At 50.1% G+C, this 288,358-nt stretch overlaps 1 protein-coding gene across 1 annotated transcript; it reads right to left on the bottom strand.

The window, feature by feature from the left end:
- Nucleotides 1–71,801: 71,801 nt before the first annotated feature.
- Nucleotides 71,802–256,106, bottom strand: TCERG1L (transcription elongation regulator 1 like). Its single transcript, XM_059052046.2, has 12 exons — nt 255,783–256,106; nt 253,639–253,785; nt 252,699–252,879; nt 217,531–217,716; nt 128,376–128,467; nt 124,414–124,502; nt 115,678–115,832; nt 103,366–103,435; nt 91,575–91,710; nt 80,565–80,654; nt 76,475–76,593; nt 71,802–72,654 (listed from the first exon to the last, which is right to left on the bottom strand). Exons 1-12 carry the CDS (start codon nt 256,104–256,106, stop codon nt 72,498–72,500), a joined length of 1,746 nt encoding a protein of 581 aa, XP_058908029.1. The 3' UTR covers nt 71,802–72,497.
- Between the last annotated feature and the right edge of the window lie 32,252 nt (nt 256,107–288,358).

The raw sequence follows: 288,358 nt of genomic DNA, 5'->3' as shown, positions 1-288,358 counted from the left end.
GTGATAGCTGCACAACTCTGAAAATTTAAGTAAGTTATAGTTGAATTATACCCCTACGCTCGGTGAATTTTATTATAGGAGAACCATTACGTATACATACATATATATGAGGTGTTGTATACACTTGTCCGAACTCATGGAACTGGACATTGGAAAAGATGGATTGCGCTGGGTATAAACCAGCTCTCAGTAAACCTGACTTTAACAACGGATCATCCACAGATTGTTTAAGTACATCAAGGACCTTCTCAGCCTGATGACCATGAGCCTGAGAGACAGAGCCAGTCCCCACCCTGGAGCAGGGGCAGAGAGGCTCCCAGAGGTGGGGACACAGCATGGCACCCTGGGACGGTAGCCTTGGTCTCCCAGTCGGCTCAGCACACAGGCCCCTCTCATATGCCTTTTGCAACCCTGGGACTCAAACCCTGGGAAGTTGTCTCTCTTGTTGGGCCTCAGTTTTCTCACCTGTGAAAAGGAGTCACTGATAGAACTCAGGCACTGGGACACTCAGAGTCACAGGACAGTCTAGAAGGTGACTTCAGAGGAGTGACTTCTTCCAACTCATAGCTTCTATTGACTATTACCAACTCCTCGCAAGAGGGAGATGTGGCGACACGCAAAGGAGAGATGGGGAGACGCGCTCCTGCCTGATGAGAGGGGCCGATGGGATGAGTAGGTAGGATGTGCTGGTCCCCCTCCGAGCCTGCTTTTCCCAGCAGCTCAGGCCATGGGCTCCCTGGAGTCTGGACCTGGGCTGCCACTTCCTTGGCCAACAGAATGTGCAGGAAGGGAGGCGTTGCTGTTTTCCGGGACCAGGCCTCAAGAGACCTGCAGCGTCTGCCTGAGTCTTGGGAACATTCTCTCTGGGAGCCCCGAGGTGTCCCCTGAAGTCTCCTGCCCTGAGGCCTTGAGCCCTCGGCACTCAGGGCTGATTCAGCCACGCTTGCTGCTGGAGCGCCTGTCACGCGGGTCAGCGAGTACCACCGCTTGTCACAGCAACAAACAGCCCCGTGCAAAGCTGAGCCCCACCTGGTTCCTGACCTCAAGGGTTGTGACCTGTAGTAAAAGGCTTGGCTCTTTCCCAGGTGGCTGGTGACAGAGCGGTAATCAATTGGAACAGGTTGGCTGTGAAGTCCCCTCACCCCGTGGGGCCTCCTCCTGCACAGACTTTGGTGGGTCACAACTGGTGCCTCTGAGGGCAGAGGGGGCCGGGCCGGGCCCCTCGCAGGGAGCAGGAAGTCACATCAGCCCGGGGGACCCAGGACAGCCCCAGGTGACACTTGTTTCCTTAGCATAACTTTTGGTAGCTCCCTCTCCCCTGCCAAATGTACCTGGTGAGTGGTAAATTATACAAGCACCCTCCTCTTGGGTCTTTCTGAGGAGATGGGGGGTAAAAGCTTCTATGCACCCGCTAAATGGGCATTCTGGCAGGCTGGGCTGCCCTGGGGGCTTGAGCAGAGCAGGATGACCCTCTCCTCTCTGCTTGGAGTGCCTGGGGCTGCAGCACAGCTGAGCGAGTGGCCGTGGGCCCCTGACTGTGCCTGGGGTCCGAGAAAGCATCTCACCAAGTCCCGACAGCAGACGCAGACTGGAGCCCGCGCAGCACTGCCCTGCGGTGTGCTAGCTGGGCTGTCTGCCCCTCCGTTCCAGTGTCTGAGGCTTCAGGGTGCGTCTTGGGGCCTTCCTCACCACGACGGAGTTGGCAAGGACCCGTCTCTGGGAGCGTCCAGGCCTCCTGAAGTGCCCTTGTGCATTTTCAGATTGTCACCGAGGAAGCTCAGGACCCATTTGACTGGTGACGCTTTGCAGAGAAGGCATATTAATCAAGGTCCAGTCAAGTTCCTTAAAGCAGTACAGTCGGGGGAGGGAGATGGTCACCTAGAGGCATACTCCGTGGATACGCAGTCTGCAGCTGGGACAAGTGCAAATGACAAACAGGGGTGGAATAAAAAAGTCACCCTATAAAAATAATTTACGGAGCCATATGTATACAGCTGCTCAGAGATATTAAACCATGATGTCCACTTGTATACTTCTCTCCCAAATGCTGTTGTCCACAAAACTGATGAAATAGAGACAAAATTTACCCATAAAATTTGTTCTTTACATGACAAAGCATCCATTCTCCAGTCACCTAGCCTCTGGGCATGTGTTTTTGGAAGACCTGGGTTCTGGATTTTATCTTTTTCTAAAACGAGACGTGAGGCACATTGGTAGTTCGTGCGTGGGAGAGATGTGCTTCCCATATCGGAGACACAGGAGCAGATGGGCACAGTGCTGATCACAGAAGGTGACAGGTTCACGTCCAATGTGAGGAGAGGGGATCCTGCCTTATGGACGGTCCACAGCACACCAACAAGAGAACGCCGGCCACACACGTCCACCCGTATCTGTCAAGCTTCTGGGACTCAAATAGCTGGGCAGATAGAATCTCGAAAAAAGGTTTAGCCAAAGATAAAGTGGCAATATTACATTTATATATTTATTTCTAGATAAAATAAAATTGATCAAAGTTGACGTCTTAACAACCTGGAGTGGTTTTCAATAAGGAAATAAGCCAAGTATGGCTTGTTCTCGCGAAACTGCACACTGAGCTGTGTTGAACAAGAAGCCAAAAGAATAATTAGTTTTCATCCTGAATGAGATACATTTTTTAGCCCTTGATTGTTCAAATGTTTAAAAAGCATTAATTTCAAGTTTCTTCACTCAATTCAAGGGATTCAGAATGGTACTGAAGAATGATAACACCTTAAATTCTTGACACAGACATTCTTACTGGGGATTCTGCCCAAAGGTCCCAGGAATCAATTACTTCTGTGCCACTTTAAGTCCTCCAGAGAAGGAATAGGATAGAATATTATCTAACTTCTTTTTACATTTTCAAATTTATTTATTATTTTACATATACTTATTGGGTACCTACCATGTACCAGATATGCTTCTAGGTACCGGGGATATGGCAGAGAGCAAAATCAATGATTGCTTATTCAGTTTCTGCATTAAAAAAAATGCCAGCTAGTATTTTGATAGCTATGTGGTTGAATTTATAGATTAATTTGGAGGGTATTGACAGCTTAACAGTATTTAGGTGTTCTGGTCCATAAACATGGGTTGTCTCTCCACTTACTTAGATCTTTTAAAATTTATCTCAACAATATTTTATAGTTTTCAGAGTACACCTTGCACATATGTTATTAAATTTATTTCTATTAGTATTTTATGCTTTTTGTGTTATTATAAATGGAATTGTTTTATTAAATTCATTTTAAATTGCTTATTGCTAGTGACTAGAAATACAAATGAGTTTAGTTTATTGATCTTGTGTCCTTCAATGTTGCTGAACTTGTTTCTTAGTTCTAATAGGTTTTATTTATAGATTCCTTGGAATTTTTAACACACATTATCCTATCTGCAAATAGAGTTAGTTTTACCACTTCATTTCTGACATTGATGACTTTTATTTCATTTTCATGCGTGATTGCCCTGGATAGAACCTCCAGTAGAATAGAATAGAATAGAATAGAATAGAATAGAATAGAATAGAATAGAATAGAATAGAATAGAATAGAATAGAATAGAATAGGATAATAGGCAAGAACAGACTTCCTTGTTTTGTTCCTGACCTTAGGGGAGAAGTGTGCAATCTTTCATCTTGAAATATGATGTTAGCGTGGGGTTTTATAAATGCCTTTTATCAGTATGAGGAAATTCCTTTTGATTCCTATTCTGGTGAGTGTTTTTTATTGTAAAAGGGAGCTGGATTTTGTCAAAAGCTTTTTATGTTATATTGAGATGATCATGTGAATTGTGTCCTTTATTCTTTTGATATGTTGTATTATAGTGATTGATCTCAGTTGTTAAACTAATCTTGAATTCCAGGGATACATCCTGCTGACTCATGGTGCATAATCTTTTTTATGTGTTGATGGATTTTGTTTTCTGGGTCTTTTTGAGGACATTTGCATCATTATTCAAATGCTGTATTAAGTATTTTTTATTTCTTGTCAAATGTTTTTTTTGTTTTTGGTCTCAGTGTAATGCTGGCCTTATTGAATGACTTGGGGAAGGATTTCTTTTCCCCTATTTTTTGGAAGCGTTTATGAAGGACTGATAATAACTCTTCTTTAATTCCTTCATAAAATTCAACAGTGAGACCATGTAGACAAAGGCTTTTCCTTGTGGAAAGGTTTCAGTTACTAATTCAATCACTATTGTTATAGGTCTCTTCTAGGAATATGTTTCATCTAATTTATCTAATTCATTGGCATACAATTTTTCATAGTCTTATCTTGTAATCTCTTTTATTATTGTAATGTCAGGTAATAACATTCTTTCTTTCATTCTGGTCTTCTTGGCTGAACACACACAAAGTAGAATTTCAGTCACACTGAGCTCAGGTTGTGGACACGGGAAGAGGGAAGAGGTTGGTGTTAGTATCACTCAAATGCCATAAACTCTCAATGTTCTTAGTGAGACTTACTAGATTTTATTGAAGAGATGCTTCTGCATTTGCCACTTGCTCTTAGGACAACTTCCAGAGATGGTGTTTTATTGTTGTTGTTTTGGTTTGTTGTTTTTGTTTTTAAATAATGGTCAGCAGTTAAATGGTTGTTTCATGAAGAAGAGGAAATATTGCATGTCATTTGGCAATTCTGAAAGTCAAACTCCAATCATCATTTTATTTTGTGTTTATCCATGTTGACACATGCAGCTCATTCATTTAAATACCATATAGTTTTACAACATATGAACATATATTTTTTATCTTATCGATAAGGTAGGTAAATTCTCTCCCTTTTTCTTTGTACGACAATGGTGTAAGAGTTCTCATATATGAATGTCAGGCATATGTCTGTGTGTTTATAAAATTTAGACCAAAGGATGAAATTGCAGGGTGTAGGAAATTTTCATCTTTACCTTTATTAGATATTGTCCAACTGGTTATACCAACTTAAGCTACAACCACCATTATTACTTTACAATTTTATTAACCCCTGCTACAGCCATACCTTAGAATTTGTCAGTCTGAGGCCAGCCTTCATTTTTGTTTTATTTTATTTTTCTCTAATTGCTAATGAGATTGTGAATCATTTCATGTTCCTGGGTCCTTGGATTTCCTACCACATTAATTTTCTGTACAAATTATTTGTCCATTTTTCTGTTGGGTTGGTTTTCTTTTTTAAAAATATTAATTTGTAGAAGTTACTTATTCTGGATTCATATGTTATCCTATGTTATAAATATCTTTTCTTAGTCTGTGACATGTCTCTCTGTTTCATATATCATTTCTTCCAAAGCAAGATTTTAATTCTCCCTTTCCCAAATCATAATGGAATTCTACATTTTTTTAGCAAAAGCTTTGAAGTTTTGCTTTTTACATTTAGTCTTGAATTTACCTAGAATTTATTCTACCAATTATCTCTGTACCATTAACTGAACAGTTAACTCTTAAAAAAATTTTTTTTTAATTGAAGTACAGTTGACTTACAATGCTTCAGGTATACATCAAAGAGATTCAGTTCTACATATATAACTATTCTTTTTCAGATTCTTTTCCATTATAGGTTATTACAAGATACTTAATACAGTTCCCTGTGTTATACAGCAGGTCCTTGTTGTTTATCTATTTTATATATAGTAGTGGGTATTGAACAGTACATTCTTTCTCCACTAATTTGCAAAGCCTTCTTGGTCAGAGATGAATGAATCTGTGTCTGGACCTCACAGGTGTCTCTATGGTCTATTTATATCACCTGTACCAATATCACATGATTTTAAGTACCATAACTTTATAATAAGCCTTGATATCTGCTGGAGTGATATTCTAACTCTCCCTTTATTATTTTAATTTGTTTTTGGCAATTTACCACTTTGTACTTGCATATGAATTTTTAGCATTAGTTTGTCTAAATCTGTATCTCTGATTATTTAAGCTGACTTTTATATTATTTAAAAAGAGCTTTAAATTTTTCTACATAAAGTTTTTTTTTGTTAAGTTTATTATTAGTTGCTTTATGGTAGGATTTTCTTTTCCTTTTTTTTTAACATCTTTATTGGAGTATAATTGCCAGTGGTGTGTTACTTTCTGCTTCATAACAAAGTGAATCAGTTATACATATACATATGTTCCCATATCTCTACCCTCTTGTGACTCTCTCTCCCTCCCACCCTCCCTTTCCCACCCCTCTAGGTGGTCACAAAGCACTGAGCTGATCTCCCTGTGTTATGCGGCTGCTTCCCACCAGCTATCAATTTTATGTTTGGTAGTGTATATATGTCCATGCCACTCTCTCACTTTGTAACAGCTTACCCTTCCCCCTCCCCATATCTTCAAGTCCATTCTCTAGTAGGTCTGTGTCTTTAGTCCCATCTTACCCCTAAGTTCTTCATGACCCTTTTTTTTTTTCTTCTTAGATTCCATATATATGTGTTAGCATACGGTATTTGTTTTTCTCTTTCTGACTTACTTCACTCTCTATGACAGACTCTAGGTCCAGCCACCTCACTATAAATAACTCAATTTCATTTCTTTTTATGGCTGAGTAATATTCCATTGTATATATGTGCCACATCTTCTTTATCCATTCTTCTGTTGATGGACACTTAGGTTGCTTCCATCTCCTGGCTATTATAAATTGAGCTGCAATGAACATTTTGGTACATGACTCTTTTTGAATTATGGTTTTCTCAGGGTATATGCCTAGTAGTGGGATTGCTGGGTTGTATGGTAGTTCTATTTGTAGTTTTTTAAGGAACCTCCATACTGTTCTCCATGGTGGCTGTATCAATTTACATTCCCACCAGCAGTGCAAGGTGTTCCCTTTTCTCCACACCCTCTCCAGCATTTATTGTTTCTAGATTTTTTGATGATGGCCATTCTGACCAGTGTGAGATGATACCTCATTGTAGTTTTGATTTGCATTTCTCTAATGATTAATGATGTTGAGCATTCTTTCATGTGTTTGTTTACAGTCTGTATATTTTCTTTGGAGAAATGTCTATTTAGGTCTTCTGCTCATTTTTGGATTGGGTTGTTTGGTTTTTTGTTATTGAGCTGCATGAGCTGTTTGTAAATTTTGGAGATTAATCCTTTGTCAGTTTCTTCATTTGCAAATATTTTCTCCTATTCTGAGGGTTGTCTTTTGGTCTTGTTTATGGTATCCTTTGCTGTGCAAAAGCTTTTAAGTTTCATTAGGCCTCTTTTGTTTATTTTTGTTTTTATTTCCATTTCTCTAGGAGGTGGGTCAAAAAGGATCTTCTGTGATTTATGTCATAGAGTGCTGAAGTGAAATTAAGAAAACACTCCCATTTACCATGCAACAAAAAGAATAAAATATCTAGGAATAAACCTACCTAAGGAGACAAAATACCTGTATGCAGAAAATTATAAGACACTTATGAAAGAAATTAGAGATGATACAAATAGATGGAGAAATATACCATGCTCTTGGATTGGAAGAATCAACATTGTGAAAATGACTCTACTACCCAAAGCAATCTACAGATTCAATGCAATCCTTATCAAACTACCACTGGCATTTTTCTCAGAACTAGAACAAAAAATTTCACAATTTGTATGGAAACACAAGAGACCTCGAATAGCCAAAGCAATGTTGAGAACGAAAAATGGAGCTTGAGGAATAGGGCTGCCTGACTTCAGACTATACTACAAAGCTACAGTAATCAAGACAGTATGGTACCGGCACAAAAACAGAAATATAGATCAATGGAACAGGATAGAAAGCCCAGAGATAAACCCACGCACATATGGCCACCTTATCTTTGATAAGGGAGGCAAGAATATACAGTGGAGAAAAGACAGCCTCTTCAATAAGTGGTGCTGGGAAAACTGGACAGGTACATGTTAAAGTATGAGATTAGAACACTCTCTAACACCATACATAAAAATAAGCTCAAAATGGATTAAAGACCTAAATGTAAGGCCAGAAACTATCAAACTCTTAGAGGAAAACATAGGCAGAACACTCTGTGACATAAATCACAGCAGGATTTTCTTTAAAACTATGCTTTCTAATGAATGTTGCTGTGTCTAGGAGAACATTTGATCTCTGTCAACTATGTTGACAAGTGTATTTCATCCTTTTCATGCCTTACAAGTTGTTTGTCTTATTTCACTTTCCTCTCTAGAAACTCTAATATAATGTTGAATAACACTGAGGGATGACAATCACTCTAACCTTATTCCTGACTACAGAAAAGAATACTTTTAATCTGTAAATATCATATTTTAATATGATGGTCAATGCTATGTATCATGCATAATGTCACAGGTTGGACTCTCTGGAGGTAGATGCTAAGATAGAACTTGGGGCAAAGGATGTTTATGTTGGATCATAACCGGTAAAGGGGGGAGGAGGTTGACTGGGCAGATGAAGTTTAACTGTGACCAGGTCAAGCTTGGGCAGCCTGCTGGGGAAACTTTAGGGTGAGAGTTGCCGACCAGAGCTGTTCCATGTTGGGCCAAAATGGCCATAACTTTAGTTCCCCTCCCAGCTCATCCACCAGATGAGATTTACCCCAGAGTGGCATAACTTTGGGGAGAGGCACCTCTACTGTTGAGGCTACACCCGAAGGGGCAGATGGCCGAAGACTCACAGCTGGCTCTACTCCATGTAGCTGGACAGAAGCTCTTTCCTTGTAGGAGAAGGACAAGGACCCCTCTCTGTCCACCGTAACTAGGGTGTGTCCTCTTCTAATTTCCTGGGTTTTTTAATGAATATAAATTTTTACTAAAAATGTTTTTTTCACAGTTATTGAAAAACATTTCCCTTAATTTAGTGTCACTGTAAGGAATTCCATTTTTTAAAAGTTGGTGGTACCACGTCTTTGGATATGTTGGATAAACTCTGCTTCAACAGGATGTAACTTTTTGGCCATGTACATTGGTGGATGAGATTTGTAATATATTGACATTTTTTAGAAATTTTGGCTCTATTGTCACAAATGAGACCGGACTGCATGTTCTCTTTTTCCTTTTATCTTCCTCCAATTTGATACCTTGGCTCTGCTGGTGTAAAAAATGGATTAGGCATGTTCCCCTGTTTTATTTATTTATTGCGTAGACTATGAGGCTATTTGTATAAGATAAGGGTTATTTCATTTCTGAATGTCGGGTTGAACTGTTGTGTAACACTACATGGACCTGGCCACGTTTTCTTTGGTGGCAAAGTGAGAGTGGGGAACAGAAGAGACCTTGGTCGGGCTTTGGACTGAAGATTTCATTTCTTTGGTGATTTTACATCTGACTCGTGCAGTCACCAATGCTCTCTCAGTCTCCATCCCCTCTCCTATCACATTTGTTTTCTATAATGCATCACTCTCCTAAAGCTTTATCTGTTTGATTGTTTATTATCTGCCTTCCTGATTAGAATGTAAGTTAATTAGGGACTTTGCCCATTTGCTACTGTATTTCTAGATAATGCAAAAGTCCTGCCACATCAAAGCACTTAATAAAATTTGAAAGATTGCATGACATTATATATTTACAATATTGAGCTTCTCCTAAGAAAACTAGAATTAGTCAATATTCTCCTTTACTGCATCACATTGTTACATCAATAGTAAACATAAGGTCATCCCAATAGAGAGCAAAATATATTTAGGTAATAAATATATTTTTTAATGAGTCTAAAGATTTTATAAGGATAACTACTAACAAGTAACATGGTGTTGCAAGTACAGGTGCAAATAAATTTCTCCTGGATCCAAAAATATTCTTGAAGTGTGAACTATGCTCCATTTCCCAGTCTAGAGCTGGGAGGGTAAATGAGACACAGTGCCTACCCTGGGTGGACTTCAATTAGCTACAGGAGGCAACTGAATCCAAATAGTGTACAACAGTGTGGCTTGTTTTCTGAATAAGATGGGCCTGGGGGCCAGGAAATGTTTTCTTCCTTAGGTGTCCACTGTGTGTGGGTCTCAGCCTGTCAGTAAACAGCCCTGTGGCTGGACCAGCCCTTGTGGTTCTTATTATGACTGCAAGATACCCTTCAGCAACAACCATTCAGAAACTGAAAAATAAAGGTTTGTTACATGCAGGGCTTGCAAATTACACAGCACACCTGGGACCACACAGAGGTCATGCGTAGAGAGAGTGAGAGCGGACCCCCGGGGTGCTTCTTTTACTGGGGTCAAGAGCCGGGGCCCAGGGTTATGTGGTCTCACTCTTTGTGGTGAATTTAAAACACAAGAGCAGGAGTTTAAAGCACTGGAAGGGAAAAAACAAGTGGCTAAATCGGTCAGTTATCAAAATCCATCAAGGTCTCTAACCAAAAGAGCCTTGGTCAGAGGAGGCAGCCTGTCTCTTTAGCTAGTCTTGTGGCTGCAAGGTGTCTGTTCCAGAAGGCCACCTTTGAAGAGGGTGCTTCTTCCAATACCCAAGCTTAAGCCAGGCGCTTGCATTACAAAACAAACAGTCATGGTTTACACTACAGATCTTAACTCTTAATTAAAATGGGTGGCAAATACTAAATAAAGTAATACTTTAAGATGCTAACTTTCCTACACTGTAGGATTGCATAGAGCTGTTCAGCACATGAGGATTGAAGAAAAGTGTATAGAAAGTATTTCCCCCTAATTTCTTTGGCTGTGTGACTCCTTTTTATGCAGAGTAACTAGAAAAAGTATATTTCAAAATGAAGATGAAATAAACATACTTTCAGACATACAAAAGTTGAAATAATTCAGACAGACATGAACGAAAAACATAAATCCTATATCACTCCCCTGTTTTAAAGACTTTAGTAGGTTCCTGTGGCACTAAAAACATAACAGTAAGATAGATAGATAGACAGAAGATTAGATAGATGATAGATAGATAGATAGATAGATAGATAGATAGACAGATTAGATAGATAGATAGATAGATAGATAGATAGGTAAATAAGTAAACTCAATATGTTTGCTGTGTCTTTGTAAGAACCTTTGGCATCTGGGTACAGGATCCTAGGTTGACAGGTTTCCCTCACCCCATCCCTTCGCTGTCCTTTAAAGCTGTGAACCCCACTCTCTTCCAGCTCATGTTGCTTCCAGCAAGAAAGTTTCCATTATTGTTATCTTTTTTGGTGGTGGTGGTGGTGGTTTTTGCGGTACGCGGGCCTCTCACTGCTGTGGCCTCTCCCGTTGCGGAGCACAGGCTCCAGACGCGCAGGCTCAGCGGCCACGGCTCACGGGCCCAGCCTCTCCGAGGCACGTGGGATCCTCCCGGACCGGGGCGCGAACCCGCGTCCCCTGCATCGGCAGGCGGACTCTCAACCGCTGCACCACCAGGGAAGCCCTATTGTTATCTTTTGTATGCAATGTGTCTTTTTTCTCTCTGTGTTTTTAGAATCTTCTCTTTATGATTGATCTTGAGCAGTTTGATTATGCTGTGTTTGGGTGTAGGTCTCTTCGTATTTATTGTGCTTGGAGTTTGTTCCACTACTGGGTTCCGTGGGTTTATAGTTTGCCTTGAATTTGCAAAATTTTTGACCGTCATTTCTTTAAATGCTATCTCTGCCCCGTCCCATCATCTCCAACCTTCAGGGCAACCAATTGCATGTACGTTAAACTAGTCCCACAGCTACTGATGCCCTTTCCACTTTGTGCATTTTCTCCGCTGTCTGCTTTGTTTTAGATCAGTGCTGTCCCTCTGTCTTCAAGCTAACTGATCTTTTCTTCCTGTGCTGTGGAGACAATGAATGCCAGTGGAGAATCAAGCAAAAGTGAATAAGGGGGCATTCTGGGGGAGCGGACAGGTGGAGGTGTCTGGGGGAGGCCACCTGACAGCACAAACCCTACCAGAGCCACGGGCACATTTTCTGTCATTTTTGCCGAGACGAGTAAAGACCCTGACGTTGCATTTGGGTTCTCCGGGCTCTCCTGAGGCTTTATGCCTCTGAATACCTGTGCATGTTCCCCAGAGAGTCGCCTGGTGTCCTGCAGCACACGGCGCCCCAGCCTCCCTGTTTCTGCTCCGGCGGATGGATTTCCGTGTGCCCCCAACAAGGAGGGTGTGACAGCACAGGCTCCTTGGAGCGCCGAGAAGAAGGCGCTGTCACTTGCCCTCCCCGCCCCAGCCCTGGCCAAGGTGCCTTTGTTGCCCCCCATATCCTGACCCCGGACCACTCCCCTCTTGAGCTGCCCCAGAGCTCTCAGGGCTGCATCTCTGCCCTCAGATCACTATCCTGCTGCCAGACCACACTACAAGGAGGGCAGACACTCCTGGTTTTATTTATTTACAGCGGGACCCCTGCATCCCGCACAGTGCTTGGCAAATAGCAGGCACTCAGGACATCTGCCTATAAAGCTTGCATTACTTGGGAGCAGACGGCAGCTCTCTTGCTGCCTTCTTAGAGGCCCAGCGTCAAATTTCGGGGGCTGTGGGATGAAGGAGAGGGACTGGGTGCTCAGCCTGTGCACGGGGACACCCCCGGGGGCCCTGGACAGGAGTTGAGCCCCCCTAGTGGTCCTGCGCTGGCACCCAAGGTGTTCTCTCCCTTACTCCTTCCCTGCCCCGGGGACAACTCACAGAGGGACTTGCCGCCCATCCCAGCGAGGATGCCCCTGCCTCGGCCTCACTAGGGGAAGGCCAGTCGCCCGCCCACTCCTGGACAGGAACTCAGTACTCATCTCATTTCATACCCATTACTTCTGAAGCTCTTAAATACACATCAAGAGGCTGGGCCTGGCGTTTGATAAATACGTCCTGAAGAGTCTTAGAGAAGCTAGCGTGAATAAAACTGCTGGAGCATGTGGGCCGTTGGAGTATTCTTCCAGCATTTCTCCAGGCACCTTGGAGCTCTCATCCTTCCTCTGGACTAGACAGGTTCAGGGGGCACCGTGGAGCGTCCTCCTGCCAGCCTCTCACCAAGACACCCATCAGGACGACCACCATACAGGCCCTTTGCAATTATGCTGAGCAGAGAACCAGCCCAAACTTGCATTTTCCTTTAGAGCTCCCAGAAATCCAGGTCTGCTTTGTCTCCTGTATGTCGGTCTACACCACCCCAAGGTGTCTAGATCAAAAGTGAAAATAGCAATCGCCTGTCCCATTTTGTGTCTCTCGTGACATGATGGACGTGCTGTTAGCATTCTTGGATGAACGATCGCATTCTGGAGAGGGTCTTCCAGCTGTTTGGGCGCCATGGGCCAGCAGCGTGGGGCAGGGGGCGCAGGGAGCCGTGTTTCTAACGCTGTTCCTCCTTCAACCAGTGACAGATGTGCTGTGTGAGGGGGAAAAGGGTGATCATATTTCGTCATTTACAGGATACCTGGAGGAAATATGATTCACAGTGGTATGGAATCAAGTGAGATAAAGGAAACATTTATTATTTCAGCCATTGCTTAACATCACTTTTCAGCTGTCTCCGGGCCTGGGATATTACAAGAAGCAGAAGGGCACTCCATAAAAAATCTCGCAGCATGCTTTTTGCCAAGTGGGTTCTCTCGTCTCCCTCCTCTGGCGGACGGTTAGCAGAAGGGCGTGGGCAAGATGGTGAGGGACGGGGTGCAAAGTGAACCTCTCATCGGGTTGGCCTTCCTGTGCACAAGCCGGCTTTTCTATGTTTATAGCAAAGCACGTTTGCCCCGGGGGTGGGGGTGATGTCTGACCAGTCAGGCCATTTCAGGAGCCGGGACGCCCCGGCCCGGTTCTGTGCCACCAGGAGGACACGGTGGCGAGTCAGATCCTTTGCATCTGGACCGAGGGTCAGCCCTCAGGTGGTTCCTACATGGACCATGGGAGCCAATACCAGCACCCGCCTCTCCAGCAAGGTCAGATCCACCTTTTCCTGGAATTCGCAGGGTCCCCTCAAGCCCTCATGAAGGTAGAACACCTCCCCTCCCCCAAGGACAAGGTGGACCAACCTCTGAGTCCAGGACAAGAAAACCTTCCCAGGGTACCGACCACCCAAGCTTTAAGGTCCGGAGGGATTCCAGGACTGCCCCCCGATCCTGAAGAGAGCCTTTCTCATTGTTCATCGGCGCCCCATCTTCTATCCCTAAGGGTCTGCTCTTTGGCATAGACTCATTGCTTCCTTTGTGCCCTTTAGATGTCAAGAAGGCCACTTGGTGACTTAGCTATTTCCATCTTCTTGCAAATGAACGAGAGCTCCCAACCCCAGGTCAGCTGAGGAGGGCCAGGTGGTCGGTATGAGAACACCTGCAGAGGACATTAGCGGAGAGAGTGGAAAGTGCCACACCCAAGGGCACTTTGTAGGGTCAGCACCAAGTGCAAAGGTGCCCCGAACGCCGGCCCCGCTCCCTCTGGACTGTTTCTCTCTGGTCTTCCTTGCCCCCATCTACTCCAGTTCACCTGGAAATGAGCCCCACCACACACCACACACGCCTCACCCCCCTCCTCATTTCCTGCCCCGCTCTCCCGCTCTCTGGACTAATTTTCAGTGTGGGAGCATTGATGAGTCTTCCTTGTAAAAACAGCTGCACAATCCAGGGGTCCTCAGTGCCTCACTCCGGGCTCTTCTGAGATGCAGGTAGGTAATCAGAGGACGGGTCAACAGCACGTTCCTGGCCACCTGGATCGCTTCCCGGAGCCGGAGCTGGACCTGGAGCCGCAGCCACTGAGAGACCAAGTGCCTAACACATGGCGGGGCATATTCCAGCCGAGCGAGAGCGGCTGAGGCTCCGATGTGCTCTTGTTCATCTTTCCGGCTTTTCTTGTTTCCACTCTGAAGTCCTCCAGTTGCTATGGAAACAGTGGGAACCTCTGGGCTCCCTTAAGGTTACCCACGAGGAGCATCGATCTCCATCACGGTCTGACGGCATATAGCCCAGCACACGCGCTGCAAAATATTACAGACGCCACCTCCCCTCTTCTGTGTGGCTCAGACCCTGACCGCCCCCCGCCTCGAGCCCAGGTGTAGGCACCACGCTTTCCCCTAACTCATCTGTGAGCTGGGAAATTGAGAACCCAGCCACACAGTGATGCAGCTGCAGAGAAACGCCCATTTTGATGTGCATCTCCTCGTGTTTCTCTGCCCTCTCGGTGCCTCTTGGCTGAGACCCCATCAGACACACATCCATGGCCTTGCACTCTCTCCTTCCGTGGCCCCTGCCCTCCAGGATGCTTCTCTGCTCCCCCACTCTCGGTGCTCTTGGGGGACCCAGGCCCGCGGCCGCTCGCATCCCCGTCCTGAGGCCCCGGGACTAGCTGAGTGACCCCAGGATGGCTTCTTAGGGCTGGTCTGGGGCAGGCTTACCTTCCAGGGCCCCAGGGGCATGGAGCCAGGACAACCCGCGGTGCTTGCCCCACTCCAGGGTTTGTCAGGTTGGTGTTTTGTCTCCAAAACAGGCTCCTTGGGGGGCAGAGACAACGTGCTTCTCTGAGACTTGAACAGCCCTGCCTCCCCAGGGCCTCTGGCTCCTTTCTGAGCCCAGCGTCTGGGTTCTTCAAGCCCCTCCCTGCAGGAACCCAGGTGTTATGGTGTCAAGGACTCTCAGGGCTCCCGAGCCTGGGCAGGGCCAGCCAGACACCGCCTGGGGCTCCTTACCTGCTGGGGCACAGACAGGGTGCGGGCCACCTCCCTGGACCCCAGGTCCCGACACTGGCAGGGCCCTGCCGCCCTCTGGTCCCCTTCACTCTTCTGCCCGGGGAGGGGCTGCCCTTTCAGGCTCCAGGGGACCCCCTTTCCTTGAACTCCGACCGTGACATTGAATAACCAGATCCATCTGCTTCTGTGGCCTGTGACCTCTCAAAGCAGGACACACACCAGACCCAGGCCCGCAAAACGCCACGGCCCGTTCGCCTACGTGGATGGCAGGGCCGTCACCCCACCCACGGGGAGCTGCAAAGTCTCCCAGAACAGCATATTACATGCGGTCTTTCACGATGACGTGCAAAGCAAACACCAGGGTACTAGAAGAGACGGGAGACGTGTGTGCACGTGTGTGTGTGTGTACGTGTGTGTGTGCACGTGTGTGTGTGTGTGTGTGTGTGCCTGCAGAGAGAACGAGGGAGCTTGTGCACCAACATACTGACACTTTGGGGGAGGGCTTTTCACCGTCTGTAGTCTTTTCCATATATTTCTCTAATGGCTGAAGTTTATGTCAGACGCATAAATTATTTTTGAAATCAGAAAAGAAGCCGTCAGTAAACCCTTGGCTCGAGAGGATCTGAGATGGTGAGGCCAGTGTGGTGCAGAGATGCTTCCTGTCGCCCTGTCTCTGCGTCCCTCTGCGTGGCCACCGTCCGTCCATTCACGTCCGTTCCTGAAGGTCTGCCGTGGAAAAAGAACAGTGACTTGCTGTCTATGCTGAACGCTGACCGTTTCCCAGATCGTTCCAGGAACCAAAGGAGTATAGGATGTTGCTGAACGTGAGAGGAGAGGGACACACACCAAGCCTCATAGAAGAATGAGGTTTCTGGATGCTTCCCTGATGGTGTGTCTGACGAGTGTGCTCCAGCAGGATAAGGGAAGGGCTGTCCAGAGACCCGGGAGCTTGCTGAGTGGCTGGCAAGGGCAGGACAAGCCCGCTGATGGATTCTTGGAAAGTGATGCGATCCTGCGACAGTCCAGCCGATCGCCTGAAAGACTCATGTTTGTTCAAATGATCCAAGTCAACAGCTTCATCATCTGGTCCACTCCCTTCCTGGATTTACAGGCCTTGTAAAAAGGGGACATTCGAGTTCAACTTCTCACCAAATTATTCTCCACGGTCAGGGCTGTTCTTTCCTGTTAACTATGACTGAGTCGGCCACACATCTGCACAAGGCTCGGAAGGGAGCTGTGCGTGCTTTACAAAACTCCAGAAGGTGTTTCTTGCTCCAGTTCCAGTAAGTATTGGAAATTTCATTTTATTCCTACTAAATGCAAATTAATCAAGGCTGTCGCTTAAACGTAAAAACGGTTCCCAGCTCATCAGAAACGAATCTGCTATTCCACAGCAGCTCGGCCAGTCTCGGCAGCGTGTACTGGCTTCGCAGCCCCGCGGGCAGCGCTTCCAAGATGGGCGCTTGCTGCCGCATCGGCCACGCAGGTGGGGGACCCTGCCACCGCCGGCCACCCAAAGATCTCAGTGCAGGAAACAGCATCCGCCTCTCCCCCTCACCACCTGTCTGTGATGGCCAGACGGGGCTTCTGCTCTGTCGTCTTTGCTTAGAGACCCAGGCTGCAGGAGGAGATAACTTCCTGTTTCTGGATTGTTCAGGAGGGAAGAGGGGACACAACAAGTTGGCCTCGGGCTCTTCACCCTTCCGCCCAGAGGTGACGTGTGTCACTTCTCCTCATACCTCATTAGTCAAAGCAAGCTCCAGGTCATGCTTTATGTCATCAAGGGCAGAGGCTCTGATTCTCCCTTGGGTCCGGAAGGAACTGAGTTGTAGATATTTGCTCTGCAGGTAAATATGGAACCCATTAAAAGCACCTCCAGAAAGCTGGTGATGCTGGGGGTTGAAATAAAGACGCCTGCAGACGCGTCAGAGGCTCTCACTCTTACCTCAACAAGGCGGAGGCCTCCTGCACCTAGAAACTAAAACGGTGTGTCTGACTTCATTCTAGAAGTATAGCCACCACCCTGACACCCCCTATCTCTGCTGGAAATGGAACTGGGGGCACAGCAGGTCACAGCCCTCCAACATAGGCATCCTCTCCTCCTGGGAGCCCCTGAAATGCCCTGCATACAGCTGTCTGCGTCCCCCAAGCCCCCCACCTGGCACGCTCTACCAGCCCTGAACCCCTTAGTTAGACAATGTGGGGCCCGTATTTCCTCCCCTGTAGGAGAAGGGCCTGGGGGTGGGCTGTGTCTCTGGTCTCGGAGCCCCTCCCGGAGCTGGGCCTGGTCTTAGGAACGAAGCCTCAGTCAGTGCGATGATGGAGGTGAACCCACAGGGTGGCGCCGGTGCCCACCTGCTGCCCGTGTCCCCGGGGGGACTCTTCTCATTCCCAGGGTCACCCAGCACACGCACCGCCCTTCTCCCAGCTGCTCTCTGCCCCCCCCGCCCCCGCCCCGGGGCACAGCCATTTTCTTTTCTTGAGGAGGAGCACTGTACCGGAAAGACAGCTTATGCTGTCCCACCACTTTCTGGTCGTTTGATTGATTCTGGAAGCGCTTTCCACAACATTTATTCCGAGGGAGCTACCTGGGTCATGGAGGAAGGGCTGGAGGAGAAGCATAGTATTTCAGAGTTGGGGGAGCCCCAGCTCTTCATCTGAACTCTAGGAAATGAAGGTCCTGAACGGTCTCAGAAGCAGGACTGGAACCCAGGGCCAGCAAGCCCAGGCCAGCCATCACCAAGTTGCAGAAAGCGCCTTGCACCCCGGACTCACCCTGGGATGATCTCTGGCAAAGGCGTTTGCAGAAGCCTGGTCTCGAGACCGGCCTGTCCCAGGCCACACGGGGCCCTGCATCCTGCTCCCCCAGCGGGGCAGCCAGGCTGAACCCCAGCCCTGGGGGCAAGGTCAGGGGGACACTTCGGGCAGGCCTGACCCTTTGTTTCCAGTGTGATTGAGGCAGTGGGTGTTTACCAGCAAGCAGAGTTTTGGGGGTGGGAGTGAGCCCAGGAGAGAGAGCCAGCGCTGCCCACAGCGGGGGGCTGCGGGGTGACTTCCAAGGAGCTGCCTGCGAGGGGACCAGCGTCGGAGCCTCTGTCTGCAGGACACTGGTGCCCCTGTGTTACTCACCTGGGGCTCCGTGATGAAACACGACACACTGCAGGGGCTTAAAACACCCGAAACCCATCCTCTCGATGTTCTGGAGACCAGAATAGAAAACAAGGTGCTGGCAGGGCTGGTTCTTCTGGAGGCTCCCAGGGGGATCTGTCAGGCCCCTCCCCTCCCTTCCAGGGGCCCCTCCCTCCCTGGTACCCCCTGGGGTGTAGACACATCCTCCAATCATTACCTCAGTCTTCACATGGCCTCTCCCTCCCATGAGGGACCCCCATTTCAGATCCCCCTCTCTTTTCTCTTGTAAGGACCCTGGCTTTGACTTGGGGTCCACCCTGAATCCAAGAGCCTTAACTTGATTACACCTGCATGGACCCTAATTCCAAATCAGACCATGCTCTCGGGTCGGGGGGTTAGGATGAAGATGCGTGTTTTGAGGGTGCACTGTTCAATCCACTCTGGTACCCACGCACTCTGCTTTCTAAGGATGGCTGGGGGCATACGGAAGAAGACAGCTTGGGGGTCCTCAGCCTACAGGGGGAGAAGGCAGAAAGGAGAACTGGGGAGAGACCATAGGCCTATTTAGAGACGGGAGCTCTTTAACCCTGCTGAGGCTGCAACGAGCCCCACGGCCAGCAGGGTGAGGTGCGGGTTGCGGCGGGGCCACGGGGAGGCAGGGCTCCTCTGAGAGCCCCGGGAGGCCTGGCCCTCAGGACGGGCCACGTGTGCGCGCTGCGTGCGGAGGACCCCCCTCTCCCTGAAGTTGAGCCCCTCGGCACCCTGCCCGGCTTCGTAACGCCCACAGCGGTGTTCCGAGGAATGAGTGAATAAATAAAGGAGTCAGGTCAATAATTTATACTCCTAGGCCTTCAGTATTAATACATTCAATGCTCCATTTCTTAAATTTTTAAAATGAGAACAAAACACCAGAAATGAGACAATTTCCCTATTCTAATCACAAATTCACATTCCTCTGTTTCACCTCATATCACCGTGTAGAACATGTTATTATATTGAAAAATCAGATTATGCCGTTCAGGTTGCAGGGCTCAGAACCAAGCCTCTAGGAAAGAGCGTAAGCCTAGAATATTAAAAGTTGAGTGCAGAGTCCGAGGCGCTGGGCGGCTGCCACAGTTTCTAGCTGTGACTCTTCCACAGCCGAGCAAACCGACCGTGTGAGCCGCGGACCTCTCTGCCTCTACTCCCCGTTGCCAGAGCTGCACCAGCCCCGCCTCTGGACCCCGCGGCCAGGGCCCCATGAGACCCAGGAGGCACCGCATTCAGAAGCTCCCGAGAGATTTAAAGTGTTCGATGAAAATATGCTTCCAATGAGCAGTAAGAGAAGAGACAGAGTCGGTGTCGGTGGAGAACCTGTGTCTCTCACTGTAGGAGATGCTCTCCTGTGTGCTCCAGTCCTTAAAACTGCTCTCACATTTGTTTGTTAGGTGACAGCATGTTGTGATTTGTCTATTTCTCTCTTTACCTCTCTCACTTTTTGCTTCATGTGTTTTGAAGCTCTGTTGTTAGACACGCAGATTTATGATTGTTATGTCTCAGCAAATGTACGGCTCTTTTCATCATGAAATGTTATTTGACCTTTAGTTGTACTTCTTGTTCCATTTTGCATGATATTAACAATATAGCCTCCCCTGTTTCCTTATAATTACTGTTTGCATAGACATATATATAATTTATAATGAATACATATAAAATTTATAGACACACATATATATAAAGATATATATACCTTTTTATTGTGGTAAAATATCTATAACATAAAAATTTACATTTTAACCATTTTTAAGTATACAATTCTACAGTATTAATCATATTTACAATGTCTTACAGCCATCACCGGTAATTCCAAAATTTTTCATCATCCCCAACAGATTCTCTGTACCCATTAAGCAATAACTCCCCTCCTCCTGGCCCCTGGTAGCCTCTAATCTACTTTCTGACTGCATGAATTTGCCTATTCTAGATAGTTCATATAAGTGGAATGCTATGTATCTACCCCAAAGAACTGAAAACAGGGACTGGAACAGATACTTGTACACACATGTTCACAACAGCCTTATTCACAATAGCAAAAAGCTGAAAACAACCAGGTATCCATCAACAGGTGATGGATAAACAAGATGTGGTCTAGTCATACAATGGAACATTATTCAGTCACAGAAAGGAATGCATAGTATATGTTTTTCCTTCATTTGATTTTATCCTAGTGTTCTCTTTGTTTTTAAAATGCATTTGTGGGCTTCCCTGGTGCTGCAGTGGTTGGGAGTCCACCTGCTGATGCAGGGGACCCGGGTTCGTGCCCCGGTCCGGGAAGATCCCATGTGCCGCGGAGCGGCTGGGCCCGTGAGCCATGGCCGCTGAGCCTGTGCGTCCAGAGCCCGTGCTCTGCAACGGGAGAGGCCACATCGGTGAGAGGCATGCGTACCGCCAAAAAAAAAAAAAAAAAAGCGCATTTGTTTTTGCCAGAGCATCTGGTTGGGTCTTACTGTTTTAAAACAGTCTGGCAATCTCTGCCTTTTAGGTGGAGTGTTTAGTTTATTTACATTTGATGTAATGACTGATGTTAGATCAGGCATGCAACTTGCTCCTTGTTTTCTAGTCATCTCATCTATTTTCGTTCCTCTACTTCTCTTTCCCTGCCTGCTTTTGAGTTAATTAAATATCTTTAAGGATTCCATTTAGATTCCTCTGTTGACTTGGGAGGCAGAGTGCTATTGTTCACTGTTGTTCACTATTGTTCAGTGGTTGCTCTTCAGATTATGACATGTCATTAATTTATCACAATAATTGAAATGCATTGCTTTGTGTAAAATACAAGAAACTTGCCACACCACGGTTCCACTCACCTGCTCACATTCCTCTCTGCTCTTTTACATCCGTTAAAGCACAATAATGAGTTCATTTTTTGTTTGCTTTTCATGCGTCAGTTTATGCACACAAATCACCACATCTGGTGCTCTCTGTGATGCTCTGCTCTCATTTTCCTCCATCGTGAAGTTTTCCTTTAGCAGCCTCTGCTGCTGACAAATTCCCTCCATTCCTATTTACCTAAAATGTCTTTATTTCCTCTGTTTTTGAAGGGTCATTTCACTGGATATGGAATTCTGGTTTGACTTTTTGTGACTTCAGTATTCCATTGCCTTCTAACCTTTATTGTTTCTCATGGAAAGTCCAACTACATTTGTATAATTTTTTTCTCTTATATCCAATGTATTTCTTCAGATGCTTTTAAGATTTTCTCTTTATATTTGGGTTGAAGCAATTTGATCATGATGTGTCCAGATATAGTTATTATTTGTTTATTTATTTATTTACACTACTTAGCATTTCTTGATCTTCATGGATCTATAAATCAATGTTCTTCATCAACTTTGGGGACATTTTTACCTATTTCTTCAAGTATTTTTTTCTGCCCTCTCTTTTGTCTCCTTTTAGAACTTCAATTGTATATATATAATATATATATAATATTATATATATATTATATATATATTATATATATTATATATATATATAAATGCTAGTATGCTTGATATTTCCATGCATGACTTTGAGATTCTGTTTTATATTTTTAATCTCTTTTCGTTCATTTTATTCTTCAGATAGGATCATTTCTGTTGATCTATCTTCAAGTCTGCTTCTTTTTCTTCTTCTCAAACCTTCTGTTATGCCTTCCTAGTAAATTTTTTCATTTAATTTTTATACTTCTTGAGCTGTCAATTTTCCACTTGGTTCTTCTTCTAACTGTCTACATAAATGCTGAGAATCTCTGTTTTTACACTGTGTGTTTATTTTTCTTCAAGTCCTTGAACATGTTGAGAAGAGCTGCTCAGAGGCATCATCTGCTAATTGCAACATCTGGGTCATCTCGATGTCAATTTCTATTTAACTTCTTTTCATTCTTAGTTTGGGTTACATTTTACTTTCTATCATTATTATTATTACAATTAGATAGTGGGTGTTACGAGTGATATGTTGTGGAGACCCTGGCTGTTCTTACGTTATCTGAAGAGTGATTTTTTGTCTTCGAAGGCAATTAACTTACTTGGAATCAAACCATCTTCTCTGTTTCCTCTGTGGTGGAAAATAGCTAATCTCAACTCAGTTATTTCAATTTTCAGTCCTTCTCTTCTACCAGCCCCCGTCCCTCACACGCAGGTTTAGTATAGTGGTAAGCCAGGGATTTGTCAGGTCTTACACACAGTTTGGGAGGCTCCCTCCCTGCTTGGCTTTCCTCACTGATTTTGTGGCTGCCCTGAGCATTCTGTTTGCAGTCAAGTCTCACTGGCATTGAGTGGTCTTCTCCCACCCCAGTCAAAACCTACAAACTGGCAAACCTCACCCACTGTGGTTCAGTGTTCAACAGAAACTCCCTCCAGTTTCCAGTCTTCCTCAGTGCCTGCCAGAAGTTATATTCTTTAAAAATATTTTTAGTCTAACATTCATGATTATTATCTGTGAGTAAGTTAGTTTGCTAAGCTAAGGTCATTAGCCTCTAATAGATTTTTGCTAACGATCTGGTTAAATAACAGTGATTTTGGATTCTTAAGGAAGAATGTTTAAGAGACCATATTTTAGGTTTAGGCAACAGTTTCTAGCTGTTAGGCAGCAGCTAGAAACTCAACAAGATGGTGACAATAGCCTTAATCATTTACCTCTACTAATCAGCTTAAAAAAATCATTCTGTGATTAAATTATGAGGTGCTAAAATCAGAGTATAATTATTGTACCCACAAAAGATTGTTGCTAAGGTTTGGGTACGGTTCCCTCGGGTTTCAAATCAAACTGTGTCAGAGACCCCATTCCATCAATTATTTTGGTACTTGTGCTCCTTGATGTCTGGTACCTAATGAGCTAGTTGACTGCCCGTGGGGTTCCAGACCCTTCCTTCCTGAATCACGGGGAGACCCCACAGTGTGAGTGCCCGTGGGCGCCTCCCCGTGAGAGCAGAGAGCTCTGGACACAGGCTGTTCATGGGACACCAGGTGGGCAGGAGGGGCCACTCTCTGGTGTTAGAGCTGGGCCAGATGTGAATCTGAGCAGGCCCACTCCTGGATGCAGAGGTGGGATTTCACCCTGACGACAGTGAGAAAAGCCTGCAGGAAGCGTTGAGGAGTGGATGGTGGAGAGAGTTTGTTTGTTCTTTTTCCCTAGCTTTTTGATACTTTCTGTGTTTGTCCTTCCAAATTTGGGGAAAATACTACTTTATAGGCTGAGGAGGATGAAATGAAAAGAGAGTATTTAGTGATACAGGAGGAGAAGGCATAAATGTTGCGACAGGCTCTGTAAAGGGCTTTGGGAGCGGGATTCAGGTTTGGATGGAGGGACCTTGAGTGGAATGATTGGCGTTGCTCCATTTCCACGGAAGTGACAGATGGAGCTAGGGGTGCCGGTAGAGATGTTGGCAGGGGAGAATTAACCCCACTTCGTGAGCGATCATCAGCACGAGTGACCAGGCCGTCGGAAGGCGAGGACACCTTCCCGCTTCCCTTGTTACTGAGACAACACAGGCAGACAGACCCCTGCTGTTCTCACCTTCTCATCCGAAAGCAAGGCACAGAGGTCATCCTGCCAGGTTACAAGAAAAAAGAAAAGCATCCCTGCAGAATGAAAGATTGACATGCCATCCTTCTCTTTTGGGGACGAGGAACAGAGGTTGAGACAGGACCCGGGAAAGGTCCTGAGTGAGGCCCCGAGCTTCCCCGTCCCAACTCTGCTGTGGGCACAGAAACACCAGAGTCACGTTCACTGCAGAGCCCGCACAAGGGACAGCACGGAATTTCCCATTTAGAACACCGCACACGAGCCAGTACTGAACGTCTTCTCTTGGCAAAGGTGCAGCTCTGTGTGAGCAGGGAGTCCTCCAGGATGGCATATCCACTGAGGCCGTGCTGCCCGGCCCCTGCTGTCCAGGATCGGAGGGGTTAGGGACACAATGACGTGCCCTCTGGAGATCCAAGCTCAAGGTCCCCAGATGCAAAGGGGAGACGGAAACAACCAGACCCTCACAAGACCAGGCTTTTCCTACGTTCCACGCGTGAATAGCGTGTGTCATGTCCACAGGGGCTTGTCCGAGGCGCACACTGGCAGTGGACGCCTGTCTGGACGGCTGCGCAGAGTGAGGGTCCCAGGAGAGCTCAGGCCCCGCTCCGTCCGGCCACGGCTGCCCACCAGCCCCCAGACCCTGGGCTCCAGGCGTGAGGAATAGCCAGACGCCAGGGGCTCTGACTGTCCTGTTCATCTTGGCTCTCTGCCCTGCCCCAGCCGGAAGTCACCTGCCCTCTAACAGCCACCGGGAGGCCAAGGGGGCTGCCCAGCCTCTGGGGCTTGTCCTCAAAGGGATCCGCCACCTCGACCCGCTCACAGGCTGCGATGGCTCGCTTTGTCCGGCTGTCCGCGTGGGAGCCATCCGCCCTCACCGCAGCAGCACCGGCCCATGTCTTTCCTGAGATGAAACCCCTCGGGCTGCCAGGTTCGGGTTTCTCACTTCTGACTGTCGGGCTGTCAGCACCACAGCACCTTACGAGCATCTCCACTGGTATTTGTAAAGCCTAAGCTTTTCTCCCACGCTGCTCAAAGCACCTGTTTCTCAATCAGACAGGCTTCTTTCCCCGCCTTTCCAAAACCAACGTTTCAAGCCTTTTCGCATATTATTTAAGAAACGTTGTCATCGTTACAGGGACAAAAATAAACATTTCCTCTCTTTTCCCTCTTCCCGAGGGAAGAAGTCCTAGAGGAGGACAGCTGTGTTTTCAAGGAGACCATGAAAGATATTGTGAAGAGGGAGCGGGTGTGGGAACGGGGCGGAGGGGGGTCCCTGTCCCTGTCCCGGGGGCGGGAGGCTGAGCTCCAACCCGCCTGGGACGCAGAGCGAGAAACAGAAGCTTGAGAAGACGACGGGCCTCAGAAAGCTTCGGTACAGCCTGAGAGCTGGTGCCCGGCTGACGTGCCTTCAGGGGGCACTGGCGGGGCTGCCAGGGGCCCAGAATTGACCCATGTCAGCGGGGGTCAGGAGTTTCTGTGACGGGTTCTCTGCGCTCAGAATTCTCTTGTGGTCTGTGGTCGGGTGAGGTCTTCCCTTGGAAGAGGGGCCAGGACTGAGTTCCCCCTTTCTCCTTCCCCACTCACCCCAGGACCACTCACAGCCACAGAGGACCAGGGCAAGTCACAGCCGGGATCCCCGGGGCCTCCGTCTTGGGCGCTGGCCTCACCTCACCTCACCTCCTCTGTGGCTCTGATACCTCTCAGCCTCTGGGTCTCCAGAGCCCCTGCTCTACCCCTGGTTCAGACGCAATCCCCACCGGGTCCGAGACTTGACCTTGTGTTTTCATTTCCTGCCTGGGGCGCCTGGGGGCGGAGAGGCCCTCGGCAGCCCGGCTCCCGAGCTTCAGAGGTGCCGGCCTGGTGGGCTTCCTCTCCCCTTCAGAGCCACGGCTGGACACACAGGCAGGGCTTCCCTGGTCCCCCCACAAAAGGCAGGTGCAGGCAGAACAGGAGGCCACCCTGCCTGGGTGGAGTACGTGTGGGTCGTCAATTATCCATTTACTCCGTGATGCTGTGTCCCCAGCCCCGCCCATCAGGGTCCTTGCCCTGTGGGAGAAGCCGTGTGTCACGTGACTTTGCAGCCCCTTAAACGGTAGCACATCTTTTCATAGGTCTTTGATGCCCAGAATGTTTTCCTAGTCTTGGCTTCGCCAGGGATCCAGCCCAGTTTCATACCCAGGGACAAAGCGTTCCCTCTCTTAGAAACTCACGTTGCCTAAAGAACCACAGAAAAGCGAGCTTCCCTGCACAAGATTGGCTTCCTCTGCCAGAAGTGACTGAGACAGAACGGGCTTTGCTGAACTGATGAAGCCTTTGAAGCCTCGGATTTCTGGCCGCCTGCTGTGGTCCCCCTGCTTGAATCTCAGTCACTCCTGGGTTCCTGGCCCCAGCGACTCAGAGCTGCCTGGAGATGTGTCTGTGTGGACGGAGAGAGGGGGGAAGAGGGGGGCTTTCTCTTCCTTCCTCAGCTGTAGGCTCTGTGCACCGTGCGGCCAGGAACCTCCTGCACACAGAACCCCCCTGGTGGGATCGGGGGGCTCGGGGCTGTGGGAAGAGGCCCCGTAATCCTCGGAGGGCTCTGGTCTGTGTGGTCCTGGGGGGATCTCCACGCCTGCACGAGGCCGATGCTCAGTATTCAGGATACGAGTTCTTCCCTTACTGGCTCTGTAAGCAAAAGAAAAAAGGAAGACAAGTATTCTTGTTTTCACTTATTAGATACAAGACAGGCATAGGCAGGGATGGAATTCTGGTGAAGCACTTGGTGGAAATACGATTCCACCTGTTGAGCTGTTTGAGGCCGAGAGATGTACGGCCATGACTTCTCTCACTCCTCTTGAAAGCCTCTGACAGCTCCGGGGGACGGCCCGGCCATGCCACAGCCGTTTGCGTCCTGGCTTTGCACAAAAATATAATCTGCTTTCACAGTCAAGTTCGAAGGCAGCCTATGGAATTGCAAATCTTTTCAACTCTCCGGGCTGCACCTGTCTCAGCCATGTCACGGCCCAGCAGCGCTGCGGGCACCAGCTGCAGGAAGGGCACAGCCTCTCCTCCTAGCATGGCGGGATCTCTCCTGGCCAAATTTGCTGCTGGTTAAGGACCTGCTAGGGGTGGAGAGTGATCCGTGGGTGGTGATGGGGAGAAGCAAAGTGTCAGCATGCCAATAATGACCCTTCTCTCTTTCCTGCTTGTCTGGTCTCAGAAATGACGAGGGTGTGGATTTCAGTTCATGTCACCCCACAGTGGCTTAATATCGTTTTCTCAGAGCTACCATCTTGGTTCTTAGAATGGTTCTCCATCTTCTCATGTCACAATTGGGCTCTGGTTTTGAGGACAAGAGAAAGACAATAGCCTTCTATTCTGACGGAGCCCCTGGATTCGCCCCAAGGCTTTGCTAAAGGGATTCTGTGTGCTCATCAGTCCTCTGGGCTGCAGAATTTGTGGTAAAAGATCTGACGTTAATATTCTTTTCCCCCAACTCCTCCTGCCGGATCCATTCTCTGCCAGTCTAACGGGCTGGGTCATCCACACCGATGAATTGAGGACCTGTTCTGTGAAAGATTGTTTCCTTTGCATTCATCAATATGTTATTTACTTAGGAGGTTAAATTACCTGCACATTGACCTTGAGGTGCTAAAATATAGACGGTTTTTAAAAGCTGGGAATGAAACACAAGTAACACGTCTAAGTCGTAAGTTTTGTGATAAATGAAGAGAGCAAAATTAATCTGATATTTATGACCATTTTGAATCTGCTTCAGGCTGCTAGCCGTGAGGAGAGAAATCAGGTTTACGCTCCAGAGCTAAGGAGCTGAGCCCCCTCGGGGGCAGAGCCTTGAAGACGCTGCATCCTGCTCTCCTGAAGCAGGAGCTGGACAGGTGCTTGAAACGCTGCATCTTTCCTGGGAGCCCTGACTCCCGAGCAGCTTCCCCGCCCCCAGCACACGGGGCCCGGGGGGTCAGGGCAAGGGGGCAGCAGCAACGTCCCCTGGACTGTTCCCGCCTCCATCAATCCATGCCTGTGTTTACAAGGAGCTGCATAAGCCTTGCCGGTTAACTGCACCCTGCAAACCATTCTGCTCCAGTTGACAGCAAAGAAGTACAGTGCTGGAGGTGGGGCTTTTGCAGCTGGAAAAGCCCCTTGTTCTCCACGGCCCCACCTGGTTCTCTCAGTGGCAGGGAGAGCAGACGGGCATGTTTGCAGGGGGCGGGCACAGAGGGGTGGATGCTCAAGAGGGGAAACTGAGTCTGGGATGCACTCAGGGATCTGCTTAAGAGCTCAGAGTGATGGAGCCAGAAGCTGCACCCAAACTATTGATACATTAGCCCGGGTCATGCAGACCACGCCTGTGGGTTTTTTTTATTAAGTCCTGGGAATGACTTCAGTGCTTAAACGCACGGCGAGAATTTGAACTGCATCGTGATTCCCCGAGAGTATTTTGTTCATTTTTGAAGGCTAGACCCAAACACAGGGATTAGCGCACAATTTCACACAAATCCATTTTGTGCATAGCTCAGACCAGTTAAAAGTCTTTTGTTTGCATCGCTTGTGATGTCTTTTATTGCATCGTATGTCATCGAGCTGTTTTGTCTCCAGAGAGAGGCAGAGAGTACGGTCCCTTTAGGAAAAGGACCCCTGCCTGCCTTCCTGGATGGAAAGGGCTCCCTGGCTGATAAACACTTGAAATGATGCTCATCACCCGGGAATCGATGCAGGTGTGGAGAGCAGGGAGCGCCACAAGGTTTCCTGTCGGTTTGCTTGGGGGGCCGGGGGCGGGGGTGGTGTTAATTAGTAAAATTACTTCGGGAAACTGTTTGACATTCTCTCCTAAAGTCAAATATTCATATGCCTTCTTCCACAGACATTTCACTCCTAGATAAATACCCAAGGGGAATTCCTGCCCGTGGACACCTGGAGACACACGTTACTATGTTCTTAGCAGCACTGTTGATATAGCAAAGCCCTGGAAATAAGTCAAATGCCCATCAGGGTAAATGGGTGGCTAAAAACTGTAGTGCACTCAGCAAAGCATTTTCTAGAAATCAAAGTGAATAAAAACAATAATACAACCTGATATGGCTTAATCTTAGCCATATAATATTAAGTGAACAATTGAATCCCTGAAGGTTACAGGCAAGAAAATAGCATTTTTATAAAATTAAGAATAATGAAAATTAAGAATAATGAATAATAAAATAAAACACGTAATTTAAAGAAAAATATGCAAATTGGAAAATAAAAGAATGTTGAGTTTGGGATTGAAGGTATGTACTTTGGATGGAAGGAGGCAAGGGAGGGGATGGATCCACCATAGGTTAGAGGATTAGAGGTGGTTTCTTTTCTTTCTTTCTTTCCTTTTTTTTTTTTTGGTAAGATCCTAATTTTTTTTTTTTTTTTTGGTACACGGACCTCTCACTGTCGCGGCCTCTCCCGCCGCGGAGCACAGACTCCGGACGCGCAGGCTCAGCGGCCACGGCTCACGGGCCCAGCCGCTCTGCGGCACGTGGGATCCTCCCGGACCGGGGCACGAACCCGCGTCCCCTGCATCGGCAGGCGGACTCTCAACCACTGCGCCACCAGGGAAGCCCCCAAACGAAGTTCTTTAAAGTTCTTATTTTACAAATGTTAAGTGACATGGCCTATGAACATTTTTTTTTTTTTTAATTTTAAAGGTTTTTACTGTCTAAAATTTAACAAATGAGTATTTAAAAAGGACCTGTTTGGCTTTGGTTCAAGATAACACAGATGGCAAAGAAAGCCTGAGGGTGGGTGAGGCTTCTTTGATTGAAAGCAGTGGAAACTCTCTATGATCATTTAAGAAAAAAGGAAACACATGGAATGATTCTGGTGGCTCATCGCGCTGGAGATGGTTGGACCCATTGGTCCCTGGAAGGAAGGAGAGCCAGCTGAGATTTCCTGCCATCCCTTCCAGGACCGCGAGTTCTGTTGGCCTGACCGAGGCGACCCCTGGCTCTAAGGGGTCACGGCCCCCAGTCAACAGACTCAGCAAGACCTCAGGGAATGTGTGGCTCAGCTCCCAGAGGAAAAGGAGAAGCTACGGCCAAAGGGGGAAGGGCAGGGGTCCCGGTCAGATAAAGCCCACGCATGCCCACAGATGGCAGATGTTTAGTGATGAGGAAAAAGGGGCCCAATTCACAGCATTCAGACACAGGCACATTGTCAATTTCAGATAAATGATCAATAACAGGAGATTCTCCTTAGAACATAATCATAGGATATTATGTTTAAAATATTTGTATTATAAAACACAGGCTAAGCATAATTATGAAAATCATTTGGGATGGTGCATTTTTATTAGTCATTTGATAATTTTCTGAGATTGGATTCTCATACTCATCTCTCAATTATTACCGGGACAGTATGGCATTTTGTAAGAGTAGAAGAAAAAATTACAAAAGAATTCATCACGATGTTTACAAGCTGGGAGATAAATTTTGTGGAAATGTACCTAAAAGGATTCTTGGAGAAGAGTTCTTCTTGCGTTTGAATATTCATCTTATTCCATCGGTAGGAATTTTCTTGGTGCCTCCCACATGCATTGGACTGAGGGGGATGTTTTATATATTTATATCTATTTCTATGTCTAGTTATTGATCTACCTATCTGCCTGTCAACCATCTATCTTTCAGCCTCTCTGACTTCTGGGCTGACTACCTTTTGGCACCTGAGACAGGTACATACAACCGACACATGTACTCCAACTACTGAGTCAATTCCAATCCAGGTGTGTAGGAGATGGTCCCAAATGCAGGGGAAAAGGGAAACACTGTGAAAGTCATCAGGAAGCAGGGAGGTCTCTTTCACATGTGGCCGGAGCCCAGGCGGAGAACTCCTAGGACTTGAAGGACTTGTGTGAGGACTTGGCCACACACAAGGGAGAAGGGAAAGTGTGATGTGGGCACAGCATGAGCGGAGGCTCTGGTGTGTGTGACTAGAGGACGGGAAGGAAGCAGGTCTGGCTGAAGCCCTGGTTATAGTTTGGGGTCCATGGGAGATAAGACAGTTTGCAGAGACCGAACACAAACATTTACCTCCAGAGCCCTCACTGCTCTGATGGACAGGTCCCAATGAGAACAGGAACTTGCCAAGCGGAGGAATCTCCAGAAAAAGCTTTTGTTTTCAGAGATTCAGAGCCTAGAAACGGGAGGAAGGGGAGCTGGAATGGGGATCAAGGCGGGGCTGCCGTCCCTTTGCCTCTGCAGGTACCGTGTCCCGGCGTCCAGATACCTGGTGGACACGGAGGGCCTCGCTGCAGAAAGGAGGGATATGCCCAGCCTGCCCTGGTCCCCGTCCGTGCATCCCCTGGAAGGGTTTTACTCGTGCCTTTGTCGAGCAAGGTGTTAAAACAAACCATTGCTGGGTAAGTGCCAGCCTTCGGATCGTACTTCTTCTTTCCCTCGCCAAGGAATGCAATGTGAGCTCTTGCATTTTATAACGCACTCCAATTCTGTGCGTGTGTGGGGTTGTAGGTGTATTTGCTCTCTTCAGTTAAAAATCAATTTTACATGATACTTTTATTCTCAAAAGTCTTCTTGTTTGTAAAGTGAATAACTGCTCACCCTGACAAAAAATGGTGAGCATCTTGGCTTTTCATTTGTTTTTTAATCAGAAAAATGGTACCCAGTTTCCCATTACTGGTCCAGCCCACTTTTCTCATGAACGACAAAAACACGATGCACATTTTGCTCTTTTTACAACACAGGATTATTATTTTTTTGAGGAGTTTTCTACCATGGTCTGATTTTAAACCAGGGAGCAAAGTCGAGCTTTTGGTGGCTGCACTATTGGTGGCCATTGCTGTTGGGTTAGGGTGACCGAGGAGAGAAACAGCACTGACAGAAAAGACCAACTAAAATACATCACGAAAAAAGTGCAGCCCAGGGAAGTCTAGAAGGGAAAAAGCAAGGCACCAAAAACTGCAATGAATCTACCTCAGTAAAATCAGCTACAGTTATTAAATATGCTTTACCCTCTGTCTTAATATAAAGTGGTGCCCAGGAATAGCTAACTTAGTAATAACTCATCTAAGTGTGCGTACCACAGCAGGTATGTACACAGCTGTGTGTCTTCGGCAAAGAGAAAGACATTGAACAAATAAGAGGTAATAGGCACTGTCTAAATTCAGCCAGGGGTTAGAACTTGGAAGCTGTGAATATTCATAAAATGAATCCCTCTTATTGAAGTTCCCACTCAGACTGACCGTAAGCATAGCTTCCATTGCTGATAAATAAGTAAATAAGCTCTTCTTTCATTTTAATTCTGCTCCTTCCGACCATGGAACCAATACTGTTGTTTCCTTTGATGCTGAATCTCTAACCTTACGAGGCTCCGCTTGGCTGCAAGTGTCATAGCCCGTCCGGGGTCAGCAGTGTCCGCATTAACACAGCCAGGCGTTCTCAGCAAAGCAGAGTCTTACTTCCGGTACAGAGCTGAGCTCGGACTACTTGGCGCAAAAGGAAATTGAGTAGGAAAGGGAGGAGCCACAGCGCCTGCCCACGACTGGGGAGCCAGGCTTGGGATCCCAGGCGGCCCCGAAGGCGCCTGCAGGCTGGGTGAGGGGCGCCGCCCTGCTCTCCCAGCAGCAAGGGGTGGATGAGTGCCCCGCGACCTGATGACCATCTGCTAGCTCCCTCTCGCGTCCACTCTCAGAGGCTTGGGTGCGTGGGGTCCGTCTGGCTGCGGTAAGTGCCCTCTTGGGGGAGGGAGCCACTGCTACAGCCCTTTCAGCCGTCAGCTTTCCTGGTGGCAGGAAGCTCCGCGCAGAGGCATCACTTTCTCCACGATTGCTCACCCTGGGAGGGGCTGCAGCAGATTGCGAGGGCGCAGTGAGGAAGGGCCCACCCTTGTGGACCACCAGAGAGGAACAGATATCCAGGCGCGCTGTGCAGCTGGAGCACTGCAGAGAGTCTTCTCAAAGCTGATGGCAGCTGAAATACCCACTCGAATCTAAAAGGTTTGAAGGTTTGCCGGCGTTAATAAACAAACCAGATATGGGACTCAGTTTCAAGCCAGTGTCCTTTCTCTAAAAGATGGTGTTGCTGGGGCTTCCCTGGTGGCGCAGCGGTTGAGAGTCCGCCTGCCGATGCGGGGGACGTGGGTTCGCGCCCCGGTCCGGGAGGATCCCACGTGCCGCGGAGCGGCTGGGCCCGTGAGCCGTGGCCGCTGCGCCTGCGCGTCCGGAGCCTGTGCTCCGCAACGGGAGGGGCCGCAGCAGTGAGAGGCCCGCGTACCGCAAAAAATAAATAAATAAATAAATAAAAGATGGTGTTGCAGGCAGTCTCTAGGGCGCTCCTGTGCTCCCGCCTCCTGGCGTCCACGCTGTGTGATCCCCGCCTGCAGGGCATCGGGCCGAACTCTGACCTGCTCCTTCCCACTGGAGTATAGCACGTGACAGGATGTGACCAATGCATGACTGCAGTGACTGCTTTATACAAGACTCTCCCTTGCTGGCTTTGGAGAAAGAAGCTGCTGTTTTGTGAGCTGCTGTGGGGAGAGGGTCACAGGGCACAGAGCAGAGGGCAGCCTCAGGCCATGAGCCGGCAAAAACCGAGGCCACAGTCCTGCAGCCACAGGACCTGAAGGAGCTCAGAGATGCATCCTCCCCCAGTCAAGCCTCAGATGAGACCCCAGCCCTGGCAACACCTGATCTAGCCCCTCAGAAGACCCAACTGAGCTGTGCTGGGACCCCGACCCCCCTGGAAATGAAAGGTGATTGTGTGTGCAGTTCGCAGCACTAAGGCTCTGGAAATGTAGTTGCAGAGCAACAGATAACACACAGCTGGTTAGTCATAACTCCCTGTGTTTCGTGTGGAAAACAAACAATCGTAGACCTGTAGGAGTTCCAGCACCCCTCACATCAACCACTCTTGGATGCTCGGGGCTTCCTAACCAGGTGGAGGTGAGGACCAGACCGCGTCGCCAGCCTGTGGCCCCCCAAACTCTGTGCCCCCACCTGTGTGCCCCCCGTCTTCTCTGAAAGCAGCTGGAAGTTGAGGTTTTGCAGTCTTACTGAGCACATTTCACATTTAGGAATAGACAGCACAGTCTGTAATCTCCTCTTGGCGTTTTTTGGCCTGTTGCCTATTTGTCAGACCCAGTTGAAGATCAAATCTCTGTGGGAGAAACAATTACAGACGTAATGGAAGGGAAAAAAAAAACCCCAAACCCTCCAAATGAAATATTTATCTGGCATCACTCATGTTTTTTAAGTTCTGCAGATCTTTTTCACAGTTGATAAACTGACCATTTTCACAAACAAAATAGTAGGTATGTTGTTGTCACTGCTCCTTGGTCTGCTTCCCCCTGCACCCCCTCAGCAGGAAGCAGCCTTGAATGAGGTGAGACAGACAAGGTCCGTTTGTCTGAGCCCTGAGCCAGGCACAACTTCAGGCTGTGTGAAGGTCATGAAGGTCAAAGCTCAGAATCCTACTCCTGGTTTAGAGAAGGACCTGTTTCACTTCTTTTTTTAAATTGTTTTTTGATCCCTGGGTTATGAATTAGGGTTAATTTGTAAGAAGTTTCCATCAATTTAAGTGAATAAATAAACAAGCAGGAGTTCTCAGCTTTTGGGGACCAGTGACCCCAAAGGGGAGAGTTGATATCCCAAGGTCACAGCCCATCCTGTCTCACCTGCAGTTGTGATGGACCACGGTGTCATTGACCTTCTCTGTACTGTATATGTCATTGATCTGCACTGGAGGCTGTGGAATGCATGGAATCGTAAGCAGTGTTCCCTTCGTGGTCAGAAGTCAGCTCTGATCCTCAAGGAGTCAGCCAGGGTGACAGGCGGGGTGAGAAGGATGCCTCCCTGTGACCTCATCGAGGGAGTCTTAAGTCTACAGGTAAAGTTTCCCTGACCTCTGTTCTCATTCCTGAGATCGACAAAGCACTGTGGCATCTGCCAAAGTGGCTCATTTCTTCAGCGCGTTTCCTGGGTATCGAGTGTTTAGCTTTCCAGCTCGCTAATGCAATGGCCTCGACCTTTCTTTTGCTGGGGACCCAGGGATCTGGCAGGATATAGGATTCCCTGTGACGACTTCTCCATCAGTTCTTCGCAGGCCCCGCTTTCAGAGGAAGCCCCCGGGCGACGAGGGGGCTGGAGGGAGCCCCCAGCAGAAGGGCCCCGTCCTCAGTGTTGTACCGTAGCTCTGCAGCAGGGACCTTTTCTGCTGTTGACCCCTGCCCTTCTGAAGCCACACCGATCCTGCACTGAGAGGCTGGTGCCTCTTATCACAGACAAGCTCCGGTGCAGCAGCTAGGCAGTGTGTGTGCGTGGAGCCGTGGGTGTCACACCATGCTTGTCCCGGGGTCTGTGTGTGACAGACGAGGATGCTTTTGGGGGGGCTGGGGCCTCCAGCACAAGGACTTGCCCAGCACACCGAATTTTCTCTAAACTTCTTCCCCTCAAAATGCACCAGTGTCATTTCCCATTGGGAAGTCTTGTTTCTTATCACACATGAACTCAGGAAGACGGGAATGACGAGGGACAGCTGGCATAGCTTTGGGGGCAAAGGTGGCCTTGTCTTCAAAGGCAAAGTCAGATGTAGCCAAGGTCCTGGCTCCAGACATTCCTGGGGTCACCTCTCCTGCACTGGTGGACACTCCCCCCTTATACGTCAGCATCGAGCAGATTCGAGGCTTTGGTGGTCATGGCTGTTCTGGTCTGACCTGCTTTCCTTCCAACGGGGACCCCCTCTCCTCATTCCATGATGTCTTTCCCAAGTGCCCCCTGCCCAGCAATGCCCCCCATTTCCCCTTCCTACCACTTCAACCCCCATCAAACTCGATACCCTCCTCCCTTGACAGCCGTCATTCCTGTCAAAGCATCACGATGATTATGTTTCTTGCTATGGCCCATCTCCCCATTAGAGGGTAACCTTTGTGAAGGCAGACACGCTGCCTCTTGTCTGTTTTGTGCCCACACTGTCACCAGTGCCTAGAACATGCCAGCCACGGGAGGCACTGTTCTACAACCGTTGAGTTACGTACAAGGATGTTCTTCGGATGGGCCCCACGGCTCAGCATGACTCCAGTTTGTCTAAGAAGAGGAGACAGATCCAAGCCGGCCTTTCAGAGCTCTTCTGGGGAGCCCAGGGAAGCTCCCTCTCCCTTACGGATCACAAGGACTGGTCCAGCACCACCTGAACAGTCATGCCTCATGTCCTCCCTCATGCTAAGCCCTGGCCACCATGTCTGTTCTCCATCACTATAGCTTTGCCACTTCTAGGATATACCATAACAATGGAGTTGGACGGCATGGAACCATTTGAGCCTGGCTTTTTTTTTTTTTTTTTTTTTTTGAGGTACGCGGGCCTCTCACTGTTGTGGCCTCTCCCATTGCGGAGCGCAGGCTCCGGACGCGCAGGCTTAGCGGCCACGGCTCACGGGCCCAGCCGCTCCACGGCACGTGGGATCTTCCCGGACCGGGGCACGAACCCGCATCCCCTGCATCGGCAGGCGGATTCTCAGCCACTGCGCCACCAGGGAAGCCCTGAGCCTGGCTTTTGTCTCTCAGCGTGATACCCTTGAGGTCCATTCAGTTATTGTGTGCCTTTTTACTGCTGACTGGTATTCCGTCCTATGGACCTATCACAGTTGATTTATTCATTCAGTTCTTGCAGAACACTTGGGTTGTTTCCAGTTTGGGGAGATTACAAATTAAACGACTATGAATATTTGTGAACAAGTTTTTGTATGAACATAAATTTTCATTTCTCCAGGATAAACACCCAGGAGTGTGATTGCTGGGTCATAAAGTAATGTCTGTTAAACGTCATAGGTAACTGCCACTTTTCAGAATGGATGTGCCATTTTGCATTCCCACCAGCAATATGTGAGGATTCCAGTTGTTCTGTATTCTTGTCAGCACTTGCTATTATCAGTATTTTTATTTTATCCATCCTAATAGGTGTGCATAATTTTTTCATCCTAGAGCTAATTTCTGTATTATTCATGATTGATAATGGTAAACATATTTTCATGTGCTTATTTGTGCTCTAATTCTCTAAAGAAGGGACGGCTATGAATCTTTGGTCAAGTGTCTGCTCAAATATTTTGCCAGCTTTCTAATTAGATGGTCTGACTTCTCCTCACTGAGTTCAGAGTATTCTTAATACATTTCAGATACAAATCTTTTCAGATATGTGGTTTGAAAATATTTTCTCTCAGTCTGTGGCTTATTTTTCCATTCTTTTATCATGAGCTTTCATAGGGCAAACATTTTTAATTTTGATGAAGTTCAGTTTATCAATTTTTTAAATGGATTTTGCCTTTGGAAACATACCTAGTAAGCCCTTGCCTCAGAACAGGTCAAGAAAATTTTCTCTTACATTTTCTTCTAAAATTTGTACAGTTTTCTATTTTACATTCAGATCTATGATCCATTATGAGTTTATTTTTGTGTAAGATATGAGGCACTAGCTGCTTTTCAGAAAGATTTACCTCACTGATATATTATAGAACTACCACTAGATGGCCCTTCACCACTTCCCTTTCTTTGCCAGTTTTGGATATTATTATGAAGATGTGATGGCAGGAGCTGTGGCAGCTATTTGGGTATCATGAAGTGAAATGATTTAGGATGAGAAATAACGTGACAAGAACAGTAGAGTAAAAGAACTGAAAAAGTCACCAAACCAAACTTGGGGTCTAATCCCTTCAGACTTCTTGTTCAGTAAATTCTTTATAATTTGAGACATTGTTTGGGTTTTCTTTAACTTGTAGTTTAGTGCATCCTAACAGATGCCCCATACTGGTCAATGAGGTGCTTGATATAGATGGATTAGTCATCACCTTTTAGTCCAAAAGTCCATATTCATAAGCCCAACAGAGAATGGAGGAAACTTCTTTCATGCCTGTCCCAACAAAGCTGAGGGGGCAGTCAGTCCCAGCCTGAGCTGTAGAAGCGCACAGGAGGTCTGTTTTTGCCTGATCGCTGGTGAACCAATGAAGAAAGGGGCTTCTGAGTTTGTAACAATCGATCACGAACCTGATCCCACCCAACACGGGATGGAGATGACACAGTGGGAGCTGTGCTGCCACAGAGGGGCACAGAGTCCCCACCTGGGCAACAGTGACAAACCAGACAGCCAGGGCCGTCACCAGGCAGCACTCCTTCTGGGCACAGCTGAATTCAACTGTGTCCAGCTGGGCTTTGTAGTAAAGTTCCTCACCCACCCTTCTTGGGACCAGGACTGTGGCCAACCCTGGATCATGTGGGTGTCCCGCCAGCTACAAAACCCATCAAACAGGGTAGGCTTCCCAGAGACACTACTGCAGGAATCTCCACCTACATCTTTTATAAGCACATTTATAATGGATTTTGAAAGCATCCACCATGAGCGCTGTCTGTAAACCAGGCTGCAGCTCCAGAGTTCACAGCGTGGTTAATTGTGGCTAACAGGAAAATGGGGGACATATGCCAATATTTATGCAAATAGCAAGGCTGCCTTGGGGCGTGTGCCCTGGGGACATCTGCTCAGCATGGCCATCTTCCAAAAACACAGGCCCTGCTTTCACAGGGCAATTTAGATTACTTTGCAGACTGGATGGAAATACATTTTGAGTATTATTGCTAATGGTGTCAAAGGTTCATCATCAGACTCTGTGGCCCTAACTTTAGACCCAGTAGTGTGTCTGTGGGAGACAAGAAGTTGGGAGTGTCTACGGCCATCATGAGAGCGGTGGGAGAGGAGTTAATAGCTCAGCTGTTCACCATTCTGGCATCAGGAGAACTTGGTATGAGCGCTGAGATGTGAGGATCTCAAATGCTTAAGATGCAGTCTAAGAAACCCCCCAGACACCCAGACTTTATAAAATCTGCATAGCTACTGGCCCAGGTCTGGTCCCCTAGAAGTAGCACTGGAGATGGGAACGCACGGTCCATTGTTGTGCTGTGGGGGTGGCCCTGAGGATGCGGGTGAGGGAAGAGGGTGGGGCTGGGGGCAGCTAAGCAAGGGTGGGTCTTGGCTGGAGACTGGCTTCATTCTGAGCTGTGGAATCTCACAGGAGAACACTGAAACTCCGTGCCATCGTCCCGTTCAGGGCCCTGAAAGCCTCTTTCAAATCAGGAAAGAGATGATGGAGGGGAAACTTCCTCCCTTCTCTCCCCATCATACATCCATTCATCGGCCCCACGGTGCTTTCATTCAGTCGTGCTGGGTGGTGTCCATCCCGTAAATATGCCTCCACCTCCACCCGCGAGGAGGCTTGGAGGATGTGCTGGCCCCAGGTGGTCAGAGGTGGAGTGGGCAGCAGGGAGCAAGTGGAGGGAAACTTACAGTCTAAGTAACAATAGCGGCTCCTCATGCGTCCTGATGGGGGCCCAGCAAAGGAGTTTAGATGAGGGTTTAGATAAGGGAGTGTAAAGGGAGTTTAGATAAGGAGACCACGAAGGCACCTGCATGGTGGCTGTGCTCCTCCTTCCCCAGGAAAGCAGCCCTCGTGGACCAGAGTGCACTTCCTGACCACTGGAGCTCTGGTGGGCCTCTCAATCCTTCCCAAAGCAGCGCTCCGGGAAGCCATCACGGGTCATTCGGGGTGGGCAGGCGACTTGGACTCGATTTGCCTCGGCTAATCTAGTCCACAGGGAGATGCTGAGGCGTTCTGAATAATAATCTGAGTGATGCTTTAGTAAGACTAACCAGGCAGGAGAGATGAAGGAGCGTAGAGGCCAGGACCACAGACAAGGGCTGGTGGCTTTGACGGTCATCCTGGTAAGGGGTGAGGATGCTAGAAGTGGGTGGGCGCTGCAGGCAGTGCGACGGGAGCGGAGCAGTGCCTGCGTGGGAGGCTGGTGTGGAGGGGGCCGTGCTCTTGCCTCTGATGGGGGAGGAGGCTTCCAGGGGGTCCCCTGCCCACAGCCTGCCCAGGAGAGCAGGATCTAAATTCGGAAGCAAAGACTGCTGCGGAGCAAGCATGCTACCTAAATCCCGTCACCTGGGGCACCGCCTCTCCCCCTTCCTGACGGCTACATGCGGGAGGGAAGGTGGGTCCCACTGCCACAGAATTGGCTCCGGGGCATCTCAGGAACCTCCCCGCCCCCCGCACCCTCAGCCACTGTGCCCGCTGGTGAGACGCTCCGGGCTCCCGGCCTGAGTAAAGGAACCGTCTGTTCTCCCCGAGGAAGGGCACGAGATGTGCAGAAAGACCGTCACCGCCGTGTTTTACACGGGCACACATTTTACGTGCACTCACAGTATATCCCCAAAGTCCCTGGGAGACCACAGCTCCCATAAGGTAATAGAAGGATAGCATGTTGTGCCACGTTATGCAGACGGAAATGATGAAAGAGCTGGAATTCACATACACAGATGTTTAAAACACAAAAATACAAGTATTATGATATATAAAATTCTGGTAATGGATAGACATTTTTGAGCCGAAGGATAATAATTTTCTTCAAATTGTCTAAATTGGTATCTAGTGAGTGAGCACAGCATTACAGGTAAATAAAATTGCATTCCCATAAATTAATGGATAAGACGATGGGCCCTGTGGTCCCTGTTACTGTTTTCATTTTACTGTGACCATATCACAAGAAATGCAAAGTAGGAAGGAATTTGTAGAGCAAATCTTCAGTTTTCCCCCAGAATTACTGCAGTTTAGAGTCTTATTTTTCTGTTAGGATGGAAAGTTGAATTTTTAAAAAGCAACAACAAACCCTCCATAACTTAGAGGGTTCCTGGCAAGGGAGGAAATTTCAAACCTTATGACCCTTGATGATTTAATTAACCTGTGAAATTGTCTTTCTGAGTGCCTCCAGAACCTCCTTTATTTTTGTCCTAAGGCCTCTATCAAACCGCTTCCAGTATAAAACACTAGCATTTTTTTTTTTTTTTTTTTTTTTTTCGGTACGCGGGCCTCTCACTGTTGTGGCCTCTCCCGTTGCGGAGCACAGGCTCCGGACGCACAGGCCTAGTGGCCATGGCTCACGGGCTTAGTTGCTCCGCGGCATGTGGGATCTTCCCGGACCAGGGCACGAACCCGTGTCTCCTGCATCGGCAGGCGGATTCTCAACCACTGCGCCACCAGGGAAGCCCAACACTAGCATTTTTGACACAGCTCTTCTCGATTTGGAACTTTTGCTTTCGAGAGAAAATAAGTAAGTCACTTTCCTGAGGTTCTGGTGAACTTGAGTTCCATTTTAAAGGAAGATTTTCTCGGTACATGAATATCCTTCAAAGGAAGAAAACAGGAGTTCTTTACCTAAGGTCTACCGGGGTATGTACTGGGGTACATACACCTTACTTGGAATTTTTACAAACTGCAATATCAAATGATCTCATTGGTTATATGGTTTCATTTCTAAGCATGGGATGTGACTGGGCAGAATTATTGCAGGACGGGGGACCCCTTCCAGGGCCCAAGAGTGGGCTCTAGTCTAACACTCGGAAGTGAATTGTCCGAGGAGACACACGTGCTGATAAAGCAAGAGACTTCGGGGAAGGGGCGCCCGGGCGGAGAGCGGCGGGGGTGAGGGGACCCGGGAGAGCTGCCCCGCCACGTGGCTCGCAGTCTCAGCGTTTATGATGATGGCGTTAGTTTCCGGGTTGCCTCTGGCCAATCGTCTTGCTTGGCCCGTATTTGGTCTGACTCAGGGTCCGTCCTGGGGGCACGAATATCTCTCATCCAAGGGGGACTCCAGCACGAGGGTTTGGGGGAGGTTGGTAGGACATATTATGGGCTGGCGTCTCCGCCCTCTTGGGGCCCCTCCCGAATCCTCCCGGTTAGGTTTTGGTGGCAGCAGCACCATGTTCCTTATCGGTTCCTCCTGCTGCGGAGCAAGTCATGAAAGTGGTTATATCACTGCGCCTGGCCAAGGCGGTGGCTTCTTTCAACAATTCCCTAACAGAATCGCGCAAAATACCAATCATTGCCAGCATGTGATAGCCTCTAATAATCTTTACGTCCAGCAGCCAGAAGTTTTAAAAACTGCTTTGTCATTATTGATGGTGTTTTTTTTTTTTAACATTTCTTTTAACATAATTGAGGTAAGCAAAGAAAGGAAAGCACAGCAGAGAGAAAGTGTCCGTGGAATTTACTTTTGTCCCTGAATATGGAGTGGGAGTCAAAGGGCACAGAGCTTCTTGTTAAGGATGTTGGCAACTGACACACTGAGAAGTGATTTCCTTCTGTGCCTCTGTCCGAATAAGGACATTGGAGAATACGGATCATTTCAGAGGAGAATTGCTCTTTTTGAAAAGACTGTAATTTAAGCAAAACTCAAACCGACCCCAAGGCAAAAACCTTGCCTTGAAACACCCTGAAAGGCTGCTCATTTCCTGCCAAGCAGAAGAAGCCACATAAAAGTGGGTGGGGGGGGGCCATGAAAAATCCCTGGGTCCTGGAGGAAACTGGATTTGTAGCTTAGAGTGGAGGAAGGGAAGGGAAGCACTGCCTCTGTTTAATGATGCAGCCTTTCCGGAACTGCTGCCATTTCATGAGACACACCTGAGCAGCTGTCCCCTCCTCAGGCACCCAGATGACTCCACTGGTACCTGCTTTCCACCGTGTCCACTTGTTACCAAACGCGAGTTCACGTGCCCGACATAGGGCGAGGCCAAACAAACGGAAACATCAGAGTGTGGAGCAGAGAAAGTTTTATTGCAAAGGGCCAAGCAATGAGAACGAGTTGTCCATGGTCTAAAAACCCTCACTCCCTGATGGCTTTGGGGGAAAAGTGTTTCTAGGCAAAATCTCAGGAGAGGGCTGCAGGGGGTGTGACCTTCTTCTGATTTTTTAGTGGTGAAGTAACAGGGTGGCGCTCCATCGATCTTGTGCTCAGCCTGAAGCTACCATCCTCAGCCCGGGTGCAGGTCTCAGTTCCTGCAGAAGAACTCAAAGATATTGTCATGTATATCCCTTGAGGAGGAACCAGGACCCCGCTTTAATTGTTGGACAACCATTTCTTGACTATTCCTCCCTTGTTTCTGCATTCCCTCCCTTCTCTGATTAACAACTCTTTGACTCTGTCCCTTGGAACTCAGGGAAGCTCTAGGAGGCTGAATGATACCTATTTCCTACGAACAGGAAGTGGGGGACAGGGAAGGGATTTGTACCCGGGAGGGCGCCACAGGGCCCTGCTTGGTTTCACGCTCTGCCATCATGATCTGTCCTTGTCTTCCATCTCCTGCTTCTTTTCTAAACTTCAAAGGATGTACATATGTTTGAAATTGTGGAAAGTTTTCATTCCAAGAGTAAGTTTGACTGTAATAAAAATCTTAGTATTCAATACACAGATAGAATGCCTTCTGTGTCTGACAACCCATCTGGCTGTGCTGCTTTTGGTGTAGGAATAAGCGCCATGAGCCATCCTGTCTCTTCGCATCCAAGATCAGATTACACTCCAACACCATCAATTATCTGGAAAATGTCTATGACCATGGATTTATCAAATTCATAAGAGACAGTCTTGAATTACTGCCTTTCAAGAGATTTTCGTCAAGAAATGGAAGTAGGATGTAAGGGTTTCTCCGCAGAAATCCTTTTGCTTTTTTCGATCTGCTCTTAAGTGCCCACTTGAACCTCATACATACACTTTGCTTTGCGGGAGAGGAGGAGCTGGCTCTGGGGACGGTTTGACAGGGGAGACGTAATTCGCAGCTCGGCTCGCTTGGTGAATTCTGCTGACATATGGGCAAGGTAAGCAGTGTGATTAAAAGTCCCACCGTCACCACGTTGAGTGCGACTGACTGCAAAGCTTTCCGCGGAAGAGAGAGCCTCGTCCTGCTTTGGAAAGTCAGGGCTGCCTCTCCCGTATTTCTGCAGACAAAAGCCCAGAAGAAAGTATCTCTCCGTTTCTCTTTAAAAAGGAATCTGGGGCTTCTTCCAGCAAGATGGAGTAGATGAACTTTTCCCTGTGCCTCCCACTAAGTCCACCCCACCCCCAGATGCTGTGTATGTTACAGACACAGGAAGACTGTGCCCTTTTGCAGGGAGCGCGGACTGGTGAGCTACCCCGGAGGTCGAAGGTGACAGGTTGCCATGGCCAAGTGCCGGCTTCACTTTCAGCTCTCTTAAGTCCGTCTGTGGAAATCTTCTCATTGACTTTTTCTGTTATGCATCATTTAAGCGCACTTTTTTGTCTTACTGGTCTAACTAACATTTGTGTAAGGCCTCTTACATGAACTGGAAATCAATTTTTGCATGAGAAAGAATGAAGGCTAAAAGATATTTCCTACAAAATGTGGTCATTTGTTTTTATTAAAGATAGTTGTCTCTGGTGCGATATACCACAGCTGTATGCAGATTTCTATGAGCATGTGTGTCAATAGAATATAGCTTTTCTCAGAATCACAGAGATCTATGATAATATATACATACATACATATATATATATATAGTGAAGAACCACTGAACTTCTAGACTTTAATAGCTTGTAGAATTTCCCAGTAGGAATCGCTTGCAGGGTGTAGTTTGGACCAAGGGTCCCCGCGCCCTGGGCCTCGGCCTGTTTGGAACCGGGCCGCACAGCAGGAGGTGAGCGGGGGGCGAGCAAAGCTTCATCTGCCGCTTGCTCCCCACGTCACTCGCTTTACAGCCTGAACCATCCCCCCCCCACCCCAAGTCCATGGAAAAACTGTCTTCCATGAAACTGGTCCCTGGTGCCAAAAAGGTTGGGGGCCGCTGGGTTAGAGCATCTAAATATGATCTACTTAGAAAGGATGAGGAGAAAGAAGCTGCTGTCCTCAGAAAACAGAGGCGCGATGCACTGGGTTCAGAGCCAGCTCACGCTCCGAGGCCCTGGTGGCCTTGATTACAAGTGTCACTCAGCCCTCGCTGCTCTGCGTCCCTGTTGCCTTTCAGAGAGAGGGTGCTCAGGTCTCCGGGACAGTGACGTCAGTCCCGGTCTAAAAATGACCCGCTTTGGAATATCAAAACTGGAAATCTTTCACTCTGGGTGATAATCTCCCTCCCTTGAGTTTCAAGCACGGGCCTTGGTTTCCTCCACCGTGACACGCGGGGCAGGTACGAGTTATTACCAAGACGTCCCCGTGCTGGTGCTTGGAGGCCGCGTGTTCCTGCGTACGTTTGAAGCTTCCTCTCGCTGGTCAAGCAGTATCACTTCTCGGCCCTCTGGGCCTCTCCTGGCGCGGCTGTCTTGGGATTGAGTGCTCGGGGGTGAGCTGAAGCAGGGTGTCGGGTTCCGGTTCGGAAGAGGCCACAGCAGCATTTCCCGAGTGGCTGGGTCTCAAAACATGCGATGGGCTCGGCATAGGAAGAGAAAGCGCCAACTCCTATGTGTCAGCAACACCATGTGTGCCGCCGGCTAGTGACCGTGAGCTCATGCTCTCCTAGGGACCAGGGTGGACACCCGCTATTCTTCGTAGGGATGCTCTCCCTGGAAGCCCATAGGGACGCCGGCTCTCACCCCCACACAGACAGCCCATACCCCAAGAGGCTCTGCCGGTCTGGACAGGCCCACATCTAGGGCCCCTTCTCGGGAGACACAGAGGCCTTTGGGGTGTCGTCTCAGGCGGGATTTGGTGAGAGTCAGCATCGTGGAAGACGTGAGCAGGCAGAGCGGGGTTTCGGACGAAGGCAGGTGGTGGCAGGAAGTGCAAGTCCTCCCGAGGAGAAGAGAGAGGAGCCTGGTGCTTAGCGTCCGGCCGCACAGCCCCGGCCCCAGGGCCCTCGGGACGTCCTCTCACACACACCACAGTGGCCTCTTTCCGAGCCCCGTGTCCCCACTCATGGAATAGCCCGAAACAGCCCATCTCTGCTTTTCCTCTGCCTGGAACTCCCTGGCCTGCCTCCTGTCCACCTGAAACACTCCTACGTGCACCTCAAAACCCAGCTCAAGCATCACCTCACTGACAAAGCATTTCCTAGTTTCCCCAGTTCCTCACCACTTCCGGGTCATTCGGCTCACACACTGTCTACATCAAAGAGCACCCTTGAAGACAAATACCCCTGAGCAACTGACTCTTACTCTGGGTCCAGAGGGCCTCCAGGTGAGGGCCTCCAGGTGAGGGCATCCAGGTGAGAGCCTCCAGGTGAGGGCATCCAGCAGCTGGGGCCTGAGCCCTCTACAGTAGGGTCTTGTGGTGTTCTCCGAATGCAGGGAGTTTAGCTGGAGGCCACTGTGCAGATTTCAGTGAGCAAACACAGAGCAGCTGTGGCCAGCCAAGACAGTGACACCTGGACTGGGGACAGTGATTTATGCCTTGGCAGCTGCGGGCAGACATGGGGAAATGCACAGCCTTGAGCCCAATCATTGGTTCAAAGAGGGCCACCACCCCTGCTTCCCGGGGTCAGGGTGGGAATCACAGGTGTGGAAGTCCTGGCCTCTGTGGCTGGGCTCAGCCCCTCCTCTGATGGTCAGCTGAAGCGGGACAGAAGGCCATGGGTGGGTCCCGAGGCACCCAGACAGGAGGGGACAAAACAGACTGGAAAATTAAGATCTATAAATGTGTAATGATGTACGACGAGGAGCTGCTTTAGTCGATAGAGAGCAGAATAGAATGATGTGATTTTTGCAGGAGGCTGACGAAGGCTGCAGATGGAGGTCCAGCTGAGAGGAGGAGTTGATTTACACGGTAACTTTGGGGTTTTGAAACTCAAGCACCCTCGCTCAGCTGCTAGAGCCCAATTCAGCTCTTTATGTAAAGGACTCTGGTTTTGTCATTACTATTATTTTTAGGAAGTGATACATACTTATTAGGAAGTATAAAGAAGAGACATATTTTAAAGAAGAAATGGATTCTAAAGACCTATAATGCCATAACCCAGGGGTAAGCACTGTTCAATTCATCTGCATTTTCTGCTGGGCTTATGCACAGAGATTTACATAATTGGAATTATACCGAATGTGCAATTTTGTATCCCGATTTTTTTTCAGTTAATATTGTGTGGTAAAATTTTTTACATGTCGTTGACAATTTTCGAGAAGTATTTTCTGGGTGGTGTAATGATCTGTTCAGTGACCTAGCACAATTTGATTATTCCCTATGGTCGGACATAAGACTTTCGCATTTTTTCACTGTTATGGATAATAGTAAGATGAGTGCCTTTACAAAGAAGTCTTTGGTGGTCAATGTGACTGTTTCCTGATACTCAGAAAAGTAAAACGGATACTAAGAAAAGGAATCACTGGGGCAAATTTTGTGAGTCAAGAAGGAATGTGCCAGTTAATCCTTAAGTAGCAGACGCAGGCTCGCTGCACTCTTCCCTACCAGGTAATAACTATTGCCATTATTTTTAAACTTTTCTAATTTAGTAGGTAACAAATATCTCACTATGGTGATAAATTGGCTCTCACTAATCACCAGCAAATTTGAATAATTTTTAAGTTGGCTTATCAGTAATCTCCTTGTAAATAATCTACTCATTTCCTGCAACCACTTTTCAATTAAGGAAAACAAAAGACTTTATTAAGTTCTCTTGAGTTTTTGTCACTTAGGAAATTAACTCTTTGTTTGGTGTGTTTGTAGAAATTCTCTTCCCTGACTCCTGCTCCCCAGGTTATAAATCAGCTCATGTGCTTTTCAAATAATGTTTTAAACATGTATTTAGTCCAAAAGAACATCATCTTCTTGTGATTTCTTTTATTGTTTATCTACTTCAAACAAACAAACAAAAAGAAACAGCAAACAAGACATTTCCACTCATCCAGATATCAGGTAATAATCTCCTAAATTTCCTTCTTTTTCCCCACCCTCAGCGCTGTGCTTCTGCCTTTACCTCCACGTAGCTTTTGTTTTGTTATCATCGTGTAGTGTAAGAACCCCACGGCCCCCTTATTTTTCTCAAGATAAGAAATGTCTTGGGGGCTTCCCTGGTGGCGCAGCGGTTGAGAGTCCGCCTGCCGATGCAGGGGATACAGGTTCGTGCCCCGGTCCGGGAGGATCCCACGTGCCCCGGAGCGGCTGGGCCCGTGAGCCGTGGGCCGCTGAGCCTGCGCGTCCGGAGCCTGTGCTCCGCGACGGGAGAGGCCACAACAGTGAGAGGCCCGCGTATCGCAAAAAAAAAAAAAAAAGAAATGTCTTGGTAGATTACACTGACTAACGCATCTTTCCCTGATGGAACAGCAATTCTCTGATTAAATATGAAGCCCTCAGACTCAGTTGGGTCCATCTGTGAAAAGTCTTTTCTGTTTCTCTGATCTCTCCATTCTTCCAAAAGCATCGCACTGTTCCAGTTCCTGCCGGATTACAGCATCTGAAGACGTTTTCCAAAATGGCCCCAGCTCTTCTCACCTGCCAATTATTCAAACACATTTCTCTGAATAACCGGGTGTAAGCAACGGACCGATGGGCATCTAAGAAAGGAGCGCTGCCCCTGCCCTTCACGGGAATTGCATTTTTACAATCCACCTGCAACCACAAGGGGGTGAAAAGCTGGAGGCAAGCAGGCTCGAGGGCCAGCGAGTCCAACTCCTAAATCATACCCCACTCGAGGCCCGTGGCATTGCCGCCTGCGCCTGCCCTGGCCTCTGAGGGCCCCATCCTTGGTGGCTCTCACGGTGACTCAGGGCAGCTGACCCCTCTGGGGCTTCCTCCACCCACAAGGACCTGAGCCCTCCAGAGCCACAGGGAGCAAGTCACTACTGCCCCCGTGAGGATGGTCCAGAGTCTACGGAACCAAGTTTGAAAACAGAGTTTACAGGGCGGGGCCTATCAGGATGCAGGCTCTCGGCGGTGGGGAGATTCTTTTGCTCCTTGGACCACTTAGGAGATGGATCCTGAAGTGATGCCCTCTAAGGCCCAGACGTATGGTTTCTTCTTTTAGACAGTGCATCGTATGAGTCTGGATAAGGACGCTGGGCTGGGAAGATGTCATTTCTGATACAGAAGATAACAGGAGTGACTATAAGCTGATGAAGAAATTTGAGGAAATAACCTCGAAGGAGGCTGGAAGTGTGGATTTTCATCAGGAAACCCGGGGACCCTTTTCGAAAAAGTCAGCCGTAAAATGTACACTTCATCTGTGTGCTGTCTTCCAGCAGGAATGCTGACATGATAAAATCCATGACTATTAGCAAGATAGGAAAAACTGGTTGTTAAAAAAAATAGGAGAAGAGACTATATTCTGCATACGTCTTTAACTGAGCTCACAAAAGGAAAATTCAAGGTTGCCCAGTGATCATTCAATGAATAAATTTTCTTGAGAGTTTGAAATGCCAATATTCTGAGAGAAACACAGAAATAAGAGTGGTTCTCTGCCCTCATGTGTAAACAACTGAAAATAAAACAAGATTCGATTTTAAACTCTGTGGGGCAAGGACCGGGGCTTTCCTTCAGCCCGTGGTGCCCAGTTCCTGGCACAGGCTACGTACCTGATAAGCGTTGTGGAAAGAGTGAGAAGCAGCCGTCCCGGCAACGTTCAGAGCTTTGCTGTTGACGTGGTTCTCCCACCTGTGTCATCTCGTTGGCGTCTCCAACAGTGAGTGGGGGGGCATCCGCTGCTCCACAGCAGTCACTGAGGCAGGCGCCAACCACAGCTCGGCTCTGCGTTGACCTCTCGGCCCCGCCAGCGCCCCTGCCCTCACCGCACGCGCGCCAGGAACACTTGTGGGTGCGGGGCCAGCTGTCCTGGCATCCTCACCACGGATGAGGCGTCCTGGATTGTGGCAAGATCTGTTTGCTGCTGACACACGGGAAATGGGTGTCTGGGTTGACACTTGGCTTTGTGGGGCCAGTAAGGACCAGGTGGTCCCCGGGGTCTGGAATTCCAGCTCGGGACCTACGGAGCCTCAGAGCCATGCTTGGGACTCCAGCAAGGGGAGCCGCTGACTGGTGGCCACTGTGGATCCTGCCCCATTCCCAGCCGGATCCTAAACACTCGGGGCTGTGTTATAGCAGCAGGGCCAGCACCTGCTCTGAGGAAGAGCTTTCCTCTCAGAGTTTTGTTGGATGGGAACGGTGGTCCGACACAGAGTGGTGCTTCCGGGAAGCTTCCGGGAAGCTCGGCCCCCAGAGCGCCCGGCACAGGATGAGTGCTATGGGGGTCACCTCTCAGTCACCTCCCACTCACACACAAGCACTTCTTCACGAACACCTGGGGTCCAGAGTGGGGAAGCGTGCCATGAGATTAAAAACTAGCCTAGAGCACCAAACCCAGGGATTAACATCGCTTTTCTTTTCATTGAATTTACATTCTTTTTCTTTACTTGAGGTATGGTTGATTTACGATATTCTATAAGTTTCATGTGTACAGCATAGTGATTCACAATTTTTAACGGTTATGTCCCATTTACAGTTATTAGAAAATGTTAGCTATATTCCCTGCATCATACAATAGATCCTTGTTGCTTATTTATTTATTTTATTTTTTCTGTATTTTTTAATTGAAGTATAGTTGATTTACAATGTGTTAGTTTCAGGTGTACAGCAAAAAGATTCAGTTATACATATATACTTTTTCAAATTCTTTTCTCATATAGGTTCTTACAAAATATTGAGTATAGTTCCATGTGCTATACAGTAAATCCTTGTTGTTTATCCATTTTATATATAGCTTTTTAAAGAACTTAACCCCGACCCATCAATGCATTCAGCTGGCGCTCAAACTCAGTGACCCCGCTTGTTTTTACCCTATAGTTTCCAAGGACACAGTGCGTGGAGACAGCGCTGTGTGAAACTGCAGACTTGATTTGTGGCTTCTACAAATCCCAAGGCCAGGTCCTGATTAAAACAGCAACAACAAAGATGCTCAGTTAGGTAGGAACTGATGGTAGCGACCTTGGCATGATAAACTATCCCTCAGTCCCAAAGCCGAGCTCTTTCCTAATGAGAAAACATGGTGAGACGCCGCATGCACCATCTCCATGCCTGTTGGATGTTGCACTGGAGGTGTCAGCCAGTGCAATCAGACAGGAGGAAAGAATAGAGGGGCAGGAAGAAAACCTCCTGTTTGCAGCTGTGTAAGCATATCCCTAGAAAACCCAGGAGGATCAAGGATAAAGCTAAATTTACTAAAGTAAAACTGAAACCTAGATGTACAAAAGCAAAGCAAATTCAGTGAAGTATCAGGATATAAAATTAACACAATAATAAATAGCTTCTGTGTGTACAAACAATGACCACACAGAGGGGATGGTGGATTAGAGAACACCATTTAAATAGAATAAAAAGAAAAAAATATACAAAAAATAAACTTAACAAAACTGTGAACTTATATGAGGAAATCTTTTAAGTACTTAAAAAAAATAAAACTAGATTTGCCTGAATAGAAAGCGTCTTCTCATTTGGGGTGAGACTATTCAAAGTTATGAAGATGCCAGGTCCCTCAGGTTAATGTATAAAGTTCCTGCGATACCAATAAAAAACTAATGAGTTTATTTTTTCTGAAAACAAACAAGTATATTCTAAATTTCATAGGAAGCTAAAGCAAAAGATCTTTTAAAAAAATTAAAAGAAGGACTTCCCTAGTGGCACAGTGGTTAAGAATCCACCTGCCAATGCAAGGGACACGGGTTCGAGCCCTGGTCCGGGAAGATCCCACACGCCGCGGAGCAACTAAGCCCACGCGCCGCAGCTACTGAGCCTGCGCTCTAAAGCCCGTGAGCCACAACTACTGAGCCCACGTGCCACAGCTACTGAAGCCCGCATGCCTGGAGCCCGTGCTCCGCAACACGAGAAGCCACTGCAATGAAAAGCCCGTGCACCGCAAGGAAGAGTAGCCCGCACTGGCCACAACTAGAGGAAGCCCGCACACAGCAACAAAGACCCTACGCAGCCAAAAATAAATAAATAAATTTGTAAAAAAATTAAAAGAAGAGCAATGAAGGGAAACATTAGATATTAAAAATATGATAAAGCATCTATGATTAAAACAGTGTAATATTGGGACATGAATCAACAGACCAATAGATGAAAATAGAAATCTATAAATCAACACAATTATATGTGGAAATTTAGTATGTTTTAAAGTATATTTGACTATCTCTCAAATCTCTGGGGAGAATATAAATGTTGTTTAGTGATTTTAGGGACTTGACAGCCACATGGAAAATATGGCCATCCCTCTCATCTTTCATCATAACACAGTTCAGATAGATCTGAAGATAAAAATAGATACATGCAAACATTAGGGGAAAGCAGGGGTGAACTTCTTCGTAACCCAGAGATGAGAAAAGCTTTTCAATTTGGAAATCAAACTTTAGAAACAATAAAATGAAAGATTGATGAACACAACAGCATACTTTTAAAATTGTGTGGTACAAATCCCCATAAACGAATTCGGGGAAAGAGCAAACATGAAAACGTATTTACAGCCTTACTCATAAAGGAGAGTCGCACCTCAAAACAACGTGCTGGTCCCATTTTTCACCTCTCAGATTAACACGAATTCATAAGTTTGACGACACTCCCCTTGGCAGGTAGGGGAGGAAGGGCCCCTTCCCCAGGGATGGTTGGTGGACAGCACGCTACTTCCCTGTGGCGGGGAACTAAACTAAATGTCTAAGCAAGTGGCATGATCACACAATCTGGCCTCAGGGTGCACTTCTAGGAATCCCCTCAAAGATGAACCCACCTTTGCACACATTCACCAGGGCCGCATTTCTCCCTCTGGGAATAGTGGGATATCCTCCCTGGGGATAGTCATATGGACCACAGCACCTCCTGCTGGCCGGAAGTCAGGAAACTGGAGAAATGACCAGGGGCCTCTACGCTGAGAGGGCAGCACCTGTTTTATTATTACTTTTACTTTTTTTAAAAAAATTGGAGTATAGTTAACTTACAATGTTGTGTTAGTTTCAGGTGTATAGCATCAGTTTTATATATATATATTCTTTTTCAGATTCTTTCCCATTATAGGTTATTATAAAATATTGAGCAGAGTTCCCTGTGCTATACACTAGGTCCTTGTTGTTTATCTATTTTATATACAGTAGTTTGTTAATCCAAAACTCCTAATTTATCCCTCCTCCCCTTCGGTAACCATAAGTTTGTTTTCTATGTCTGTAAGTAAAAACAAAAAGAAAATGTACACAAAAAATGCACATAGTACACAATCACTTATTTTTTTACCAAAGGAAACCCAGGAAGACTAGACTGTACGGTGTGGAAGGACACAGGGTGAAGGGGCAGGAATGGGTGTGAGGCTCCTCTGATTAATCTGTTTTATGATTTTAATTTTGAGCTATGTAAATATTTTCCATATTCAAGAAATGAAATTAGTTAAGAAAGAAAGAGGAAATAAAAGCAAGCCATAAAACTGAATTCAAACAGAACTACATGGACCCAAGTGTATATCAAATTTATAACAAAAAACAAACAGGAAAATAATTCAAAGATCTTTTAAATAGTGCACTCTGTCTACCCTTAGTGGGATATATTTTGAGAACGAAAATAAAAAAGTTTAAATTTGAGTTAGGTTTATTGTTGAAAGTGGCAATGATGTAGTAATTGTGAAATGATTTTGCGTGTACTGTAGGAGAGAGCAAATGAATGAGAACTCTCACTGTGGCGGAAGGGAAATGAAATGCAGAACGACAGAGGGTGTAAGAGAAACCTGTGATGCTGGCTTTGAAATAGTAGTGTCGGTATAGTCTATGATCTTAAAGATATACATTCTTTAATTAAAAATATAAAAATAAAGTTCCATGTACCTCGGCTGCAATTCTGTGTATATATGTGTGATGTGTGTGCCTATACGTGTTTGCATATATAATCTCCTGTATCTGGCCAGTAAAAGGAATCAGCGTTCCTTGGAGCCTGGCAGAGACAGAGTGGCACACGATCCCAGGACATCTCATTGTCCTAGAAATAAAGCAGAGCCCGAAGCCAAAGGACTCCACGGCAAAGGACACAGAGGCCCATTTCAAGGGCCTCCGACTGGCCACATCTGAGACCATTTGAGCATCAAAAAGAACACTGGTGATAAAGGGTGAAAACGCATTGAAAAACCTATTTGTACAGATGACCATGAGAGAGGAAGAGGCAGAGAGGAATAGTTCTCTTTACCAGAGTGCAACACACATGTCCCACTATTTTGCCGCCTGTGGTCGCCTAAGTGTAGGGTCGTGACCCTGGGAGGGAGGCGGCTGGAACCAGGCGTCTATGCTGGCTCGGCATCACCCGCTGGGTGCACAGCACTGCAGAGCGCGTTTCCAAGGACACCTCCCAACCTGGGGACAGATAACGGAGCAAGCGCCATCACGCGCCTCCGGGGGGAAGATGACACAGTCGAGTTCTGGGCGAAAATGCCGATTCCGTGGTTAACCATATGGGACAATCTGACAATCCCAAGCGCTGATGCTGATCTTCCAAAGAACCAAGGTCCTGAGCAATAAACAAAACACTGGGAAGCAGAGCGAGTTCTGGACTTTTTTTTTTTTTTTTTTTTGCGGTACGCGGGCCTCTCACCGCCGTGGCCTCTCCTGTTGCGGAGCACAGGCTCCGGACGCGCAGGCGCAGCGGCCACGGCTCACGGGCCCAGCCGCTCCGCGGCACGTGGGATCTTCCCGGACCGGGGCACGAACCCGCGTCCCCTGCATCGGCAGGCGGATTCTCAACCACTGCGCCACCAGGGAAGCCCGAGTTCTGGACTTTTAAATGTCCAAAGACAACTGACCAAACCTGGTGCATGAAATTGATTGTTTCCTGGGGCAGGAAAAAGTCTGACGTTTTCATAAATAGAAAAATCTGGAATGTGGACCTTGAGCTGATATTATTGCGTCAACGTCAAAACGCCTGAGGTGTGACAATGGCATTTTTGGCTACGTGGGCAAGAGTGCTTATTCTCTGGAGACCCATGATGAAGCATTTAGGGGTAAAATGTCAGGGTGTCTTAAATTCACTTTCAGATAGTTTAGAAAAAAGGTAAGCGTGTTTATAGATGTGTATGTGTACGTACGTGTATACATATATAAAGAGAGAGCACAGATATGACAAACTGCCGAAAACGTGTGAATTTGAAAAGTACAGGACTGTTTGTTTTACAATTTTTAAACTTTTTTTTGTAGGTTTCAAAATTTAAAACTAGAAGCCAGGAAACAAAGAATAATTCTATGTACACAAAGCTAGGTAATTTCTTTCATCACTAATATGAAAGGTGAGTCAGAGCTGATTCTGGCTGGAAAAGAAGGAATCCCTCAGAAAAGCAAGTGTCTCAGGCCACCACCCGACAGGGACCGGAATTGCCTCTGGCCCTTTGGGACACGCAGGAGGAGGGGCTCTGGGCACAGTGGGGCCGACGGCCGCATCCTCCTCCCGTCCTGGGCAGAGCGTCCTGGTCTCTGCCCTCCCATCCCCGGCTGGGTGGCTTGTTTTCAATGCCCAGAGGTTCCTCAAAAATACCCCCTTCTGGGCTTCCCCGGTGGCGCAGTGGTTGAGAGTCCGCCTGCCGATGCAGGGGACACCGGTTCGTGCCCCGGTCCGGGAGGATCCCACGTGCCGCGGAGCGGCTGGGCCCGTGAGCCATGGCCGCTGAGCCTGCGCGTCCGGAGCCTATGCTCCGCAATGGGAGAGGCCACAACAGTGAGAGGCCCGCGTACCACAAAAAAAAAAAAAAAAAAATACCCCCTTCCCTAAGGTGTATCCCTCTAAAAATACACGTGTAAAATTGTGCAGCACGAATCGACTCACTCACGATTCCATTCATGCAACAGCTACACGATGTCCCATGTTTGTGTGCTCACTACGAAATCTTTCTAGAGCAAAATAAAATTCATATTTCAAAAGAAAGTATTGCCTCTAATAACTTCTGTACCCAAATTATCTCACACTTGCATTTCCCAGCGTGTGGGGCTGTGTGGACACAGGGTGCACTCACTGGGTCTTGTGTTGAATGAACGCACATCCAGGGCTTTGTTCTCCCCGTTGTCAGGAAACCACAGGCCCTGTCTTGCTGTTTTCTGCCATCCAATCCTGCAGTCCGGGTGTGGACAGGTCACCCACCACGTGGCACTCGTTCCTTTCCTTCCCCCCCACCCACACACATACACACAAACACACACACACATACACACAGACACAGACACACACATACAGACACACACATATACATACACACACACAAACACACACATACACACATACATACACACACACACACACACACACACACACACATACACACGTGAGTCCTTGCTCCCCGGGTGCTTTCAACTCCACGTCGCATGTTTAACCCTCACAGCTCCGACCGAGCAGCGGGTCCCTACTCCATCCGCGCTTCCGGAGTGTGAGAGCTCGAAGCATCCCAACCCAATGGGGCAGCGGTCCCTGCGTCCCGGTGGCCCACGCAGCTCGTGCTACCTCTACCCAACCTGGCCTGGCCTCCACTGCTGCCTGTCTGTCCAGGCTGAGCTCAGTAAATGTCATCCAGGTAATTGAGAAAAGCAGGGTGAAATTTCTGGGTTGGGGCTCACGGCGACAGGCAAGAGTGCCTGAGAGCCACAGTCAGCAAGGACAGAAAGGACCCTGACCCAGACGGAGAGGCCCCGTGTGTGAGGTTCCGGGGAGGACCCACCTTAGAGCCCCGCTGGGCGTGTGCTCTGGCCGGGGTCTCAGCCCCCAGGGACTCTGCTGGAGAGAAGGGTGGGGCATGTGTCCCTGCCACGCAAAAGGGGCTGCTGCGGCCCCTTGAGGACCGGCACCAGGCTGTCTAGAACACGGGAGGAGAGAGCCCAGGAACACAGAAGTTTCCTCCCAGAACCAGGCGGCCCCGCGGGGTCTGTGGGGCAGCCTCGGGGCTGCGCTCCTTCCTGCACGTGACCCCATCTTCAGGTCGCTGCCCCGGCCTCACTCCCTCGTCAAGCAGATCCCCGGCCCCTCCTCCAGATCTCTGCAGCCCGCTCCTTTCCCGACGGCAAAGCGCCCCGAGCGCTCCCTTACAGAGGAGCCTAGTCACAGGGAGAGTCCTCGCGTCACCGCCACGAAGGCTGCTGAAGCCAGAGGCGCACACGCGCCCCCGGCACCGGCGCTGTCCCTCCGGCCTCACAACCGCACGCACGACCCTCCCTGCAGGGCTGCACCCGGGCAGGGCGTGTGGGCTCAGTGAAGGGCCTGGTTATGATGGCGGGAGCTCATCCGGCCCTGGCTGCAGAGTAACTACCCTCCGGGCCACTCAAAGCACAAGCTCTTCGGTGCAGGGCTTTCGGGAGACATTCTTCTCCTGCGTTTCTGTATTGAGCGTGACCAAGAGGCCTCTCAGTGCCCGTCTCGTAGAAAAAAGAGTCTTTCAGTTAATCCATAGTTTGCGTAATGACTCTGCTGAGACTGTCAATAAACTTCTGAAGCTGTGGATTTTGTCCTAACCTCATTATTAGGTCTTCTTCACAAATTTCTATTTCAAGCAGCTGATTCTAAACTCAAGGCACAGCAGGAAGGTCGGCTGACCTTGAGCCGTGCGGGGCCAGGCCCTCGGGGACCGAGGACCCGGCAGGACCCGAGAGGCTGGGCCCACGCGGACGAGCGGTTTCTGCACCTGCTGAAGCTCGTCGTCCCAGGAGAGCTGGGCTGGCCTCACCCAGACGTCACCTCCATGGAGACTGGTCTGCACGGCACAAGGCCGCCCAAACAACAAGTGCGCGCAAAACCGAAAATGAGCAGAAACACCAAACCAGCCAGTGCGCAGAGGACCCGGCGGGCCGAGCGGCTGGATCTCTGCGGGCCTGGGGAGGAGGTGGGCTTCGTTGGGAGGTGGACTTGGGCTGGTCAGCCCTCGGCAGCACGGGGCGGGAGCCGGGGCTGCGGGCCGGACCGTCTCTCGCTTCATGTCACAACCACCGGGCCAGGGCCGTCTCCGCTCCGGGCAGGGCTGAGTGGGATGCCGATGCGGGGCCTGTGCCCGGGGGCCCTCCTGTGTCACCCCCTGACCCGAGGTGCTGACTCTGTGGATCTGAAGTCTGGATCCGGAGGAGGAGGGGCCACCCAAAGGCCCAGCTGCGAGGACTGGGGCTCCTGACATGAGATTTGGGGTCCTGGGGGTCACTGCTTTCTCTCCACTCTTCTACATGCTTGAAAAATTCCATCTTAACCTTTTTTAAAGGCCTTCACTCATCCAGGTCAGCATCTCACCTAGGTCCGCCTGAGTGTTGCTCAGAAACAGGGAAGGGCGGAGGCTGGGACGTGTAAGGACTTCGCCTTTCATTCTTCTGGTGCCGCGTCAGCCCTCGTTCCCTCCCGGGACCTCGCTTTCCCCGTCCTGGTCTCCAGCCGCGCCTCCATCCAGTTCGGGCCGTCACTGCTCGCCGAGAGGAGACGTGTCACTCGCCATGCGGCCCCAGCCTCGCCTCCTCCTGGGTCCATCCACTCCCGGGCTGAGCGGCCCAGACGCGGCCAGAGCCTGCTGTCAAAGCAGCCCAGTCCTGGCCTGGGCCCCTCGGTCACCCGTGTGATCTGATCTGGCGGCGTCCCTTGCCTCCCTGCCTTTGCTCCCAGACAGCCTCTCTCAGTTTGGTGCCAGGACTGCTGAGAAGGGGACGAATTCATGAAATATGCATAAAGGTGACCGGAGCATTCAGCGAGGCCGCTGCGGTGACCTCACTCACAGCCCGAGGCTGCGGCCCGAGGCTGCGGCCCGAGGCTGGGAAGCAGCACAGAGCCCACAGAAGGAGGCTTGGAGATGATGGAAGCCACACCCTCACCTGCGGGGGGAGAATCACAGTCCCACAGGGGAGGAGGGATTGACCGGCTTTTGCGTCGCTGGCTGCCGCCCCGCAGGCCAAGCCCGGAGCACAGGCAAGGACGCCGCTTCCCCCCCAGCCACGACCCCCCGCCTGGTCAGAGGCTCTTTAGAAAGCCGCCCTGCACCTGGCCTGCTTTCTCAGCCTGTGGACGAAAGGAACAGTTAAATCCTAAATATTGTCACGTAAATTTGTCTTCGGACTTAATACTAAAACCACAAATGATGGTGTAAGTGAGCACATAGGTGAGAGGCTGATTGTTTTTCTGGACATATTTTCATTATTTGATAAGGATATAAATGGATTTTAACTACCTCCCCAGATAGTTCTTTTTAAATGTTTTAATTTTAAGAGCTTCCTGGCTTCATATATTATATGGTACATAATCAGGTTACGTACTCTCTATCTTAACTCTGCCTGAATAATAAGAGAATGGGATTATAATAATACCTCTGCAGGGGCGATTGAATGCGGCAAGGCTCCTCTCCTCCCCATCTGAGCCGGGCCGGGGGGGAATCTCTGCCTCCACACCTGCCACATCTCCCTGACCCTCCGCCCGGCTTCCACTGTCCGCCTCCGCAGGCCCAGGGTCCTGGCCGCGCCCAGCGCAGTCCAGACCCCAGGGTTCCTTCCCTGTGCTAAGGACGTCTTGGAGGCCTAGAGGTTGTGCACATGGCATCGGCCGGGCGGTCTTGTGCCAGCCACCTGCACGTGTGACCCCCTCGCCCCGCAGCCCTCACGAGACGGGAACCGCTATCTGGCAACAGAAGAACCGAATTGCCTCTTCTGAGAGTTTACAGGGCCAGCCCTAGCTTGCTGGCCGCCCACCAGCCCTCGCCGACCCTCTGGCTCTACTCCAAACAACACTGAACCTGAGTCAGCCCTGGAGGGACCGCGAGGTCGGGTGTGGGTGAGGTCTGGGGCCCTGGGCAAGTGCCGTCTGCCCGAGCCTCGGAAGGCATAAGAAAGGACTCCCGAGAGCCGGCTGAGTGTGGGAGGGGAGGGGTTAAGAGGGTTGATGGGGCTCTGGGCCCACAGCTGTCATCACAGGAGGTTCTCTCTCCCTGGGGGTCCCGTCCCGTCCTGTGAGGGGGCCGTGCGGAACGTGGCTGGACGCCCAGCTCCTCGAGACGGCCAGCGGTGCTCCAGTGCACGCGGCCTCTCTTTGACTCAGTCTTCCATCTGCAAAAGGGGGCGATAATCTTGACCAGCTCCTGGGGGCAGGCGAGGATCCCAGGAGTCCGCAGCGTGAAGCAGAGAAATGCCTGGCAGGGGGTCTGCACTGAGGACATCGAGGGCCATTGTTGACGTCGGCCCATAACACCCTGGACCTGGCTGTGCTAGGGCAGTAGGGCCCCGTCTCACCTCTCCCTTGTCTCCACTGTGAGCCCTGGACGCAGGGGCTGGGTCTGCCCCTTCCATCCCCAGAACGTAACAGGCCCCGGCACTTGGGAGGGATGCGGCATCTGTTTTGCCAGGTTGCCACGTGGGATCTAGTTGTGCCACCGTCCACAGCTAGAGCTGAGGGCGGTGGCGGGATTCGGACAGCCGACGACGCCCTGGGCAAGGGGCTCGGCAAGTCGAGAACCCAGGGTTTGCTGACCTGACCTCACGGAAACCGTCCCGCCTCCCGCAGTTCACAGTCCCCTGAATTGGCGCCAGGAACACTTTACGCTTGGCTGCGAGCAGCCTGGAGAGAAGCGGCCCCTCCCTTTGCCTCCCGGGCTGTGCTGACGCGTTCACGGCGGACTCACCGGCTTCTGTATGGGCTGTTTCCGTTTCTAAAATATGGTGTCAGTTGCCAAGTGATAATGCATGTGGCAAGAAATATTTATTATGTGCAGGACCGTAATAAATATTTCTTTTATATCCTAAATAAAACCCCAAACTCCTGAGCATTTTGTGGGCCTATTTTATGTCTTCCCGTTATGGGCCTTGTCCTGTGATTTAGCCAAAATGTAGTGGCCTTGAACGTGAGCTACCGTGGGGCTCCCCTGTCCCCGGGCAGCTGTCAGCACTTGGTGCCCAGAGCAGGTTCCATCACCTTTGTCCCGAAGGGAGACGCCTGGGGTGGGGGTGGGGGCGGAAAGCAGGGGGGCGTGGCTGCGAGGGACAGCTTTCAAAACACGGCAAGTGGCCTCTGAGATGCTGACTCCTGCCTTCAGGAGCCGTGGTTGGATCAGGATTTCTGTTTTCAGATCTCCGAGGGCAGTGCGCTGTGTAAAAGGTAAGAAAGGTGAAGACAGTATGTTTGCAGATACGTCTGGATTCAGAGAGCATCTCAGTGCTGTCGGTCAGACCTACAAAATGAGGGGTGCTGGCGTGGGCCCCTGACTTGCGTATGGAGCGTGGGTATTGGCGGCAAAGTGGCGGAAGTTGGAAGGGGTGCAAGTGTGTGCAGTTCCTCGACTCGCCCGACCAGAAGGGGATTTATCGTGAGAGGCACGTGGGACGCCCGCATTCCAAGGCTTCGCTGGCAGAGTAGGAGGACGGGAGCGGAGAGGTTCACCTCGGACGACGTGGAGATGAATCCGGACGAATCCAGGAGCGTTACCCACCAAGGCCACCACCCAGCCCGCCTGCAGCTGTGGGGAGGGGGGTTCGTCCTCCCCGGGAACCGTCGCCCTGTTTGTGGTCGTGCTCCGGACTGGTATCCCCACGAGGTGGCAACATCCTCTCTCCCTAAGACTGGTCCGCACAGGACCAAGACAGGCCCCAGAGGATGGCTCGCGGAGGGGAGTTCAGAGGACAGACACACCCCGCTGGGGCGCTCACTCTAAAACAGCCTCTGAGCGGACGGACTGCCTAAGGACAGGTGGGTGGGCGGCGGAAGGTGCAGGGAGAGGGCGCCGTTCGGGTGCACACTCGCGCCCCGGGCGCTGTCCTGGGGCTGTTCACACACACACTGCACACGCGTGTACACATAGAGACACGTGCACGCACCTCACACGCGTGGCCACACACTCACCGAGGAGGGAGAAGCACGGCCTGCTGGCTCAGCACCACTCCCGTGCCGGGACCTCCGCCACCGGCCACCGGGCGCACAGACGCCTTGATGCCAGCTCCGCCCTCGAGGGCAACGAAGCCACAGGCTTATTTCTCCTGACGATGCAATCAATCCTCCCGAAGTGAAAACGTTTCTACGCCTTCTTGCCGCAGCTGGCGCCTCGACTCCCTCCGCCTTCTCTTAGACCGTCCCCCCCCGCGAGGGGTGGTGGAGGCGGTGCGGACGGTTCAGGCGCCGAGGGGCGACACGGAAGCAGGTGGGGAGAGTCCTCGCGCCGTGACCGGTGTCCAGTGAGCCCGCCTCCTGTAGCTCACAAGGTCATAGCCCAGCAAAAGCAGAGAAACAAGAATCCAGACCGGAGGACAGGAGTCCCCCCCTTCAACAGAGACGTTGTTGGGGACCATCTGAGCCCGGCCCGCGTGAGCAGTGGGTGGCAAGTAGGTGCCCGTTTCACTGATGTGACCCTACCCGTGGAGATACTGCTTTAAAATCCCGCCTCTGGGTTCTCGTAGGAAAGACACGTTCTTGCGCGGACAAGCCCTGCAAGTGAGGAAGCTGAGCTGCGCCGTGAGCTGAGCCAGAGGCTGTGGGTCCCCGTCCCCTCCCGGCAGGTGGAGGCTGAGGAGGCCCTGGAGGAGCTGGTGTTTGGCTCTGGAGGAAAGAGGTTCGGGCGGGGGTGGAGGATGCGACACGGGCGGGTGTCCCCCAGGCTGGCAGGCCCGCCAGGCACGGGCACTCCCAGGCCAGGGCACCTGGAGCCCAGGGTCCCCGTGAGAGCAGGTGAAGGGGCACATGTGCTGCTGGCCACCAGGCAGCAGGAGGGTCACCTGGGCTCTTCCCATCAGCTCAGTGGCATTTCTGAAAACAAGGGACCTGCCGCTACGTTACTCAGTCCTTGTTTCCCTTTCCTCCCGACCCCCGATCCAGCAAAAATTGGAAAGTGACAAGGTTCAGCGTCCTCAGAGAACCGGCTGGGTGGCCTGCTGGAGCCGCGTCTGGGTCATCCCCACCGGGTGGGCCGGAGTCTCCTGACCTGAGTGTCCGGAACTCCCGGAGGCTTGACGACACCCCCAGACGGAGTCCGCCAAAGGGGGCAGGCGCAGGACGGGCCTGGGTGGAAGGTCGGCAGACAGCCGGCTGAGGACTGACCGTGAGGGCACAGCGCCGCCGGCACGAGGCTTCACCTGCCGGGGACAGTGTTCCTGGAGCACGTGGAGGAGGGCCCTGGGAACAGAGAGGGGAGGGACGGCAGCCCCCAAGGACATCCTCCACGAGCCGTGCCTGGAACCCGGCCGGGGGGCTGCCGGCGTCGCCGGGAGAGCGGTGCCTCCTGGGTACTGCGTAGGACACCCTCGGCTGTTCTTGGGGTGACGAGGACATCCCAGATCATGCCGGCCTGGGCATAAAGCCAGGACCCTAGGAACAGGGGCAAAATGGAAAAATAGGGACCCTCTGGTTTAGGCCCAACCTGCTAATGCGGGAGCACCCTTGTCACAGACACACCCCCCCCCCCCCCCCCCCCCGCCACGAGACGATAGGGGCCATTTCTAAAGGTGTCACTCGGGTTTCACAGCAGCTCCTGGGCGGGTCCGCCATCCAGCTGTGTTCAGGGTGCGTCCTGATGCCCTGGGTGGGGTGGAGATGGAGTTGAGTTCCGGCTGAGGGCTCGGCTTCTGCACACTCCCTGTTTTCAGGTTATTCTCCCAGTGTTCACAGCAAAACGCGCGTGCTGGGCTTTGAAGAGAACGAGTTGATAAAGTCATGCGATTACAACCTTTCTGTGTCGGGGAGAGGTGTTACGGAGCAGGGGAGCAGCTGTTTTCATCTGTGGTTTGCAGGAGGAGGTCACCAGGTTGAGGGCCTCTGGGCGAGGTGGCCGGGCCGGGAGTAATCGATCATTTCAGGACGGTCTCGGCCAGCGCTGCAAATTCACAGCCGCCTGACACAAACTGCACCTGAAAACCCGGCGCCCGTGTGCTGAGGGAACAGGGAGACGGCCCAGCTCATTGGCTTTACCGTCTCTCTTACACGATAGCAGGGAGATGGAGGACAGCTGAGCAGCTGCCAGCTGGCGTCACCCAGGCCAGGGACACAGTGGATTTAAAGTCACCCCTTCCCTCTCCTGGGGTTAGAGGGCACTGACATCCCAGCCCCCGGGGCCTGAGCCTGTGAGACCGAGGGCGGGCTGGTCCCGTGACTGGACCCAAATCAGACGCGAACTGGAATCAGGGTAAGGGCAGAGATGAGACGGGGTCTCGGCCGGTGACCGGCGAGGTCTGGCTCCGCCGGGATGGAGGACTCCATGCTGCTGAAGAACAAGGGGGCGTGAGGCTTGGAAGACCTGGGAGGAAATGGGGCAAACGCCAATGGTGCCGATTCAAGTACTGTCCAGGGTAGAGGGTGGGTGCAATGGCCTTGAGGACCACGGGCGCCTGGGGAAGGCCGTCCCCTCCCAGGGGTGAACGTGCAGCCCTCGCAGCCCTGTGGCTGCGAGGAGAGAGCGCAGAGGAGACAGCAGAGGTGCTCTCTGCTCCACCACAACTGCCTCATCCTCCCAAGGACCACGGCTCAGCAGGTTCACCTGCCCTGGGGTTTTGGTCCCACGGAGCCCTTGACCCGGGCCCTGCCCCTCCCGTGCCTGCCCTGCCCCATCTCCGCTCCCTGGGAGGTTCCCCCTGACTATCTACACTGGGACATGCCCCTGGACCTCTGTCCCAGCCACGACCCCTTTGCGGCCCCACATACGGACCAGGTCATGCCCAGAGGGCGGGGTCACATCTCTTCGTTTCCTGCCTGGCACCTCCTAGAAGCTCACCAATATCTGTGGGTCAAATGAATGAATGAGACCATCCAACGATATGACCTTGCTCTCCACGGACACACACGTGACAGACTTTGAAGCAGCCTCCCGGGCCACGTCACTGACTCAGCCATTTGGTGTGTTTGTGCTGCCCGCTTCCCCAGGAGGGGCCGGGCGCTGGCTCTTCCCTGGGCCTCAGGTGCATGAGACATGCCCTCGCGGGGTCACTGATGCTGGGACAGCATCTTGCGGGAAGTTCCAGGGGCTGATCTCGCCCCGCCTCCTCTGAGCCTTTGCTGAGCTCTTGCCTCCCCCTCCCCCTCTTCCCCACCTCACGCTTGCCTGTGCCCCCTCCTGCGGCACCTACCTAGCTCTGCATCTACTGCTCCATCACAGGCTGACCCTCCTGCTGGCCTGGGAGCCGCTGCTGGGGTTTCCTTCCCGCGGGGCCTGGTGCAAAGACACACAGTAGACGTGAACGTCCCTGAGTAAAGCAAGGAATGACCACTTCCAACCACAGGGGCCTGAGTCCTACGTGCACCGGGGGGGTCGGGGGTCAGGGAGGGTAGTGGTTTAGAGCACAGATTCCAGAGTCAGACCGACTTCTATGCAAGCCCTGCCCGCATCGCAGTGTAGGTGCCTTTGGGCAAATTGCTTACCCTTCCAGACCTGAGATTCTCCTGTGAACGGAGGATGGTAACGGAACCCAGCCCAGAGGTTGCTGAGAGGACCCGTGAGGCCCTCGGCCAGCGCCTGGCACGGAGCTGCGTTCGTCACATCAGGCACCATGATCGGTGCCCCCGTGACCTGCACGTCAAGTACGCCGGTCACCTGGAGCCAGGAGCTCGTCCCGGTTACCGGATCACGCTGAACCGCGGCGGCTCCGACCAAGGGCACGTCCCGTTTTGCTCACAGGCCTGCAGTTTGGGTGAGGCTGGTGTCTCCTCCCCCAGGGTCAGCTGCTGCCTCTCTGAAGCCGGGAACCACGTGCACGGCCCCCAGCTGGGGGGACACCCGCACCGGGCTTTCCCGAGGGGCCAGGGCTTCCGCACGGCACGGCGGCTCCCCGGAATGGCGTCCAGGCCTGAAGGAGCTGGGAGAGGCGGCATCCTCTCCCCTCCCGGCCTGGGCAGCCTCAGCAGCGCATCTGTCACTCTCTGCTGGTGCAGGCGGGTGCAGACACCCACCCAGCTCCCACCTTGTTGGGAGTGTCAGGAGGACGAGCAGGAGGGGTGCAAAGGGGGCGTTCACTTTGGGGAAACACGATTTGCCACAAAACTGCACCAGAGGGAAGTGTGTGAACTAAAAATGTCACTGCCATATCAGTGAACAAAGGGTGTTGCAGCCAGCAAGCCATCACACGGCAGCCGCCCCAGCGTGAGCCCGGAGGGAACTTGGGACAGAGGCAGGATTTGTCGCTCACTCCCCACCTAGCTGTCAGCCCCTGCAGCCAACGGTGCCCCCGAGGAGACTCAGGATGAGAAAGCGCGGGACACCGGCCCCAGAGAGCTGCGGGGCACATCCAAGGAACCATTTCAGGGAGCCCAGACTCCTGCATCTTCTCACACACAGAAAAGTGCTACATTCCTTAACTCGAGATGTCTGGTTTTCTTTATTTGACAGTAATCTTTTGACGTTCTGACTACCTGGTCTTTGCTGCAAAAACTCCTCTGTATCCTGGCTTCACCCTCACCTCTTCAGAGCAGCCCCTCAGAGCGATCTGAGATGCTGTGTCCCTGGATTACGTCCTCAGTTTCGTCCAGCGAATAAAACTTAACTCCCATCTTCTAGGCTGTGCATTTTTTTCAGTCGACAAGAGGAGCTGCTGAGCCCTGGGGAAAGCACACCCAGATCCCAGGAGACGTCAGAGCTCAGTGCTCCCCCACTTCTGCAAAGGGCATGTATTCTCTTCATGGTCATAAAAACAGTTTGCAGTGTGATGCAATTTTTAAAGATTGTTTCTTGGGCAATAGAAAGTGGAGGCGGAGACTTATCACATGACAAAAATCTCTAACGTTCCATTTAAACAACTCTGTTTGCCCCGCGTTCCATTCTCCTGAGAGGCTGTCTGAGCCCCTCCCTCCTCTCTCGTGGGCCCACCTGCCCTCTTCTCTCCCCACATCATTCCTCGCCCCCCCCCACCCCCGCTCTGCCTTTGGACCTTGTAATTGTCTGTAAAGGCGAGCACGGTGGTTTTTAAAGGCTTTCCTTTAAGCATTCTTCCATAGCAGTGACCCCTGCAAAATCATCAGCTTCGTCATCTCGACAGCTGTTTCATGAATCATCAGGAGCCTTTAACCTAGTTGACACTTTAAATATTTTACGGGGAAAATATAAACAAAGCAAAGTTTATGTATTTTGGGGGAAAAAAGACACAGGAACAACTTTCCCTCATTATTGTTGATGAATTGTTTGAAGCATATCATTCAAATGAAGCAACCAGAAAATGAACAGTAAAGACAGTTAGTAAGAAAACAAACAGTCAGGGCTTCCCTGGTGGCGCAGTGGTTGAGAATCCGCCTGCCGATGCAGGAGACACGGGTTCGTGCCCTGGTCCGGGAAGATCCCACGTGCCGCGGAGCGGCTGGGCCCGTGAGCCGTGGCCGCTAGGCCTGCGTGTCCGGAGCCTGTGCTCCGCAACGGGAGAGGCCTCAACAGTGAGAGGCCCGCATACTGGAAAAAAAAAAAAAAAGAAAACAAACAGTCAGCAGATCAAGGACAAGAACTCGGTCACAGCTGTCAATAAGGAAACAAGTGGGAAGGAATCCACTTGTGTTTGTCATTCTTGCTCACGTCGGCAGACAGTTCACAGGTCCATTCTAGTATCAGTGCTCCAGGCCAGTAAGACCCAGGTCCAGGCCCCCTGCCCGCCTTCCAAGGACCCTCTCTGCGGGGCTGGGGACCCGAGGAGGGAGAGCAAAGGGGCTGAGCTCGCCCAGGGACGTCTGCCCTGAGCGAGAGGTCCTAAGACGATGAGGAAGTGAGGGACGTGGCATCACCAAGAAGGACTTGAAAACTGTCAGGTGGAGAGAGGAAGAGGGTCACTGCCGACCCAGGGGCCACATACAGGACCCCACCTGTGGGTGGTGTGTAGCAGGAGAGCAGGCGAAGCACGGTCTGGAGGACAGGCTCTTGTCCGGGTGACACACGAGTAGAGAAGCACAGGGAAGGGGTCAGGTTGAAGCGGAGCGGGACCCTAGGGTCCTTCCCCCTCTAATCACCCTCCACCTGCCTCTTGTCTGTGGGAAAACTTTAGCCAAAGAATAAGTTTAATCAGAGAAGTGAGAAAATGCAGAAGCAGAGGAAAACAGTCCACCAAGACTAAATAATAACAGTTTAGTCATTAAGCAAAGTCAAGGACCTTTAGTTCCTTTTCATGGGCTATAGATCATATTCCAAGCCATATCCCGTGAGCTGTCTTGTAGATACTGAAACCCTCCACCCACCAACTCCACAATGACCAGGCTGTAGCCGTGACCTAAGCTGCCACAGTTCTGAGAACTGGCCTCAAGGAAACGGGAACAAACGACCCTGGAACTGAAGAGTCACTGTACCTAGAACAATCAAGAGGACGCTGGTCAGACCACCGATGACCTATTTCAAGATGACGTCAGAGCTGCCCGGGCTGTTTCTGCATGGAGCCCTCCCCCTCTGCCTATAAAAGCTCTTGCCCCCCGATTGTCAGAGGCGGGGGGAGGGAGGGCCGGGGGGAGGGCGGCCTTTGGACAGGAGTCCTCTCTGCAACCTCACTCCAGCCCCCGGTTACGGGCATCCAAAACAAAGCAAACTTTCCTTTCCACCAACCTGCCTCTTTATTGGCTTTTGAGCGTCCAGCAGCTGGCCCCACTTCCGGTTACAAGGTGACCAGGGGACCAGGATCAGAGCCACGTCGCCCTGAAGCTCTGGCCTCTGGGGCATGAAGGGAGGTTTAATCCAATGATCAGTGACAGAAAGACCCACCTCTCCTTCCAATACTCTTCTTTGTCCTTTGATTGGATTCGGTGTTAACTGATTGACATGCTCACAGTTTCCTGCTAAATTTTTTTTTTAAGAGAAGACACAAATGAGGTTTATGTTTTTTCTCTACTTTTCACCCATTTCTCCCACCTCTACCCCTTGCCCCTGGCAACCACCAATCAGTGGTTAGTTTCCTACTAAATTTTAACAGCTGAGAAGTCACTACTGAGTTAACCTAATCTATGCTAGTGGCATTTAAAACGAAAGCGAAATGTGCAAAAATTAGAGGAACTTACCATTTAAAAGAAATCTTAGTCTGTTGTATTTTTACAATGACTTAAATATATACGGAAGTCTAAAAAATGTTGATTACTTCTGCAGCCCTGGAAAGGAGCAAATATTTCAAATATAGTCCATGTACAAAGAGAAACCAGCTTTTTTGAAGCTTGTGTTTCTCCTTGAGGGCTTGTCTGATTAGACCCTAGCTGCCCTTTCCCCTCCTACAACATACTGATTGATAAGTGATAGGTGTGAATCTAGATGTCGATATAAAGACAATCATAGAGATGATCTGTCTATCCATTTACAACTTTAAATCACTTAATTTTCTTAGGTTCACAATCACGATTATGTGAACTAAAATATAAGCTTCCAAATACTTGGGTGAAAAGCAAAAACGTCTAGAAATTTTCCTACAGGCCATCAGGCGCCTGTGTCTTTCTAAGCACTGTACAATTTAAGCTTATAGGCAACTTTCCTTTAGTGATTAACTTGCAGCAAAAGCAGTAGAATACAAAGGTTAAAGTAAAAGAAAGAGATCCAACGTGGAGTCAGCTTTGCTCTTCCCTGTTACCTACAGTTTCAGGTCCAAGAGGAGCCGACAAGCCAGAAGCCAAGCGTCTAGCTGAGCAGAACCAAGGCGCTGGATTCTGCCCTTGGGCACCAGGCCCTCCAAACTCAGCAAGCTGTAGAGACAGTGGGAGTAAGAATTCCCTGCGTGGGTAACCGAGGGGCCTCCCCCCCCCCCCCACTGCGGTCAGCACGGGGAGACAACCCCACACCCCGGCCGCGGGTTCACGACCTCCCGTGAGAATCACCCAGGCTCACGGGGTCTCTGCCCCTCCAGTGGCACTGTGTCCACACCGTCAGCGGGCCGCCCAGCACTTCCTCAAGCCGGCTGCTTCCGGGGTCGCACCAGCGAATCTGGTGGGCGGGAGCCCATTGTTGCACTGTTTTCCTTAAAACAAGTTCCCTGGTCGACAGGACATCCTGTGGGAAGCCAGGACGGCCGACAAGTCCTCCTGCGCGAGCGTGGGCTGCGATGATGGCGGGAGCGCTCCGGGCAGGAAAGGAGTCTACATCTCAGGGATTCATTGCTTCACGAGGAGAGATTGCTGCCCCCCCCTCCCCCCGTTAACAGCCAGAGGACCCACGTGATCTGCCTGGAAGGGTGCTGCAGTGGGGACTCAGAGCCACCTCTTGGGGCAACAGCTACACCACGGTGACAGCTACGTTGCTAAACTCACCCCCCCCCCCAGCATCTCAGTCTCTCTGCGGGTTGGACCACGGAGCAAGGATCCAGGGGAGGACGCGGCTGGCGTCCTGCGGGACTGCCCACCTGGCCCACCTGGCGTTGAAAGCTCTTTGTGACGCTCGTGGGGCATCAGTACCCCCAGCTCTGTGGTGACCTCATCATCACCCATCACCCCAGCCGCTGGCGCCGCATGAACCCCAGCCCAGAGCAATGTGGATTCCGGCCTCGGGCCACCTCCCCCTCATGCAGCGGATGACGCGGTTTCCAGAACGGTTACTCGGAACGGCCTCAAGCTCCCCATAGAGAGAGACTCTCCCTACACTGGTGCTTCTGGGGTCTCTCCTGACCGGGGCTGCGAGGGGCAAAGAGCAGCTAATGGCTGGGGCCAGCGGCACGTGAGTTAGAGCGCTAACCCAGGCTGCACCTTCTAGGTGATGTGCAGGAGGCAGGAGGCAAAGCCGCAGACCTGGAGAGGCATCCGGAGCGGGGCGTGGGTTGTCTTATGCCTCCAGAACGGCTCAGGCCCGCTCTTGGCTGTAGTCGTTCATTTCAAACGACGCCGTCATGCACACCTGGTGTTATGCTGGGGGATCAGACGGCAGTTCATGGAGGGCGACTCGGGCTGCAGACAGCTGGTGTTCTGTGGTCAGGTGGTCAGCACCTCCCCACACCCCGGGCGAGAAGCCAGCAGCTGGCTTGGCAGATGGATGCTGCAGATGGCAGGAGAGAGCGCTGGTTTCGTGCAAAGCCCTGGGGGGGGGGGTGTCCGCGGAAGCCCCTTACTGCAGCTCTCAAGGGCTGGGGAGCCAGAGCCTCCCCTCCCAGACGCCTCTCCTGGTGGTTCCGGGCAGAGCACAGCTAATGAGACACGGCCACAGGGCGACCTTCCCCCAGAGGGTGGCCGACCAGCAGCTCCCCTTGGCTTCCTGGCAGTTCGCTCAGCCGTGGCCGTGTCTGGATCTCTGCGCTGCTGGGGAAGCTCGTCTGAGCTGGGGCAGGGGGTGGGGACGGCCGCTCCTTCCCTCTGCTGCTCCCAGGTTCTTCGGACCCGTCTCTACTCACAGCCCTCATCACCCCAGTTCCCTTGCTGTTCGGCTCCTCTCTTCACATTGCAAGGGGATTTCTATCTCCCGATGGGCCCTGTCTGATCTGGCAGTGGCCTATGCATCTCAGAATCCATCTCCTGCAGCGCTGATGGCCGCAGAAGCCCAGCCCCACTGGGTGATGGTCTGAATCTGAGCCACGGCTCCGGAACCCACAGAGGTCACTGGTGTAGGAGGTAACCAGTTAACAATACGGGCATTAAGACCAGGGCGCACCCCAATAAAGAGAGAATCCCTCCTTGACCAATTTCCTCCTAATACGTGTGGCAAAAAGGTGTTCTTTGTTTTTGGGAACTGACTGATGAGAAAGAAGGTAGGTGGGGAGGAGGGGCCCCTGTGAGCTAGGAACAAAGACAGGGTATCCGATAGTGAGTCCATAAACCTGAAATCAATGAACAGATGTTCAATAATTTACAGAATGCAATTAATTAGCTGGAGTTCTATCAAGTATGGTTCCACCCGGAACTCGTAATTTGAAAAGCAAGATTTCTATCTGAGTAGTACTTTCACAGCCCTTAACGTGCAATCGTAAATATTTTTATGACTCTTTCCAAATAGAGTATCTTTAGCTGAAACACAGTTTTGTTGCTTAAGATTGTTTTGGAAGTCTAAAGCCACGAAAATACACTGGTTTAAAATATTTATTAATTCAAAAATTTTTTAAATTTTTTATACAAAGATGGTGAGAAAAATCTCATGCAAACTCTGGGCATACAAGAAAAATAACTTAAATATTAATAGGATGATTCTGTACAAAATAATTCTTTTTTAAGCAGGACCTCCCACAGAAAGCACAGCCCCCTTCTCCAGGCCCGATGTCCCCGGAGGGGGCGGGGCGACGCCCTCTGACCTGCAGGTGGCCCACGGTGCGTGTGTCCGACCGTCACAGGCGTCACTATGATGATGAACAGGCTACACTACTACTCAGAGAACTAGACCCGGGGACCCGAGCCGGGACGTCCCAACACCACACAACTCCTGAAGCATGGAAGGAACTCATGGAGATTTTCAGAAGAGTTTCAGATAATCAGCTCGACTCATGAAGACACCTTGAGATGGTCAGAGATGGTGTCTGTTTCTGCTGAGGTACAGACCTGCAGCAGATTTAGAATCTGTCTATATTACAAGTAATTTGCATAATTAAAGCAATTAAGGGAGAGACATAGCATGGCAATTAGAAATGCATCAAACTCGGAAAGTTGCACCAAAGAGAGCTTCAATATGAAACAATAACCCTCTGAGAACGACAGCTCCCGACCTGGCTGCGTGGGCGCCCGTCCCCCAAGCCTCCGCCACGCTCAGCCCGATGGCGTTTGCACCCACTCATCTCATTTTCCGTAGCCTGAGTCTGTTTTCCTTGTCCCGCTTCTTGAGGATGAGGATGAATTGGTTGAAAAAATGCTCCTGGTCCTTCCGTTTGGGGACAAGTCGAAACCTCTGATCCTGGCCGTACTTCTCTGCAAACTCCTTAAATGTGGTCCTGAAAGACCAAGAGCACCCTGAGATCCCTCCCTGGAGCAGAGCGGGCCCCGGCGCCCTGAGCGCCTCCGGCCCGAGCTCGGGGCGGGGGGAGCTCCCCTCTTCCAGACCTGGGAGCAGGGCCCCTGGCAGGAGGACGGCAGGGGCCCGGGCAGAAGGGGACGGCGCTGGGCCTCTGCCACCACCGGCCCGCCCCCTTCACTGGCTGCTCTTTCCGGCCGGCCCGGCGGGGCCCGAGCCACAGAGCTCACACACTTGCGCATCTCTGCACCCAGCGGGCCTCGGGGCGTGAACCTGGCCTCACTTGCCTCCTGGGCCTGGTGTCACTCCGAGCTGCTCACCGCCCCTGCCCCCATCACCGCCCCGGCCAGCCAGGTCTGCTGTCCCCTCTCACTGGGCTCCAACTCGCCACGCTCTTTGCGTGTGCTGTTCTCTCTGCCCGGCACACCCTCCCCTCATGTCTTCACTCATCGTGTAAAGCCCTCTCCTCGTTAGATGTCAGGGCCAGCCTGTCTTCCTCAGGGAAACTCGCCCCGTCTACGGGTCAGAGAACTGGGTATCATCTTGATGAGCCTCAGTTGTGCAATGTCACTCGCCTCTCGCTGCTCCAGTACGACTGTGTTACCTGCTTTGTTTCCTATGGAGCATCTCGAATGTCTAAGCCCAGTGGCCGGCATGTGCCCAGCACCCCAATACTGACTGAATCCACGATTGCCGGGCCAGGGAGGCCCCTGTAAGAAACTCGGCGGCACCAGCCGGGCCAGGCCAGAGCGGGTGGGGCCGCTCCAAGGGCCGAAGGAGTGGGCGTGGCTCTGCCGGAGCTTGAAGCCGGTGGTTGGCTCAGCTCCAGGCACGGGGGTGCGGGGGAGGGGCCCGTTCCTGCAGCCAATCGCCGGCCTTCTGCTTGCAGAGAGCGGGGGCTGGAGCTGCAGGAGGGACCCCGATAGGTGAGAAACGCGCTCGCCCTGTGCCCGGGGCCGGGGTGGGGGGCCCTTGCTCCTCCTCTTTCTCTTTGTGGAGAAACTCATATTTCATTGCAGACATTTAATTGCGGCATTAAATTATTATAACTGAAGGGCTCTTTTTTTATACGTGAATAACAAGATTATAGTGACACGGCTGTTAGGAGACAAGATGGGTAATTAGTAACCCATCCTCACGGGTTGTCACTGAACGACGAGCCTCGGTCCTTCCTCACCAGGCACTGCTCTCCTCCCTGCACACCCCGGGATGGAGAGAAAACTGTGCTCTCTGGTTTTCAACTTTCTCCGTGTTCTCTCCTCCGTTTCCTCCCTCCCTCCCTTGCCTCCTTCCATGATTTCACAACTGCCATGAGGTGTGACTAACACACGCTTATCTGAGCTTCCATCACCGACCTTCTTGGGAGAAGTATGATGCTGAGAGACACAGGGGGCTTGTTATTTTGGTCGCGTGTCTAGGGGGAGCCCGGGCATCTTCAATCAGGGGCTGGGCGGAGCCCCTTCTAGAGAGGTCCTATTCTGGGCACCTCTGAAAAGAAGTGGCCCTGAAAAGAAAAAAGAAACCTCCGACCCTTTAGCCGCGCCCAAGGGGACAGCCTGGCTCGCCGCTGACCCTGGAGGACGGTCCAGTGAGCCTGGGGAAGTCCTCCGAGTCACCCGCCCTGCGTCTCCCTTTCCCCCGGGGACGCGGCCACCCGCACTCGAGGGAGGTGGCCGCTGTGGCCGGAGCGCCAGTGCGCCAGCCCACGGGGAGGTCCCGGGAGGCTCCTCTCCCCGCTCCAAGACCCCGAGAGCTGGGCAGGGCTGGGATGTGGCCCTGGACTATTCCCAGGGCTAGGATGAGAGCCAGGGCGGCTGGAGGTGGGGCCGAGGGAGCTCAGGACGCCCGCGCTGAGCCCGCGGGCGACCGGGGGAGGCAGGGAGAAGCACTCTCACTAGGGCGCCTGTGAAACGGCAGGAAGAGAATGTAAAGGTCTGAAAAGGGCTTCGAAATGTCGCAGAATCAGCTACCTTTGAAATAAAAACGAGTTCTATCATTATAAAAGTAATACATGCCCAGTGCACATTTCTAAAAAATAGCAGGCAATTAAATCCAATTTCAAAGAAGAGTCAACTTCATTTCTACCACTGATTTTCCTTCTCTGTGTGCGTAATCTTTTTCGTAATTGCTGAACACATTCTAAATATTTCTCCTTTGCCTTCGTAACATATTCATGGGAGGGGGACTAGGTTGGCTATTCTTAACATTTTACCGATGGATGGACAGAGACTTTCACAGACAGCACCAGTGGTAATGATGGCAGCTCTCCGGGACCTGCCAGGTACCTTGCGTCTTGCCTACGTGAAGCCCCGCACACCATCCTCCTAGTGGCCCGTGAGGCAGGGCAGCTACACCCCCTCAGATCAAGACACCTGAGCCGTGAAGGCCCAGTGCCTGACCCTGCGGCGGGGGCCAGGGATGGCCAGGGCTGCTGTGCACTGAGGCAGGGGCTCTAGATCCGACTCCCCCCTCCCACCCAGGGTCGCCAGCTGCGGGGACCGAGCAAAGCCACGGCTAGAAGCCAGCGTTCTCATAGAAAATCACAATTTACAAGTCATTAGGCCCACATCTGCTTTCCGAGGTTGGCATCTGGTGACGGGGATAATTCACGCGAGGTTCCTTTCCCATTCACAAAATATCTATCTTTTAAATAGTCAAAGAAGTTTTCTGAGGCCTATGTGACCAACACTAAATTATATTATCCAATTATTGGCCAATGAATTAACCAATTATTGATGAAAATGTAGATGCTTACACCTGCATGGAAGGCAAACATCCATTAATGTTCATTTAAATATGATTTATTTACACATTATTATTAAAAATGCATGATGCCAGCATTATTATTAAAACTCATAATGTGTAAATGTCCACTTAAAAATAATGTTCCAATTTAAAATAAAAATACATCAAAATCAACCATTTTTCGCTCATAAAAGTTATAGCTGTATAATTAAGTAGTTCTTGTGCATGAATTTTTAAGGGTCAATTAAAGTTAATTTTAAAGTCGAGTTCAGCTTATGCATTTTTCTAGTTTCTAACATCGTTTTCATATCAGTTTGTTTTACTTCACGGGAATAATGCCTGATTATCTTAGGTGAGGTTGGCAGCCAGGTTCGCTCGGCCCTTTGCTGGTGTGGAGAGCGTTCACTTCACACTCTGGACAGCGGCCCAGGCGTGTGGAACCCAGGGGCTGGCGGGGTTCATTTTGCTGTTGCCGTGCATCGTTTGTTTTGCATTTGTACTCCTCCATCATTAGATCAGGGGAATTAGGCCCCATCTCACGAGGGCTGACCCATTGAGGAGTTATTTTGGCCTTGGAGTCAGGGCTGCTGACCTGTGGAAATCCACCACGTAAGGTGGACAGAGCTGCCGTTAGCAAGCAGGGCTGGGAGGTTTGTTCACGGCCGGCACAGGGGAGGAGGGCTTCCCACTCCAAAATTACACGTCTGATGTCTGTGGAACACAGGTCACAGGATTTAACCCAAGCTGGCTTTAAAAGACCCCTTACAGGGCTTCCCTGGTGGCGCAGTGGTTGAGAATCCGCCTGCCGATGCAGGGGACGCGGGTTCGTGCCCCGGTCCGGGAAGATCCCACATGCTGCGGAGCGGCTGGGCCCGTGAGCCATGGCCGCTGAGCCTGCGCGTCCGGAGCCTGCGCTCCGCAACGGGAGAGGCCACAACAGTGAGAGGCCCGCGTACCGCAAAAAAAAAAAAAAAAAAAAAAAAAAAAAGACCCCTTACAAAATTTGGTAAATTTCCAGCCCCAGAAATCGCCTGGCCTTAACTCACTTTCCATACCTGGGTGAGAGTTTAGATTCCTCTAGAAGTTTTTTGAATTCTTCTTTGGCTAGCAGCAATTTGCTTTTCTTTTCCTTGTATTCTTCTTTTATTCTTGTCTTGACAAACTGTTCAAATATCTTAAGACACACACAAAAGAGAACTATTACAAGAATGCATATCAGAAATGAACTCTTGTGCTTCAAACACCACACAAAAACACAGCAAGAATCTGAGATAAGCCTGTCTTTTTCACAGTTGCTGGAGCTACAAACTAGAGCCTTTAATCTGGCCTCTCCATGAAAACAAGTGTCTGGACAATTACACCTGCTCTCCCATGAGGCCAAGTGCTTCTCCACGCCCAGGCACCATCTGGGGGCCAGACACTGAATCGGCCTGCTTAGAAATCCTGGGTATGAGGGGGCAGCTCTCTCTAGAGGTGCGCTGGGAGCGGTGGACAGTTTGGAAACCCCAGCTCCAGTGCTCCCATATTTCTTGTTTTGGAACCTCCCGAGCAGCACTTACCTGCACGCGCTGTCTCACCGACTCGCACATCCTGGCCAGCAGCCCCTTGACACATGGGAGTACGTACTTTGTTCTAGTCATCCCTATGGCAAAGGAACTGGCGTTTGAGCCTCCAAAACGACTTTGAACTTGTGAAAAGAAAGTCAACCCAGCATCTCTGGTTTCCCACACTCTAGTCTTCAAGAAGACCCACTTGTGAACAAGGGTCTGAGTCCCCAGACGCTCCCGTGGACCAGGTGAACCTCTCCTGGGTGTCGTGGAAACACCCAGTGAGGAGAACCGACCCCCGGGCACTACACTCCCGCTCCCCAGCTTGACGAGAGGTGGGCTTTGAAGGCTCTACCTCAACAGGAAAACCAGTCCCTTAGCCTAAAGGATATGGATATTGTCTGGTAGGCAAATCCACCCAAGACCCTGGAAAGGCTTCTCTTGGGTACTGGCAACCAACGTCACAAAATGCCACCAGGGAATCCTTCTCTGCAGTAGACCACGGAGTGAGCCTCCCTTGCTTGGATTAATAAGTTGGATTAATAACTTAATTAATAATTAATTAAGTTCATTGTTCTAATATCAGAAAATTGTCATTTGTAGACTAAAGCCAAAGGGAGGTGGAGACAGCTGTTTCGTTCCCAAAGCTCTCCAAGCGTTGAGAACATTAAAAGGAGAATAAACTGGAGAAAATCTAGATGGGTGTACGAACGACGCGGATAAATAGATCAACAAAAAGCCCACGCCTGGTCCTATTAGGCCAATAAATAGCAATTCTGTACCAACCCAATCAGTGGCCACTGCAGATACCGGAATCTGAGCCAAGAGCTCAGGGACTCTCCCGCCCTCCTGCCGAGGACACGGAACCAGGAAGTGGCGACTTGGCCGAAACCCCATCACTCCCCTGCGGAGTGGGTCTCCCGGCTCTGCCTGATGGTTTCAGATTCCATTTCAGTCACGGCCAGCCTTTACAGGAGTACAAATACAGAATGCTACTCGCCTCCTGAAGAATCATCAGCATAATGAAATATTCAAGAACGGGCCTTAGACGGAGAGCGTGCATATATATTTGAGTAAGAATATGATCGGCTTATTTCACCTTCAAGGCAAGTGGTAATGTAAACTCTCCAGTTCTTTTATAATTTAAGCTAATAAAAAAGGTAAATGTGGGGTTATTATCCAAATAAACGCATGTGGGTCCATCATTAGTCGGAGTTTTGCTCTATTAATTTTAAATCTGGATAGAAACCCCGGCTGTTGGTGGGGTCAGAGCTGGTGAGAAAGACCTCCTTCTCTCTCTGCCTGGAACCATTTATGCCTCTAATCAGATTTTGCTCTCTCCTCTGCCTTTGCTCTGCTGCTTTATTTATGCCGCTATAATTTAATGTAACAGGTTTTTTTTTCCCTCCTCTTTAACAAATTACACCAGTTTTATTCAAAATGGGGCATGACTTTTTAAGAGAGAGACCGTTAGCCATTATTATCTTGTCATGGCGTGTTCGAGTGAAGTAAGATGGAACACTCTGTGTTACCATAGGAACAGGTCTGACGGCCGCTCCCAGGACCCCTACTCTCTGTTTAGGCTCATTCACATCTCCTCTGCAGGCCCCGTGGAAGGATGGATGCAACGCATACACCATGAGCCTCGGCTTTCCCCACGAACGCTATGTGACAGTAGGTCCCACACAGAGTCCATGTCTGGGGCTTGCCAGCCCAATTCATTCATAAATAGGACAGTGTTTCCTGAATGGGGCCCAAAGATGGTTTCCTTCATCAGTTCAGCCTCAGCCCCGGGCCTCTCAGAAACTACAACACTGTCGATTTGCTGGGGTGGGGTTTCTCTTACGACGCAGGCGTTTAATCTGAGGCCTCTCTGGGGCTGAAGTGCATCAGCTCCGGGGAGCCTGCTTCCTCCTCCTCCTCCCCGTGGGGCTCTGGGACCACGCTGTGGCAAGAACACAGCCTGGTGTCTCCTCTGCGTGATTTCACGGGGCCGTCCGAGGGCCCCCCGCCAAACGGCGGACTCTGTGAGCTGACCTTCTAGTGCGATCTGTCTGCCCCGAGGGCACCCTGGCAGTCACTGGCCCTCCCGCTCAGCGCCTGTCTCTCTCACCGGGGCCGTGGGAGTCCAGCCCCCCTGCTCCCGTGGGTGAGTCTTGTGCCATGACCACCCCCCAGACACCAGGAGGGCAGGAGACCCTGCCCCGCCCAAGAGCCTGGTCCATTCCGGGCAAACGGCGCCCTGAGCTCCCTGACGTCTGAGAGACGGGGCTTAAGCATTGAATCATCGGCTCGACTTTTCTGGGGGGATGTGGTGGGAAGGGTCTTACGTCTTCATTTCTTCGACTTCCTTTAAAGAGGCTGATGGCCTCTAAAACCATCCACGGACTAGAGATGGAAGAGCACTGATCACGACAGAGTCAGTGAGACAGAGTCCACAGCCGTGCTGATCGTTATCTGTTACGGTTTCTAGTGATCTTGTCACCAAAATAAATGGGCTTCTCTCTGGTCACAGCTGGAGAGCCGAACTTTGTGATTTGTAATAGGGCGACAAAAGGGTGAGATATTATTACCAGTGATTAAAATCACCGAGTTTCCTCGGCTGTGGGGAAAACAGATAGGAAACACCCAAACACCAAGCGAGGGCCTCCCCGCTTGGCCTACACTGAGCCCCTTGGTCTATACCTAAGGGCATCTCACGAGTTGACGACAGAATTGAAAATAAACTTGCACTTTCCATCCTCCTGGCCCGGCCTTTCCCAGACGCTACCGTCTGAAATCAGATGGGTGCTGCCAGGGCCGTGGCGTCGGAGGTGAGACGACCCTCGTGGGCTTGTGTCTCCAGGGATATGGCGCCTGGTCGCCCACTTTCCACACGTATCTGCTCTGCACTCGGGGGCCAGAGGGAGGGAGACGCATGATTGGGGCAGGAACAGAGACGCGGATGCAGAATCTGGATCCTTCTGGAATTTATCTCGGGGCCCTTCTTGGATGTGCTCCAGGAGCCACCAGATCCTGGCAGGGCTGTGAAAGCTCAAGCGTCCCCACCGGTCAGCACAGCCCGTCCCTCTGTCTGTTTGCTTAATCCGGGAGACAGTGCTGGCTCCGTGACTTGACTTCTCAACAAGCCAGGGCAGACTCCTGTCAAGTGTCCATTTGAAATGACCTCCAGGCCAGCTATCTCTAATCCATTCTTGCTTTTCTGGGGACCCACTTTCTAGACAAGTCCATCCTTTACTTTTGCTACGATTGTTCCCTGGACCCTCTCCTATTTCACTTGTATTATATCAGATCTTAAGTCTTTTTAATACAGTCACCCAGGATGTGGTTAATGTTCCCCAAAGCTGAGCGTTCACCTCTGCATTTGTCTCATGGGGTCATGACCAGGCGGTTCGCTAAGCGCAGGTACCAGGGTAGCCCCCCTCTGCACCCGTAGCTCTTCCCACGCACAAGCTCACAGGCCAGCAATCAACTCTCATGGCTTCCCTACCGACACAGCAAAGATGACAGGCACCTGCTCGTCCGCAGAGATCTCGGGAGGGAGCATCGCTTTAAGTCTGCGTCCTCGAGTCCATCACCGCACCTCCTACCACCTTACCTGTTTCCGCTCCTCGGAGCTTAGCAGGAGGTAGCGCGGGTCAAACACGATTTTGTGTAATTCTTTCTCCCAGGTAGAAAACGCTGACACCTGAAGAAAGATAGTCAATAGAGTTGCTTTTAGCATCTTATGCTGAGCCTGGAGTCACACTGAAGTGGTCAATGGTGAGAGTCGGCACGGAGGAACCAGGGGTTCAGGGATGTAGCATCGTTTAAAATTGTTCAACCTGTCAAACTTTTAAGAAAATCAATATTTAGAGCATTTGAAAATCTAATTTCTAGACTCATGACACTATTTCCTCCCTGGATATCTTCCAGAGCCATGCGTCCTGATCTAAAACCCCAATTATGTCTGTGAAGCTGGGACATTCTGAAACATCACACTGTGAAAGGAGATACTTGTAAAAATTTTCAGGACACCACAGGTCATAACAGAGGACAGTGTTTTAGAAATAATCAGAGTTTGGCACAATTTTAATTGATTTTTTTTTGTGGGTGTGGTACGCGGGCCTCTCACTGTTGTGGCCTCTCCCGTTGCGGAGCACAGGCTCCGGACGCACAGGCCCAGAGGCCATGGCTCACGGGCCCAGCCGCTCCGCGGCACGTGGGATCTTCCCGGACCGGGGCACGAACCTGCGTCCCCTGCATCGGCAGGCGGACTCTCGACCACTGCGCCACCAGGGAAGCCCTTTAATTTATTTTTAATCAACATTTAAACCTTTTTTAGGTTAGGTCACCTTTTTAAACAAACTACCCTACTTTCTAATAGTTTTAGATTTACAGAAAACTTGCAAAAATATTATGAAGCTACTGTCTACCCCATACCCAGTTTCCTATATTGCTGACATCTTAATGTTAGTACGCCAGATGTGTCTACACTATTATTAACAGGAGTCCACACCTTACTCAGGTTTCTTCAATTTTTGCCTAATTTTTTTTTCTGTCCCAGGACTCCACGCAGGACACCACATCACATGTAGTCTCACGTCTCCTCGGGCTCCTCTGGGCTGTACAGTTTCTCACTCTCCTTGGTTTCGATGACCTTGATAGTTCTGAGGAGTGCTGGTCAGCTATTTTGTGAGATGTATCTCTGCTGGGATTTGTCTCAGTTTTTCTCCTGGTTCGACCAGGGCTGTGGGTTTGGGGAGGAAGACCCCAGAAAATATGCCCTTCTTGTCACATCCTATCAAGGTCCATACTGTCAACGTAACTTATCAGAGCTGATGTTGACCTTGATTGACCAGCTGAGGTCTTTGCTCTATGAATTTATTCTTTTTCCCCTATCCCATGCTGTCCTCTTTGGAAGGAAGTCACAATGTACAGCCCACACTTAAGGGGTCCTACTCACCTCCTGAGATGGGAGCATCTGTATAAGTTCCTTGGCATTCTTCTGGATGGGGCATTTGTCCATTCTCTCACATTTGCTTATTTGTTCAGTCATTTGTTTATGTCAGTATAGACTCATGGATATTTACTTCATACTTTGGGTTATGATCTAACACGATTATTGATTTGCTCCTGGTTTGGCTGTTGCGGTTGGCTCCCGTGTCCCTGGGACGTACCCCATCATTTTGTTTTCTGGGCCCTTCAAGATGCTCCAGGGTCATCTCATATCGCTCCTACCTTGACCCTAGAATCAGCATTCTTCAAGAAGCCCTGGTCCCTCTTGTTGGAGATCCGGGTGCTGGGTGAGCTCACTGCTGCTGGGATGTGTGATAAAACGGACGTCGCCACACAACCTGACGGCCACGCTAACAGACGCTCTTGAAGTTCTGAGGAGGGTGGCAGCTCCGGACAGAGGGGCAGCCCGCATGTGGGACCTGCGACAGAGGCCGGAGCAGAAGGGAAGTCTGGACAGTCGAGTGTGAAACGGGGCCCGTCACCGCTTGCGGGTGGACACAGCCTTGTCCGTGGGACGGACTCTTCCCAAAGAAGGACCCCGATGACTGTGGTTCCCTCGACGGTGAGACTCACTCCTGATGGAAGCCCAGCCTCCCTGGACCTGTGCCCCCACGGTCACGTTGTCTGGAAGGTTCGCTCCATGGGGCACGGGCTGAGGCCTCCCCTTTCTTGCTGGAGGCCTGCGGGGAGCCACTCTCCACTCCCAGGGGTCCGCAAGTTCTCCACGGTGGGGCCTCCACAATAGGTCGGCTTCCTTAACGCCGGTGGGAGAACCTCTATATGTGAGACCCAGTCTTACATAACATATGGTGTCACACCGACATGGGGGCGACCCCCCCATCCTATCCGGAGTCCTGCCCACTCTCAAGGGAGGGGGTTATTCAAGATGTGTGCCCCGGGGTGGGAGTCTCGGGGCCACCCTAGAACTCTGCCCACACAGCAGGTCCCCAAGACAAACGCATGCTCTTGCCTCTCACGTGGCCTTTGCTTCTCAACAGTGAGATCGCAATCCCTCGTGTGCCTGAGAGGCGTCCGAGTCTTTGACATTTTACATGTGATTTGGTCCAGGATCGTGGAATGCTTCAGCCAATGTTGGACCCTTTCCTGCAGAAGTCCCGTCCTTCCCTGCAGCCTGACCGTGTCGTGTAGTGATTCTGTCTCCCTTCCTGGGCCGTGTTCTGTGATGTATACATCATCTCCTGAAGTGGGCAACGTATTCCATCTCAGGGTGCTGACACCAGGCGACTCCGTGCTGTGGGTGAAGGTCACGGTCACTTGTCTCGGTGAGAGCGTGTTTGGACACTGCCCTGGCCCAGTGCCGCTGGCCTCTGGTTAACACTCATGCACATCCTTCTTTAACCCCCCACTGGAACGTCACCCCCTACGGGCTGGGAATCGGGAGACATGGGCAGCGGGTCCCTGGAGCTGTGCTGGAGGCGAGCCTCCTGCAGTCGTGTGCTTCTCCTGCTGGCCGACTCCCCTCCGACTCACCTTCAGGGCCTGAATTGTGTTCTCTGCTACGTCTACGACAAGAAGACACCAGGGCTGGTGGTTTGAAACACAGGCCCGGAGAGGAGCAGCGGCGTGGACCGCCAGAGGGTGCAGTTCGCAGACCCGGACGCACGCTGCCGTGGTAAAGTGGAGAGTGTCCGCGGGCGTCCGCCCCCGGCAGTGGTCCGCGGCTGCCGCCTGGCTGGCCGACACGTGGGCATCCCACGTGGCACTGTCTGCACCTACAGGTGTCACTGCTGGAGAGGTGACAGCTCCAGCGAGGCTGTGGATCAGAGGGGAGACACCGGTACCCTCCCTGCGGCCACATAACACCAGGCCCTTCCTGTCGTAGCTGTTGTCAAGGTTCTCCCAGAAAAATAACCGTGTCTTAAAACCCCAAAGAATCGTGCCGGCACAAGTAGCAAAATGACAGCCTCATCCTTGTCGCCTTTGGAGGTGGTGGTCATCTCCTGCCTGCACGACCACAGTGGCCTCCTGATGGCTCCCCGTCCCCCAGCGTCATTTTCCCTTGACCCGCAGCCCCCGTCTTTCCAAGAGCCCTCAGACCGACGGGTCGGCCACTCGGCCGGCACCCAGGCCTCTCGGGTCTGGCCCCAGCTGTCCACCCAGCGTCCTGTCCAGCTGAGCGGCCCTGAGCGCCCCCCACCAGCGAGGGTCCCCGACGGTCCCCACGCCGGGCACCTGAGGCCTCCACCCGCGGGGCACGGCAGGGTGACGCCCTCTCGGAAGCCACCACGAGGTGACCCTTCCCCGGATGACACCGGCTCCAACCTCAGCCCCACCTTCACGGAAACCTCTCCGAAGGCCAAGGGGTGGGTCCCGCGTTGCTCCTGGGGAAAGGGACTCCGTAAAGTAACGCGCTCTGAGAGCGCTGGGTTAAGGCTAAAAAGCGAGATAATAACGCAAGGCCTGTGGGGGCCACGGGGCCATGGCCGTCCTCTCGGGGTCCTGCCCCCGGGCTGGGCACCCAAAGGAGGCAGGCATGCTTCGTCTCCGAAACCAAAGGCGGTTTTCAGTGCTTGTCAACGCTTGGGTCACAGAAAAGGCCAGGAGCCGGAGGACGAGAGGAAGGCACCCGTCTGCCCGTCTGTCTGCCTGCACGTGCTGGCCGGACCCTCGGCTGGCATCCTCTCTCCCCTTCCTGTCACCTCTGGTCGCTCCCGGTCTCAGGGAAACGGCCCAAGGCCTCAGTCGGGAGGTGCGAAGGCCTCTCTCACCTGGGAAGGGGAGAAGCAGGTGCGGGAGCTCTGAGGGGGCACGAGGCCGCTGGCGGGGGGGACCTGACCTGCTGAGCCGTGCAGGAGGCCCAGTGCCCCCTGAAGAGGGTCCCTGAATCTCCCTCCAGCCTGAGCCCGCTGCCCTCTGCTTCCAGGGGCCGGAGACCGTGGCCACGGCCCCTCCGTGCACTTGCCCAAGTTTGCCCTCCTGGCTTCTCTACCTCCAGCCCCCACCTCCTGCGCCCCAACACCACCTCCCTCCGTCCGAGCCCCTCCCTGCCCACTACCTCTCCCTGCGGGGCCACCCCTCCTGGGCGCCCAGACCCCGCCGCCCTGACGCTGCGGGTCACGTGTGAGGATGTGCCCAGCATCCTCTGGTCCTCTGCTCTGTCCTCCACGCCGCCTGCGGGCTGCGCTGATGACAGATGGCGTGTTGCTTGTAATTAGCGCTCACGCCATTACCCTCTTTATCCAATTTCCTGCAACGCACAGCTGTGTCTTCTATTTCTGGCTCTGGAGCTCCTGACAATTAAAGGCGGCCTGAGGTGGACACAGCACGGGATGAAGCGAGCAGGCTGCTCCTGGCTCATCCTGGACGGGAGGCGGTATCACCTCTGGGATCCTCTGGAAGCAGCCGCGAGAAGGGAGCTGGGGTGACGGCGGCGCATTGGGGAGGTGATGCCGGGCATGCAGGACGCTGACACGTGGAGGGAGAAGAGCCGAGGACGGTGCATAAATGGGCAGGTGGCCCCTGGGGGCCGCAGGGCGCCGTGCCCCCAGGGAACCGTGGAGACTCATGTAGAACACGCTGGAATCTGCCTGCAATCCATCCCACCGAAGGCGGGGAAGTGGAGGTTTACCTCCTGCTCCCACCCTCCCTGGCCCTGGAGATGCTCAGTCCCTAAATTGAGAGGGGGGAGTGGTCGGCACGTGGAAGGTTCCCCTGAGCCCAGGGGAGCCCGGGGAGCCACAGGTGACGCAGAAGTGAGACGGGGGCTGCGTGCCCCCCCGACTCCGGGACATGCCGGTTCCCACCCTCAACTTCTAGCGCTCATGGTGTTTTGCCAATTTTGGCGCCTTTTTTTGGTATTTTGATTGATAAATAAAATTTTGCACTGTTACTCCACCGTTTCTCAGCTAATTTTACTTACTTTTCTTTCACGTTAGGGACAGTTATAAGCCCTTTCTAGGCATTAGAGTGGGTGGTCCACAACCCCCCCCCCAAGGTCATCTTCATGATTAGACCGCGATCTACTCACTTAATAGAGAGGCGACCACGGTAATATCGACAGAGCTGAATCGCCGAAGGCCATGGCCGTTAATTCAGGAAAGAAAAACCACAGCATAGAAACCAAGAGAAAACCCAGATCAAAGGTAAAGAAGAAGGAGATTCAAAAAATAATAAATAGTAAATATTTATACTTCTTACTATTCGGTGCTGGTGGAGCACGCTAGCCAAACACCACTGGGAGAACCCATTGTAAGAAAAAGACTTTTTCCACAACAATTTGGTAATACAGGTCGAATGTTGACAGCGTGTAGGAAACAATCCTACACACAAAATAACCAACATTAACGCATCGATATGGTCATCAGAGTATTAGTTAAACTAGCAAAACTGGGCAATAAACTAAATAGATGAAAAATAGGATCTTTGAACTGACAGTGAATTGACTACTATATCCTCATCAAAAATGTCTCCAAAGGTTTATAGTAATATTTTAAAAATGGGTAGGGCTTCCCTGGTGGCGCAGCGGTTGAGAGTCCGCCTGCCGATGCGGGGGACATGAGTTCGTGCCCCGGTCCGGGAGGATCTCACGTGCTGCGGAGCGGCTGGGCCCGTGAGCCATGGCCGCTGAGCCTGTGCGTCTGGAGCCTGTGCTCCACGACGGGAGAGGCCGCGGCAGTGAGAGGCCTGCGTACCGCAAAAAAAAAAAAAAAAAAAAAAAAAAAAAAAAAAAAAAAAAAAGGGTAAAAGGAGAAAACAGTATATAAATGTATAAGTTAGGCTGAGCCTTATGAAATTGACTATATTAAAAAACTTTGGTTCAGCCATGTTCAACCACAGTTCAATCTTGGTTATACTATTTAATACAAATGTTTATTTTTTTGCTATTTCTTTAAAATCTGTTTTTAGAAAGAAAGACTGGAAGGAAATGTACCCATTGATGATAATAATTGGGGTAGGGCTTCAGGTGATTTTGTTCTTATTTCTACTCTTTGTATTTTGTCATTTTCCTAGAAGGAGCATGTGTTCTTCTGAGAGCACGATTTTATTTTATTAGTTGTACGTGCCTGGTGAGGCTCTGAAGAGCTGCCATCGGAACACGAAGCGGATAAGCTTCCCAAGGAGCAAAGATTCACCTCGTGGAAGAGACCCTGCAGGTGTCCACAACTCAAGAGCTGCTACAGCTCAGGCACCTCACCTTCAGAGCCATCTCACCTGTGATGTGTACCCGCACCCGAGGGTGACCGAAACCCTCCCTCAGATGTCTTGGCCCGAGTGTGCCGCTACAGCTCCAGGCAACACCACTTATGCATCTGAGTGAAGGAGCACCCGACGTCCCCCACCGGGGAGGGGGTCTTCCCGCCACATGGGAGAAGATGCAGCTTCCCTGATGGTGGGAGGACACCTGGTGAAGAGCCTCTCCTCCACCTGGACCGACTTTGCACCAAAAACCTCCTGGTGGACGCCTGTCTTAGCGCAGAGAGAGGCCACTGCGGCTGGGCTGGCGAGGGCCTGTGGCCTGTGAGTTCCATTTTCAACACAGACCTGGACCCAAGTCCAGGGGTCTCAGCTGCAGAGCTGGCCACTGTGCCAGGCAGTCTCCCCAAGGCTGCCTGCTGCTGGGAAGCTGGCTGGGGGTCACCCGCAGAGGGACCCTGCAGTGCCTGAATCAGGTCCAGGGTTATGGAAGAGTCTTTCTTTCTCGGCACCTGGGAAAGCCACTTCCAAGGGATACTTTGCAGAAGGAAGACGCCTTCAATAAAACGTCTCGGATGCATTTATCTAAATAGACAGCGTTCAATTAATCCTCTGCTACTCAATGAATCCTGCCTCTTTATAGGCCAAAGTTTAAAGAAAGCCCTACTGTGAAACAATACAAAAACAAAACCTTCCACTTACATATTTCAAAACCACAAAACCGAAGGCCCCTTCCCCAAGCCATAATCCCCATGCAATGCCCCAAACCATACCATTTTTTTTTTTTTTTTTTTTTTTTTTGTGGTACGCGGGCCTCTCACTGCTGCGGCCTCTCCCATTGCGGGGCGCAGGCTCCGGACGCGCAGGCGCAGCGGCCACGGCTCACGGGCCCAGTCGCTCCACGGCATGTGGGATCCTCCCAGACTGGGGCACGAACCCGTGTCCCCTGCATCGGCAGGCGGACTCTCAACCACCGCGCCACCAGGGAAGCCCCCAAACCATACCCTTTTTAAGCTACTAGAAATCCACACACCTCGTGCCATCATTCTATAAGCACATGAGTTTCTGAGCTGAAGCCCTGAACAAATGCAATAAGAAAATCGTATTAATCACCCAAGCTATGAGAAAAGTGACCTTTCTCGGCCTCCTTTTTAAGCAACTGGAAATCTGACGGGCTTAGCTGTCAACTCCTCTTGAACATGAGTAACTCATAAAAGCTGCTGGCGCACTTTATAAAGCGCAGAAGTCATAAATGCTGGCTTTGCTTGACGACACCAGCAGTGCATTCAGGTTGGCCTCTCCTATTCAGGAGCAGCACGCGGGCTCCTGAAACCCTTGTAAGATAGGGGTCTAGGCTCACCCCAGTCTCTCTCCAGAGAAAACCCAGGGCACTGGAGTCGGCGCCTCCCGTTCCCAGGGTGCTTTTGCTGAGGCTCATGCATGAGTACCTGTGGAACGGGTGGGTGAATGGAATCACCCACCTCAACGAGACAAGAACACGCTGAAAATCTCCTTAGTAAAACTGCTCAGCTGAGGCCACTGGGATACAGTCAGAGACTCACACCCTTGGGAAGGAGAAGGAAGAGTCTCCGGCAGCCCTAACCTCCCACACGTGGGTTAGTCTGACGCTGTGGTGGTAAGATGGGCCTGGTTGGTTTCCAGAACAAAGAGGTGGAAAACTTAGACACTGATGAGATGAAGGCTGCACATGTTGCTCAAAGGCTCACAATGCCATCACGTCTCACGGAGGACGGGCCATGTCTCCCAGTTAATTCCACTGGGACAGACTGGCTGGGTCCATTCAGATACTCGGAATTATGGATATTCCTGCACTGTCCTCGCGATCAGAAGAGGTGTGGCAGCAAAACTCAGGAGTATCCCTCCCAGTGGGTTTGCAGAAGAGAATCTTATTCTCAGTGGCTCTGAGGGGAGAGGGATCTGCTTTATCACATTCACATGAGTGATGCCGTAAGCCCTGTCGTGCAGATGCTTTGGGGCCACACGAGTGGGGGAGAAGGAAACGGAAACAGCAGCTGCTCCAGGAGATAAACCCTCTTATCCAGGCTCATGGGCCCACTCCGGGATCCGTGCTGGGCGGGCCGCGGGCACCAAGACCAGAGCTCGGACACGAAGGGTGTCCTGGGAAATCACTGAGTGCCTCCTGGGAGCCAGGCCCTGGGAGCCCGACGGCGCACTGGAGAGTCCCGCGTCTCCAGGAGCTGCGAGCCAGCATGGTGACTTGGCGAAGATGTGGAGGGGACACAGAGAAGCCGTATGGCATCATCTGTCAGCTGGGGAGCCAGGGAGGTGAGGGAGGGAGGGCCTCCCAGGGAAGGGACCCCGTGCCAAGAGTGGAAGTTGGGTGAGGGGGGCTGTGAGACAGCTGAGGGCGGCCGCCAGGGACGGTGACCGGTGGTGACACTGGGTGCAAGCCTCCAGGACCAGGAGGACACTGACAGCCTCGGAATAAGCAACCCCGTCGAGTGGCAGCGATGACATCTAAATGGAGTCAAAGCCCTGCTGGCAGAATCCTCCCAGGGTGGCTGGAGAAGGGCATGCGGGCACTGGACCCATCTCTCTGCTGTAGGAACAGAGGGGCTGGACGGCCCGAGCTCGGAGCTCCGGCCTGTGTTCCTGGCCTCCCCTCCTTAGCCAGGTAGTGACACTGGCTTTGTCCACCCGTCTTTGCTGTTGAAGTGGGAAGGCCGAGCAACGGGCGAAGGGAGAGGTCGGCCGGGGCCCTTTCCCAACTGCCACGCGGAGTCTTCGGTGGGTCGGGCAGGGAGCCACCCCCCCACACAAACACACACACACAAGCATGTACACTCACAGGCGCACACACACACATACACACACACAGAGACGCACCTCTCACAAGAGAGTCAGTTGTTTCAAGGCTATTTCATCCTGTAGGATTTGTTTAATCAAATTATCTCTATGTCTTGGTAAAAAGAAAAAAAAAAGGAAAGTTGCATGGGGAGGGAGTCTTTTGTTAAAAATAAAATTTTAGCCTCGTAAATATAGTTTTTAAAATGATGTCTTTTTACAAAAACGCGTCCTCCGTCTACACCAGGGACCACTCCAGTGCGTGTGTGTGTGCATGGCCTCCCCATTTTGCACTTCGGGGTTACTCGGCATATATGTGAACACAGGCTTAATCCATTGCACTGCAGTTTTTTTTTTTTTTTTTGCGGTACGCGGGCCTCTCACTGTTGTGGCCTCTCCCGTTGCGGAGCACAGGCTCCGGACGCGTAGGCTCAGTGGCCATGGCTCACGGGCCCAGCCGCTCCGCGGCATGTGGGATCCTCCCAGACCGGGGCACAAACCCGTGTCCCCTGCATCGGCAGGCGGACTCTCAACCACTGTGCCACCAGGGAAGCCCGCACTGCAGTTTTAAGCTCACAAGCCTACTTTTCCTTCCAGGTCCTTGCGCCAAGGGCTGTATTTTATTTTTGAGTGAGTCTCTAGGTAGTTAGAGCAATGCATGCATTAAAATTCATGGTGCAGAGGAAAAGAGGTCTCCCACGGAAGGTGCCTGAGATAATCTCCTTCTTACTCCTAATTCTTAAGCGCTGGCACCATTTAAGTTTCCCTGTGGCCCCAGGGCCTCACCCTGCCCAGATGCCAGCGCGGCTCAGACCCCCTGCTCTGGGAGAGAGGCGGTCTCCCCGGGCCGCCCCCCGCCCCCCAGTTCCCAGCTGCACCTGCTCTGGGAGAGGCCGCGCAGGAAGCAGCCTTGGGTGGGTGCTGACTGCAGAGGGAATTTGCTTTTGAATCCCCAAGGCCATTTACAGTGTTCATTATAATTATCATTACACACCGGTTCTTATTACTGCCTTCGCGTTCGGTCTCATTTTATGAAGAAATCCAACTGGGCTAAACTATTGTATCGGGCTCATTTTACACCCTAAAGCCAAGACAGGAACTAAAAGTCATTGCAAGGAGATTCAATTATAAACTGTTTTCTCCTCCTCAATTCAAAATGAGATTCAGAAGTCAACTGCAATTAAGACATCCCAGGTGTACGAAAACCGTTGGGTTGATCCAGAGGTGTACGAGTCCCTCCCCAGGTGAAGAGGAGGGCCCGTCCCTCTGGGGGTGTGGACCCCGGAAAGCCAGCAGGGCTCCAGCAGGAAGGCCATAAACACAGACCAATCAGTTCTCCACACGGCCCCAGGGACTGGCCCTTCCAGGTGACCCACACCTGTTCACCTCTCAGCCACTTCCTTGGACAGGTGGCGACAGTACCCCGCGATGCATCACACCCTTCAAAGCCTCCTTTCCCTTTTAGGACACAGGAAGCAGGATCCAGTTTCCTTTGCTTGGGCCTCACACCACGTGGCCCCTGAATGTCCGGCAGTGATTGCGGGCTCGGCGAGGAAGGGGAGGGGTCTTGGGCTGGGGGACAGTAGCTCAGCCACTCCCACTGAGGGGCGCTGTCATGTGACGTCCTTACCCCTCTCTCCAGGAGCATGTCTCGGAAGCGGGTCACCCGCTCCTCCAGAGGCGGAAGGATCTGGGGCGGCGGCGTCTTGGCACCCGCGTCTTTTCTCTCCGCCTCCTCGCGACCGGGACTCACATGGCCTTCCGTCCTTCAGGGCACAAGACACAGAGAGTCAAACGTGACCCTGGAGACCCAACTGCTTCTCACTGCAAGCTTTCAAAACCCTCTGGGTAACCCTGTAAGGGGCAAAGGTTCTTTGGACACATTGCAAAGCCTGGAACAGTCAGCCCAGCAAAGCAGAGATTTTGCTCTTGGGATGCAAACAGCTTTGCTGCCTTTGGGGCGGAAAGCTGAGACTGAAGCCCTAACAGGATGGCCACTCTCGGGAGGGGAGGCGAGCCGGCGGTGGGAGCCCGAGGGCCGAGGGCACCTCGCTGGGCCACCAGGAAGGAGGCTGGGAGTCCCTCACCGTTTCGCCGCCAGAGACCGGTCGTCACCCGAGGGAACGGAGCGAGCCTGTCACTGGAACCAAGAGGTGGAGCTTCAACCTGGTTCCGCTTTTGTTTTTAGATACGGTCTCGTTTCTGATAAATGCACGTTAGACATTTATGGGGAGACTATTCTGTCCACACTCAGGGGACAGAAAACACTGTCCCGACGTCTAACCTGCGAGGGAGATTTCAGTGACCGTGGGGAGACGGGGTGCCACCTGGGCGATCTGGGCAGGGACGGGGACAGCTGGGCAGCGTGCGCCCAGAGACGGTCCGTCCCGCTCCTCAGGGGTGGCCACAGCCACGGCCCGGACACAAGGGTCCGGGAGGAGGAGGAGGGCCCAGCGTGGGCCCAGCGTGGGCCCAGGGCGGGGGCCAGGCAGGGTGGCTGGGAGGAAGGAGAGAGGCTGCTTTTACGAAGCACCAGCTCGGCAACCTGCATCATTTTATTTAACTGGCCGTTTGATAGATCTCTTTATGGTTCTACACCTTCTTCAGAAGGCATCTGGAAACCTCCTTCAAAAGCACCTTGACGTTTGCTGCCGGAAGAAATCATCCGGCCAAATGCAGACGCGGTTCCCCCCACGCCTGGTGCCTCCTGTTCCCCAACCTGCGAGCGGGGTCTGCGCAGCCCCAGCCCCACCCCCGGTCTCCTCCCAGGCCGCCTGTTCTCAGCCATGATGCACAGACTGGACCTCCGCCGCCTAGAGAGCAGCCCTGCTTAGACACCCCCTGCTCCCGGCCTAGCCCTGCCCCCGAGGACCAGGGCCCTCGGGCAGTGACTTCAACAGGCTGGTGCAAAGCTGATCCTGAGGTCACCTTTCTGATATGCGCCCGGGTCAAGTGAGGATGTCAAACCTCAAGAGCAGCCCGCTGGGAAGCACCGGGACTTAGTGTCTCCTGCATCCGGGACAGCGTCCTAGGTGCTTGGAGGTCCAGAACAGCAGGGCACACACACTTCAAAAGCCTGGCGCTTCCCTCGCTCTTTGCAAAACCAGCCTCAACCCGGGAATTGCAGGGTTGAAGGCGCTCACGCCACATACATCCGGGTTTTCTGATACAGGTCCAGATCAGGGCTCTGGCCCGGGTGGTTTGTTCCTGGGGGACTTTGGCAGTGTCTGGAGGAATCTGTGGTTGTCACCACTGGGAAGGTGCTCCGGCACATATAGGCACAGAGGTGCACAGGATGGTCTGGGCACATCTGCACTCCCGCATTTCGGGAGAAGGAGACGGACGCTTCAGGTCATACAGTCACTTAACGGCTCAACCAGGGCAGCCCCACCTCCTGACGCCCACCAAATCTGCAGCTTTTCCACCTCTGTCCAGGGTGCTGTGAAAATATGCAGGTTACCGATTTGGGGACGTGATGAGAACGTGGTATATACCGTGTGCTACGTCTAACAAGGGTTTTCATGCATCAGGGTTATAATGTGGATTAGTCAAACCTCATACAAAATGTGCAAAGAAAAAAAACCTGCTTGCTCGGCCCATTAGGGAATCTTATTTATAGACCAACTATTGCAGGAGAACTTACATTCTTCGCTTCTTATGCAATTATGTGGAATTTTGAAAAAAGAAAATTACCAGTGGATTTGCCATTGAATCACACTCCACAGGGTATAATTAGGATTTCTTTGTAATAAATTTTCATTAGTTAAAAATAGAAGTGTGGAAACAAGCGTCGCATTGTTGTAACTTGAAATAAGATTAATAGGAATGTTGTGAGTGCGGCAATGATCACAGATTACAGTTTATTCCACAAAATATTGTGTTCAGAACCACTGGGCTCCTTCCGGACTGCAAAGCTATCGGTTCATTTAGAATTAATCAAAAGTAAATGAAAACTTGCTAAATATATTTTCAATATTCTTAGACACCCAGACCCCTCTGCGGGGCCTCCTCCCGGCCTAGCCCTGCCCCCCCCCCAGGACCATTCTTATGGCTGAAAAATTTTGGTACAAAAAGTAAATTCTGGGAGGAGCTTCAAGATGGCGGAAGAGTGAGACGCGGAGATCGCCTTCCTCCCCACAGAGACATCAGAAATACATCTACACGTGGAACTTCTCCTACAGAACACCCACCAAACGCTGGCAGAAGAGCTCAGACCTCCCCAAAGGCAAGAAACTCCCCAGGTACCTGGGCAGGGCAAAAGAAAAAGGAAAAAACAGAGACAAAGAACAGGGACGGGCCCTGCACCAGTGGGAGGGAGCCGTGAAGGAGGAAAGGTTCCCACACACTAGGAGCCCCGTCGCGGGCGGAGACTGCGGGTGGCGGGGCGGGGGGAGCTTCGGAGCCGCGGAGGAGAGCGCAGCCACAGGGTGCGGAGGGCAAAGCGGAGAGATTCCCGCAGAGGATCGGTGCCGACCGGCACTCACCAGCCCGAGAGGCTCGTCTGCTCACCCACCGGGGCAGGCGGGGCTGGGAGCTGAGGCTCGGGCTTCAGTCGGATCCCAGGGAGAGGACTGGGGTTGGCGGCGCGAACACAGCCTGAGGGGGGCTAGTGCACCACGGCTGGCCGGGAGGGAGTCCGGGAAAATGTCTGGAGCTGCCGAAGAGGCAAGAGACCTTTTCTTCCCTCTTTGCTTCCTGGTGCGCGAGGAGAGGGGATTAAGCGCGCCGCTTAAAGGAGCTCCAGAGATCGGCGCGAGCCGTGGCGATCAGCACGGACCCCAGAGACGGGCATGAGACGCTAAGGCTGCTGCTGCCGCCACCAAGAAGCCTGTGTGCGAGCACAGTTCACTGTCCACACCGCCCCTCCCGGGAGCCTGTGCAGCCCGCCACTGCCGGGGTCCCGGGATCCAGGGACAGCTTCCCCGGGAGAATGCGTGGCGCGCCTCAGGCTGGTGCAATGTCACACTGGCCTCTGCTGCCGTAGGCTCGCCCTGCATCTGTACCTCTCCCTCCCCTGGCCTGAGTGAGCCAGAGCCCCCAAATCAGCTGCTCCTTTAACCGCGTCCTGTCTGAGCGAAGAACAGATGCCCTCAGGCGACATACACGCAGAGGCGGGGCCCGATCTGAAGCTGAACCCCGGGAGCTGTTTGAACAAAGAAGAGAAAGGGAAATCTCTCCCAGCAGCCTCAGAAGCAGCGGATTAAATCTCCACAATCAACTTGATGTACCTGCATCTGTGGAAAACCTGAATAGACAACGAATCATCCCAAAATGAGGAGGTGGACTTTGGGAGCAAGGATATATATATATTTTTCCCTTTTTCTCTTTTTGTGAGTGTATGTGTATACGTTTCTGTAGGTGATTTTGTCTGTATGTATTTGCTTTTACCATTTGTCCTAGGGTTCTGTCTATCCATTTTTTTTTTGCTTTTTTTTAGTATAGTTTTTAGCGTTTGTTGTCATTGGTGGATTTGTTTTTTGGTATAGTCGCTTTCTTCTTTCTTTCTTTTTGTATTACTTGTTAATTTTTTAAAAAATAATTTTTATTTTAATAACTTTATTTCATTGCATTTTATTTTATTTGTTTAATTTAATTTTATTTTATCTTTTTCTTTCTTTTTTTCTCCCCTTTATTCTGAGCCGTGTGGATGACAGGCTCTTGGTGCTCCAGCCAGGAGGCGTCAGGGCTGTGCCTCTGAGGTGGGAGAGCCAAGTTCAGGACATTGGTCCACCAGAGACCTCCCAGCTCCACGTAATAATAAATGGCAAAAATCTCCCAGAGATCTCCATCTCAATGCCAAGACCCAGCTCCCAGCAAGCTACAGTGCTGGATACCCTATGCCAAACAACAAGCAAGACAGGAACACAACCCCACCCATTAGCAGAGAGGCTGCCTAAAATCATAATAAGGTCACAGACACCCCAAAACACACCACCAGACGTGGACCTGCCCACCAGAAAGACAAGATCCAGCCTCATCCACCAGAACACAGTCACTAGTCCCCTCCACCAGGAAGCCTACACAACCCACGGAACCAACCTTAGCCACTGGGAGCAGACACCAAAAACAATGGGAAGTATGGACATGCAGCCTGTGAAAAGGAGACCCCAAACACAATAAGTCAAGCAAAATGAGAAGACAGAGAAACACAAAGCAGATGAAGGAGCAAGGTAAAAACCCACCAGACCTAACAAATGAAGAGGCAATAGGGAGTCTACCTGAAAAAGAATTCAGAATGACAGTAAAGATGATCCCAAATCTTGGAAATAGAATAGAGAAAATGCAAGAAACATTTAACAAGGACCTGGAAGAACTAAAGAACAAACAAACAATGATGAACAACACAATAAATGAAATTAAAAATTCTCTAGAAGGGCTCAATAACAGAAAAACTGAGGCAGAAGAATGGATAAGTGACCTGGAATATAAAATAGTGGAAATAACTACTGCAGAGCAGAAGAAAGAAAAAAGAATGAAAAGAATTGAGGACAGTCTCAGAGACCTCTGGGACAACATTAAAAGCACCAACATTCGAATTATAGGGGTCCCAGAAGAAGAAGAGAAAAAGAAAGGGACTGAGAAAATTTTGAAGAGATTATAGTTGAAAACCTCCCTTATATGGGAAAGGAAATAGTTAATCAAGTCCAGGAAGCACAGAGAGGCCCATACAGGATAAATCCAAGGAGAAACATGCCAAGACACATATTAATCAAACTATCAAAAATTAAATACAAAGAAATATATTAAAAGCAGCAAGGGAAAAACAGCAAATAACATACAAGGGAATCCCCATAAGGTTAACAGCTGATCTTTCAGCAGAAACTCTGCAAGCCAGAAGGGAGTGGCAGGACATATTTAAAGTGATGAAAAGGAAAAACCTACAACCAAGATTACTCTACCCGGCAAGGATCTCATTCAGATTTGATGGAGATTCTTGACAGCCAGTCTTGGGAAGAGGACGGCGGGTCGATGTGAGATGTACTCCCCGCCTGGCGATGTCTCTCTGTGTCCCTGCGATGAGGTGCAACAAACCTCTGGCGAACCATAATCACAAGATAAATAAGGATTAACTCGATTACACGGCAGGATTGCTGAAGACAGACCCGCCGTCGGCAAAAGGAGGCACATCTCCTCCAGGGCCCTCTTCCTAGAGTCCTCGGCTCCCTTGAGAAATCTGTCAAAAACCTACTCATATTTAAGACTCAACTGACACGTCACCTCCCCGATTGCCTGATGTCCCCACGGCCTAGTCGAAGTCCCCGGACTGCTCTATCACGGATACAGCACTGGTCGGATGCCATAGCTCCGGCGTCGAGGGGCATCTCAGAGACCTGACCCCTGACCCCTGACCCCTGGGCCGTCCCTGCCCAGGGCAGGAACTCAAGTCAAACAGCAGCTACTGCTCCAAACATGCAGAGACCCAGGCCTGTCCACCCAGAGCCCCTAAGGAGAAGCCGGGGGCCCAGGGAGGCATGGGAATCAGGCAGCGGGCCCGGCCCCAGTGCGGGGGTGGCAGAAGGTCCCGTGCCCAGGGGGAGGGGCTACAGCTCAGCCACGTTCTCATGAGATCACCAGATTGTCAGTTCACAAAGAAAGGGCCAGAAAGGGGAGCGGGGACATGGTGGGACACGGGACAGGAGACAGAGATGTTTCTGCAGCTGCGAGCCGGCAGCAAGGTGCTTCTAGCCAAGGGGACGGTGCGATTCCCGGGGTACTGCATCCCAGCGCTCTCGCCAGGAAGAGCGCATCTCACTGGGATCGCCTGACACGCCATTCAGGCACCCTTTCTCCTGGGCTAGAGCATCTAGGGGCACGGAATGTCATCTAACTGACCTGTGTCCCCTGGTCCCTCGCCCCAACCCCCCCCCCCCCCACGATGGGTGGCAATAGACCCGTGTTCAACGCTTGTCCGAGAGAGAGGACGTGGTAGATGGGGGAGAGGCAGGATTAGTTATGATCTGGGAATGCGGTCGTTTATTTTTTCCTCTGTCTGCCTTGCCTGCCTTCCCGGGGCCATGACCTTGCATGGAAGGGCCAGGCCTCCTTCTTCCGCAATCAGCTGGCAGGCGACGTGAGCCTCACCGTTCCCGAAGGTCTCCATCCCACCAGGGAGAAGGGGGCCTTGGGAAGCTCCCAGATGTGTCCGTCTGGACCAGACTGGGAACGTGGCATACAATACACTGCATGCAGCAGGCACTTAGCATCTGATAAATCACTGGTCAGAAACTCAGGGTTGGAGACGAAACAAGGTCTCCTGTCTTTCCATCTGGGAGTGGGCAGGGGAAAGACCTGCCTGTGGGTGGGCACCGTGTTGGATTAGATGGTCGTTGGGGGCTGGGAAGGCCCCCAGGCCCCCAGCAAATGCTGGACACTTGGGCATGCTCTCAACTGCTGAACGAAGCCTCAAAGAAGAAGATTCTACAACAGGCCCCTCCCTCATGCAAGGGAGGACAGACCTATGATGGATTCATCTCAGAGGTCAGGTGCCTGCCGCCAGCAAGCAAGGGCCCCAGGATCTCCCGGCCAGGTCACCTTCGTATTGATATATTGTGAGGACACGTGATACGGGATAACAGCTGAAGGCCAAGTGCTACTGAACAACGGGGCCAAAGGCAGTGAAAGGCAGGCTGACTTGTCTGAAAAAGAACCAATGAAGACGCTGTAAGGTCAGGGGCTCTAGAACCAATTCTAGGTTGGCCTCCTGGTGGTCCGATTTCAGATTTATCTCCATGTGGTGACAAGTTTCATGGAAACTGGAAAGAGAACTTGGCCTCTTCACCCAAACTCTAGGAGACAACACGTGCCATCGTACACGAGGGTGTGATGCACAGGTCTCAGGATTAATGTTGACATCTGGTCTCCCTTCTCAGAAATTCATGTTTTATAATCCTTCCTTGGAGAGAAAATAAATGCCAGGTAAAATTTATGCTTCAGTGTGGAAGGACAAATTAAAATCCCACGACAAATGACGGTGCACACAGTGTTCTCAGGGGCAGGTGTCAGTGAGGCATCCATCCCAGGTTGGATGCCCTAATGCCACAGGGCACGGACTCCGTACGGTTTACAAAACCGCAGGTTTCTATAGAAACTAGAATCATGAACTATGTACAGAGACTAACTTACAGGGCAAATGGATGTTAATAATTCATTTTCCATGCATGTCCAAGGCCACAAAGAGACGCACACTGCCCCATCTTAGGAAGAAATCCAGACTCCAGCACTGGCACTGGAGTGTAGATCGTTCTCTTGTTATCTTGGGACACATCACAGATGTCATTTTATAGCAATCTTAATTTGGACTCACATACTTTCTAGCATTACCTTATAAAATCTCAGAGGAGCCACACTCTTACTTTCTCAATAGCTGATTTTTCTGGGATTCTGGAAATCATGTGTATGGGAGTGAAAGAGCTGGTTTCACAGTTCACGTGAGGACAGGGTGCAGCAATGCTGGCCCCTCCTTGCCGCCCACACTCACTGACCATCCTTTGCCTTTGCGCCGCGGCCAGGGGCAGCAGCTGTCTGACTGTGAAAAGAGCGTTTCCTTTCCTCTCTCGCAGGTGACTCTCTCTAGGTGTGAGCTTGATCTGGGGACAGGCTCAGGGGTGGTGGCTACAAAAGCTCCAGACGCGGGATTGTTTGGTCTTGCCCTGTCTTTTGGATGGTGGTATTCTCTTTTTGTCCTAGACAGACGCCCCTTGGCCCAGGTGGCCCCCAGTGGGATGCAGAACCGCAGGCGGGTGGATCATAGCTGCACAGCTCTGTGAGGGCACCTCGGGGTCACAGATGGGCACGGGGGCTGGGGACTACCTCCTCAGGCTGTCCCCAAGTCCTTAAAGATGCAGCCTGGTCCAGGGGACGTGCTTTCAGTGTGACTTGGTCACCTTGGTTTGTCAAGAGGAGAGTAATGGAGGGCATATCTGGGGAAAGCAGAAAAGTGCCACGAGGGCACTTCTTGCTAATTCCACGCTCTTGTGTCTCCAGCCATGGCTGTAGGTGACTCCACGGAAGCACCTACTGTAGAAGGTCAACTTTACCACTTACAAGGCCATCAACGGGATTTCCCCAAAGTTTATGAGCTACCACAATGAACAATGTTCCAAGCCAAGAGATTTCTTTTGGTCACTTACCGTAAAAGGCTTCTGTACCAAATGGCCCAGAAACATAAATACGTTTCCAAAGCCGTGGGGCCGATGATCGTTAAAAACTCAAAAAAGTAACCGCACCCTGTCACGCTACAGAAAGCCACTAGTTTAGCTGGAATCCCCTAGCTCAGCAACTGGCAAAATCTGGCACCTCGCGAAGGGGCTGGAAGCCGTATGTACCACTGACAGTTCCTTTACTAACGGGTTTTGTAGAGAGTGATAATTTCACTCTGACTTTTAAACCAAATGACATACTTTTGCTGAATCCTTCAAATAATTCAACTCAATGATTTGAAATAAATTTTAAATTCTTTAAGTGGACAGCACATTTGGAAAGCAGGTCTAAACTATAAACAACCAACACGTCAGAAACCAGCCGAACCCCTGGGCGCTGCACACAGAGGGGAGATGCAAACAATCAATTTTCCGGTCCCAGGGAAGACACGCTACCGTGTATCACAAACACGTGCCATTAAACAGTAAATAACGAGCCACCTGAAACAGCGCTTACCAGGCAGTTGAAAGTATCTGGGTAATTTGAAAGTTTGTCATTGTGACATATTTCTCTTCCCAGGGAATTCTAGGAAAAGTTATCATTTGGACCTGAATCATGTGCACAACTGATTTATCCCATCTGTGTTAAGAATGTTCAAAATGTATATGAACTGGGCCAGGGTGTGAAAAAGATGCAGGGAGCATAGAGCAGCGTCCAGGATGGGCCTTGTAGTTTCGAGGCCAGGGTATGGCTGCTGAAGGCTCATAATTTGCAGAAGCATTTAAGTGCTTTTTGATGTCAAAAATCGCACTATGTATACGAAAGGGAAGGTCAAAATGGACCGATTTTGGCAGGTTCTCTGGAGCCTGGCCTCTTACTAGTTTTGCAGCGTCTCCTAAGTACAAGTGCCCAGAAGCAGCTGGAAGCTTGAGGAGTCCTTGGGCTTTACTGACAACAGCCTTCCCCCAAAGGACAGAAATGCCAAGATGATGCTGGCGTCCAGGCACCCGAGCGAAGAGCTCTGAGCAAGCGGCGCGCAGGCCCAGGCTGGGAGGAAGCTTTGGAAAAAGCCGCACGAGGGTGAAGCTTCCCCTGGAGGGGGCGCAGTTTGCAAGGCGGCTCGGAAGTGAGCGACCAGGACTCACGGAACATTCCAGACCCTGAGTGCGGCCCCCCAACTTCCGCTGAAACCTTTCCCTCCTGGGTCTCAGTGGCAGAACAGAGTGACCCAGGGACCCAGGGACCGAGGCCTGGACCATGGCGGGAGCCAGATGCCTGGGCACCTGAGGGCCGAGGGGGCTCGGAATCATATGATGGCCAAAAGCTTCGTGCAAACACCCGTGTTGGTTTCAGAGTCAGCGCTGAGTCATGGAAGAAGTCTTTCAGGTGATGGAAACCGAGACTAATGCTTGGACATTATTTAAATGCCAAGTGTTCAGAGTTTGGGGCCAGTCCCACGGGAAAACGAATACAACTGGGTGATAGAGGCAGACCTCCCCACTCCTTTGGAGCTAGCTGAGACCTCCCTCCTGCACGAGTTCAAAATGCATCCGGTAATGGCTAGATTGCTGTTTCTCTTGTGCCTCAGGGAGCTCATCTTGTTTTTAAAATTATACACATTTATCCAAAGATCACAGAGACTGGCTTAGCTGACAACCAGGGTATGAACATAACAATAAAGAGATGATGCTTGATTTCCTTTCCTGGAGCCCTTGGTGCCCAATGAAGACAACTGGTGTCCATCCTCTGTGGCCCACGCAAGTGTCCTTTGACCCCAAAAGTGACTGTCTAAGCAGAGGATATGGGGGAGCAGGAAAAGAGAGGCCTGGGCGATTGGGTGGGAGGTGCCTTGCTCCAGCGCCGCAGGGAGCCCCCGGTCCCGCCAAACTGCTGCCCCTGGTCTCCTTCACCCGCGGAAGGAGAACCCACCCTCCACCCAGACTGCCTTCCTGTCTTGGGAAGGATACTGCTTACCCTTCCCTGCATTGTTTCCAGAAAGTTCTGTGGTGTCTGCTTGGTACCAGTTAAAATGACAGTATACCTGGGCCCTGGTCAGCGAAATAGTTTTGTGAGGGGTGCACAGTGGAAAAAGGCCAAAGGTGTTGAAATAAAAGGAATAATGTACGCACTTAGGACTAATTCTGTAGGCTTGTGTCTCCACAGGCACCCTGACGCCTGGCTGCCAGCCCTGCCTCCACTTCCTCTCTCCCTTCCTCTCCCACCGTCTTACACCAGGAAGCCACAGGGCAAGGATGGAAGAGGTGAGAACGGGCACAGGTTCTGAGTCAAGATTGCATTTTCCTTCATCACTGCGAACATCTGTTACTGCACAAGTACTTCTTCTAAGGCACATTTTTTTAAAGAGAAAACACGCACAGTGCAAACATCCTGACAGCTGCTCAGGGACTCCTGCCGCAGGCCTGGGGTGTCCCACGATGGGGGCTGATAAATGGGCACCCGGTACAGGACTGAATGCACTGCTAGGCTGGAAAGAGGGCCATTCCCGCCGGGACGTCGGAACCACGTTGGCCCAGGAAGTGGCCTCGTGGGTCCTTTTTAGATTCGCCTTCATCCTTCCCTGCCTCGTGCCTCCCACCTCCCCCTTCCGGGAACTTGGACACACAGACGCCGAATTTTATCCCTTTACGTAGAACTCAGTAGGAAAGGGACCCCAGACCGGGCCTTCCAGGAGGGCCAAAGCGGGAACATCCATTCCCCGCCCCCGGCTTGAAAGGAAGGGCGGATTTCCCTCCCGCCTGTGCCGTGGCCACAACCAAGTCATAACAAGCAAACTTGGTGGATGGAGAACTTATTCTCCTGGTGCCACAGGAAGTCACACGGGCAACAGCTCACTAGGGCGTCACCCACATTGCAGATGAGAAGTCGGACGTGGGAGTGAAATTACTTTGCCCAAAGTCACTAAGCGAGCAAGACACAGAGCCGGACCTCCAACCCAGGGGCTGCCAGGCGCACAGCCCACCGCTCACCCAGCGCACAGCACCACCTTCACCTCGGCGCTCTGTCCGCTCCTCAGGGCCCCCAAAGCAAGGCTGGCGGTGAACGTGGCCCCGGGGAGGCCAGGGGAGGGGAGACGACATCCAGCGTAGACCCGGGGCACCCAGAGCAGGTTCTGCTAAGACAGACCTGGGACCTCCCGCCCTCTGTTTAGGGGTTGGATCCATTCTTGGCTCAGTCAATAGAGTCAAAGCGATCCCTTTTCTTTCTCCACCACCTAATCACCCCTCGAAGAGAGACGCACCGGAAAGGACGCGGCCACCTACCGGTTCCTCTTGGTTTTCACATGTGGGTCTTCACTGCCATCTGCCGAACTTGATCCATCGCCGGGCTTGGCTGAAAGAAAGACAAGTTCACCTGTTAACACGGAGCTGCTGGCTTTGACAAACCGTTGGGAAGCACCACTTTCAAGCAGACTCATCTTGAAATTAAGAAAACAGCCTTTTCCCTTAAAGATGGACCTCAAATCCTGTAACTACGCTCTCAGGGTGAACTCCTTTCACGCTTCCGCAGAAGAGGAATCTGACGTGCTTTGGTGCAGAGAAGTCATCTCTAGCTGCTGGCTGTGTAGAGGTTGCTGGACCTTCCAGAAGGGCTGGAGGAGGAAGGGGCGCCCACCTGACCCCACCCCTCACAGGACTTAGGCCCTGGACCAGCCCTGCTACAGCCACACTGCCTTCACGTTCTTATGCTTGAACCACACACCCGGACTCCCCGCTTTGTCTCCTGCAACGAACGACCCGCTTTGTCTCCTGCAACGAACGACCCGCTTTGTCTCCTGCAGGCGGCGTGCCCACCACTGCTGTCTACATCTCTGCTTTCTAGAAGCTAAATTGATTTTGAAGTCGGGTCCCCTACTTACATCCTGAAGAGGTTGGCCCTATAAATGTTTGATGAGCTTTCAGAATGAAAAAGTGAAAAGGTGCTTCGGTGTTTCATACCTGCCTCCAAAAGGAAAGAGGAAAAATGAGTGTAAAGATGGTTCTAGAGCATCACTGTTCCGGTGCCGACAGGTTGAATGATGTCCAAACACTCCCTGGCATCACAACTGCCTCCTTGCCTGCTTTTTACTCTGCGCCCGTCACCCCCAAGCAGCCACTTTCTCATAACCACGTCCTGTGTGGGCACAGGTGCAGGGTTCTAGGCTCTGCAGTGCGTGCCCCATGCCCTCGCCCGCTGCCCCCGTCCCCCGGGACTGCTTGAACCCACGTCCTTCCCGAGGAGGCTCTGGAATGAGCTCATAGCGAATGTGTAGCTTACGGGAAAAAATACGAATTTGCACGACCGCGAAGCCCTCCACATCTTTTCTCTTCATACAAGCTGACGATTCTCCACGCGCGCTGTTTGAAATCCCTGTAACGCCTCCTGCTCCAGCCCCAACGCCCCCATCTACCCTCAGCTTTGCTTTCGGTGCACAGTGTGGGTGGCAGCGAGCCGAGAGGGCTGGGTTCTGGTGGCCTCTTCCCACCGACGGCCCGTCCACAGCGGGTCCTGCCCAGTACAGCACTGTGGGACCAGCGAGCGCTCCCTCGGCGAGAGCCCAAGCCCAGGTGGGCCCTTCAGGGCTCTCCGGCGGGGCCCTCCCCCACTTGGCTCCGGTGACACGTGTGGGGCTGGATGACGGGGCGTCCCGTGCACCGTAGGGTGTTGAGCGGCATTCCTGGTCTCTGACCCCCAGACGCCCGGCGCCCCTCCCACTACTGACAACCACAGATGTCTCCAGTAAATGCCACGTGTCCCCCAAGGGACGGAGCCTCACCCCAGCCCCTGCCCCTGATGAGAACCAGTGGTCTAGAGAGAGACCTCTGCGGTGACCGAGCCGACGGGGTGGGGACGGGCTTTCTTCTGCGCTCCCGCGCTCTCTCCCCACGCGCCCATACGTGGCTCCGACACTCAATCGCCTCTCTGCTGCGGCCCCAGAAGGCACGCTTACCTCCCCTGCTCGTGCCCGGCTCTCCACCTCCGCGTCCCACGGGCCCCTCGTCTCAGCACATTCAACCTGGATCTACCCTCGCTCCACTCGCCCGTCTCAGCCTCCAGATCCACCAACACCCCTCCACGCAGGAGCTGGGACCCTCCCTTACTATACCCCTCCTGGTCCCCACTGGCTCTGGCTGCGTTTTGAAGGAGGAGAGGGTTGTGTCTGTCTGCTTGTCCTTCAGGCGGATATGCAGAGGCCTCATCTTGGAGACGTTTAATGAGGTGTAGACGAGGCAGCCCTTCCCCACACCCCGCACAGAACACACTCGGGGAGACCAGAGGCAAGACAGCAAAACTGAAGAAATCATGTTTTTAAATGAGGTCACACAACTATAAAGACGTTGGTTATTTTCTAGACTGTTTTTGTTCATTTTGAAGAATTCTATCATGAGTGAAGTTGCCTGATCAAGATTCAAAATTCAGAAGTCATAAAGGAAAACACAACTTTGACTGCCTTTAAAAATACGAGACCAAAGGAACATCAGGAAAAACGGTGGAATAGGGGACTCTCGGGTCCGTCCCTCCACCAAAACAGCTGCTGAACTGGAAAAGTGACTGGAGTCAAGCATTTGAGAACTCTGGAAGCTTCAACATCAAGGGCAGTGCAGGCTGGGGGGAGAGGCTGCTGTCCTTCAGCTAACCTCAGAGATAAAGGAACAGAAACTCCCGTTTGGGGACGGAAAGTGACAAGGAATACACACATAGAAACTAGTTTGGAGGGACTTCCCTGGTGGCCAGTGGCTAAAGACTCTGCACTCCCAATGCAGGGGGTCCGGCTTCGATCCATGATCAGGGAACCCAGCCCGCATGCCCCAACTAAGACCCAGTGCAGCCACATAAATAAATAAATATTTTAACAAACTAGTTTGGAAAAGTCACAAATAGACGGCTCCAACCCTCAACAAGCAGACAGCAGAAATCCTCGAGGAGAATCACATTTCCAGGGTTGCCGTAACATCACACTCAGAAAGTCCGGATCTCAATAAAAAACTACAAGGCATACAAAGAAATAAGAAAGTGTGGTCCCTTCACATGAGAAAAAAAGAATTTGACAGCAACCATCGCTGAAAAAGCCCAAGTACCAAAATTCACTCAAAATGGATGAAAGAGCTAAACTTAAGAGCTAAAACTATGCAAATCTCAGACAAAAATGTAGGGGGTAAAAGCCATGATGCTGGATTTGAAAATGGTCTCTTAAATATGACACCAAGACACTGGCAATAAAAGAAAAAAAAATAGATAAATTGGACTTAATAAAAATTTTAAAATTTCTTGCATAAAAGGACACTGTCAATAAAAATTTTCTAATTTCTTGCATAAAAGGACACTATCAACAGAGTGAGAAACCAAACCACAGAATGGGAACCACATTTGCAAATTAAATATCTGATAAGGCATTCATATTCATAATATATATAAAACTCCTACAACTCAGCAACAACAACTAAAACAAAAACAGCCCAGTTACCAACGGGCAAAGACTTAAATGGACCTTTCTCCAAAGACACGCAAAAAGCCCATGGAAAGGTACCCGACACGTAGTCATTAGGGAAATGGAAATCAAAACTGCAATGAGGTACCACTTCACACACTCTGATGGTAATAAAATAATAATAAGAAGAATTTTAAAAAGGAAGACAAGTGTTGGCAAATTATACGGAGAAGGACGTGGAACCCGTGTGCACTGCTGGTGGGAATGCAAGACAGGGCAGCTGCTGTGGTAAAAGGTTTGACCGCTACTCTAAGAGTTAAACATAGAATTACCGTGTGAGCCAGAAACTCTACTCCTAGGTATGCACCAAAAAGAACTGAAAACAAGGATTCAAACAGATACTTGTATGCTGACGTTCATACCAGCATTATTCACAACAGCAAAAAAGTGGAAACAACCCAAGAGTCCATCAATAGGTGAATCAATAAACAATATCAATCAAACAATAACAATATCAATAAACAATATCCCTACAATGGAATACTATTCAGCTGTAAAAAGGAATGAAGGATTGACACATGCTATAGCATGGAAGGACCTTGAAAACGTTATGCTAAGTGAAATAAGCCAGACACAAATGGACAAATATTGCATGATTCCACTTACAAGAGGCATATAGAACAGGCTAATCTACAGATATGGGGAGTAGAGTGGAATAGAGGTTACCAGGGGAATTATCAACAAATGGTTCCAGAGTTTCTGTTTTGGGGGAGGAAAAAGATTGGAAGTAATGGTGATGGTTACATAATATACTGTGAAGGTATTACTGATCAATGCCTCTGAACTGTGCACTTAAAAACGGTTAAAAAGGCAAACTTCATGTTATGCATGTTTTACCACAGTAAGAAAAAAATTCAAGATCAATTTGCTTTATGGGAAAAAAAAATCGAAAGAAAAATATTGGAATCACACTATAGACAAAATATTGATCTCCTTGATTTACAGGATTCCGTACAATTCGATGAGGAAGACAAACACACACTTCACAGGAATACAGAACACAACGAAGGGCCGATCAACCAGCTGAAAGGTTCAATTTCACTCACAATTAAAGAAAGGCCAGCTGACACGACGAGTGGGTCTAAAAACTCAAGACTGGATGATCTACAGTGCTTATGAGAACAGGCAGAATCTACCAGCGGACATGTGAACTGGCTGATCTTTCTGGAGGACGATTTAGCAATATTTGTCAAAATAAAATGCATGTACCTTTTGACCTGGCAATTCCAGTAATATGACTTTATACGAGAAGAGTACTCGTAAAAATGCTCCTGAGATAAATATATGTGTACAAAGGTGTTCCTATCGGCATTCTGTGTGTGCATGAACAAACAGAGGACCTAGAAGTCCACCATCTGGAAAGAGTCATGGGTATCTAGCCGGGAGAGCGGGGAGAGAGAGAAAGAGAGAGAGGAGAGATGGCTATGGGGAAAGAGGGGCTCAGGACACGGGAGCCAGAAAGAGACCCACAATGGTGAAAAGCAGAGAGTGCAGCATGCCAATTCCTCAGCTGTTCTACTAAAAGCATATTCAATACATACGCACAAACATCATCTACCTCTTTTCCAAATTGATTGTTTTGTGCCTTTAACCGGCAAGGAAAGGCAAGTGCATTGTTTTGAAAAGGCGCTGAGCCTGCGGTGAGGCTGGGCCAAGTTCTTCCAAGTCTGGGAGACAAACGTCTTCCTTTGGGCAAGTGGAGGTGATGAGCCCTGTTATGTCCGGCCCCCTCTCTCAGCAGGGAAGGCACAAGGTCCGGCTGAACTGGCTGGAGAACTGCAGGAGCAGATTTGTTGGGGGAGGGCGTGCTTGCATTCAGAGGAGAGCCCTGGAATGCGGCATACACCTGTGCCCCAGGCAGATGCAACTTGGAAAAGCCCAGGGCCGCGGCTGCCCCGGGGATCTAGGAACAGTGGTGCTCTGGCCTGTGAACTGTGTGGAGTCCAAAGTTCACTCCTTGATGGCACCTGCTGGTCACCAAGGCTGGGGTCGCGTCCAGCACCTGAGCAGGCTCCACTCCTCAGCTTCCAGACTCACTCGCTTTTTCCAGGGGAGCCGTACGCCCTTAACACACATGAGCTTTCAAAGCACGTGACCTGAGATCTTAGGGAAGTTCTAGGGGCGTCTGCAAACATCCGGCTGAAAAGACTGCCAGCGGGTTAAATAGCCTTGATATTCAAGCAATGCACAGGCGGCCCAGCAGGACAAGACCTCAAAGTTTCTCCACCCCTGAAAGGCTCGCAGCCCACAAGGAGTGCCGGCCCGAGATGGGGTCGTCGTATCAGTGGGACGGCCCCTCCGGCCAAAGTTCGGTCCTTTCCCTGGGGTGTCTGCAAACAAGGCCGTTTGGGAGCCTAGCAGACAAAGTGATGCGGTGCTTCCGTCCCGGCCTCCGACAGTCACCAACCCCTAGTGGGTCGTCTGCCCAATGAGGCGGCTTCTGAGCTGAGACCTTCGTCAGCTCCTGAGACTGTGACCTGGGAACCCTGCCAAGAGAACGTGTGCTCTGCCCACCTGGAACGCTTGGGGAAAACGGCCCTGGGTGGAAGCCCGGCTGGACCGTCCGAGCTCCACCTGCACAACGGCTGCCCTCATTCCTGGGCCGGGAGGGCAGGGCGGTTTGAAGCACTAAGTTCTGGGGGAAACTGCTTTGAAAAACGCTGTTCCCATCTCACCTGTTTAACAGTCCCGGGTCTTGAAGCCACAGAGACAGGACAAAACCCCTTTATCGGCACTAATTCGGGGCAGGGTGGCATCTAGAAACCTGGATGAGCCTTGGCCCTGCCCGTCCGGCAAACTGAAGGCGAGTGTTACGGAGCATCGTAAAGACCCCACGGCGACTACGCGTCCGGCTCCCCCCTTCCCGTCACAGGCTGCCTGGTACGTTCTGTCAATAAGTGATTCTCTGGAGGGATGGCCTGTCTCCGCCCACCCCCCTGACTTGCGGTCCCGTCACAGGCAGTGCGGGCACCGATGCTGATAATGGCGTTAACAAGCCACCTGGCTCATTCATTGTGCAAAGAGGAGGCGCGGGCGTGGCTGCCAGGTGGCGTCGGGCTGTGGATGGAACACAGGTCCCAGGTGATGGCCAGGGTTCCTCCCAAACAGCCGGGGCAGGTGACTTCTGCACGGGGACAGCCCCTCGCATCCACCCGAGTCCTCGCGGATGAACAACGAGGCACACCTCTGCCACTTTGGAGAACACCCCACACCCGTGCTTTCAGCAGTCCTGGGTCTTTTGGAGTACCGGGCACCTGGCCCCACTGTGAGGTGGAGATCGACGCACCGTCCCTGGGCAAACAATGCTTGGGAACGTGACCCGTTCACACGTCCTAGCTGGGTTTACTCACAGGGACGGTTTCATGTTCTCCTTGGTGAAATGCATTGTCAATGTACATCTGTCTTGAATATAAACGACTGAAATGTTTACAGAGCAACTGAAGCCAAGTGACTTCCTGCCACGTGGAAGCGCCAGGCTCCCCGCACTTGACTGTCCTGTGTCAGGCACAGGGAGAGCAAAATGATTTCCAGAAACTCCTCTTTATCGTATATGCCCATAAGATGCCTGGCGAGGCCGCCCCTCCTTGGATCTGGAGTCAGACCCTCCAGGGTGTAAACCCTGGTCCCCCACTGGATAGAAGTGTGACCTTGAGCATGTCAGTTGATCTCCTTTCTTTAATTCCCTCTTCTGTAAAACAGGTATAAAGATGATGGATTGCAGGATAATGGCCTCCAAAGATGTCCACATCCTGATCCCTGGAACCTGTGAATATATTAGGTTGCGAGGCAAGGGGGACGAAGGTTCCTGACCAGTCGATCTTGAGACGGGACATCCAGATGGGCCCCGTGTCATCACAAGGACCGTGAAAGGCGGAAGAGTCAGCCAGAGAAAGAGCTGAAGATGCACTGCTGCTGCTTTGGAGCGGGCGGGCGGGGCCGTGGAGCCCAGGAAACCAGGTGGCCTCTTGAAGCTGGAAGAGACACGGGAACGAGTTCTTTCCTCGTGCCTCCGGAAAGAATGCAGTTCTGACAACACCAGTGAGACAGACGTAAGCTGGGCTTCTGAGCTCCAGGACTGGAAGGCGGTACACTGGTGTTGGTTTAAGCCACTAAGTTTGTGATGACGTGTTACAGCAGCAAAAGGAAGCTGATATGGATGGCACCTACCTCCTGCGGCTGCGGAGAGCGTGAGGAAACAAGCGCCCCTTCTTCCCTCCAGGGTTCCCTCCCCGCTCCCCGCTCAGCACTTCTCGCCCCCTCCCAACGCCCCCCACCCCCAGCCCGCTTCCTGTCCGCCTCATCCACTGGGAGGCACCCCAGGGAGACAAAAGGCAGGAGAGAGAGGCTGGGAGATACTCCTCCTCATCTCTGTCCCCACCTCCTGTCTCCCCCACCCCAGAGGATGGGCCCACAGGTGTTTTATCTGATCACCCTCTGATACATCCCACCAGACTGCACCAAACCCTCCCAGCAGAAGGGACGGAAGGGACCCCGCTGTGGACGGTGCAGGTGACGCCTCAGCCAGACGGCCGGAAGATTTCTATCTGGGACAGAAAAAGAGGTCGCCTGCCATTTCAGTCAACAAAGAATGTTTGTTTGATGGCTAACAAGCCATCAGCCACAGCAGCTGTCCTGATGCTGAGCCCTGAGGGGACTTCAGGATGGAGATAAGCAGGATACAGGCCCTAGATAGTTGAGATGCATATCTAAGGAATGATTTCAATGAGCCCAGACTCTTGGATCTTCCCACAGAAAAGCACTAGAATCATTAACTTGAGATGTCTGGTTTTTATGATTAGCTGTAATCTTTGATGTTCCATTAAATTTTTTTTTTTTTCCTCAACAAAAATTCCTATATACCCTGGCTCTCCCCTTACCTCTTTGGAACAGCTTCTCAGAGTGATTTGAGAGGCTCTCTCCCTGGCTTACAGTCCTCAGTAGGTCCCCGAATAAAACGTAACTCACAACTTTCAGTTTTCCTTCAGTCTACACTACCCATTGCTCAGAAGAGAGGTCTTAGGTGCTGCAGGTAAATACAGTGGAAGAATTGAGCCTCTAAGAGATTTGAGGAACGCTGAAGCTGGCGGAAAAACACACCTGAGTATGGTACCCTCCACACTGAAGAGGCTGTAGCAGTCCCGAGAACATCAGGACATAGAACGGATGTGGGATGAAGGCTGGTACTTCTTATTTCACGTTAGTTCAACAGGCATTTATTCCCAACTAACAGTGCGTCTGCTAGAGACATAAAAAATCTGGATGTGCTGCAAGATAATTAGGAAATAATTCAGGCCTTCGTCCGAACCTCCCAGCAATGCAAACAGAATGGAAAAAAGGCGACTTTTCCCTTATCTGCTGAATGATGAACCGCTTAGCACTTCTGGCATCTCTGTATCCTTTTCCCCGTAGTTGTCTGACACTCCTGGCTCCCCCTTCTACAGCTGACATTCCTAGTACACACACACACACACACACACACACACACACACACACACACACACACACACACACCTTCAAACCTACTAGCAGGTAAGTGTGGCAGCGATTTGTCAAATTCATTTATTTCATTTGCCTATTGAAAAATAATCAAATCAACTGGAATGTTTAATGCTTCCATTTCAGGTGAGAAACAGGCTTTAATATTCAAATCTATAATGACTCATAGTTGAACAAAATGTGAAAAACAAAATTCTACACTGAGAACAATCTCTTCTAGAGCTGCTTCTTATAATAATTAGGGTCAGATCATCGCATGAGTCATGATGGATGACCAAGTGGCCTGAGGTCATCAACTCTGCCTGCTCATTGCTAATTAGTCCTCCAGAAATACTTCCTGTCCTGTTTTTCAGAAAACAGAACAATTGGGGTGAGTGGCTCTTAGGAAATTAGAAGCAATGCATTTAAATGCCAATTCTAGTCTGCAACAGCAAGTTGAGAATTGAGGTCATTTGCATATCTTTAAGATTCAGGTTAAGATACACTGGTTTAAGACAAGAGTAAGCAAGGTTAAAGCTCATTTTGTAACTGCTTGTAAGTTTATAATCACACATCTATCTAGATAGTTAAGGGGCTGCCATTATAAAGGTGGCAGACAAAATGACTTGGTACATTAAATCTATGAGAACCAGGTACCTCCGGTTGTGTTTGTTAGATTTAAGGTTCCGTTCTCCACCTTTTTAAGTGTAAAATGAGATTCAGGCCAGCAGAGTGAAGTGGAGCCATGATCTGTGACCCAGATAATCCAGGTCCTTGTTGCAGTTAGTTATACAAGGAGGCCACTGGACAAACATCCAAGCCAGTAGAAGCCGCAAGGTTACAAACCAATGGAAACGCTAAGGGGGACCTTGGCAGCTGGCTGGGCTTTTCCTGTCGCCCGTCAGGTAATTCCCCGTCTCTGCCTCTGCACCGTCACCAGGTCAGCCTTCCCAGGCTCTAACCACTTCCAGTTTGGTGCCGTGGGATTGGAATCGATTTTTGCTCAAATGAGCTCCTCGCGTTTCTAACGTGCCTGTTACTCTCTTAACGCTGTCTTTCCACGTACAGTCCTCACAGGCCTCGAAAGGGCACACGACTCAGTGGGGGACTCTGCAGACCCCTCTCTGCTCTCAGCAGCCCCGACTCGACTTGGTCCAGAGGAGAGAAACAGGCCAACAACTGTACACTGACTGCTAATGAGTGCCTTCCTCTCTCGTTCCTTCCAGGCTTTGGGGAGGAAAAAAGAAACAGCACCCAATTATCTCCAAGGATGACAGCTGAAGAAAGGAGCAAGGAATCTGCCTGCATTGTTTGCGTCTCTACCAAGAAAATAAACATCACGGCTCTGACCAACTGCACCCCACTGTCCTTGAGGTTTGTGGGTCTCAGGACACCCCCTCCCAGGGTGTGCTGTTCTCTCTTGCCCCGGAGTGAGGGCCTTGGGAGATGGGTGTCTGTGAGGGGGTTTTGGTTCAAGCCCCCGTTCAGCATATGCAAAGCGTCCCTTTTAAAAAGGGACGCCACTTAATCAAAGGAGGAAACAGAATCACAAACCCAATTCTTACTGTCCCTGAGCACAGCTCAGTGTTACAGACTCAGCTGGACGTGCACCTAGAACGTTCCTTTTTCTCCACGTCAGTTGAGCTGAGCTGACTCTTGGCAGCGGTGGGGTGGCTGGTACAGGGGTGTACTCGGTATCTTAAGTGGGGGGACTATGAACCGTGTCAGTGTCTCCATCCTAGCAAAGTGCTACCAGCTTTGCAAGAGCAAATCTCTCCCATGCCTCTTAGCACTGATAAAAATGTTAAAACTTTTGTGATACCTTTTCCTAAACTTCCATTCAAACACCTCCGGCTCTGACTAAAACTGGGGGCTGGTCTCTGTCATCTGTGTTAGCCCCACCTGAGGCAGAATCAAAAATATCACTGCAAACCCAATAAAACACCCACAAAAATAAAACAAACACTTCTTCAAGGGGTCAAGATGCTATTTCCTGGCCTTTCAGCCAAGCTCTGCCGGAGAACCGCTGATCTCAAGTTTCCCCAGGGAAGCCAGTGCTATTTCAACCCATGTGCTCACAGGGAGTGGGCGTTTCCCAACACAGCAGCTCATTAAAAATGTATGAGATCTAATCGGAAAGGATCCTTTCTGAAAATGTTAAGTGCTCTCCTCTGACTCTTGGGGAAATGAGATTTGCTGGGGCCTCATCGGGAACAGTTACCGCTCTGGAAGCAGCCGATTCCTCTACAGCTGAGAAGAATCTTTCTCCTCTCCACATGCACTTCCGTTGAAATCAAGCATCCCTTCAAACAAAGAACGGATGGATTTCATACAAAGCTCTGAAGTGGGTGTGTGAGGAGGAAGGGTTATGTGCTCCCATTCGTGACACATGATCTCAAGGGGCGTTCCTATGACATTTGGAACAAAAATTAAATGCTGGAGAAAAAAAAAAAAAGTTATTAGCACATCAAAATGACCACCATGGATGAGCTTGAAAGGTGAGACTTTTCTGCATTTTCTAAAATGTTTAACCAGTACACACTAATTTGATAGTAGAAAACAGATTTTAAAAGCAAAAAACAAAAACAAAAGTTAAATGCAGGCTAATGTCTGTGCTGGAAAGGAAGTTTTGAGTGGCTGACAGATGAGAGGGTTTCCCCAGGTTAGTAACTTTATGTGAAAAGAAAGTCATTAGAGAAATGCAAATCAAAACTACAATGAGGTATCACCTCGAACCCCGTTAGAACGGGCATCATCAGAAAATCTACAAACAATAAATGCTGGAGAGGGTGTGGAGAAAGGGGAACCCTCTTGCACTGCTGGTGGGAATGTAAATGGATGCAGCCACTATGGAGAACAGTATGGAGGTTCCTTAAAAAACTAAAAATAGAACTACCGTACGACCCAGCAATCCCACTACTGGGCATATACCCTGAGCAAACCATAATTCAAAAAGAGTCATGTACCACAATGTTCACTGCAGCTCTATTTACGATAGCCAGGACGTGGAAGCAACCTAAGCGTCCATCGACAGATGAATGGATAAAGAAGATGTGGCACATATACACAATGGAATATTACTCAGCCATAAAAAGGAACGAAACTGAGTTATTTGTAATGAGGTGGATGGACCTAGAGACTGTCATACAGAGTGAAGTAAGTCAGAAAGAGAAAAACAAATATTGTATATTAATGCATTTATGTGGAATCTAGAAAAATGGTACAGATGAACCACTTTGCAAGGCAGAAATAGAGACAGAGATGTAGAGAACAAATGTATGGACGCCAAGGGGGGAAAGTGGGGGGGGGGATGAACTGGGAGATTGGGATTGACATGTATACACTGACATGTATAAAATAGATAACTAATAAGAACCTGCTGTATAGAAAATAAATAAATTAAATTAAATTTTTTAAAAAAGAAAGCCAGAGCCGCCCCCTTGGAAGGATCAGTGTTTCTGCAGAAAGCACCATAAAAACGTAATGACTAAATTCTGAAACAGGGAACACGATTCCTTCAAAATCAGTTGCCAACGTAACCAGGAAAATCGTGCTTTCCTTTCATGCTCATCGGGAATGTACAGTTTAGACTCTTATAAAACTGGGTTCACAGGGCCCGTCTCTTAGTTACTTGTTGCCGCCTCCAGCTTGCGCTTGTGGGGAGGGTCTTCGATGATCCTGTTGAGGTCCCCGCGGTTTCTCAAGTCCATCGGCTTCTCCCAGACGGACAGCTGCATCGTCGGGTTGAAGAAGAAAACCCGGTCATCGCCCGTCCAGACCACACACCTGTGTGAATCGAGAAACTCCTCTTAGTTTCCCTCAAGGACCCTCGGCGTGGGCCCTAACTCAAAAAGCCCTTCAGGGCTGAAATCCACCCATTTGCAAAGCTTATTTATGCCAAGTATGAATGATAGAAGCAATGTCTGGCTTTTAGGGTGATTTACAGATATTTCTCATATGTTTTCTCATTTGATTCACAGGCAGACATTGTCCTCACCTTCGTTTTACCGGTAAGGACACCAAAGTTCAGAGAAGTGAGCGGATTAACCGGACCCCAGGAGGTCTGAGCTCTTCCTGTAGGCCAGCTCTCTCCTTTTAGCGGAATTCCCGCTCTGGCCCTGGATCCGGGGACCGAGTAACATGGGGCGTGGTGCCCGGTAAACCTCCCCGACTGGGTGCTGCCCGTGCGGCAGGGTTCACAGGCCCTGGAGGCCCACACAGGTGGGCAGCTCACCCCCCTCCAGCAGAGAGCCAGCAAATGGGCTGCTTGAATTAGCAGCCGCAGCCTCAGCTCAGTCCTGGTTTATTTTTAGAAGAGCAAGGAATTAAGCTTCGCGTTTTCACATGTAGGATTCTAAAATCTCCGAAAAGGAATAATATGTAATTTTAAGACCTCTTAACTGTGAAAGGTTATCAGAGAGGAGAAAAAGATTACAAAGGAAAAAGAGTGAAGAAAAACAAAAGAAAGGAAAAGCTTCCTTCCTAAGGAATATGTCTGTAACGTGGGAATGCACACAGAAATTCAGATTTGGCCTCAGTGTATCCCAACAAACAAGGCCAGTTAAGGCCACCAGACTGGCCTCTGGCTGTGTCCTGTGACCAGTCTTGTGATGGTGCAGAGAAATGAGCTCTGTACCCGTTTCTGGTCTGGGCCTTCCAGAAGATTCCTCCTGGGCAAGGCCTCTCCCCTTCCTGGACCTCAGCTTCCCCCAGTGACCTCTGAGGGCCCTGAAAGCTCGAGGACTCTCCTCGGGCTCCTCAGAAGCCGCGGGAATGGGCAGGACAAGTCCACGTGACCTGAAACCCTCTGATCTTTGATTTCTCTCTAGGGGGAGACCGATCAGGGACACTTCTGGGCAGTGCCAGGGCTCCCGGCAACCGGCTCCGGCCTTACCAGACAGACACACGTGGGTGTCTGCCCTCTCTCTGGATCTGAGCCAGCACAAGCCACTCTGCTTCCCAAAGAGAAGATCACTTCCACCCTTGAATCTCCATACTCAGCCCAGCCGGCCGCTTCCCATAGGCCGGACAGAGGGTTCAGGGGCTGAGCCTCATGTACGGAAACTCTGTACAGACCGGGTCCCTTCCTAGAAATGACCTTGAGATGGTCTGTCTGATTTACTACCCGGCCAGGCCAGGTTCATGGGAGTGGTGGACCGAACAATGGCCCCAAAGAGGTCCACATCGGACTCCCTAGAACCTCTGAATGTTACCGTACATGGCAAAAGAGACCTCACGGATGTGACTAAGTTAGTATCTTGAGATGGGGAGAGTAGCCTGGACTCTCCAGGTGGGTTCAGTGTCATCACAGGGTCCTCATAAGAGAAAGGGCGGGGGGTCCGAGTCAGAGAAGGTGTGAGGACAGAAGCAGAAGACAGACAGACAGACGGGCAGACACACTCACACGTCTGGGGTGGGGGGAGAGACACAGGAAGATGCTCCACTGCTGGCCTTGAAGTCAGAGGAAGGGGCTAGAATGCCGATGCTCCTAGAAGCTGGGAGGCTTGGAACAGATCCTTTGCCTGGAGCTTCCAGAAGGAACCAGCCCTGCCCACACCCGGATTCAGCTCCGTGGGGTCCGTGTCGGATTCTGAGTTCCAGAGCAATGAGACGACAGATCCGTGGAGATGAAACCTCTGAGTCTGCGGTAGACTACCCAGCGTGCCTCACCTTTGGCCCCTCTCCGTCCCGGGTGCCAGCACCCGGGCCCGCATCCCTCCAGCAGTGACCCAGAGCCCAGCACTGAGCCCACAGCATTGGCCCCCGCTGGCCTGGTCAGCCAGGTGGAAGGCCACCACCCGCCTCTTCGGCGGGTGCACCTCCAGCTCTAGACCTGCCCTTGACCTTCAGGTGATCTTGAGAGCCACCCTCACCCTCTGTGCCCTGCGTTCCACCATCTGCACAGGCGGGGCTTCGCATGGAGATTTGTGTCGTTCCGACGTGCTCACCGCCGTGGGAAAATTCAGGCAGGACACGAGGTCCCGCCTTTATTAGACGCTGGGCAGCTCATGGGCCCACACGGGCTGGAAGCCGAGGGGCAACGCGGGCAAACTGGACAAGGTCCCTGCCTGTGGACTGGATCCCCCCCAGCCCCAGTGAGCCCAGGCAGGGGACAGGTAACCTCTCGGGGCCTGGAGGAAGTTGCGTGCCTTTCGGTGCAGAGCTCAGCTGGCATAAGACGTGTTTATCGAGTATAAAGCCGCAGGTAATTATGCCTCGCTGTAGGTTGTGTACAATTCCGCCAGCGAGTGAGCTCTCAAACAAGATTCAGGGCTAGCAGGGGCCATAAACCCTGCCGGAGCCTGTGGCCCCTTCCCTCTCGGACACGACTCCAGTGGGTGATGGAGAGCTTCCGGGTGGGTCTGGGAGCCGCGCTCTTTGCAACACTGAGCACGGCAGATGCTGACAGATGTCACCTCCACCTGAGGCTGGGCTGAGGGCAGACGGCTCCGCTGGGCAGGTGTCCTTCCCCGAAGGATCGGATACACTCAGACACAGGGGAACATGGGCTTCCAAACGTCCCCCTGACGCGAGGCCCCGGATGCTCTTTATCAGGTGGACACGGTTCAGTATCTCAGCTTCCTGGGTACCTGCCCCTCTGGCTCCACGCCTGGCTATTAAGAAAGAAGCTTCCCGTTGGGGGACTGACTTGGGCCAATTCTCTCCCGATGCTGGATGGGTCTGTGTGGTACCTTTGCTGCCTCGGGGATGCACTGACTCTGTAAGCGCCCGGGGCTGCGTCCGCGGATGCCCACACCACACCTTCATCGGGGGGAAGAGCCAGTGCCCAGGACCGCAGTGTAGGAAGCACTCAACCTCCTACTTTCACCACCCACTGAGCCTCTCCAGCGCGGGAAGAGTGGAGCTAATTAGGGGCTGAATAGGGGATTATTACCTGGGAGATAGAGCAGTGGCAACGGGTAGCACGGCACATGTTCATATCGAGGCTACAAAAAACCCAGTTCCTGTGCCATAGGGACACGTGTGGGACTGAAGCAAAGAGCTGTTGGCCAGGTAAATAAACATGATTCCCCAAGAGAAATCTGCTTATGCACTTGTTACGGATGGTCTCAACTAGACCAAGCCAGCTGTGACATGCAAAATTAATTTTATGTATCGTTTTATGCACATTTTAAGTAATATGTACACGTTCCTCTGCTATAATCACGCTGTATAATTTCTGGATGGTTGCCATCTTCCTTCTTCTCTTTATCTGTCCGCAGATCCCAAGGGACGTAATTAGTGCGCCAGAGTTAGTTAGGTCCGGTACAAAGCATCCGTACTTAGCAGCCCGAGTATATGAAGATCTGGAGTTTAGCAAATGGAAACGGGGACTGCTGGTTTGTCGTAGAAAAGGACCCCTGCGGTCACCTTCACGTTGCAAATCCAGATGTTTACGGGTTCTGCAAGAGATGGAAGTCACCTCTGCTTCTCTCTCCAAGCGTCCATCTCAGCCCAGTGGGGAGGGGGGGACGTGCCTTCACCCCCGACAAAGACACACCTAATAGGTCCGTCTCTCCACCTGTTGCTTTTGCCCCCAGGCGCCCTGTCCCAGGAGGAGTGTCCCATCGACAGGACACTCACTGGGTCACACCCCCAGGGCTGGGGTCTCTGAACTGAAAAGGCAGCACCTCTGCCCGCCTCTGTCCCTGGGAAAGGGCTGACCTCGGAGGACTGAGCAGCGCCGGCCTCAAGGGGCGGGTTGCGTAAGGCGCACGGGGGCCGCAGACGCGAAGATTCGAGGAAGAGAGAGTGGAAACCTCGCTCCTACTTTCCCTCCTGGGATATACCGTGATTTATGCTCAGACGTGTACATTTGTCCCCGTCCCCATTTCTGCATAGAGGAGCTCCTAACCGCTTCCCAAGCGAGGAGGGGTCGAGGTGCAAGGAGCCTCTTCTCACTCACATCCCAGGCTTCTTCCTCCGTGGCCGAGTTTATGTCAGTGAGGGACTCTGGGAAGGTCCCTAAGGAAGGGGGCTGGGGACCAGGGGACCAAGCCTGTGACTAGAAGGTGGGACATTTCTGTCCCCTCCTCAACCTCTGGGGAGGGGAGAGGGGCTGGAGGCTGAGTCAGTCACCACTGACCAATGATTTAATCAATCATGCCTATGGAGTGAAGCCCCCATATAACCCCGCGGGGACTGGAGAGCTTCCAGGTTGAGGAACATGTGAGATCTGGGGAGTGTGACGCCTGGAGGCGCCGTGGAAGCTCCGAGCCCCCGTTCCGCACGCCTCCCCCCGTGCGGTCCACCTGGCTGTTCCCCAGATGTTCCTTTTATAACACCCGGTGACCTAGTAAGTAGACGGTCGTCCTGAGCTCCGTGAGTCGCTCTAGCAGATGAACTGAACACAGAAGCAGGTGCTTCGAACCTTGATTTAGAGCCGGTCGGTCAGAAGCACAGGTGACAGCCTGGACTCTCAGCCGGCATCTGAAGAGGGGGTACAGTCCTGGGGGTCTGAGCCCTGAACGTGGGGTCTGACGGTGTCAGATGGGTTGACCTGTGTGACACCCAGCTGATGCTGCAGAACCACTCCCTGCGGGCGGACCACACGACCCGTGTCAGAAGTGAGGGCAAGGCTTAGGGGGGTCTTGAGAGCCGAGGACACACCGGCGTGTCTTTGTTCACCCTCTGAGCCTGGGCTCCAGCTCGGGCACCTCCGGCTGCCGCGCCCACCGACACCAACGTGCGTTTAGTGACCCGATAACCTGCCGGCTGGAGATGAGGGTGTGACCGGCCACAGGAACGCCTCGCGTGTGCAGGGGAGGCACCCGCGGGTCCTCAGCTCCCAGCTTGGCACACAGGCATCTGGAAGCGCCCCAAGACCCTGGCGGCGTGGGAGCTGCCCGGAGAAGGGGCTCCACCGGTGGCCCTGAAGACCCCACTTGCTTTAACTTCTTTGCGTAGCTCCTGAAAGACGCTGCCTGGCAGCCCTCAGTCACTGACCACGCACTTATGGTCCCATTTTCAAGTGGTGGAGACGGGACAGCACAGAAGCGTCAGGCAGCCCTGCGGAGAGAGTGACCCCTGCTGGAGGCTTGTCCTCACATCAGAACGTCTTCCAGGACCCCAGGCCATCTTCACGGAACAAACGCCTTCCGGGCAGCTCCACCTCGACCAAGGCCCAGGGCGTCCAGGAGAATCCGCCGTCAGGGACAGTCACAGTGTCACAGTGTCTCCTCCTCCGCTGTTACACCAATCCAGCCGTTGCCCTCGACCGGGCAGAGGATGTGCCGGGGACCCGCTGCAGAGTCCAGCTTCCTCAGCCCGGGCGTCTCTCGCTGCAGGAAGTTGGAGCGCTGGCTTCCCTGCCAGCCTAAGAGGGCACGATGGGGGTCGGCTCGGCGGGAGCGTGCCCGGAGTCTGACCGGCTGGGGCCCTCCACGGAGAGGACGCACCGTCAAGGGAGGAACGCAGTGACTTCGGACACAGAGAGGCGCTCCGCGCGCTCGGCCGTGAGAAGTGGAGACGCACCCGGTGGAGAGAGCCGAGCCCCCCCGCGGCCCTGCCCACTCCTCTGGTCACCGCAGCCTCTGGCAGCGCCTGGGGACCCGCCGGCATCCCTGGACTCACGTCTTACAGACCCAGTCTCCCCAGCGCACTGTGGTGTGGGCGCCCCACTGTGAATCCCTGCTTACCAGAGCGTTAAGGGCAGCGGGTCCCTGGCACGGTGTCGGTCTGGGTGAGGGCTTCCTTGTGCACACGGGCGAGCTCACGCTTCCTGGCCTGCGATGGCCGGCGGGGTCGGCAGGTGGAGGAGCCAGCGTCTCGGCCTCCCGCACCTCCAGGGGGTCCCTCTGTCCTTCGTCTCCCGAGGACCTGTTGACCCCAGGCACAGGCTGACGACCAGCCCGCTCCCTGGACGGGGTCGTGGTGGCTGAGCCGAGCTCACTGGGTGCAACAGGTGCAGCCCCCAGGGCGGAAGAGCTCTTCCCAGAGGCAGATTGCGGTCACACAGGCTGTGTCCTCACCAAGGCTCCCGTGGGTGCAACGCCAAGGCGAAGGACGCGTCCGAGCACGCCGCACACGGCCTCCCCCAGTCGCGAGGGAGGGCGGCTGCGGTAGAAGCCGGGCTGGTGCTGCCCCCAAGCCCCCTGCTCCCTGCGAGGCCCAGGTCCCTCTTCCCATGCCCTTCTCAGGGGATGCACAGACCCAGCCTCCCAGGTGTGGGTTTTTTTTTCCCTGCCTTCCTGACTCAGTCCCTCCCGAGCGAGGCGGCCGGGCCTCACCGAGCAGCCCGGGGTAAAGGCAGGGAAATAGGGGAGCAGAGGCGGGAAAGATGCCCAGGTCCAGCCGGCGGAATTCCCACTCAGAGAGCGCACCGCGGCCTCGCCTGCAGGTCGGGACCGCGGCCCGGACGCGCCTGCCCTGTGGCACGACTTCGTCGTGTGGCGTGACAGCCTGAGCCGCCAGCCTCCCGGTCCTGCGAGTCAGGAGAGGAGGGCTCCCTCCGTGGCTGCCACCTGGGCTGGAAGCCTGATTAACAATCCAAGGCAAAGGACCCACACGGAGGGGGACTGGCGGCCGAGGGCGGTGTGACCTCAGGGTCCCGGGAAGCACTGTTGCCGTAACACGGTATTACTGAGGAACTGAAACCAGCTTCCACAGTTAGAAGCTTCTAGGGCCCAAGGTCAGGGCTTCGCCCTGGTTATCCCCAAGGGCAGCATCGTGTACACAGTAACAGGGCCACGCACCCGCGCTGAATTCATCCTCACCCCCCGTACGATCGGTGGCAAAGTGCGCTTTTGCCTTAGAAACACACGTGAGGAGTCTGGTCACAGAAGGTCCCAAACAGCATTCGTGGCGTCCTCAAAAATAGTTTAATGTTGTTTTGTCCCCCACCCGGTTCCTGGCACCAAGCTCCTAAAGCCCTTGGAATTAGCTAAGCGACTGAGCGTCTTTTTCACTCCTAAGGAGCCCCTCTGAGCACCTCGAGTCTGCGCCCGTGTCCCAGGCGGTGACTCTCGGAGGACTTGCTCTGTGATGAAAGGGTTGGTTTGTGGCCTCACCTCACGCCCTCCAGGAGGGGAGAGGGTGTGCCTAGTAATGAGTCGTCCATAAAACCTCCTTCGGGTCAGAGAGGCGGAACGTAGTGACCGCACTGGCGTCCCTGGAGGGTGAGCCCCCAAGAGGGAAGGGGGGCCCCGAGACCCCTCCCACACCTTGCCCTGGGCCTCTCTTCCACCTGGCTCGCCCTCCCTGCATTGCGTCCTTATAATAAAACCGCTATCCTGCGTAAATCACTCTTCTAAGTCCCGTGAGTCGTTCTAGCAAATTCTCAAACCGAGGGGAGGTCGTGGGAAGCCCTGAGTTCGCAACCAGCTGGGCAGAGATGCCGGCAGCCGGCTGGGTCTGCAGGAGGGGAAGAGGGCAGGGACTGAGCCCTCAGCCTGTGGGGTTTTGGCTAACCCAGGAGTTGGTGTCAGAAGCCAACTGAATTGCAGGACACTCTGTAGGCGCCGGAGACACTGTGCCACTAAGTGTTATAGCACGGGGAGTGCGGACCTGTGAGGCGTCCCCGGGGCGCCCAGCATTTCAGCTGAAGACAGGGCGGGAGGCCCCCGGGTGCCGGCGACACCGACCACCGACCGGCCAGAGGAGCGGGTGCCCCGCCTGTCCAGTTAAGAGCACAGGTTCTCACAGTGAGCAGGTGACCAGGGCAGGGCTGCAGGGCAGGACAGATGCCAGAAGTCAGGACACCACGCAGGGCGATGCCACAGCTGGGGGCCACGGCCGGCCGCTGCCCCCGCCCTGATGATTCGCGCAACGATGCCAACGGTTCTGTTCCTGTTCGCTAAATTAGCCGTTCCTCCCAACTGGATCCTGCAATCTAATCTCCAGGTTTTAAATTTAAGTTTACTATAATAACCTTTCTTTCTGCTTCCAAATTACTCCATTATAAAAGGACATTTTAAAAAACCAAAGTCAGTGGCTCCCTCGTGGAGGGCGCTTGGAGTGTGGTGTACTCAAAGATCAGGAATCCTCACAGGGCAGCTGCAGAGCCAGACGCATCTTCAATGAACATCTATTCAGTTATGCTTTTCTTGGAGTAGCGGGAAAGGCCTTTGAAGCGCAAGGCGTGCTGCCGTTTCTTCAGACGCTGCCTTTCACTGATACGCATGCAACAACATTACTATTTTAATACATATTTGCAAATATATTCGAGCAGGGTAACTTATCACTTAAATGCTTTTTTTCGGCAGCAGGGGACCACAGTGTGGAACGCTACCTGCCAGGAGTTGCAAATGCATTTTTTAAAAAACGGCATTGCCGATGGAGTCTGCATTTCTCTTTGGGGACACAACAAGCAAATGCTGGGGCAGACACAGGGCTCCTTCCCACCGCTCCCAGCCTCTGGGCATCTTACCAGGGGGATCCGGGCACCGGGGTGGAGGCCACGGGTCTTGCGCCTTTGGCCGCACTGTCTTCGCCTGTCACTAGGATGGATGGAGCCTCCTTTCAGTAGAGAGAGAAGGAGAGCACTTTAACAAAAAACTTTAAACAGTCCTCTTCCATTACAGGCAACCGGGTAAAGAATAACAGGTCTCCTGCAGACAGACCTGCCCACACTAGCTATTAGATAATGACCTGCTCAGTAGAGCCAGCTAATGGGACCCGGCAGCCACATGAGAATTTAGAATTAATGGCACCACTGACCGTGTTGAGTGACTCGGGCTAAGGCTTCCCTCTAATTATCCCAAATTGGCTCAGCTGCCTGCTTTTGTAGAAACAGACACAGGTGGTGGTGGCTGAGAGTTTGCTTCCGGATGCCTTAGTGTCTTGGGGCAGAAGTGCCCCCTGGACTCGTCTCTGGAGATGGGCTGCCCCAGGGGCTGCAGTGACTCTACCGCCAAACACTGCCTTTGGTGGCAGGGAACCCTGGAGCGGCGAGGGTCCCAGGTGCGGCTGGGCTGGCCCGTCCCGTCCCTTGAAGGCAGGGGAAGTGACAAGCCTGTGTCCTTGCAGTGTTCCGTTGCTCCAGTGACTCCCCCCACCCCACCTTCTAGAGCATCCATGTGAGGGCAGAGTTCAGGGTGTGTTCTACACTGTGCAGGTGACTGTGGTACACAGGTGGGTTTGAAAATCACTCTGTCTCGGTCTTCATGTAGAAAATAAAGAATGTTTGAATATGACATCACCCAGAAGAAAATGAAGATTATTCTCTAAAGGTAAAAGAAAAACAAAAAACCTATGGCTGGGACACTTGACCATTGTTCATTATGGACAGAATCTGGAGAGAAACAAAAGTTGTTTGAGGTTGGAAAACATGGGCAATTATGACGCCAACATGAACATGGATCCAAGATTCAGATGAACTTATTTAGCTGCACTGATGTACGTACGACACGTATCAGATTTTCTTCAACAAAGGGAAAGAGAACCGAACTCCTACAGGTGGAACTGAAAAATCACCATGAGGAATTTTTTTTTTTTTTTTTTTTGCGGTACGCGGGCCTCTCACTGTCGTGGCCTCTCCCGTTGCGGAGCACAGGCTCCGGACGCGCAGGCTCAGCGGCCACGGCTCACGGGCTTAGTTGCTCCGCGGCATGTGGGATCTTCCCGGACCGGGGCACGAACCCGTGTCTCCTGCATCGGCAGGCGGATTCTCAACCACTGCGCCACCAGGGAAGCCCAGGAATTTTTTTTTTTAAGTCAGTGCCAGCTCAATTTTGGAACAGCTATAAGAAAGAAATGAAACCATCGTGAGCACAATAAATTCTAGTGGTGAGGAAACACTTTTTTTTCCTTCTACCAGCTGTTTCCATGGTTTTAATCTCAAATTTAGAATAGTATAATAAGGACTGTGTTCTCTTTCACAAAATCAGGTGAGCTTAAAAGATACTAGTGCATTATTCAAAGCAGCCACAGGTTCTGAGTTGAGAATGTCACGAGCAATTAAAGCTCTAGATTCGTTTTTAAAAATATTAAATGTCATCCTAAAATTTGAGGATCTGTTTCTACCATCATCGGTGTCAGTGCTTTGTGAGGTAGTGCGGGGGAGGAGACGCTTAGCCATTTGTGGGAATGATTCAAAGTCAAGGACGCCGATGCTGCCACGCCCCATGTGGGCACCGCTGCCAGGCCGGCTGCACGAGGACAGGGCAGTTGCAGCAAAAGCCCACAGGCTTGTTCCAGGGGCCCCGAGGGCCCTACTGGGTCCAGTACTCCTTCCCACCATCCCCACCTCCTTTGAAACAGAATCGTTAGCAAGGAAAGTGCTACATTATGAGAGCACTGAAACATAAAATACTAATATAAAGTTAAAAGATCACCAAGGGTTTGGAAGGGTAGGAAAACCCCTCAAACAAGGCACGTGAACTCCGGCAAAACCACAGGCAACGGAGTGAACCTGCCTCCTGCTCACTCGGGAGTAGAGCCCACGACATCGGGAGAGAATGGCCAGTGCCAGCAGAGCCAGGCAGAGGAAGGACGGGAAGGGCCAGGATGCAAAGGTCATCCGGACCAGGTCCAGTGCGGCCCCTGGGCAAGGACCATGGCGAACCGCATCAATTAAAGGTTAGGGGCTTCCCTGGTGGCGCAGTGGTTGAGAGTCCGCCTGCCGATGTAGGGGACATGGGTTCGTGCCCCGGTCCGGGAAGATCCCACGTGCCGCGGAGCGGCTGGGCCCGTGAGCCGCGGCCGCTGAGCCTGCGCGTCCGGAGCCTGTGCTCCGCAACGGGAGAGGCCACAGCGGTGAGAGGCCCACGTACCGCAAGAAAAAAAAAGGTTAGACAGGTAAGATCCATGACATGAGGGGTGATCTCTTTCACGCCTGTCCATCCTGGTCTCTTACTGGGGTCTTCCTGGGGCCCTTCATTCATTGTGACGTATAATTACATTGACTAAATGATTTGTAATTTACGTAATTATCCCTAAGTTCACAAGTTGAAGGACAATCTTCTTGTAGAATTTTGGGGTGGTAGAAAATGTCTTTGTTTCCTATGAGAAAATAACATAACTGGGAGTATTCAGAAACAGTTGTGTTAGAAATATATGTGTATATCAAGACCAGAGTTTACGTTACTAATCCAATTAGAAAAACGAGGAGAGGTTTTCATTATGAAGCTAACTGAAGAATGAAACCTAATGAGGGGCCTCTGAGTAGTAGACTTCCCCCACTAAGTATTCAAGTAAATACGGTGGGACATGATTTCTGATGGGGATTATCACTTAAATTTGGCAAAGCTGGGGTTCTCTTGGTAGTTCTCCCTAATTACCAAGGTCCTCTTCTTGAGATGCACGCTGGTTATGATTTCCTGTTGGTGATAAAAATGGCTAATCATGGCATAAAACTCCCCTTCCACACTGAGGTAATAAAAGTGAATTAGAGGCACAGAGCCCAGAGATAAAGAGAGTAGTTCAAACAGAAGGAAGACGATCTGTTTGATAAATATGAAATTCTGACACGGATGTGAATCTCTTATAGAGAAATCCTACATCAGGGAGCAACAGCTCAATCTGCACTAACGTCCGTGGTCCATTTATCCCATATTTAGCATCGGCACTGACGATGGCGAGGAAGGCGTGGACCACGGGTGAGTGTGCCCAGGGATGTCACTAACGGGGAACGGGGACGTAACAGGCTGAGGCAGAGACACACCTGGTAACAGCAAAGGAAGAGACATGTTCACACCACACTGGGGCAGACCAGAGGCCAGCAGTGTATCTGACAGATCAGACCAGAGGCCAGCAGTGTATCTGACAGATCAGACCAGAGGCCAGCAGTGTATCTGACAGATCAGACCAGAGGCCAGCAGTGTATCTGACAGATCAGAGCAAGTTAAGTGCCACGTGTGACTTTCAAAAGCAGCAATAAAAGCTGATTTCTTGGGCTAGTCGTGGGAAGAGAAGTGCACCCAACACACTCACAGTCTATAAAATGCCATTTGGTAAACGAGCAAAGGGAAGGACCTGAGATTCTAATGTGTTCACAAAACACAAACATGCGCTGGTTTTCCTATAACAGTGAAACCAAACGCAGACCGCAGCCTCGCCCGAGGGGCGTCCAACTGCGTGGCCCGGCTGCCCGCGCGCCCGTGCCCGCTGAGACGCGAGGGCGGCGGCGCCAGGAAGCCAGGGTCACTACTCCTCTGAGCAGTGCCGGCCGGCGAGCTCTGGTCCCAGACCAGCAAGGGGAGGCCGGGCTGCTTCCGCCCGGCTCCCGGATGCCCCTTCCCTTCCTCGGAGCTCTCCTGCTGGACCCGGCCGTGTTCCACACAGGGGACCACAAAGCACCACTGCCGAGAGCCAGGTGGGAAAACAAGGGCGAAGGCCGGGCGGGCCCCGCAGCCCCCAGCCCGGGGTTTCACATCTTCACAGCCCACTGACCTTGGCTGGTCTGTCTCCCGCCGGGCTCTTCGTCTCCCCGTGCAGCATCAGGGCCGGCGGGCAGGGCGCCCGGCTGTGATCTCTGCTTTTATCTGCGGGGCCAAAACAACCATCATTAGCATCCGTTTGTCCCGTCAGTTTGTAAAACTGAACAAGGACAGACAGTGGCGTGGAGAAGTCGGAGCGGCGGTGCCCACGGTGCACCCCGCGGGAAGCTGTGCCGACCATGTGGCGCCGACCAGGCCTCCAGCGACTCCGCTGTGAGGTCCCGGCAACCCCATCTGAGCCCGCGCAGCACTGTTCCCGGAGCACTTGGCCACGCACGCGTCCTGGACCGGGCCAAGTGGGTCACGATGGACGGGACTCAGGTCTCCCTGGTAAGGGGGCCAAGGTGGGCCGCACAGCCAGGCTTCCGTAGAGGCTTCAGCAGCTGGTGGCCGTGATGGGTCACCCTGAGCCCTGTCCCAGCAGGGGCTGGGGGTCCACGCTGGCCAGACTCCCTATTACCGTTGTTTGCCCGTCACTAACGTGGACTCGGCCCCCACGGGTGGCCTGCACGGTGCTTTGACTGTGCAGACACAGTGACTGTCTGGGAGGGGGGAGGGGAAGCGGCAACAACCTCACTCCAGGTACGAAAGCGGACTCAGGCTCCATCTTTATTCAAAGACGTCGCGCGGCCTCCGACGTCTGCGGGCAGTGACGGACGGCGAGATTAACCGCGGCGCTAGGACCAAGGATTCGTAGAAACACCAAGCCACCCAAACACACCAGCCTCACAAATGGCTAAATTCACCGAGGAGACCCTGGAAGGGTCTGGAAGGGACTGCTTGACCTGGAGCGCCTGTCTGTGCAACACAGTTGAGCAGGTCCCAGGGTCTCTCCTTCCCAGTGGAAGGGAGGAAAGAAGGACGATGGACATGGCTCTGTGTGTGCGTGTCTGCATGTTCTCGTGAATGTACACGTGTGCACGTGTGCGTGTGCACGCTTGGGCTCGGCTCCCCCCTGGGGCCCGGCCACGGGGCCACAGTGGCATTGGTACCTGGCACCCTAGTGGCTGCAGAGCCAGGTCCAGGCTGCAGGGCAGCCGCCCCAGAGCCTGGGTGAGGAGGCAGGCACCCACTAACAAGTGTACCTCGGAGATGCAGCAGCGCCCCGGGGCCAGCTCTGGGCTTGGACCAGAAGTCCAGTCCCCGCAGAGGTGCTGCGTCTGGACGAGGCAGAGGCACGTGGGAGCCACAGCCCCGAGGCCCCGCCTCCACCGGTCACGGACATGGATGGACGGACAGAGGTTGCTATGACCACAGCCAGGCTTGCTGTCGCTCCGAAGAGTGGCCTGGACTGCAGGCTCTCCCCAGGGGCCAGTGGGCTGGTCCTGGCTCTTAAAGGGACCTTGGCTCAGGCTGGCGGCAAAGAGACCAAGCGTGGACCCCAGACCTCGCGGCTCCCGGCTGCCCTCACATCTCCCAACCGCGTGCGTCTGGAGCCTGGATCGCACATCCCCTTCACACGGGGGCGGTCAGCGCCGACCACTGGGCTCCCGGGCGGCCGTGACCACCACCCAGAGGCTCGCCTCGGGCCTGGCAACACCACTTACAGGGCCATTTCACCATGGGCCTTGGGGAAGGGGCTGTGAAGCAGACCTCAGTCAACAAACCACGCCCCGGCCTCGAGGGCAGTGGAGCTACTTTATCGTCCCTCAGGGTGACACGCGGAGCCCCTGGGCCACGTTAGTGTTTCCAGAACCTGTAAGAATGAGCCCCCAGGGCCCGCTTCTTGTCAAGGTGCAGACCGGCTGTGCGGGGCCAGGACGGCTCCACACTGGGCACTCCTGTCCCCGCCCCCTCCCTGTGTGCGCAAAACAGGCCAGCGCGTCACGCCGTCTACAAGAGACGGAGGAGCCGACAGACGGGGAGGATGTAGGGAAACGGTCATTTGCTCGGTGGCACCGCAGCTCTGCTTGAAAAAACAGAGGCAGAGACAAGTGTGGCCCAGAGAACAGACATCCCAGGAGAGGGGGCTTCGTCACGAGGTCACGCGACTGCATCCCTCATGTCTCACGCTGCGTGTGGGACAGCACGTCCCCAAGTCAACTACGCGGGCCTCAGCGACATCCATGTCAGACCACCCTGCCCAAGCTTCCTCCCGTGGCGGCCCGCTCCTCTCCTTTACTCGGAGACGCTCCGTGAGGTGGAGACGCAACGCTCTAAGCCCCCGGCAGCCCCCGGCGACAAGATTTTCCTCGTCTGGTAGAAAGAGCCATAAAGCAAATGCGGGCGGTTCCGCCGAGTCAACAGTAGATTCTCTGACACCTCGTCCCCACTCGTCCTGCAGAGCCCGGCGTGTCACGAGGTCCAGAGCCGGGGACCCCCGTCTGGGCTTCAGCTCGGGCCCTGATCCCACCAGCCACCGACTCCGTGCCAGACGGGAACGGGGTTTGCCAGGGGGCGTCCGTGGGGCAGTCCTGGAACCCAGTCCTTCCCGCCGCTGCAGCTGAGGAACAGGATGGGATGGGAGGCTGGTGCCCAACGTGGGCAGAGGGGGTTTGCAAGGATGCCTGGGTGTGGGCAGCCTTAGCAAGAGGCCTACATCGGCCAGTAAAGCACAGGGGCCTGGGCCGGGGTCGGGGGCACCGAGGAGAGAGCCACGGAGGGTGGTGTCTGAAGAGGCCACCAGAGCAGCTCTTGTGCGAAAGAGAGGCCAGGGACACGGGGACACTGCCTTGTCCAGGAGACCGAGGCTGCAGAACCTCCCCAGAGCCACCCGCAGGACCTGGGACCCTCGACCCCTGCTCTGTGAGGGAGGCCGGAGAACAAAAAGGAAGCTGAACTGCCCCCACTCCCACCTTGCCTCCCGGCCAGGCCCGAGGAAGGGGGAGAAAAGCTTGACCTTGCGACGAAGTGCAAGGGTCTGGGTTATGACCCTGGGCTCTACTTTCTAATTGCTGGACCGAGACCTGAGCTGTGAGTAGAAATGAGCAGCTTTCCACCACCTGTGCACACGGTCCGGGCTCCTTTCCAGTCCGCACGGGCCGTGCCCGGAGGGAGGGGCCGCGCGCCAGTGCGGGGGCTCCGCACAGAAAACAAAGCAATCGGGCGTCACTGGAAACGTGAGGATCTTCTCACCTCACGCAAATACTACACGTTGTCAAAGAAAAAGCGTGAGGAAACTGACCGCAAGGCCCTGTGCTCATCATAACGCAATTCTCAGTGAGAGTGGAGTCCTGCTTACGTGTTATTCCCTCGTTATTCTGAGAAAGTATATTAAATTTTTTCCCTTTATTGAAAACACTTGATCTCTGTAAAAATCAGCTCTTCAAATCTGGCACGTGGGCTCCGTGCACGGCGCTGCTCGCTGTGACGGCTTCTTCGCCAAGATGGTCCCAATCATCACGCTAAGGGCCCTCACGGCACACGCGTCCCCCGCGCCTGTGACCGATGCTGAGCCTCGCCCTGCACGGCTTCCCTAAGAGCCGGCCCCCTCTCGCAGCCGTGGCTCGCGCAGCCTTGCTGCTTGGCTGAGCTGGGGCACCCAGACCCCTCTCGTAACAGCCTGGGTCTCCACGTCCGTCCCGGAAGAGCCGATGCTACGTCTCCCCGAGGGCCAGTCCGGGGCCCACTCTGACCTGCTTCACCGCCCTGTGCGCTGGGCCTCTCCACAAACCCCGATGATGTTGCCATCAGATGCTCCCTTGGGCGTCAAAGAGAACTAGTTTGTGGAGGAGGATCGACAGGTCTGAAGACGCGGTGCTGCAGTGCTTAGGGGCGTGCACCGTGAGGGAGGCAGGAAGGTCAGATCTTCGGGGGCCGTCGGTCCGTTGATCAAGCCCAGCCCTGGCCGGGGAAGCGCTCTCAGATAGTTTGCTTTTCCTCCCGGCAGGGCTGAGTGACAAGCAGGCCCAGAAAGGTCGCGTGGAAGCCGCGAAGAAGAAAGGGGGCCTGTGTGAAAACTGCCACACAATCCACTGAAAGCACGCATTTGCTGCTTGTACACAAGCCAGCACAACCCTGGCTGTTTGTGGGGAGAAGTGGGGGCAAGTGGAGTGAGCGGTTAGACAGCACCTTCCCTCAAAATGCTGCAGGAGTCGGCAGGGGCGACGGGAGGGGACACACAACAGCCCTCGGAAGGTGAACGTCGGCATAACTTGTCCCCTGGAACAAAGGGGACAGAAGAGCCATGCTGCTTCTCACAGGCAAGGCTCAGCAACCGATCAACGTCGTTTCCCTAAAAGGGGAGCGAGGAGGGCTTGCTGTGTCCTAATCTGAGGTCAGGGGTCCATGGCAGCTTCCCAGCATGTCACCTCTTGGTCATTAGTCCCCATCTGAGCCACCTGTTCCCTTAGAGTCCCGGGGACGTGAAGACTCAACGTTATCTGGTATCAGGCCTCAGACCAAAGATGGCTCATATACAATGGTAATGGGGCAATAACTATACACCCAGAACTATGTTGAATAAAGCACTAGGATTGTTTTAAACGTTTAAAAATTGCTTTCTTGGGCTTCCCTGGCGGCGCAGAGGTTGAGAGTCCACCTGCCGATGCGGGGGACGCGGGTTCGTGCCCCGGTCCGGGAAGATCCCACGTGCCGCGGAGCGGCTGGGCCCGTGAGCCGTGGCCGCTGAGCCTGCGCGTCCGGAGCCTGTGCTCCGCAACGGGAGAGGCCACAACAGTGAGAGGCCCGCGTATCGCAAAAAAAAAAAAAATTGCTTTCTTAATTATTAACATAAAGAACCACTGCAGATGACTCAAAATTGTCTAACTTGTCAAAAAGATATGAAAACATGTCCGCATCTTTTAATTCAAAAGGTGACTCTGAAATTCAACCTCATTTTAATCCAATACATCTTGCCCTCCCTTGGTCTCAGTTTCCTCATCTACAAAATGGACCAATCTCCTAAGTTTCTTCCAATTCTGGGATTCTGACAGTCAACAGGACATCTGGAACTGTTTGGGGTATATTCCCCCAAAACAGAAGATATAAGCAGTGAACCTGGAGGGCCAGAATCACCTTCTGGTTTCCTGCTGGGGAAGAAGGAAATGGATTAACCCCAAGGAAGAGGGCAGAAGAGACAGTTAACCTTTTCCATCCTGAAAACCAACAGTGGCTTCTGACGAATTTGGAATCAGTGGGGAATCTCCTCTTAGACCAAGGGGACCCCTGATCCACAGATGGTCTGCACCACACGACCCCGACTGTGACCTCCTGGGGGAGCCCGTGAGGCTGGGGGGACAGCAGGATGACTTGAGTTCCCTGGTCACTGCAGACCACTGGCCGCGATGGGAAGGTTGACACAGCCAGTCCGCGCCACTGAACCCCACGTGCGCACAGGCCTCCGCCTGCGGAGACTGGAAGTGAGCAGACGGGTCCCTGCTGGGGACTGTGCTCAGAAACAGTTACTCTCCAGTGGCCCCCCCAGTCCCGGAGAAGCCTGTGTAGGACGTGGGGTGCTAGGGGCAATCCTGGAGGGCTGGGGTCCCGTTTTCTGTGTTTGCCATGATCTAGTGACCCCACTTCCAAATACGAATGTTCTCACCTCCAAGGACCTATAATAGCGTATCGCCCACTTAAAGAAATGTCTTAAGGAGAATCACGAATGGTATTTTAATCTTGAATACTGCCTCCTGTAAGCGCTGCCTTAAAATAATTTCTGCGATGCTTAAGCCAAGTAGAAGCAATCGCCTCATTTTACACCTAAGAAAACTAGACAAGGCCTTCTAGCCTCCACTGTAACCGAAGATCATTTTCAGGCAAATGGCAAATCGTTTGTGAGCCCTCCTACGTTTTTCATAGGCAGTGATTTCCCAGAGTTGACAAGCTGCAGAGAGAATTCATTTTCTCCCGGTTTGTAACACCCTGCGCTTCCCTTTGCAAGAACAAAGGGTTTTATTTAAAACACTCACATTAGAGGCCTTGAACTTGGCCTCCTCCACAAGAAAGGACCACAGCACTGCCAAGTGGCTCCACCCTTGTAACACGGCTCCACCCCTTAACCTGACTGTTTCCCACTCCTGCAAAGCGACCACAGCACACGTAGCTCGTCTCCATCTCCTCGGGCCCAGCCAGGATCTCAGGCCAGGGCTCCCGGATCCTGCTGCTGCGGCCTGATGACTTAACAAGGGTCTGATGTCACCCTTGCACAGAAGGGCGGCGGAGATGACGGGCCATCCTCACCAGGTTGTCCTAGAGCCTGAGGCACCCCGGTCCCCTCGTGAAGGCAGAGGCCACATTAGATGACAGGGAGCCACCGCATTAGAACGGAGATGCAGGGAACCCGCCCGCAGCACGGCGAGCTGTTGAGCACTGACGGTCAGAGCACTCCTGCCCTGTTTTCCTCAGGAGACACGGAGAAGGGTGCAGTGACTGCCTAACCTGGACGTGGGTCTCCCGGAGCAGAGGAGTGTCAGGGTCTGGGAGGGAAACTGGCTCCAGTGCCGTGCCAGCCCAGAGAGCTACTCCCAAGGCACCGGGCACCGCAGCCCCCCAGGCGCAGGCCCAGAGGAAGCTGGCACCCAGGGACAGTGTGTACCCAGGGGACGCTCAGGAGGGCTGGCTGCCTAGTCCACACCCCTGACCCCCGTAACCATGTGCTCAGTGGATGAACGGATGAGTGGATGCATAAGGTGCGTGTGAGTCCCATGCAATTTCAAACACATGTTCAAAGTTCTAATCATCAGCCCCAAATAGGGGTATCAGAGGCAAAAGAGACGCGTTAAATGAGACAATTTCTCTAAGAAGAGAAATTTAGAATATTCTGGGCACTTCGTCAGATGTATGGTGAGCCAACTGGGACCAGGGAAAGAGGAGAGGCTGGCTGGAGAGATGGAGGTGGAGACTGGAGGGGCAGCAAGAGGGAGAGGGAGATTCCTGTAGAGCCTGCAAACCATCATTTAAAATACTTCTCTCTGGTTCAGGTAGAGCGCGTGTTGCAAAAGTGCAGCGTATTTGACCTTTTCCAAAGAGCATGAGTCCATCTCACAGTCCCAGGCTGAGTTACGTCAGCAACGCCCACCTTTCAAGGCAGCACAGGAATCACAGCTGCTGAAAGAGGGAAGGCACCCGCCCTTCACTCCACCTTGCCCTGGGGACGCCAGAGAGCACACGCCTGGCAGTGCTCGTTCCACCAAAGTGGGTGTCCCAAGAGTCACCGCTGGGCTTGGCCACGGCGGTTACCCTGAGGACGTGAGCTGGCACCGGGGGCTCAGGCGCCCATCCCCCTGAGAGGCGAGGGTGCGCCCCCAACACACACAGGCCCACGCTTACACGCAGGCAGACAGACAGACATACACGCACACACGTACCCCCCCCCCCACACAGAAAAGACTACTATTCTGATGATTTTTTCAGCCATCACAGAAGTTAAATGCATTATACAGAAATCCACTGCTTAGTTAGGTTCCTCTCCAGTCCACCCGGGTCAGAAAAGGATGGCAAAAAGGCTGACATACGTGTGCAGAAAGCGTGATGACTTTTTCTACAGCCGACATCAAAAATAAGTTGACTCTGTTATAAGAACTATATACACCATGCATTGCTTTCAAAACACGGACGGCGTCTTTGAAAATTGTCCTACGGTCTATCGCTCCCCCTCTTCCGACTCCGAGGGCACACTCTGTCACGGCCTCTTGCTCGGGCGCTCACACCTGCAGGCACGCGGCGGGCGGAGCGCGTGCTGCGCCCCCGCCTCCAGCAGGCCTCCCGCAGCTGCAGCTAAGAGCCACCTCCGGGGCTGGCAGCAGGCCTGGGACAGACGTCAGCTGGAGGGCGGTTTCCCCGGACAGGGCTCCCCCCGATGCCCCCTGTGCGCTCCCCCCGCGTCTCCCGTCTCCACCGCCGTCTGACCGTTTTAGATCCAGACTCCAGTTTCCTCTCGTCGTGAAGGACACTCGCACTCCCAGACCGTAGCCGTCCGGCCCCCAGGCCCCTCTGCTGTAGTCCCCTTCCCTCTAGTAACAGGGCCTGCGTGTTGCCCTTTTTACCTAAGCGGCCTCTACCTTCCTGGACACCTATTAAGTCTCTTCCTTCTCTTCGTCCTGAGGCTTTTTCAAGCTCCCTCACGTCCCTCTCGGAGCTTTAACAAACTGCGGCTTCCACGGGGGACTGAAGTCACGGGGGAGGGAGGTTCTGACCCAGTGTGGTCAAAATGGCAAAGCCAGACGCCTCGCCGCCAGGCAGCTGCAGACCTCGGCCCATCCCTGGGCCCCTGCGAACTCTGCCTCGTAGCTGAAGTCTCCTCGGGAGGGCCGCCTGAGGAAGCTCCGTCCAGCCTCTGCGCCCCGAGGTTACCTGTTCTGATAGGATAATGAATTTAAAAGAAGACATTGGCCAGAGGGATGCTCCGAGGAGCTTAGCAGTGATTCTCGTGGGCTGGTGCAAGAAACGAGAAAGCCCACTGGCTGAGGTCCTCGCAGTCGTTTTGGACAAGGATGACATGGTTTGGAGTTTGAATGTCTCTCGTTCCATCAGCTGAGCTTCGACAAATGTAACGATGAGCATCTCACGACTCCTGAGAGCTCCTCAAAAGGCCTGAAGGAAGCCCCTCGGGGTTGAGCATGATTCCAGGGTCTCACTCGACAGGCGGGGCTCCTCCACCCTCAGGGACAGGACCCCCAGCTCGTGCGGGCACTGGCCTCAATGGAGAACCTGGTCGTGGAGACTCTCCCCCATCCCCCAGACGTGAGGAAGCACACGACACGGGGCGGCCTCCCCCGGCCCCACCTCCCAGGTGTCTCCAGATCCCTCAGGACCCAGCATCCGCCTCAGTGTAAATGCTGCCAGGTTGACTGGCCAGTTTCCACACCTGCTGGCTCTCTCTTTCATCAAGTTAAAGAACAGAATCAAGACACAGGACTCTACTGTGCCCTCCAAAGAGCCCCGGATTAATCGTTCAATGAGAAAACACGGCAACTCCAAGTTAACTCCTTCATTGGACTCAAGCATTTAATAACTCGACATGATCCTTGACGCTGGTTTTGGTCCCTTGGGGACACACTCCTGTATGGTCCCCACCGAGGGGGGCCTATGAGTCTCTCTCCTGGGGACACCAGGCCAACATCCCTCCCTGGGGGACCTGTGTGGGCACGTGTCAACCCCCCCCCCCGCCCTCCCTGCGGTGGGAAGGGTGAGCGGGGCACCGTCCCAGAGTGGACGCGTGGGGTCCCCAGGCCACCTGGGTGGGGTGCTCACGGGTGGGAGCTGCACCCGTGAGCAGCCCCAGGGGAGAACCTCTCTGTTTCCTTTCCTGGGTCATGGCGACAGCCCAAGCTGTGCTTCAGGGCAGGACTGGCTCCAGTTAAAAATACAGAAACCTCAAATTGGTATCGTTTAAGTTGATTTTTAAACTTTCTTCTCTATTCGAGAATGCAATAAGCAGAGGTGTCAAGACTCCTCTGTTTAAGGTGCTGGGATGTGACGAGCTCAGCCTGTCCTGCCCCACAGGCCACTGGGTCCCCCGGGTTCCCCTGGGTGTCAACCTTACAGCGGCCAGGAGGCCGAGCCAGCCTAGCCCCAGGAACCTGGGAAGTTCGGGCACAGCCCAACCACCAGTAAGACCACCATGGAGGGCTGGGAGACGGGGGCTTCCAGCAGTTTCTTCAAACCCGGGGTCATTACAGCAAGGATCACAGATTTTTATCTGATTGGGGTTTAGAGGTTAATGGGAAGGTTACTAATTTCTGATCTACGGCAGACGAACAGAACCTGCAGTGGCACGTCACAGTGATGGAAACAGTGCCCACGACGCAGCGATGGTTTTGTCGCGCCGCTGCTCAGGGCGGGTCCTGCCGCGAGAGGGGGCCCACGCGCCCTGATTCCCCAGAAGCCACTTCTGATCTGACCGCAGAGGGGTGACTGCCAGTAGGTTCAGTAGTCACCACACCCTCGTCTCTGCACCTGGTGACAGCGGCGCTCCAAAGGGCTCACGACAGTTTCTTCATTTTTTGGTCAAAACATGTGGCGGGTGTGGCCCTGCCCTAACGTGGCATGAGGTACGACGTGGGTATAGAGGGAAAAGAAAGGCTCGTGAGCACGTGAGGACACGGGGAGGGGGAGGGGGAAGCTGGGAGGAAGTGAGAGAGTGGCGTGGACATATACACGCTACCAAATGTAGAACAGAGAGCTAGTGGGAAGCAGCCGCGTAGCACAGGGAGATCAGCTCGGTGCTCTGTGACCACCTAGAGGGGTGGGATAGGGAGGGCGGGAGGGAGACACAAGAGGGAGGGGATATGGGGATATATGTACACGTATAGCTGCTTCACTCTGTTATACAGCAGAAACTAACACACCATTGTAAAGCAACTCTACTCCAATAAAGATGTTTTAAAAAAAAAAAAAAAAAAGAAAGGCACACGAAGCCAGGTGAGCTGCAGGCCTCAGGACCAACCAACCCTGCAGCCAGGGGCACCTGGGAGAGGACAGGACAGGTCCCTCTGGAGCTGGCAGGTGAATCTACAGGTGGAACGAGGGTCCAAAGATGGATAGGGGTTGGGACAAGGGGGCAGGAACAACTTATGGAGACAAGGAATAGCAAGTCCCAGAGCTGAGACCCACATCCAGGATAGGACTCGGACCACAGGTGCCAGGGCAGGTGACAGAAGGCAGGGCCCAGTGGGGAGATAACGCCACTCAGGCCAGCGAAAGAGCAGCCACCCCCCTTCCCCCTGCACCATGATAGGACAAGGAGCAGTGAAAGCTAAAAATACGAGGACAATGGCATATGAAATTGTCAATATAAATAATGTTATACATGCTACATTATACATAGCACATTATAGAGTGCTTTATACATGCAACAAAATAATTAAATTTTATTTTCACACTGAAGATTTTTTCAAGGCTACTAGCTACTGTTACTATTATTTCATAGAAAAGGAATCTCATGAGAGGCCTGTAGCAGTCTTGGGAGCCTTTTGACAATGTTAGAGTCTTAGAGTTCAGATATCGTATTTAACACATTAGTTATCTTGGCATAAGTATTCATGGCCTCAGATTTTAAAACATCCTCAAAGTACATTTTTTTTTTTTTTTTTTTTTTTTTGCGGGCCTCTCACTGTTGTGGCCCCTCCCATTGCGGAGCACAGGCTCCGGACGCCCAGGCTCAACGGCCATGGCTCACGGGCCCAGCCGCTCAGCGGCACGTGGGATCCTCCCGGACCGGGGCACGAACCCGTGTCCCCTGCATCGGCAGGCGGACTCTCAACCACTGCGCCACCAGGGAAGCCCCTCAAAGTACATTTTTATATAACCTTTAGTTATATATGGAAGAGAAGCGCATGTTTAAATATATTCATATTCTAAATTACATCATTAAATTTTATCGAATAGGAACATTTATGTAAAAACAAAAAGAAATTCAATATTAAAGCAATTGTAATATAAAAGGGAGATTTGTGAAACCCGATCACCGAGCGTGTTCTATTATTAGCAACGTCCAGGCCCATGAAGAGGAGGTGTGTGGCTGGGCCCTTGGGTTTGATGTGGCTGTTGGAGGGGATTCTCATCTTGGGGAACTTTAGGGCTCAGGACAGGGGGGCACAGCCTCCCCTCAACACACTGCCCACCATGGAACTGAAGCAGACGTCCCGAGTCTGAGGAATCTCCTGGGTCTGTGTGGTTGGGAGATACCCTCTGCTTCTCCTGCAGGGGCTGGGCCCTCGCCCAGCAATGGGTCCCTGGCCTGGGAGGAGGGAGCTGCAGTGGGGTTCAGTTAGGGACCACCCTCTCCCTTCACCTGGTTTGGGAAGCTCAGGAACCAGGGAGTTTGGCACAGCAGCCACTGCATCCTGGGGTACCAGACTGGTGTTGAGCTCAGCACAGAGACTGGGGTTCAGAATCAGGCAGGCCTGGGAGTCTAAACCCAGCTTAGCCACTTATTAGGCCTGAAATATGGGGACAATCTCTCACCTCCTTTGAGTTTCAACTTTTCCAACAGAACAGGAAAAATAATACCTTAGTCAGCTCAGGCTGCTATAACAAAATACCATAGATGAGGTGGCTTAAACAACAGACATTTATTTCTCCAGACTCTTCTGGAGGCTGGAAGTCCAAGATCAGGGTGCTGGCACTGTGGGGTTTTGGTGAGAGATCTCTTCCTGGCCTACTGACGCCACCTTCTCCAAGAGTTTTCCTAAGACAGAGAGAGACTGCTCTGTGTCTCTCTTATAAGGGCACCAATCCCAACATAAGGGCCTCACCCACATGACCTCATCTAAACCTAATGACTTCCCAAAGGCTCCACATCCAAACCCTATCACATTGAGGGTTATGGCTTCAACATATGAATTTGAGTTGGGGGGGGGTGCAGGAACATTCAGTCCATAGCAATACCACATGAAGATTCTGGCTGTGGACAGAGATACAGTGTATTACCACAGTGCTGAGCACAATGTCTGCCAAGGCAGGTGCTCATGCAATGGGATCCTAGCAATAATTGGGGCAAAATCATCCTAAACTAGCCTCATCTACTGCACAGGGTCTGCCTGCCATTGAGCAGGCAGAGAGGACCCCAGCCTGGACGGAGACCCAGGAGGGGCCCTGTGAGTCAGGAGCAGCGGGGGCTCCCTGTGTCCCTGCTCCCCACGTGTGTAAACTCAGCCCCAGGTCCAGTTATCTTCCATGCAAAATACAGCTTGTTCTTCTGGTTGGATCTTCAAAAAAATTGTAGTAACAACTATTCTATCATGAAAATTTTAAGGGCAACTTTGTCAGCCCTTTGCAAATACTATAGGAAAGACCATTTATTGCTCCAAAGCATCATCACTCATGTTAAGACGTAGCTGCAAATCAGAACACAGAAGTCAAAACCATTCTGGGGGACCCACCACCAGTCCCTACCATCAGGAAGCTTGCACAGTCCTCTTAGATAGCCTCATCCACCAGACGGCAGACAGCAGAAGCAAGAAAAACCAAAATCCTGCAGCCTGTGGAAGGAAAACCAGATTCACAGAAAGACAGACAAGATGAGAAGGCAGAATACTTTGTACCAGATGAAGGAACAAGATAAAACCCCAGAAAAACAACTAAATGAAGTGGAGATAGGCAAGCTTCCAGAAAAAGAATTCAGAATAATGATAGTGAAGATGCTCCAGGACCTCAGAAAAAGAATGGAGGCAAAGATCAAGAAGATGCAAGAAATGTTTAACAAAGACCTAGAAGAATTAAAGAACAAACATCTAGAAGAATTAAAGAACAAACAGACAGAGATGAACAATACAATAACTGAAATGAAAAATACACTAGAAGGAATCAAGCAGAATAACTGAGGCAGAAGAACGGACAAGTGACCTGGAAGACAGAATGGTGGAATTCACTGCCGTGGAACAGAATAAAGAAAAAAGAATGTAAGAATGAAAAGAAATGAAGACAGCCTAAGAGACCTCTGGGACAACATTAAACACAACAACATTCACATTATAGGGGTCCCAGAAGGAGACGAGAGAGAGAAATGACTCGAGAAAATATTTGAGGAGACTAGAGATGAAAACTTCCCTAACATGGGAAAGGAAATAGCCACCCAAGTCCAAGAAGTACAGAGAGATGCAGGCAGGATAAATCCAAGGAGAAACACGCCAAGACACATAATAATCAAATTCACAAAAATTAAAGACAAAGAAACATTATTGAAAGCAACAAGGGAAAAAAATGACAAATATCATACAAGGGAACTCCCATAAGGTTAACAGCTGATTTCTCAGCAGAAACTCTACAAGCCAGAAGGGAGTGGCATGACATTTAAAGTGATGAAAGGGAAGAACCTACAACCAAGATTACTCTACCCGGCAAGGATCTCATTCAGATCTGATGGAGAAACCAAAAGCTTTACAGACAAGCAAAAGCTAAGAGAATTCAGCACCACCAAACCAGCTCTACAGCAAATGCTAAGGGAACTTCTCTAAGTGGGAAATGCAAGAGAAGAAAAGGACCTACAAAAACAAGCCCATAACAATTAAGAAAATTGTAATAGGAACATGCCTATTGATAATTACATTAAACATGAGTGGATGAAAGGCTCCAACCAAAAGACACAGGTACACTGAATGAATACAAAAACAAGACCCACATATATGCTGTCTACAAGAGAGCCACTTGAGACCTAGGGATTGAAATTGAGGGGATGGAAAAAGATATTCCATGCAAATGGAAATCATGAGAAAGCTGGAGTAGCAATACTTATATCAGATAAAATAGACTTTAAAATAAAGAATGTTACAAGAGACAAGGAAGGACACTACATAATGATCAAGGGATCAATCCAAGAAGAAGATATAACAATTATAAATACATCCTATGTATAAATACATAGGAGCACCTCAGTACATAATGCAACTGCTAACAGCTATAAAAGAAGAACACAATAACAACAGTAACACAATCATAGTGGGGGACTTTAACACCGCACTTACACCAATGGACAGATCTTCCAGACAGAAAATTAATAAGGAAGCACAAGCTTTAAATGACACAATAGACTAGATAGATTTAATTGATATTTATAGGACAGTCCATCCAAAAACAGCAGATTACACTTTCTTCTCAAGTGTGCACAGAACATTCTCCAGGATAGATCACATCTTGGGTCATAAATCAAGCCTCAGTAAATTTAAGAAAATTGAAATCATATCCAGCATCTTTTCCGACCACGCTTTGAGATTAGAAATCAGTTCCAGGGGAAAAAATGTAAAAACCACAAACACATGGAGGCTAAACAATACGTTACTAAATAACCAAGAGATCACTGAAGAAATCAAAAAATACCTAGAGACAAATTACAACGAAAACACGATGAACCAAACCTATGGGATGCAACAAAAGCAGTTCTAAGAGGGAAGTTTATAGCAATACAGGCCTACCTCAAGAAACAAGCAATATCTCAAACAAACAATCTAACTTACACCTGAAGGAACTAGAGAAAGGAGAACAAACAAAATTCAAATTTAGTAGAAGGAAAGAAATCATAAACATCAGAGCAGAAATAAATGAAATAGAAACAAAGAAAACAATAGGAAAGATCAATAAAACTAAAAGCCGTTTCTTTGAGAAGATAAACAAAATTGATAAACCTTTAGCCAGACTCATCAGGAAAAAGAGGGAGAGGACTCAAATTAATAAAATTAGAAATGAAAAAAGGGGAAGTCACAACGGACACCGCAGAAATACAAAGAATCCTAAGAGACTACTACAAGAAACTCTATGCCAATAAAATGGACAGCCTGGAAGAAATGGACAAATTCTTAGAAAGGTATAACCTTCCAAGACTGATCCAGGAAGAAATAGAAAATATGAACAGACCAATAATAAGTAATGAAATTGAAACTGATTAAAAATCTTCCAACAAACAAAAGTCCAGGACCAGATGGCTTCACAGGTGAATTCTCCCAAACATTTAGAGAAGAGCTAACACCCATCCTTCTCAAACTCTTCCAAAAACTTGCAGAAGAAGGAACACTCCCAAACTCATTCTATGAGGTCACCATCACCCTGATACTAAAACCAGACAAAAATACTAGAAACAAAGGAAACTACAGACCAATATCACTGATGAATATAGATGCAAAAATCCTCAACAAAATACTAGCAAACAGAATCCAACAACACATTAAAAGGATCATAAATTTGTATGGAGACACAAAAGACCCTGAAGCAGTCTTGAGGGAAAAAAACAGAGCTGGAGGAATCAGACTCCCTGACTTCAGACTATACTACAAAGCTACAGTAATCAAGACAATACGGTACTGGCACAAAAACAGAAATATACATCAATGGAACAGGATAGAAAGACCAGAGATAAACTCACGCACCTATGGTCAACTAATCTATGACAAAGGAGGCAAGAATATACAGTAGAGAAAAGACAGTGTCTTCAATAAGTTGTGCTGGAAAGCTGGACAGCTACATGTAAAAGTATAAAATTAGGACACTCCTTAACACCATACACAAAAATAAACTCAAAATGGATTAGAGACCTAAATGTAAGACTGGACACTATAAAACTCTTAGAGGCAAACATAGGAAGAACACACGTTGACATAAATCACAGCAAGATTTTTTTTGATCCACCTCCTAGAGCAATAGAAATAGAAACAAAAATAAACAAACGGGACCTAATGAAATTTAAAACCTTTTGCAAGGCAAAGGAAACTATAAACAAGGCAAAAAGACAGACCTCAGAATGGGAGAAAATATTTGCAAATGAATCAACGGACAAAGGATTAATCTCCAAAATATATAAACAGTTCATGCAGCTCAATATTAAAAAAACAAACAACCCAATCCAAAAATGGGCAGAAGACCTAAATAGACATTTCTCCAAAGAAGACATACAGATGGCCAAGAAGCACATGAAAAGCTGCTCAACATCACTAATTATTAGAGAAATGCAAATCAAAACTACAATGAGGTATCACCTCACACCAGCTAGAATGGGCATCATCAGAAAATCTACAAACAACAAATGCTGGAGTGGGTGTGGAGAAAAGGGAACCCTCTTGCACTGTTGGTGGGAATGCAAACTGATACAGCCACTATGGAGAACAGTATTGAGGTTCCTTAGAAAACGAAAAATAGAACTACCATATGACCCAGCAATCCCACTACTGGGCATATACCCAGAGAAAACCATAATTCAAAAAGAGACATGCACCCCAGTGTTCATTGCAGCACTATTTACAATAGCCAGTTCATGGAAGCAACATGAATGCCCATCAACAGACAAATGGATAAAGAAGATGTGGTACATATACACAATGGAATATTACTCAGTGATAAAAAGGAACAAAATTGAGTCATCTGTAGAGACGTGGATGGATCTAGAGACTGTCATACAAAGTGAAGTAAGTCAGAAAGAGAAAAACAAATATTGTATATTAACACATATATGCGGAACCTAGAAAAATGGTACAGATGAACCGGTTTGCAGGGCAGAAATAGAGAAAAACAAAAACCGTTCTGCTGCAGCAGTGAATCTAAGTGCATCTGTGTGCTGTGTGTGTGTGTGCATTTCTCGGTTTTAAACCAAGTCATGCTGCTGAATATTCTAGACCCTTTCACAGGTCCCTGAGTCTCTGGTGTGAGTGGACATAGGAACAAAGGCCTGAAGAATTCTCTTATGCTTCTTAACAAAGTTCATCTTGCATCGTCATTGTATAGACAAGAGGAAAGCACACAATGAGGGTCTATCAGCATAAAGACAGTGAGGTGCTTGGAGCCTCACTGCGTGGCTTTCTGTTCCCTATATCTAGCAGGAGGCCTGGCACCAGTAGGGCCTCATTAGGTATATATTTAATAGGAATAAACACCTATTTAAAATTTTTTTCTTAGATATAAATCGTGATATGTGATAAATATGTGATCAATTCATCCTAACCTAACCCATTGGTGCAATTTAAATGAACAGATACTTACAAGGGTGTATGCCCAACGCATACTCGGTCCCAGGCCCGCTCGCGGCTCCAGGTCCGGCCGCGTTCCCGCTCCCAGGGCTTCCCGCGCTCCCGCTCGCGCCGCCGGTCCTCGCGGGCCCCGCCCGGGCGGCGGTTGGCCGGCGGGGCCTTGTCCCGGGGCCGCCCCTCGAAGCCTGGGCCTCTGTCCTCGCGGCCCCCGCCCTCGCGGAAGTCGGCCTCGGGGCCTGGGGCCGGAGCGGCGGTTGGCTGGGCAGCTCCGGCAGCGGCCGTGGCTCCGGGGGCGGCCGGGCCCCGGAAGTGGGAGCGTGGAGGCGCCAACTCGCTCTTCTCGGGGACGGGAGCGGTCCCCCGGGGCTCCCCAAAGGGCAACGGCGCCGGTGCCCTCGGGCCGGTGAACCTGGGCGGCGAGTGGACCCTCTGCTCTTCGAACTGCTGAGGCCGCGTCCCCCTGGGTCCTGGCACGAAGCCAGGAGCTTGGCCCCTGGGGCCTTCACGCCGCCCGGGCCGCGGCCCCCTCGGGCCCACACAGTGGCCGGCGGCGGCCCCTCCGGGCGCTTCTCTGGCCGGCGGGGGCCTCGGGGCCGCCCCGCTCTCGTCGCTCTCCGCGGCCAACCGCCGGGCCTTCCCCGGGGTCCCGGCTCGGCCGCGCCTCGGCGCTGGGGCCCGGGGCTGGCGGCTCCCGCGGCAACGGCGCGGCCTCGGGCGGCAGCGACGTGAGCGCGTCCGACACGCGGAAGTGGGCCGTGGAGGCCCCGACGGCGGCGGCCCTGTGCTGCCTGAGCGCCCCCTCCTGCGCCTCCGCTGCCTCTTCTGCTCTTCGATCTGCTTGTTGAGCTCCTCTATCTGCTGCTGCTGCTGCTGCTGCCGGCTCGGGGCCGCTTCTCCTCCGTCTTGTCTCCTTCGCCAGCATTTGAAGGACGCTTTAGTTGTTGCACAGATTCCTAACCCCAGGATTATGTTCGGACGCGGGGACTCAAGACCTCTGGTCCCTCAAAGGGCAGGAGCCTGGAGGGGACGAGGTCCGTGGCGCTCAGCGGGATCAGGTCCTTGACGTGCCTGCTGTTGTTTACCACGACGCCGAAGCGGCCGCGGCGGCTGAAATAGGAGTACAGAGAGATGTAGGCCTCCTCCTCCTCCGTCGCAGGGTGGAAGCGGATCAGACGCAGCTCCTTAGACACTGAAGATCTGAGTTTGCCGACGTAATCGCAGACTGTCTTTGGGACAATCCTTCCGCCGATGTGAATCGGGTCGGGCAGGTCCTCACTGAGATGATCAAAACATCCAGAGACAGGATACGCCTTAGTGACAAACTTCGCTACACTCTGCACGTTAATAAATCCTTTCCAAACGGTGCTGAGTCGGGACAAAAAGAGGGTGGTATCTCCTTCTGCAGGGGACCGGGACTCTGAGATGTTGATGCTTGGCGACGGTGGGACCGACAGGAGGTATCTGGGCTCGGGCGACGTGGACGGCTTGGCCAGGATGGACTTGGGCACCGTCACGGAGGTCGGCACAGGCTTCGGGATGTCCCGCCGGGGCTCCGCTGGGTGGGTGCTGTCTGGGCGGGCTGCCGAGGGAGCCGTGCCCGTGCTCGGCCCGCCTGGTGCAGTCGTGGGGTCTCGGCCGGACACCGTGACTGTGGCGAGCACTCCGCCGCCACCAGGGGCTGGGCAGGGGGCGCCGTCCAGGGCGGAGGGCTCGGGGTGGCCGTCCGCTGGAGGCACCGGGAGGGACTTTCCCTCCACATGGGCGCGCGAGTGTCCTTATGTTTCTTAAAACTCTGCATGGCTAAAGCAAAAGGTGATTTGGAAAGAGCTATGCAGATTCCCTGCATACTTGATGTGGTAGCCATGGATTTATATAGCCCTCGCTTTAGCATTTGTAGGCTGGTTATTCTCCAAAGAGCTCATACTGAGGCAGCTCTGACTTTCCGCAGACTAATCTATATGAACCTGCAGGCCTGGCCGAGCTGATTTACTTTCACATTTAGATGTAATAAAATTAATAGTGCAGTTCTGTGTCAGTTGATGAAATTAACTCAGACTATTTGGGGGGGGCAGCCAACATCTTTCAGTTATTTTCTTTATTTTCAAAAGGGAAGTTGTTTCAGTCATTTGATACAAATGGCTTTAATTAGTTTAAGGCAAACATAACCTTTAACAAAAATACAGGCTGGGGACTGCAGGTCTGTGCGCTCTGGGAGTAAAAACAGTGCAGTGCTCACAAGCTGGTTTGTCATGGCTGCTGTATAATCCGATTTGGTTCGACATCAGAGTAAACAACCCATCACCCGGGAGAATGATTCCTGTGTTGAGGCCATCAAGAAGCCAGCCCATTCCCGCACACAAACGTTTCTTTACGACAAGTGCAGGTGCATATGGATGATGGGGAGGAGGAGATCCATTGCATCCACGTCCTGTCTCTTCTGCTCGGTGCCACCCAAGACAGGGCTTGCACTGGCTGAGAGCATAGGCGAAGTTTTCTAAGGGACTTGCATTTTTAATGACTAGCTCTTTTAAAGGTATTAAAAACAGTCAGTCCTACACTTACCATGAAGCACCTGGTAAAAAGAGACCCTTTGTTTTGGAAATAACTCAAATGAAGGTTCTTATCTTAGGTTTACCCTTCCCCAGTTCAATGGGGCTGGTTACCACCTGGGTCAGCTCTTTGTCAACTAGAATCAGAATTACTGGTCCAGAAACCAGCCCTTCTGTTGTAAATCTGACCTTGGACCTCCCATGCCCTTCAGTGGCACCCCTTCCTCCACAGGACAGAATCCAATCCACTCTTTCCTTGTCCTAGGACTTGTCAATCTTGTTCTCTAGGACTCCTGTTGCTCTGAACCCCTCCCCAGAATAAACACAGGGTGCAGTTTCATGTCCCCGTTGTATGTGCAATGATTTCCTGCAAAGAGGGCTCGGGGCTCATCCTCTCCGACGCTGTCCATGACTTACCACGTTGAGCAGAGCATGCTGGCTCTGCCCTGTGCTCTGTCCGTTTCTTACCTCTTTACTGAAATTATCGGTCAATGCATCTCTCCTGGAAGATAAACTCCATAAGGTAAGAGCCGTGCACCTACACTGGCCCTGGTGTTCAGCAGGGATCATCTGACCCTTTGGCCAAAGTCACCTCCCCACTGTGACTATTCCTTCTCTCTGCATCTGGTCGGGCTGGGCTGTTGGCTCTTCCACACTCCCTGTGTCTGTGCCTCTGCACTAGAGTTTTCTGTTTGCTGGAATCTGCTTCCCTCTCTGCCTGACAAAGTCCTTCCCTCCTCCACAACTGCCAGCACCGCTGTTCCTTTCTTCTGCAAAGCCTGCACTCAGTGCCACTCGGAGTGAAGACCCCATGTCCTTCTGTATTTTAAAATCTGTGACACATATTTCTATTCCCGCATATCACTTTGAAATGACTGATTTCATAGCTGTGAGCTCCTTGAAAACAGAAGGAGCTCCTTTTTTTTTTAACATCTTTATTGGAGTATAATTGCTTTACACTGGTGTGTTAGTTTCTGCTTTATAACAAAGTGAATCACCTATACATATACATATATCCCCATATCTCCTCCCTCTTGCGTCTCCCTCCCACCCTCCCTATCCCACCCCTCTAGGTGGTCACAAAGCACGGAGCTGATCTCCCTGTGCTACGCGGCTGCTTCCCACTAGCTATCTGTTTTACGTTTGGTAGCGTATATATGTCCCTGCCACTCTCTCACTTCGTCCCAGCTTCCCCTTCCCCTTCCCCCTCCCCGTGTCCTCGAGTCCATTCTCTATGTCTGCATCCTTACTTCTGTCCTGCCCCTAGGTTCTTCAGAACCATTTTTTTTTTAGATTCCATATATATGTGTTAGCATATGGTATTTGTTTTTCTCTTTCTGACTTACTTCACTCTGTTTGACAGACTCTAGGTCCATCCATCTCACTACAAATAACTCAATTTCGTTTCTTTTTATGGCTGAGTAATATTCCATTGTATATATATATATGCCACATCTTCTTTATTAATTCATCTGTCGATGGGCATTTAGGTTGCTTCCATGTCCTGGCTATTGTAAATAGTGCTGCAATGAACATTGTGGTACATGACTCTTTTTGAATTATGGTTTGCTCAGGGTATAGGCCCAGTAGTGGGACTGCTGGGTCATATGGTAGTTCTATTTTTCATTTTTTAAGGAACCTCCATCCTGTTCTCCATAGTAGCTGTATCAATTTACATTCCCACCAACAGTGTAGGAGGGTTCCCTTTTCTCCACACCCTCTCCATGCCTTTTCATGTTTAAATCTACTTTAAATCAACCATGAATGACACAAAGTACGTGCTTAATAAGTGTTGAATGGTTGAGTAAATGTGCACACAGATAGATGAATCTACCCCCTGGAAGAGGTAAGTGTGCTTGTCAACTGCCCTCTCCCCTGTAGAGAGCAACCAAACGAAGAGGAACAAATCAGCAGACAAGCAAGAGACTGGACGCGACGTCTGGCAAGAGCCGAGGCAGCTGGTGTGGGGTTTCCACTCCAGAGCAAAGCCCTCTGCACCAGTCATCTAAGGAGCCCACTGCCAAAGGGCGAGCTCCCAGCACACCCACACCCAACCTCAGGTGAGCTCTGTCTACAGAAGCTCTGCGGGAACACAAGAGATCACAGCGGGAGCTCACTTTTCTACTGGCGGATTCTAAAGTGTGGACGGGCAGCCCAGGACTGCCGGACACCTGAGCAAGTCTGCCGTGTGAAAGAACACGGTCGCCTGTAAACACAGGGCAAAGAGTGACAGTGGGTCTCAGCTAACAGAGGGAAAGGCAAGACATCCCACCTAGGGTCTATTCATGTTTACATGGTGTCCTTAGAGGGACTGGAGGAGGTACTTTATCCATGAGACAAGAACAAAGTGCTATCAAAAAGCAACAATCAGAAAACATAAATAAGCTCTAGGAAACTATATCTATCTATCTATCTATCTCCTATTATATTTATATATACTTATGTTTATATTTCCCAAAGAGCACTTTCTTACTCTATAATGTATATAAATATAATATATGTATATATTTATATTAAAATATGTATATTAATATAGATATGGATATATATCATCCAAACAGAAAAATAATAGAGGTTTGAAAGGCAATATCAAGTAAATATCCCCAACTAGAGAAGAATGTGATAAAGATTTTAAAAAGAGAGACATGAACTTGGACTTGGCAATGGATTCTTAGATATGACGCCAAAAGCATGAGCAACAAAAGAAAAAAAGTAGATAAACTGGACTTCAGCAAAATGGAAAACTTTTGTGTATCAAAGGACTATCAAGAAAGTGAAGAGACAGCTTGCAGAATGGCAGAAAATATTTCCAAATCAGGTATCTGATAAAGGTTTAGGATCCAAAATATATAAAGAACTCTTGCAACTTAACAAGAAAAAGACAACCTAATTTAAAAATAAGCAACAACTTAACTAGCTATTTCTCCAAAGAAGATACATAAAAGGCCAACAAGCACATGGAGAGATACTCTACATTATTAGTTCCTAGGGAGATGCAAATCCAAACCACGGATAGAGGTCACATCACACCCACTAGAGACCACATCACACCCACTAGAATGATAACAATAAAAAAAGGAAGGTAAGTGTTGGTCAGCATATGGAGAAATTGGAATCTCTGTACATTACTGGTGGGAATGTAAAATGGTGTCGCTGCTGTGGAAAACAGTTTGGTGGTTCCTCAAAAAGTTAAACATAAATCAACATAAGACCTGGAAATTCCACTCTTAGGTGTGAAATTTTCTCAAAAAATTGAAAACAGGTACTCAACAGATACTTACAGACAAAAGTTCATAGCAGCTCTATTCATAACAGCCCAAAGGTGGAAATAACACAGAAGTCTATCAATGGATGGTTGGATAAACAAAAAGTGGTCTATCCATACGATGGAATATTATTCAGGCATAAAAAATAATGAAGTACTGACACCTGCTGCAACATGGTTGAACTTTAAATAGTGTGCTACATGAAGGAAGCCAGACACAAGAGGACACCTTATGTGATTTCATTTATATGGAATATCCAGATTAGGTAAATCCATAGGACAGGCCATAGCTTGGTAGCTGTGTGGGGGCTGAGGGAAGGAGGAGTGGGGAGGATTGACTAATTAATGGATGAGGGTCTTCTTTTGGGTCATGAAATGGTTTTGGAACTAGATAGAAGTCGTGGCTGCACATTTTGTGAATGCACCAAATACCACTAAATTGTTCACTTTTAAACTGTTAATTTTATGTTATGTGAATTTTATTTCATTCAAAAGAAAAAAGAGAAAACATAAGAAACAAGGAGGCAGAGAGAAGTAATCCAGGAAGTTGAACATCCAATTAACAGAAGGCCCAGAAAGAGAGCAGAGAGTGACAGGGGAGGGTTTCTGAAGGCTTCAGATTTAATGGCTACAGAGTTACGTCTGTATACATCAAAGAGATATTTTGGAGCAGCAGCGATAAGGATCAATCTAGAAAGTTCCAGAAAGAAAAAGAAAACCTATTTTCCTACAAAAGGATGAGGACAGGTTGCAGGTAGCCGAGCATTAAACGTGGTCGATAGGAAAGACCCTTGTCCTTGCGCATCAGGTCTGTGGACAGGCAGAACGGCCTCAGCACAGAAGCTTCTAGACCTGGGTCTGCCCCTCTACACTGGGCATCGCACACACCACTGAGATGCCCTCAACATCACTGTTGCACGTTGGCTGGTTTTTGCCTTTTCTCACCACTCTCACCGGGATGAAGATAATACTTCTGTTTACCCCACAGAATGGCTGTTAGCCTAATGCAAGGTGATATTTATGCAAAAGTTTCGAAGAGCTGGACGCTGGGGGTGAGAGAGGCATCTGGGGGAGCCGCCACTGGCTATCTAATCGCCAACCCACACTGCCAGCTGTAGGCCAGTGGCCTTTCACCCCGTGAGGGTCCTTTCCCACCCAGCCCACTCCCTCATTCCCTCCAGCACACAGCTCCGGCCCTGTGACCAGAGGCAAGTCCACCAGAGCTGACACACACAGTGGCTCCAACGGTAACAGAGAAGCATAGGCTGAAAGCTGGACGAAGGACAGAGTCTTGAGATACCAAACACAGTGACCTCGGTGACGGCAGGGCACCTGGGTCAAGTTCACGGTCACCGCCACCCTGACCCCAGCTCTGGGGCAGGAGGGTCTTTTGGAGGAGGGGGTGATTCACAGAGGATCGGGTGTTTACTAGGGCTGCGTGACCTCGGAGTCAGGGTCCACGCTAACCACAGCTGTCCTGGACCCTCCCGTCATCCGGGACACGACAGTGGACATCCAAGAGGCCCAGCAGGGAGCATCCCACCTGGCGCTCCAGTCTGCTGATGGTCAACCCGGCGGCCTCACTCAGGACTGCCCGGTCCCTCCTTGTGCTCTTCGTAAGGAGGGCGGGTTCGCAGGAGGCAGCCGATATCTCCTGCACTGTGTCCTTAGCTCCGAGACAGAAAGCCAGAGGCCGAGGTCTGTGCCCCTGTGGCCGGGGTCTCCTTGGTCTTCCTCGGGTCCTCAGTTTCCCAACTTCCCGCCGGCCCGCCTCCCTATCCCTCACCCACAAAGCTGCCCTAGACGGCGGTGTCTGGGTCACTTGGGATCTCACGCAGGCCCGAGACACGCTCTGTCCCCTGCTTTGGGGGATTCAAGGCGAACAGGTCAAAAGAAGGAAAGGACCACACGGTCTCCCGCAGAGGGCGTGTCCCACACAGCCTATACGGTCAGCACGAGCCCCACACCTTCCCCCGCCTGCCTCCTGCCTAATGGATGGCTTTCTGAAGCCTTCAGAACCGCCCCCCCCACCCCATCACTCTCTGCTCACCATTTGGAGGTGAGCTAAGCGTGCGCTCGGCATCCCCGGATGCTGCTGCCCTCCTGAGAGGCAGCCTGTCCTTTGTCCCCAGCACACTCCGCGCTGGGAGACTGCAGACACCTCCCCCACCCGCCTCGCAGCAGTCAGAGCCAGGAGCACACGCAGCTTTTGACACGAAGATGGAGGGCTTGGCTGTCCTGGAGGTTAATTGGGGGTGTTGTTTATGTGTTTTGAATGCTGTGGCGTTCCCTGGCTGTTTCTCACTGAGGGCCAGGTTTACGAGTGGAGATAGTGGGAATCAGAGTACCGCCCGATACAATACAATAAAAATGACTCGGCTCGGCTGATTTCCATGCAGAACACCTAGAAAATGGGTTTCAAAGTTTTTACAGGGAGATAAGATCTCCCTCTTGCCTACACAATTACTTTATCTACTTTGGAAATATAGAGGCAGCGGTCAGGGAGAAGTGAGCTTCTGAAATAAGAGGCGAGCATAAACGAAAATAATTTTACTGGTAAGGCAGCTCCAACATCGAATTAGTGGGGCAAAAACAGCTAAATTTCTACATTTCCCTTACTTCTACATTCCGTAATGGGCACATAATTAACACGAATTCAGGACGATTATTACAGAAAAATTCAAACGATGTCTCACACTAATGTTTCAGTGGTTTGACTTTGGATTTTTGGCCTGTGTAAGTAGGACGGGACTCTTCTTTTTAAATCAATTAACATTTTTATAGATATACTACTGTGTCTTTGGGATGCAGGTGAATAAAGCGCACACGGACCTTTTGAGAAGCTCCAGATGCCCATTTCACGGATGCCCCAGCGTTTGTTTTCTCTAGTCTTTTGTTGTAACGTGCAGCGCTGCGCACAGCACACCCACCCGGCACCGGGGAGTTTACTGAAGCCCAGTCCCCTTAAGGGGGTAGCTGGGTCAGAAGCGACACGTACTTGTGATTTTGATAACGTGACCAAACTGACCGTCTCCTCTTTCATTGTAATGAATGACCGAGCCTCCCACCTGGAGGCGAGCCCCTGGCTTCCTGCGTCCTGGCCTCACAATGGGACATGCATGACCTGTGCCAACCTGAGAAATGAAAAGGTCTTAAAAGAGATTCACCTAACTTTCACTCCTCCATTCAACAAATACTTTTTGAGAACTTACTGTGTCCCCGGCGCTGTCCTTGGCCTGGCAGAGCACGGAACCGATGGAATTCCCTGCCCCGTGGAACTGACATCCTGATGGTGGCGGACCGGGCGTCATCGCGGTCGAGTCTGAGCGCCTTCTCAAGGCTGAGAACGTCGCTGGGCTTCCTCTTCCGTGACCTACACACTCATGTTTCTGTTCTTTTCCCTTTGGGGTTGTGGCTCTACTGTCCTATAGATTGAAGGGCCCTTCTGTCTAGGATAAGAATGGCAAAATACTGTTTTCCTTCTCACCTTCCTTGTGATTATGGTTTCTATGCCCCCAGTTTTTGAAGGGGTTCAATTTACCATTCTTTGCTTTTAGAGCTTCCGGGTTTTTGTTGTCTTGGGAAAGACCCGCCTCACTCCAAAAGCTGGTAATAATTCTCCCGTGATTTTTCTCCGGGACTTTCACGCTCTCATTCTGCAGGCCATTGTTAGGTCCATCTGGACTTTATCCAGGTGAAGGTGTGAGGTGTGGATACACCTCTGTAATTCAGCAGGTGGTTTCTCTGTTTCCTCAACACCATCACCCTGACAATCCATCTGACCCCTTGATTTGAAATGCCCTCCCATCATACACTAATTGCCCGCAGGGACCTGAGTCTATCCCTGGACCTATATGCACATATTTAGATACAGACAGACCTCGTTTTATTGCACTTCGCTTCACTGTGCTTCGAAGGCGTGGTGTTTTGTTTTTTTTTTTTTTTTTTTTTACAAATTGAAGGTTTGTGGCAACCTGGCACTGTCAGACGATAATTAGCATTTTTTATAACGGAAGTATTTTTATTTATTTATTTATTTTTTTAAACATTTTTATTTGAGTATGGAAGTATTTTTAAATTAAGGTATTTCCGTTGCTTTTTTAGACATAATACTACTGTACACTTAATAGACTGAAGTATAGTGTAAACGTAACTTTTATGTGCACTGGGAAACCAAAACATCTGTGTGACTGGCTTTATTGCTGTATCTGCTTTATTGCAACGGCCTGGAACCAAACTCGCAAAATCTCTGAGGTGTGCATGTACCATCCATATATGTTTGCATGCACACACATGCATGCACACATGCTATTTTAAGATGGTAACATTTGGCCGACGATACACATCTTACTAAATCCAACCCACCAAGGTTTGTACCATTCCGTTTCTTGAGGTCCCTGACAGAGGCAGACAGCCCTGGAAAGCCAGCCCTTCTGCTGTCTGTAGAATTCACCTTGGAGACAATGGCCCAGGCTGTGTTTCAAGGTCAGGTGCTTGGGACTTGTTCTGACACGTGCGGGGCACAGAGGTGAAGTGGGGGTTGGCATCCCCACGCGGGAGCCTGACGCTGTCGGCACCGTGCCCGAATCACAGCCTCTTTGTCCGCACCTGGCAGGCGGGCGCGCCGTCTTCCTGACATGTGGGCGCACATCTCAGTTCAGAAACAAGTGCTGACTGACAGAGGGGCGCCTCCCCAAATTCCTCGTCTCAAAGGCTTAGAACATCGTGAGTATAACCGGACCGGCCAACGAAATCAAACTGAAATTGAAACAAGGAACTCCCCTAAGGTCAAGGTCGATTAGCATACACTGGGGATCCGTTCCTGAAATGGGCCACAGGAAGGCTGACTTATCTCTGGAGAGGCTCTCCTGGGTGGTCTTCCCAGCCCCCCTGCCTGAGGGCCGCCGGGGAGGGGCCCACAGGACCAAGCCGGAGCCCCGCCCGCCCCTGGGTGCCTGGAGCGCCCATCGGCTGTGGGATGTGGTCCCCGCACACCAGCCCTCTCTGTGGGCTCGGTTCTTCCCTTGGCCTGGGATGCTTCCCTGTGGGTCCCCAAGCCTATTCTTTCCGCCTGCTCTACGCACCCTATGAGGGACGCCTGGCTCAAGCGTCGCCCCCCTGCAGAGCCCCCTGCCCAGCCGGGGCCCTCAGCTCTGCTTACGCCTCTCCCACCCCTCCGGCAGTGCAGAGGGGGCGAGCACAGCCGCTTGCATCCCAGCCTCAACCGGACCAGGGGTCCTCGAAGAACCACGTCACACGGGCACAGGAAGCCCGTCCCCAGAGCCTGGCCCGGGGCTGCTAACAGTGGACACACTAAACCCGAAGGATGAAGGTCAGCCACCCTGACCGCTGGCCGTGCCCGCATTTCCGTTATAGCCCTACTGGGGTGCCAGCTGGTGGAGTCCAACGTTCATGAAACTCACATCGTAGGCGACACAAGAACAAGGGGAAATTAATGGAGACATGAACGTGATAAGATGTTCTGAATACAGTATAAATTAATAACAGACAAAGCGAGCTCACGACCCGTCCCTGGGTGGATGCCAGGGTGCCAGGGCTACAGCCTCTTGACAGCCTGCCCACTGGACAGCTTCAGTTTGGGGGTAACCTCTGTCTCCAGCAGCTGTGGGTACGGGGTGCTTTATGGCAGGGAAGAAAGTAACTTCCACGTACCGTAAAGTGAGTCTCCACGTGTCCCAGCAGATGGAGATCTGACCTCTGCCCTGGAGACGGGACTTTCACAGGCTCAGCATCATCCGCATACCTGGGGACAACACCCTCTGGCCACTACTCGTCCAAGCCGGGATGATCACTGTCTTCCTTGAACCCGAGACAGAGGCGCAGGCATGTGGCCTCCGTACCGTCACCTCCCACGTCTGCAGGCATGCGGGCCCCTCCCAAGAGGAAGAGGAGGCAGGACGCTGGAGGCCTGGGTCACGGGCATTAGAGTGGCTGGTGCACCCATGCCTGAGGCTGGAGGAGTCCCTGCAGACGGCCCGGATGTGCCGGGGACGTCTCCGCTCTCTGGGCTTGGAAGGGCCAGTCTCCACGGTCCTGAAAGTCTGTGAACACGGCCTGAGGGCGCCGTCAGTGCAGACTTAGAGACAGGACAGGAGGGGCCATGGGGGCAGGAGCCCACCTTCCCACCCCTCGGGGTCACTGCCCAGAGTCTCAGCTTTTCTGCGGCCTGAACGGATTCACTTTGCCTGGCCAGACTGGCTGGGATGCCACCACCAAGCAATTTTTAGAATTAATAAACATTCTAAAGACAAGCACCATTCACTTCTACTAACATCACGTAGCAGTTATCCACCTCTTAGTGTAAGTGGGTAAATTTGTGTTGTCGATACCAGCGATACTAAGAGGAGAGGAAGAACTTTTTAGAGTAGGAGGTACTTAGGAAGGGCCCTGACCTGGCCCTAAAAGGGAGGTAGAATGAGGGAACTGGGCAACAGGACAGTAAAAGAGTCGGGGCTCCTCCGGGGAAGCAGAAGGGCAGTAAGAAGCTGCCGACGGAAGCACAGCCCGGTTGGGAGACCCACCCACACCCGCCTTCCCTTTCTGCACACGGCACCTCCCTCCCGGTCCTTCAGCATCGCGGACCAGAAGTCTCATCACAGCTTTCAGTGGGGACCCAGCTCGCTTCCCTCTTCCTAAGCATCACCCAAGGGTTCCCTTCTCCCTCTATTTTTCTCTGACACTAACTGCAGAACGTTTGTCAAGGATCAAAATGCAAAACGAAGCAAAAGGGAAAACTATCCGTAATCCAGTATTACGAGACAATAACTAAACCCTAGTGAAGATTTTGTTTACATTCTAACCTTTACCGATAAACACACCAACCCAGTTGAGATGATTCAGGGGAGAAGGTTCATGTAGATGCTGGGCCCTCACTGAGAAAAAGAACATAAAAGTATATGTATGTGTATATATATATCACCAAATACTGTATATATGTATCACCAAATCCAGAAAAATAACAATGTTTACATCAACTCCCTTTCATTTTTCTAAAATTATTTTTGCTCCTACGTCTACAGGCTGCATCCTTGTCAGATGCTTCTTCGCATGATTGCTTCGTAACACCGTCGCATCGCTCTATCGAAGACTAGAAATGCAATTCCATTTTCCTGTAGTCGCGCCGGTCACAGTCGCCACCCCTAGAGCTGCCTCCACACGCGCAGACATGCTGGGCGGGTGCAGCGTCCCTGCCCAAAGGCACAGGCATTCGGGTAAATTCTGCTTTGTGGCATTACCATCATTGTACATGCCGTGTTATAAAACATAGCTGGACCAGAGAGGACTCGTGTTGGACTGGCTGTGGTTGAGAAATGAATCCTCATCTCACAGTTTCTATGTCACTGTAGTTTGGTCTTCAAGGTACGTTGCTAAGTAAAAAGTCAGAAATGCATGCACTATACAACCCCACGCTAGGCTAAAAAATGCCTTCATGTTTTTAAGAATACAGGTGAATGCCATAAGGAGCAGGAAATATTTGATTATCACACCAAATTGCTAATAGAAGTCTCCTTTATGAGAAGAATAAGGTTGAGAAGAGCAGAATCTGCATACTTCTAAATTGTTTCCATTTCTTAAATAGGATATACTCACAATTTATTGTTTAACTAGAAAAAATGTAAACATTTAAATAATTAAGTCTCTAGTCTACAGAGACACACATCTCAGCTTAAAATTGCCTGGTGACTTACGTTAGTCAGTCTCCATCCCAAGTGGCAGTTTGGGGTGAAGAGGCTTCTTCTGATTCCCGGATGACGAGAGGTGGGGGGCGGGGGCACAGGCCACGCGGACGCGCGTCTGGCTGCTTGGCTCACCACGCCACCGCTGGGAGCGCCACTTCTAAACTCAAGACCCGCTGAGAACAGCCCTCGAAGAGCGTGAATGCCTGTGACAGCTTCTCGAGGAGCAGTGGCTGCATCTGTGAATCTGTGAATGACGCCCGAGCCCCGTCGCCTGCCTCAGGGCCCGCGCACCCCAGGCCGAGAGCAGCCGTGCGGGAGGAGGGTCCGCCTTGTGACCTTCCACGTGTCCCACCGTGACACCCACGGGGCTCAGCTCTTCAGACCGGCTTATCTCGGTGAAGGACGGCGTGTTTAGTGAGGCTGATGGCTAAGCTGTCCCCAAGACTGCTCTTCTGTCACAAGACACGCCATTTCCGGCGGCATAGCCACGACGGCGCCAGGCACGCACAGATGTTTGCACCTTAAGAAAACGCGGTCTAGGCCTTGTTAGCTCTGCCACAGAAATGTCCCTCTGCGTCAACCCACTCAGGTGGGAGGTTAGCCATCCCGTGTAAGAACCAATGACTCAGGAACATGGTCCCTTCCTTTGGGGGTCCTGCCACCCCCAGAGTCTCAGAGGAGTTAGAATGAAAGCTAGGTGGGGGACAAGAGTGGAGAAGGCAGGTCCTGCTTTGGCCACGGTGCCGGGGGGCTGGTCTCACCGCTGTGCCCAGTCTGCCGGAGTGTGGTCCACCGCAGGCCACCTCAGCTCAGGGCGGCGGGGAAATGCAGCGCTGAGAGCCAGCAGCCACGTTCCAGCTACAACCCTGCACCTGGCGGGGGCACAACCTCGACCGATGGCTTGTGTCTCGGCACAGCACGGCTGGCACGGAGGGGGCGACGTGAGGTCACAGAGCAAGAGGTGGGCTGATGTCACGGGCTCCGCCTCTCAGGGGTCCACAGATCGCCAGGGCTCCTGGGTCTCGGCACCGCTGGTAACCCTTCAGGGCTCCCCCGTCAGGGTCCTCACGTAGGTCGTCCCCTTGGGCATCCAGGATGGGGGTCGACATCATGCCCTCGACTCACTTGGTGGCTTTAAGGGGTACGCAGGTTCACTGCTGTAGAACGCTGGCTCACCCAAGGATGAGGTGGATATTTTTGTAGGAGACAATGAATTATAATGTTTGCTCTTAATTACTGTCATTTTAACTGGGTCATTTGGCCTTTGGGTGTGCTGCCACCCAGCGTGGATTCCATTATGTTGTAGAAATAAGTGGAATATTTTGACGAAGTCGGCTGTGGGCGTGCGGCCAAGGATATCCAGCCCCACTGGGCTTCTCTGTTGAATGTCATTCGCTTCCAATGTCACGGCACCTTCCTGAGCTGCCAGCGCTGTTACCAGGCCTCCAACAAGAAAAGGTGCTGGGGCCGCAGGTGTGCACCCCCCTCTGTGCAGTGGGTCCCGCCGGGCCCTGGCTGGGAGGGGCTGGGTCAGCCTGCCTGGAGGGGCCCGTTCCCTCCCATCTACGACCAGCTTTCTCTTCTCTGTGGCCCGTGCAAACTGAGCGCATTCCGGGTGCAACTGAAGGGGGCGGCCAGGAACGGGCTCCAGGAGAGAACGTTGACCGTGAACCAGAGCCACCACTGGCAGGTTCCGAAAACCCTGCCAAGTGACTCGTCCTCGTCACCTCCATATGCACGACTGAGAAATGGGGTGAGAGGGTCAGACCCGCCCCAGGCGCTAGCAAACACCTGTCCAGCCCCTTCCAACGGGAGGAGTCCTATCAGATGGCAGCAGCGCTCACAGCTGAGCATCCCTTCAGCTCTGTGGGTGGAAAGATGGGGTGAACCAAATGCACGTGTCCTCAAGTTGAAGGACTTCGGTGGAACATTCTTCCTCTGGAGGATACAACAAACCAATAAACCTGCAGTGTCTTCAGAGCAGAAGCCTTCAGGGAGAGGGCCCTCGTTTTTTTTTTTTTTTTAATTGGGGTATAGTTGTTTTACAATGCTGTGTTAGTTTCTACTGTACAGCGAAGTGAAGTTCCCTGTGCTATACAGCACGTTCTCGTTAGTTATTTATTTTATACTTATTAGTGTATATACTTCAGTCGCAAAATCTCCCAGTTCATCCCACCCTCCCCTTGGCCAGCCCTTGTCGGGTATATTTTCCATCAGCCCTTCGCCACTGGCCTGCAAGGCCAGACCTGTGAGAGCCTGGACATCAAAGGGTCTCTGCATAGATAAAGAAGTGCAGACAGACCAGAAGCCACAGCAAGACTTGGGGAGTGGGGGGAAGATGTCTAAGGCGGGGGGTGGTCACGAGGTCCTGTGCTGTGTCATATGCATCACACATCCCCCTCATTTCTCCAAACAATGTCACATTGCCCAGCGGATCAGTGTCCTGGGGTTGCCAAAATAAGTTACCGCAAACTGGTTTAAACAGAAATTTATTATCTCACAGTCCGGAGGCCAGAAGTCCTAAGTCAAGGTGTCAGCAGGGCTGAGATCCCTCTGAGGACCTAGCGGAGGGTCCTTCCTGCCCCTTCCAGCTCCTGGCGGCTCCAGGCATCCTTGTCTTATGGCCCCATCACCCCCGTCTCTGCCTCTGTCTTCGCATGGCCTCGGTCCCTAGGCTTCTGTGTGCCCCTCCTTTTCATGTAAGGACGCCAGTCCTTACATTGGGCTTACGGTCCATCCTAAGTCCAAGATGATCTCAAAATCCTTAATTAATGATATTACAAAGACCCCCTTTCCAAATTAAGTCCCATTCTGAGGGTAGACATGAATTTGTGGGAGGGGACGCTATCCAACCCCGAACACCTCCTGAAATAGATTTCTTCCTAGAGGAGGTTACAAGGATGGTTCCTGCTTCCAAGTCGCTATAAGTTGAAACCATCAAGGGGTTTGCACAGGAATGAAAACACGGAGATATTCAAAGGTGTAAACGTTACTTGGTCCTTTGTACTAAGAAGGGATCTGGGGAATAATGCTGCCCACCTCCTGTCTTTATCAGTGGGCGGAGGAAGAGGTTCCTGTCAAGGCTGGAGACTCGTGGACTCCAGGGTCAGGTTCCCGCGAGGCCAGGGCTCAGCCTGCCTATATTCGGGATCCAGACTCCGTCTCTGTCTCTGGGACTGACCCCCCGACCCTGGCCCTTTGCTTGTCCTGGGGTGGCTCTGGGAACCCAGCCGAGTCACGTCAACTGGCTCATTTTGTTAGCAGACCCCCCCCCCCCTCAATCCGATCTCATCACACCTGGTTTATTGCCTTTTGTGCCCGATAAGCGATTCCCTTAAAAAAGGGAAAGAAAATGTTCATCTTAGTGCTTTATCCTTTCATCCCGACAGATCTCTTTTGTGGGAAGCTGCATAATTAAAAAGGGAAGGAAGGTCTCATTGTGCAGCATAAATTAGACGCATCCTGGCTACTGGCTGTGTCACTTACTTCTAAAATGTGAAGCAATGAAATCTGAACAGGTTTGCAACGTCTCCTAATGTCAACAATGGCAGTCAGATCAAAAAGCGAGAGAACGGGGGAAGGAGAGAGACTCGGGAACAGCGTCTGCCCCGAAACGACATCAGGTGTGAATTATCCCCACGATGATTTCTCTGCAGAATTGCCTCATTCCTGCCTCTCTCTCACACTGAAATGCTTTCACAGGCTGAAATTTTATTTGGAAACAAATAAAGACTTCCTCCTAAGGAGCCCAGCTGCAGGGGGCACTGCTTCCTGGGACCGCAGCACCTCGTCCCCGACCCAGGTGCCTCCTCGCTGAGGACACCGGCCCTTCAGGCCCAGCATTGCAGGGCCTTGACTGCCTCTAACATGCAGCGCCCAAGGGGGCCAGAGGTACAGGGAGCCCCGGACACAGCGTCCGGCACGTGGCCGATGGCGTAGGGCCCAGGTGACGGCTCTCTTCCAATGCGTCCCAGCCCTGAGCCTCTGCGGGGTGTGCAGAGCCCTGGGATCTCTTCAGGGGCAGAGATGGATGTGGCTGTCGCAGACCCCTGCACCTGCCCTTAAGACTCCGCAGTCTGGAGAACAAGCTGGCAGCTCTGCATTCTAGAACGAAAAAGCACAACCGACCTCACAAGAGAGGGGCCTCACAAGAACGGCCGAGGGGCCCCGCCACAACGGCTGGGCCGCTGACCAGGATCTATGACCCAGTGGACACAGACTGCTGGTTTGGACGCGGGCGTGTGGATAGAGAACGGTCTCGGGGAGCTCGGACCCTGCCTCCAGGGCCCTCTGACACCTGGGACGGGCGGAACCTGGCTTCAGGACATGACAAAAGGCAGAGTAGTGGAACTTCCGTGCGCGTACCGGCATTTGTGGAGGCCACCTGTGAGCCACGCGGCGGGGCTCGTGGCCCAGACAGGGACCCGTGTGGCTGAGCTCACGGCCCGTGCGGAGGGCGGCTGTATCCCCAGCGAGTGACCGTGACGGGAGCCAGAGGGTCATGAGTAAGTGCCCCCTGCTCCTGGAGCCTGGAGGGAGGGGGGCTGAGATCAACGAGGGGCAGCCCCAGGGCACAGACCTCCCGGGAAGCAGCTCAAGGCCCGGGTTCACTGCGCAGAGGATCAGGAAGGTGGGGAGAGAATGGGGTGCATCCAGGCAAGGCGTGGGGCACTGTAGGGTTTGGGACAATCACTTTGCTTCCAGGGAGGCCAGGAAGGGCCAGGGAGCAGACGGCCTTCCAGGCTCTCGTAGCCGCAGAGAGGTCTATGCGGCACCCGTGGCTGGCTCCTTCCTCAGTGCCCGGCCTCACACCCGATCCAGCAATCTTCCGGGGGTGCTGCGTCCCTGTCTGTGCCTCTGGGACTGGGCACTTCACACACGCTGGCCGTCGGCAGAGCCCAGAGAAAGCCGCACGCTTATTCGTGGGGAGGTTACCCGCCTCTGATCCCAACACCCGGGACCCCACCCACTTCGACCTCTGCTCCAGGCAGGTGATGCCAGCTTCCCCCAAGGAAGGAAGGTTCTGTTGGAGACACAGTGATGTCACCCGTGCTTTCCAAACCAGCTGGAATCGGCAGCAGTGTTGCGCACGGAGAGGGGGTTGCTGTTGAGCGAGGCCGTGCTGCCGGGAGGGGCCCCAGGCACGGTGCCGGCTCGGTTCCTCGACCAGAAGCCGGTGACAAAATATGCCCCCTTCCACTCAGGCTGGCGCACTCTCCTGCTCGGTCGCGTCCGTTTTGTCCTGTCCGGGCTGCATCCGGTGGGCAAGGAAGAGCCGCGTGGGGTTTAAGAACACGGCCGGGCAAAAACTAAACATGGAGAGAAGGGTCACGCAGATCGGGAACGTGCATCCCCGGCCCGGACGCGAGCGCCGCCCCTGCAGACGTGGGGGCACTGCAGGTGAACCCCACCCGCAGACACAGACCCGGCAGGCCCGGGGCAGCCGGCTGTGAAAATCCAAAGTTCCCGAGTGGGTCTTTGGCAGGGTGGCATTGATGGAAGGAAGAAAGAGGGCACCAGTATCAGCTGGGGACAGGCTTGACCCCGGAACGAGGGCCCCCGCAGGCCCGGCAGCTTCAGAGCTGGGAGGCCCCCAGGGGCCTGAGCTGCCCCGCAGGCCAGCCCGCCCCTCCCACCTGGGCTGCCCCACCCCGTTCTCCTGGGTACCGTCGGTCTATTTAGCCTCCATGGGTCACAGGGCCAGCCTTACAACTCCTGGAGTCTCTGGCCCGGAATATGCACCTTTCTGAGCGCGCCAGCCGACCCAGAGTCTACACCGCACAGCTGTCTCCCAACCTGCCTCCGCAGCAGCCCCGTCTCCCCTGCTGAAGGAGACCACCCGCCCCCAAAGCCCACCGAGAGCACTCAACCCAGCAGTCCTGAGCCTCTCCCTGCCCCTCCTGCTCTCTCCCGAGGAGCCACCGTGAAGGCTCTGGACTTGGCGACGAGTTCTTTCACCAGCACCTCCTGGTTCCTCGCCAACCTCCCGCCCTGATCCCACCCCAAGCAGAGCTGAGAAGCTGCCCTCCTCGCTTTAGTCCCTGCTCGTACCTGGGCCACCTCTGAAGGGGCCCTCTCTGCAAAGCCCCTTCTGGCAGGGAGACAGCAAAATGGGAAATGCCAAGGGGGAAACAGGAGAAAGAAGATCATCTGGGGAAACTAGGGGGTGTGCGTCCAGGCTTTGCCTCCTAGAGGCGGTGTGGCTTTGCTGAGCCATTTAAACCCGGCGACTCTTGACCCTGCGGACACTAAGAACATGCTTAGCGCTGGGAGCGTTACAGGATGAAATTGTGGGTCAGGAGGAGCCCGGCAGGTCTGTCCTGGGGCCACATCCTCCTCTTCCCTCGTGGTGCCCCCACCCCCTCACCAACATCTTAGTATTCCTTCTTCCAGCTTTGCTAACCACCCCATCAGGCCCAGGTTACAAACCTATTTTGCTCGTTAGCAAAATTAAATCTGCAGTCGATCATTCATTTCCCGAAAATTAACCTGGGAGCCACAACACCCAGCTCCCTACGTAAAATCAAGTAGGCACTTCAAGCCTGGGAGACACCAAGGCATTATTTCACGTTCTTCCTGTTTTCTCATTTTCCGCCAGTAAAGATTTACAACTTCCGTGAGGAGCTGCCACACACTTTAATGTTTTAATCAAAATAAAATGTCTGGAGACTTTGCGTTCAATCTCCCCTTCTGACTCAGTCCCACTTGGGGACCTGCTGAGGCTTGTTTCTGGACTCCGCCTGCAGCGTATGCATCTGTGCTCGGAGGCCGGCAGCAAAGGGTAGCGCCGCAGGGCAGGGAACACTGGCCGGGGATGCCGTGTGGGTGGTGTAGCGCGGTCAGGCCCAGCGTGGCCCAGGGCTTGATGCCAGAGGCACCACAGCCCTCCAGCTGCAAGTACAAAAACTAGGATGGCCTGGTGGGGACAAGGCCTGCAGCAGGTAGGACTAAAATCAGACCAGATGCCCCAAGTCAGGACAGCGCCTGGGCACCGGAACATGCGGGTCCCCACGGCTCTGTCTTACCCCACCATCGCCCCAGGAGATGACGAAGAGCTTCCTGCTGCAATTCCTCTCCTGGTGTTCTGGACCCAGACTGCGATGGGGCCCTGCCCTTAAACACAGCACTTCTACCAACACTGACATACATCATCCACCACTGCCACCACTGCTACCGGCTCCACCTCCACCACCGTCGCCACCACCACTACCATGACCACCATCACCACCACCATGGCAGCTGCCATCACCATCTTCACTATAACTGCTCACACTTTTGGAGCTTTACTCGGTACAAGGCCCTGCATTAATTCTCCTCACTTGTAGCATTTCATTTAATTCTTCCCTCTACCCTCTGCACTATAAATATCGACATTTTATAGTAAAGAATCTGAGGAACAGAGAGGTAGAGTAACTTTCCTGAGATCAAACAGCTTTTACATGACAAAGCTTAATTTTGAACCCTAGACCTCTGATTCTAGGACCATGGTGTCTAAGCCCTAAACCATTGGTTAGGGCCCCGACACTGTCCGGTGCTGACCAGTTTCAATCTCCTCACCTCTGGGCCAGATGTCTCTTTTCTAGTACCAGACCATCATTGATGGGAAGGTGAGGCTGCCACCCCCGACTCCCCTTTGACCTGTGGCCTGGACTCCCATCCACGTCCCACTCCTGGGCATCCCTCAACTCTTGCTCGTGTTGTTGTGTCCTGGAACTGAGCTGGAGGTGTCATGGTCCTCTGGACGGCGGCTGGTTTCCCTGCAGGGAGAGCAGAACCAGTTCTAAACGCCCACCTCACCTCGTGCATCTTCTCCCTGGAGCCTCCTGAGTCTCCCTGAGCTCTGCCATATGCGCATTTGACTCTCCCTCCATGTGGTGGTTCCCAGGGAGCAACTCCTGGCCAGAGACTGAGCACAGAGCCACAGGATCGGGGGTTCCAGGGTGAAAGAAGGGGGAGCGCACTGGACGCTGACAAAGGCCGGCCTCCGCCTGGAAGTCAAGGCACCCAGAGGGGAGAGCCCATCCCCCATCAAGGCCCTGCAGGGGATGGCATCCCGGAAGGAGAGTGTAGATGGGCAAGACAGAAGACAGGTTCCCATGGAGTGTCCCCTTTACATGGCCTAGCCCTTCTCCCACCCTCCCTCCCTCCCTCCCTCCCTCTCTCTGTCTATCTCCCTGCCCCCATCTGCTCTGCTTATCTATGGACCCACATACACAAGGCTGGGAAGCAGGTACCTCCGCCACAACCTGCCCCATCCCATCAGCAAAAGGAGACAGTTTTAGAATGAAATCAGCCAACATGCAAAGTGATACAGAGAACCACAATAATTGTTTGCATGTGGACAAGTTAAAACCCACTCTTGGAAAAGCTTACGACGTTTTGACGGTCCCTCAATCCAACGTCACCAGGTGTTCTCGGAAAGTTCCTTCCCCGTTCTGCTGAGTGCCTCAGTGAAGTCCTCCTGCACTTTGAAGTTAGTAACTGAAGAGCAGGGGCTCTCAAACTGAGGAAACAGCCCCCAAGTCCGGAGGGGTGGTGGGGGCTTCATGGACCATCTTGCATGTTTCCGAGAGCACAACCCTCACGCATGAAGATCCTGGGGCGACGGAGTGTGCGAGTGAAGTGAGAGAGCTCAGCACGCTGACAAAAGTGGTGAACTCTCCAAAAGAGAAATTAAGGAAACGATCCCATTTACAATCGCATCAAAAAGAATAAAATGCCTAGGAATCAACCTACCTAAATGAGGTACAAGACCTGTATTCAGCAAACTATGACACCGGTGAAAGAAACGGAAGATGACACAAACAGATGAAAAGCTATACCATGTTCTTGGATTGGAAGAATCAATATTGTTAAAATAATCATACTACCCAAGGCAATCTACAGATTCAATGCAATCCTTATCATAATACCATTTTTTCACAGAAATAGAACAAATAATTTTAAAATTTGTATGGAAACACAAAAGACCCCAAATAGCCAAAACAATCTTGAGAAAGAACAGAGCTGGAGGAATCATGCGCCCTGACTTCAGACCACACTACAAAGCTACAGTCATCAAAATAGTTTGGTACAGCCACAAAAACAGACACATAGATCAATGAAACAGAATAGAGAGCCCAGAAATAAACACTTATGGTCCACTTATCTATAACAAAGGAGGCAAGAATATACAATGGAGAAAAGACAGTCTCTTCAATAAGGGGTGCTGGGAAAACTGGACAGCTGCTTGTAAAAGAGTGAAATTAGAACATTCTCTAATACCATATTCAAAAATAAACTCAAAATGGATTAAAAACCTAAATGTAAGACCAGATACTATAAAACTCCTAGAGGAAAACAGGCAGAACACTCTATGACATAAATTGCAGATACATATAGATATATATATTTGATCTGTCTCTTAAGGCAAAGGAAACAATAGCAAAAATAAACAAATTGGACCTAACTAAACTTAGAAGCTTTTGCACAGCAAAAGAAACCATCGACAAAATGAAAAGACAATCTATGGGATGGGAGAAAATATTTGCAAATGATATGACCGATAATGGGTTGATATCCAAAATATATAAACAGCTCATACAACTCAATATCAGAAAAACAAAAACCCAATTAAAAAATGGTCAGAAGACCCGAATAGACATTTTTCCAAAGAAGACATACGGATGGCCAACAGGCAGATGAAAAGATGTTGATTCAAATCAGAACCATTAATACCTAATTCAAGTTGAAAAGGGAACTATGACTTTGATGCGGTTTATTTTGCAGGCAAAACCCTTTCAAACAAAAATGCATGGTGTGGAGAAGGGCGGCCTAATGGGAGACCCGTGGGTGGTAGAAAGTTGCAGGGCCCAGGACTCAGGTGCTAGATTTGATAGAACCTCATAAATTGCCACGACGTGTTACACCCTGGGGCACAGTGACACCTTCATTCACCTCCCAGACCCGTGGAAGAAAGGCCAGGCTGCAGCCCAAGTTCCAGCCAAAGGTGGAAATTTGTAAGAAAGATTTTAAGTGGCTTCTTTCATGCATACAATGTACGTTATGAACGTTTAGAGCTTCGAACTGCCCTAATGCTGCTCTAACTTGCTCAGCCACGGCACAGGAATTGCCCAAGCGGAGGAAGATGACTCCGGGATGTGGACTCAGGCCTGAGGGTGGGCTCTGCCCCAGGAAGTCCCAGAGAGCTGGCTACCTGGCCATTCGCCCATAGGCACCTCCTGGACACCCAGTGGCTGGCAGCACACATTTCTCTGATTGAACGGATTATGCCAGAACTGGAAAGCATCCACGTCATCACATAGACAGAAATGTCCACAGAATTAGTCCTGGGGAAAATCCTCTTTGTGCTGCTGCTGAGAGGGGATACGACCATTCATAGATTTTCTTATTTTTTCCCAGGTTATGAAGCAAAGACAGATGATAAGACACGGTAAGTCTAAGTCTTCGTGCAGACAATGCACACGAACACACTTAGGGCCATGCATTCTTTCTGTGGAAGCTGGTGCTGCCCGGGGAAGCACAGGGAGGGGACTCCACGGAGAAATCACTCTGGCCCTCTGGCTGTGTGGCCCCAGGAGAGAGGCACAACGTCTCTGTGCCTCAGCATCTTTATCTGGGGAGAGAATCGCAGCAGCAGCTACCAGTGCCTTCCCCAAGGGCTTGCAAAGTGAGCAAGATAAATGCTGTTACTACGATTATTATTCTCATGGGATTATTAAAAGTTTCACCAGAGAAGCCTAGATTATTTTAGGGGAGCACTTTAGCATCCTGAGTTGGCTTAGAGAGAATTGTTATTTCTGGGCTGGAAGCTTACGTTTGTACCCGCTGCTAAAATCTCCCAGTTAAATTTAATTCTTGGTTTGGCTCTCACTCTAGCAAAACTCAAAGACACAACACACAAAGGCTTTGAGACACAAGGTGCAGTGAGCCTCGTTACCCTCATCTCTCGGGTGGACAAGAGACCGTCTCATCCCCTGAGCGATGCACTGAGGTGCAGGCAAGGTCAGCCAAGCTGTGTCTGCTTCCCTGTCCTGTCTCTCGCCTGCTCACACCATCTTAACTCAGACCCAGAGACCAGGCAAGAAAGCCGTCCCCTCTCCCCATTGCCCTCAGACCCATGGCACAGTTTATTTTGCAAGGTCTTATGGCAAAGATCTTGAAAATCCTCCTCAATGTCCACATCCATGACCTGATGTTGAGTCTCCCAAATGCATGGTGGGAAACTCATTCATCCAGCCAAATGCCTAATGGGAACTTCCATTCATTTAGAAATGGCATCTGTAAGATGATAATTATTAGACCTTACTTAATGAACCCATAATTAAATTTAGCATGCAAAAAGGAAGGGAAAATAAAAGAGGCTGAGGTTCCAGGTGATTTGACAAATGTGTGTAGATAATTCTTTGAAGGGTCTCCAGTCCCTCTAATTTGCACATATAGAAGTCTGCTATTCCAAGATTCTTAATTACACCTGAAACTACTAAATTAGGCCTGTTGTTTACTGATGGCTAATAAAACAACTAATTAACTTGTGAATGCTGAGTAACCACAGATGCAACTAAAAGCTCATTTTACAATAAGATGAAAATTGCTAAGGCTGAGTAGGTAGGACAGTTTAAGAGGATATGGTGCGGGCCCTGGGTGACACATGCTATGACAAGTGACAAAGGTGCCCCTGCGGGGCTGTGTCCCTGGAGCACTCTTTACAGAAAGGTTCCAAATACACCCTCCCCACAGCCCACTGTTAGACCTTCAGCGCTTGTTGGATCTGCAGATTTTAATCAGCCCCCAAATGCCCCTTTCCACCCCTGCGAGGCGGGCAGCCCGGAAAACCGTTTCCTAATCGGCCTCAATCAGAGGCGGCATCAGCAATGGGGGTTGTGGCGTGGCCGCAGCCCCCTGGAGCCCAGGCGGGGCCGCTCCTGTGGCTGGTGCAGTCTCGACACCCCAGAATGTCTTGCATTTCAGGGTGAGAGGGAGGATCACCCAGAGTCTACAGCATCAGCGCCTGCGTCTCGATCTTCCCTGAGACGCTTGGAGGGCTGGAAACCCGGGACACTTCTACAGAAATTCAAACAATGAAAGCAAATATAATTGGAGCCGTGGCGCATATTATAAAATAATTCTTCACTAGGACCAGCCATTTGTGAACTTCTATAAGGTACTTAAACATGACTCTGTTCTTCCAATTCCTAGTAAACCATCAGAGAGCAGCTAAGAGCTCAGACGCCGGGAGCCCTGCAGACTCAGGTTCTGGCTCAGCTGGGGCCATTCTCTGTCTGTCCAGCCAGGCTGTGTCTCAGTCCCTTTCTGCAGATCTAGACAATCCCCAGAGCTGTGTCCAGTGCTGCTGGTGAGGTTCAATGAACTTCTTTACGCAAAGCACTTACAAGGGCATCTGGATCAAGGTAAGCCCTGAACAAATGTGATTGCTGTATCCTGCTCTCTGCTTTGTTTGCTCAACAAATGGCTGATTCAAAGAGCGATTTACACATGAACGTGAGAACTTAGGTCAGCAGAAGCTTAGGGCTACCACCTGCTGAGCTCCAGAGACAAAAAAAGGGGAAGTAAGTCAGAAGGAGAAAAGCAAATACCGTATGCTAACACATATATATGGAATCTAGGGGAAAAAAATGTCATGAAGAGCCTAGGGGTAGGACGGGAATACAACACAGACCTACTAGAGCATGGACTTGAGGATATGGGGAGGGGGAAGGGTAAGCTGGGACGAAGTGAGAGAGTGGCATGGACATATATACACTACCAATGTAAAGTAGATAGCTAGTGGGAAGCAGCCGCACAGCACAGGGAGATCGGCTCAGTGCTCTGTGACCACCTAGAGGGGTGGGATAGGGAGGGTGGGAGGGAGGGAGACGCAAGAGGGAAGAGATATGGGAACATGTGTATATGTATAGCTGATTCACTTTGTTATAAAGCAGAAACTAACACACCATTGTAAAGCAATTATACTCCAATAAAGATGTTAAAAAAAACTTATGATTATGAAAACAATGCACGTTCACTGAATAAAAAGTTTTAAAGTAGAAAAAAAGGGGGTGGGGAAACCGGACAGCTGCCCCACAAGAGGCTGGGATGCTTAGTAGGAGGACTGTGCATTCCCGGGTCCTGAGAAGCCCTCGCAGCTACCGGTGTGTCCTACAGTGGGGGTGCTGTGATCAGTTTAACCCAGCAGAGGTTCCCTGTGTGTCAGAACGGGGACGGGCTTTCACTGTAAAACAAACAAAACGAAACAAAACTCAGTGACTCTGTTAGCTGAAGCACTGGGCATTTTTTGTGTGAATTCCCAGCTCCTTGCAGAGACCCGCAGGCTTCCTGGCATCCCCTGCACGTGGCTCTGAGGCCCTGCCAAGTGCAGGGTGGGGTTCTGAGGGGCCGGGGCTCATGTCTGAGCCAGCTCGGCTGGTCCTGAGCTCCCACGCGCAGCTGATTCACCAGACCCCAGAGTCCCTTCCCATCTTCAGTTGGCCCTCAGTGCGTAACTGTGGGACCTTCAGTGTCAAGGGACATTTGGGCAAAGCCGGGTGGGTTACTGGAGTAGCTCTGCTGTCCCGGATGGACCCAGATCACTTCTAAAGTCACCAGGTTGTCCTCCACAAAGACACAAGCGTGTGCTCAGCAGCCCTGGTGCATTCCAGCCGCACTGAAAAGTCACCGAGTAGCCAGAGTCCCCTGCTTCCCAGACAGCCCTTGTCCCTTAGAGAAGTATAATATGTCCTGCGCATCCTTCAGGCTCTGACCCAGATGCCGCCTCCAGGAGCTGCCCGTCCCCCTCCCGCCTGGCAGAGCCCCGGCCGCACTCTTGGAGGACCAGACCACTCTTAGACGTGTGTGCACACAGGGGCTGCTTGGCGGACTTCTGGTCTGAGGCGTCCGCGCCGGCCACGGGCTGCCTGGACATTTCCTTCTCTCCCAGGGGGTCCCTGTGCTGGAGCCTGGCACACAGTAGGTGCTCAATAAATATCTGTTGGGGGTTGAATGGCCCTTGGCCCAAGACCAGTCAGCAGCCCATGGTCTCCGACCCTAAGCTACACAGCGTGTGGTACTCAGGCCCCTGGGTGGCTTCCCCGCTGCTCTCCGTCCACATCTCCAAAAATCCCCCGGGAAAGCTTTCCCAGCCGCCACCTCCGCTCAGGAGTCTCTGGGGCACAGAGTCCACCGACGGGCAGGCACCCCAAGGCCACGGCCATGGGAGTTAAGGCTCATCTACCTGCATCTCCCATTTATGCCCCACTAAGTGACTTAAACCAGAGTGGTCACCACAAACAGTTACGGAACAACTGGAAGGCAAAATTAAAGTCGATTGTTACCGTAACTGCTGTGGTTGAAAGACTGCCCTCTGCCGCCCTAGGACCCTCCTGGGGTGGGGGTGGGGGGCTGAACCCCAGCCCTGGTGGAGCTCTGCCTGCTTGGCAGGTCCCCGGCACCCAGCACAGAGAGAGCACGGGACACACCCACCCCCACACACACCACGCACGTGCACAGACACAGACACCGTCTAGATTCTTCCATCCTGCCTTTGTAACCTGGAAAATGTGCCTGGGTCTCATCCCACTGAGATGCTGGCAAAATAAAAACAAAACCCAGAACAGAACCCAGCGCTGCCAGTGACGCCTTGGAGCCCTCCCTGCCTTTCACACTCAACCCCGGCTCCCCGGACCCACCGTGCATGTTTTACATCGTGACCCAGAGCACGGACTTCAGCTCTGGACTCACCGCCTCGGAGTTCTTCCATAAGCTACCTGGGCTGTGGCTTCCTCTCCTGTAAAATGGAGAGAAGACCAGCACCCAGGGCTTCCCTGGTGGCGCAGTGGTTGAGAGTCCGCCTGCCAATGCAGGGGACACGGGTTCGTGCCCCGGTCCGGGAGGATCCCGCATGCCGTGGAGCGGCTGGGCCCGTGAGCCACGGCCGCTGAGCCTGTGCGTCCGGAGCCTGTGCTCCGCAACGGGAGAGGCCACAACGGTGAGAGGCCCGCGTACCGCAAAAAAAAAAAAAAAAAAAAAGACCAGCACCCTTCCCCGGGCTTGTTTTGAGGGTCCTAGGAGGTAAGATGTATAAAGAGTGCACATCACGAAGTAAGTGCTGAACAGGCGCTGAATTAATACTGAGTTAAGTAAGTGCTGAATAAATGCCTGGCGCTCTGTAAGCATGACTTTACAACACTGGCTGATGCCCTGTCTTTCCCAGACTTGATTAACACCGCAGGCATGGGCCAAACAGCGGGACCGTTCCCTGTCGGCCGGGACTGATCAGAGAGTGAACAGAGGGCACACTCTGACTGACAGCGTCCACTCTGCAGACACCAGAAAACTGAGCCCAGAACACAAGTGCAGGTGGGCAGGTCCCACGTCAGCAGGTCGCCTCAGATGCACAGCAGCTTCTGTCTCCGGGTAACAGGTGAGGATAGAGATCCTGGTCTCCCAAGGAAAGAAGGAAGTAAATTAAAAAGTGTTTTTCTCTCCATGACTGAGACCCAATGTCCCACCCAATCCTCCGGGAAGTTTTCAGCTCAAGGAAAGTGCTGATTCCAATGTTCATCAACTGATTTTAGAGAAAGAACACATTCAGAATTTTCAAACCTATGCCTTTTAGAGACATTCTGAGCAGAATGCATCTTAAAATTGTATCAAGGAAATCATCTCTTTATCAGCAGCAAATTTCATTGGTAATGCCAATTGTATATGTCTATGCATTTAATTTATAAAGATTCCTAAAGGAGATAATTCCTGTGAATTAAAAAATTTAACCACACTTCTTCTCTTATGCTACACTAGTCTAGTTGTGTATATACAAACACAGTTTTTATGCTGAGAAACATGCTGTTATGCGTTAGGGAGGAGATTCAGTTCTGAGATGGTAGCACCAGTACATAGAACCGAGGGGCTTTCCTCTCAATGTCAACTTCTACAGAAACCGCCAAGAGGTGCTGTGAGGAGAGATCCTCCAGGGAGAGGACGGGGAAGGCAGTGGAGAAAGACCCTGCCCAGGAGAAAAGAGCACCATCCCCAGAAACCCGCCTCCTCCAAGCAGCAGCGGGCAGCCCGCGAAAGACGGGGTCTTCCCACCAGCTCTCCAAGTGGGAGATTTCCAAAAGGTATATAACAGGCATACAGCATCCAAAAGTAGTACACTCTTAAAATATGCCAAGCAGGTTAAAAATTACATGTGCTTTTACTGTTCATTAAAAACAGATTTAAGAACTTCCCTGGTGGTGCAGTGGTTGAGAATCTGCCTGCCGATGCAGGGGACATGGGTTCGAGCCCGGCCCGGGAAGATCCCACATGCCGCAGAACAACTAGGCCCGCGCACCACGGCTACTGAGCCTGCGCTCTAGAGCCTGAGTGCTGCAACTAGTGAGCCAGTGAGCCACAACTACTGAGCCCGCGTGCCACAACAACTGAAGTCTGCGTCTAGAGCCCGTGCTCCGCAACAAGAGAAGCCACCGCAATGAGAAGCCCGCGCACCGCAACGGAGAGTAGCCTCCGCTCGCCGCTGCTAGAGAAAGCCCGCGTGCAGCAATGAAGACCCAATGCAGCCCAAAATAAAAAAATAAAATAAAATATTTTTTTAAAAACCCCACAGATTTGAGCTCTTTGCAAAATGAACTTGGTACCATTTTTTACAGCCAGGCAAGTCCCTGGGCTGCCACTAAACACAGACCCCAGGATGCGTCATCCTCAGACAGGAGGCAGCGCGGCCACTCTCTGCTGCGCTGACATCGTCCAGGAAGCAGTGGGGGTCCCTCTGCGGACTGCTGGCCCCATCTCGCACAAGACCCTGTGCGGCCCCCCCACCTACAGTGACCTCAACCTGCGGTGAACGGAGGAGCCCAGCTGCGGTCACAGGGTGCTGCTCTCCCTTCCACCCGGGTCCTCCCAGGCCCCCAAGTCCTAGTCCTCAGAGAACACGGAAACCCACCGAATCCCTCAAGGCCCTGGCAGCAGTCCATATTCTGCAGCAACCCGAACACGGGCTCCCCTCCTCCGTCTGGAGCTCAACTGCGTAACGTGTGACGCGGTAAAAAGGAAACAGTCACAGGTCCCAGGCCGCTGAGATGCTGTCTCTCTGCAGGTGCTGGTTTTATCCTGGCAAACACGACGACTCGTCCAAAGATGCCTCCTCAGGGCCCCGAGGGGCCCACCTCTGACAAACAATTCAGAATTATTCACACAGGGTGTTTTGGTCTGGACAGCGCTGGCTACATCTGGAACCAAATGCTCTGCTTACGATTCATGCGTGAATCCGTGCTGCTCTAATGGCCCAGGAGTCTGGAAAATGCCTGGGCTCCTTCACACAAAATTCAGCACTCTGAGAAAGGGGCGTATCTCTATTGGCAGACAGGAGACTCACCGTAATTTCTCCATCTAAATCAGGAGGCAGCCACAGGGTGTGTGTGTGGCCAAGGTACTAAGTTTCCTGATGAGAGAGGAGAAAGTTCGAGGTTTTCAGATGGTTTGTTCAGTGCAGTGGATCTGTGCAAAGTGAAGCTCCGTGAAACAATCAAGATGTGGCCTGGCTGTTTGGGACCGTCCCCCTCAGGAGAGGATATCGCACACACAGCCACTGGCATGGGCTCCCTCACGTGGGCATTCTCGCCTGGTCCCCTCCTGCCCCCCTCACATGTGGGCAGGGTCCTTCCCAATTCGGAGCCTTCCGGGCAGGTCATGAGAGGAGCCCTGGGGCCCCGTCAGCCGGGGGCAGTGGCTACGCCCAGTCGGATCCCCGCCCTCCCTCTCCTCCGTCATTGACCTTGGGGCGGAATTCCATCCTTGGTGATGACCTGTCCCCAGCCCCCTCCCTGGGGTCACAGAGCATGCAAGCATATGTTCTTAGTTCCCCATGAATCAGCTAGGAGGGGCGGGGACCCCAAAAGTTCCCAATCAGCTGTACGTCTAAGGGAGCAGAGACCAGACACGATTTGTGCACTTCGCCAGGGCTGCGTTTCACCACCGCCCTCAGTCAAGTTCCTCACTGTTAACTGGTGACTCCACATCAGGCCTTCGCAGCCACGGGCCTCAGAGACGCCCGAGTGGGCGGCGGGGCAGAGGCCCACTCGGCACAGGAAGACCCGCGGAGGCCCACCGCCAGGTGCCTGGGGCCGTCTCGCCTCTGGGCTCCCCCATTACCGCAGCTGGGCTTGTGCTCTGCCCCAGGGAGGGTGAAGCGACACCGCTGTGATTTATTCAAGTATTCTTTGAAGACCACCCTTCCCTGTGTCTTCAATTGCTCTCTGTTGACTCTTAGAGTATAAATAGATCCCAAAGTCTTTACCCTAAAAACCAGTAACTACAAAAATTAAACAAAGTATGTGTCTGTGCACACTCACACAGGGTCACACAGCACTCGGACACAGAGGCGTACACACACACGCGCGCGCGCACACACACACGCGCGCGCACACACACACACACGCGCGCACACACACACGCGCGCGCACACACACACACGCGCGCGCACACTTTGACCCAGCTGGGGTCCAGTTACTGCTTGGTCAGCCTTCTCATTCCAGGGCACTTTCCTGAAACATCAGACTCTGTTCTGAGTCTGTGTCCTGCCCCCTTTAACCCCCGCCCCAGCCGGTGACAAGATAATCAGATAAACTTTGCTCTTACTGCAGTGACTTTACAGACAGGGCGCAGGGTCTACCCTGGCTCTGCCCGCATGGCTGCTCTGAGACTGGATGCTGGTGCCGGGCGTCCCGGGGAAGCATCGCTGGGGCCCATCGGCCAGCAGGTCCGGTTCAGCCCCCGGGTCAGGGTCAGGGTCAGGGTCACCCCCTCATAGTCTGCCCCTCGCTCACCGAGCCCCTCCAACACCCAGAGTTGCCCCAGGGCCCTCCTGGCCACTCTGTCCCGAGTCCCTCCCCCAGATCTCCCAGAGGAAACATAAGAAAACACCAATAATCTGTGCAAATAACCAAAAAAAAAAGTCGCAAATTTCAGTCTCCATAAAATCACTGTTTCTATGCGAATGAGAGCTCTTCTGCTTTAGGAATTCTGGTTACAGTGATAAGTAGAAAGTGTTTTCTGATCATCGGAGGCGACGGTGATAACAATTTGGAGATAACATGACAATGACAGCACGGTTTATAACAAGAAGAAGAACCCACATCACTCCGCGGTGTGTCTGTCCCGCCCCGAGTCCTGGTCCGGGCACTCGTGCTTATTAATGCCACCAGCATGTCACTGAGGGGATATCACAGGGGGGAACAGGGGGGCGCCAGGGGCACAGCCCTTGTTCAGGATCCAAGCTTGCAGCGCGGGGATTGCAACCCGCTCCCCTCGGGCGAGCACGGGCTTCCCTCTGCCTCAGTCGTCGTCGTATCAGCTCAGCAGAGGACAGACTCCGCGAGGACAGCCAAACTGCTACAGGCTGACGACGCCTCCTCTGTGACGGACCACGCACCCCAGACACGAACGTCCAACAGCGAAGCCCAGAGACAGTGACCTGGCCAAGCTGCTCAGACCGGAAACTATAGCCCGAATCGTCAATAATGATCTCAGAAGACGGGCACCTGATCTAAGAACAAGCACATTCAGAACGGGGGCAGGGCGTGGGGGGGTTGGGGGGAGAACGCAGGCCGTCCTCATTTTCTTCACGAAAGGACTCCAAGGACACCAGCTTGGAGCGCTGCCCTTGGGACACTCCCACTTGTTTATATTCCAGACAAGGATGTACTTGGATTAATTTCAAGACCCAGTTGCCATTTCATGCTGACACCCGAAGCAACACATCAGAAGGAAGCCCCCAAATCTCACAACCAAGCACAGAAGTGGTCCCCCCGAAGCACTAGAATATGGACCCCCTGAGATGCAGGTGAAGAAAAATTCCCATGTCGCTGCACATCCCTGGATGTCACACCCCGTCCCTCGCACGAGCAGTGCTCGTGCTTGCGTGTGTCACGATACCCAAAGTTAGGCTAAAATACGTGTTCTCGGCTGCATGAATGCAGATTCAAAATTAGGGGCTCTGCTTTAAATCACTTTCATGAGATGAAATGACTTAAAGGATACACACCTCAGTGTCACAAACTCCAGACTCCAAATATGAATGTCCCGTAAGCACCTAACTTGCCCTATATTTCTCCACTCAGCAGAGTTCTAATCAGTCTTAGAAGCAGGTGACCACCTTTCAAAGAACAGTGGAGAATCCAGAAAATGATTGGGTTGTCAAGTTTTCCTTCAGAGCCATAAAAATTAAGATTAGAGCCATGGAAATCAGCATTCAGAGGAGCAGTTTTTTCTGCTCCGCAGCTGAGGACCTGAAGCTCGGTCTTATTAAGCAGACAACTAAAGGAAGTGAGAAATAATCGATGCAACAGCTGGTGCGAGAGAAAAATACATCCACAAATTCAATTTCAAGGCATTCGAGGTAAATTAGCCACACAGCAAATACACGTAATCAAAAATAATGATCGTTTATAAGTTTAAAAGCCCAAGCAATGAAAACTAGGTTCATTTTGAACAAAGAGGAATCCTGGTTTTGCCTCAGGGCATATGGACAGAGAAAATGTTGTATTTTAATGTTTGGTGCAAAATTTGGAAGGAACCGAGCTTTCCTGCTTCAAAATAAAAGCACAGAAACCAAACAAAGACCGGAATGTGGGACATTCTTCCACCTGCTGGCCTCTGTGTCAGCTCCCAGCTGCGGGAGGTCCCTGCTCCAGGCCAGGTGGGCTCCAGGGGCAGCGGGGAAGCGCCTCCCACTCTCTCCCCGCTGCTCACCTCCTCCCTCCGGTGTGTCCCCTGCCTCTGGCCTCCTCACCACAGCAAGGCTGATGCCCCAGGAGAGAGTCACAGCCCATCAGAGGCCTGCTGTCCAGAACTTGCCACGGCGGTGGCCACGGGTCTCAGGCAGGGAGATTTCCTTTAGCGCGGAGTCACCACCAGGTGTGAGCCGTCGGCACCTGTCCCCGTGGAGGGCTCCCATCTCTGGGAGATGGGATATAGCCCGGGGAAGGGTGGTCTGGGGAAAGGCCGCCCTCATGTCTCATCCTCCCGGGCTGTACACAGAGCTGGGAAACTCAGGAGCAGGATGCACTTGGCGGTCAGGAGGTACGGGCGGCGATGGACACAGTCGGCCCCCCGCACAGCCCCAGGCTCTGCCCGCTCCCGGGCGGGGCTGTGGACCCCCGGTGTCGGTGCTGGAGCAGAAGGGAGAGCCCACCCATCCCTCACACACACCTGACACAGCCCTGAGATGGCAACGCCTCCAAGGAGGAGCCCGAGCACGCCTGAAACCACAAACACCCGTGCTTTTCACTGAACCGATTCTCCACTCAGCCAAACAGCCAGTCCAGCCGAAGCTTCAGAGTCCATCAAGCTGGCTGCCTCTGAATTGGCCACTTTGGACTGAATACATGAACAGGTTACAGACAGGAGCACACAGCCTAAGCGGTGTGTTGTGATCATTACAAAAAGATTACGGTCGTACTCGCTGAAACACTGATCAGTTACGAATAATGGTCTTTTTTCTATAAAGCCTCTGTTTTCTTGTATTTTCTTGTGTTTGCATTATTTCATAAAAAGCACATGGAAAGTTAAGGATACCCTGGCTGCATTCACAAAAGTTCAGACTTACTGAAATATTCCCAATTAATCTATCAACCACAAATACATAAGGTGAATATAACAACGATTGCCTTGCAGAGTTATTAGAAGATATTATTAGAGGATTACAGACACTGATAATGTATGTAACACAGCACCTTGCATATTAATAGATGCTCAATAAATTGGACTATAATAAAATATATTCAGCAATGACAGAGTCTTAAGTATTTAAGTATTTATAGTACTTACTAACAAATTTATAACATTATTAGATAATTCAGAACTTAACTCAGAACCTGGAAGTACCTCAAGGTCATTGTCCCCTAAATCTAGTTAGTCTTCAAAAGTGTTCTTTATGGGTTTCCCTGGTGGCGCAGCGGTTGAGAGTCCACCTGCCGATGCAGGGGACGCGGGTTCGTGCCCCGGTCCGGGAGGATCCCACGTGCCGCGGAGCGGCTGGGCCCGTGAGCCGTGGCCGCTGGGCCTGCGCGTCCGGAGCCTGTGCTCCGCAACGGGAGAGGCCACAGCAGTGAGAGGCCCGCGTACCGAAAAAAAAAAAAAAAAAGTGTTCTTTACTTCTCATTTTTTAACAGAAAAGGGAAACTCTGCTCACGGCGTCTATCTAGCGTTTCAAGTTCTCATCTGAGCACAGCATCTTGAAAGTCGAATTCAGCAGCAGCCTGGCCACACCTGCTGCAGACACTCAACCATGTTTCATCGCCGCTGCCCCGGCAGCGGCCACCTTTGCCCGCATCACCCCAGTCCTCCCTTCGTCCTGACTTTGATGCTCTCCCCCCAGCCCCCCACTAAGGCCACCGCCTCTCCTGCCCAGCCCCACCTGTCCTTTGCTTTCTCAGTAACATCCCAGGGGCATGACTCCGGATGATTTCCGTGTACTTCGGAGTAAGGAAAGGGTAGCGCTCAGTGACCCTTCGAATCTCTCCTTCTGGTGTAACCTCTGGTCCGAGTCACTCCAAGCCGGCAGGGGACACATCCCAGGACAACCAAAGTGGGGGTTAGTTCTTCCTTCAGAGTTCCACACAGATTCTTTTATTTCTCCCCAAAGAGATGGATTGGGGAGGAAGCGAAATGCCTTCAATAAAATATCAAGGTCTTTAAGCAGCACAAACGTCGGCAGTCGACGACGTTCGCGTGTTTTACGCTTCGCGCCCTCACGTGCCACCCGAGCGCCTGTGCTGGGACGTTCACCCTCCCGCGAGCAGGCTGTCCGACATCACTGCCCGCACACGCCTGCCGCAGAGCCACGCGAAGGCCGCGCCGCCGGGACGCAGAAACGCCGACGGCTACTTAGCGCAGTCGTGAGCCTCTGATTCCGGGAGGGGAATGAAAGCCTTCAGTCACCCCAGAAACAGAGGGATAGTCTCCGGAGAAAAGCGAACGACTAAGAATCAAGGGATGGGTGGGTAGCCTTCTAATTCGAGTACAAGTGTGACCTTGGAAGAACGGGATCCCGTCTGGCCCCCGCCATCCCTTACTGCGTTAAGGAGAACAGAGCCTGCCCCCCACAACTGGCCGCGGAGTTTCTCTGATCTGCAAAGAGGGGAACGCTCCTCTCGGATAATCGACAGACTCGGCCCCCAGCCCCCCACGCGATCAGCCTACACGTCCCAGCGGGAGCACTTTTTAGCGCTGTGTTCCTACCAGGCGTCAGCAGCCGCAGAGCAAACGGCCAGCCGGGAGCAGCAGCCTGCGCCCCCCGTGGGGCCGGGCCCCCTCCGTCCGTCCGTCCGCAGGGGCCCAGGGGGAGGATGGAGGAGTCGCGCTCTGCCTGACCCCGAGCTGGGACGTCCTCTGCTCCTGTCCTCCTGCTCCCGGTTCTCCGGGGCCCTCAGACGTGGCTGCAATCCAGCCCATCCGCCGTGCTGCTCTCAGGCCTTTGGACCTCCCACCGGCTCTCCTGGGCCTCAGCTTGCAGACGGCAGATGGGATATGGTGGGACTTCTCAGCATCCATAATCACAGAGCCAGCACTTTACAATAAATCTCACTATAATCCTACAGTCTCAGGCTATAGAACCCTTAATAATACAACATACATACAAGCGTGTGCACGTGTCTGCATATATGCATGACTGTGTGAGATGTACATATGTATGCATGTATACGTATGATGCGTGTGTATACCTTGAAAGTGAAGAGGGACCTTCACTTTCATGGACAATTTGGGGATTCTAATTGTTAATATTTAAATATGTGTCAAAGGCCAACCTCACGCATTTGTGATGGAGCATTTAACGGCCGATCTTTCCCGATGTCAGGGACCTCAAAGGTTGGGCGCTGCTTCTGTGTGGCCCCTGCCAGCAGCAGCCTGAGACCATCAGGAGTGCAGGCTCTCAGACCCCACCCAGACCCGGGAGTCAAAATCTGCACGTCGCCCAGACCCCAAGGGCACGACAGTGTGAGTCACGCTGGCTCAGAACATCCCCTTCAACCTGGAGAAAACTCTGAACCAGCGCCCAGCCCACAGGCCGTTCAGAGACGCAGCCCTCCCCGCATAGCACCCTCCAGGCTGCAGCTGGCAGGGCCTGAGGCTCCCACAGGGGGGTGCAGCTCCTCCTCTGCTGACCGTCCCGTCCCGCTTCCCCCAGAGCCACCGTCCTAAACTCACCTGCAGCCCGGCCAAGCTGTGTCAGACCCTGGCCTTGGATTACTCCTGAGGCTATTGGCCTGCACACCAATAAACAGGAAAAACACGTGTTCATTATAACCCCGAAGGAATCATCGGAGAATGGAAACAGAGCTGATAGCCTCCATGAACGACGGATACCAAACACACAAAGTCAGCGTTCTAAAAAAAAAATAAAAGGTCAGCGTTCTCCCTTTTGTAGCAGGACGTGTATGTGAGTGTGCGCGCGTGAGCGTGTGCGCTTACACTAGCAGAAGAAGGAAAGCTCAGAATACTACGCACCGCACTTTCTACCAGCAGCTGCCGCGCTCCCAGGGGAGTGAGATGACACTGGGTACAGAGTATTTGCACGTTCACTATGTACACATCTCTGTGGTTCGGACGATTTCAAAAACTATGGGCCACTTTTGCCATTAGCCCTGTCCACCGCGTGCCCGTGCCTGGCTCTCCTGCCGGGCTGCCCGACTCCTGGCGCACCAGCCCCACTCAGGCCCCTCGTGGCCACGTCTCTCATGGGCTCCTCAGAGGGGACCAGGTGAAGAAGCAGAATCCGGGCAGCTTTCACCTGCGGCAAATCTCTAGCCGGGGAAGGAACACCAGGTAAAACCACCATTTGCAAAAGACACAGAAATATTCTGCCACTTGGTGATCCTGGTGGATCCCCGGGGAGGGACAGGGGAGACTGAGTCACACCTCAGCAAAGCCAGTTGTGCTGGTGCAAGATGGCAGCCGTAGGCACGCAACCTGGGGCGCCCAGCTCCTTGGGCCACAGAGCTCAGGGCACTGGACGGCAGCTGCTCCCAGACGCCAACCCCTCGGGCGCAGCTCACGGGCCCCTGGAGCCGCCCAGGGCTGGGGCTCCCTGGCAGAGAGGAAGGGAGCTCCTGAAAGGCAAGCGGCAGTCAGTGCTGAGGGACCGAGGGGGACAGTGCACCCCACACCAGCACCGAGGGGACAGCTCGGGCGGGGGGGAGGTGTGCAGGGCCAAAATCCAGCACTTCTGTCTGCTTGGGGTGCAGGAAATAGACCCTAGGAGCCACTCCTGGAAGTAGGAAAACCATATAAGCAGGTGTTGCCCATCGACGGTCATGCCCAGGGGACCACGGTTGGCACGACCATCGGATCTGGAGCTGGGCTCCGGCTTCCGCCACCTGCCAGGACAGGGTGACTCAGCCACCAAGTGCACCTCCGGGTTCTGGGTGGGCGGCCCTTCACTGGGGTCACTGGATGCCAGAGAAGGTGTGCGGAAGGCACCCTTGACTTCCGGGTGGGCGACGCTAAGCGGTCCCGGCAGTAAAAAGCCACCAGGTCATCCAGCTCCTCCTCTGTGCGGCCCCCCGTCTGCGAGAACAGAACCGTCATTGGACAGTGACCACGTCAACTCCGTCAACGGCGACAGCTTTCTAAACACCCACTAAGTGCCAAGGATGCCCATCCACCTCCTAGGCGAGGGTCAGAATGAACAGCTGAGGCTCAGAGAGTTGCAGCTCCTGGACCCGCCCGGACCCCGGCTGCGGAGCCTTCGCCCCGCACCCCCCTGGCTGTGCTGTTGAACCGCAGCTGAGAGCCACAGGGACGAGTCCCGCCATCATCGGCTGCGCACGGCACTGGGGGGTGAGTGGGGCAAGTGGGCTCTGAAGCATGCCATGGCCCTTCTCTGGCATTTCTTTGCTCTTGACCTCCCTCCTGGCTGGGCATCCACATGCCTTGGAGGAGAGATGAGGCCTCTGGAGCAGGAATGGAAGAGGGGAACGGCCAACGTGCAGATTTTACCTAACGCACTCAGATTTTACCTCCACTCAGCCCAAGAGGACCCAGATGGGCCCGAGTCTCAGAGCTTGGTGACTGCTGGGGGCAGGGAGGACTCGGTTTCCAAATGTGGGGCTCTGGGTAGAGACGGCAGGTGGAACAGACTGCCGGGCGCCCCACGGTTGGGCAGACGGTGGCCTCAGTAAACCCTTTAAAAGTTCCCTTGGGCTCATGTAGCGTGAGGGGGTCATGGAGGAAGGAGGAAGGGGAGGGAGGGGGAGGGAGGAGCATGGGATGGTGGGGGTGGGGCGCGGCCTGGGGATGGTGGACTTTTAGTGGAAAAACACCAGGGAGCCACCCACAGACTCCCAGAGCCACGATGGGCTGATGAAGCCGGGAAGACTCCGTCTGGGCCCCCCAACCCTTAGAAGAGATCTGGTTGACACCCTGCAGAGCTCAGCAGAGGGTCTCAGACCGCAGTGAGGGTCTCAGATCGAGCCACTCAGGGGACAGCAGTCAGCACACCCAGGCCAGCCCGAGGCCCCAACACCACAGGGACACTGCGGGCCCGACAGCTTCTATCCTGGAGAGGCAGACGCGACCCAAAGTCACCGAAGAGTGAATAATCCAAGGAGACCGTCTTAACCAACCGTGACAGGGAGTTTCCTTTTGAAAAGACTGAATCTTTAAAGAGAATAAAGCACTTGCACACAGAGACTGCGAAATCCTGCTTAGTTCAGTGGAAGGATAACCCAGAAGACAAGGCTCACAAGGAGGTGAACTTGCCGGGTGCGGTAGTGACGCTCTGTGCAGCCTTGAAGGCTCTGGGCTTTAATGTCACAGAGCCCGTCCTCCCTGGGAGGGGCAGTCCCGCCTCCTCCCTGACCTTCAGCCAGGAGGCTTGGGGCTGATGGCACGTGGGCTGATGCGACGCAGCTGGGGCCTGAAGAACCTGTGCCGTCGGGCTTTCTCCCTCTCACGCTTCTGCGTCCCTGTGACACGTCGCCGGCGGGCAGCCAAAAGGATGAGGGCCCCCGTCATTCTACACGAGACCATCCTGACTGCCGGCCGACCCCTCGACCTGCTGAGCAGCTGTCCAGCTGACGCGTATTGCTGCCTGCCACCAGGATCTTGCTATTTGTTATGTGGCATCACTGGGAGGATAGCTAACTGATACACCTCAAGCACCCAAAACCACCAGTATGTGCCTCTCCCAGAAGAGGCTCTGAGGAAGTCTGTGCAACCGGATCCATTTCCTGTGCTTTGGTCCATAGCTCATTTTCCTTTGCTGCGTTCTGAAAAAAGTTTTAAAATAGCTTTTGTTCTTTCTCTTTTAAATTGCAGTGTGTAGAAACTTGCCAAGAAAGAGCTACTGCGTTCTCAGTGCTGACTCCTCAAGGAGTGTGTGCACGAAAAAAAAGCTGTTGCCAGGAGCTGCTCAAGGATGCCCGGAAACCCCTCCCGTCCCATCTCCATCACACAAGTGCCCGCCTTCAGCTCTCGAGACAGGAGGCCAGGGACAGAGACTGGTTTCATGAAATTCCCCACCGGCTTCCAGCCTCCGCATCTGAAATACACCTTGTGTGGTCAGCATTTCATGTTACTCTGTAGACTTGGTAGATAGCTTTTTTAAAAGGTTACATAAAAGAGTTACTTCAAAGAATGACACGTATACAATACTGTTGGAGACGTTATAGCTGCTGCTCATATTAAATATCACAAAGACCTCTTGCCTAGAGTCAATTTCCTATGACCTGAGACTAAAGTCCTCCAAGGAAAAGTGTTGGTCGGATCATACTAACTCTATAAAGGAAATGATACAGATTCTCAAAATGTTTTCAAAAAGATACTTTTTACCCTGCTAACAGCAGCCTCTCTGCACATGGTAATATAGTACCGAGGGGAGGGCGGGAACCATGCAGTAAAATATTGAGATCTCATTGTTAAATTTGTGTTTTTTGAATAAACATAAATAAAACTGTAATAATAAAACCAATTATATTTATTCAATAGTTTATTAACTCATGTAGTTCTGTTTTCTTGTTTCTTTATTCACAGCATTATATTTTTATAAACAAGAGATAGTGTTCATACATACGTGTATGACACACATGTATATATACACATATGCACATACGTATATATACATATGAAATTTAGATTACGCATTCAAGTTTCTCCGTCTTTTTTGTGACGTTTCTCTCTCATTTCTACAGTTTACTGGTCCTTTTCTCTCCAGACATTTTTCCTAGTCAGCACTGTTTTTATATGTAACTTTATAATCCATTTTTAATGGTACATTAAAATATAAAATTTGAAACTATCAAATATATTGCAGTAAAAAAAGAAGCTGTACTTTTACTTTCCATTAAACTTGTAAGAAATTACTTAATTCTTTAAAAATTCTTGGAAGTTGACCATCAGGTATTTTTGATGATTTCCTGCTCCAATCAGTCCCAATCCATTGCATCCCAAAGATCCAATATACCTTTCAAGTACACTGTTGGAAATACATTCATAGTAAAATATGCTAATTTTACTAAAGTAATTTCATGAATGACTGCGATGATAAATAATATTTTTGCAATTTATCACTAGCTGTTAAGCACACCAAATTGCTAAAATCGTGGAATGAAATATGAAGCCTATGGAGCAAAATTATTAAAACCTCTTATGGGGAAGTTTTGAGGAAACCAGGGCTTCCTGGCTTGAAGACAGGAGGACTGAAGGAGATGGAGAGTTTACTCAGATAACCGTCTCTGAAGGTGATGTTTACATCCTCCTAGCACAGCATCGTAGTGTTTAGCACGTTTGTAGCTACAGAATGCCATCCTCTCAATCCCAGCCATCCCCGCAGCGTGGAAGAGCTCTAACTCTTTTAGTCAGCTCTCTCCCTGTCTTGGATCACAGCTATGGATGACCCAGGATGAGGACACTGCACACAGGCAACTGTGTCTGTAAGGAGAATCCACCAGGAACCCAGACTCTGAGAAGGTAAAACCGCTAAGGCAGGCAAGTGAGAACATCTACAGGTCCCTACAGGCCGGTACAAACCAAAACCTTCAGCGGATCCATTTGTTTTACACGAATCAACAACTTGACATGGAGAGACAATCCATTGTTCTAGTAAATTTTATCAGGTGAACATTTGCTTTGCCCTTTGCCCCCACACGGGTTATTCTTAGCAGCCAGAGCGGTACTCTGTAACTATGGAACGCAGTGGCACACCCTTGTCCCAACCCTGTAGAGGCCCCACTTCACTTGCAGTAAAAGTCAGTCTTGAAAATGTAACAGGGAAGAGCAAATCTGACTCCATATTGGATCTGTTTCTTTTACTTTAACCTTTGTATTCTATCGCTTTCGCTGCAAGTTAAGAATGTGAAATATATATTCTCAGGGCTTTGACCTTTAAAGGTATAACACTTTTCCATTCATACAGAGATAAAAAGTTGCAGAACAGAGAATAACGTTTGTCTGGTTGGAGGTTTACAGGAACATCGTGACCTGACCTACGCAGACCACTGCAAGAACAAAGGATTCCAGCACCAAGAAGTTTGCAGCAGCCAACCACACCCCCTCTCCTTTTAGTATAAAAGAGCACTAATTCTAACTTGAGGAAGATGGTTCTTTGGGACACTAGTCCACCATCTTCTCAGTCTGTTTGCTGGATTTCTGAATAAAGTCACTATTCCTTGTCCCAACAACTTGTCTCTCGATTCCTTGACCTGTCGTGCATCAAGCAGTACGAGCTTGGACTCAGTCACAAGACCTCCTCCATAGCCCGTCTCCCACCACCCCTGTCTTAGCCTCCCTGCCGGCCCCTGAGTGCATCAGACTCACTCCTGACTTAGGTCTCCATGGTGGCTGTGTCCCCCCTGCTGGCGTGCTCTACCCCCAGTGAGTCATGCAGCTGAACCCCTCACCTCTTTCCAGCTTTGCCCAAAAGGTCATCTTCCCAGTGAGCCTACCTGCCCCCCCCTTTAAACTGTGACCAGCCCTCTGCGCCCCTTGCTTCCTCTTCTTCCCTGCCGGTCTGTTTTCCAGAAAGCTATCACTTTCCAACATCCCATATAATCCCGTAACATACTTTATCTTTTGTGTATCATTTGCCTCGCCTGATGCAGTGTACACCCCTCAAGGGCAGAGACTTTTATTTCGTTTCTCAAGGTTTCCCAGGTACCGCAAACAGTCCTGTGCACATAGGTGCTTAATGAGTATTTATTGAAATGAGTGAATGAATAAATAAAGGAAAATAAGTTGATGCACCCACTTATTTAATAGGTCCTTGCATTGTACCTGATGAATTACAACTGCAGATGGATAATTTGAGGGATATACATAAAATTCCACCATTTTGGGTAGTACTTTAAAAGAGCGTTGATGTTTTCCAAAAGGAAGCGTTACGTCTCTCAGGAGTACCTGAAGTAGGTGTGCCTGGTGGTCTGTGGCAGTAGGTGTTTTTCATAACTTGCAGAACTGTGTTCTTGGCAAGGCCAGGGGCCACGCCACTTAGCCCCACGTCCTCTGTGCTGACGTGAAGCCGACGGGCAGTAAATAAATCTCTGCCGAATGAACAGAGGATTGAAAGTGTGACCGTGTCTTGCTTGGCCGAGCCTATATCCGGGCAGAGACCGAGGGGTTCCCACGTGTCCCACGCAGAGAGTTTTCAGGGATATGATGAAGCACTGAGGGCAAAACACTCCACAGCCTTAAAGCAGACAGCGGAGTTGGGGCAGTTTTGTGGTTTATTCTGAGACACTAAAACAAGCCAGTGACTTTAGGCAGGTCTGGAGAGTGTGGCTGGTTTTCCTAACGGCCAGACCTGTGCTCGCACCTGCAGTGACTGGGGAACCATCCACACTCTTTGCTGGAGCAGCTGGTCAAGGGGTCACAGCTGGTCGAAGGACGTCATCTCACAGTTCCACCGCCAAATCGCTGCTCTTCTAAATATTCCCCTGCAGGCGGAAAGGGGCTGCACCCAGTGACACCCAACGGTTTGCAAGTTTCAATGCTCTTTCACCATACGTACTGATACTTGAGTCGTATTTGCTCGTATCCACGTGCTCTTTGATTAGGTATTTTCTCCATTTTTGAATTACAGTATTAGGTACAGCCCTCCCACCCCCAAAGTCTTAATTTAGAGCATTCCTAACTCAAGCATGGTGAAATAAATGACTTTATCTTCATCAAAATACTTTTGTGTTTTGGAAAATCATGGAACTATTGGTGGCGTTGGGGTCTGCCCGATTTCCTGCCGCCCTCTCAGCCCCCCACTGCAGCCACCCGCACCCGGGCCTGGGTCAGCCTTGCCCTTCTGTCTGGCGCTGCCCCATGGCGGAAACTTGGGGTGCATCTCTGTGTGCTGTCCCGTTTGCAGGGCCATCTCATTAAGGAATCTTCACCGGGGCACGATTAACACCGGTTGTTCCCTGGATCTGCTATTTTGAAACATTTCTGAGAAGGTACACAGCTTTCACCCTAAAAGAAGGTCTGATGGAGCAAAAAGCCAGCGCCAAATTGGGGGCAGGGGCTCTCCCCTGAGACCACCCGAAGCCCAGCACGCGCAGCAGCTCGCACACAGGGCGGCATCAGTGCTGGGCGGCGAGGCCAGCGAGCGGGCACCCCACGAAACAGCGGGAAGGAGCCTCATCCAGGGAGAGGCTTCCTGGAAGCTGTGCGTGTGTCCGTGCCGAGCCTCTCTCTCTCCATGTTCATCTCCACAGGTGGGTCATTCGAGTGTCCCAAGACTCGGTGGGAAATAGGAAACGATGCTTGTACTTGTGATCCTGCAGCGTCAGTGCGAGCGATGCGAACCAGGGCCCTACGAGGAGTACACACCTGGGAGTCTGCTGGTGATTTGCTCTAGAAGCGCCGGGACCACCGGCTGGAAACAGGCCAACCCTCTTGCCGTCACGAAGGCTGGGCTGAAGGGAAGGAGGGCTGGCTGCAGCCTCCACCCAGCACTGCAGGGCCCAGGGCCTCTCTGCCCGCAGAGCCTGCGCCCTGGGGTGGAGGGAGGCGATGGGCTATTGTTCCTGGTCCCGAGGGCGTCCCCGGCCCGCACCGCGCAGCAGCGCACCGGCCGGCTGCCCCGGGTCCTCTTGGCAGCCACGCACTTGAGCTCCGAGAACATGAAAGCAACGGCCGCAAGGAGCGCGTGTGCCCCTCCATCTGCTGTCGGGCAAAGCAGAGCCCTCTTCCCAAAGGACAGGCCGTGGGGGCTGCAGGACCCACGCAGCTGGGACACAGTGCAGCTCAGAGCCGAGCTGGAACAGACCTGCGCTCTCGCCAGAGACCCAAGTCGTATCTGCAGCCCCCTTTCTGAAATGGAATTCCACGCCTTCACTTGAATGCAGTCTTTATCAGACATTAAAAAAAGATGAATAGCAGTCCCTAAATTGTTTGCTGATATGGAAACCAAAGATAGGCAGATAGAGGTGCAGCCGCCAAAGACATGCACGGGGCACCCAGAATAAAACCGAGAATTAAATGTCAGTGTATATCTTATCTCCCCCAAATAAAACCACGTCAAACAAAGAATATGTCCCCTTTGTTATCTGTTTACTTATTACCTCAAAAGAAGTCTTTTCATAGATTTTGACAAGTGGTCAAATAGTGGAAACAACTTTGTTGATAATCAGACATCTTTCCCAAACGTCACAGTCCACGATTTCTATCTGTAGGGACTGCCAAACGCCTCTGCCGTTCAGAGCCCAGCTGCTGAGACACAAAGTAATGAGAGCTCAGCGGATCAGCAGAGAGCAGAGGGTTTTTATGGGATTGACCTCAAAGCCCTCGACGCCAGGCATGCGGCGAGAAATCGCTTCCTGCACTTCCTGCACTGTGGAAGTGCAGCCTCTTCACTTTCACCCAGGCTCCTGCAGAAAGGGGGCTGCGGCTGCTTCCTAACCTGCAGAGACGCTGCACCAGCTTGGCTCAGAACCAAGCCCCTTCCAGGGTCCTCACGGTCCCCTACAATGCGGGGGGGGGGGGAGGGGGCGTGAGGTCAGAAAGTGCCCAGAAAACAGGGGATTGTGATCGCAGCCGGTTGGGCACAGGGCAGGTGGGGTCAGAAAAGGCGACCCTGGGGCCGGGGAAAGAGTCCTTCCCCTGGACCACTCTCGCTGCCCGTCCCTGTGATGGGAGGTGACCCTGGATCTTAGACTGCCGTCCCTGGAAGCCCAGGAACATCATGTCACCCCCCGACTTTTTTTTTTCTTTCCTTTTGAGGTACGCGGGCCTCTCACTGCTGCGGCCTCTCCCGTTGCAGAGCACAGGCTCCGGACGCGCAGGCTCAGCGGCCGCGGCTCACGGGCCCAGCCGCTCCGCGGCACGTGGGATCCTCCCGGACCGGGTCCCGAACCCGCGTCCCCCGCATCGGCAGGCGGACTCTCAACCGCTGCGCCACCAGGGAAGCCCACCCCCCGACTTTAATTCTGTGCAGAGGCATGGCCTTGTGTGGGGGACCCAGTGACCTGCCACGCCAGTCCTGGGCACAGAAGCTGCTGCGACCAGAGGCAGTGCCCTGGCCACGTGGCCGCACGGCTGTGGCCTCCCTCTGGCTGCAGGCGTTCTGTTATCAGCACGGGAGTTAGGGATGTTTTTCTCGTGCCCAGTTCGTCCCCTTCCTTCATTTACTGAGCACAGTTAGGGGCCGACGTGTTGTGTTTACTACCTACCTCCTCTTGCTGCCCTGGAAGCTTCCAGAGAGCAGAGAGGTTTGCCTTTTTCATAGACTGACAACTTCAAGCACCCGACACAATCCCTGGCGGCAGTAAGACCTCGACGAGCATCTGCTGAATGAATGAATGAATGATGGTCTAATCCTGAGACGAGGTGTGGAGACGTGACAATGACACCAACGCAGTCCCCAGCGGGACGGAGCGGAGTCTCGTGGGAGGACAGGAATCTCACGTTCTCCAGGACTGACGCCCAGCCCGATGCCTCGAGGTTCTGGAGGGGTGCGTGCGCCTGCTGTGCCCTTTCCTCCCGAAATACAAGCACCGAGAGGATGAGGCGATGAGAGCGGGGGAGCTGGGGGCTCTCTACCGGGGGTGGGGGGTCCACAGGTTTCAGGGAGGTGAGGAGCGGAGGCAGGAAGGCCTCAGGCCCCGGGGACGGGGAGCCAGGGGCATCGGGTAATGTGGCTGAAACCTGAGAGGCTCTGGCCGTGCTCCTCCGGCGCAGAGGAGACCCTGGCCTCACCTAGGAAGGAGCAGCCGAGCACAGGAGGGACACACGAAGAGACCGAGCAGTGACGAGGGCAGATAAGGTGGGGCGCGGAGCAGAGCTGACGGTGAGCGACGCATCCGGGGCGGGCGGGGCAGACACGACGGGAGCCGCGGTGACAGGAAGCCGCGCTCAGAGGATGCAAGAAGGTGCTCTGTCGCGCAGACAGACGTTTGAAACAACTCAACGGATCTGGGAAACAAAGACAAGGAAGTCTCCCAGAATGTGGAAAAGAAGTCAAAGAGGCAGAAAACATGGGAAAAAAGAAGAGACCAAGGGGGACAATCCAGGACAGCCAGCAGCCCAGTGACAGGGACCCAGAAACAGAGCACACACGTGCAGGGGGGAAATTACGTAGAACAGATCATTTATGTTATACTATATGTCATATGCATTTTATGCTACATGTCATACAATATACTATGTTGTACTATATGTAGTATATAAGCTTTAAATATAGCGTAAAGATATAACATATATTATATATTAACAGCATGTGTGAATACGTGTGTCTGTGTGTACGTATAAATGGAAGAGAGTTTCCCAGAGCTACAGAATATGAATCTTTGTATTGAAAAAGTTCACAGAATTTTCCATGAAATTAATATTTTTTAAATGTGTAGATATCATTAGAAAATCACTACACGTCAAAGAGAAATGGGACACCGTTACCACTGTATTTTTTCACAAAGAAAACACAAGTCACGTATAAAGTAACACCAACTGGAACGCGTCTTTCCTTTGAGAGTTCAGAATTGAGGAGATATTAGAGGAATGTCTTTAAGATGTCTAGGGAAAAACAATTCAAGAAAATGTTGTATAATTCGACAAGCTATCAATCAAGTTTGAAGGCAAATGAGAATTTTAAGCATCAAAGACATCAGAAGTATTCTGTACTGGGACGTTATTTCAGGATATCCTCCGGGAAAGGGTGGCCGCGGACGAGGAAAGGAGAAGTTCTAAATTCAAAGGATCGTGGCTCGGAGCCAGCAGAGCTGTGACATGGAGCTCTAGCATCCCAGCCCCGAGGGAACTGCCAGGAGGATGTGAATCACAGAGATAGATGCTCTGAGGAAGGAAGCGCCCGGGGGAAAAAGAAGAGGAACAGAATAGAAAAGCACAGTGAGCAATTTGAAAAAGATACTGGCAACACGTGAGCGAAAAGAAACAGGAATATGGCAGGACAGCCAACCAAAGACGTAAGGAAGCCATGGCTCCACCTGGCGTAATTGTAAGCAATCAGAGGTGCGTCACACATCTGTCTGGCTCTGATGATAACGCGTAGTCCCAGGCCGGGTGGAGGGGGCCTCTCTCCGGAACAGCATCGACTTAATTATAACGTTGAAGATGTATTTATTTATCTACTTATTTATTAACTTGTAGAACCAGTCTATGGATGAATCCAGAAAATCTCCATGGTTCCTGTAGAATATAATAATTAGCACCCTTGACCGCGTAAAAGTGTAGCTGACCGAGGTTAGCAATGGGAAGGCTGGCAGGGAAATGGGGAGGCGGAAACCCTCATGTTATGAAAAAGAGAGTCACCATGTGAGGGAAGAAACTCACCATCTTATGGAAGAGGAATTGGAAGTTTAAGTGTTTTATTTAGCTGTAATTTATTGAAAGAGTATGTAGTTTGAAATATCTAAGGCGATATAAGTGAACGCAATTCTTTTTTTTTTTTTTTTTTTTTTTTTTTGTGGTACGCGGGCCTCTCACTGTCGTGGCCTCTCCCGTTGCGGAGCACAGGCTCCGGACGCACAGGCCCAGCGGCCACGGCTCACGGGCCCAGCCGCTCCGCGGCATGTGGGATCTTCCCGGACCGGGGCACGAACCCGTGTCCCCTGCATCAGCAGGCGGATTCTCAACCACTGCGCCACCAGGGAAGCCCGAACGCAATTCTTGAGAGGCAGTGGCTGGAGAGGCAGCGGACTCCTGTTTGCTCACACCTCCCTGGGTCCAAGCCCCTCGAACGTGCACACACCCCAGCCCTCACCTTGACCATTAGACCTGCGTCGCCAACGGGACAGGAGCAGATGTGACACGAGCAGAGACTTGAAAACTGCCTGCAAGTGCGGCTTGCCCCCTCTTGCTGCTCCTAGCATCCTGCAGCCTCCATGTGGAAAATGTGGTCTCAGAGAGGAGGGGCACGTGGCCCTTCCCCCTTCCTCCTCCCAGCCGAAACCAACCGACAGGCATGTGGGTAATAGCACCCTGCATAAGACACCACAGGGCAAAATGGCAGCTGACTGAGGGACCGGCCGGGCGTACACACGGAAGGACCACCCAGCTGAGCACAGCCCCAAGTGCTGGCCCAGGGCGTCGCGAGCTAAACCAACAGCAGTTGTCTTCAGCCACTAGGTTTTGGGGTAGTTTATTATGTAGCAGTAGGTGACCGTCACAGAAAGTGGAATGGGAAGAGCCACCAAAGCGAACACCTAAAAAGTGTGGCATTTACAGCAGGACCGGTCGGAAAGTGGACGCTGGACCCTGTTAGGCAGCATCGAAACAATCAGCGAGGCCATGGCCTGTGGTCATTTGGAAGATGGAAAATACACGCAGGGACCTGAGTCACTGACCTTGGAAGATGATTTGCAGGCCAAAGGCTGCGAGTGCCAGACAGCCCATTGTCTGCGGGTGACGAGATGTGAGAGGAGGACAGGCTAAGGGAAGAAGTGTGCAGTTTGCGAGGGGCGTGGAGAGGGGCTATGACCTGCTGAGCTGGAAAGAGCAAAGTCCTCCTTATTCCCAGGCCCCCAGCTGGTAAGTGATCTTCAAAGTGAAGTGAAGCCTCGGCCAAAGGCCAGATAAAAGAAGTTACTGTAAAACACTTCGGTAGTAAGACCTGTGAACGATTTAGGGCGATGCCTAGCGGCTGTAGGTAAAGAGGCTTCCAAGCAATGTCGCAGGTGCAGTCGTACAGAAGCCTAACCCTGTAACTGTTGACAGGTCTATGTTAACAGTACACGTGGGTGTGGCTTTTGTTGAATCTGATGCATGGAAAACCCACAAAGGTTTTGAGTGTTGTCAGAAGAACCACCTGCCTGAACCCAGCCCAAACTGCGGACCCACAAAGTCATGAGTTAAATGAGTGGTCCTTCTCTTAAGCCGCTACGCGGGCTGTTTGGTTGGCCAACAGAAGCTCACTTTTCCATTACGCAGCCGGAGATGACCAACAAAATTCTTCACCTTTCATATGACGTCAATAGCCATTGTCTAAAATTGAGGAACCAAGAAGTAAAAATATCAACAGTCTAGTTACAGGGGAAAAGCTAGCTGACAAAAATACAAAGCTGCAAAGTAGCAGCCATAGAAAGAAGCTGCCTCTGGGGTGGGGCAGGAGGAGGGTGAGGCCCTGGGGCAGGGGGCCCTCGCTCTCCATCTTGGTCTTCTGTCCCCATGGGCACAGAGGCATAAGTAAAAATACATGTGAAAAACCTACGAAATTAGAGCCACAGATGAGAAGTGCTGGATGCATCCCGCCACGTAGCGGGGGCACATGTTTTATCTGGGAGTTTGGGCACATGCCCACGAGAAAGGGAGATGTGGGCTCAAACCGGGCAGCCCCAGGGACTGAACTGTGTAAAGTGGGAGGGGTGGTTTGGGGGTGCCTGAGGGAGGCAGCCTGCAAAGGTTATTTAAGGTGTGATGGGTGAAGGATACAAGCGTGATGTCACCAAGACTTACCAAAAGGGGGCGCTGGAGGTACAATTAAAATGGAAGTCTGCCTGGAGAGCAGCCATCTCGCTCCCGACGTTGCGTCCCCTACCAGCCCAGCCGGGACTTCAGTGCCAGGGTGTCCCGGTGTGGTGGGACATCCTTGATGGGTTCTGGTCAAGATGACTGGCTGGGGAGGGCTTCCTCCAGCTCGTGGCCATTGAAATCATGGAGCAATCTGAATTTTCTTTCCCTCTGGACAGGGTCATCTGTGTGACCACAATAGCACCATAGACTAAAGGGCCCAGGTGTCCCCAGCCCGGCTCAGCTGCCGCCCAGACTACCGATGTCGTTCCCCTTGCGGGTTGGGGGAACCACGAAAGACCTGGTGCATTTCTGATCTCCCGAGCTCAACCGGGGCCAGGTGTCCTCCTGGCCAGGACAGTCTGGCTTTGGGGCAGCAGCCCGGGAGCAGGAGTAGCTGAGGAGATCACGGGAGAAGCAGGTCCTGCGGGGGACCCAGGAGAGAGGAACCCCATTCAGGGCTGTTGTGGTGACGCCTGGAAAAAGCCTGTTCCAGCCCCAGAGACAGAGATACACTGGCGGCATTGCTGTCAACCATGCCCAGACCCTAGGTAGGCTCGCTGGCCATGAGCCTGACCTCAGTCCCATCCTCCCCACTGGAGAAATCAGGATTCCTTGGTGACAGATCTGCACTGATGAAAGGCCAGCAGGGTCTCACGCTTTCTCGGAAGGGCCTCATCGGTGTTTCTGCCACTGGCGTGAGGAGCAGGGCGCCGTGACCCACAACACACCGGAAGGGGTGCTGGTGAAACGTAACTACAGAGGCAAGTGAAAGGAGGCTGCAGGAGCGATACTGACCACAGCATTTAACCCACTGGGCGGTGCTGCCAGCTTAACCTCTTCGGAATTCTCTGAGTTCGTCTATGATCAATTGTTTGTGGGAGTAACAGCCGACATCATAGCTTGTGAATAGGTTTAAAATAATAAATTTTTAAAAACACTGTGAAAAACAAACAAACAAACAAAACACTGTGAGAGGTTTCCGCGGGCTTTAGCTCCCTCGCTGCCCGCGGCAGCGCCCCTGTAAAGCCCGTCCCCGCCCCGCAAGGCCTCCTCCTGCGTCTGCATCCTGCGCCCACGAAGGCGCAGCTCTCCCCGTGCAGAACGGGAGGAGCACAAAGTCAGCAGCTCACGACCCTCCCGGAAAACCACGCGCGGTTCTCCAGGGTCCAGACCAGAGGTGGGGCCGCCCAAAGCTGCCAGAGCGCGATTTGTTCTGCTTTACGGCTGGTACCAAGTCCTCACACAGAGCTGGTCCAAGTTCTGCGCTGGCGGCGGGGATACGGTGGGCGCTGCGCACGTTTAGGAAATGAGCGTGGGCTGTCTTAATCTGAGCAGGATGTCCCGTGCGTTGGGGGTGACAGGCACTTGGAAGGCTGGACCAGAAGCCTGGCCTGGGCGGCAGAGGCCTCTGTGGGGGGCAGATGTGCGGGCGGAGGGCCTCTGACAGTCAGTATCCCCCACGGAGATGGAGCACCTCCAGGCTCTGAGGTCTTCGCTCCCAGGATCGCTGCTGTGGGCGGTGCCGTGACCACCGCGCAGCCTGTGTTCCTCCCGCAGCCTCGGTGCTGCTGGCCACCCTGGGTGCTGGGCTGGGCCGGGGCAGGAGCGGGGGGCACACTTCATCCGGACCCTCACAGGTTCACAGTTGGGTGACAACGGCCAATGAGGGACGGGCACAGTGCCGAGCAGAGCACACGTAAGCCACGTGCACTCGGGGAGGCTTCCTGGGGCGACACCAGCTGAGCGTTCAAGGGTGAGCAAGCGTTGGCCGGGACCGCCACGGGGAAGAAGCCTGGGGCTTCCGAGAGATGCCGTGAACGCTGGGCCAGGAGAGAAGAGCCAGCGTGGTGGGCGGGCTGGAGAGGGGGCAGAGGCCCCGGGTGGGGACAGGTCCACGTGCCAGGCCAGGGCCTGATGCCGGAGCCTGGGGAGTGGGGGGTGTGCAGGGCGGGGGCCACACGGCCAGGGCGGCCCTGGGGCTGCAGTGTACGCCTGGCCATGGAAAGAGTGGGCGAGCCGGCCGGAAGGAGCCAAAGGGTTTCACCAGTGGCAGAAAGGATGGTGGAGCAGAGGGAAAGCTGGGGGCCGTGAAACTCCCCTCCACGCCCTCATGTGCCTTCATGCATCAGTTGGTATCCCAAGTTATACTCTCCAAGGACAGAGTCACCAGTACTCTGTGTTCAGAAACAAACGCAGACCCCTTCCCTGACATCCTTGGCACCCAGCGCTCAGGAGCCCGGGCTCAAAGAGTTCCCAAGTTCACGCGTGTGCAGAGACGCAGACACGTGAGTTCATTCAACACCGCGCGTGGATGAAACACAACACCGTCTCGGGTAGAGATGGAAACATGAATTATGCATGTGCACAGCCGTGAGAGCACACACCCACCACCCCCTTCCACACCACACCACACACACAGCAACTGGCACATTTTCACTAGAAGGAGCACCTAAGGCCATTTGACTCAAACCTGCCTTATGCTGGGCTGGAGCAAAGTGTCTATGTGCGCAATTTATTTCAATTAATGACTAGAAATGATTGTGTATTGGGGTGTATGCGTTAGCTGTTCTTGTGCACGGTTATCACATTTTGAGATGTGTGTACACAGATCTGTGTGTCCGCAGGGCACGTGTCGACCCCCTGCTCCCTCCCTTAAATGACCTCACACACCCACAGCCCTGACGGACGAGCCCCATGGGGCATGGAAACAGACAGGGTTTCTGAGGCCGAGGAACTTACAGCTTGATACGAAGGACAAGATAGGACGAGATGGGACAAAAGTGACGAGAAGACGCACAAGTGAGTAAAACCCCTCCCGGACGAGAGCACATCGAGGAGGTTTCAGGACAGAGCCTCTTGGGCTTCTCTCCCCGCGTCCCTCCCGCACGGAACCCCAAGCCTTGTCCGTGCGCCGCCTCCCAGACGGCCCCCAGACCTGCCCCTTAAAGCTCCCTCTCTCCGCTGCCCACCTGGCCTCCAGCCTCGGCCTAAATCACCCCCACACGCCATCTCACACCCCGGGACACACACGCACACACGCGTCTGCACACAGCTGTAAATCTCTGTGAGTCACTGAGCAAACCAAAGGAAACGTTATGGATTCTGGAGAGAAATGCCAGGTCCTCTGACCCCTATCATCTTTGAAGCGAGTGAGAAAGACGAACACAGCTCCTGGTTCTGGCTCACGCATGGACCGACTGTGAGGGTTCCCTGAAGGGTTACTGATGCGGAGGCTATGGAGACGCGTCCCCCGGCCACATCCGCATCCTTGGGGCAGGAGCCACGACCCTGAGCATCTCGGGGCCCGGCTTCCTCCACAGCTCCACGGCGCCTGCCCTCCCTCAAGAGACAGGAACATTCCAGAGCGGCCGAAGGAGGGGGCAGAGCTGCAGACACAGGGATTTAGAGCCGGGGGACGGGCGGCTGCCAGGAGGCGCTGGAATCCATCCCTTCGTCAGCCGGTGCTGTCAGCCGTGTCCGGGCGGTGCTGGGCGGGAAGGGGCTCCCCGCGGACGGACGCCCTGCCTCTGTTTGGCTGGAACCTCACCCAGCCTCCGCCTCTGCTCTTCCCTACGGAGAAGGACATGGCCCCTCCTGTCTGTTCTCTGGGGGACGACGGGAGCTACCGACTGTCCCGACCACAGCCAGCAGCCTCACCGCCACTGTCCAGTCCGGGGCACTGGGGAGGCCAGGGCGTTACAGACACAGGAGGGAAAGGCTCTTTGGATTTAAAAAGAAGAAAAGGGAACTAAACAGCAGCTGTGGTAAACTCAGCCCCTCCTGCAGGCAAAGCCCGTGCGTTTCCAGATTTCACTCCTTCTTTAAGTCAGTGAAGGATCTTCAGATCGTTTTAGCCAGGACCGTGAACTACGAGCAAAGCTAGACTATGGGTCACCTCCCCGCGTTACCTCCACAAAAAAGGGGCACAGGGAACCGCTTCGATCAATGTGAATAAAAATATGCTAAAATAAGTTGATGTGCCGTTGCGAAAACAATACAGTCAATGTCACAGGTTCACCAGTGACTGAAAGGTGCCTGAGGGCGTGCGCGTGCTGACCAGCCTGCACACACGTGGTCCGGACGCCACACGCCGGTCACAGGCCCCCTGCGCAGCGCTCCCGCTCTCGCCTGTGACGGGTAATGACTCAGTCCCAGAGAAGGGCCCGGGGGGGCCCTGCCGGTCACAGCGTCCCCCGTCTTCACTGCACAGGAGCAGACACTGCCGAAGAGGTCAGCATCCTCCTCCCGCTGACGGGACCCGGGCACTGCCCAGGCCTGAGCTTCCACTGCCTTTGAGTCCTCTCCCCCGTCCCTCAACCCTCCACCCAGCTGACCCACAGCCTCTGCTCCTGAACCTCCACCCCTCCACCCCAGCGCCCAGGGGACCCCTGCCCGGGGGCGAGGGGCCGGAACCTCAGGGGGCCAGACCAACACAGCGGGGCAGCTAGGATCCCACCTCTCGGGGCCTGAGCGCCCCTTTCTAAAGGACCCCGGCCTCAGATGTAACAAGGGCCACCATCGTCCAGATCCGCAAAGCTACCAGGAGAGGGCTGGAAAGGACCTGAAAACGTATTTAAATAGAAAATCACTGAAAGTAATGGGCTTGACAGAGCACTCCTGCTCTCCCTCCAGGAGGGATGTTTAACCACTGGGCTCTGAAGTGGTTTTCACATATGTCACTTTATTCCAGAAGGACGCGCTGCAGCTCCCCGCGAAGCTGCACACGGTGGCGGGGAGGGCAGTGAAACGGGGTTGCGGGTATAGTCGTTTTTCTGTCACAGCTTTATTAAGACATAATTCACATACCATACAATTCACCCACTGAAAGTGTCCAAGACAGTGGTTTTCGCTAGATTCGCAGAATGGCAAACCATCACCACAAACCATTTCAGGATATTTTGTCGCCGCCCCCACCCCCCAGCCAAAGAAAGCCCGGGCCCACTAGCAATCACCCTCCTTTTGCACGCAGGCCTCCTCACCCCACACCTCGCCCCAGGCAACCACGCGTCTCCTTTCTGCCTCTGTGCACTGGCCTATTCCGCACACTTCATATAAGCGGAATCACACAATGCATGGTTTTTGTGTCTGGCTTCTTTCATTCAAGGTAATGTTTTCAAAGTCCATCCATGTTGTAGCCTGTGTCAGTGCATCACTTCTTTTTATTGCTAACTTGTTGGATCGACGACGTTTCATTTCCCCAGTCATCAGCTGATGAACATCTGGGTTGTCCCACTTTGGGGCTATTACGAATAACGCTGCTGCGAACGTCTGTGCACGGTTTTGTGCGGACATATGTTTTCGTTTCTCTTGAGTACATACCTAGAAGTGGAACGGCTGAGTCTTACGGTTATTCTATGTCGAACCACTTAAGGAATTGCCCGGCTGTTTTCCAGAAGTGGCCGCACCAGTTTGCATTCCCACCAGCAGCATATGAGGGTTCCAGCTTCTCCCACGTTCACCAACACTTGTCCATCTTTTCATTTTAGCCATGAAGTGAGTATGAAGCGGTGTTTCACTGTGGTTTTTTTTTTTTTTTTTTTTTTTTTTGTGGTACGCGGGCTTCTCACTGTTGTGGCCTCTCCCGTTGCGGAGTGCAGGCTCCGGACGCACAGGCTCAGCGGCCATGGCTCACGGCCCAGCCGCTCCACGGCATGTGGGATCTTCCCGGACCAGGGCTCGAACCCGTATCCCCTGCATCGGCAGGCGGATTCTCAACCACTGCGCCACCAGGGAAGCCCTTCACTGTGGTTTTGATTTGCATTTCTTGATGACTAATGACGCTGAGCTTCTTTTCACGTTGTTTATTGGCCATTTGTATGTCTTCTTTGGAGAAACATCTATCAGATCCTTTGCTTATTTATCTTGCATATATCCTTTTATAAGTCCAAATGAATCTTTAACAAATGTCATAACTCTGTGACATGTGGCAAATGACAGCTACATACACATAATTAATGCAAATCAGACGGCTTGGGTAGTAAACACGAGCTCCTCTCTGTTAGACCAAGGCCGCTTACCAATATCTACACAGCCTCTCCAGGAACAGGGGCACGGTCTCGGTGACCACAAAACTACTACCAAAGGTGCCCAAAGAGCCACAAGTGTCCCTGCCCCCCGCCCCCAGCCGTGGCCCCTTATATACCCTCCACTTTCAGACCCTACGTCCCCTTTCTTTTTATTTCCCCCCAGTGGCTGCCTTGAGAAAAAATGAGTACAGTAAAAATTACAGCTTATTTGTTGGAATTAAAAGGACACTCGGGCACAGTTTGAGATCTGTTCAGTGCGAGGTGGTTACTAAACATACCAGTAGGAACGTCACGTGGACTTCTGGCCACGCGCGTCCGGAACTTGGGGGGACGCTGTAGAGGTGACAGTGTAGCCATGAGACTGGGCGATTTCACTGCAAGTTGTACCCATCAACTCAGGCGGCTTTGCTGGGGAAGCTGAGTGGAGACTGTGAAGGACCGAACACAGGTTGGCTCCATACTTGGAGGATGGGGGGGTCACCAGAGACACACAGCACAGACACGGGGAGGTGCACCCAGGAAAGCGGGGTAACCAGGCTCATGGTGACCTGGAGGCAAACCCAACAAGGGCGTGTCAAGGAGGAGAGAGTGATTCACTCTGTGAGATGCCATAAAGGTCAGTAACAGGAGGACAGAGAACGCACCACGTGAATTTAGGAAAATCCAAGCTGTTGGTGACGCCTATAAGAGCAGTTTCGTGGAGTGGAGAAGCCAAGACCCGCTTGGATTGAGCTCAGAAGAAAACAGGAAGACGGAAAGTATAACCAGGAATAGGCGGCTTACTTGGCGGAAGGTGGTGTAAGGAAAGAGAGACGCAGGCTGCTGCTACAGGAAGCAGCGGGGTCAGAGAAAAGTCCGGATCTGCCTTCCCAGGACAGCCCTGCTCAGACGGCCCCTGTGTGACGAAAGGTGTTTCCATTCGCTCAGCGGCTCAGGACAAATCTTCGGTGCCACGCTCGACTCCATCTCTCCCACACATCCACAAATATTCGGCAATTAGTCTGCCGGGTGGACCTTTAATTCGGAGCCCGACTCAGACCGCTCGCTCCCCAGCCCCCATCACGATCTGCTTGGTCCAGCCTCTAGCATCTCACACTCGGGTCACCTTGGTAGCCCCCTCCCTGCTCGGCTGTGTCCGAAACAGAATAAACGAACCCAATAAAGACTGCACACGACCCTTAAATACACCACAAAGACCCAAGAGGGTTGGTGCAAGAGCATTAAACCCGGAAGAGATTCACAAAAGGCTGCACCTGGCGTCCCGGCTGTGGTCTGCCCTGACCTTGGAAGGCGCCAGGCTCCTGCATCCCTGCACCGGGGCGCGTGGACCCTGCTCTGTGGTCTCATGGTTCAGTAGAGCCGGGAGCATCTCAGGGATGTGGCCTCACGCTGACGTCTCATTTCACCGCTGAGCAAAGCAATGCCAGAGAGAGAAGCGGGTGGACCCCTTAGATTTCAGAGCCCTTTGGAACAGGGTCCCCAGGCTGCAACCTCTTTCTGCCAAGATCTTTAACATCACGGCGCTCTTTTGCCACGGGGCTCTTCCTGGCTCCACACACACTCCGGATCCCCACGGCCGCCCACTGGGGGGCTGGGCCTTGGACCCCCGTAGACCCCTGCTTTCACAGTGGTTCTGCTGGTGTTTTCTTCTTATGTCCAGAGGCACCTCTTTATTCAACTGGCACTCACTGAGCACCCACCGTGTGCTGGATGGTTCCATGGGATGGGCCCAGTCCTGGCACCCGTCACTCAGCATAGCTGCACCTGCTGCCTCACCTGGCGCCTGTGTCTGCCTGGCCACTGCCACCGCCCCGTCACTCAGAAAGAGAGCTGTCCTAAAGGACAAGAGAAGCCTTGGGGGGAGCCCTGAAGAACAGCCTGGAGTCCGAGGCCTCCTTCCCCGGCCAACATCTCAATTCACTGTGAAGCAAGGGAGTCCCTTTCACTGTTTACACACAGTATAGCATGAAGGCCCCACGGCCACACTTGGTAAGAAATGTCACAGCCGTGAGAACGGTCCACAGGTCTTCGTGACCTCACCCTTCATCTTTGGTTGTTGTGACCTTTAGAGAGGTCAGGACACAGACCAAGCACACCGCATCCCTCCTTGCATCCCTGGGAGCTTGGCTCCCAGAGGGTCCACAGCCCACAGGCTGCCCCACCATGCTCCTTCCCATGATGCCAAGGGCCTCCTCCTGCGACCACGAGCACTGACTCTCTCTGCCTCAGGGCTGTGTCTGGTGGGGGGCGGTTTTGGCCTTGGTGTGGGGTGAGCAGAGCAATGCCAGGAAGTTTGAGCCCATCCGGAGCTGCCCTCAACCAAACGCAGGCAGACGCTGATGGGAAAGAGCCCGGTTTCTTCGCCCCCTGCTAGAGGAACGCGGTACAGACCTTCCGCTGCCTTATTGCTCTCCTACCACACTCGCCCTCCTCCACCCATGCTCCCACAAAATCTCCATCCCAGAGTCTTCTTCTGGGGCCACCCAGCCTGAGACGGCCCTCCGGGTCCGCACCTGGGCCAGCTCCTCACATAACGACCAGCCCCCAAAGGGCAGGATGCGGTGGGCGCCGACCTGCTCTGATCATACTCAGGACATGTGGGGTGGCTGGTTGATGTTTTGCGTGGGGAATGTGGGACGAAGGAATCTATTTAAGAAAACTCAGATTTTTTTCTACTCGCTTGGCCCCTGCCGAGGCCATGATCCTAAGTAGATCTGAGCAGGCTGTCCCTGCCACCTTAGCGAATGCAACATCCCAATTAAAAAACAGAAAAACAAAGGGGAGACAACCCGCTCGGGAAAGCCATCCTCTGGCCTCACGGAGCATTTAACCGTCAGTGCCGCTGACGGCGGGCTCCGAGGGCTCCAGGGCATCGTTTAAAGCCCAGCGTCTGGGGGTCCCAGACAAGAGGGGTCGTTTTCAGCACAAGAAGCATGTTCTGTTCTTTCGGTTACTCTCACAGTTTCAGTTCTTTCTTGAAAAGTCTCAGATGTGCGCGTTTTCCGTCCATGTGTGTAAATTGGCAAACTACCTGCATATATGCGCCGTCGGAACCTGGGGAACCTGGGTCCCTGCCGGCTCTCCTGGCTCGGCCTGGCCTCGGCCCCGCCCGTGTGCGCTCAGCGGTGGCTGCTTTAGGGGACAGTTAGCGGAAGCCGAGTCCTCCTCCCTTTCAAATCTCTGCAGGACAGCAAAAGCAGCTGGGGGCCTGGGAGCAGGCAGTCCTGTACGGCGCTCGTGGAATAATTCAGACACTGCTCTCCTCCCCTGAGAGAGCTCTGCTCACAGAAGTCAGCTCACACCCACCCGAACGCCCAGACTGGACCCCGTGCACAGGCACTGCCCCTGGGCCTGTGGCTTAACCACGCGCTTGACCACGAGGGCTGCCAGCTGACCCGACCAGGGTGGAGAGCAGCAAGCTTTCCCAGGCTGGGCGTAGTGGAGGGGGCGGCATGGGGTCTGGACCATTTTGTCAGCTCTTTTCCAGGCGATCGGGAACCATTTCTCTGTCCTGAGGCGATGGGCTCCCCTTCGCCTCATCTCCTGGGATCCAGGCCTCCCTGGCTCTGAGCGTCCACCTGCCCAGCCTTCCCTGCACCCCTCACCCCTTGGGACCAGTGGGACATAAACACCTGGCGCCTGGCCGGCCCAGGCTCCTCTCCAGCCCACGCTCGAGTGCACAGTGACAGGTGATCCTGGGCGACTTCCCGGGGCCCCAGTCAAGGTAAAGCCCCCAGACGTGGGTCATTTGTGAGCGCCGCGGGCCTCCTCGGGCTCTGTGCCTTCAACCCTCTTTTATGCTGCGCGGCCCAGAGCATATGGCTGTTTTCTCTCCAGCAGAAAGCAAATGAGATGCAGCCGATGCCTCCTTCTGTGGCTAGAGGTGGGGTGACAAGTGCCCACGTCTCCCCAGTGAGGTTGAGCAGCCGTGTGCAGGGAAACACAGTAAAACCTTTAGGGGGAAATGTACCGGGTGATGCGGCTGTTTTCTTCTTCCGTCAGTAGGACTGTATTCGCACAGCAGAGAACAGCAAAACACATGTTCTCGACATGTTGTATAAGCAAGGAGGGGGCTATGCTACAAAGCGATTCAATTGTAACAATCCAGCCTAACTTGACCGGTGGATGTCACTGCATGTCCTCTAGCGGCCGCGCCTCCCATCTGGGAAATATGCTCAGAGCTGGTTTAGGTGCTGAGCGGGCAAAGAGCCAGCCCCGTGGCCCGGCCCCGTGGACGTTCAGCGCGGGGAGATGAAGCGCACCCTTGTGAACAGCGTGGCTGTCAGGTAAGTGACAGGTGAGACAAGCACAGCACAGGAGTTTGAAGGCTGGAAAGGTGTTGGTGGACCGAAGGGGTCAAGGCAGGCACCACGGACAAGGTCAGCTCTCAACTGGACTTCCGATGAGAGGCCAGGATGTGAACAGAGCAAGAGGAAAGACCACGGAAGCAGGGCCAGGTGGGAGCCCAGCAGTGAGCGTGTAGGTGGTAGTTCTAACATCTTATCCTGAGTCCTCTCTGAGGGTCCTCCCAGGAGCATCCTTTTCCTATCCCTTTTCTCACGAAGGTCGGCCTGCAGCCCACCCCGGACGGGCCCAGCCCGCACTGAGACAAGGTGCCAGGGCGAGCCTGGGACCCCAGCACAGAGCGGGGGCTCCGTGCCGCTCCCCCCGCATCAGTCCTCCCAAATGGAAAACCGTCCTGCGCATCCGAGCTTGGGAAGTCTCATCCCAAGAACCCTGGGGGCTCAGGAGACACACGGATGGTGAACGGACTCTTGGACGTCGCTCATAACCTAGGTTCGAGCACAGCCATTCTTAAATACATCAGGGAAGGGGAGGCGAGTGGTGAAAGCCAGCGTTGCCCAGGGTCTGCTTCAGAGCGGCGCCCTCCCCTCCCCACTCCCAGCAGTGGCTGTGGCAGGTACAGCTGTTAGCTGACTTCTTAAGGAAATGAGGAGCTCGTATGTTGTCAGCTAAGTAAGCTCGCTCTCTGAACTATCAGCGTCTATGAACTGCAAACCGCCGATAGGATATTTCAACAGGGCGTACCTTCCTTAGCTAAAGTGTCCTAAGCACTCACTTCTTTCTCGCGTGACCCAGCATCACAGGCAGGGTGGACACCGACCCCGTGCTGGTGTCCTCGCCCTTCCTTAGCTGGTCTCCACAGCTGGAGCTGCCAGAGGACTGGGCGCCTCGAGGATGCTTCAAGCAGCTCCCCGTGGGCTCCAGAAGTTTAAGCACCAGGAGCAAAACGCCAGCTCCCTCCCTGACTTGGGCCAGTGAATAAACACAGATCCCGCACTCCTACAAGGCAGAGTCCTCTGCGTGTGAGGCCCTGATCTTACTGACACACCAGAAGGGTCAATTTGGGAATTAAGACCAAAGCAGCTGGGCCCGAAGATGCTCCCAGGCGCTTCCTGGACCACGGCCTCCAGTGAGGGCCCAGCCGGAACCTCATCCCCTCCCGCATCCTCAACTAGATGCCACGGATACTGTTTCCAACGGCGCTGTTATCACAGATCAAAGGAGACAGCCCAGCCCAGGAGGGGGTGGCTGCTCTCGTTACAGGGAACTCTCCAAGACCAGGCTCTGGCTTGTGGCTGCAGCAACGGGACCTAACGCGGCAACCAAGGATGCTCTCTCAAAGGATGCTCTCCATTAAAGCAACAACCGTCAGGGCTCCTTCCTCCTTCCTCCGTCTGCAGGCCAATCTATCTTCTCGGTCTTTCTCGGGTCTCTTCTAAAAATGCCCACCCGCTGGAAGAGCTCAGGCCCGTTGCAGGGATCAGACCACATGCATCACGCGTGTGAGTGTGGCCTGGCCGCCCTCTGCCTGTGCTGGTCACAGGGCTGAATTGGGTCAATGTCCCTATAGCACCAACAGCCCAGCCAAAGGCTCAGTCATCAGGTCATGGGTTCTAGCTCAGTGGCCCTACGGCTCAATGTGAACTGTGGCTAGTGGGAGGGATCGAGGGTGGGAGGGGTTGATGGTGACGCCTACGAAAGAAAGGCAAGGTCCTCAGGAAACAGGGCTGAGTTCCAGGTTCGCTCTGCTCTTCTTGGCTTTGGAACTTAGGTCAGGAGGTCTTTAATCACCTCCCACTCTGTCCCCCAGTTTAAAGAATGGGATCAGGGCTTCCCTGGTGGCGCGGCGGTTGAGAGTCCGCCTGCCGATGCAGGGGACGCGGGTTCGTGCCCCGGTCCGGGAGGATCCCATGTGCCGCGGAGCGGCTGGGCCCGTGAGCCATGGCCGCTGAGCCTGCGCGTCCGGAGCCTGTGCTCCGCCACGGGAGAGGCCACAACAGTGAGAGGCCCGCGTACCGCAAAAAAAAAAAAAAAAAAAAAAAAAAAAAAGAATGGGATCCGCTGCATGGGATCCATGCAAACTTTCAGGGTGAAAATTTGGCGTTTCAGGACACACCAGCCTTCAAGGATGTAGCAGCTGGGGGCTGGCCGCTCCTTTGAAGTCCTTCACAGAGTAGCCTGGTTCTCTGCTGGGCGTCCTGACCGGGCATCCCGATCAACGCCAAGACGGAGAGCAACGTCAGCAGCCAGGTTCTGCGGCCATGAGCGCCGCCGAGGAGCCCTGGCGCGTGGACGGCTGCCCCGATTCCCACCTTGTCTGTGAGGACTGACTGGGCCGCGGCGGGGAGGCTGCACGAACGTCTTCCAGCAGGCCCACCCCCTCCTCTCTCTCATGGAGAACACAGGGAGCAGACGTGCTCCTTCAGCAGAGGCGAGGGGAGACCGTTTTGCCCCAAGCACTGACCCTGGCCCTGAACTCATGGTGAATAAGACACAGAGGCCCCTGTCATCCTGCATCTCACATCCGGGGATGCGGGAGGGCAGCAGAGAGAAACAAGCCAGGAACAGACACTGAGATAATTCCAGACAATGAGAAATGCTATCAAGGAAGTAAACAGGTGATGAGAGAGAGTTGATTCCCAAGGGTCCTTAGGATGAGAAACTAGGGGCGCTTCTCAGCTGGGCCTGAACAGTGAGGGAGGGCCTTTAAGGCAGGGCAGTGGCCAGTGCAAAGGCCCTGAGGCAGCCAGGCTGGGTGTGCTTGAGGCTCTGTGGGAGAAGGGAGGGTGGTACCAGCAGCAGCAAGAGCACAGGCTGGGGCCACAAAAGGTGGGTTCCAGAGACTCTGGGGAGAAGTCTGGAGTTTGTTCTACGCTCCACAGGAGACAATCAGTGTTAGTCTTAAGCAGGGGCTTGGCCTGCTGTACATGTTTGAGGAGGGAACTCTGGCTCCTGTAGGCAACAGCGGCTGATAAGGGTGAGTGGAAGCAGAGAGGTTTTGTGCAGCACCCTCAGTCAACAGATGGTCTCGGTTTGGACGAGGAAGTCGGACTTGGGATGCAGATCAGGAGGGAAGACAGAGCTGACGGTGGATGTGAGGTTATCAGGCAGAAGGAGGAACCAAGGATGACCCTGGGGTGTTGGGTGCAGACACGGGACAGACCGGGGTGCTACTGATGAATGAGAGCGCGCTAGTGGAAGAGGGGGTTTACCCAGAAGCCCGCAGGAGAAACCGGTTGTTTTGCATTGTTCCATAAGCGGGACCATGGGTAGGAAATCAATACTGCTTTTATAGGAAAGTGCAGCTTGACGTATCCATCAGAAGCTGCATGTGTCCAGTGGGAAACTAGGCCCATCAAACTGGCACTCAAGGGAGTGCAGGGACTGAGATAAAGGTGGGATTCGTTACCACCTAGGATAAGAACACTCGGGACACCAGAGGGGGAGGGTCCTGCACACCCCAGACTCTACAGGTCTGTGCAAAGACCCCCCCCCCAAACGTGGAAGGGCTATCAGAAGGAGAGGAAAGTGCTTCCAAAAGGAAAGAGGGGGCAACTGTTCCTGACATCTCATGAAACAGTCCAGACGCCACCAGTAGCGGAATGGATGATGCATTGCGTGGATTCATACAAACCAACAAACGCTACGCCACAGTGAACGCGAGCGACTGCATTATAACTGCAAGCCTCAGCGGGGACTCTTCACACACAAAAGATACATCATTTTGAGCAAACGAGGCAATCACGGAAGAATGCATAAACTATGATGACGTTTATGTAAAATTCAAAAAGCGCCTAAACTATGAAATATATTGTTTAGAAATAATGCTTATACGTAAACATATTTCTCAAAATCAGCATACCAACGATTGGCACCTATTTGGGAGAGTAAATATTGCTGGGGAGGGTTGAGGCTCCCAGGAGCGCTAGGGGCACAGAAACATCCATTTCTTGGGCTCAGTGGGAAGGTACTTGGGGGTCCACTGTGTCAGCGATCTTTGTACTTGGCGCAGACATAGACGTGCCTTTCTGTGCGTGCTGGGTTTGCCAATTCTTCTTTTCAGAGAAAGTGAATTGGAGCTAACAGTGCAGACGAAGAATACAGCTCGAGTGACGGCAGTTCCTCAGGGAGGCTGCGGCAGACAGGTCACAGGAGGACTTTTCTAGAGGGCCAACCTTAAACAAGCTGACCCGCTGACAGGAAGGGTTCACAGCTGGATCTCCATTTAGACACCTCTGCACCCGGCACGGCCCAAACGCATCACCACCTGCCTGACTGACTATTTGTATCTTTGCATCCATAGTATGAGTTCACTTGTGGATAACAGACTACACAAAGTCCTTTTTTGTTTGTTTAAATCCAATGATTTTTCTACTAAAAGCAGCTCATTCTCTGCATTAGAAACACTTATGTCTTTCTCACAGAAGCCAGCTGAGTCCCAGGCACTCTGGGGTATAAGTAATTACGCTGCAGTAGTATTTTTGTCTCTACAAATCTCCAAAATGTTAATATGTATTATGACATTTTTTATTATAGCGGAGGAGGAAACAATTCCTGGATAACAAGAGAAAAGGCTGCATCCCCAAATGGCTCGGTTACTGTGGTTACAGAGCCCATTTCAGCATCCCTGGATTCCGCTAATGGGATGAGTGGACAGTCCCCCAGAGGCGCATGGAGAGTGGCCTGGAGACTTTCCTGCCTTGTTATGTAGCCTGTCTGGTAAGTTCCTGATTGAAAAAAGAATCGTCACTTCCCAGCTGTTCTGTGGCAGGACAAAACGTTAAATTTAGACCATCAAATTGTTCTGGAAGCAAAAGAACAGGTGGTAAATGGCTTCCAAGGCAGATGGTACTTTTTAATAGTTGTATTTGCTAGTCACTTGCTGTACTGGAGACCAGAGCTCTCACTCATATTTTACCTTTTTCACTTCAATGCTTATGAAATGGTGGGCTAAGTTTTGAAAATAGCTACCATCATTCTTAAAAAAGAATCACGTCGTTTATTTCATCAAAGAGGGCCAGACGCCGGAGTTGCCCGGTGCTTGCGCCCTCCTGGAGGTGGGCTCCTACTTCCCTGTAACATCAAGCGGGCGGCGAGGGAGTGCAATTACTCAGGGCTCCGGCCCAGAGAGGGCCAGGAAGGCAGTTCCGTTCCCTCGGGCAAACCCTTCTGCATGTCTTCCATTCCCCCCGGATAAACTCCACCTTCTCCTGAAAAACTAAGACGTAGGTAGGATACAAGATATGCTTTTCCCCCGAAAGTGTTCCTTCTATAACCTGAAATTCCAAGGCTTCAAGGAATAGATGGGAAGGAGGCAAAGTGGATTAGCTGAGACCTGCTGGGAGGAAACGAAGAGAGCGCCCCACCCCCGCCCCTGTCTGCTCATATCCTCCCTCAACCGCTGGCTCCCAGCCCACGTCTGAGTGCCCTCCGAGCAGACCTCTAACGGTACACCCTCTGCTCTGCCCACGCTTCCCTCTGCAGTGCCCCTGATTCAGGAGCAAGCACGCGAGAAACAGCGTTAGCGATTACGTGAATTAGTGGAATCAGCGGGACCCATCCTTTGGATGTGCAATACAGAGAATGGGCCTGAGGTTCGGGAAACCGCCCCGAGCTGCTGCAGGCCGGGCAGGGACAGGGCGACAGGGCCGTCAGAGGGTGACTCGCAAGCTGGGAAGGGGCAGGCGAGTGAGCGTGAGGCTAACGGGAGGCCCTGGAGAGCGCGGGCACCCGCGGAAGAGCAGCGGCAAAAAGGACCGACTTGGCCGCACGCGCTGGCGACACCCTGGAGGAAAAACCCACTTTCTGATGGAATTTGGAACTGGTCAAGGGGTTTGTATGTATGTATGTATGTATTTACTTGCCTTTTCTCAGGTTTATTTTTTTTATTTTTTTATTTTTCATTTTTTTTTTACAGCAGGTTCTCATTAGTTATCTATTTTATACACATCAGTGTCTACATGTCCATCCCAATCTCCCAGTTCATCACACCCCCACCCCATCCCCCCGCCACTTTCCCCCCTTGGTGTCCATACGTTTGTTTCCTATATCTGTGTCTCTATTTCTGCCCTGCAAACTGGTTCATCTGTACCATTTTTCTAGGTTCCAAATATATGCGTTAATATACGATATTTGTTTTCCTCTTTCTGACTTACTTTGCTCTGTATGACAGTCTCTAGATCCATCCACCTCACTACAAATGACCCAATTTGGTTCCTTTTTATGGCTGAGTAATATTCTGTTGTATATATGTGCCACATCTTCTTTATCCATTCATAGGTCGATGGACACTTAGGTTGCTTCCATGTCCTGGCTATCGTAAATACAGCTGCAGTGAACACTGGGGTGCATGTGTCTTTTTGAATTATGGTTTTCTCTGGGTATATGCCCAGTAGTGGGATTGCTGGGTCATATGGTAATTCTGGTTTTAGTTTTTTAAGGAACCTCCACACTGTTCTCCGTACTGGCTGTATCAATTTACATTCCCACCAACAGTGCAAGAGGGTTCCCTTTTCTCCACACCCACTCCAGCATTTGTTGTTTGTAGATTTTTCCGATGATGCCCATTCTAACTGGTGTGAGGTGATACCTCATTGTAGTTTTGACTTGCATTTCTCTAATAATTAGTGATGTTGAGCAGCTTTTCATGTGCTTCTTGGCCATCTGTATGTCTTCTTTGGAGAAATGTCTATTTAGGTCTTCTGTGCATTTTTGGATTGGGTTGTTTGTTTTTTTAATATTGAGCTGCATGAGCTGTTTATATATTTTGGAGATTAATCCTTTGTCAGTTGATTCATTTGCAAATATTTTCTCCCATTCTGAGGGTTGTCTTTTCATCTTGTTGGTAGTTTCCTTTGCTTTGCAAAAGGTTTTAAGTTTCATTAGGTCCCATTTGTTTATTTTTGTCTTTATTTCCATTACTCTAGGAGGTGGATCAAAAAAGATCTTGCTGTGATTTATGTCAAAGAGTGTTTTTCCTATGTTTTCCTCTAAGAGTTTTAGAGTGTTCGGTCTTACATTTAGGTCTCTAATCCATTTTGAGTTTACTTTTCTGTATGGTGTTATGGAGTGTTCTAATTTCATTCTTTTCCATGTAGCTGTCCAGTTTTCCCAGCACCACTTATTGAAGAGACTGTCTTTTCTCCATTGTATATCCTTGGCTCCTTTGTCATAGATTAGTTGACCATAGGTGCGTGGGTTTATCTCTGGGCTTTCTATCCTGTTCCATTGATCTATATTTCCATTTTTGTGCCAGTACCATATTTTCTTGATTACTGTAGCTTTGTAGTATAGTCTGAAGTCAGGGAGTCTGATTCCTCCAGCTCTGTTTTTTTCCCTCAAGACTGCTTTGGCTCTTCAGGGTCCTTTGTGTCTCCATACAAATTTTAAGATTTCTTTGTTCTAGTTCTGTAGACAATACCACTGGTGATTTGATAGGGATTGCATTGAATCTGTAGATTGCTTGGGGTAGTATAGTCATTTTCACAATATTGATTCTTCCAATCCAAGAACATGGTATACGGCTAAACCACATAGGGCTTCTAAGGTTATCTGGCTTTTATCACCAGGCTTAGGGTGTAAATAAAATAGTCTAACTCATTTATCTAAAATGGGAATTATTATCTTCTGAATAAAAGCAGGATTATTCATCTGTAGATAAATTAAAGTTCACGTGCTTTCATAAAATCAATTTGAATATGGAGCAAACTTCCCAGAGAGGTGCGTTTTTCTGGGCCTATGAAATCTCTTTTTCTGTCGACGCCATTCTATCCCCTTAGCGCCCCTCCCTCCACCAGTCCTCCTTTCTCCTATCCCCGTCCCTCCTCCACACTCCATCTGTTTTCAGGGGGGTTAGGGATTTCCGAGCAGAATACCTGGACCTCCACTGAGAATCAGGACAGTCCACTCTTCAATCTCACTGGCTCTCCTTCCATGGGGCTACTGACAGGGGTTAAAAAACCCCAGTTCTGATGGACAAACTGTCTTCCCTCAGTCTCCTTCAAGGCTTGGTTTTCAGAAAGTATTCAAGGGACATTCTGAGAAAGTTTTCATCAGGGACCTGGCCAGTCTCTCTCACATGCCTTCTTCTAACATCAAGAGGAGAGCCAGGGCAACCCTTCTAGGTGGGTAGGTGGTCCTCCCTGCCAGAGAACCACTTACAGGGGCAGCCCTGGCAGTACCATATTCAACACTGGGATTGGCCAAAGAGCTCAGGGACCGCCCACTGGGCTGGGGTCATCGGTCCAGACCCGCAGCCCCAGTTTCAACCCCTGGAGTGACTGGGGTTTTCAGATCAAAGGGACCAACGCCAGCAAGACAAAGGCCATTTCAGAAGCCACCTGTTACGTAGGGCCCCTTCATCTTCTGACCATCCACTCCAGCAGTTTTGTACAAGATAGATCACATGGAGGTTGTCTTTTTTCTAACTGAATGCACATTATGGCAGATTTGATTATAGAGCCTTATAAAATGCCAACATGGAAAGACGTCTAATGATTATGTCACTTTATAAATCATATAAGAGACATGAAGAGTGAAGCCACCCCTGGGGTACACAGGGTTTGGTTTTGGGTTCTTTCTAAGATTAATTTGCTCAGAAAATAGTAAGTCATCCTTAATAAATGCCAGTGGACTGATGGATTTTAAAACCAGAATCTTGACACAGCTGTAAATTACGTTCCACACAGGAGATTATCCATGTGTTTTATTTATTTTCCCTGTCACACCCTAACTGCATGTTCACTAACACGCTGGAAATAGAAATAAATTTTTTTTCTTGAGAATACAACATTCTATTGACCAACTAATTTATCAGGTCAACATAGAAACACAGAAGCCAAGGTCCAGTGTTGAGAAGACCACATCAGATTTACCAGAAACACGACCAGAAAACCAAAAACAATCTCCAAACTGGAAAGTAATGAAACCAGGTTAATCTATTTCTACCATGAAAAAAAGATATGTATCTCACCATCTAGAGATTTTTCTATCACTGATAACCTAGCAATTAATGATATAATGCTAGTATACAATTCTAGGGTTAACTCTAGTATAGAATTAATATTATACTTCCACAGAATTTCTATCCAAGTCTTACTGTATCGTGTGAAAAACTAAAACTCAAGCAATAGTCCTGGCTCCCAAGACTCCAGTACTTACTAAAGGTCATTCCAAGTCAATGCTGTTTTTGCGACATTTAAGGACGGACCCAGACACGCACTCACCAGGACAGCTGGGACACGTGGAGTGCTGGTGACAGTTAGCAGATGTGCGCGTACAGCTGAGAACATGTTTGGACAACAGAGTTGCAACCAATCCAGGACCCGGCCTTCCGCATCTCACCCTGCATCTCAGCATCGCTCACAACACCAGAATGTCTGCCAGCCCCGCCTCCGCCCCGCGGACTTAGAATAGTACACCCGCTGCACGGATGAACTCCAAACCTTGGTGGCTACCCTGTCTCTTCCTCAGCCACGGTCTTCGGTGGACCTCTGCACCAGTCCCACCGTGGTGGGGAGGACCCCACCCCATGTGTTCAGAGCAGGCCCAGCTGGCCAGCCCAGGAGGGATGGCTCAGGGAGAGCCCCATGCGAGTCTGAGTTTTGTACTTTTTTGTGTCTTATTAACTCAGATGCTTAACTGTTTTCCATCATGTTGCCTTTGCTTCTTTCCAAGCCCCACGTACAAAAATTAGAAATACCTCGGTCATGTGCATCACTGCCCGTGAAGAGTCAGTAAAGGAATGTCTCATTCCTTCAAACAGAAACTTTACACTTTGCTTTATGGCAGACAATGCCCAGGTTGACTAACATGACCTTGGTCAAGGGAACTGAGGTCCGTTTGCGTGATCTGAGGATGAGCCCTCCCCCGATGCCCCCAGCACGAGAACGCGGGAAACCGTGAATCTGGGGGACGGCAGGTCCCTGCCTTGGTCTCCATGCTGTGGACTCCGAACCAGCCCAAGGCTCTCAGAGACCAGGCTGTGTACTTACCAGAGAAGGGTGTGGTCCGCAGGGGTATTTTGATGGGCGCCAGGGTCAGGAAGTGGCAGGGCTGCACGCTGGAGGGGGTCGGGCCCCCAAGTCCCTCGGGGTCCACGGAGACCATGGTGGCGGTGGCAGTGGTGATGGCAAAGGTGGGGCCGCTGCCGACAGGCTTAAGGCTGTTGTGATGACCACCTGCAAAGGGGGAACAGGGAGGTCAGCACAGGATGCCCGGTGTCCCCTGGAGACGATGCCATTTCATCATGCAACATACAAGCAGCCAGAAAACAAGGGCATGGTAACCCCTTTCCTTGTAAGCCCATGCCCTGGGCCACCGTCCCTGAAATAAGTGTGAGGAGCTCTTTACCCACCCGAATGTCACCTGTGCACAGAGCTGTGTGCCCTCACAAGGCTCACAGTCACCGGGGGACACTCCTGCCTTAAAGAGAAGTACTTTGCTGCAGCTCACAATACCATGCTCAGTAAACAAAGCCGATTATACAGCCTTTTCCACTTCTACACTATACAGTCATTCAGTCAACAAATTTCATTTGGTCAATTAGATGCCAAAAGCATGTTCTAGCTCTCAGGGACAGAGTCACAATTCTCTCACCTTAAATCAAAAGGGCACGCTCATTCCCAGATCCTTGAATTTCTCTTTATTTCTGTTTTTCTGTATTTTCCAAATGTCTTATGATAGGCATTTACAGATTTTTTAAATGTAATTTAATTTAATTTTTTTTTTTTTTTTCGGTACACAGGCCTCTCACTGTTGTGGACTCTCCCGTTGCGGAGCACAGGCTCCGGACGCGCAGGCTCAGCGGCCACGGCTCACGGGCCCAGCCGCTCCGCGGCACGTGGGATCCTCCCGGACCGGGGCACAAACCCGTGTCCCCTGCATCGGCAGGCAGATTCTCAACCACTGCGCCACCAGGGGAGCCCTAATTTAATTTTTTATAGAGCAGGTTTAGGGTTACAGAAAAACTGAACAGAAAGTACAGAGAATTCCCACATATTTCCCCACACCCGGTTTCCCCTCTTACCGCCCTTTTGGGTTGGGTGCTACATTTGTTACCATTAATGGATAAACCAACACTGATACATTATTATCCCCCAAAGTCCATAGTTTACATTAGGGGTCACTGTTTATGTTGTACATTCTATGAGTTTGGCCAAACGCAAAACTAAAAATCCCGTGTGCTCTGCCTGTTCATCTCCACAAGCTAGAAGTGATCGAGCTCAGTGAGGAAGGCATGTCGAAAGCTGAGACAGGCTGAAAGTGAGGCCTCTTGGACCATTAGCCAAGTTGTGAATACGCAAAGGGAAAGTTCTTGAAGGAAACTGAAAGTGCTACTCCAGTGAATACACAAATGGTAAGAAAGAGAAACAGCCTTACTGCTGAGGTGGAGAAAATTTGAGTGGTCTGGATAGAAGAGAAGATCAAACCAGCCACAACATTCCCTTAAGCCAAAGCCTAATCCAGAGCCAGTCCCCAGCTCTCTTCAATTGAAGAGAGAGACGTTGAAGAGAAGGCTGGAGACGTTAGGAAGCTGCAGAAGAAAAGTCTGAAGTTAGCAGAGGTCGGTTCACGAGGCTTAAGGAAGGAAGCCATTTCATAACACAAAAGTGCAAGGTGAGGCTGCAAGTGCTAATGTAGAAGCTGCAGCAAGTTATCCACAAGATCTAGCTCAGATCATTAGTGATTTTCAGCGCGGATTAAACAACCTTCTGTTGGAAGAAGATGCCATCTGGGACTCTCATAGCTGGAGAGGAGAAGTCAATGCCTGGCTTCAAAGCTTCAAAGGACAGGCTGACTCTCTTGTTTGGGGCTAATGCAGCTGGTGACTTTAGGTTGAAGCCAGTGTTCATTTACCATCTGAAGATCCCAGGGCCCTTAAGAATTATGCTAAATCTACTCTGTCTGCGTGCTATAAATGCAACAACAAAGGCTGGATGACAGCACATCTGTTTACAACACGGTTTCCTGAACATTTTAAGCCCACTGTTGAGATCTACTTCTCAGAAAAAAAGATTCCTTTCAGAATATGACTGCTCATTGACAATGCACCTGGTCACCCAGGAGCTCTAATGGAGATGGAGAAGAGATTAATGTTGTTTTCGTGGTAACACAACATCCATTCTACAGCCCACGGATCAAGGAGTTATTTTGACTTTCAAGCCTTATTATTTAAGAAACACATCTCATAAGGCTATAGCTGCCACAGATAGTGACTCCTCTGGTGGATCTAAGCAAAGTAAACGGAAAGCCTTCTGGAAAGGGTTCATCCTTCAAAATGCCATTAAGAGTATTTGTGATTGGTGAGAAGGGATCAAAACATCAACCTTAGCAGGAGTTTGGAAGAAGACGGTTCCAACCCTCCTGGGTGACTTTGAGGGGTTCAGACTTCAGAGGAAGAAGTTACTGTAGATGGGGTGGAGACAGCAAGAGAACTAGAATTCTAAGTGGAGCCAAAGATGTGAGTGAATTGCTGCAATTTTACACAATAAAATTTTAATGGGTGAGGAAGGAGTTGCTTAGGGATGAGCCAAGAAAGTGGTTCCTTGAACTAGAATCTACTCCTGGTGAAGATGCTACGAAGATTGCTGAAATGAAGACAAAGGATAAAGAATATTACATAAACTTAGTTGAGAAAGCAGTGAAAGGGTTTGAGAGGATTGACTCCAGTTTCGAAAGAAGTTCTACTGTGGGTAAAATGCTATCAAATGGCATTGCATGCTACTGAGAAATCATGCTTGAAAGGAAGTCAACTGATGCAGCAGATTCACTGCTGCCTTATGTTAAGAAATCGCTGCAGCCTCCCCAGCCTTCAGCGACCACCACCCTGACCGGTCAACAGCCATCAACATCGAGGCAATGCCCTCCAGCAAAAAGATTAGGACCCGCTGAAGTCTCAGACTGTGTGGGCATTTTTAGTAATAAGGTATTTTTAATTACGGTATGTACATTGTTTTACACATTATGCTATTGTACACTTAATGCACTATAGTGTAGTGCAAACAACAACGTTTCTATGTACTTGGAAACCAAAAAAATTGCTTCATTGCCATATTCCTTTTACTGCAGTGGTCTGGAACCAAACCAGCAATATCTCAGCGGTGTGCCTGTATGTACTTAAAGTTTTCCTTTGTGTCTTTTCATGGCAAGACAGCTCATTTCTTTTTATTACCGAGTGATATTTCATCATCTGGATGTACCACAGTTCTACCCATTCACCTACGGAAGGACATACTGGTTGCTTCCAAGTATTTACGATTATGAATAAAATTGCTATAAACATTTGTGTGCATGTTTTTATTTGTACATGAGTTCTCAGCTCGTTTGGGTAAATACCAAGAAGTGTGCCTGCTGGGTCATACGGTAAGACTACCTTCCGCTTTGCAAGAAACTTCCGGACTGTCTCTCGACGTGGCTGCACCGTTCTGCATCCCAACCAGCCGTGAAGGTGCTCCTGGTGCTCCACAGCCTCACCAGCGCTTGGTGTCAACGTCCTGGACTTCAGACGCGCCAGCAGGTGTGCAGCGGTGTCTCGTTGTCACATTCAGATGTAAAGTCGTAAAAAGACCACACTATTCAATATATATTGTCTTAATTAACAATAAAAACGCATCACAGAAAAGGTATAAAATGAAGTAAATAAGCATCTAAAAATGTCCCTATGGCTCCCCAGCTGAACACAGTTGATCTTCTGTCATGCAGCTACCCAGAAGTTTCCAGAGGCATATGGTCTGTACTGGCTGTACCGGTGATGGACCAGCGGTCCGCTGCACACACCGCTCTCCCGCTTCTCCTGTCATCAAATGGCCTTCCCAAGTCCAGGTATTAATCGGAGACTAGTACTCCAGGCAGTGGAGCCGCCACACAAACCTGCAGTGCTCACTGAACCAGCCCCCATCATAATAGGTGTTGCCTATGACAAGGAAACATGACATAAACAACGGTGCGCAGAGAAGTCAATTTCTGCATTCGTTGCCCATTCCAGGATGGCTGTGCAGGGCCAAACTGGGTGAGCATTTTGAGTGTGTGCGTGTGTCCGTTTAATGAGGCGACTCTGTGAACGTCCACACACTATGAAGCTGTACACAGATATTTCTTTGTAAACTCAGCTTCCCTCCTTCAAGATTCCTTTATTGATATTATTTTACCACAGGTGTTTCCACTGAAGTTTAACCACTTGTGGGCCCTGCTCAGAGACAGATCCACCGCTGGGACACAGGGTTTCAAAGAACTGCGATTCTCAACGCCAAGTTCAGTGACCTCAGTGATAGAGGCTACCTGATGAATTTGTTGAATGAACTTGACCTTTTGTTCAAAACGAAGGTGACCCTTCAGCAAAGAATGAGAAAGTAACAACAGTGACTTAAAAGAAACAGTGCCACGGCAAGAGCATTTTACAGATGGAAGTGTGGGAACAGTTTTATCATCGCATGACTTTGCTGTCAGGAATGATAAGTCAACCAAAAAGGAAAAAAAAAAAATAAGTAAACGTTATCTACCTCTTTAAAAAAAAGACCCTGGAAAGAGAGTTTTTAACCTGCTTCGAATCCATCTGGGTCCATATAAAAACGCACCACTCACCAGTTAGTTCACAAAATCGACTGCATAATATCAGTGGAGATAAAAAGCGAATAACCAATGTCGACAAAATTACTGTCATAATTGGTGGATGAGATGAGATGGAAAGAAGGGGTCTTATCACTGCCAAGCTCCCACCCGCTTCACGCCTTGCGCAGGTGCGTTGTGTGTTGATATTAGACCCAGGCACCTGGTGTGGGAGCAGGATCTGGCTCCCAACCTCCGGGACACAGAGAGCACAGATGAGCTCAACCCTGGCCGGCAGGTGGGAGCGGTAACTTGCAAAGTGGGAGGAGGGGCTCAGGAACCTCCGCTGACCAATGGTAACCCCTGATCCCCATCTGGAGCGCCGCGTGGGCGGGAGCTGCTGGCAACTTCCGGCTTCCCACTCCATCCCCCTCTGCCCCCAGCTCAGGCATTTATGGAGCATCTCCACCTGCCAGATGGCACACAGCTCGGCCAGGAAGACGCTACCATAGGAAACACTGCTGCAAACAGATAATCACCCGCCAGGAGGCAGGCGGGGCCGAAGGGGCCCTGGGACGCCAGCTGCTCCCAGAGAGATGCCTCTTGAGCTGAGTCTTGGAAGATGAGCAGGCACTCAATAAACTGTGTCGACTGATAAGTAATTATCATAACTTGCTTTCCCCAAAGGACTGCAGCGAATCCCTTAGTTGAGTAAATAAACTGAGATAAGACGCCCAGCCAAAAAAACCTGCTAAGCCAGCTGAGAGATAAGCCAAAAAAGCAATCCTATCAGCATCACTAATAAAAATCAATGTTTTAGGCAAAACAGTCATTAACCCCGTGCTTCTCTGCAGGCAGGCAGCTGCGGGGGTGGGGGTGGGGTGGGGGGTGGGGGGTGCAGGCGCTGCAGCCATCCCGCCCCGTGCTGCCCCTTCCATCGCGGCCACCTCCCTCCAGATCCCTCTCTGATGGCCTGACTTGCAAAGGGGCTTTGTTTGCATTTTTAGTCTGAGTGACCCCAGGATAGCTGGATGAGGAGAACTTCTGCGGTCCCTGTTTGTCGCCAGAGAGCAGGACTCAGCGAGGTTCAAGAGACTCACAGGAACCCCGGAGAGGCTGGCGCTGACTCAAGGCCACAGGCATGTCCGCCCAAGTCCCTCTGCAGGGCTGGCACTGGGGCCCCACCTGGCTGAACGCGTGCCCCATCCCAGCTAGACTCCTGGGCGGGCGGGGGCGTCTGGAGGACTTTCTCCTTTGTGCCACCAGAGGCCACCCTGCTGTCCCCACGGGGGCCTTCGGTCACGGACACACTGATAGACTCACAGGGGAGGGCGGGCAGGCTCCGCGCGGCCACCTGTGCTCACAGGCACCCTGACCGCTGACCTCTCCCGGTACCTGCCTCCAAAACTGGAACCCAGCCAGCAGCTGGATGTGCTTTTCCCAGGATTCAACAGAAAAAAAGGAAGAGAAAGGCTGGTGGCCCTGGGATGGCGGGACAGGCAGGGGCTCTAACCATCCGGCCTCAGGCTGAGATGCTAACTGGGACTGTGCAAGTTCCGGGGTGTCCACTCAGCCTGGAGAGTCTGGTCTGTTCCTGTTCCCTTGGGTTTTCTCTTCCTCTTAGGCCTGCACTGGAACAGAGCTGCTCTCAGCCCCAGGTCCTCTGTCGCTGGCCGCATTCCCCAGAGGAAGAAGGGGAGGGCAGTGCTGGAGACAACATTTACCTCATCCCTCCTGGAGGAATACTTGGTGTGGAAGGCCTGCTCTGGCATCAGAGGAGCCCCAGAATTATAATCACGAGTGGGCTGCAGAGTAGATAAGATGCTAGACATTTAGCTTCCAAATCTTTACAAAAGAGCCCCCTTTTGACACAATCACCGACGGGTGCATCTGCCTCCGCCAGGGGACGCAGAGAGCTACAGCGCTCAGCTGGTGGCCTAGCTCAACCGCGACGTGAGCCTGGGCAGACGGGGGTGAGCGGTTGCCTGGAAAGCCCTCTTCTCCATTTTTTCAGGAAGTAGGAAAATGATGTCAGGATGTGTCCCTAAGTAAGAGTCCGCGGTGAGAGGGGTACGTCTGCACAGTTTGCTGTGAGGAATGCCCCAGGAGAAGTAAAACTCTCTGTTTGAATCTCCCGTTTCCCAGTGTTTGGATGCTAGAACAGCTGTGTGTCGGTTTGGCGTGTCATACAGAAGTGACAGCCCTCTGAAGTTTCGCCCCTCATTTCCCCTGCTGGGCTGTGACGGCACCTACGTCACGGTCCTGGACCTGGAAGCACTGGAAAGGGAAGACTGGGAAACAGCATTTCTAGAAGGACCCATGTCTTCACTTTCTAAAGCATCGTTCAGTCCCTGCCACGATGGTCCACAGAGTCCAACCCGTGGACCGACGGAGCTCAGCACAACACCAGCTGTCGGGGTGACGCCTGCTCGCGGGAGATACAGCAGCGTGGCCGGAGCCGACGCTGGATCATGAGTCAGAACCCGTCGCCTCCCTGCCCCCCAACAGGAACTAACGTAAATCTTTACGTCTCGGGGTCTGGAGACGAAGAAAGGAAGAGAGAAAACCAAAAACCAGATGGAACCAGCTGGGACCAAGACGGTGAGGAATCTGACCTCCCACAGACCCGGGGTCTCATGCTAGGCTGATTTTACTACACGAGCGACAAATGACACACCCAGCGAATGAGGCCGTGACTGGGAGTCAGGGAGTGAACAAGGGTACAAAGGGGTGGCAGCCCGCTCCCTGGGGAAGCCGTGCCCTCCCCCGGAGACAAACGCATGGGCCTCCCCATCTTCAGCCTCACCCCTCCTCCCTTTGTCTTGACTCTAAAATCAAACCCCTCCCCACGTGGGCAAGAAGTCGACCTGTGAACCCAGTTCCTGCTTCTCCATTCTTTGGCCACTGAAGAAAGCTGGCGCTGCATCCCTCTCAGCTCCGGTTTCACTGTTTGGCTACACAGATCCGAAGGGGCAAAGAACCTTTTCCCTCCAAGGCAAATGGTCCAGCCGGGCTAGGGGTTATCCACACAACTTAATTCGGTAACGCAAGTCCGGCTCCCAAATGCACGTGTTCATCTCTGCTAAACCCACCTCGGCTGCCTCCCCTCATTTCAGACATTTGGAAGATGACTTTCCGTACAAATCCTCTTCATCTATCCACAGAGCCTCCTCTTGGTTTTTCTTGGTTTGCAGGCATGTCTGGCACAGAACTGCTCTGCAAAGGGCGGATGTCAGTCTGGCTGTTTCACTTAAAACTTCACCAGGAACCAGCCCTTCCCAAGGAGGCAGCGCTGCCATCTGACTCATTTTGCTCCAGCTTTGTCTGCACACCCGTGCCCATTTTCAGCTACGCCCCAGCACTGGGACACCCCAGTGACCCGATACGTCTCGCCTGTGGGCACCGACCCCGAAGACGCCACGGTGGTGCTCGGAGCCCCCACCCCAGGACTGATGACCCCTCCAGGTCCTCGTCCTCGACCACAGGAGGAAAGGTGCTCCTGGCCCTGAAGCTGGCACCGAAGCCCAGCCGGGATTCGTCCGGCCCCTTTTCCCCTCCCAGCCTTGGGGACCCTCTCAGCCGGGTCCCCTCCCACAGAGCAGAGAAGCAGACGGCACGGCATTGATGTGTGTCTCTGCCGGAGACACTGATGACACGAGCGCCAATGGTCTGCTGGACCCACTCGGTCACTGTGAACCAGCACCCACCTCCACTGGACACAAGTCCACGCACCTCAGCAGAGTCACCCCTCGGGAGGGCCATGCATCGCCCGGGGGAGGGTGGGGTGGGGCTTGGACCAGCCTCCCCCTGCCCTCCACCCCCCACGGCAGATGGTGCCAGGCAAGGACACGTGAGTTACCTAGTGCTAAGAGGGGGAAAACTCACTCAGCTTTGTGCATCAGCTTAGAAATACTCATTTATTGTTATTTTTATGATTTCGTGTAACTTGGTATACAATAATTTGAATATTCACTTTATTAAAGCTAGAGATTAATTACACTGCCCCGAAGAACAAATTGCCGCGAATACCGGGAAATCTAAACGTCCTGATTGCTGAAATGAACCGAGTCAGCGAAGACGAGGGGAAGACAGCAGCGTGGGAACTCTCTTCACGAGGAAACGAGGGGCCGGCTGACACTAACATGTAGGAGCCCCGGCAGCACAGCCTCCCGCCGGGCCCACACCTGCTCTGGAATCCCGGGTCCGTCGCGGAAGGAGCGGGGCGCGCAGCTCAGGGGCCTGCGGTGGGAAGGGGCGGCGACTCGGCCATGCACCCCGGCCAAGCGGACCCCAGGGCGGGACCCCAGGGCGGGCTCAGCAGGGCAACTGCGCCTCCCACGGACACGCCTGCCCCCAGAACACCCAGCCCACACACTCATGAGCTCCTTGAGGGCAGGACTGTGCTCACGGGACACACCCAGGTACCGGGTATAGAGCAGGTGCTTCACGAATCCACAGCCACCGAGTGGCTCCCAGGCAACATCTGTCTCCTGAAGGATGTGGTTTCGTGGGTGCAGTGGGTCCAAGCAGGTTCTCCAGCCTCTGAGTTTACTCTTAGCAGGGCCACCCTCGGGGGTCCGGCCGCACCTGTCCCACGGAGGGCGCCGGGGTGCACGTGGCTGTCCCCAAAGTGTCATGTTCCATGGAATGCACTGGCAAAAACATAACCTTCTGCCTTGAAATAAACGCGTCTCGCAGTGGGAGCTGCAGCACAGGGGTGTGTCCCTCACAGGCAGCCCGAGGTTTTGCTGACCTTCAAACAGGACACAACCCCGTCCGTCTGCACAACAACACACGTGTGGCAAGGGCTTCGGCGAGGCGTTTACCAGCGCCATGCTGTTCGGCTCCAGGCAGCTGTCTTCCAACCACCGCGTTCTGCTCAAAGCACACGATTTACGCTCACCTCTTACCTGTCTCGTAACGTCCCACGGCACCAATAAAGCACAGGAAACGATAAGTGATGCTCAGCTCGCGTCTTTCTCTTCAGAGACACACGTAGACAGCGACGCAATCAACCAGCGGACGATTTTTAGGAATCTTCCTGCTTGACGGTGTCTCTCCTCATTTTGAAATTAAGGTGATCGACAGCCTCGTAACGGGGACACCAAACCCGCCTTTCCCTTCAGCACCTGCCAAGGGTGGGTTCCGCCCCGAGCCCCACTCGGGCAACGGTGCGCGGCCCATCACAGGACTCGCTGGGGCGGCGGAAGGGGCTTTAATGGGTCACGTCCACGCTGACATCTCCACTCCTCAAAACCCAAACATGCTCCCAGGAAACAGCCACTGGATCAGGGCTCCATACGTAACCCCAGTGAAGACGCCCGGTGTTTGAGAACAGGAATGTCTAAGACAGGAATCTTCCGAAAAATGTTCTCATCGTATGCAGCTGCTGCTAAAACGCGCTGCACTGAATCCACGCTTCAGCACACAGGGTGCACAACGGTGCCTGTGCTTGTGGAACCGACGCCCTGAGTGAGATGAGTATTTGAGTTTGCAGAATCAAGGCACCCATCGGTGGGGATGGGTTGGGGGGTGATATCCCTGCTGACACAGGACGGCAGGGAACAGGATTCTCCCCTCACACGCAGACCCGGCGAACCGCCAGCGCCGGCAGCCCACGTGGGTCTGGTTCAACGCTGCCCTCCCGGAAACCGGCCCAGCCTCACCGTAGAACGAGCGTCCCCCACGGCAGGTCAGGACGCTGTTACCCGCTCCACAGAGGCCCGTGAGGGTGCGGTGAGGTCATCCCCGTGCGCGACAAGGTCCTTATAAAGCGTCTGCAAGTAGTTCATGTTCAAAGAAAAACTCGTCGTTTTTCTTACAATTTTAAGGCATTCTACACATGTGCTGACTTGACAAAGGGACAGAGGGAGGGAAGGGGAAGAAAGAAAAAAGGAAGAGGCAGCAGCTGGCAGGCAGGCAGGCAGCAGAGAAACGTTTGCTGCAATATACTTACCTGTAACTGGCATTTCTGCCAATAACTCCAGGGATCCTGTCACAGCCAGATTTCTTATGGCCGAAAGCATCCCAGGAAAGGCCAAAGAAAAGTCATACCAGCAGAGCTGAGAGCAAAGTGAAGGGTCCCTGGGAGAAATGACACTGGTGAGACAGACCCACGTTGCACGTTTACTGTGCCCAGCGCAAAGAGAAGGCTGTGGCCGGCCACGTCAGCCTGGAATCCATGGCCATGCCGAGCAAAGGAGATAGAAAATCAAGAGGGACCTGGAGGAACGCCGGCCATCCAGCACCCCCGAGAGGATGGTCACGCTTCAACAGATCCACCCCGACCGTGACAGGGAGACGGTCCATAAATAGTCCGAAGGCATAAAACACGGCCGCGTTCACGGCTGCAGCGGGCCTCAGGCGGCCGTGACACCCCACGCCAACGCGTCCAAACCCACTTCCAGCCCCTCCTCCGCCTTCCATCGCCCTGGGGCAGCCACCCTCTCAGGCGGTGTTTCCTCTTCCCGCTGGGAGTTCCTTGACGAGACAGTGTCCCTTTGTAATGGAGCCGAGCAGAGCCAGCCTGCATCCTCAATACTAAGCTACCCGTGACATCGGCGCCTCTTGGAAGATACGCACGCGCCCGCTTCCTTCGTGTGGGAACAGCCACGTGTTTCCCTGTGTAGCCGGGGAGAGCCACCGGTGGCAGGCTCAGGACGGGCCGTGGTGGTACTTGTCACCAGAGGCTCTGCGGCCGGAGGCACCCTGAGTCGGGGGTCTTGGGCCCTGCCTTTCCGCAGCCCTCCAGCATACAGACAGGGCTCGTCCTCCACGGAATATCCCGCGGCCCTTCCTCTCGTGTCTCAACATTGACGTCTCGGCCTTCAGCGTCCATCACAAGGTTTCAGTTATACGGTTGCCGTGGTCCTCTGAGGGCTCCTCCTCGCTCATCCGTCAAAGTCCATATGCCGCTTAGGATCTCAAGGGCAACAGTCTACCACCAACAGTCACTGGCCTTCTTCTTTCTATCGCAAACGGTAAAACCCCCTTCTCTGCCTCCCACTCTGCACCCAACTCTTCCTTTTCCTGAATCAACGGACGTCTGTGAGTGTCCATCACGTGCACGGTCTCACGGTAGCGCCCCTGATGAGTGCCCTGCACTGCCTGCGCCATATGAGGAAATCTTCAAGTAGGTTTGTCTCTCTATCACAGGGAATGGATGCAAATAGGCTAATTAGTTCAGAAGAGATTCGAGGTTCATTTCCAATGTAAAAAATCCACCCTACTGAGGATAACACTGCCTGAAATGAATACTTATTTCCCTTAAAGATTGAATAATATGTTGTTTATATCAACGGCATTTGAGTTGATGCCAGAGGAACAAGGAAACTGCAAGTAAAACTCAAGACCACCAGGTCATTATCACAAGAAAAAATGCACGGCTTGATTATTGGGAAACACTCATGTTTCTATTCTTTCCAAAGGCAGATAGATCTGCCTTAAGCCGATGAGGCTTGAGCTCCAGGGTCTTCATTCATACAAACTCTACCAAGGCTCCAGCCCTAATTCCGACTAGCGATTTTGTATTCTTTTCCTTAAAGAGGACAGAGAGTTTTATAAATCTCACGGTCCGAAACACCTGGTCTGCCCCTGCTTCCCACCTTCAAAACCTAAAGGTAAATACTGCTGGATGCAAATGTAAAACCATTCTTCTACAAAGGCACTTAGAAAGATTTCAGCCAAATCTTCAACTCCTAAACCTCATGTGATAGCTAGATACTGAGATCTTAAGCTTCCAAGCTTCTCAGAATTCTAACTGAAGTCACATGTACACGCATTCAAGAAATACAGTTATGACAAAGATGGCCATTACATGCAGGGAGTTTTAGGAACACACATTATTTTTTGTGATCCCTGATGCAGTTTTTTTGGAAGACTTGTAGTGTTGGTGACATTTGGAAGCAGAAGGGAACTGATTCTTCATCACAGAAACCAGGGACAGTAGCCCCAAGGGTCACACCTGAAAGACTAGGTCTCCCTATCTGAAAACTTCCCACTAAGAGTATTTAAGTCTAGTAATACAACAAGTGAGACACTAAAATATTAACACAATAAGCTGGGCTGTAAGACCTAGGGAAGCAGAAGTTTTCATCGGTTTTATTTACTGCACTATCCGCCAGCACACATGCCAGTGCATGGTCCATGGTGGGGCTCAATCCGTATTTGTGGTATCGACGATTGATTTAATATTTGCCACGTGCTTGCAGGGACAAGACACTTTACCGGGCACTGGAGGTTCAGTAGTAAATGAGACAGACAAGGCTACTGCCCTGTTAAGAACACATATTCTTTTTTTTTTTTTTTTTTTTTTTTTTTTGCGGTACGCGGGCCTCTCACTGTTGTGGCCTCTCCCGTTGCGGAGCACAGGCTCCGGACGCGCAGGCTCAGCGGCCATGGCTCACGGGCCCAGCTGCTCCGCGGCACGTGGGATCTTCCCGGACCGGGGCACGAACCCGTGTCCCCTGCATCGGCAGGCGGATTCTCAACCACTGCGCCACCAGGGAAGCCCAAGAACACATATTCTTACCTGGATGACATTGACCCTGAATGCTTAAAGGAAGAAAATCATGGCAGGGGAAGCTGAATATTTAATTTTCATCAAAACATGATTTCTCACCATTTATTTCTTATAGGCCTTGAACCTAAATTCTGACTGAAATAAAGTCCTGGTGGGGTCATGTGTAACTCAAGAGAAATCAAAGAACCTCTCCATCTAGCTCTTTTCCTGGCTATCAGACCACAAGGGTATGTAACCTGAGAAAAAGTGTACATACTCTGATGAATATTTCTTATTACGCAACTCTAGCGATAAGTGGGTATGGGCCACTGAGCTGAGCAGTCTTTTCAGTCATGTCTAAATTACTATAACAAAACGTAACCACTGGCCAACTAGGAATGGAATGAGCTTTCCTAAGCTCGAGGAAAGGGAGTTAATATAATCTACAATCCAAGTCATTGAGAGAGGGAAGTATTAGCAGCATCCCTTGGAAACGGGAACTGCAGAGTCCCTACTGTTACTCCTGCCTTAGATGCTGCACCAAAAGCCCTAGACAGCAAAAGTAAAAGCGGAAACTGTGAAAGTGAAATTAAAGAGCTCGAGAGTAGAAGGAAAGCAACAAATCCTTTTCCTGTTCATCAACTCTTCTGTGGTTCTGCAAGGCAGCCTTGCATCCTTTACAGCAAGTGAAAGGCTGACAATTCAGATTAAGACGCCTATAAGAAGTCTCAGAAAGCATTATAAAGAAATGATGCCAAAGTGCCTACAAAATATTTTCAGACAGTGAAAATTTGGAAATCATTTTCTCTGGCGTACTGATGTTAAGTAAACTCTGCCTCATCTGCTGGATTTTGAAAAGTTCATTCAAGATAACATTTACTAGTTTATGCTATTATTGAGAAATATATATTAAAATATTAAATCACAGGAGAATGCAAGACTGTGTTACAATAGTGCCTCCTGTATGGCAAAGCACCGATACACTAGCAATGCTTGTAAGTATTTAGTGGGGGTGAAGCGGAGCAGGACCCTAAGGTCCTTCCCCCCCGACCCCATGTCCTCAGCCTGCCTTCTGTCTGTGGAAAAAATTTAGCCAAAGAATAAGTTTAATCAGAGAAGTGAGAAAATCCAGAAACAGAGGAAAACGGTCAAAGGAGACCAAATCATAATAGTTTAGTCATTAAGGATAGTCAAGGACCTTTAGTTCCTCCTTAAGGGCTACAGATCATATTCTGAGCCCTCTCCTGGGAGCTGTCTTGTAGATGCTGAAACCCCCGCCAGGTAGAGGAAGTGAACTCCATGATGACCAGGCTGGAGCCATGACATAAGCTGCCACAATTCCAAGAACTGGCCTCAAGGAAATGGGAACAAACCGACCCTGGAACTGAAGATTCCCTGTACCTAAAACAATCCAGATGACGCTGGTCACACCGCCGATGACCAATTTCAAGATGACATCAGAGCCGACTGTATTACTTCTGCATGGAGCCCCCTTCCTCTGTCTATAAAAGCTCTTACCCACTGGCTGTCACGGGGGGAGTCGGCCCTTGGCCAGGCATCCCCCTGCCCCGGTTGCCAGCATCCAAGATAGTTTTCTCAGGACCAGGAGGGAGGCATGAGTGCACTAGCTGGGTGGAGGACAGACACCAAATCGGCCAGCACAAGGCTGAGGTGCCCTTGAGGGTTTCCTGTTATCTCTAAGAGTCTAACACATTTGCATCTTCTCCTGAAATATCTGTTTTTCCATGATAGGAAAGTGGAGTGTCTCCCCCAACTTTCTAAGTAAAATTGGGGACCTGAGAGGTTTACCTGTCTATCCTTTTCCTCCAGAAATCGCGAGGCATGGGGTCACCCCCCAACCCCCAGTCTGAGGGCTGATGCAGGGGGACAGCGGGGACATCATAGTTTGACTTCCTAGTAAGTCGGGCTGATCCCCGACCAGGAGTGATCAGTCTATTTACACTTTACCCCTCCACACCCACACCTGCACCAGCACCTGGACGTACGATCTCAGGTGAGGTCAGACCGGACCGTTCAGGGTGGGGGCTCTGTGGGGACACCACCGTGCTGCCCCCTGCGCCGGGCCCCAAGGCTCCACAGGGTAGCTCCAAGGAGGAAGGGAGAGACCTCTGCCCGGCGTTCTTCCAGATGTCTAACGCCGCGGCTGCACGATGGAGAACTCCTCCCTACCCAGATATGGTGAGTGGCTAAAAAAAAATCAAGCTTTGCCTCAGCGGGGCTGTCTCTTTGTGGAAACAGCACCTCCAAGATGGACACAACTCCATGACAGAGCCGTCAGATCACAGGAGAGGCTCAGACAGCACCGACCAGTCTCCTGTTCAACGGCACGAAGAAAAAGGAAGTAGTTTCATGTATTTTAGGGCATTCTGTATTATACTGTATAAGTAAATTCCGTATAACCTAAGTGATGCATGCTCATGAAAAATAAAAGATACTACATCCAGCATCCAGAAATAACCATTATGAACATTTTCAGATATTTCCTCCCGTCTTTTATCAGCATGTGTGTGAACTGTGTGTGTACAGTGCTCTCAAAACTGGTACCATCCTGTTCATGCATGTTGTAACCTGCTTTTAAAAATTTACTAAAACCAAAGCACTCTTTTGTCTAAATAATCTTCCAAATGTGATTCTACTAATGGTTGAAGGCTGTTCATTTTTATTGCTATATTGTAACTCATTTAACCAGTTGTTTAGTCACGGACATTTGAGATTTTATTTTTCCTTTTGGTATTATAAATTATGAGGTGCTGAATCACTGTGCATACATATTTGTTCTTCCTTTAACTTGCCAGAGAAGGAGAACCACTGAGTGAAATTATATTAATTTTCTCAGAGGATCTGAAAGCCAACTTCCATGACCCAGTACACACTACATTTAATACCATGTACGAATGGGTGTACCTTCTCCTGCCCCATTGCAAACACCAAGGAGCACGAAGGCTTTTGGAAAGTCTGTGCTAATTTAATAGGGGAGCATTATATTCGGTGGTTTAAATTTGCATTACCTGAATTACTTGTGAGTAAACCATATATTGCATAATGACCATTTATAATTATTCTGAGTCATCTGTTTATGTCTGTCTTTTACTATGGTATTAGAATATTGTTCTCTATGACAATTCTCTTAATTAAAACTCATTGTGTTAATCTATATGTAGATTAGTACATCAGTACCACATTTTTTAAAAATGAGGTAACTTTAGAATAATAAGTTGGGGGCTTCCCTGGTGGCTCAGTGGTTAAGAATCCACCTGCCAAAGCAGGGGACACGGGTTCAAGCCCTGGTCCAGGAAGATCCCACATGCCTCAGAGCAACTAAGCCCATGGGCCACAACTACTGAGCCCACATGGCACAACTACTGAAGCCTGTGCATCTAGAGCACGTGCTCTGCAACAAAGAGAAGCCACCACAACGAGAAGTCTGCACACCACAGCGAAGAGTGGTCCCCGCTCGCCGCAACTAGAGAAAAACCCAAGCGCAGCAACGAAGACCCAACGCGGCCAAAAATAAATAAACAAATAAATAAACAAAATAGAATAAGTTAAATCTCATAGATTTTTTTAAGTATATATTTGTTCATCTCATGCGTATGTCCATGATCAACAATTTTAAATGATTTTCTCATGTTCTAAAAAGTAATATAATTAGCATTATATTATATCCATAAATTAATTTGAGAAGAGGTGATACGATCACAATGTTCCATTTTCCTATCCAAGCTCACAGTGAGTCTCTCCAGTTGAAAAATATCAAAGTCAGCAAAAATTCTTTGTTTTCTTTTTTAGGTTTCATTCATAGTGAAGGCTCTGATCTGTATACCCGTGTTGACAGCGTGCCCAGGAACTTTATGCATTGGCCATGCTGTGTGAAGAGAGGCTCATCCCAGATGCTACATTTAAATAACTATTAATATGTAGGGACTATGTTGTCTTTTGCATGTTTATATTTCATCAATCCATTTTGATGAACCGGCTGTTTAATTCTGAGAGTTTTTAAGTTGAATTTTGCGAGTTTTCAAAATACCAAAAAGTATACAAACCTCAAGTGGTATATTTCTGTTTCATTTCTTACTGCACTGGCTGGAACTTCCAGAAAACAGTCAAAGTAAAGAAAAAATAGTGACTGATTCTCATGGGAATGGCAATGATGCTTGCCACGTGATATGGCAGTTTTTGGATACATATTATGTATCATGTTAAGGAATTACAGTTCAGTTTTGACTTTCCTGATTTTTTAATGGCTGTTTACTTTTATCACACGATACATCTTCCTGTAGTCGAATGAAATGAACACATGGCCATGACGTTGTTGTCAATGCCTTTCTTATTGTGACACAATTTCTGCAATCATGAAATGCACTCCACTTAACCTTGGCAGATGTTAATGTCACTATACAGTTAAACTTTCCATAATACTTTTAGGGTTTGCACAGCTAACTTTACAACTGAGATCTGCCCATAAAATATATTTGCTTCTTCTTTTCTTCTATTTTTGAAAAACATGGGTAAAATGGGTAACCAACCCCATAATCTATATTAATGCCTCACCGTTTTCTATGTTCTGAAAACAACTGTATCAGGAGAAGATTCTCCTTGGAGTTTGAGAGATTTTACCTGTAAAATCCATGGAGTGTCGGGGTGTAGAGGGGACTCAGGCTAAGGGAAATGGGAGGATAAGGTCCCCACACACTTGCCCAGGTAGAAGAGGGAGGAGACCTGTGGGCGTGTATATGGGCTGCTCCATCGTGATTCAAGTGGAAAAGCTGCCAGAAATCAGTTCATCTAATTGTTTCAAAGCTGTTGATACCGGGGCTTCCCTGGTGGCGCAGTGGTTGGGAGTCCGCCTGCCGATGCAGGGGACGCGGGTTCGCGCCCCGGTCTGGGAAGATCCCACGTGCCGCGGAGCGGCTGGGCCCGTGAGCCGTGAGCCGTGGCCGCTGTGCCTGCGCGTCCGGAGCCTGTGCTCCGCAACGGGAGGGGCCACAACGGTGAGAGGCCCGCGTAGCACAAAAAAAAAAAAAAAAAAAAAAAAAAGCTGTTGATACCAAGCAGAGATGTCACCATTTAATGTGTTTCTTTTTTTCTGATCATGGGAGGGGAGATTTTAATCAATTTAATTCATTTCCGTTTTTGAAACTATAAATGTTTGCCTTCACTTTTTATCATTTGCTTCCTCAGATTTTCCTTAGTTTTCGCTAAGGAAACTTTTCTAATGCCTGGATTTAAGCTGATTTATTCTGTGCCTATGCTTTCATGGTTCACATATTTCTGGCTCTACGTTTGCCTTGTAGTACTGTTGGCTACATATTATGACTTCTAATACGGGCACATCACGTTTGGTTATTTTATAAAAGGTTCATTTTGTAATATTGATTTCTGTCTCGTTCATTTATTTTGGGGGGAGTCTTTTAACTTCAAGACTGCTGGGCATCTTTATAGCTTATTTTAAGGTTTCAGTTTTGTTGCACTGTGGCAGGTATATGAAATCTATAAAATCACTCTTCGTAATTTCTTGAAGTGTCCTTCATGATATTACTTTTGACTCTTTATTTCTTTAATTTTTATTAAGGAAGTTTTCAACAGTAAAATAATAGAGAAAATTATATAATGAATCCCATACCCCATCACCCACCCTCCACGGTTATCAGCCATGACTGGGCTTGTTTCATCTTCACACCTGCACTCCTAGCACCCACACCTGGATTACTGATAAAACATAACAGATTTTATTTCAGCTATATATGTTTCTGCAGGCATCTCTAAAATATACAGGTTCTTTTTAAAAGCATGAGTGTAGAACTCTAACAACACCTAAAAATTAACAAAATTAATCATTTCTTGGGCTTCCCTGGCGGCGCAGTGGTTAAGAATCCACCTGCCAATGCAGGGGACACGGGTTCGAGCCCTGGTCTGGGAAGATCTCACATGCTGCGGAGCAACGAAGCCCATGGGCCACAACTACTGAGCCTGTGCACCACAACTACTGAGCCTGCGCTCTAGAGCCCACGAGCCACAACTACTGAGCCCGTGTGCCCTAGAGCCCGTGATCCTCAACAAGAGAAGCCACTGCAATGAGAAGCCCACGCACCGCAACAAAGAGTAGCCCCCGCTCGCCGCAACTAAAGAAAGCCCGAGCGCAGCAATAAAGACCCAAGGCAGCCAAAAATAAAGATAAATAAAATACATAAATTTAAACAATCATTTCTTTAAATTGTTAAACACTTAGTCAACTGTTCCATTTTCTCCTGTTGTCTCACAGTTTTTTGTATGCCTTGTGCAAACAAGGGTCAAATAAAATCCACACATTTTACTGGGTATGTCTCTTTAAGTCTCTCTTTTTCTAAAAGTTGGGTGCATTCAGGTGTAATTTATCTACAGTGGAATTCATTGTCTTTGTGTACAGTTCTCTGAATTTCTGCAAAGGCAGTCATGTGACCACCACCAAAATCAGACAACTGTCCACAACCCCAAACCTGCCCTCTGACCCTTTGCGGTCAGTGCCCTCCTCCCACCAATCCCTGGAAACCACTGATCTGTGTTTGGTCTTATAGTTTTTCTTTTCCTAGAACGTCATGAAAAGGGCATCATCTACGATACAAATGTTTGACTCTGGGTTCTTCCACTCAGCATGATCTATTGGGATTCAATCATGTTGCCGCGTGTATTGGAAGTCCATTCCTGGTGGTTTCTGTTGTGGTCCATAGTTTGGATGTGCCCGAGTTTGCCAATCCATGCAATAGTTAATGGCTATTTGGACTGTTCCCAGGTTTTGTTACTCATAAAGCCACTAAAAACATTTGTGTACAGGCTTTTGTGTGGAAACATCTCTTTATTACTCTTGGGTAAATACCTAGGAGTGAGATTTCTGGGTATAGAATATATAGCCCTTCCAGTAGGTGTGTAGGGACTCTTCAGTCTGGATTTTATTTGTGTTTCCCTAATGATAGATAACATTGAGCATATTTTCCTGTGCTCATTTGACATTATATATCTTTGTTGGTGATGTGTCTGATCACATATTTTGCTGGGTTGTTTTCTTATTATTGATTTATGAGAGTTCTTTGTATATTATGGATATCAATTCTTTATTAGATATATGCTTTGCAAATATTTTCTCCCAGTATGTGGCTTTTCTTTTCATTTTATTAAAAGTCATTTCAAAGAGCAACAGTATTTAATTTTGATGAGATCTAATTATCAATGCATTTTATTCTATGGTTCATCTTTTGATGTCATATCTAAAAAAATTTTGCCTAAATCAAGGTCAGAAAGTTTTCTTCTATGTTTCCTTTGAGAAGTTCTAGGACTTTGGTATTAAAATCAGATTTATAAGCTATTTTGAGTTAATTTTTATATATGATACAAGGTATTTATCAAGGTTTGCTTGTTTATTTTAAAGATGAGTGTTCAACTGTTCCAAAACCATTTATTGTAAAGGCAAGTTTTTCTCTACTGAATGCTTCGGCACCTTTGTAAAAAACATCAGTTGACCGTGTATGTGTGTATCTGTTTCTGAAGGGTCTATGATTGTGTTCTACTGATCTCTGTTCCTCCAATTTTGCCAGTTCCACAAAGCCTTCATTCTTGTAGCTTTACCATAAGCATTCAAATCTGTTCCATATGAGACCTCCAGATTTGCTGTTCATTTTCAACACTGTCGTGGCCATTCTACTTTCTTTGGCTTTCCGTATGAGTTACAGAATTAGCTTGTTAATTTCTGTGAAACTGGGATTTTGTTTGGGATTACACAGAATTTATAGATTAATTTGGAGAGCACTGACATCTTAACATTATTGAGTCTTCCAGCCCATTAATACAAAATATCACTCCATATATTAATGTCTTTGATTTCTCCACTCAATGTTTTATAGTTTTCAGGATTCATATTTTGTTAGATTAATCCACAAATATTTTCTGGTTTTAGTGCTTTAGTGACACTGCTATTTATTTTAATGTCTAGTTGTTCATTACTGGTCATACAGGGATACTATTGAATTTTCACACTGACCTTGCATCCTGTAGCCTTGCTAAATTCACTTATTGGTACTAGCAGCTTCTGGTAGACTCTGAGATGGTCGATATGGCAACAATTTTGCCTGCATGTAGAGACAGCTTTATTTCTTCCTTTCCAATCTGTATGCTTTTCATTCTTTTTTTTCTTTTCTTTTTGCCTTATTGCATTGGTTAGGTCTTCAAGTATAATTTTGCAAAGAAGTGGTGGAAGCACAAACCCTTGCCTGGTTCTCTATCTTAGAGAGAAAACATCAGGTGTTCACTGTTACATACAATATTAGATATGGTTCTTTCATAGATGTCCTCTGTCAGTGTAATATTGAGGTATGGCCCCTGAATATCCAGTTTCCTGAAGTTTTTGGGTTTGTTACCACAAAAGAATGTTGTATTTTTGTCAAATTCTTTTTCTGCATCTATTGACATGATCATGTGATTTTTCTCTTTCATTCTATTAATATGCTATATCACATTTATTGATTTGGATATGTTGAAACAACCTTGCATCACAGGGATAAATCCCACTTGATCATGGTATATGATCCCTTTAATATGCTGTTGAATTTGGTTTGCTAATAGTTTTTGAAAATTTATTTTTTAATATAGGCATTTTAGTGCTATAAGTTTCCATCTGAACACTGTTGGAGCTATGCTCTGTGATAATATTTTTAATATTGATTTTCACTTTTATTCAATTCAAAATATTCTGTAATTCTCTTTGTCACTTCCTTTTTGGCCCATGGGTTCTTTGGGTGTATTTTTTTAAATTTCCAGATATTTGGCAGTTTTTCTGGATATTTTTTTCTGTTATTGATTTCTAATTTAGTTATACTGAGGCCAGAAAACAAATTGTGTATATTTTTAAGTATTTAAAATTTGTTGACTTTTTTGTGGCTTAGAATAAGGTCTGTATTGCTGAATGTTCCATATATACAAAAAAATATGTATTATATTATTGTTAGGTAGAGTATTCTATAAATGTCAATTTAATCAAGTTACTGGATAGTATTGTGTAAATTCTGTAAATCCTTATTGATATTCTGCCTTCTTGCTCTATTAATTTCTGGGAGATGAGTGTTGAAATTTCCAAACATAATTATGGATTTGTCCATTTCTTTTTTAAGTTTGACTAGTTTTTGTTCACGTATGTTGAAGTTCTTTTGCTAGATGCACACACATTTAGAACTGTTATGCCTTCTTGGTATGTATTTAGTTATGAATTTTTAGTTATGGAGTGTCCCTTCCTATTCCTGCAATACTCCTTGTTCTAAATTCTAATTTACCTAATATTAATACAGTACTCCAGTTTTCTTCTCATTTGCATGCAGTATCTTTTCCATGTTTTTACTTTTATCTACTCTAGGTTTTTATATTAAAAATGAGTTTCTTGTGGACATAATATATATAAGGATGAAAATCTTTCCTTTTAATTATAAAGTTTACACCTTTGTATTTCTTTACTTTGGCTTAGTTTTATTTTTATTGAAGTATAGTTAATTTACAATGTTGTGGTAGTTTCAAGTGTACAGCAAAGTGATTCAGTTATACAGATATGTATATATTCTTTTTCAGGTTCTTTTCCATTATAGGTTATTACAAGATATTGAGTATAGTTCTCTGGGCTATACAGTAGATCCTTGTTGTTTATTTTATATATAGTAGTGTGTTTATGTTAATCTCAAACTCCTAATTTATCTCTCCCCCCATCCCCACTATCACCTTTGGTAACCATAAGTTTGTTTTCTAAGTCTGTGTGTCTATTTTCTGTTTTGTAAATAAGTTCATTTGTATCTTTTTTCAGATTCCAAATATTAGTGAAATAATATATTATCTGTCTTTCTCCATTTGACTTAATATGATAATCTCTAAGCCCATCCACATTGCTGTAAATGTCATTATTTCTTTCTTTTTATGACTAACATTCCATTGTATATGTGTACCACATCTTCTTTATCCATTCTTCTGTCCATAGACATTCAGGTTGCTTCCATGTCTTATCTACTGTAAATAGTGCTGCTATGAACATTGGGGTGCATGTATCTTTTTGAATTAGTTTTTTCCAAACGTATGCCCAAGTGTGGGATCGCAAGTTCATAGAGTAACTCTATTTGCAGTTTTTTAAGGACCCTCCACGCTGTTCTCCTTAATGGTTGCACCAATTTACATCTCCACTACCAGTGTAGGAGGGTTCCTTTTGTTCCATACCCTCTCCAGAATTTATTATTTGTAGACATCTTAATGATGGCCATTCTGACTGGTGTGAGCTGATACCTCATTGTAGTTTTGATATACATTTCTCTGATAATTAGTGATACTGAGCATCTTTTCATATGCCTGTTGGCCATCTGTATGTCTTCTTTGGAGAAATGTCTATTTAGATCTTTTGCCCATTTTTTTATTGGGTTGTTTGTTTTTCAATATTAAGCTATATGAGCTGTTTGTAGATTTTGAAAATTAATCTGTTGGTAGCATCATTAGCAAATATTTTCTCCTAGTCTGTAACTTGTCTTCTTGTTTTGTTTATGGTTTCCTTTGCTATGCAAAAGCTTTTAAGCTTAATTAGGTCCCATTCGTTTAATTTTGTTTTTATTTCCATTACTCTAGGAGATGGATCCAAAAATATATTTCTGCAATTTATGTCAGAGTGTTCTGCCTATGTTTTCCTCTAGGAGTTTTATAGCATCCAGTCTTACATTTACATCATTAATCCATTTTGAATTTATTTTTGAAAATGGTGTTAGAGAATGTTCTAATTTCATTCTTTTACATGTAGCTGCCTGGTTTTCCCAGCACCACTTATTGAAGAGACTGTCTTTTCTCCATTGTATATTCTTGCATCCTTTGTCATAGATTAATTGACCAGAAGTGTGTGGGTTTATTTCTGGGCTCTCTACCCTGTTCCATTGATCTATGTGTTTGTTTTTGTGCCAGTATCATACTGTTTTGATTACTATAGCTTTTTATCAATAGTATAATTTAAAGTCATGGAGCATGATTCCTCTAGTTCCATTCTTCTTTCTCAAGATTGTTTTGGCTATTCAGGGTCTTTGTGTTTCCATACAAATTTAAATTTTTTTTCTTCTAGCTCTGTGAAAAATGCCACTGGTAATTTGACAGGGATTGTACTGAATCTGTAGATTTCCTTGGGTAGTATGGTCATTTTAACAATATTCATTCTTCTAATCCAAGAACATGGTATAGCTTTCCATCTGTTTGTGTCATCTTCAATTTCTTTCATCAGCATCATATAGTTTTTGGAGTACAGGTCTTTTGCCTCCTTAGGTAGGTTTATTTCTAAGTATTTTATTCTTTTTGATGCAAAGGTGAATGGGATTGTTTCCTTAATTTCTCTTTCTGATATTTTATGGTTAGTATACAGAAATACAACAGATTTTTGTATATGAATTTTGTATCCAACAACTTTATCAAATTTGGTGATGAGCTCTAGTAGTTTTCTGGTAGCATCTTTAGGATTTTCTATGTATCTGCAAACAATGACAGTGTTACTTCTTTTTCCAATTTGGATTCCTTTTATTTCTTTTTCTTCTCTGATTGCTGTGGCTAGGACTTCCAAAACTATGTTGAAGAAAAGTGGCAAGAGTGGGCATCCTTGTCTTGTTCCTGATCTTATAGGAAATGATTTCAGCTTTTCACAATTGAGTATAATGTTACCTGTGGGTTTGTAATATATAGCCTTTATTATGTTGAGGTATGTTCCCTCTATGCCAACTTTCTGAAGAATTTTTATCATAAGTGGATGTTGAATTTTATCAAAAGCTTTTTCTGCATCTACTGAGACGATCGTATGGTTTTTATTCTTTGTTTTGTTAATGTGGTGTATCACATTGATTGATTTGCAGATATTGAAAAATCATTGCATCCTTGGGATAAATCCCACTTGATCATGGTGTATGATCCTTTAACACATTATTGACCAAGGGAGTTTAGCAGAAACTAATGCCTGTGGTGATAATATGTCTCCAGTCAATAATGTTAATGTATTGTTTGAGTCAGTGGGCTAGTATTTTGTTGAGGATTTTTGCATCTATGTTCATCAGTGATATTGGCCTGTAATAATATTCTTTTTGTGTGACATCTTTGTCTGGTTTTGGTGTCAGGATGATGGTGCCCTCATAGAATGAGTTCAGAAATATTCCTTCCTTTGCAATATTTTTTGAACAGTTTCAGAAGGACAGGTGTTAACTCTTCTCTAAATGTTTAGTAGAATTCACCTGTGAAGTTAACTGGTCCTGGACTTCTGTTTTTGGGGAGTTTTTAAATTACTGATTCAATTTTGGTACTGGTAATTGATCTGTTCATATTTTCTATTCCTTCCTCATTCACTCTTGGGAGATTCTACCTTTCTAAGAATTTGTCTATTTCTTCTAGGTTGTCCATTTTATTGGTGTATAGTTGCTCATAGTAGTCTCTTATGATCGTTTGTATTTCTGCAGTGTCAGTTGTAACTTCTCGTTTTTCATTTCTGATTTTATTGATTTGGGCCCTCTCCCTTTTTCTCTTGATGAGTCTGGCTAAAGGTTTGTCAATTCTGTTTATCTTTACAAACAACAAGCTTTTGGTTTCATTGATATGTTCTATTGCTTTTTAAGTCTCTGTTTCATTTATTTCTGCTCTGATTTATGATTTATTTATTTAATTTAAGATTTATCATAAATCTTTATGATTTATTTTCTTTTATTTGTTTCAGGTTTTGTTTGTTCTTCTTTCTCTAGTTGCTTGAGGCATAAGGTTAGGTGGTTTATTTGATATTTTTCTTAGTTTCTGACGTAAGCTTGTATTGCTGTAAACTTCCCTTTTAGAATTGCTTTTGCTGCACCCCATAGGTTTTGGATCATCACGTTTTCATTTTCATTTGTTTCTAGGTATTTTTTGATTTCCTCTCTTTTTTTCAGTAGCATATTGTTTAGCCTCCACGTGTTTGCATATTTTTTTTGCAGTTTTTTTTTTCTTGTAGTTGATTTCTAGCCTCATAGCATTGTGGTCAGAAAAGACACTTGATATGATTTCAGTTTTCTTAAATTTACCAAGGCTTGCTTTGTGACCCAGCATGTGATCTATCCTGGAGAATATTCCATGTGAACTTGAAAAGAAGGTTTATTCTGCTGCTTTCAGATGGAATGTTTTATAAATATAAATTAAGTATATCTGGTCTAATGTGTCATTTTAAGGCCTGTGTTTCCTTATTGATTTTCTGTCTGGATGATCTGTCCATTGATGAAAGTGGGGTGTTAAAGTCCCCCCCATTATTGTGTTACTGTTGATTTCTCCTTTTATGCCTGTTAATGTTTGCCTTATATATTTAGGTGTTCCTAGGTTGGGTGCATGTATATTTAAAATTGTTATATCTTCTTCTTGGATTGATCCTTTGATCATTATGTAGTGTCCTTCTTTGTCTCCTGCTACAGTTTTTATTTTACAGTCAATTTTGTCTGAAAAAGTATTGCTACTCCAGCTTTCTTTTGATTTTCATTTGTGTGGAGAGCCTTTTTCCATCCTCTCACTTTCAGTCTGTATGTGACTCTACACCTTTTTATTTAAATATACCATACGGTAGTTATTTTTTTTAAATTATTTACTTCTTCTGTGCTTTGATCTTTTGTTCTCTTTTTCTGACTGAATGGGGGTTATTTGTTATGATTCCAATTTTATTGCTTATTGTCATTCTATTGTTTTATTAGTTGTAACTTTTTAATTCTTAAGTGGTTGCTATATGCTTTATAATATGTATTTTAATTAATTAGAGTTCACCTTCAAATAATATCACACCACTTAATGTATGATGAGAGCTTTGCAGTTATATCCTTCCAATTCCTTCCTCCCATCCTTTGTGATTGCTGACATTGTTTTGATTTCACATATGCTAATATGCACATACTACATCACCCACCATTACTTTATACAGTCAACTATCTTTTGGAGCAATTAAAAACAAGGCAGAATATATATTTTACCTCAATGTACTCTTTATTTCTTTGTACAGATGCAACTTTCTCTCTGCTATTATATTAGTTCTGCTTGATAAGCTTCTTCATAATTTCTTGAACTGCAGGTCTACCAACAATTAATTCTTTTCAGTTTTAGTTTGGGAAAAATCTTCATTTCACCTTAGTTTTTGATAATTGTCTTTGCTTTGTATAAAGTTCTTGACTGAGAGATTTTTAGTTCAGTCTTTTAAAGATGTCACTTTGTTGCTTTGAGGTTTGTATAGATTCTTACAATACAACTCCTGCAATTTTAAATTTTTGTCACTATCTGTGTAATGTGTCTTTTTTCCCCTGTTTGTCTTCAAGATTTTCTCTTAACCTTTGAAACAGAAGTTTGAATATGTTTTGCCTCATTTTCAGTCTTGGGGTTTTCTATGTCTCTTGGATCCATGTTTTGATAACTTTTATTAATTGTTTATTACCTTTGGTCACTGTGACTTCAAATTTTTTCCCCCCTCATTTTTTCTCCTCCTGAAACTTCAATTATGTGTATGTTAAACCATTTGATATTATCTCACAGCTCTGGGAAAGTATGCTCCATTTTCTCACTGTTTTCTCTTTGTGTTACAATTTTAGTAGTTTCTGTTGACCTATCTTTAAATTCATTCATACTTTCCTTGGCTGTATCACATCTACTCATGAGTCCACCAAAGTAATTCTTCATTTCTGATACCACGTTTTATTTTTTCTAGTATTTCAGTTTGGCTTTCTTATCTTTTCCATATCTTTGATGAAATTCTCTATCTTTTCATGCATGTGGCCCTCCTTTTCCATTAGACTCATTAATATATTAATCATAGTTAGTTCAAAGTCCCTGTCTGATAGTTCCAAAATGTGTCATCTTAGGATCTGGTTCTGCTGCTTACTTTATCTCTTGACAATGGTTTATCATTTTTTGCTTTGTTTGTGTGTCTTGTAACTTTTTTATTCAATGCCAGACATCATGATTAGAACAACAGAGAATGAGGTACTTAGGATTTACTCCTGGAAATGGGCACACCCTTTCTTCTGTCAAGCTGAATGAGATGTGTCAATGTGTTCAGGTGTTGACCTGGATTTGAATTTTGTTGCCAGTTTCCTACCATGCCCCAGAGGCTTCAAAATCCTTTAACGATGCCTTTTTCTTAGAGTAAGTTCTAGGGTGTCTGATAGTCTTAATATTTGTGTCCCCTTTAACTTTCAGCCATCCTCAAATTCCTACATCACAGAAAAGGGTCACTCTCCATGCCTGGTCCCTGCACCAGTGATAGATGGCTGTTGCTTTTACTCATATTTGTAAGGCTGGCTATGGGGCAGGATGTCTTTTCCTGTGTCAGTCTTAAATAACCTTGTTTTCTGGGCTTCCAGCATGAGTTTCCTAGTGTTTCAGCTTCTTTTAACTATATGAGTGATTTTGAAATAATTTGTATCCTCAGATTTCTCAATTCTCCTCTTCCCAATTTTACCAACATAATTTGAAGTTACATATTCAGATTATAATTATTCTTTTCAGCTTCAGTTTGGGGGAAAAAAGTTGCTGAGAAATTTTCAGTCATTCCTGTAACCAAATTAATGAACGTTTACATATATTCTATGTTATTGACAAAAATTGTTGACAATTACAGATAGTTTGAAACCTGACTTCCCCATTTTTAGCTCTTGCTTTCAATTAATTTCTCAATTAGTGGAGGAAACTGAAGAGAGAAAAAAAATGTATGATATAAGTTTTTCCCGAATTTTTCATAGTCTATAAAAGAATTCTAGAATGATAGTATTGTCATAATCTGAAAATTAAGGGAAACATAAAGCTTAAACCTGTTTCTTTAAAAATCTTACTGGTAATTGCTTGAGAAAATAGGATCAGTATGAACATATTCCAAATCACCATATAAAACAAAAATAAACAAAATCAAACAAAACATACACGGCACAGCAAAAGAATAATAACAGACTAAAATAAAGAAATAACAAGACACTATAAAAAACAGGGTATAATCATATGACAGAAGAAATATAAAAATAGGAATTCAAATATAGGTACGTTAAACTCCATTTTTAAAGGCAAAAGAAGAGACTGTGCCTTTAAATGACTGACCTAAGCTTAAAACAAAAGACAAGGTAAACACTGATAAGCAAGATAAAACAGAAATGTAGAGTGACAGCAACATTAACTTGAGACAAAATAGAACTTGAGGTGAGAACATTAGATGTGAAAAAAGTCTATCCATCGGTTGTTTGAGAAGGTCTTTTCCTTGCTTATGCGTATGGATGCCTTTCTTGTTGGGCATGTATTACTTTGATCACAAAAGTTTTTCCTCCTAATTCTCTAAAGTTTTCCCCATTAGGTGATCACATCTGCTGTACATTGATCTGAAGCTGTGCCCACTTCTGTGTTCCTGGAAGGAGTGGCTCTCCCATTCGTAAACTCCACCAGGATACAGTGAGCAAGGTAAATGGCATGGCCACATTTAATATGTCTGCCACATTGTATTTGTTTTTCAAGGAGATCAAATCAACATCAATTCGTTGTTTGCTCTCTATCTCACTGTCACCTTCTCATGATCACCATCCCTTTGTTCACTGCCACAGCTACAAATGCTTGAGAATCAGTCTATGTTGTCTGCCATCATCCAGTTCAAACCATCTTGCCACATGCTTTCATGCCTCCGCCAGCTCGCTTTCGATTTTTCTTTTATTTTTATTTTTTTTATTTTTATTTATTTTTTTTGTGTGTGTGGTACGCGGGCCTCTCACTGTTGTGGCCTCTCCCATTGCGGAGCACAGGCTCCGGACGCGCAGGCTCAGCGGCCATGGCTCACGGGCCCAGCTGCTCCGCGGCATGTGGGATCTTCCCAGACCGGGGCACGAACTCGTGTTCCCTGCATCGGCAGGCGGACTCTCAACCACTGTGCCACCAAGGAAGTCCTCGATTTTTCTTTTATTGCTTTTCTATAAAGCTCTTTTGTTCATATTAAGATAAACTGAAAGGTGATTTATGCAAAATGCTTACAAGCTCCTGTACAAAAGCTGTTTCCCAGATTTTTCTTTCTTCTGCATCTTTTGAGTAAATAAATCTGTCATGAAGCAGAACAGTTTCTGTTGTCCCACCTCATCTTCCACTTTCCCTCCCTCTCTCTCTAGTAATCTTTGAATGGCACAGCCAGTATTTTTTTTCCAATAAGATATTGGTAGAATCAGGCTCTTTGATCATCAGCCAAAAGGCAATGTGATACAGACAACTTTTAGACAAATCTCCAGTTTCCAGCAAACTATAATACCGTGTGTCCTTACTGGACAGAAGCTGAGTAAATTATTCTCCTGCTTCATACTCTCAATCTAAGCACTTGTATTTCTGAATAGCTTGAAGGACTCTGAAGTTCTTATTTTTAGAAGTGAAGAACAGGGATGCTTTGAAAAGCACGATTTCCACACTGGCCCTACTCCCACCTCTACCTGTGATAAACCTCATATCCTCAGAAGCAATGCAAGCCCATTTCTCCCTGGGATGAAGAGGGACTTAGCACTGCATGGGAGAAGGGAGATGTTGAGATTGGAGACAAAGTGATGGGGTCTCGTCCTAAGTGCAGAGACTCCTGAAGAGGAGGGGGTGCCTGTGTCCTCATGCGTCCTCGCCTTTCCTGCATCAACCTCTGAGGACTGGGAATGAATGAGTCCCAGCTTATTTCTCAGTTCAACCCGTTCACACTGTAATTAGGGATAATTCCTTAAAAAGCCACTAAATTACTCACTGGAGACTTTAGTTTCCAGTACAGTTGTAACTGTGCATATTTTTGGATGCTTGCATTTATTTTTTTGGTGAGAAAACTCGGCCCTTTCTTTGTCTGCTCTGCTTCCTGAGGACAAATTTACACTTTCCTGAAGCAACCATGGCTCCCAAGCCGAAGAATGATGGAACACCCCAGGATACTCTGGAGAGTACCCAGGACTTCCAACACAGGTGCCGTGGGATAATGGAATTCATCTTGCACGAAATGGCCCTGAGCTGGGCCACCACTGCTGCACCCCTCCACCACTCTCCTCCTTGGTTTAGGCTGCTTCGCTGCTTGTCATCACCTGATGAAACATTTGTCATGAGTTTGTGACTTTACATGTTCCACTCCTCTATTCCCTCTCCTGCCCTGGTCAAGTTCTGCTGATCTTTGTGGTGTGTTTCAGATACATCATCCCCTGGAGACCTTCCCTGATGACCCTCCTGAGACCCTCCTCGGACATCTGCAGAGCCCCCGGGACGGCAGTGCTGGGTAATGATCTACAGAGTGCACTTCCCCGGGAGAACATGAGCTGCGAGGGTGCCTAGCAGAGCCCGCGTCTGCACCGCCTACAGGGGAGGGAGCTCCTCTGATAAATGCAGGTGGGAACGCGGCTCACCTTCACGTTTCTAAGTGGCCAACAGGCTGTCTTCAGGTCTGAGTGTAACCACAAATCGTTCCCTCTGTCAACATAAGTGAGTCTAGTATATATCAAAAATAAAGTCCTTCAAAACATTTAAATTTTAAATGACTTACCCAAATTCATTCAAGTTGTGCTAATATTATATGAGACGCTGCTGCAGTGCAGTTACTTCTTAACCAGCCATAGGTGAGGAGGGGAGCAATATTAACATAAGCCTCAGAGGTCACCCACCTGAAGTCTCTGCCCGTCACACCTTCTAATTCAGTTCAACAGGCCACATGCTTACTGAAACAAAACCACTTTCTAGTGTCACATCATCGGAGCTCATGGTACGTAATGCCATTGTCAAGAACGATTACTACACAAATGTACTATCTATCCAAGAAAGGAAAATGTGATGAGCCTGTTTAAAATGAGGCGAGTCTGTCAGAATGGCCATCATCAAAAACTCTACAAACAATAAATGCTGGAGAGGGTGTGGAAAAAAGGGAACCCTCTTGCACTGTCGGTGGGAATGTAAATGGATACAGCCACTACAGAGAACACTATGAAGGTTCCTTAAAAAATTAAAAATAGAACTACCATACGACCCAGCAATCCCACTACTGGGCATATACCCTGAGAAAACCATAATTCAAAAAGAGTCATGTACCACAATGTCCATTGCAGCTCTATTTACAATAGCCAGGACATGGAAGCAACCTAAGTGTCCATCGACAGAGGAATGGATAAAGAAGATGTGGCACATATATACCATGGAATATTACTCAGCCATAAAAAGAGATGAAATTGAATTATTTGTAGTGAGGTGGCTGGACCTAGAGTCTGTCATACAGAGTGAAGTAAGTCAGAAAGAGAAAAACAAATACTGTATGCTAACACATATATATGGAATCTAAAAAAAACCAAAAATGGTTCTGATGAACCTAGGGGCAGGACAGGAATAAAGATGCAGACGTAGAGAATGGACTTGAGGACACGGGGAGGGGGAAGGGTAAGCTGGGGGGAAGGGTAAGCTTGGACGAAGTGAGAGAGTGGCAGGGACATATATACGCTACCAAACGTAAAACAGATAGCTAGTGGGAAGCAGCCGCGTAGCACAGGGAGATCAGCTCGGTGCTCTGTGACCACCTAGAGGGGTGGGGTAGGGAGGGTGGGAGGGAGACGCAAGAGTGAGGGGATACGGGGATATATGTATATGTACAGCTGACTCACTTTGTTATACAGCAGCAATTAACATGACATTGTCAAGCACTTATACTCCAATAAAGATGTTAAAAAAATCTAAAAAAAAATTAAATTAAATTAAAAAATAAAATGAGGTGAGTCTGACTCACTCTCCTGGTTCTCCTGGAGTTCTAATAGTGTTTCATGGATTAACTGAAAGGGGATCAATAAAATATATCTAAGATTCTAAGGCCACTTGCTTCTGAACATAACAATTTACAAATGGATCAACTTAAAATATCATCATGTGATATATTCATATATTATATATTAATATAGTGTATATAAATATTTATATTTATAAATGCATAAGTTTATATAATATAAATCAATATAATACTTAAATTTATCAATTTATAGCAAGATATAAGACTTAATAGCAATTATAACAATAACTTTTAACAACATATCTGAAAATTTACATGTAAAATGTTTTAATGAGGCTATATTTTCTCATTAATTACATTAAAATTGAAACAACATATCTTAACTTTGAACTGACTGGGAGCTGACCCTACCTTCCACCTTTACTTGCTCCTCCTTCCGGGTTCTCGGTTAAGCAGTTAGTAACATATAAACAACACCCTAAATGTGTTCTCTGGACTAATGGTCATTTAATACATGTTTCTAGAATAGTAATTTCTAAGAATCTGAAATGTATCAAAAAATCAAAATTTTCATGAAACAGTTCAGAAACCCCATCTCAGAACAAATGCATCTGACTGTTAGTAAAATCCCTGTGGGCACAGATACATTATTCTCCAAAGGTAAGTAAAGCGTGTTATATTCTTATGGTTCATGAGTCCAAAAAAAAAAAATCCAAGGAAGAATAAAAGCATAAATTTGATAAATGTTAGATGGGGCGGACAGTTATTCTATGATCGACCATGTTAGTAAGAAATATTATTTTATTTTGTCCTTTTAAAAGGCTTAGTCAAAAGGTCAAAAGGTAAAATTAACATGAATATGCTTTAAGTATGAAGTAGGTGCCACACAATGGCAAGAAAAAATATCCATATGATATAAAAGCTGTGATAATTTGCCAGAAGCTTCTTCGACAAAATTGGTAGTTAGTATGTTCACAGTATGAGTTTTCTAAGAGGACAGAGGTATAATGCAAATGTCTACATGATAGTAAAGAGCGAGCTGACAGGAGGAAAGGTCACTCCAAGCTTTTGTTGGAACAATTAAACTAATTTCACTGTTTTTTAAACTAAATGTACTGATTATTTTGGTGACAGCATTGCCAGTGCATTAGGAAAGTAAAATATTATCCTTTCGTACACCGAAAAAGACGTCTAAAGCCCTGGAACACCATATATTATATGCTATCTGATCATCTTTTGTCATCATTGAATTCAAAAGGATATGTGATCATCTTAGTGTAAAATGTTTATAAGTGTATGTATGTACGACCCTTATTCAGATTTTAACAACTCAGTAATAGATGATTACAAGGACAGAAGGCAAGTTTCAGCCAAGAATCATTAAGGCCCATGAAAAAACACAAAGAGTTGAGTGTTCTTCCTGACTTATTACTGAACAGGACACATAGCAAATTATAATACATAAGGTAGAAAAAGAGAGAAGAAAATAAATATGTCTCCTAAAGCAGCACTGAACTATCCACAGATACATGTCCTTATTACTAAATTTTAGAGCTACATATTGGGACAATCTTGGTAGGTAGGAAATTACAAGGAAGATAATATAATTCTGAAGTCATAAAATATTCCATAATGGAAGGTGTCGCAAGATAATTTCCATGAGCAACATTTGCTTTCTAATATGATCATATATTAAGGTGATTTTAAAAATCAATTAAAAAATTCGTAAGATGCTTTTATTCTCTTGTTACTATATAGGTTTATTATACCACCTTTCAACCAGGGATTACTTCATGGGAGTCTGTTCCAGGACAAATGTTCTTTTAGGTCACTAGACCCCAAAGAGAGAACAAAATCCATCTTCCAAACAGCACACGTTTATAGACCATCGCCAGTCTCACCCCATATTCGTGAAGGCAAAACGTATAAAAATCTTACATGTGCCCGTGTCCTGCGGACCAGGGAGCTGTGCACCTCACCCCACGTAAGGCACATTTTTTAAGTGAGTTGCCTGATCAATTAGGGCTCCTACTAAGAGCCAGCAGCAGAAGATTTGGTCCACTTCTAAAAACAGAGCACCAAAAACATGATTCCGTACAAATCCCCTCAGCCAGCTCTTCGCCTTAAAACAGATTCCATTCTCCAAAAACACAGTGAATAATCTACCCCAAACTCAATTTCATTATGAAAAGGAATCATGCCCATGAAAAACGAAATTATATTTTACTGAAAGAATTGTTTCATTAAAGCGACAAACATAGTTTTCATGCCCAAAGCTAATCTGTAGCCACAGCAAGCAAACAAACAAACAAAAACCAACCACACATCTTTACGGCTATTGGGGCACCAACCTGGGATAGGCTGAGGTGCTAACACCACTGTGGGAAGAGGCCTAGAGGCAGGAGGTGGCCTGGACAGAGACACAGCTACTTGATTTGCCAACAGTTGGGGCTTCTCATGCCCATGGAACAATCTTGATTCCTCAGGATATATCCATGTTGAGTCCAGAGCAAAGGAATTATTAAAAAAGATCTGTCCAAAGAGAAAGCAAGCATAACTCTTAAGACCATGCACATAATAAAAGCTGAAGACTGTAAAATACTTGTCTTACATTGAGTATTGGAGATTCTACGCATGGAGATTCTATAAAGCCACTATCTTAAAACCTGAAGATCCACGGGGCTCTGATACCCATCACCTTCTAGTTAAGTCTCCTGGGCTGGTCTTCAGCTATTGACTTGGTTAGTTCATCCGAGCAGCCGGTTAACAGATACAGAATCACCCCGGTGAGATAAGCAGTGTGTTGGAGAACAAGTCACTGTACTACTTCCTATTGGTTTTCAGGTAAACAAAGTGTAGCCAGTGTATTTGAATTCAAAAGCCAAGATAAACCATCAAAAAGAGGAACACTCAAAGCAATAATACCAAGGAAAACTTACTTTTAAAATGTACACTTGAGTTCTATAAGGTTTAAGGCTAGATTCTGAACAATAGTTATGGATTTAAAAACTGAAAAATTCAAAAAGTAGATTCTGATTCAGAAGTAGGAATTTTATATTATCCTATGGAATCCAAATATTTTAAGCTAAAACAAAATCCCCCCCCACCACCACCATCTACTAGTGCTTTTGAACAGACCAATCTTATTCTGAAAAGACTTCTCTCCAGACCTAGATGGTTGATCTATTGCAGTTAAGACACTAAAAATAGACAGTGATTTCTGTTATGGAAATACCCAACAACTTAAAAATTAATAGCCCATTTATCCAATCAGACTAGCTGCATTTTTACCTTACAATTAGGTATCCTTTTGTCTATCCAACTTTTCCCAATGGGAGGTGGAAGAGAAGATGGGCAGGCATGTGGGAAAATGGGCACCAATTCCACAGCGGAAGAGGGGGGCAGTCCAATCGATGGAGGATGACCACCAAACAGCCACTGAAACCCAAGAAAAGGGAAGGGTGTGCTCATTAGCCTGTATCAATCAACTCTACCTTGTACCAAAAGATGCTGCGATAGCTCTGCTCTAAAAGGGAATTTTTAAATGCATGTATTTGATTATGAGAAAAATCTCCTTTTTCCCAGTCCAAAAAAAACCCCACAAATATTCCAAAATTCTAAGAATTTATAAAAATCTTCATATCGGAATCATCACAATGCATTTACAACACTGCTTTCTGTATTATTAAGAAAGAACTTCTAGGCACAAAACCATGAGGACATGGTTAAGAAATGGATTTCTGCCCTGAGAATATGACAAACCGTAATGGAAAGGTGAAATGCTGGGTATTCCTTTTATAATTCTTTTTATAAGCAAGCAGAGAGCTATATTTTATGGTATTCTTTTCCATATAACATTTTATATTAATTATATTTATCGTTTTAAAAACAGGCACAAGTAATATTTTCGAAATAAGAGGTTAAGATTCAAAGTTTCCCAAGGTTCGCAAATGCAAATAGATTCCAAGGCAAAGAAAACATAAATGAGATTATCACATAACTGAAGATCCCAATGCACAGAATAAAATAGCAAACGTTGAAAGGGGGCAGACAATTTAGGAGAAGTCTCTCTAATTAAATTAACTGAATCTTTATCAGTGGAGAATGAGATCATTGTTCAATGGTATGGAATACTTCAATACACATTTGTTTTAAAATCATAAAAGCATTTTTGAATTTCCTGTTATGTGAAAATGTTCTTCTGGTTTAAATAGTTATTTAACAGAAAATATGGTAGCACAAAATATTTTAAAGATTAATACTAAGTTTGGGGGAGCTTTTTGTTTTAAATTTACACAAGAAAAAAAAAATGCATTTTCTATACAGAAAGAAAAAACAAAATGTAGTTCCTTGACACCATGTACCTCTAGTGGTAGCACTCGCATATGACAACCCCTTCGAAATATCAGAAAAGCTACCAAGGCTTATTCAAAAAAAAAACCCCAACATGAACTGCATCACACATCAAAATACCATATCCAGTACCACATATGTGATGTATCATTACGTGTAAAGACCACTTAAGGAAGAGTTAACAACATCTTTTAGAAAAGCTCACAATATAATATTGGAATTAAATTAATTATGTGGTGTATTCTAACATCCACTCATTTGAATATGCTAATCAGGACAGTCATTGGAATAAAATACATGTTATTCTCTGATTTAAATGCATCTGCCTAGTTAGATAGCAAACAATGGATCTTGCCAAAACCAGCTTCCCTTGCTCTGTTACACCATTAATCAAAGGCACAGTCACTTTTCCTTTTTAATTCCAGATTTGAAACGCCAAACTCTTCTAAAGTGCAATATGACACTAGGTAATTTGGTGGACTCGGGCGGATCTAGGGTGGGAGTGGAAATCACCGGTAGCATTTCTCAGTATTAAAGGCAGGATTTCCCTGCGGGCTTCCATTGGTTTGAATTTTCTTAAGCATTGTCCTGAGTCTATTTTCAAATGAAAAAAAAAAAAAAAAAGCTAGATCAGAATCAGAAACAGCTATTGATTCCCAGCTTGCTTTCCAAGCCTGGCAGAGACTGTAAAAGTATTAACTTCTATTCGGTAAGTCGGCCACAGTTCCCAGCTGCAACGCCGGGCTCCGGAGGCGGTACTTAAGCACCGCGCTCTGGACAACGACCCCGGCCCGGGCGAAAGTTGTGGCCAAGGCGGTCCCAACTCTGGGCTTGGGGTGCGGGTCTCCAAACTGCAAAAACTGCCGAGAGGCAGAACGGGACGTCGAAGCATGAACTTTGTTGCCGATGCATGGCTACCAGGCTGCGCCGTGGTGGGCTGGGGAGCCGAGGACCACCGCGGGAGGAAAGAGCGCGCAAGCCACAGGGCCGGAGCCGCCGGAGCGGGGCGAGGGCCGCGCCCAGGGGCCACGGGGGAAGCCGGCGACCCCGAACCCGGGGCCGGGGGCCGGGGGACACGTTACCTGCCCGTTGAGCAAGGGGTAGTGGTGCACAGCTGCGGCGGCGGCGTGGTCTGGCGCAGAGGGCAGCGGCAGCAACGGCAGCCAGCCGGGCAGCCCCGGGATCAGCGGCGCGGCAGAGGGCTGGGCCGAGGCAAGCAGCCCTGGCGGGGGCGCGACCCCGGCGCCCAGCCGGAGCAGCCCGGCCGAACCGGGGACCATCCAAACCCAGGGCGGCGGCGGCGGCGGGTCTGCATTCATCGGCCAGAGGAGAGGCTGCCGCCGCCGAGGCGGCTGCGGCTGCTGCAGCTGCCGCCGCCGCCGCTGGAGCCTGGCGCCCACCAGCATCCTACATCCCCGCGCGGGCGGCGGCTGCGGGCGCGGCGGGGGCGGCGGGCGCCAGAGGCACGGGCCGGCGGCGGCGCGGGCTCGGAAGCGAACTCACTTGGCTCCGCTGCGCGGCCGCACGCTCCGCCCCTGCCCCGCGCCGGGAGCCCCGCCTCCTCCTCTGCGAGCGCTGCCGCCCGCGCTGCCGCCGCCCCCCCAGGCCCGGCCCCGGCTCGCAGCGTCTCCGGGTTCCGGGCTCCGGCCCGCACTCACCCCGGGACCCCCGCGGCGGCGGCGGCGGAGGGCGAGGGGAGCAGGCGAAGGCGCGGGGCGCAGAGGGCGCGTCTGGCCGGGCTTCCGCGGATTGAGCCCGGAGCTCAGGTTCGGCCGCTGGAGGCCGCCGGCTCTCGCGGACGGAGCGCACGCCGGGGAAGGCGCACCCGGCCGGGCCGGGAGACGGGGTCCACCAGCAGCAGCGAGCCGAGGCCAAGGTGGCGGCGCCTGAGTCAGGCACGTCCAGCCGCCGGGCGGTGCTGGGGGCGCCGTCGGGGACCGCGCGCGCGGGCCGCACTCTGCCTGGCTTAACCTGGGTCGAAGGCGGAGGGTCCCCAGGGGATGCTGCCTGCAGCCCCCGACGCCCAGCGGGCACCGATTGTCACTGGGGACGGGTAGATTCCTCTCCCTGGAAAATCTGCCAAACACTTTCCTAAGACCCCAGCGGGTCCTCTGCCCGGCGGCCCCTACCCCGCGCCCCACTAGTTCAGGCGCCACACACCCCAGGCGGGTCGCCTCCGGGCCTTTGCACGGGACAAACGGTTGTCGCTGGGATTGCCCACGGTGAACTGGTCCTGGATGCTACCGGGCCCAGAATTGTGCTCCTCCTTTACCCACCGCACGAGGCCTCTGCAGTGCAACCTGGGCTGACTGAGGCCAAGGACCACCCCTCCTGCGAGGACCCTCGCTCGGCGCGCACAGCAGAGCCTGGTTCCGCGCGGGTGACACGCAGTCGCCGCCAGGCGGCGCGCGCCCCGGCTGACCTCCCTCCCGCCGCAGACCCCGGTCTCGCGCGGTATCTCCTTGTGATGCCGGGGCTCTGAGACCCCGCCCAGCTCTGGGCAGTTCGTCGCTGAGAGCTGGTTGGAGACTTCCACGGGCTAATGAACTGCTTAGGTCGCTCCGCCGGAGAAACCCCACCACAGTCCACAGGGCAAGCACAGTGTTTCTTAGGGGCACTTGGTGAAGGACCTTCCTGCCGCCTAAAGCAGAAGGAAGGTATTATGAAGCATGCTTTTAAGAGCTTGTATGAAAAGCCCACCCTGACCTGGGCAGGAGAGCATGCACCCACCCAGGTACACCACAGACACACCTGGGACTCTCCAAACACGGGCTCTCCTCACCTCTGGACTGATCCGTCGACCTCCCTCCTGAGATAAACTAAAGCACCAGAGTGCTTTCAATTTGCTTCTAGGGTTGTTTCCTCATTCTTCTAATTTGCTTATTTCCTCCTGGCCTGGCATGATTTCTTTTAGATCCTGGCATATGCTAATTTACATAGCTGGCATCTCCATGTTTTCCTCCAGGCAAACCATTTTTCAATTAGCAAGTTTATCTCTCTCTTTGATGCAAAAGTCCTGGCAAGATTGTGTGTTTTCTCACCTACAGTCAGAAAGCTCTGCAGATTGGAAGACTGTTACTATTCAGCTTAAGCCCTTAATTCATGCGCATATATTTGTATGTGCACACACTCGTGATATGTGTCTTGGTCTTGGTGGCCACAGCCAGACTAAGGAATTGGGGCAGGTGTCTTTGGGCAGGCTAAGGTTGGACCCCTTAAAGGGTCCAGTTTGAATGGGAGTTATTCATCCCTTCTCCATTGTTTGGAGGCTGGCAGTGCCCAGCTTGGATGCTGTTCTCAGCAAAAGCAAGTGCAGTGTGTGCACAGAACCCACACTCCCAGGAAACAGGGTTTAGCCATGATCTGGGGGTGCTTCAGCAGGTGCTCTGGGGGGAGTCTCACCCGTTCCCACGCAGCCCGGTCCTTGAAGTGGTTCTGCTAAAGTACGCTTTTGTCAACTGGTTGTATTTATTCCCTCCCTGGGCTTTCCAGTGTCCTGAGCACAGGATGCCTTGGGCAGCTGATCGGCTCTAAACAAGAGCTGGAAAATTACAAATATGTTCATTCAAAGAACCTCAAAGTAGCCCAAAGTCCTTTACTGCTTCCTGCCATGGGCTTGACTGTATTCATTTATTACAGCGTTTTGAACCCCTTTCCCTACCATGCTGTGCTCTGAATTCTGGGAACACAGCAGAGGACAACAGAGATGCAGAGCGATTTTCACTAATTAATTAATTGCTGTGACGGGGGAACCAGGAGATGGACTTATCCCCCATTTCTGGCTCTTGTTTCAATCACATTCATGTCAAGGTTTTCCCCACACACCCCACTCAACCCAGGAACAACCAGACACCCCCTTGGATAGGAGAAGCCCCCTTTCCTATGGGTACTCTCTTTCCAATGGGTGTTTAAGAGGACACTTTTAAAGCAGGAAGACTTGTTCTCCACGAGGACCAGAAATCAGGGGATATCCCATCTGCATGTGGAGGCTCCATGCCAGGTAGACCTGTGCCACTGGTGGGCAGGTGTGCTTACCTATCAGTGCCTCCAGGGGGTCAGCCCTGGACTAGCACCCCATGAACTCAGGCCCTTTATCTCCCTATAAAAATCAGTGACAAATTCTCCTTGTAATGGGTTTTATACACAATCTAGTCTCAAGTTCTCCTAACCAATAAAAACAACCTTAAGTCTGTCTGTATTATTCAGGCAAAACCAGCAGAAATTTCCAGCTAATCTGTGACAGACTGAAGACAGACGAGATCCACAGCAAGTGTGCGTTATCCTCATATGCTAATGAGTTCTGAATTGTTTATCACCTTTTTGGAAAAAAGAATGTTGGGTGTTAGGGAGGGATGGATGAAGTAAGATTTCGCAGCTTGTAGAAGGATTTTTTTTTCAAGTTGTTTTTGGTTTTTTTGACTCTTTTTCTAAGTAAAATATAAGAGAAACTCCCACCTCAAAAGAAAGAGAGAGACAAGCGTGAAGATGCCTTCTCCAGGCCGAGTTAAAATAATCCCCAGAGCAATGGGCCAGGCGGGAGCGGGGACGTGTGGGGCGGAGAACTGAGATGTTGCCTCCGCAGCGGCCCTGTCCCGCCCACCAGCTCACGCTGCCAGAACATCTTTCCAAAACCAACGCGGATCCGACTGGGTCCCTCCCCGCTGAAGACTCGCCAACGGTGCTATGATGAGGCCCTGGCTGAAAGCCACGGGCGCGAACCACCGCCCCGGGAGACTGGCATCTTCAGGAGGAGGAATTGGTGATTTGGTACCTGACCCGGTGTGGGCTGACAGGGCGCGGGCGTAAGAGCGATTTCCAAAGTTCTGCCAAACTCGGGAGTCTGCAGCTGAGCACCCCTTCCCAGAGACGAGGAGCCTTTGTGGATGAGCAGCAGAGAGGAGAGGTTGCTCCAGACAGGACGACTTGGAAGTGTCCGAGGGACACCTGGAAAGATCCGTCCACGTCACGGTTGTCTGGAGTCAGGAGCAAAGTCTTGGATGAAGACGCGGAACTGGAGTTCGCACAAGAATGGAGAGGGGTGGCCTTCCGCGGTGGTGGCCGAGATCGGAGATGTGGATGGGGTCACCCCAGGCGAGCACAGAGCGGGAGAGGAGAGGCCGTCAGGGTGTCCCCGTAATGGGGAGTGAAGCTCTCTAGGAAACACGGAGGGGAACCGAGGCAAGTGGTAGCACGAGACCACCCTGGACGGGCAGGAGTGAGCTCGTTTGTTCAAGGGTATTATTATTGTTTTTATGATAAATGTGGTATTGCAGAATATCTGGGAAACATAGAAAAGCATCATGAATCAAGCCCACTCAGGCAAAAGGAATTTGAACCTTTTGTTGACCTCCCCTCCGTAGTATATTTTCTTCTCATCTCTCTCTCTATAGCATGATAATGTATATATATTACATATAGTAATATATGTATAGCATATATTATGGCATCTTATCGTATTACATTTTATATTAAATTGCATTGTATAATAAATAGTTTTAAACCTTATTTTTCGCTCAGCATCGTAGCATGAGCGGTTCCCCCCATTGCTGAAAATACCTAGAGGAACCCCGTTATCAACAGCAAAGCAGAAGGCTCACGGAGGACGTGTAGGAGTGGAGGTGAGTCTGCCCCGAGTGGGAATCAGTAGCCGACGTGGGACAGCAGCGCACCCTACTCAGCAGCCTGTCCATTTTGTAGCTATAAAGAACCACCCGTCTACCCACCTAACTTGCCGCCATCCGTGGGTCTAAGTCATAGGTAAAATGTTGCAAACACTGGAGTGCACAGACGCCGCGTGGGGCACAGTGCAGACCCCGAAAGCCAGACGCCGCGGGCAGTTATGAGGGATGCTCGGGGCAAGGCAGAGGCCCCCCTCGCTGCGTCCGGACCCCCCGCCCTCCGGAGAGCACTTCCCAAGCTCCCCACTGAGCTCGGGTCGGCTCACTAGAGGCCCTGGATGGCAGGAACGGCGCGCTCTCCCCTCTCCTCTCCACAACAGCTGAGTGTCCAGTGGCTAGAATACTCTTCATGCTGGATTGAAACCCCAGCCTGGGATCATTACTGAGCCCCCAGTGGGTGCAAAGACAGGCCAGCTGTCTGACTGCGTCCCGTGCAACAGACAATAACCCAGCCAGGGCTCTGCAGGTCGTGTCCTGTGTAAGGGTGCCCAGCTAGGAGAGGGACTGGGGTCCAGCCAGGCACAGGAATGTGTCCACCCAGAGAGCCAGCTTCCTGGGACCCACACCAAGACAGCCTGGGCTCTGGAGAATGATGGTGAGGAAGACAGGTGTCCCCCGCGAAGCTTAGAGCCTGGGAGATGGTGACAGCCCCAAACATGTGACCACAAAGAGCAGCGGGCCTGCTTTATCCCAGGCGCCCCGGGTCCAGAGGGCCAATGGTGGGAGAGGGCCTGGCCCACATCCCCTCTGAGGCCACCCCACCTCTAGCCCATTCTTTGTGCTCCTGGCCCCTTCCTGTGCCCCTTCCTTGCCCAGGGCTCTCTGCCGGGGGAGGGGACGGAGGCCTTTAACCTGGTCAGATCATGATTTACGGGCACTTAGACGAGGAGAGACAGGAAGACCTTTGGTGCCATGCATTCTCACAAGCCACACGATTCATCGGCCTTATTCTCGGCACACACATCTGGTGGCATGATTTGTGGGGTCTGGAGACATGAAATTGTTTTCTCTACAGAGCCTGACCGGACAGTTAGAAAGCCACCGTGATGCGGGCCAAGGAGGGCTTTTGCCAGTGAGAAAGCACCCAAACTTCCTATCTGGATGCAAACATTTGTGCTTGTGTATAGTTTTATTTTATTTCGTCAAAGCATGCTGATCTCACACCAGATGAAGCCAGTGTGTTAGCCCTGCTCCAGTCTGTCCCACATAAAGCGCTCGTTCCCTGGATTTCTTAACTGGGGCGGAGAAGGGGGCGGGAATTCGCACCATCCGTGTCCCTGTGAAGGGCACACTTGGCTGTCTCTGTGCTTAATTACACTGTGGCCAGGCCACACGCTGACGCGTAAGAGGGGCCACAGCCGGGAGACCTGTTACAACAGCCCTGCTAATCGGAACTAATTCGGGAGGAGAAGCAGCTTGGTCTGAACTGGGAAAGAAGGTCGATTATCAAGTGCGTTTTAACACAGTCTTGCTGTTATAGGAGGCGTAACCGGGAGCACTGGTAACAGGAGGTCGGGGAAGGCCCACCGTGCCGGACTCGAGCAGGTGAGATGCTCCCGCAGTTATAGCGCCCCGAGAGGATCCCCCCTCGGCCGTCTCAGGCTAATCAGCCTGCTCTGCACAAGGCTACCCTTTGCAGTTCCAACCAGGTTCAAATGAGCACCGGCTGCAAAGTCCAGGGCCTGAATTCATGACATAGTGCAGAGCACATTTCTTTAGAGGCGCCAGAAGAACAAGACTCCTGCGGAGAGGCTGGTCCTTTCCTACTGGGGAGAGGACCGTTCGCAGCAGCAGAGGATCACAACAGCCCTCCCCTGCCTGTGAGCTGCATCCAAGCCCCCGGGGCGCCAGGCCCGCGATGCGGGCTCGCCGGGCGAGGCGGCCGTCCACGTCTGGATGCACCGCGTGCTGTGAGCTGCGTGCCGGCGCTCAGAGCGCCGGGCGGCGCCGGGAGGCGGGGGGGCCCTTCAGCAGCCCACCACCAGCGGTTGGTCGCGCCCAGGCCAGGGTGACGCGTCGTCCATCCTTGGCCTCGTTCGTGCTCCCACGCTTCCCCCTTCATGTTGGCAGGGTACAGCCGGGCAGCCGTTCTCTACAAGTCTTTGATTTCACCAGCAGCAGGCTTTCCTGAGAGGCGACAGCTCTGAAGCCAGCGATCATAATCCTTCAAATCCAAATTCTCTACCCTCAACGGCGAGTTCTCTCCTCGACAGAAGACAAGATGGAGATCCCTACAGCGCTCTCTGCACTGCTGACTGTCTTAATAGTTTTCACCTTGATAAAATATGCTTAGGGTAAGAAAAGAATACAGTTTCACAGGAGAGAGTCTGTGGTTTTTCTTCCCTGAACTGTTAACTTAAATAATTCTGTGCATTCAGCACATTCTGCCACTTAACCTTTCCTCCAACTCGTTAATAAATATACTGAAGTAGACTCACTCTGGGACCGGTCTCTGGGGCATATGCAACTTCTGACCTTTTTCTGTGGTCAGAACTACACAGGGCAAAAGTTTTGATTATTTAAGGAGCTAAGTAGTAAACTAGAGGCACATACATGAAACCGGGGGGCCCCAGCAGTGAGGTTTTCGTGGGGACACTGGTAGAAGGACAGCTGGGCCATCTTGTTGCTCAACAACCTGTCCTATGAGCTGCCCAGAGCGACCAGGAGATCAGACAGGGCAGGATGGCTCAGCAAAGTGGCAGCCTTTGCCCTGCATGCAAGCCATTCCGTAGGATGTCTGTAAGTGGCTGGGGGGCAGAGACTCCCACGGTCCAGCCTCCAAGCCCTGTCAGGCAGTTCATAAGGATTCTGTCCCTCCTACCCCCGGCACCTGCTGGCCAAGTCCCTGACCTCCCTGGGCCTCAGCTGTCCATACGTGAGACAGATTCGGATCAAGCCAGTGTCAACACGCAGTGGGGGATCTCTGAGCTCAGTCTGCGATCCATGCGTCCTGAGTGGCTGCGTGCTTGTGGACGAGTCCTGCCACCTTTGTAGGCTCAGCTTCCCCCCACGGAAGCTAGAGGTAAGTCACGTCAACTTAGCAGGGATCCGGTGGAGGCAAAGCGAGGGAGACCGTCTGGGGATGTTTGCCAGCCGAACCACTGAGTAGGATGTTGCCGAGGTTCGTAAGGGTCAATAAAGTACACGTGAGCCACTTTCACCTCGTGTCTCTGTCCAGCAGCATGTATGCTGTTCCTCAGCCACTTTGTCAGGGCTGTGTCCCCACTGCCTGGAACACAGGAGCTCGAGGAGACATAAGGTGTCTCAGTCCATCAGCTACCACCACAGAATATCATAGACTCGGCTCGTACGACAAACGTTTACTTTCCACGGTTCTGGAGGCTGGTGCCGTCACATTCCGTGTCTGGTGCGGAGCTGCTTGCTGGTCCACAGATGGCTGTCTTCTCGCTGTGCCCTCACGTGGCAGAGGGCAGGGGAAAGCAAGCTCTCTTGGGATTCTTATAGGGACATGAATCCCGTCATAGGGGCTCCTCTTCCATGAGCTCGTCACCCGATCATCTCCCGGAGGCCCTGCTTCCAAACACCAGTACCTGAGGGGCTAGGCTTTCAACCCGTGATTTTAGGGAGGCACGCACGTTTCAGTAAGAGCAGCACGCGTGTGCACAAGTTTCTGAGCTCCATCCCCAAATAAAAGAAAATGTGCAAAAGCCCAAAGAGCTCGTGCTGTTGAGGGCCATTCCTACCATGCGATGGCGATCGTACAGCAGCCTCTCTGTGCTCCCAACCGGCAAAACTGACTCTGGGCCTCGCCTACCCCTGGGCACCTGAACTCTGGGAGTCCCGCTTACTGCCTGGGCTCCATTGGCTAAGGTACCGGGCCAGCCAGACATGGCCACCCTCTTGGGCTTTGGATGCCTCAGAAGGGATACCTTCCTCAGCACAGAGGAAAAGGCAAATATCCTACAGTACAATACAATACGACACAATACGACATATAGGATAAAACAGCCTCTTGAAGGAGGGAAGCAGGTAAATCATCCCAGAGCCCACGCTTTTTATTCCAAGGTGAGAGCTCCTTTCGCCCGACCAGACACAGATGTGTGCATTCCAGAACCAAGCCCAGGCCGGGGCCCCAGACCCTTCTGGGTGCTGCCGTGGCCTCTGCTTTGTGGGAGAGGAGCCACCCTCGATGCTGGACGCTGGGGCTGCAGGAGCCCGGGGGGCTGTGTGCTCCTTACCGAGTCCCCGCCGCTGCCCTGGGTGCCTGAGGCCCCTCCAGCGGCTGGGTCAACACCAGCATCCTGGTTCCTGGGCAGCTAGCCCAGTGCTCTTCCCTCTGTCAACAAGACCCAGACGAATTACAGATGGACAGACTTGTCTGGGGGGGGGGGGGAAGAGGGCGCCCTCGGGGCTGTCACCCCGAAAGGCCCCGCCCGGCCGGACCCAGACCCGCCCTGAGCCTGGCGGGGCCCCAGGGGCCCGGCCCAGCTGTGTGGTTGTAACCAGTGGCGCCTGCCCTCCCCCAGCCTCTCCTCTCCACGCTCTCTTTCTCTGGCCAGGGTGACTGTTTGGGTCTGTGAAGGTGAAATGCCCACCCGAAGTGCCAGCCGCGCTGCCAGGAGGCCGAGCCGGCCCCTCCCCCAGAGCTGCTGCCGCTTCGGCCCGAGACCGTCTGCGCAGACGCAGAAGCCGGCGCGGGAGCGAGTCGCGCCCGTGGCCCCTCGGCCCGCGCGGCAGTGTCACCGGCTCTGATTTTCATGGACAGCTGTGTACCGCCTGGGTGTGGGCACCGCGCAGGGAGGGCGTCGCTCAGGGAGCCTCTGGCCTTCGCGGGGCCCCGGCTGGGGCGTGCTGGGCCGGGGTACAGGTCAGCTCAGTGACCGGGGCGGAGGCAAGGAGCGGGTGTGGGCCCCAGGGTGGCCGGCTGTCCCGAAGGCCCGCTGCTCTCTGATGGTCAGAGCCCCGCACCTCCCCGGAGCTTCCCCTTCCCCTTCCCACGCGGCCCTCCGAGGCCCCCTCCGGCGCCTGCTCCAGCCGCACTCCTGCCGCCGCGAAGCCGCCTGCAGGCGCCTGTGGCCCCCACGCCCTGGCCCAGGGCCATCCGTCACCCCCTCATGCTCCTGCCTCAGGTGGAGCAGCTGCAGGTGCCCCAGGACGGTCGCAGTGACTCCCCGGGGGTGCGGAGGGAGAAGAGCACTCGCTGGGGTCCCGAGTCATCTGGACACCCCCGGCCCTGAGCACAGAACTCTCTAGACTGTAAGCCGCACGCCCTGTGTTCTTGGAACCAGGAACATAACAGACCAGCACGCATCTGTACACTTGTCACATGAAATGTGTCTTGAACAGAGTTTCTAGTATGAAACATTTTTTTAAAGGTATGATTAAAACTTAAAAAAAGACAGGGCTGAATTGGGAAAAAAAGAAAAGGTAAAGAGATTCCTAGAAGCTAAAAATGACAAGAGAACCCAAAATGGAAACATGATTAAGCTGAATCCGTCATCTGACCTGGACATTTGCTGCCCCCGGTAACCAAGGGCCCCTGCTTTCTGGTGCTGCGGCTGTGGGGAACAGGCCTCCCGCGAGACCCCCAGGCGGGTCTGGGTCCGGCCGGGCGGGGCCTTTCGGGGTGACAGCCCCGAGGGCGCCCTCTTTCCTCCCCAGACAAGTCTGTGCATCTGTAATTCGTCCCGGTCTTGTTGACAGAGGGAAGAGCGCTGGGCTAGCGGTCCAGGAACCACACAGCCACCAGGAAGACTGTCCTGCAAACAGAGGTGGTCAGAAACTTGCTCTTTGTGCATCGGATTCCAGCTGGTGGGGGGAGGATGCCTCTTTGGATAATTTATAACTACGGACTGTCCCACATGAAAAAAAATAAACATATTTGAAGTGGTCCCTGATGGGAGGTGGCCCCAGGCACCTGGCAGTAAGGAATCCAAACCCTCTGGAGGAAGACATAGTAAATGCAGTCCCCAGAGACATATCACAGAAGATGATCAAAGGGACATCGCAAAGCAGGAAGCACAGGAGGAAAGAGGAGATGGAGGTTTGTGGGAAAAGATTAAAACAGAAGCATCAGACCCCAAAAGATGAAAAGTGTTAGAATGATAAGACATGGAATATAAAATAGGTGTGCTTGACATCTTCAAATAACATTTAAATATTTTAGTGAGCTCTTCCAAAATAGTTTAAAATAATGCACTAACGTTGCCTCTAAAAAATAAGAGATAATAAAAGACAGCTAGGTGAATTTGTAAATTGATTTAATAAACCTTTTAGAAATGAAAAACACAGTGTTTGAAGTTTAAAACACAGCATGTAGATTAAAAAGCAGATCAGAGAGAGCTGAAGAGATAAATGAATGAGAGGAGGAAGGAATCTCCCAGAAAACACCACAGTGAGAAATTACCGGATGATGTGAAAGAGATGAGAGGAAACAGGGCGGACAAGGTGAAAGGGCTACTGTGTGTCTAGCGAGAGTTCCCGGAAGTGAGGAAAGAGAAAAAGAAGAGAGGAGAGACGCCATATTCAGAGATGATGGCCAAATATTTTCCAGAGTGTACAGAAATCACCAGTCCCCGGCTTCTGGAAGCGTGACAGCCGCTGGCTCATCCCCTGTGCGCTCTGAAGCCGACTTGAGAGTGTGATCACCGCGAAGGAAGCCCAGGGACAAGCTCTGAGCGGCTCACTGGAAGCCAGGGTTCGTGCTCAGCAGCACCGGCGGAGTAGTTTCTGGAGTCACGATGCAGGACGTCACACGCACGGTATTGAACCGCAGAGGCGAGAGGCGCGGGCTGGTCCAGGCACACAGGTCCCCAGGGCCACGCACTGAGAGTCACAACAGCACTGCCATCTTTTTCTCCCGTTGCAAAACAAGAAATTGGCCAGGAATGTTGCCCTTGGCAATAAACAACAAAGGGAAGATTCCTGGACCTGAGCAGGAAGAGATGGTGTCTCCCAAAGACCAAGCACCTTCACGTACACTGATTGGAGAATAGAGCTGCGTCTCTGTCCATTGTTCTAAATCTTCGTGGATAAATCATGATACCTCAAATGGGCCCATGGGTTTCTAATATATATTTAATTTAAATTAGTTTTATAGATAGCAACCCACATAAAATACTTGCCCAGGGCCCCACAAACACTAGGGACAGCCCTGGCTACAAACACTAGCTGAAAGAAAGTTGGTTTAGGTACACTGATATCGAAGTATACTTTAAAACAAGGAACATTATTAGAGATTGAAGAGAAGCGGCATATAATGACATAAGAAGATAATTCCGTTCTAAATGTATATGTACCTAATAACATAACCTCAAAATATAAAAAATAATTATCAGCAGAATTTTTTAAGTGGACAAAATGAGTAAACACACCGGGAAATTTTAACATATCCCTCTTAGTAATCAACAGACCAGCTCGACAAATACAGAAATTAGCAAGTGTATAGAAAAAATTTAAAAGGTGATAACAAAATTCACCTTTTGTGATAAATATGGAACATGGTACCCAACATCCGTGGAATGCAAAAACAAGGACAAAATTAAAACTTGTGAAAACTGATAAAAACGGGGAGTGCTTACTTCAATGGCCTCTCGCTAAAGGGAGTTACAGTGAGGTTCTAGAGAAAGAAGGTAAATGATGCCAGGAGGGAGGTCAGGGGCGCCCCCAGCAAGACTGAGCAGGGTAAGTATTACAGTAAAGGTGCGGGCAGGACATACACTTGCATCAACCCAACCATACCTGGTGGGGGTAAAAATTAAGTTAGAACTACTTCACTGCCCAGAAACAGCATGTAAATCTGGGGTGAAGTAAAGATATTTATTAAATTTTAACTTTAAGTTAAATATGCATGCTAGAATTTCTAGAGCAAATACTAAAAGAATAAAAATAGAGTTTGGCAAGTTTTGAAAAATCAATATATAAAAGTTATTTGCATTTTCATAATAAATGCAAGTGGAACGTATAATTTAAAAGTATGTAGTATTTAAAATAGTAACAAAAATGATGAGGTTCCTAACAGTAATCCAACAACGAAAAATGTATAGTTTCTTTATGGCTGAAATTGTATAACTTTCTTGAGATATTTATTTTAAAAAAAAAACTTTAAAAGTGGATAGACCATACATATGGATAGGAAGACTCAATATTTTAAAGCTGTCAATTCTTCCCAAAGTGATTATAATTTTAATGCAAACAAAATAATCAAAGGTGAGGATATATACATACTTTATATATAATTGATATGCTAATTCTAAAATAGATATACAAGTGTAAAAAGCAAGAATAGCCAAGGTGTGACAAATGTGTTCAACAGGGAAAACTGTTCAAAAGTCTTTTCAACAAATGGCGTTGAAATTACTGGATAGAAGTGTGAAACACAACACAAGAAAACAAGTATTAGACCCCTACCTTATACTCCATAAAACTTGATGCAAGGTGTGTCATAGAACTAAAAGTAAAATCCAAAAGTATTAAGGCTTTTTAGAAGAAAACATGTTTGAAAATCTTCCCAACCTCAGAGCTGACAAGAATATAAGAGGATGCAGAAAGCAAGCATGAAATATAAAAGAAACAATGGATAAATTAGTTTCCATCAAAATTTAAAACTTTTCCCCTTCAAAAGACACCACCAGGAACATGAAAGCACACCCCACAAACTGGTAGAAAAAAAAATTCATAACACGTATATCTGACAAAGGAATCCAGAATATATAAAGAATGTCCATCATATATAAAGAAATTCCACACATCAACAACAAAGAAATAACAATCCAGTAAGGAAAGACCTGACTAGTCATTTCACAAAATCAGGTATACAAATGACTGATGCAAACTAAATATTAATATGCTCATGAAAATTGGCTGAATGTCATTAATTACCAGAGAAAATGCCAATTAACACCCAATGGAGATATCATGTCGCACCTCCCCGGGATGGCTAAAATCAACAAAGAAACCAACAAACAAAACTGACCAATTGACCGTACGAAACACCATGAGGCTGTGAAGTAACCAGAACTCATGCGTTATCGAGAAGAATTTTACTGTCGTTCCCCACTTTGGGAGTCCATTTGCCACGTGACCAACAATCTCACTCTGAGCTACGTACCTGAGATACATGAAGACATGGGTTTGCAATAGGCTCGTCCAAATTGTCTTATCAGACTTAGTCATATAACTGCCCCAAATTGGAAACACCCCAAATGTCCATCAATAGGAAAATGGAAACACAAATTGTGTCTTATTCAGATAATGGATTACCACCCAGCAATAAAATAGTATGTTATTGATACCTACAAGATTGATTAATACTAAAAAAAGATACACGGAATGAAAGAAACCAGACATAAGGGAATACAAACTTAATAAGTCCATATTTTACAAAATCTAAGAACAGGAAAAATTATGTATAGTGACAGAAATTAGGACAGAGGTTGTTATGGGGGTAGAGATTGACTTGAAGGGGGCCCAGAGGAACCTTCTGGGATGATGGGGGAGTCCTGTATCTTGAGTGGATGGGGTTACATGGGTGTGAACGTTTATCAAAACTCATCAAATTTTACACTCAAGATCTATGTGTTTCACTCTATGTAAGTTTGTCTCATAAAAGCATAAGTATTATAAATGGCTCCTAGGGAGGGTAAGTTCTATTATATGGAACCGCTTGTTTTATGCTTTTAAAAATTAAACTTTCTATTTGAGATAAATGTCGATTCACAAGCAATTGTAAGAAATAATACAGAGATCGTGTGTACTTTCACCCAGCTTCCTCCAATGATAACATTTTGCAAAACTATAGAACATCAACACAACCGGGACACTGACAGAGATACAGTCAAGAGACAGGACATTTCCACCATCCCAAGGACCCCCGATGTCGCCCAGTTACAGCCACGTCCACTTCAGCGCTATTCTGGCTCTTCCTCAACTCCTGGCAAACACTAATCTATTCTCCATTCCTATAATTTTGCCATTTCAGGAATGTTATGTAAGTGGCATCACGTGGCATGTAGCCTCTGTGGCTGCTCTTTGTCACTCAGTGTAATTCTCTGGAAGTCTGCCCAGGTTGACGTATGTGTCAGGAGTTTGTTCTTTACAGTTAAATAGTATTTCACGGTGTGGATGCATCACAATTTCTTTAGCCATTTATCCATGGAAGGCCATCTGGATTGTTTTCGTGTTTGCCTATTATGAATAAACCATCCATAAACAGTCATACATAGGCTTTTGTATAAACATGTTCGCATTTCCCTGGGATAAACACCTAGCAATGCAATTGCTGGGTCATATGAGAGTTTAGCTCTTTAAGACACTGTCAAGTTGTTTTCCAGAGCACCTTCACCATTTTACATTCCTGTATGAGAAATCCAGTTCCTCCTCAACCTCACCAGCACTTGGTGCTGTGACTTAAAAATAAAATTGTCCATCTTGATAGGTGTGTAGTTGGTGGTTTAAATTTGCATTTCCCTAATCGGTGATACTTTTGAATTTTTTCATGTCCTGATTTTCCATCTGTATATCCTCTTTGGTCAAATGTCTCCTCATATCTTTGCCCATTTTCTAATGGGATTTTTTTTTTTTTTAACATTGAGTTATGAGTGTTCTGTGTATGGTTCACATAACAATCCTTTGTTGGGCAGGTGATTAGCAAATATTTTCTCTCAGTCTTTATTGTGTCTTTTTATCCTCCAAACAAGGTCTTTCACAGAGCAAAATATTTTAATTTTGTGAAGTCCATTTTATTATTTTTTTCCCTTTTGTGGGTCATAGTTGTAGTGTCAAGTCTGGGAACTCTGTGTCTAGCCCTAGACATAAAATATTTGTCCCTCTGCTGTTTTTTTCTTTCTAAAAGTTTTCATGGTTAATGTTTTACATTAAGTTCATGATTCGCTTTGAGTTAACGGTTGAAGAAGCCATGAGATTTAGGTAAAGGTTCATGTTTATTTGTTTGTTTTGCTGACATTATTTCAACTGCTCCTGCACCATTTGTTGAAAAGAATATCTTTCCCTCCTTGAGTCGCTTTTGCACCTCTGTCAAAAATCAGTTAGGCAGGCGGAAAGAAGCTGGATGTCCGTCAGTTGGTGAATGGATAAACAAAATGCAGCACATCCACACAATGGAACCTCCACCATGAAAAGGAAAGGAGTACCAACACCTGCTACAACGTGGATGAACCTTGGAAACAGAATGCTAAGTGAAGGAAGCCAGTCACAAGAGATCACATATGACATGATTCAATCTCTATGAATGGTCCAGAATAGACACGTCTGTAGGGACAGAAAGTAGACTGGTGGTTGCTTAAGGCTGGAGGAGATGTAAGGATTGGGGAGGGATATCTACATGGTTGGGGGGAGGGTCTCTTCTCAGGAGATGAAAATGTTCTAAAATCAATGGAAGTGATAGTTGTACCTTTCTGTGAATATACTAAAAAGCACTGACATATACGCTCTAAATGGGTGATGTACTGTGTATCTCAGTGAAGCTGTTACAAATGTTTTTTAAAAAACCTGGAATGGGGGCTGTCCTGGCCATTGTAGGAGGGTTAGTAACTTTAGCCTCTCCCCAGTGAGTACCAGTAGCAACCTTCCAAGTCATAGTTATCAAAAAATGTCCCCAGGGGCTTCCCTGGTGGCGCAGTGGTTGAGAGTCCGCCTGCCGATGCAGGAGACACGGGTTCGTGCCCTGGTCCGGGAAGATCCCACATGCCGCGGAGCAACTAAGCCCGTGAGCCATGGCCGCTGAGCCTGTGCGTCCGGAGCCTGTGCTCCGCAACGGGAGAGGCCACAGCAGTGAGAGGCCCGCGTACCGCAAAAAAAAAAAAAAAAAAAAAAAAAAAAATGTCCCCAGACATTGCCGTTGAGGGGAAACATCCTTCCACCCAACACTGAGAACCAATGTCACAGAATAAGAAAATAGCGAAGGAAAGGAGAGCCTTGAGGCCGTGTCCGTGGACCTATCATCAAGATGACCACAGCAGGACCATCCTGTGGAGACTCTGGAACAGGTCCAGTAGTTGACACATCAACACATGTGTGACCTGGAGCTACGTGGGCCACTTGGTAACTGTCTCTTAAAACTCGGCTTCCTCCCTCCCTGACTGAAGTCCCATCTCTCTATGTCCACCCCGTGAGACGCCAAGTGGAGGTTAGCAAACAGGACCCTAAATCTCCCCGTTGCTAATTTTAATGACAAGGTGGGCATGACCTTGGCACTATGACCTAAGTGGTGGTCCACGTTCTCCTGGTTTCATTTTCACCAGGACGACTCAGGCTACGGTGCCTCCATTTGCCATGGTGAAGTCCTTCCCCCTACTGATGAAGCATCCTGCTCTAAAGGAGGGTCCAGCTTTGGTCCTCTTATGCTTCTGCTGTGTTGATACACAGAACGTCTCCACTCTCAGGGAGCATCCGGCAGCATTCCTGCTGAAGAGGAAGGGGCCTCTCTTGAATGACATCCCAAAGGAGAACTCCTTATTCAGATACATTAAGGAAAAACATAAAGCCACAAGCAGCCACCAAAGATATCACACCCGTTATTCATTCGAACTTGACCTTCCATAGGGAAAAGCATTCAAAAGCCATATTTAGCGATTGATGAGTTGCACCGCAAGAATGATTCCACTTTTACTATCAAGTGGCAAGATGGTTTTAAATAACATCGCTCATGCCGTTGTGGACGTCCCCTGGAGCCTGCTTCAGGACGGGCCTATGAATAAAAGACGCCAAAGCAGGCGCTCTTCCCTGGGCTCTGCAGAAGCTGCAGGGGGGCGGCGGTGGGAGGTGAGATGGGGCCTCACACCAGAAGCCTGAGCACATTCCTACCACCGGGAACGAAGCAGCCATCCACCTGTTCAACCTCAGAGGTGTGGCTGTTGCCCTGAAGACCCCCAGAGCAGCCCCTCGCTATGGAAGGAGGCTTCTTCCACATCCAAGTCCCCCTGATGGAAATGATGGTGTGTCGCCCGGGCTCCTCCTGGTGGGCCGAGCCCAGGGAGCAGCAGGGCAGGGAGCTGCAGGACAGAACTCCCTGCGGAGGAGGATGAGATTCTCAGGGAGGGTCCGCGGAGAAGCGTGCTGTGTGGTCGCACAGGCACAGACCTTCCTTGGAAGCCACGGAGAGGAAGAAGAGGTTTGAAACCAGCCGTGGGCTCCACTGAGATTTCTGGGGCCAGAGTTTCCTCTCTGCTCTTCTTCTGAAGGCTTCCTCCCTGGGACAAGACTTTCTCCCTAGAAGCAGACACTGCTGTGAGAGTGAAGCCGGAAACCTACACCAAAGGCACACAGAGGGCAAATCTCAACAAAGGAGGGCGATCCGGCCCAGAAGTCAGAGGAGGAAGAGGAGGGCAGTGTAGCCCTTACGGGGAGAAAGCGGGTGGAGCCTGGGCGGCCACCGGGGCATCCCAGAGGGCGGTTTCCCCATCCCGCCGACCTGGACAGGGCTCTCCTCTCCTGGAATGTGCTGCCCCATCTATGTTAACCCTCCCCTCCCTCCAAGTCCGCCTCAAAGCCACTTCTGTGTGGGCCGGGCACGTCTAAGCAGGACTGGTCACCACCTTTTCCACGATCACGTGGTGTTGGCACAGGTGGCCATGAAACACTTGTAGTGTGGTCATCTCTTCCCAGACTGGAAGACCTTCAGGTCCCCAGGACCCAGTGCAGAGCTCGACATACAGCAAACATTCCACCAATACGTGGCAGATTAGTGGGAGGACGAGAGAAAGTATGAATGAAAGGATTTTATGCTGTCAACATCACCTGTGGAATACGTGACTAGTGACGCAATCAGCTTGCGAAATGCACACCCCTGCCACCTCGAAACACTGTTATATACAAACAAACAAACAAGAAGATGCGAAATCTCTAAAAAATAAATAAATACCTTCAACAAACAAGTAATATAAAATGGCCCTGCTCCTCTTTTAGTCTGTCAGTCTACACACAAAACCCTTGCTAGCAAACATAAGTTGGCTTTGTTGTAACAATAGTATCAAGTATCCAGACAGGCAATTTCAAAACCAAAAGGTATCCCCTGGGCTGCTCTGGGCATCAGGTGGGAAGGCTCAAAGGATGGGAGACCCACCCACCCAGCTGCACCGCCAGCACCAAGCAAAACCCACACTCCCTCCGCTGGTGGGGAAGGAATCTTATTTCATGCCAAGGACAGACTTTTTCTGAGGCATTAATTGCCCTCGGCCCACACACTATTTCATCATGTCTCACGAATTGCCAGGAAAGGGTTTCCATGTGAAACCTCAGCCTCAGAGGACATTTGGTAAGCGGATCACTAGAAGTTATTTAGAATATTTTGAGAGGGGGGCAGATGGTGGGAGGCAGACACTGAAAAATGTTACGTGTACCTATTTTCCACATCATCTTTACAGCTACTTTTGTCCACCCAGGGACCAACTCCACGTGGGCAAAATGCACACCAGTTTCAGTGCTTCCAAAGCAACTCGCTTCACCCCCTCATTTGTGCTTCAGTTTATGAACTTGTTTTTTTCTCTTTTCTTCCTATATCGTTCCATAGGGAAGGTGCCGGGTCCAATGCCTCCATTTACCTCCACTTATGTTCTTTTGATTTTTCATTTTAATTTTTGAATACTATGGTAAAATACACAGAACATAACCTTTACCATCTCGAACATTTTAAAGTGTACAGTTCGGAGGCATTTAGTGCACTCACGTGGTCGGGCAATCATCACTCTCTAGAACTTTTTTCATCCTGCACAACTGAAACTCTCTGCCCTTTAAACGGCAAATCCCCTCTCCCCCTCCGCCCACCCCAGCCTCTGGAAACAACCATCTACTTTCTGTCTCTATGACTCTGAGAACTCTAGGACCCTCACGGAAGTGGAATCCTACAGCATTTGTCCTTTATGACTGGCTTATTCTACTTACATAACGTTTTCAAGGTCAGTCCGTGTTGTAGCACGTGTCAGAATGTCTGCTCTTTTTAAGGCTGAATGAGGTTCCATTGTGTGTATAGACTACATTTCGTTTATCCGTCATCCATGGTCAACACTTGAATCGCTTCCACTTTTGGCTACTTGTGAATAACGTTGCTATGAACGTAAATGTACTAATATCTCTTTGAGACCCTGCGTTCAATTCTTTTGGGGCTATACACCCACGAGTGGAATTGCTGGGTGATACGGTAGTTCTACTTTTCATTGTTTGAGGAACCATCGTATTGTTTTCCATCGTGGCTGCACCATTTTATTCCCACCAACAGGGCACAAGGGTTCCAACTTCTTCACATCTCTACCAACACTTCCTATTTCCTGTTTTATTTTGTTTGGTTTTTACCTCGTTGCCAGCCTGGTGGGTGTGGAATGGTAACTCAATGTGGTTCGAGATGTGTGTCCCTAATGATTAGTGATGTTCTGCCTCTTCTCATGCGCTTATGGGACATTTGCATATCTTCTTTGCAGAAATGTTCTTTCATGTCCTCTGTCCATTGTTTGATGAGGTTGTTTGTTTTTTGCTGTTGAATTGTAGGAGTTCCTTTATACATTCTGGATATTAACCCCTTAGCAGACACAGGACTTGCGAATATTTTCTCCAATTCTGTGGGCTGCCCTTTCACTCTGTTGATTCGGTCCCTTGTTGCGCGGAAGATCTTGTTTGGATGTAGAGGCCAGTTTACCTATTGTCCTTCTGTTGCCGCCTCCCTTCCTTTCCGCAGCCCCTTAGCTCTCTTTGCTGTCATCCTCTCCTTCATCCGCAGCAAGCTGGTGACCTCCAGGAAGCCTTGGGCTTTCTGGACAACACGTGCTTTGGAGTCTGACTGTCAGGGTTAAAATCCTAGTTCAAATGCTTTCTGAGTGGCATTTAACACCTGCAACTCTGTCTTCTCTGGGAAACAGGACAGACACCCTAACATTTACCTTAGAACGTTGTAATGACAATGCCAAGCCAGGGTAAATGTTCCCTCTCGGCAGAGTTCTTTGCATCCTGTTTCCAGGAGCACACGGGCTGGGTCTTTACCGTCGCAGAGGCCCCATAGACATTCTATGTTCAGTAAACATTGGGTAAACAGGGAATCCTGTGCCCTGCCCCCATTTCACATTCTGTACTGATGCCTTAGGGTCCCCTTTCTTTTATTCTCTGGCCCCACTCCATTTATACATAGGACAGGTGATTTTCTCTATAAGTGCACCTGATAGAAATACTTCACACTTAAGATAATCCTAAGAAATAAAATCGCAGGGGGCTTCCCTGGTGGCGCAGTGGTTGAGAGTCCGCCTGCCGATGCAGGAGACACGGGTTCGTGCCCTGGTCCGGGAAGATCCCACGTGCCGCGGAGCAACTAAGCCCGTGAGCCGTGGCCGCTAGGCCTGCGCGTCCGGAGCCTGTGCTCCGCAGCGGGAGAGGCCACAACAGTGAGAGGCCCGCGTACCACAAAAAAAAAAAAAAAAAAAAAAAAAAAAAAAAAAAAAATCGCAGGTACTTTTCTACCAACAGTTTAGATTAGGTTCATGTAACTAGTAGCAAAACCAAACATCTATCTGCTTTGTCCACCTATTTTGTTTAAGCATTAATGTCTGGGGTTTTCTTTCTTACGTGTAGAAGGGCTGAGGGCGGCCATCCAGGGCCGGGGCTCTGCTCCCACGTAACTTTGGGAATGAGCCCTCTGGCTATGTCCCAGATGGTCCCACGTAGAGCTCCAGCTAAAGGGTCAGCAGAATGAGAAAGGGAAGAAGAACAGTCAACAGGTGCACACATGCCAGCTGGTCTTTAAGGAAGGTGCCAAAGACCGTCATCTCCACTGAGGCCTATGGTGCACTATTCAGTGTCATTGCCATACCTATCGGCAAAGGATTCTGGGAAATTCAACGTTTGGACTTGAGGGGAGGGTGTCTCAGCTGAAAACTTTATTACTCTGCAGGAAGGAGAAACGGTGTTAGATAACAACCAGCAAGCTTAGCCATGGAGGACATCCTGTGGGATGTCACACTTTGCAAAAAATACAAATCTACAGTGAGCTGTGTTCATGGTTTCAGAGCAGACTCGCGTGGACAGTCACACACATAGGATGAACTACAGGAGACGCACGAATATCCCTTTGGGAGATACCACACTCCACGCCTCGTGGTTGATTGCCTAAGTCTGCATCCTGACTCATCAGCCGCGTGACCTTGAGCCATGTCCTTGAGCTCTCCGGGCTGGCACGTTGCAGGCATCCACATTCAATGTGCACAACACACTGCCACTGGGGTCATATTTTTGTCTTATCCAGCAAGTGAAACAGAGCCTAAGGAGACCATCTCGCTGGGCATGCACATGTGCTGAGAGGGGAGCAGCTTGCTTTGTGCTGGTCGGGGCCAGCAGAAGTGGCCTCCCGAGGCTCCAACACCCAGTGCCTTTGTTGCTTGATTGTCTCAAGATAAGAAGGAATGAAATCATGCCATTTGCAGCAATGTGGATGGACCCAGAGATTATCACTCTAAGTGACGTAAGTCAGAAAGAGAAAGACAAATACCGTATGATATCACTTATATGTGAAATCTAAAACATGACACAAAGGAACTTATTTACTAGTTAGAAGCACACTTACAGATATAGAGAGCAAACTGATGGTTACCATAGGGGAAAAGGGGTGGCGGAGGGATAAATTGGGAGTATGGGATTAACAGATACACACCACTAAATATAAAATAGATAAACAACAAGGATTAATGTGCAGTACAGGGAACAGTATTCAATATCTTTTAATAACCTAGAATGACAAATAATCTGAAATATATATTCAACGGAATCATTTTGCTGTACACTTGAACCTAACCCAACATTGTAAATTAACTCTACCTACTTCACTTCACTTTTTTAAAAAGCCTCCTTTCCACTCACGGGCTCAGCGGCCACGGCTCCCGGGCCCAGCCGCTCCGCAGCATGCGAGATCCTCCCGGACCGGGGCGCGAACCCGCGTCCCCCGCATCGGCAGGCGGACTCTCAACCGCTGCGCCGCCAGGGAAGCCCCAGAGAAGCCCCGCTCACACCTTTTTGAAAGTGAACTTTGATTTGATGACGTCCCTGTCCTGTGAGCCACCAGCAGGTCCTCCACGGAGGTCCCCAGGTGCCGCCATAAATTCACCCGCTTAGGGACCAGAGATTGCTATTTTGTCACACAGCCAATATACCGTTCTCTTGTCGTGGTTGATTCTCCTAGACCTTTGGGAAATATATGGCATTTCTCCAGTTAAAGCTCTTGGACAGGTGAATTTGCTGTAGGAAGACACTATTTTGGTTTTGCCTCTTCAGTTTCTTTTCTTTAAACTTAAATTTTAACGAAATATATTTTATATGCAAAAATTACATCCATTTTAAATATCTTTACAAATGCAAACACCAATGTGACCACCACCACAATCAAGATCTAGGACATGCCCATCACCCCCCAAATTTTCCTTGAATTCCATCCTCAAAGCCCACCCCAGGCTCTAGGCAAACGCTGACCTGCTTAGTGTTCTATCGGTAAGATCGGCACGTCCCAAAATTTCACAGAAGAGCAGTTTTGCAAAATAGCCACATATTTTTATCTCATTCTTTTGCTCAGCACAGTGTTCTGGGATTCATGAATATTTTTATGAGGATGATCGATACATCGCTCTTTATTACTACTCAGTGCTCCACGATGTAAGTATACCCAGATTCTGTTATCAATTCTCTTGTGGATGGACTTTTTGGTTGCTTCCAGTTTGGGGTTTAATGAGTAAAACTGCTCGAAACCTTTGTGTACGGTCGTTGTATGGATGTGTGTTTTCATGTCTCTTCAGTAAATATACGAGTGGAATTTCTGGGTTATGTATACGGTTCTGGAATTTCTGGAAGGTGTATGTTTAACTTTATAATGAACGGCCAAACTTTTCCAAAATGGTTGTACCTTATTGAATCTCCAGAAGTATAGAAAGCTTTAGTTGCTTCTTATTTTCTCCTAAGATTATTATTTTAAAATTTTATCCATGCCAGTCCTTCCCCACTGGACCTTTATTTTGCCTTTTGGTGATTACGAACGATATTGAGCATCTTTTCACGGGCTTATCGGTCATTCATGTGTATTTCTTTGTCAAACGACCCCTAAAATATTTTGCTGAGGTTTTAATATAAAATTTGAAATCAATTTCACGGATATTTAACTTACATAGAATAAAATGCACTCATTTAAAGTGTATAGTTCAATATGTATAACTTAATACTTTCTTTGTTGAAGTGTCTGTGCAAATCTTCGTCCCATTTTTTTTTATTGGAGTGTTTATCTTCTTCTTATTGAGTTGTATGAGTTTTTTATGTTTGGGATACGGGTCTAAGATCCGGCGATTTTTCTTGAATAAATGCCTCTCAGATTGTTGCAAGTCTATGGTTAATTTACAAGGTCCTGAAAAAAATTGATGTTGATGGTTCTTTAGTGTTCTTACTGCCTGTATGGAGTAGTGGATTTCCAGAGGTCCTACCCATTTTGGAAGTGTTTTCTGAAAAGACTGTTCTCCACTGAATTACCTTGACATTATATTCTGTTCGTTTGCTCTGTTGATCTACACTCATGCAAACTGGACATTTTCTTGATTAAGAGAAAGTCTCGGAATAAGATAGTGTGATCACATGACAATTAAAAATAACCAGAAGAGCCAAAACAATTTCAAAATGGAACAAAATCAGAGAACTTATAAATGAATTTCGCAAGGTCAGTGTACACAAGGTCGATAGTTTATTTCAGATGCCCTCGGGCAGAGTGAGGAAATTCCCTTCTAGTCTCGGTTCGTTGTGAATGTATTTCTTGTTCCTCAGGGATGGATGTCGAGTTCTGTCAAATGCGTTTTCCACATATATTAAGGTCACTTTTTTCTTCTTCTTATAATATGGTAAATTAAACGGATTGATTTTTAATGTAAAGTCTCTCTTGCATTCTGAGAATAATCACCATTTGATAATATATTTTTCTTTTATATATTCCTTGATTTGAATTGCTAATATTTAGCTAAGCATTTTTACATCTATATTCATGAGGAATATAGCTCACTTTTCTTGTAATTTTTTTTCATAAATGACTTGGGAAGTGCCCCCCCTCCTTTATTTTCTGAGGGACCCTAGGTAATATTGGTATTGCATCTTTTCTAAACATGAGAAAATTCACCATTAATGCCATCTGGGTGTGCAGTTTCCTCTGTGAGTAGGTTTTAAATATAAATTCAATTACATTACTAGTTAAGATATATTTATTTCGTATCGTTCGTGGTACATTACTGCTTTTCAAGGAACTGGCCAATTTCATTTATCTTTTCACGTTTATTGAAATATAGTTGTTCTTACTAAACACTTATTATTCTATCAATGTCTGTAGGATCTACAGTGAAATCACCTCTTTCACTCCTGGTATAAATAACTTGTATTTTTTCTGTTTCTTGAAATAAGTCTAAGTAGAGAGACATTAATTTTATTGATACTTTAAACTGTCACTTTCCATTTATTTCCACTCTTTTTTGTCCATTTTAAAAATTTCATTTATTTTTTTCTCTTATCTTTATTATTTCCTTTCTTCTACATACTCTGGGTTTATAGAATACCTCTTTCTCCCAGCTTCTTAGTGTAGCTTTTGATTAATTTTAAAACTTCCTTCTTCTCTAAGAATTTAAATCTATATGTCAGCTTTACCTGTATCCCACAAATTTTAAGACACTGCATTTTACATTAAGCTTAAAATATTTTTATATTTTCGAGATTTTTTTGATTTCTAGTTTATTCAGAGAAGATAACCCTTGTGACTTCAATCCTTTTACATTTATTTTGATTTGTTTTGGCCCTGCATATATTCTATCTCGGTGATGTTTCATGTGTACTTGAAAAGAAACATGTGTTTTACTATGGTTGGGTGCAGTGTTCAATGAAGACAATATTTATCTGGCTGAAAACATTGTTCAAGTCTTCTATGTCCTTACTGATTTTATGTCTACTTGTTCTTAGATAACTGAGGGAGGAGCTGAGAAATATCTAACTGTAATTCTTGATTTCTCTATTTCTCCATTGAATTCAGTATTTATTCTTAGAGACTTTGTTATAGGGTGTATGCACATCTAGGACTACTGTGTCTTCTTGATGAATTGATCCATTTATCTCTGTAAAAGTTTGTTATGTATCTCCTGTGACATACCCTCTTTCTGAAAACTTTGACTAGTAATTATATAGCCACTCTGTAAATTATAAAGCCACTTAATGACTCACTATCACTAATAGTAATGGGGCAGAATTTGTCATCTTTCTGTTTTTTAAATGTTTCTCCCTTTCTACGTTTAAAGTACATTACGTGAACACAGCATATAACTGTGCTGCATCTTTTTCCAATCTAATGATTTCTGCCTTCTCATTTTAATTTAGACCTTTTATATTCAGTGTACTTATTGATACGGTTAGGTTTAAGGCCACCATTTTGTTATTTCTTTTCTATTTGTCCCATCTGTTCCTCTTTAACTTTTCTTCACTTTGCTTCTTTTTCACCATTCTTTTGGACTGACGGAGAAAATTTGGTATTTATTTTTTCTCTCCCACCAGCTTATTAGCAAAACCTCCTTGTTTGTTTTTTACTAGAAGCTGTAGGAAATATGCATAATTAAAATGACAACCCGCCTTTACTGATCTACAAATTCTCATTTAATGTAAGAAACTTAGATCAGTCTATTTCAGTTTTCACTTTTACTTTCATGTTATCTTCATTCATTTCACTCCATTACATGTTATGAACTCTGCCACATATTGTTGTTTTCCCTTATGTCTTTGATGAATGATCTGGTGCTACATAAGGCCACCCTCCTGTGATTGGCCAGTCAAACATCTTCCAGCTCTGTATGAGGTGTGAGAATTGTTCAGTTCACAGCCATGGAGGAGTTAGTTTTTCACTAATTTTATAGATATTCGGCCAAATATACAGTGGGGACCCCACGACCATTTCTGGAGCTCCTTTTCTGTATAGCTCCTTCCTCTCTGGTAAACTGCTCTGTGAATTCTGGCCACTGCAGCCGTGTTAAACGCTGTGTCCTCAGCTCAGCAAGATCGTCATGCACCACTTGGGTTCGACTCCTTGTGCCATAGTCTGGAAAATGCTTCCACGGAGAAAGGGGAGGGCAGCATAGGGCTCACTAATCTGTTTACCTCCTCTCAGGGACTGCAGTCTCAGGCTGCCAGTTAATGACAGACTCCAAAGTATTGTGTTATATATTTTGGTAAGTTTTCTAGATAATGGAGGGAAGATGAATCTATCTAAGCTAATCTATCATGGAGGGAAGTGGAATAGGAATCATATTATTTTATACTTTTCTTCACCACATTCTACTTTCATTTAAATGCATTTATATTTACAATAATCTATTATTATTTCTAACCATTATATATATTGTTTTTAAAATCACACCCTACTTCTTTTGCATGCTGTCTTCCACAAAGTTTTATTTATATAATCTTGCCTTTATTTTAAAATGTTCCCTAAAACCTGGTCTTCTGTGCTCATGTTTTTAAGCAACTGGTCTTGGCATCTATAGCCCTCACCACCTCTTGTCATCCTGTCATCCTATGGAAGTCCTTAAGGAAAAAGACAAGCTAAGTTTTGTCTTAACTACATAAGACGTGTAACAGACACACACCTTATCTACTCACAGCTTCTAAAATATCCATTTTCAGCGAATGCAAGTGTTCTAACAGTTGCTCGTTACAGACAGTCAACACAAATCTCACATTGCACTAAAACTTCTTCACACAAGTGCTTCTTTCAAAATTATCTTTTACTTGTTCTCTGTCTTTAAAATAAACTTATACTGATGGAAAATATCTGTAAGCATTCAGACACACAAAGAAGAAAATGAAATTCAACCCTAATTTCACAATAACCTAGAGATAATTACCGTTAATTTGGGGGGTATTATTTCTTTTTTTTACTCCAAGTGCGTTATGGGAAGATGTTGGTTGTCTACCCAACCGCCGTCATTCCTCTGTTCACAATCTTTGCTTTCAGGATTCTTGACCTTGTTCGGATATTAGGTGGCAATGTGCTCAGGAAACATGGCTCCTTCCAGCATAAGAAAGTGAGTGTTAGATTCGTCTTGTCCATTCCCCTAACCAGCAATAAATCTTGGCCTGGCCATATTGAACCATGGTCAGTAAAACGCAAGCTTGTAAGGGCTGGTCCAATAGGGACTTGGTTAAAAGAGGAGAGTTAAAAGAAGAAAATAGATTTTATATTTTACAGATATGTAAAATATATACATGAGAGAGAGAGCTAGCTGTTTGTGTCACTGGCAGTCATCTTGTGGGCAGCAAGAGGGACCAGCCTGAGGATGTGACCGTGATAGTAAGACTGACAGTTTGGAAAAGGTGCCAAGTGCCAAGTGCCTAAAGGGGTAACATACTAATTCTAGGGCCATCTATGTCCAAATGTCTTTTTATAGAGGATAATGGACTTCTTATTGTATGAGACGCTCTAAGTCACATAATGTTACTTGCATCTGAAAGCATACACCCTAATACACAAATTTTATGGGACTATGATAATAGTCATTGTGTAATTTTGTAACGTGAGTTTTATTTATACCATCATTATCTTTCCAAGTCACTAAACATTTCTTACAAACATGATTTTAAACAGGCTCCTAATAATCCACGTTATGAGTGTTCCATATTCCTATGTTGACGATTTAGGGTTTCCCAATTTTTCTGACGTGCACGGTACTGCAGGACTGTCTTTTGTGTACAAATCTTTGTCTTTAGATTGTAGAAAACCGAAAGGCACCCACCCTATTAAAATTCCCGTTACGTGTGGCTCGGTCATGGTGTAGGAGTGTGGCCAGTTCATCTCGTGTCCTCACGGAGTGTTATCATTTTGAAATCCTTAGAGTCTGGTTGGCAACAGGGAATCTCTTTTTGTAGTTTTCGTTTACATATGTTGGATTCCTACTGAGGTTGAATCATTTTTTAAAAGGTGTTTATTTGCTAGTGTCCGTATGTATGTCCCCTATTGTGTCCGTATGTATGTCCCCTATTGTGAATCACTGGCCCTTGCTCATATTTCCATGGGACAGATGTCTTTCCCTTATCTGAACTCTGCCTGAGCAGGTTACCCCATGGTTTCTTCTCCTCCGCATACTTCGAGGCCTAAATCAAATATCTTCGCCTAGGAAGCATCTTATTACCTGTGTGGCATTTCTTTCTTTTTTTTTTTTTTTTTTTTTTGCGGTACGCGGGCCTCTCACCGCTGTGGCCTCTCCCGTTGCGGAGCACAGGCTCCGGACGCGCAGGCTCAGCGGCCATGGCTCACGGGCCCAGCCGCTCCACGGCACGTGGGATCCTCCCGGACCAGGGCACGAACCCGCGTCCCCTGCATCGGCAGGCGGACTCTCAACCACTGCGCCACCGGGGAAGCCCTGTGTGGCATTTCTGATACCACGCCTCACTCTCCTCCCATAGCTCGTTGCATGTCTGGATTACACCACGGCGTATTCTTTCTTATGCTTTTCTTGAAGACAGAAATGCTATTTTATCTGCTCACACGCAACTGACCCTCAGTAAATGCTGCCTGGATGAAGACATGAAGGAATGAATGAATGAGTTTGTGCCGCTGCCCTGCTGGTGCTGAGCTCCTGTAGGGACAGGGATACCTGTTTCTTCATCCTGGGAGAGGCTGAGGAAACTGGCCATCGTTCTAGTGTGGCAAGTTTGAGGAAAAATGGGGAGACTGGCCTTAGGCAAGGAGGGAGGCAGAAACAAGGACCAAAAGAATCTCAAAGAGGGCAGCTGGAAAGTCCAGCCAGAAGACATCCTGGGAGTCAGGACTGCATCACCTCCCACAGCAAAGCACAGCCAGGTGAGCTTAGAGGGGAGGAGGTGATGGGACACACTGGTGAGACTCTGGCATCCTGCTGGTCTTCCTGGTCCTGCAGACGCTGTATCTGGGGCAGGCACTGCAGCTCAGGGTCCTCAGAACCCCATTCCCGGGGTTGCCAGAGAACGTGTTTGAAAGGAACCAGGGCACAGGTTCTCCCTGAGAATTCAGACACCCCAAAACTTCACCTCAGGGCCTCCCCTCTTGTCCTGATGAATTTCCTGAAGGAGTCACATGCTCTGCAGAGCTGGCTCTACAGGAATTTCGCCTTTGTGCCCCTAGGTCCATGAAAAATGTTCAGTTGCTCTTTCTCTCCCTCCTCTATTTTGCTTATGGAAAAGCAAGATTACTGGGATATTTTTCTTACTTCTGAGAAGTATTTTTAAAAGTCAACCAAATGAAAGGAAGAGTGAACATCGGATGACACAAGGTGCAGTATATTTCACATTGTGGGAGGTTTCACGCAAGGTCAATAGTCTATGCAAATATTCCTCATTAAAATGGAGTCATTTTTATGTTTTCCTTTAGCACTGAATAGTTAAAAGAAAGCTGTTTGAAATTGCTGGCTTGTCTCATTTTCAAGAGTTATTGATGTCATACAGAGTGAAGTCAGTCAGAAAGAGAAAAACAAATATCGTAGATTAACGCATATGTGTGGAATCTAGAAAAGTGGTACAGATGAACCGGTTTGCAGGGCAGAAATAGAGACACAGATGTAGAGAACAAACGTATGGACACCAAGGGGGGAAGTGGCGGGGGGATGGGCTGGTGGTGCGACGAACTGGGAGATTGGGATGGACAAATATACACTAATAGGTATAAAATAGATAAGTAATGAGAACCTGCGTATAAAAAAGAAATAAATTTTTTAAAAAGAGTCATTGAGATCCTGAAATAACAGGATGAAATCTTTTAAAAAAATGTTTACAGAAATGAACGTTTGCTGTAGCTCAAATAATAGGAAGTCAGTGTCTATTACTGTTTCAGATTTTTGTTTAATTTAATTTCACCAATCCCATTCTTCTTTGCTTCATCACTGTCCAAATGCATCATTTTACCTTTTTAGTATTGATTATTATATCACCTTGCTGTAAAAACTTGTCAAATCACGCAGCTGCATTTATGGTGAGATTAGACACTCCATTTCAGAAAGAAAAACCAGGCTCTTCCTTCCCTGTATTCGTGACTGTGAGTCACTCTTTCCCTGGAAGTACAGTTGGCCCCCAGGAAGATGTCAGTCTCGTTTCGTGAAAGGAGGCACATCCATCCTCTGGCTGTTCTTTCCCCATAAAGTACTTGGTGTGATCATTCAAACCACAGAAAGGAAAAGAGGAGTTCTCGAGTCACCACACTGGAAAATCTACAACAGAAATATACGGCAGTCCCTGTCCCCTTCAGCAATAAGCAGTGTCCTCCAACCTCCATCCTAGGCAGGAGGATGACTCAGGTGCCCTCACAGGCAGGTCTTTCCCATCCCAGCTCCTCTGGCCTTGGTCAGCACCTGGCTCCCTTGGGAGAGACACCCTGGGCCTGGTTTGCAGCTATCAGTTCCCAAGTGTGTCAGTTATCTTCTGCCACAGGACCCACTGTGTAACAAAGGACCCCCATACTCGGCGGTGTAAAACAATAAACATTTATTTAGCTCATGAGTCCACGGGTTGGGCAACTGGCCAGATTGTCATGTCTGGACTTTGGATGGCTGTCACTGGGTCTATAATGGTCTATCAAAGACCCCTGAGGGACCTGGCTCCCATCTGAGTCTCATCCTCCAGCAGCAGCAGGAACATGGCAAAGGCAGAGGGAAAGGCCGGGAAGCCCAGGCATCTAGGCTCTGCTGGCAACACGTTTGCTGACGGTCTGTGTCCAGGGTCAGCCAGGGAGGCGCCACCAGGGAAGGACGCTGGAGATCCATCACAGCAGGATCCTCTTCTGGCCAAGAGTTGACATCCTGACCGTGGCCTCCCCTTCGCAAGTGGGCTTTGGTCTGATGGGGTCGGGCTTGGGGGAGAGCCCACCACGTGCAACGCGGTCCTTGCAGCGCTGCTGGCTTCTGTGGGCCTGAGTAGCTGCTGGGCTCTGGGGAGCGGGGCCCGCGTGTTTCGTTCTCTGAAAACCTCCGTGTCCCCAAGGGGCACAGCTTCTCTCGATGTGGAGAAAAGTTCTTTGAGGATCCAGTAGCTGCTCACTTCGCATTCTGACTCTTTGGATACTGGCTTTGTGATCTTAAGTTACGTACAGAAGATCTGTGGCTCTTTCACCCCATCTCCAAAACGGCAGATAGAAGTCCTACTTTTCGGGATCTTTGTGAGAAACAGATTTTATATATGCGTGTGTATGGGGGGGTCTGTGAGAATAGAGATATATACATATACAGGTGTATGTATGCGTATATATCGGGCAGAGAACAAATGGAATATCAAGCCCGTGTTATTTTAACTTTCAAAATCACAGTGTCCTCAGGTCGCATGGAATGAACACGTTTCCTAGATTGGGGGTGGCCTTTGCGTTTTTGCTGTGCTACTGCTGTTTGATAGCGCGTGGGGTATTAAACAGGGAGGTTCAAGCGAAACCACCTGCTCAGAGGAAGACGCGCACGTCTGATCATCAGCCTCTGCGTGAAAGCTCACTCACCTCAAACCGGGAGCTTCTGAAGGAACATCACCAGGGCCCCACCAGGCGTCGGGCTGAGACGACCGAGGCCCCGCTTGCAAAGCTGGAGTCTTCTCGGATTAAAGGGAGCCTGGGGCGGATGACTCAGGTACCAGGTCAATCAAAGAAGGCAGTAGGTTCTCATTAGTTATCTATTTTACACTAACACAATATTGTAAAGCAACTATACTCCCATAAAAATAAAAAAAGAGAAGTGTCAATAATACCAAATAGGGGCTTCCCTGGTGGCGCAGTGGTTGAGAATCCGCCTGCCGATGCAGGGGACGCGGGTTCGTGCCCCGGTCTGGGAGGATCCCACGTGCCGTGGAGCGGCTGGGCCCGTGAGCCGTGGCCGCTGAGCCTGCGCGTCCGGAGCCTGTGCTCCGCAAAGGGAGAGGCCACAGCAGTGAGAGGCCCACGTACCACCAAAAATAATAATAATAATAAATTAATAAATAATAATAATAATAATAATAATACCAAATAATTATATGGCATTAAAAAAAATCAG

Source organism: Kogia breviceps, chromosome 2, assembly GCF_026419965.1.
Source record: "Kogia breviceps isolate mKogBre1 chromosome 2, mKogBre1 haplotype 1, whole genome shotgun sequence".
Taxonomy (NCBI): Eukaryota; Metazoa; Chordata; class Mammalia; order Artiodactyla; family Physeteridae; genus Kogia; species Kogia breviceps.
This window is presented reverse-complemented; position numbering and strand designations above follow the sequence as displayed.

Bases quoted from the DNA above. Each gene is read 5' to 3' on its own strand.
- TCERG1L (XM_059052046.2), bottom strand. From the start codon at position 256,106: ATGCTGGTGGGCGCCAGGCTCCAGCGGCGGCGGCGGCAGCTGCAGCAG. The intron at 76,594-80,564 runs GTAAGGTGGTAG...GTGTGTCTTAAG, and splicing joins GCTCCGAGGAGCGGAAACAG to ATATTTGAACAGTTTGTCAA. The intron at 72,655-76,474 runs GTATGGAAAGTG...TTGGTCTTTCAG, and splicing joins GAATCTAAACTCTCACCCAG to GACCACATTTAAGGAGTTTG.